This window comes from Seriola aureovittata, chromosome 14 (assembly GCF_021018895.1).
Source record: "Seriola aureovittata isolate HTS-2021-v1 ecotype China chromosome 14, ASM2101889v1, whole genome shotgun sequence".
NCBI lineage: Eukaryota > Metazoa > Chordata > Actinopteri > Carangiformes > Carangidae > Seriola > Seriola aureovittata.
In genome coordinates, this window is record NC_079377.1 from 437,828 (window position 1) to 666,453 (window position 228,626).

Consider the following 228,626-nt stretch of genomic DNA (forward strand, 5'->3'; position numbering starts at 1 on the left):
TTGAAAATCTTTTTCGTTAACTGTTGAGAACCCTGCTGGGGGTGGTAGACATCATGTGTTTTTTGTTGAAGGTGATTTACTGATGCGCAGGTGGGTGCCACTGTTGGGTGTAGCAGGGGAGGACTGGGATTCGGTTTACCAAATCATAGTTCCTAGTGAGTGTCGGCAACATGTGCTTGAGTTGGCACATGAGCATCCATGGTCTGGTCATTTGGGGGTCACTAAAACATACAACCACATCCGCAGGCATTTCTTCTGGCCTGGGTTGAAAGCTGATGTAGTGCGCCATTTGTAAAATCTGCCACACCTGTCAGATGGTGGGAAAACCTAACCAGCTTGTGCCTCCAGCCCCTCTGCGTCCCATCCCAGCCGTCGGTGAGCCATTTAAACATAGCAGACTGTGTAGCTCATTGCCACGGACAAAGGTCAGTGACCAGTTTCTGTTAACTGTCATGTGTGTTGCGACTTGGTTCCCTGATATAATTCCCCTGCGTAAAATATCACAGCCTCTGCCATTATTAAAGCTTTGACAAAGTTCTTTCCTACTTTTGGGCTTCCAAAAACAGTACAGACAGATCAGACTAATTTCCTCTCAAGAGCCCAATGCAAACTTTGGGTGTTCATCATGTGGTGTCCAGTGCTTACCACCTAGAGTCGCAGGGTGCGCTTGAACACTGGCATCAGACTTTGAGGTCAATTTTAAGTAAGTACTGTTATGACACAGGGAAAGACTGGGATGAGGGTGTGCCTTTTGTTCTTTTTGCCATCAGAGATGCGAAGCAGGCGTCTCTGCTTCAGTCCAGCTGACTTGGTGTTTGGTCATGAGGTGCGTGGGCCCCTGAAGGTGCTTAAAGAACAGGCCACAGTGACTCCCCCTTGAAAATGAGTGTGCTGGAATTTGTTTCCTGGTGTAAAGAGCAGTTACAGCATGTCACTGTGCTAGCAAAAGGTTAGTATGAAAAGGCGTTGTGACCGTAAGACGGTTGAGAGACAGTTCATGCCTGGTGATAATGCTGGTCCTGCCGTCACCTGGTTGTTTTCCTATCCCAGATGTACAACCTCAACCAGTGGCTGATGCGCTGGGCTTTGCTGGCACAGGGGTACAACCTGGAGATAGGCACAAGAGGGGAGCAGACAACATAGTGGCAGATGCTCTGTCGCGTGGGTGATGTGTTACATGTTCACGTTTCAAACATGTTGGTCTTGATTGTTAGTGTTGTGGTGGTGGTCCTCTATGTCAACCAGTGGGTTGGTTTTATGGCTGTGAGTAGTGCGTGAGTGTGTATTGTATGCGCTGCTCTGCCCTCCGCTCTCCTCCAGCAGGTGATTTGACATGGCGATCCCTGTTCACCAATCAGAATGTCTGTACGTTTATAGCATCAGGTGAGGGAGAGCAGAGCCGGTGAACCCTTGACAGCATCAGCAGTTCAAAATTTATGCAATATGTTACGTTAACGCCATTAAAAAAAAAAAAAAAAAAAGCACACATGCACAGCCATCATCACAACAGTTTGAAAAAGTTTGATAAACGGTCAAAAATTTGGCTTCACATTAGAAATGAGGACAAAGCAAAGTGCAGAGTCTGTTGGAAGATAATTAGCTCCACAAGTTCATTTGACATGTGAGCATATATGTAAAGCAGCACAGCGTCGAATTAAATACTGTGCAGTGTATGATGCCTTGCTTCTGCTGCTCCACTGTAACATAAAGCTCAGCTACTGAGCATCAAGGCTCCGTTCATATGTGGTTCAACAAGAGAAGTTTGACATTCACTCTCATGTTTCTCTTGCTGCTTGCTTTCTCTTCTGATTACAGTTAAACTGTGTGATTCTTGGCCACCATTGTTTTGTTTGAGTATTATTTTCTTCTTGAAATGCCACGAGTCAAGAGTATTATTCCTTTTTTACATTTGCTTATTCTGACTGTTAAATTACCTCTGGACAAGAGGTTTATGTGTTGACAGTGTGGACAGTATGTGACGTCCTTGATTAGTGAGGAGGTTTTTACGAGCAGCTGAATTATCCGCAGAGGTGTCCTCCTCTCAATAACAAACAGACCAGGGGATTAAAACCAGCAGCACCCATCCAGCAGTTTTACTTTAAAAATTAGTCATTTGTGGCACCCTGGCAGCTCAGCTACTCACGTCATCTAGTAATAGCTGGAAACTGAGACTGCTTACCTTTTGATTCTTTAATAAATTATGAACCAGACGTTAAGGAGGTTTTTACCAGCAGCCGAATAATTCACAGTGATCACCCCCTCTCCATAACAAACAGACCAGGGGATTAAAACAAATAAAGCTGTTTCACATTTAAAAAAATCTGTGACTTGCTGATGTGCTTTGGCAGGAAGGGAGTGGCTGGAAACTGAGACTGCTTACCTTTGTTTCTTTAATAAATCATGAACCAGACGTTCAACAGGCAGCTGAATTATCCGCAAAGGGCCATTCGCTCCATGAACAGACCAGGGGATTAAAACCGGTAAAGGAATAAATCAGTTTAACTTAAAAAAAATCAGTATTTCACCAATGCTCTTCAGTGGACACAGGACAGGACGTCTCCAGTGGCTGGGAGCTGAGCTGTCTAACATTTACTCAGCCTGTTTCTCTGATAACTTCAGATCCAGACTTCCGATGACTAAAAGTGTATGTAGCATAAAACTAGATAAGTCAGTTTTGAGCTCCTAGCAGGGAACTACAATGCTGACCCAGCTCATTGGGGGTATGATGTCAGGCATTCCACCAAATGACACAGAGCGTTACCGTATTAAAATTACGTATTTCTCTAGGTTTGTGAATTACTGGAAACTTTTGTGAAAATGTATGTACACAACTAAAAAATATAGAATATAGGTCTAGTTATTTTGTATGTGGAAAAGTAAAAGATTATAACTTTAATGATGGTTGTGGAGAGTGCTGCCTAAAACGTCAGTCCAAAATCTCCCATAGGTGTTCAATTAGGTTGAGATCTGGTGACTGAAGGTCATAGAATATGATTCACATCATTTTCATCCTCATCAAACCATCAGTGACTGCTCATGCTTATGGGTGGGGCACAGTCATACATAATAATAATACACACCTTGCTACAGAAAACTCTGCTGCAAAGGAGGTTAAGTGCTATTCTAAAATGGAGGGAAAACACCCACAATCCATGAATGTATCTGACATTGTTATGATTGATTTATGATAGACATTCATCTACACAGCCAAGTGTATTCTGTTCTATTTCATTGTACTCCTTTAAGTCTTTAAGTTTTGTTTTTTCCATGAATATGAGAGAGTAGTCAGGTTGTCTCTAGTCCTGCTGATCCTCAGAATGAGTCTGAGATCACATATCACATCCAGTAAGCTACCAGTCAATCCTGACTCACTGTATTGCTGTGTTGAAATTCAAACCCAATGAATCAGCCACCAGTACAAACATTCCACAACACACACACACACACACACACACACACACACACACACACACACACACACGCACGCACACACACACACACACACACACACACACACACACACACACACACACACAGACCTGGTCAAGTCTTTTCAACACTAGGCATTGACTTTTGGGAGATTGAGTCACTATGGGGGATTCTGCAGGATGCTAAATCCACCTTAATAACCTTAACCTACAGTATATGATCAATGTGGTCTGTGTTCTTCATTGATACATTAAGGAAGTTGGACTTACTACTGTACCAGATGCTGCCTACGTCAGCATCCGCATTCAGAGGGGGCTAGCAGATGGTTTCCCCAGCCTCACTGTCTGGACTCTTCTAAAGGATGCTTCAGAGAGGGAGGAGACCCCAGAGCCCTTCAGCGCAAGGGGACATGGGTAGTTTGTTGTGTGTATCCACACATCCACTGTGGATAGAGAAAACACCTGGATACAAAAGGTAATGTAAGACTATTAAATCCTATCAGTTAAAGCCTTGTATTTTCTGAGAAAGAAGACTCTGCTCATCGCAGTGATATAAAGTACTTGTCTGTGGTGTCAAAAGTAGCTCCAAAGTAATCTACCAATTACAATATATGTCAGTTAAAACGACAAACTGAAATTAATTGATGAATGTTTCCTGAATAAAACTGGACTGAAACATATTTCCAGTAAAAACGGTTGAAATGTGTATAAATCATTGTCTGTATTTAGTGTTGGAGCAGTGTGTAGCTGGACTTTGACAGAAATTTCACTAAAGTGGCTCATAAACACTGCAGATATCAGAGGAGTCTCTAATAAGGTAATTTGATCCACCTGTGTAGCCCCTTTCCTGAACTCAGAGGTTGCCCTGGTGATTTTAACTGCTTAGACGTTTAGATTCTGTGAGAGAGGAGACTTTGCTGATCGCTGTCATATATGCAGTCAACATTCAAGGGAAGGACATTGAGGTGGTGCACACTTATAAATACCTAGGTGTGCACCTGGACAGTGAACTGGAATGGTCCCTGAACAGAGATGCCATCTACCGGAAGGGGCAGAGCCAGCTCTTTTTCCTCAGGAAGCTCAGGTCCTTTGACGTCTGCAGTGAAATGCTGCACATGTTTTATCAGTCAGTGGTGGCCAGTGTATTCTTTTATGCTGCAGTCTGCTGGGGATGCAGCATGTCAGAAACAAACACAAAGAGACTGGACAAGCTGGTCAAAAAGGTTGGGTCTGTGCTTGGCAGGAGTCTGGACTCACACATGCAATGTAAGATGGAGGCCATCTTGGACAATACCAACCATCCTCTCCACAACATTCTGGCAGGAGAGAGAAGCAGCTACAGCTGCAGCAAATGTCGGTAGGATCCTTCAGTAGGACCCACTACGCTGCAGAACAGAGCGGTTGAGGAGATCCCTTGTTCCCACCTCAGCCAAAGGAAGTGGAGTAATCTAATTATATTGAGTATTTACCTACTGAATGAGACCTGGTCACAGCTGAGACACACCTTTCAACCTCAGTAGGAATTGAGCACTTAGGATCACCATGGCAACCTCTGAGTGCAAATGGACAGACAGAGGTGATTCAGATTAGCTAATTAGACGAATTCTGTGACGTCTGTGGTGTTTATCAAACATTTGACTGACAATTTTTCAGTTTTTATGCCTCCTCGCTGGCGACAGTCAGAGAAGGAGACATATTGGTTTCAGGACGTCCGTCCATTTATAAGGACCAGCGTCCCATTCTGGTGGACACAATATCTCAGTAATGCCTTGTCCAATTGTTCACTTAGACTGAAGGATGAACTGATTAGATTTTGCTGATCAAAGTTCAAAGGTCAAGGTCACAGTGACCTCACAAATCATGATTTTGGCCTTGTGAACACAATATCTCCAGTTCTCCTCAAGGGGAATTCCTTCAAATTTTGCACAAATGTGCACTTGCACTCCCTGATCAAGGTCACGGTGACCTCAGAATACACTGGCTAGCCATTACTCCAGGTTAACACAGACAGGCATAGTTGGTTGCAACTCCATTTTAAATGTTAGTTGCTGGCATTTAACAATAAAGCTCAGCATCACATTTTTATCAGCAGCCAGCAACGCAGTTTAGCTTCAGTTTGGGCATAAGCAGCAATCCCACTGCAATATCTCGGGAAATTGCATTGTCTAGTTTCATACAGTTGCTCTAAAAAATAAATAGATTCATGTTTAAAAATTCACTTGAAATAAACACATTCATTCTTAAGATGCACTCCAAATAAATACCTATTTTTAAAAATGATTTTAAATTCATGTGTTTCAAATAGTTAAAAAGATTTTAAAAATAGTTTCTGTTGACAAGGTCAAATAGCAGTAAAGTCAAGTTAAGGTTCACGGTGGCCAATCAAATGCTTAAGCTGCTTCCTGACTGTGGTCAGGCTAGGGAAGGTGATCAGTCGTAGCTGAGCACCCGATGAAAGTTTATGTTGAAGTGTGTGGGTAAGAGAGGAGAGAACGCCGTCTGTTTCAGCGAGAGGTCTGAGGCCTGACATGCCTTCCTCATGCCAATCTGCCATTCATTGCCCTGGTGAGTCAGATGACTCCCGGACATTTTGTGAGCCACGTCGCGCAATGCTAATTTTTATTATGGTAAACCTCATTGGTCAATGCTAAAACTATTAGCGGCCTAAAGGTCTGCTAGCTGCAGTGCTATTTGTCCAATGTAAAATCCTACTGGGTTATCCTAACAGTGTTAATAACTTTGAAATCTTGATTGGTAATGGGTTTAAGAAATACTGCTGTGAAGCAGACATTTTCTGACCTTATGGTGTGTGAAAGAAACTGTTGTTCATGCATTTTGAAGTACTTTTTTTTTCACTATTTCTGTTAACTTCTGCAGCTGGCTAAAATGTATGTTCCTAGTGAATTCCTACTGTTAATGCTAGTATCTCTGCAGTTCATAAGAGTTGAATTATATTTTAAAGATTCATAGTATTTCTACATTTGATTAAAGTTCAACAATATATTAAAGGTGCACCAGTGACTAGAAAGTTATGGGGTTTTTTTGTGATTTCTTTTAGGCATTTAAACTGAGTTAATACTGAAAGTATTAGTATCTTGACCTTATTTGTAGGTCAGGTTTTTTTATTTTGTGTTGAGTTAGAGATCCCTTAAGACAGACTTAGACTTCGGAGGGAGATTTTGATTCAGATATTTAAGAAGATTTCAGAGATTCCAGAGAGAGATATTTCCAGCACTGGATGGCGAGCCTAGCCCAAAGAGATATTGAGCCACCTGCTTGCAGTAAGAAAACTGCAAACTAAGGAACACACGTGGTAGGACTGAACCGCACACACACATACTGCTCCTGCAACAGTATACTCACCTTCAGCTTCAGCTTCATACTAGTTCCACGGTGGGCCTGGAGTGGAACCACACAGTTTATTATTTTAGTTTATTATTTTCAACTGATTGGAAAACTTAATTTGTATGTACAGTACATTTTGTACTTACCTTGGGTCCCACCTGTTTATTATTACCTTGACTGGTCAATACAATCACTTAAACTTTACAGCAGTGTCCTGTGCTCTATTCTCACTACTGTCATCCACCTTTTTGACAGTTACTGTGTTCTTCTGATATCTGATCCAGTCTCTATAGTTATATATTATTGATCATTTCCTCAAATATTACTTCATTGCAGCAAACACAGGTTACACAGAGGAATAATGGCTAATTCTGTTTCTGTCATTCCCTTCAGGAGGCCAAACAGAATTTTTTGAAAATGATTAACTTTTTTCTTTTTTCTTTAGCTCCAACACAGATATCATTCTAAAGACCTGCATGACTGACAAATGCTGTTTCAAATTTGATACTTCAGTCAGTACATTCACATGTAGTACACTGTGTACACAGTATACTCACTGGCGCAGTGTGAATTTCGATAGGGTGGTGTTGCAGACAGTGCAGGTGCTTCAGTGAAGTGTTACAGTCCTCACAGTATCTTGCTTGTTTAACGAAATAAATGTAGTGCAGTAGAACAATATTTCCCTCTGAAATGGAAGTATAAAGTAGCATAAAATGGAACTACTCAGGCAAAGTACAAGTACTTCAAAATTATACTTAGCAGTACTCACTTAATTGTTTTCCACCACTGCTAATACGATACCCATTAATACTTAGCCTTATGTGCATATGGATTTTAATATTTTATAATTACCCATAGGAAACCAGTGTAGCATACATACCTGGCCTGGCATCAGTCACAAGCCATTCAAGAAGTTCATTGTAAGGACATACAAAGTTAGGACCCAAAATTAACACTTTGTTACTCTTCCCACCATCAAACTATCAAATTGATAGGAAACAGAGACAAAGGACCCTTCTCTCACAAACAGACCATGCTTTTAGCATGTCAGAGACACAGAACCAGATCAAGGGTCAAAGGGTCAGCTCCAGAGGATCAACAAATGGACACCAGGCAACTGGAGAACATAGGCCAAATCTCCAGTTTGTAACAATAAGACTCTGTCTAATGATATTTGATTCCTTTCTTATATAGAACAAGTAACACCAAAAGAACTGATTATCACTAAGGTGTAAATCCTGGCCTCTCTGTGTCATGCATTAACACACACACACATGCACACACACACCAACCTCCCTTCCTCTGTCCCTCTTTAGATAAGAGTCATAAACTACAGCCCACATTCCAATCCTGGGTAGTGACCAGCAGAACTCTCTTCACAGACACAGATCTGAGGAAGAATATAAATTACATATCTAACTGTTCTGTAACTCATGAGATGTTTCTATGTAATAGTTCAATCCCAAACTTCTATCCTATAGAATGGTTGAAATGTTTTGTCCGCTTCCTTTATTCTTTCTTTGCCACGTGACCAAGTAACCTTCTTTTTGTCTACATGCACAACCTTTTATTTTTATAAGCCAAGTCAAGACCAACTGAACAAAAAACAACAGGAGTGCCTCAGAGTAATTTTGTGACTTTTAATTATTATCAAGTTTTCCTTTCTGAAGATTTTTGACAACTTTAGAGGCATCTGGTCAACGCCAGTCTCCTCTAAAATTATACAGCCAAAGTGAAGAGCATTAGAGTTTATTTTGCATCAACCCGCAAGAGACGCCAGCAGATAACACATCTGACCACGACCTCCTGCAGAGAGGCCTACAAGAAATCAAGAGTACCCGAGACAGAAAGTCTCCTGGCAAACTCCACCAGAGCTGAACCGCTGAGACACCGGCAGAATCCGTCACCGTGATAACGGAACACGGCCTCCAGGAGAATCCACCTAGATCCCGCGTCTCCAGGGTTACCATGGCAACCACAGCCACCTGGGTTCCAGCCAAGGCTCTCCAGCTACAGCACAACTCACAGTAGGCCGGTCTTAACACTCTGCTCATGACTGGATTGATGTCGAAATATAGTAATATTTAATTACCAAATCTCACATATTCTCTCCCACCATTGCCAACTCATCACACTGGTCATTTCATTATTATTTTCATCTTTATGATTATTACACCTTGCATTTACTCGGTAGATAGTATATTAGTTAATAAACTCCTTTATTTGCATCCCAGTTGTAGTCCTGTTGTATTCTTTTGACGTAGACACTGAAGATCTATTGAATTGAGAAGTCATGGCTTCTGATATGAGATTGATAAATTTGTCAATGAAGTATTTCATTGTTGTCCTCCCAGTGGACTGGTGCCCCCTTTCAACAAGAGCAAATTCTAAATTATGGTGTTAACGCTACACCAGTGTTGCCAACTACTTTCAATGGAAAGGGAAGTTGAGAAGTTAAATGTCGCTACATGACGTATTACACCAATTAGCATATGCACAACGCCATCGAGTGGTATTTTCATTCAGCCTAGTTTCAGTCCTTTAACATTTGCCTTTCTCTGTGCTCACATATACTGTATTTTAATACAGCCAAATTTCCAATGAGGTTGTTCTCATTTACATGATTTTCTTATTTCTGTTGTCAGACAACAGAAAAAGTCAGAAACAATGACTGAAAAGCAGCCCATTGAAACTGAAAAAACATCTTAAAACATTGCAACATGCATCACAATTTTTAGGAAAAGCTGCTGCGAAATCAGGTAAATCAGGTATTGACACCCCCGTGTCATGTGACATGGAAATCAAGCCGCCATCGGCACCACTAATATTTTTTTTCTAATATGTGAAACCTTTATTCTATTTGTTAAAAACATGAAACAATGTTGATTTCACTACTATTTTCACAACAGACTAGCTCTACACGTCCTCAAACAATGTCCTAACAATGACTTTCTACCCCTATTTTAAAAATGAATGCAGTCAGGTTATTTCTGATACTGTACTGTATGTTCTCCCAAAACTCAACTTTAATAAACAGTAGTGTTTCATCAGGGCCTTTAACAACCTCTTAAGCACATGACTTATGCTAATCAAGTCCACCTTTATCCTGTGTGGATGAAATTAATTAAAGCTGATCCTGAATCTTGTGGGCAGTCGTGCAGACAGAAACACAACCCTCCTTGTTTCTGCATTCCAACACATTCTAAGACAAATTCTGACATCTACTGGATTCCCAATTGAACATCATACTACTAAACATGCGCAGTCATGTTTTTATCATTTTAGAAATGTTTCAAAGGTCAGCTCATTTTAAGTTTTAAAGACACAGAGCATCTTACACGCTTCTATCATCTCACGCCTTGATTGCTGCAACAATTTTCTCATCTAACAGACTGGTGACAGGCAGTAGTTTTCTAAAGTTTAGTTTCCACACACATCATTGCATGCGTATAATGTGTACATTATCATAACTGATCTCAGAACAGTGGAAGCTGACTCAATGACAGCTTGACAAGCACACTTCATCCGTGTCACAATTGAGGAGCCGCATCCTTCAGAGGACGCAGTCTATGAAGGTGTGTGGCCATTCATAGCCGTTGTAGACCGCAAAGGCCAAACTGAAACGAGAAGGCCTGGCCTACATTGTGCCAACGTTTTGTCGAGCCACCCAGTGGAGCCTTCGTTGCCCAGGAAAAGAAGGATGCATTTGAAGGAGCCTTTGAAATGGAACAGCCTAGTCACACTACTGTGATGCAATTGTCCTTCAAATGTAGCCTCTGAAGGATGCTGGACAGAATGCTGTTCTAAGATCACATGTAAGAAGTGATATCACTTCCTTCTGTATCATTGTGGAAGTGATGTGATGTTTACTTTAACTTTAACTGGTTAAGCACTGCTTGCCTTGCTTGCCCTGATGGCATGGCATTGGTCTGACCTTTTAGCCAGTATGTGCGATAAACAGCCTTATCTCTGGACATTTTCAAAAGACAGCTGAAAACTCACCTGCCCCTAGCTGCCGCATCTCCTACAATCTCCTCCAATCTCTGCCATCCCTATTCTGTCTCGTCTTATTTTCAACAATTTGTTTATTTTGTGTTTCTTTCCCTGTAAAGCGGCCTTGGGTACCTTGAAAGGCGCTATAAAAATCCAAGTTACTATTATTATTATTATTATTAAATGGTAAATGGACTGCACTTACAATGAAACTTTTCTAGACTTATTTACCACTCAAAGTACTTTACACTATATGCCACATTCACCCATTCATACACACATTTATGCATCTCATACACTCATGGCTTCAGTTACTTTGCCCAACGACGCATTGAACCTTTGACACTTTAACATACAGACTGGAGGAGCTGCCAATTACTGGAGGACCTGCTTCACACCACAGCAGCCCCAATGCTTGGGGATTTTAATGGGACGCAGACAGTTAATACTTTTTTTAACATGTCATGTATTTATTTATTTTTATTTACATGGTTTCACCTGTATTGTCCGTTTTATTTATAATCCCATTTTATTCTGGTGCAGTCTTTTTTGACCTGCACCATTTGTTTTTTTTACTGCTGATTTTCATTTGCTGTCTTCTATGATCACCACTGACACAGCAGGACATTTGACCCAACTTTATTCTGCTCTCTTAGCAGGACATGTGCAACTCAATAGACTGTCACATTCACACCTGTCCCCCTGCAAACAATGGCAGGTGGGAACCAAAACATATCCATACTAAAGGGGTTGTAAATAACCAACTTAAATGTTACATCTACAAATTACATATGAAATAATAAAGTACTGCAACTGATAATGAAATTATATAATAAACTCAATGAAATAATATTAATTAATCATATAATAAACTCAAATAATATTGCACCACTTAATAAACAACACACATTAATATGGTAAACTTATAATCAAAATAATCTAACCAATAGTGTGTTCATAAACCAAAAGTTTGTTTTATCAACTGCTTAAAAAATTAACTTTGAACCGCTACTATACAGACAGAGGTGTCCATTCTAGGTACACAGAGCGTGGAAACACAGAGCTTGTGTTCTGCTGCCCTCTACAGACTACTTATATGCTACCTGCTATTTCTGATAACATGCTGAACCTTCACTTTAATGTGGGAGTCATTCTTACAACTTGTCTTTGTCCATTAACACTGTCAGTCTCCTGACAGGAGCTCTTACTGGCATCCATAGTGCCTTCTTCTGTAAGAAACACATACATATACACAAGAAAAAGATACATTCATACTACGCTCATATTACTTTGACATATAGCAGACAAACCATATCATCAAATTATATCCTCAACTTTAACCCATTTCACATTAAGTTAAGACTTCCATTGTCATCACCATAGAGCAAAGATGAGTAAAGATAAGTAAGATATATGTAAGTACTACATGAATACAAGTATATTTATGAATATACATTCAAATATACAAATTCAAATTGAGTGTTAAAGTGAGGTCAAATAAAATAGTAAAATAAATAAATAAAAAAACACTTACCAAATCATTCTACTCCTAAAATGAGGAATCTTAAATTATATAATCACACTCTTATTTTGACATATGATACGTGCATTATATTGATGTGATATGTTTTTCTAACAGGAGTCTTTTCTTCATATTGTATGAAATGCTGTAGAGAAATATTTGACGGGCTGGTCTTCTTTTAAATTGAAAAAAATAATGATATAGCAAATACGGCACATAAATCAGCATGGTATTATGTATATACTGTTCTACCAATGATTACAAAGGTATAAGGGAGAAATGTATATTTACCATTTACTTTAAACTGTTGCTTACAATTTTCCAACAGAACTGCAGAAAAATAGAATCTACCTCTTCTATGGAACCATGACCACATGTATGAGAGTTGCCTCATTTCTAATGTGTCTAATTCCATGCTGCACTACCTTAATGTTTAGGTTGACGGTGAGAGGAAAAATCAAGAATCTTAAAAAGAGCAAAAAAATGTTCTTCCCAGGAGCTGTTAATGAATAGATGGAAATAAACACCACACACAGTTGATTATTCTTATTTACAAACATAACTGTTTTTCATTTTTGTAGTAGACTTAGATAATCACAATAAATATGACATAAATATCACACTCACCAAGCTCCAACTATACTTCATAAGGTGCCAATTCTGGGGGCGCCTTGGTGGCTCACCTGGTAGAGCAGGTACCACATGGGTTTAGTTCTAACTGGAGCGGCCATGGGTTCGAGTCTGACCCCTTTGCTGCATGCAAAAAAAAGAGTGAACAAGTCTTTACCTCTCCAGTGAGTGTATTAGGACATAAAGCTATATTTTTGTCACTAGGGAACAGAAATGTTCTTTTAGAGGTCCAAACAAGAAGGTACACAAAAGGAACCAATGTTCAAAGGTGCTGAACAGTGCTGAACCTAGGCAAGGTTTTAGCTAGGCAACAGCTGGAGTGAAAAGCCTTTGTACTTTTTTAAGTCCATTCCTGTACTTTAATTTCTTAGTGTGTACCTTCTGCACTGTGGTAAAGGTAGTGCAAAGAATGCTGGGATACTGATAATAAATTACCGTAATCTAAAAGCTATACAAATGTGGTTTTATGTGCTTATATTGTGACAATATAGTGGTATCTGGTTTGATGATAATTATAGTGTGTGTTACTCAGAGTCCCCTCTGAGGCCACAGGTTGAACATGCACTAGACCCCTACAGTTCGCCTACAAAGAACATATTGGAGTGGATGATGCCGTCCTTTACATGCTCCACCGGGCCCATTCTTACCTGTATGAGCCAGGTGGTTACATGAGGATTATGTTCTTTGATTTTTCAAGTGCATTTAACACCATCCAACCCCCCCACTCTAAAAGACAAGCTGGAATGGATGGGGGTGGATCCCTGCTTCACGTCCTGGATTTGTGGATTACCTGACAAGACGACCACAGTACATCAGGCTGGGTAACTGTGTCTCAGGGACAGTGATGAGCAGCACTGGGGCTCCACAGGGAACTGTTCTGGCTCTGTTCCTGTTCACCCTGTATATGGCGGACTTTAAGTACAACTCTTACACATCCAGAAATACTCAGATGACACAGCCATTGTGGCGTCTATCAGGAATGGGCAGGAAGTGGAGTACAGGGATCTGACGATGGCCTTCAGTGAATGGAATGACAAGAACTGCCACCTTCTGAACACCTCCAAGACCAAGGAGATGGCCATTGACTTTTGGAGGTCTAAGCCCACCCTTCAGCCAGTCAACATTTGAGGGAATGTTGACTGGCTGATGTTGACACTTATAAATACCTAGGTGTGCCATCTACCGGAAGGGGCAGAGCTGGCTCTTTTTCCTCAGGGGGCTCAGGTCCTTTGATGTCTGCAGTGAAATGCTGCACATGTTTTATCAGTCAGTGGTGGCCAGTGTACTTTTTTATTTCACAATGTGCTGGGGCAGCAGCATGTCCGACATAAACACAAAGAGACTGGACAAGCTGGTAAAAAAGGCTGGGTCTGTGCTTGGCAGGAGTCTGGACTCACTCAGGACTGTTGTGGAGAGATGCATGCAATGTAAGATGGAGGCCATCTTGGACAATACCAACCACCCTCTCCACAACATTGTGACAGGACAGAGAAGCAGTTACATCTGCAGCAAACGACTAATCTCACTGCGCTGCAGAACAGAGAGGTTCAGAAGATCCTTTATTCCCACCGGTATCAAACTATGCAACAACTCACCAAAGGAAGTGGACTAATTTAATTATTATTGTTTATTTATTATTAACTGTTAATATTATCTATCTATCTATCTATCTATCTATCTATCTATCTATCTATCTATCTATCTATCTATCTATCTATCTATCTAATGCAGCAGTATAGATTGATATGACAAGTCATCACATTATTACACTGGAATAATGCAGTTGATAACAGAAGCAGATATTATATTCATTGTGGTAGATCCAATCTCAAGGAACTTTTAACTGCTGCAAGGATTTGTATTGCATCCTGAAATTAATGTAATAATAATAACAATAATAACAATAATGATAACGATAATAATACTACCCTACTTACCCTTGATCTAATATAATCTCACTATCTGACTCTTATCATACATCATCACATACATCATTGTGACTGCTTCATGTTATTGTCTTTATGTTTATTTATCTTATCTGTTAGCCTTTGTCTTCTATGTCATCTAATATGTTTTCGTTTTTTATAGCCTGTCACGCTATTTCACCAATAAAAAACAAAAAAACAAAAGGTAAAATACAAAGCACAGGTCTGTAACATGGTCTTCAATTATGGAAAGAAGATGTGATAGTCAATATAATGTAGAGCCATGTCCTCAATAAGTTGATATGTCTGTTGTCCCCTTTCATGGATCTATTGTCTCTGACATATCAAAGATGGATCAAGTGATCTGATTGGATGCTGAGACTCTCTCAGTCCCTTGTGATTTCTTGTCTGCTGCATCCAACAGGATCATCTGTCTGATTCACTTCCCACAGTCTGCATGTCCCAGGAGGAGAGATGTTAGTTTACTATTTTACTACCTGTTACCTGGAATCATGCCAGTTTCATTCACATCTTATACACAGTCTACAGTAAATCACTAAGAAACTGCCTGGAAGGCTTGAAAATCTTAAGTGAATATACATACTCTAAGGCCTTTAAGTGAGGTCATTTTAGGCTGCCATTTTGGATTAGACCTACAAAACATTATTTATTATTTTAGCTTATGTGTATTTGCTTTGTCCTCAAACATCATACTATCTTTATCTGTGAGCACATCGTGTTCCTTTCAGCCAACATGTTCCCTCTTGAAGCCATGTTAAGGGGGCGTTTTCACTGAATTTTCCCTCGATTGAATTTTTCCCCTTTGCAGCATCAGTAGCACAGAGCCAGCCTCCGTCCAGACTACGTTGTTCCTGCTTGCTCTGTTGGGAAGCAAGATTACGCACAAGGACAGCAAATAAACAGAACCAAAACAAACCGCGCCGCCTTTCACAGGCGGGATTCATCTTTCTTCCGTGCAGGAGCATCTCGAGCTCGCGTTGATTCACGTCAAAGGAGGTGAAAACAGGTAGAAACTTGGGAGGGTTTTTCATTTTTCATGCCTGGGCGCATATCCGGAGTGACGGGCACCCTTTACTTTCCACGTCTGATGTGATTACACACATGCAGAGGGCTGTAGGCTACATGAAAGAAGAAGGGGCGGGCGGGGCTTGTTTAAAAATGGGTTGTTGTGGTTAATGTCTCTATTGTAGGATAACTCACAGAAGTGTGTACTGAATAATTCTGTTGAGCTAAACGCAGCCGACCTGATGTAGCTAACATTCACAAACAGCTTTACGTCTTTCTCTGATAAAGTAGTGCTTATAAATGAATCCACGTCTCTGTGTACGCTAGAGTGGCCGTTTAGGCCTTCAATTTAAATAACATAAAAGTCCGCTCTAATGTCTGCGTAGCTACGTCGAGGAGGTGTTGCTCGCTTCACTGTAATCGTAGGTTCGGTACAGTAACGTTAGCCTACACGGCCCTGCACACATTCCAGCCTCTGTCCATTGGGCTCATGTGCCGAACAACACACGCACGCATCGTCTTCCTCCACTGTAACGCCAGCAGTGAGCTCCTGCGTTAATTAGTGCATACATGGAAATGAGAAGTGAGTGAAGGCCGCATCTTATCACACTGTATACTGCTGGAACTTGTTTACATAAAACCTGAGGGGAAACCTTTCCTTTGACACATCAGCGTTTGGTTTTTAAGAATGAAAAAAGAAAATATTTGCCTTCATTAGATTAGGTACGGACGTGATGTATGTTTTTTCTTCTCATAATACAACACTATTCAGTTGGTATACAAACATTTTCAAACACTGCTTAGCAGATATTGTATTCTGTCAAGCTCAGCTGAGGTCATTGTCACTGTTCATTCAGTGGGTCACTGAGGTTTTACATGATATGCCACAGGTTTCTCTTTACTTTATCATTCAATTACCTGTTTTGGAGTTAAACATTTGTTAGACTGAATATTTAGAAATGATCTATTTAGTAGTTGGTACAAAAAAGTTGAAAAACTACTGTGAAAAAAAATGAATGAAATTTACAAATGACTCTGTGAGAGAAACCTAGTTTCCTTAATCTTAATTTCCTTAATATTTCTAATTGGCAAACTCGAGGACTCGCAACACCAGCAGTGTTGACCACTCATTTGTTTGGCGGTTATACGAAGATATCAGATACATAACATATAAAGCTTCAGTTCTCCTAAATTACAAAAAGTAAGCAGTTAATTTTCATGTTATTCTTCCAGATTTAGTGGAACTACTTTCTTTCAGAGAAATAGTCCCAATGAAAACTGTCTCCATTGTATTGTGGGGATTATCCAGGTTAATAGGGACTATGTTATGGCCATTGTAAATTCTCAGAGACAGATATGTCATATGCTGGAAAAATAAAAACCAAACTAGAACTCTCTGCATGGACTGATGTGTATGTAGTTGTGTGCAGTTAGTTCTGTTATTTACTTGCTTTGGTTGTACTCCCTGTGTCCAGAGCAGGATGTCAGCCAGAGGAGGAAAGAAGAAGGCCACAAAGCTGTCCCGTTCAGCCAGGGCAGGTGTCATCTTCCCTGTGGGGAGGATGATGAGGTACCTGCGCACTGGCACGCACAAATACCGCATTGGCATGGGGGCGCCTGTCTACATGGCAGCTGTCATCGAGTACCTGGCAGGTAGGGTATGAGATGAAATTGGGTTCATATTCCTTAACAATAAAACTAGGATTTGAATAGTTGAAAGTGTAAACTATGGTTTTAAAACTCAAAAGTAGGGCTGCGCAATTAATCGTAATATAATCAAAATAGCAATATGGCCAAGTGCAAAATCCAAGTAACAGGAGATGGACTTTTTTGATAGAGGTAAAATGTGTAGTGGATTGTTAGCACCACACATCATCATCATCATTTAAAAAAGATTTTAATTGAAAGTTAAATGAAAATACGACCATTCCAACTGAAATCTCAACGTTTGCCAAAATAATCGCAATATAAATTTATTGTATATATCGCAGTTTTAGTCTCTTCACTCCTCATTGTTACAATTCCCTATCTTCAAAGTTTTGAAATTTGCTTTCCGGACATTCAATACACTCATTTCAGAGTTTGACTTCTCAACTCTTGATAGAGTTTCCAAGAAAGTGTTACAAGAAAATAAATGTCTAATACCCTGTAGGTGGTGAACTACTCCGATCCAACTACCTGCTGTAAGCAATTGTCAAATCTGACATGAGAATTCCGTAGCTCTGTTCTTATTTCATTTTGTTGATTTGATTAACACAACTTTTGTTTCATGACAGAGCCACATCGATGCTCAATTTTGATTTCATTTAAATTATATAAAAAATGATATCTCCTACTATTTTTGTTTTGGCTCCTGAACTTATGTAAAGATCTTTCACTAGGACATCAGAGCTCAACTGAGAGCCTGCAGCGTTATGCTGATACAGACTGTGACATGCCGTACATACTACTGACCCTTGGAATCCAAGGTCTCCTGTAGCCATTGTTCAGAGAGCTGGATATTTGCAGCCACTCAGCCTTGCTGCTAATTTGTCCTAGTGGCCATGTGCAGCATTGAAATGAAAAAATTCCCTGTGGCCCAAAAACACTTTCCCCAGAGACCACAATTGTAAAAGAGACATCACTGAAATTGTAATCAAGATAAGTTGTTATTCTTTATATTATACAATTGTAAGTGGCATTTTAGAGTAGTTTGCCATGATACATCCATGTCAGCAACATGTCTCATTCCAGATATACACTTCCTACCCATGTTGTTTTGATTGATGTTCATTGTGACCAGTGGTTTAAACAGAGCATTGTTACATTACTGGCTTATGGTCTTAGAAGCCATGAGATTAGTTGAGCGTCCATTAGCCCCCACTGGTCTGGTCTTTTGGTGCTACCTGTTTTTTGCAGTTTCAGATCTATTCCTCTGTTATAATCCCAGAATGCAAAACTGAAACACAAGAGCCCAGTCTCTGAAAAGGGAGTGTTGAATATGTGATAAGGGTGAATTCAATGTCTGAAAGCAGAGTGTTGAATGTCTGCAAAACAAGTTTCATTACTTGAAAGACAAAGAATTGTAACATTGAAGAGTGAAGCAATTATTTCAGACATTTAAATCTTGTTATCAAATGTTTGAATCCTACTTTGAGTCTTTAAATGTTTACTTTCCACCCTAGTTTTAATGTTATGGAATATGAACCCAATTTCATCTAATAGTAGGGTGGCATCACATAATTCAAGCTTAATATACATCAGCTTCAATGACTGTAACAGAATATTTCTGTATGGATATAATTCTCGCGGTAAGCATATCTACACATGCTCACTGCACTGGTGTGTGTGTGTACACATTTTTTAAACATTTTAATTAATGTGTTTATGATGAATATTATCTGGTGTATTCATCCCTGATTGCATTAAGTTTAATATCCCTCACTAGTAACATTTTTATATTTTTGTGTTAATACAGACTGTACATTATCTAACAACCTTACCAACTCATTTCTAATACCTTCTAATACCTTAGAACATCTACACAACATTATAATCATAAATTATACCAATTATAACACAATGTTCATGATAGCACAGATCTGATTTTTAGGAAGTTTTGTGGTCCATAAAGCCAATAACACAAAGAGGATCACAAAAACTAAACATGTCTGTCAAATTGCTTTGTGTATGTACCTTTCACTGCTACAGCAATCCAGTTTCCTCACAGGAGAGTTTGGTCTAATCTTATTGACTGTTGTATTATAGCAGAACACACATTGCATGTTTGATGGGTTTCCACACAGTGTTTTTTTTCCTCTAAGCTGAGATCTTGGAGTTGGCAGGAAACGCAGCACGGGACAACAAGAAAGGCAGAATAACTCCCAGGCATATCAAACTGGCTGTGGCCAATGACGAGGAGCTCAACCAGGTAAACACAGTGCTCTACATGCAGACCCCACACCTCAGACTTAATCACAGTGTGTTTTTGCATAAGAGTTGATCATCCCATCCCTGTTTACTAACATAATGTAAACTGATGCCATTACCAAGAACAGATCAGTGTCAAACAGTTCATTGTCATTTTTACAGTCAACAATAGCTTCTTGAAGTCAAAGACAGTTCAAAATATGTTTTCACCACTCGTATGTAATGAAGCTTAAAGGACCAGTGTGTATGGATCAAGTATAATATTCATAATTATGTTTTCCTCAATGTATGAAAAAAATATTGTATCTTCATTAAGTTAGTTGGAATGAGCCCTTCATATTTAGACAAGGATTAGGCCCTCTTCCACTGGACCTGCAGTTAGGGGTGTGACAACCCTGACATAGTCCAAAACCTTGATACAAACGTCCACAATCTAATGTTGCAATACCAGAAGACAGAACCTTTCTCATTAATGTTTCTGTTTCATGTTGTAGGGTCCTAAAGTCGGTGCAGAGTGCAGCCTTAACCCAACACCTGTTTCTTACTTTTTATGCACAAAGCTCACACCAACTCCTCTGAAAGATAAACAGTTTACAACTGAACGTGGGACAGAAAAACTGAACACGGGACAGAAAAATATTTCATCATAAAGCCTAAAGCAGCTTTGTCAGTGATTACAGCCTCCAGTTCTTGGGACTGATGCTGCAACTTTTATACACCTGGGTTTTTGGATTTTCAGCCATTCTTTTCTGCAGATCCTCTCAGGCTCACAGACATGTTAAGGTCCTTCTAGATGTTGGATTAGGTTCAATTAGGTTCAAGTCAGGACTCTGACTGGTCCACTCAAGGACATAAACCGCACCTCTGTGTTGTCTTGGCTGTGAGTTTCAGGTCATTGTCCTGTTGGAAGGTGAACCTTCAGCCCAGTCTGAGGTCCTGAGCTCTGGACCAAGATTCTCTGAACCAAGTATATCTCTATACTTTGCTCTGTTCAGCTTTCCCTCAACCCTGACCAGTCTCTCTGTCCCTGCTGCTGAAAAACACCCCCACAGCATCACCGCGTGATGCTACCTCCACCATGCTTCACCGTTGGGATGGTGTTGGGCAGGTGATGGTGCCTGGTTTCCTCCAGACATGACTCTTAGAACTGAGGCCAAACAGTTCAGTCTTGATTTTATCACACCAGAGAATCTGGTTTTTCACAGTTTGAATCTTATAAGTGCTTTTCTACAAACTCCAAGCAGCTTTCATGTCTCTTTTACTGAAGAGAGGCTTCCTCTTTGCTGGTTTCAGTCCACAAACTCCACTCTCCATAGCAGCAGCAGCTGTTTTCAATGAAAAGGTTCAGTGATAAACCCACTGTACACTACAGGTCCAGCAGACAGACACAGTAAGAGACTAGCTGGTGAATATAGTGGAGCATTTAGCAGCTAAACAGCCAGATATTGTTGATGGAGACGAAAAGTGAAAATTGAATTTACATTCAACACTGAAAATGAATGCTAATATTGCTCTGTGTCTGCTGGATGTGTAAATAGGAAACTGTTACTGACACATTCCCCATATTAACTTTATAGGATGATAATACTATACGTACTCTACCCCCATGTGTCCAAAAATACATTTATGCAGCTTTAACTTCTGAGCTTTTTCACTGAAAACAGCTGCTGCTGCTTCTGACAGAGGAGTTTGTGGACTGTAAAACCAAACAGTGAGCAGAAACAGGTAGAGCAGAGGGGAACTGTAGAACTCCAAGCAACACCTTTCACATTGTACACAGTAATTTGATCCATTGTTAATATAAACATATGGATAAGGGTGGCTTGAAATAGTTTGTTTGGTAACTGATAAGACAGTGTCCCCAAACAGGAAGTGACTTAACTTTCTAATGAATGTAATGGTGTGTCCATAACAAATGATGTTTGAGTATTAGGTAATAGTTATAATATTGAATTATTCTGAAATTTTCTCCATCAGCTTCTGCGGGGGGTGACCATATCAAATGGAGGTGTTCTGCCTCGGATCCACCCAGAGCTGCTCTCAAAGAAGAGGGGAAGCCGGGTGAAAGTGGACAGCCAGTCGTCCATACCTGAAAAGCAGGAAGAGCGCTCAAAGAACAAGAAACCTGTCAAATCCTTCAAGAAGGTTAAAGGCAAACGAGGCCGAAAGCCAAAGGTCAGTCAACTTAACACAACAGACGGAGATTATTTTCACATGTTGTTATGTTGCAGCCTCATGCTAAAATAAAAATCCCTCATCAGTCTACACTCAATCCCAAATGTATTCAAGTAAAAGTGAAATATCACATTGTCTTAAGTATTCAGATGCTTTTAGCTCATGTTCCTCCATTTCTCTTGATCATCTCTACACCTTGACTGGAGTCCACCTGTGGTAGTCAGCTGAAGACACACACCTGTCTATATCAGGTCTCACAGCTGACGATGATCAGAGCCGAAACCATGACGAGGGGAGAGGAAGGAACAGCTGCAGAGCTCAGAGACAGGGTTGTGTTGAGGCTCAAAAACATTTCTGCTGCATTGAAGGTTCCTGAGAACAAAAGTGGTCTCCATCATTCTGACATGAAGAAGTCTGGAACAACCAGGATTCTTCTAGACCTGGACCTGGACTAACTTAGACATCAGGGAGAAGAGAGGAGACCAAGAACCTGATGGTCACTCTGGGCTCCAGAAAAACTTCCAGAAGGACAACCATCACTGCAACTGTTCACTGATCTGAGCTTCATGTCAGAGTGTCCAGACTAATCCTAGCCTCTTCTTAGTAAAAGACACAAGACAAAAACACTTGCAAAACAAGATTCTCTGGTCTGATGAAACCGATATTCAAATGTTTGGTCTCAATTCTGAGCATCATGTCTGGAAGACCAGGCAACGAGCAACGGTGAAGCATGGTGGGGGGTGTTTTTCAGAGGCAGAGACAGGGATGGTCAGGGTTGAGGGGAAGCTGAGCAGAGTACATAGATATACTTAATAAAAACCTGCTCCAGAGCTCAGGACCTCAGACAGGGCTGAAGGTTCACCTTATGGGAATGTCCTTGAGTGTCTCAGCCAGAACATATCTGCAGAGACCTGATGTCTGTCCACTGATGTCCCCATCCAACCAGACAGAGCCTGAGAGGATCTGCAGAGAATAACGGCAGAAAATCCCCAAACCCAGGTGCAAAGGTTGTAGCATCAGACCCAAGAAGACTGGAAGCTGTAATCACTGACAAAGCTACTTTAACAAAGTCCTGAGGAAAGCGTCTGAAAGATTATTTTGTCAAATTGCATGTGTCCAGGGTCAAGAATGAACTTTCATGTTGAATATATTCAACCCTTTTTATAGTAAATATAAGATATTCAAAATATAAGTATTGGATGTCACCTTTGGAATCTAGACGCTTCTTGAACTCAGTGTTACAGACATATTTCAGTTGGCCCCCAAGTACTGAGGTTTGATAGCCAGTAGTATTATTCATGTGTTTAAGCTGTAAATCATGTTACAATGTGTGGCTCAAATCATCTTTTTTTTTCTTCATATGGCAAAGAGCGTAGACAACGACAAAGAGTCTGTACCAAACTCCACAGTTGAAGACGGTCCAGGAGATGGATTCACCATCCTGTCAGCAAAGAGCCTGTTCCTTGGACAAAAGGTAACATACATGGATTAGACTCACTGAAGGCCAGCACTAATGTTTTGTGACAAGTAATAACTCATTAGAACTAGTTTACCTTTAGGTCTTCCATATAGCAGTGTAAATATATAATGATATTTGGTAATGCCAACCCATACATCAGTGTTATCTACAACATTTATCATGTACACAGAATAAGAAAACAGCAGCTGTTTTCTCACACTGTGCTGATGACTGTGAATCCACAGCTTTCCCTAACAGAGAGTGAAATCAGCAAAATTGGAACAATCAAGGTGGAAGGGATAATTAACCCAACAAATGCAGAGATGGACCTGAAAGACGGAGTGGGTGAGGAGGACACGTTCATGTGTATTTTACTTCTTATGAACGAGTTTTCACAATTCCCTATGCCCGTCCAGTCTTGTGCTCAGCTGCTGCTGTCCTCTATGTTTAGGCAATGCTCTGGAGAAAGCTGGAGGCCGAGAGTTCCTGGAGGGAGTTAAGGAGCTGCGGAAAGCACAGGGGCCTTTGGAGGTAGCATCAGGTACAGACTGTCCTGGGACAGAACCTTCATACATGGAAAACTGTATCAGCTGTGCTGTATGATGTCTGTTTCTTAATGAAGAGCTATAGTGCCCTCAGAAAATACTCAGACCCTTTCACTTTTTGCACACTTTATTGTGTTTTAGATTAAATTTTAAATGGATAAAATTGCCAATAGTCTACCCTCAATAACTTATAATAACACGGTGAAAACAAGTTTTCTTTTTGCAAATTTATTAAAAATCAAAAACTGAATTCTCTCATTTAATACATCCTTTTTGCTTTAATTTTTCTCAAGATTAGTGTGGCAAATTTAATTCATTGGACACAGTTTGGAAAGGCACACACACCTGTGTATATAAGGTCCCACAGTTGACACTGCGAGTTGGGACAGTTATTACATTACAGGCCAGCAAAGCTTCTGCAGCCCACACATTGTACCTGCCATCCCTGCTTCTGCCACTCACTAACCAGGTCCTCCTACTTGACCCTTTCCCCTCATGGGCCTCCTCTATCCGGTCTTCCCAGGGAATAGTCAGCTGCAGCAGGACCTCTTGCCTTGATGTCTCTGACATCAGGACTATGTCTGGCCTTAGTGAGGTCACTGCAGTGGTTTCTGGAAACTTCAGCTGTTTCCCTAGGTCGGCTTTCGGCTGCCAATCTTGTGCTGTTATGAGCAGCCGACCCACTGGCATTCTCGCTCAATCACGTTCATGGAGTGTCCAACTTCCACTGATCCAATCAGAACACTGTGTCAGAACACCCAATCAAAGTCACGATTCCGCCTGGCCTACTGCCTCCCGGGCCTCCACTGTCCTCATTTCAGTCTTGCCTTGGAGAATAGTTTGTAATAGTCTTCTAGCTGTACAAGGTAATACTGCTCAGGCCTCATGGCAGGCCCAACCATTTATTTATTTATTAAATGGCCATCCTTTCTTTTGTAGTCTTTCACAGTTATCAGTGGGACCTCACAGACCACTAGGGGCCAAAGAAGATTACAAAGAAGGCAAAACCAAGCCATGAAGTCCAAGGGACTGGGCTCAATAATTGTGAATAAGAAAAAGTTTAAAACACCAGGACTCTTCCTAGAGTTACGTAGCTCTCTGGCCAAACTGAGCAACCAGGTAAGAACGGCTGTAAGACCTCTGCAGATATGGAAGAACCTGCCAGAAGGATGATTATCTCAGCAGCCAGCAGCACTCCATCAATCAGGTCTTTGTGGTAAGTGGAGAGACAGAGACCACCTCGAGTAACAGTCCAGTGGCATAAATGGCATTTAAAAGAGTGTGGGGAGTATGAAGAAAAAATGTTTTGGTCTGATGAGACAAAAACTGAACTCTTTAGGCAGACCTCCAACATCAGGTACTGCTCATCACCTGGCTAAAACCAGCTCTGCAGTGAAGCCTGGGGTTGTCACGCAGCATCATGCAGGGACAGGGAGAATGGTCAGAGCTGAGGGAAGGATTGTAGTTGGAGTATATACAACCTGGAACTAGGGCAACAGTTCACCTTCAAACATGACAGTGACCTGAAGCATCCAGACAAGACAACGCTGGAGTGGCTTTGTGACAAGTCCAGCCAAAAACCCAGACTTAAACCTCATAGAACATCTGTGGAGAGACCTGAAGATGGCGGTTCACAGACGCTTCCCATACAATCCGATGGAGCACAAGAGCATCTGCCAGGAAGAATAGGATGAGCTGCCCAGATCCAGGTGCACAAAGCTTGTAAAGACTACCCAAGAAGACTCAAAGGGGGTTCTACAAAGAACTGAATTAAGAGTTTGAATACTTTTGTAAATGAGATTTCACTTTTTGATTTAAAAAAAATTCTTAAAACATGATTTCTTTTTGTCATCATGGGTTTAGATTGACGAGCAAAACGGCAGTTTTCTAAGTTTACAGTCAAAGCTACAACACAATAAAGTGTGCAAAAGTGAAGTGGTCTGAATACTTTCTGAAGCCACTGCATGTGCAGCTACAGGGATTTTCAGGCAGACTTGAGTTGGGTTACCTGAACTAGCTCACTGAACTCCTCACCTGCTCTGAAACAGGTGAACCTCAGAGGATCAGATCAAAACCTGTCAACAGCCAAACTACTGACCAATCAAATCACTGGAAAAACGGATTCATCATTCCTATAGGATCCTGACAGGGACAAAAGAGTTTACAATAAAGTGATCAATAATAAAGATCATTACATGTTTGTATAGATCAGTGGATGGTTTTGCTGTTTGAGTCTTTCCATGTGTCCATTCTGGTTTTAAAACAGAGCCACACTCAAAGAGTTTATCACACTAAGTTATTACATAATAACTATATATAGCTTCATTTGAATTGAACACAGATTATTTAATCTGACAGGATTCCTGACAGTGATGATGCTTTTATTCTTCATCACTGCAGCTCAGAATAACATGAGGAGACTAAAAACGAAACCCACAATGATCCACACACATTTCAATATTTCCATCATTATAAATTAACATTTCAGTCAGATTGACTCATCAGACATCAATTCACTATCATTTACAGTATATGCTCGCCTGACTTTTTTTTTCCTATTCTAGTTTGTTTACATTTCACCTTGTTGAATATCACTTTTGGATGTCACTATAACTGAAATTACCTGCAGGTGTCAGTGTTTCCTCTCATATCATATCACAGTGTTGTTTATGATGAACAACTCCACCTCCAGACAGGTAAACTGAACCAGCTGATAACCACCTTTCTAGATTGCTAATGTTAGGTTCACTAAAGCTAGATAGAAGCGATATCCTGGATATGTTGAACTTGCTTCATAGTACAGGCCTCTGCTGTCAGAAATCAGCAAACAAAAACAGAATGAATGTGGTGGTGTCAGTAGTATTAGAGGACCAAAAAAAAAAGAAAAAACTGTACAACTGTAAATTGACCTCTGTAAAGTGGCAGCCATGATGAACATCACACAAATTCAGTGAACACAATATGAATTCTACATACAATCTTATTTATTATGATATGTAGTTTTTTTTAAATTTCAGTTGATTTGATACTATTTAAACTCCTAGTAGATATTAATGAATGTATTACATTCTTAATTCAGACCAGTGTTTTCCTGTGTAAAGAAAGAAGGAAAAAGCAGAACCAGATCAGCGACTGTTTAAGGCTATACTTGTAGGTATCAGTAGGGATATCAGTATTAAACGGGCCCCGGGCTAAATTATTAAAGACTGTAGCATTGATAAGCTAAGAAAATAGATTGTCTCATTGTTTCAACATAAAAGTTATCATGCATATTTTTATCTCACCACCTCACTTTCTGATTAAGATTTGTCTGAGATTCATTTTTGCAACTCTCAATCCAGACTAGATCTCTCTCTCTCTGAGCCTGTCGGAGGCAGGGCGGTGGTTAGACTCTATCTAATACAGTTGTGAACAGAAGAAAATAAGGAGAGGGTATGTGCATTCACAGACAGTGTGACAGGAAATATCAAGGGTTGACTTATCAGGGGGCGGGAAGGCCTCCCAGACTTAATCCATTAGCAAGGGTAAGTGTATTGTAAGGCAGTGATGAGATCAAGATGAAAAGGGAAGTGAACACTGCATTCAGACATGTCAAGTCTTTACTATGTCTTCCTCAGTAATAACACAAACAAATGAAACAGAATGTAATATCTGTATGGTTTGCATCTAAGGGTTACAGTGTCAAGCTTGTGTCTGTGTCTTTGGCCCCGCAGTGGCAGTGAGCCAAGCCAGTGGAATGGCAGCGCGCTTCATTATCCACTGTAACATCCCTCAGTGGGGTTCTGAGAAGTGTGAAGATCAGCTAGAGAAGACGGTGAAGAACTGTCTCTCAGCAGCAGAGGAGAAGAAGCTCAAGTCTGTAGCTTTCCCTTCACTTCCTGCTGGACGGTGAGCTGACTCCTCTATGTGTCAACCAGTAGAGCTGCTCATGTGTTTTCCCAGTCAGGTTTACAAGCAAGTCAGCAAAAATAATCTACTGCTGACATGAAATTAGAATCTGTTTGATGGAAACTACACTTTGAAATGATGCTTTTGGTCTTTGAAATGCCTGTGCATTGGTATAAATTACCCAGCAGGGCCTTTTGCTGCAGTGCAACATGACGACATCCAGCAAGGTACTATGTTGGTAGGTCACATACATGCGAGTTCACATTTATGGTAGAACACTGTGTTCCCACTTTTTTAAAAAGATAGAACTGATACTGCTTCGATAACTTCAGATTATTATAAACTGCTGTGTGGTGTCTCATGGATCTGCTAGTCCAGTGGGACTTGATGGATCCAGGACTTTCAGTCTGAATGCCCAGTGATCCCTCCAAACACATATGTTAACCTGGTCGTGTGGACACCCCCAGAGACGGATCAGTATCATTATCTGCGCAATCTTGAAATTTACAATATTCTGGTGACTCTAAAAATGTGAAAATCATTTGTGTTTAACAGCAGTAATGAGTAATATAATTGCAGTGGCTGGTTGCAGCTTTTTTTCAGCTGTACTGTGACAGTGTGCCATGTTCACTGCTGTTCCTGTCCATCACTTTCTACAGCTCACACAGTCATTTAATAACTTGAATCTCTCTCACAGGAACGGATTCCCAAAGCAAACAGCTGCCCAGCTCATCCTCAAGGCAATCTCCAACCATTTTGTGTCATCCACCAGCTCCTCTTTGAAAAACATTTACTTTGTTCTGTTTGATAGTGAGAGCATTGGAATATACCTTCAGGAAATGGCAAAGCTGGACCCCAAATGAGGATTCTTGTTTTAGGGATTGTTTTTCTAAGTGTTGTTTGTTGCTGATGGTGTAGATAGGCGATATGACAGTAGGGGTTTTGGTTATGTCTTGGTTAACGAGGAAAAAAACAATATTTGTGAGTGGAGTGCTGTTCACATTTCTGTTCCACTGTCCCTTCAAGAGATTGCATTCTTTATAGATTAGATATTTCAAATCTGTAAAGTTTGCCATTATGGTTGTTTGTTTCATTGATGTTTTTACATTCCATGTACAAATATAACAGTTTTTTTCCGGCCTCTGTAGTTTCTGATACAATTAGTTTACTAAAAAACTGTGGTTCTCATTCTGCTTTGAAATAAAAACTCAGATGTTTTACACCAGAGATCTGCTCAAACTTTCAACACTTGTTTGTAGTACAGTAAAAAATTATATAATTGATTGGATTAGGAGCATTTAATAGCAGACATTTGTAATTATGCCATAAACACAAAACACCCTAAGACTAAAAGGAGCCCCAAAACCAACCAGTGAAGTTAGCAGCAAGTCTTAAATAAATCATAATTAATAATCATGCAACTAAACTACTAATTAAACTAATTAATTCTTAGCCTTTTAACTCAGGTATGAGAATAAACTCTTCACGGTGTATTTGCGTGTACTTGTGTGCGCGTGTTGATGTGTGGTTCTTTGTATGTGTGTACATGTCTGGGTGAGGTGTGTGAGGACAACTTTGGTTAAAAACCATTATTGTGAGGTCATTTTGGGTGGTCCTGACAACTTCAAAGGGCTGTTTGAAGGTTAAAAGGTTAAAAATCCATCACCATCATATGGATATTAACTGTGTTTGTGTCTCAACCTGGTAACACAAGCTTTTTGGAGGCTCTATGGTAGACAGCTGTACTACCATACACAACAATACTCACACACACATTGACAGAGACCGAAGTAATGCTAAATTAGCTCAAGCAATGACTGAAGATTAGAAGCAGAAATTGTAAGCTGGAGGTTGAATGGTATGAAATGGTTGAATAAAGAAAAACAAACATTCGCCTGACCTGCACAGTGCACGCTAGCTTGCTACTTCATCTACACGTTACTTCAGGTTTGCACAGAATTATCCAGGTTTCTTCCCTTCATCCTTATTTCTGGAAATATTTTCATCTTTTCAAAGTTTGTTACAATCTAAGATCGATAATGACTGTTAATGTAACACTAATAAACGGTTAATAGAACACCTGTTAAGCGCAGTTATACATGTAGTTAAAAGTCCCTGTGCTGCTTGTATTCCATATCAGCACTCATGGAATGTCTCTCGTCCAATCAAATTACTTGGTCAGAACTAACTGTTGTATAAAATACAATATTGACGATCTCCACCCTGCTCCACCTGGGGAAGGATGGTTTGAGGTTGGTGTTCAGAGCCCCTTTTACACCACAAATAGAGCTACATGTTCTTCCCTTAGAGAGTTGAGCTGCTCTTTGACAAACTTCAGCTGAATACTTATTTTAAATGAGCTGGTTCACAGCTCTGCTCATCTGTCGACGCAGTAGCTTCCTCTGTCGTGTCCATGGCAACAGGACTCCATGCTCCGTGTGTGGTGGACTCATGAGCAGAGCTGTGAACCAGCTCATTTAAAACAAGTATTCATGAAAGGGGCTATTTGTGAGCTTGTGTCTTGTCAGGAGCAAGTGGTAGTGATTGTTGCTTGACAGGAGCTTCAGCCATTGTTGTGTTTATAATACCAGAGGTCATATTACGTTCTCTGACCAGCTATGTCTTCAGGGCAGATTGGATGCTACAGTGGCTCGGTATCAGGAAGTGACAACTTGGGTAAGGGCTTGTACTTCAGTAGAAGAAAAGACGTGATAGAGACAAGAGCTAACATTGTTAATTGTCTGTGGCCTCAGCCTCATGGTGGCACTGGTGTGTCACTGTTACTATGAATAAATACAGACACAATGAGGAAGAAGCATATGAACATTATTGCCACAGTGACTTGATGGAGGAGCATTTCCTTTGATAGTGGAGGGTTTTGATGATGACAGCTCTGCAAATGTATTTGTACCTGATTCTACTGATAAGCGTCTTTTGTGACATTCATAAATTCCAAACCTGACAATGTGTTTCCATGTGCGTCTTGAGTGACCACTTGTGATCAGATCTCACTTCCCTGCTCAATATCCAAACAAACACAAGTTGTTTTTAGCCTAGGACAAACATTGATGAGTATTTTATTTCACATTTCACTGACACAATTTTCCATCCATTGTACATGAATCACTGTAGTTACTGTTACACTTAGTGAGGAAGGTCAATCAGGAAAGAATCAGTCTAACATGGTGTTCACCATAGCAACAAGGTTGACATCTCCGCTTTTCTGTTCTCACCAGCTTTGTGAAATGATTCTTAATAGTAAAAAGGAAAACAGAAACACAATGAGCACTTTCTTTATATTTTATTTATTACATAGTAAAAAGTACATTACCTTTCATTTATATATATATATATATATATACACATAATATTCATGTAATTTCCTGTTCAAGCAAGAATCAGCTGATATATCTAAGAGTCCCATACAACAAATAAACCCACTGTTTACAAAATGTCTCACGTGCGTGGCTCTATAAGGCTGTAGTGTTACCTGACTGACATATACACACTGTATCTACGTCATCTGTACTGCAGTGGAAAAGTCCATCAGTTCTTTCCCAGGTCAATAAATAACATTATCATTAAACATCACAGAGATAATCCCGGGGCCACTTTGAATGGATGTTCAGCTTTCATCTAAACCACAATCAAAGACACACATTTGGCATTAAAATGGTGAATTAGTCTCCATTAGTTTGTCAATGTACGTGTCATTGTACACAAGACACAGTCAGCATGCAAGAATGTCAACATATATGTATCCAGGGAAAATGCAGCATATGAAAAACTCTTGGTGAAATTTAACCACAACTGAAAACTTACTGTGGAAATGTAAATAACTGCACATTAGCACTAATTGTAGCAATAAAACACTTGACTGCGAAAAACAACCATCTCTGGTATGTAGGTCATCCAGACTGCTGCCACTATGTTTAGAAATCAAGCTGCAAATTCTGATTTAAAGATTGATGTCAGGTCCATCTGTATTCTGGTTCATTTGGTTAGGACCAAAGAAGAAAATCCACTGTTGCATCTTAGTTCTGCTCCAGTTCATGTTCACACTGACTTTTTGCAGTCCAGTGAGAAGTGAACAAGAAGTCATGTGACTGAGACTCTTACCTGTGTAGTGTCACCATCAACTGGATGTCATGAATTAACAGCGATGAAAAGGTAGAAATGGGTTCTACAATGTTCTACAACTCTGAATCAATTAACGAACGCCACAGATTCATTGTAGTGTTGCTGTGTTGATGGGATGAAAAAGGCTGAACCCAGACAGAATGCACATGCTGCAGTAACCGTGCAACTGGTTCATCTTCAAAAAAGCATTTGGATTTATTAACTCAATAATTAGCTTTGCATGAAAAAGGTGTATTTTATTAACGTCAGCACAGTGGAGCAGCGAACTCCAGCTCCAACAAACGAGAACAACACTTCAGAACTTCAATCAGCTCTGGTGGAGTGAAGAAAAGCTCTGTGCCTCTACAGGCTGTTGTTTACTGCTGAAGTTGTAACGTTACCAACACACTGGAGCAAATGACCCGCTGAAAAATTCACACATATGAACAGAGACAGATGGTTTCCACAGACAGATGCTATAACGTCAGTGGTAAGTGAATTTCAACACTAACTATTCAGTAGTGATTACATTCAGCAGTGAAGTTTTCCGTCACTGCTGTTCGCTGCTCTATACATCCTGTTTGATATGATCAGTAACCAGCCAGGCTACAGGCTCTTACATGTGTGGACTGTTAGAACATAACATATAAACATGATAAAATGACATCAGTTCTCTTGTAAAATATTTGTTAGATTTACCATAAGCCTTTCAAGTTACACCGAGCTCACAGCAGACTCAAGTATCGCTGTTTCAGAATGTTTTAGATGTGTCATCTCTGGTCACACAATCCCTCTGTGTTTAGAGCAGGAGGACTCAATAAGGTGCCTGAAATCAAAGCTTGTTTTTTAGCATTGAGAAAAAATTGGTAGAAATAAACTGTGGAGTCCAGAGCTTCTGACTTTGGACATTACGGGAAAACAGAACAGAACAAAAACTGACTGATTAATAAAGTTGTTTTTCTGTACACTTTTGTCCTTCTACAGGAAACCTCGTCGTGATTTCAACCAAGTTGATGAGAGAATGTGGGAGTGACAGTGTTAAATAAAATCTAAACCTCAACAAAAACAACTGATTATCCTCCATCCATGAACCTGATCTTGATAACATTAGGAATAATTTCAGTCTTACATATGAAAACTGTTAGAATTTAACACACTGAGGTCAAGAGGCCGAGTCCCCCACAGCTGGTGATTTTACCAGCACATCTATACTACAAACCAGGACTATGTGTGTGTATCTAATTCTTCTGAGCCATAAAGCTCCACTGTCCAAGAACTTCAACACAAATCAGTGAGTCACACTGTCCTTCATTAGCATGAATACACTGTAGTTTATTTTGTCTCAGAAGAATAATATCAGCATGTGGAGGGGAAAAACTGAATCTTTACATTTGATGTTATTGTATTGGCCTAAAATATATATAATGCACTGAGTTTAAAAACACTGGCATCAGCCAGTAAAATGCTCACCATGTGCAGTACAGTAGAAACTCACCCAAAGTCTCCCCAGAAAACAGAGTATGAGATCTCAGTGTTCTCAGTGAAGCTACATTTGTACCTTTTTAACTTATTTTTACGTGAAAGACTTGTCTTGAATTTTCTTAACATGATGTCACATCGTCTCCATTTAGTCATTTATCCACAGGAATTAGAAAATGCCAAACACAAAAATGGCACAAAGAATGCATGGTGCACCTGCAACAGTGTCAGATGTTTAACCCTGATCTACCCCTTAAAATCAAACGTGGGTTAACTGAGGTGTCACTTCTACTTTGTCCTTTCATATATATTTCATCACAAACCTGGTGACAAGCAGCTCCTGAAGCTGTAGTTAAAGTCTGTCAGGTCCAGTTGTTAAAGAGGTGTAATGAGGGTGTAGGGTAGCTTGAGTTCTCTTACTTGACCTCGTCAGAGGGGCTCGTAGGTCTGGGACCGGAAAGCAGCGGTACTGGGGAGGTGGCCTCGATGAGGGCAGGGTTCAGAATGATTGGCAGGGACATGGGTGGGACTCCCACCTGCAGGGGAGAGGCGAGGGGCTGCAGGATGAGGGGCGACTGGCTCAAGTGTGAGGGAGCCTGGGCAGGGGACGTTGTTAGCGGTACCGGCATGGGGGGAATCGAGGGTGGGACTGAAGATGATTGGTCGGATCCTAGAAAACAGAATATACATTATAATACACTTCAGTAACTATTCCACTAGTCAGTTTTCTAATGGGACACAAGTGTAAAGCAGGCTCTGAGTGATCTTTCAGACCTGGGCTCATATGTAAGCGACTCCTCAGCCACCTTGTCTCAGAGGTTTAGTAAATACAGACTGGCATGATGGATGTGATGCACTGTGACAGCACACAGTAGTTACTGTAAAAGTCTGCTGAGATAAAGTGTACATTATAGAAGCTATTTGTAAGTTTTGCTATTACTTCAGAGCCAACGTTAGCATCATTGTGTTTATAATACAAGAAGTTAAAGTCCTCTGAGCAGCTACTTCTTCAGGACAGACTGGAGGCTTCAGTAGAAGAAAAGATGTGCTTGAGACAAGAGTTAACATTGTTGTTGCTTCCTACAGCTGTTGGTGATTAAAAAATGAAGTTTGATGCTGAACTCAAATTTCCTCTAGACTGGTAAGTAAACAGCTGCTAATGCTAACATACAAACAGCTCCTTTAAAGCTCTGAAAAAATCAATCAATATGAGAATGAAGCAATGACAATCCAAATGGTTAATGAAAACTTACTGGTCAATCTGAACCATTTGTCCCCTGAGGTCCTGAACACTTGTATGAAATTTTTAGAAGAAAAGAGTAGGCCAACTGTGTTTCACTGTCCAAATTTACAACAACACTGAAAACAGTTGTTCAGACTATATCTAGGATTGTTTGGAGTGAAGATATGTGTGTATTTGGTATACATCCAAAGAACTTTGTTGTTAGTTCAAAACACATGACTTTGGAGGATGACAGCTTTATCTTGATGGATATACATGTATGCAATGTATACATTGCATGTATACAGAAGGAGATGGCATCTTGTATTGTCTGATGTGTTTTTTTTGTTTTGCTTGTTGGATGTGTAAAATTCAATAAAAAAAATACTGTTTAATGTATTCAGCTTATATACAAATATATGGCTGCTTAGTTACTTGTGAACAGTGGTGATTCTTTCACTTAAGTAAATGTGTTATCTTCTAAATGTAATGAAAGTATGAAGTATGAAGTGACTGCACTCGTAATGCAGAAAAATTGCCACTATCGGTGTTGTACTGTTGTGTTTCATGGATTATTATTATTGGTGCATTGAAGTGCATGTTGGACTTAAGTATGTTAGTTATTTAGGGCTTTGCTAAGTGCACCCTTAAATGCATCTCTTGGGTCTTTAGTGATCTAGGATGAAATACCTCATCATTCATGTTGCTCCCTGCTGTTACTCAAACCATCTGTCTTCAACAATGTTCTGCTTTCAAAATGTCATCACTGATGAAATGAAATGCATCGTTTCTCTCATGCTTTTCTCTCGGTGGTGATGCTGAGGTATAGAGTCTATTTGTTCCACGGGATGCTGGGTGAGTGATTGTGGGTTGTGCCGAGTAAAAGAAGTGATAGTGAACTCAAACGTTTATTCCTGTCTATTATATATGTCAGGAGTGTGTGTTTGATAGCTGTAATGATTAACTGAGGGACAGAAAATGATTCATCAGCAGTAATTCAAGCAAAAATGTGGAACATTTCATGGTTTCTACTTTTCAAATGTGAGACTTTGCTTTTTTAAAATTTTTTATAGTAAATCTTTTGGACTGCTGGTCGCACAAAACATTTAATAACATAAAATAGAGCTGTAGAAGAATTGTGATGGATGTTTTTAACTGTTAATTGTAACTGTTGCAGCCCTATATGATCTAATATGATCATTAGTTTCATCGTCATTCACCATTGTTTCAAAGTCAGTATCAGACTTAGGGATTTATTTTGCTCTTCACTGATTTACAGATTGATCTTTGATTGAAACTTTGCCCATTTGCATCATTGGTCTTAGTAAATATCCCACATACGTGAAAATATGTAGCAACATCACATTCTGCAGCCCTTACTGTAATTCAGGCTACGCTTAGCAAATCCATCGAAGTCTTCAATTCATCTCTGCCACTGACTGTTCATATTGCAATTTCGCTCACAACTTCATCCAATCTCCATAAAACACTATACACACTTAACACTATCAATCATTTGGCTCTGAAATGCAAGTATGATGGAAAAGATAATAATGATTGCACTTAAAATTATCATCATATGTGGTTTCACAGGACAGTTTCAGTGTCTTGCTTTCCACCCTGCCAAAGGTCACAGAGGAAAACAATGACTACTGCCTTTGGCTTTAGTAATAATCTAATTTACAGACACTGAGTACTGGCACAGTATCACCTATATACAGTATGTGCACAAAGCCCATGCTGGTCACAGAGTGTGTGATAAAATGTAATGTGTTGAGACAGGAAACCTTGTTTGTTTTTACCGGTGGCACTTGTTGTTTGTGATTCCTGGGGTGATTCTGGCCTGTGGGTCTGTGTCTCTGCAGGGGCTACTGGGACAGGAGCTGGGGAGGGAGGCTGGCCAGGTGGTAGGGACACCTGAGGGGATGGAGGCCGAACTGCTAGGGGTGGCGGCGGCTGCATGGTCTCTGATGGAGGACTGGGTACCGGATCTAAAAATGAAGATGATACATAAGAGACACTAGCATCAAGCTCCCAGTAATACAACAAGCTGATGTGATTAGATCAAGCTGTTCACCTCGCGTGAAAGCAGACAAACTAATCTAGATTTCCACATCCCTTCGGGTCTGCTGTGTACCTGGTATAACAGTCTGTTTGAAGAGCTCCTCCCTCAGGTGAGGCAGGAAACAGATGATTCGTTCCCAGGTAATTTCCCACAGGTCTGAGTATCCTGTCCTTGAGTCAGCGCTGTGAAAGATCCCTGCTGTGTCCATCACCAGCAGCATATTCTTCAGAGACTCAGGGATCGCCTCCAACTACACAGACAAACAGAGGCAACACATCAGCAAGGTCTGAGTCAGTCAGTCATTTAACACCAGACTCAGACTTCAAAGTCCTGCAAAATATATTCCTCTCTGTTCCAAGTGTGGTGATTTGTACATCTTTAGATAACTTAGAGGATAACATGCTCTACTGTTTGATGAGAACATTGTCCTAATTCACAGACTGTAAAACGGGATTCTATATGTCCAGATAATCAATCTCTCACATGTGGACAACACGTTTGTGTTCATTCAAACATTATTAGAAATGAAGACAACAAACCGGGAGTAAACACACATAAGTTACTGGTGAATTTATCTATACTGAAAAACAGATTATATAATGACTTCATGATGAGTTTCAACAGCCAACAAATGACATAAATGACAAAACATCTGTAACATGGAAGGATTTGCGCATTCCCATAGACAACTACACTGCTCAAAAAAAAGAAGGGAACACTTTAAATCAGGGGGCTGGATTCACAATCACAGGGAAAATCTAAGTAAAAATTTCAATCACAGACTGATTCAACTTGTGTGGATTTCATCATGGCAACTCATAATGTGTGTCAGTAGTGTGTTTGGCCGTGTGCCTGTATGCACTCCCTACAATGCCTGGGCATGCTCCTGATGAGTCAGCAGATGGTGTCCTGCAGGGATCTCCTCCCAGACATGGATCAGGGCATCAGTGAGCTCCTGGACAGTCTGTGGCGGTACTTTCACCATAACGTCACATACGAGATCAATTGGATTTATGTCAGGGGAACGTGAGGGCCAGTCAATGGCATCAATGCCTTCATCATCCAGGAACTGCCTACACACTCTGGCCACATAAGGCCGGGCGTTATCCTGCACCAGGAGGAACCCAGGGCCCACTGCACCAGGGAGGATTTCTTCCCGGTACCTAACAACAGTCAGGGTACCGCTGGCTATGACATGGAGGTCTGTGTGACCCTCCAAGGATATGCCTCCCCAGACCATCACTGACCCCCCTGCAGCCTGTGTCACATGTGCTCAGTACGAATCTGCTCTCATCTGTGAAAAGAACGGGGCGCCAATGGTGGACCTGCCGGTTCTGGTGTTCTCTGGAGAATGCCAGAAATGGGGCCCTCATGCCAACCTCATGGAGTCTGTTTCTGACAGTTTGGTCAGAAACATGAACACCAGTATCCTGCTGGAGGTCATGTTGTAGGGCCCTGGCAGTGCTCCTCCTGTTCCTCCTCACACAAAGGAGCAGGTACCGGTCCTGCTGCTGGATTGATGCCCTTCTACGGCCCTGTCCAGATCTCCTCGTGTAACGGCCGGTCTCCTAGTATCTCCTCCATGCTCTTGAGACTGTGCTAAGAGACACAGCAAACCTTCTTGACACCGCACGCATGGATGTGCTTTATTCTGCATCATATCCAAGAAGATCCAATGATACATCAGGTACCAGCCTGATATATCAGTTATCTGTAATCATGTCACAGTACTGTATGTTAATACCTATCAACTGTATCACTATCCTCACCAGTAAGTCACTGGATCCTGCATGCATGTACTTGTCCATGAAGTCCAGAATGGTGAGCCAGAGGGCAGCAAAGGTGGGCAGGGACAGCAGAGGAGACAGGTGCTGGAGGAAAACCTGAAAATATGGAAAACAATCACATATCAGTCACAACTGCTGCCACAACAATGATCTCAGTTTATGTAAGCAGGCAGTTGTAAAGTGTTGGTCATTATTCTTGATGACTGTAGTAACTTTTTGTTTCCCATCTTCCCATCAGACATGAACATGGAGGGATTTCTTTGAATACAGTATTATAATACAATTGGGGTAGGGGTGGGCGATATGACGATATTAGATCGTGAAGGATTACAACGTGAAGACGATCTTTCAAACTGCAGAGATCGTGGGATTGTCTAGGGGCACATTCTATAAATTGCAGTTCTATGCTGATGCACCGACGCGCCAGACGTATTGACGTCGTCAACCTGACCGACCAATCATAGCGAATTACGGGCAGTGACGCACTTTCCTACCCGCCTCCTTGTTTGTGTGTGTAGCGGTGTTACAGGGAGAGCGATGGCTGAAAGCCAAACGGAGTTGGTCGCTAAAAGAAATTCCACTTCCATTATATGGAATTGGTTTGGATTTTCCGCAACTGATCAAGTGCAAGCAAATGTAATTTGCAAAGTTTGCACAGAAATGACTGTCAGTAATGTCTTTGATTGATATTTTACTTCCTGTTACTACTTTTGCAAGAGTGCACTTTATTAGAATGTTGTTGTTGTTTACCTTAAACTTTACGTTGTTTGCGCATGCAGGCAAAACTGCGACTATCTGAAATAAAATCTGTTAAGAAAGGTTCTTTGGTCTAAATTGTCTGTTTTTCTTTTTCCAATTTAAGATCGTGATAAAATCAAAATCGTGATTTTATTTTTAAAAAATCGTGATATGATATTTTTGCCATATTGCCCACCCCTAAATTGGGGTCTATTACAGTACAAGACAAATTCATTTGACATTGATATTTTCAGGCTCACTGACCTACTTATCATAGTTCTGTGGTAAAATGTAAGATGATAAGAGACATTTCAGGTATATCCCCCTTCACTTCAGTGCTTTACTGTGGCACATCAACAGGCATATTGTCTCATGCTATTCAGTTCTGCTAGTTTCTTTATCATAGCAATTACTATTGACTTATCTCTCTCCCTCTCCCTCCCTCTCCCTTATGCAAGGCACATTTATTTGTACAGCTCATTATCAGACACAGAAATCATTCAATGTGCTTAACAGATATAAAGGAAGCATAAACGAGCTGACAGCTCTTGAGATTTTAGAAGCCTACTAGGCTTATATACATTGGACATTTCAGATATATATATTCAGGGCATGAATAAGTTTTTCTAAGTCTTAGACACAAGGTCTCTGACCTTACCTATGTTTTTGAGATTCCAAAATGCAGACTAAGATCCTCATCCATGATTACACTGCGAATCTTAACATGGGTTGAAGTCTTTAATGCTCTAGACTCCAGTCTTTATTCAATTGAAGGAATTTTTGTTGAATGGAGCCATCCACTTTTACAAGTCACAGACACAATGAATCAATAGGACCAAAATCACCTGTGTGTCATCTGTGTAGCTATGATAACACACCTATTGCTCTTAGAGGATATGGCCAAAGGGGGCATATACAGAAGTAGTTCAAGAATTAATTTTTGTGCATGGTGGTTTTCACTGATTAATGAGTGCTGATAGAGACAAAACAACCCATGTTCTGAACCATGTGAGGACTGTTCTTGAAAGTCCAACCTTGTTTTCTAATTTGCCTGCTACATGTTTACATGAGCGCAGCACACCTTTTCTGCAGATTTTGCAGCTATTCACGTCTGGAGACTCTATCATCTACTGCCTCAGCAGAATCATGTCACAGTCACATTTGTCCTCATTCTGATATTTGAAGTGAACATTAACAGAAGCTCTTCACCTGTACCTGCAGGATCTTATACACTGCTGCCACATGATTGGCTGACTGGATAATTGGATAATTGCATGAATAAGCAGATGCACAGGTGTTGCTAATGAAGTGCTCAGTGATATGATGTGTTCATGACGTATCTGCTGGTTGTTGGTAGTGAGTGCTGCAGTGTGTGTTGCTCTTAACCTTCGACAGGAGTGTGCAGCCTCTCATCCTGGTCTCCTCCATACCACCCACATCTGCTGGGCTTATGTTGTCGAGTAGCTTGGTCAACAGGGGGAAAAGTACCTGCAAACACAAACACACACTCAACATCAGCAAGCTCCTGAAATCTACAAGTGAGCAGATTAAGAAAAGGGATTGCAGTAGATTAAATTATTTGTTTTACAATATCTATTCTGTATCAGGGCAGATAAAGGATTTTATAGTAAGTGCAGGCACATAGCTTCTCTTCTCCTTCCTCACCTTATTGAAGCAGGACTCCCACTCAGTTGCATCGAGTGTCTGCAGATCATGGACAAGCAGCGCCCTCTGGAGGTACGTGAGTGCCTGCATACGAACCTGTCGCCTTGCATCACAGCACAGCCAAGCAATGCCTGCAGTGGGTAACAACGTATCAGACATCAGATGCAGTGGAGAATCAGATTCACCTGAAGCCTGTTATTCAGTTACATCAGCCAGATCAGTGTGTTTTATACTCCACCATTCATCAGTCTCTCAACATCTTCAAAATCAGTGATGTGGATATTCAAGTAGATTATTATTATACACGTGGGTGTACTGTTTATGTATGTGTTTCATGCAAGAGCATTGGGAAACTGAAAATGTTTTTTTAATATTGTATTTATGTAGAGAAATTAACATGGGCCATTACATCATTATCTTGTTTTGTTAATATTTCTATCTAATTGTGACCTGTGAACATTTGAAACTGAAATTTAGATGTTTACATTAATTATCCCCTTTAGGTCAACCTATGTATTTTCTTTTTAGATAGTCTTGTCAAAAAAAATACCAGTTGCGTCTGAAATATGAGATGTAAATTTAAAAGATTTGACCTTTGATTAAAGTAGTCTGCTAAAATAGAACTAAGTTTAATTTGCAGTAGGATATGTGGAGCAGGTTTTGAGCCAATTCCACTTCTTACTTTTTTTTTTTTTTACCTCAGTAGCAGTCCGAGGGAAATTTGTGTAATTTATACAATAAAAAAAACAGCTCAGCAACATATCATGTATATATGTATTCTAAAAAGAAAAAAAAAAACGTATAACAAAATTTCGAACAGGCCCCACGTCAATGACATTTCTAAAAATTAGGAATGTATTCAAGCTTATTTCCATGGTAGCCATTATCAGTTTTATAATCATATCCTGAAAATCCACTTGAACTGTACTATTAAAATGACCCTACATTATTCTATTATAATATATAATATATATTATATATACAGTATAATGCACTCCAGTAACACACCACAATGAAAAAAAAAGCTCTAAGAAAAAAACTAAGAAAAATTAACATTATAACCTTCATGAAGGTAGTTTTTACAGGAGCTGCTGTAGTGGACTGCATTAGATCTCCTGTATGTTGAGATCAGCGCCTACCTTGCAGCAGCGGGCACCAGCAGCTGGTCCATAGAGTCTGGGAGTCGGCCTCGATTTTCCTGCCTGCAGCCTGCAGATGGCGCTGCTCCTCTGCCCAGGAGCTGTAGATGCTTGCAGCCCGGGTGTGCAGGGTATGCATCAGGTCTAACAGCTGCATGATGACAAGTGAAGCCAAGCCAATATTTGGAGTATGAGGTTCAATCATTTACTACTAGCAACAAGCACTGAGTCAATTTCAAAGTTATTTGTACAGTACTGTCTTTATACTTTCATACGATCTGGTAACAGGACATTGTACTGTATACTATAGACATTAAATTGTAGCTGACGAGCTGCAAACTAATCGGTATTTTTATACTTCTTATGGAGCAACAGGTATATTGGTAGAAAACAGCCCTCTTTAAAAGAGTTGATCAAGACTTGAAATCCACTTTAGTTAACTACAAACAACAGATTTTTAAAGAGAGTGATAAGAGACCACTTTTCACTTTCATCAGAGGAATACATACAGAGTCTGTAATTATTGAACATCACAGCACTGTCATGTTTCTCTGGAACACAAATTGAAGGATAAAGAGCCATCCACACCAATAACAATACCTATAAATATAGTGTACACATCTGCCAGGAAGAATGAGATAAACTCCCCAGATTCAGGTGTGCACAGCTGGTACAGACTTAAGGGGGTTCTACTGAGTTAAAGGTCAGAATTTGAATAAGAGATTTCAGTTTTTGATATTAATACATTGTCAAAAAATTTTAAAAACCTTCTTTCACGTGGTCATGTAGGCTGATGAGCAAAATGGCAATTTTATCCATTTAAAATTAAATCTACAAAACAATAGGGTGTGAAAAAAGTAAAAGGGTCTGAATACTTTTCTATGATATGACTGTGCTTTTCTGCAAAACAATGGCAACAGGCAACAGGATAAAAATACACTGGTATTATCTCTTAATCTAACATTCCCACCCCAGTCAGCATTGCACCAGAAACAAAGGACAAATCAGATATTATTAGATGTGGTGTAATGTTCCACATGACGGCTGTAAGGAAAGTTTCCCTAACATTTTATTACAATCACCATATAAAGTTACACCGGTCCTAAATATCCCCTCAGGTGTCGAAGCCATGGTTTCCCAAAAACATCTTGATGCCACAATCACTTCAGCCTGGAGCAACATTTACCAGCCACTGAGAAGACAAGAGTTTTCTCCTCAACAAACATTTGTTGGTTAAACAAGATGTGTTTGGGATTGTTGGGCTCAAACTGACATAAGGTAAAAGGGGGAAGAGGGCTGTTGTACTTACATCCTGACTAACCTGTAATGACACCGTGTGGTAACTGGCTGGGACACCTTCATCCTCCTCCTCATCGCTGTGAGAACGTGATGGACGCTGGCTGGATGCTCGGCTACCGCCTCGCCTTGTGCCACTTCCACCTTCCTTTTCCCTCCCCCCTGCCTTTTTCCTTAACCGGGACTTGGAGTCGTACTTGTAGGTCTTCTTCTTGTCATGACTGCGGTAGCCTGAGGAAGCACATTATTGAAAAAAAAATGACTTATGATCTTATTTAGATTCTTAATCTAGAGGCAGAGGTGGTCACTCACTGAAGGGGCTTTGACAGAAAACTATAAACATGTCCACTGGTTGCTAGAACTATAACAGATGGTACTGACTGTTCAAGATGGGGCAGAATTTGAGAATCTACATTTTTCAGGCCCTCCTTAGCTACATCTCATGGAGTCTCTGTTTACATGTGTTTAAGCTTTTCAAGTGTTTCCAAGTGTTTATTTTAGATAATTTTGTATAGGTGTGTTGACTGAGGAGGGAAAGGACTGGTGGCAGTTTGCATTTCCTTGGACCCAGAAAAGTTTTAATGCACATTTAGGCTTTTTTTCTGGAAGCTGAATTTTTCTCTGCCAACTTTAAACTATGACATGGCTTCTTCAGCAGAACGTGGTAAGACTCCTTGGCCAGTGGTAGTAGTAGTTTCCCCTGTGCAGATCACCATTCCCCAGCACATTCTGAATCTAAATATTTAGCTCTATCCCGAATGTGCATCAGTTTGTTGTTGAAGAAATGTTTTGTAAACTAACCAAACTGTGAAAAATCAACACCAAAATCCAGCTAAATTAATAATTTAGCATTTAGTGAGCACTTCAATGTATCTTTGAGGATGGTATGTCTATGTATATGTTACCTTTCATCTAGCACCACTCTGGAGTTACAGAATAAGACACAATCATGCTAACCACAGGGAAACCATCCAGGTAACAACATAACTTTTCCTTTCTCACAACCCTCAAGCCAAATTGTATGTTTTGAAAATGAATAGCAGAGTTGGTAATTTTTCATCCATACATCCATGTTACCTTCAGTGTGTGATAGAAATACAAGCTTGTGTTTCTCTTTTCCGGTTCTTCACCAGAGCTTAGGAAATCTGTGTGGTTACACTACTACTTAGTGTATGAAGTTAGTCTGCATGGAGTTGTGTGATAAATAATAAATGTCATTTGATAAATAAGCAGCTGAAGTGAACAGCAGCAGACCAAAAGTTATGTTCAAATGCCTGAAACGACTTGTTTTTATGTTGAAGTAACAAGGACTTCTAGTGTGATTTATAACTGATCTTTCTAAAACACGGAGGTGTAACTTCGACATTGGAATTTCCTACATTGTTCCGTTAACCTGTGAATACAGCTGTTCCTAATCATTATTTAGTAGTTTTGTCTAAAATTATTAAAAGCTTCAAAATATTTTTTTTAACAATCATGTAAGGTAATGACAACCAATCTTCTTGCTAATGAAGGATTTGTTGATGGTATAGAAAGATATTTGTGCACCTGGGAATTAGGGCTCATGATATCAGATTTTCACCATGATTATTGTTGCTAAAAGAATTCACGATAAAGATCTTATCATGATATCTATAGAAAATATGAAAAAAGCTACCAGTCGATTCTTCTTTAACTTCGTTCATTGTGTTTTTTGTCTCTTTGTTGACATTGAATTGGACTCAAATATGGAGGTGAACAGAGTCTGTGACCTTAAAAAAATTTCATTTTTTAAACATTATTATCATTATTAATAACACTATGGCAACACCCCTACCAGGAATCAATGCCCTGTTGTCTCTGGTTTTGATGCATTTCAATTCAATTTGAAGGTAGAAAGACAACACTGCATATATTTGAGAATTCTAAAAATACACACCACTAAGGTCCAGACTGTTGGTTGTTCCCCAGATCTAAAGAGGGGGTTACAGAAACCTCATAACATGTTAACTATGTTAACTGCTTGGTAACCATGGTAATTAGGGTTAGGACTTGATTTAGGAAAAACGCCATTACAGATGAAGAGTTCCTGAGTCAATGTTCCTATCCTAACTGAAGATAGGAGAAGTGTATTACATGAGCTTCCTTTATTTCAAAAATCTTAAATAAACTTCAGGAAAACCATTAGTCTGTCCTAACTTTCACTTTTCCACCACTTTGCTAACTTGTTTCATTCATATGGCTGCTCTTTTATTTATGGCAGACCCTTAGGATGTGTTGTGGTTTGACGAGAAAACGCTTGTTTGTTTTTTGCCAATGGACATTTTCAGAGTGAAGTGGCCATTTTGTATGTTTCAATTAGAAATCTTATCGGTAACAAAAATACCTTTGTGAGATGAGATGAGAAAAGTAGTGTCAGTTACTAGGTAACAGACAATAAAGTTAATAACTGATGTTGGATTGAGATATGATAAGATAAGGTAAGATAAGATGGGATTCCTAAGTTAGTTAGGATTTGCTTCTGTAATATCAATCTTCTGGATTTTCAGCTGGCTGAAGCACTGACAAACAGCACTACACCTATTTTACTGGCATGTAGCCATTGCACCCACCCCTGTGTTAAAAAAAACACACAAGATCCTAAAAACAACCATGAACCTAGGGGCCATTGATCTTTAAACCACCTTTAACAAAAATATGTGAAGTCAGACCACAAAAGCTCAACAGAGTAATAGCAGGTTTTGCTTTTTTTGGTCTGTGTAAAGCTCTGTTGACAGCATGGATCCAATGGCCTGAGGCACGGGCAGGAAATGAATAGGCCATCAGCTATGCCTAAACACAAGTGCACCACAGCTATTTCTCAGCCTTAATCACTATCTTACTGTACATCACAAACAGCACAAGGAGGGATGAATTAAAAAAAGGGAGAGAAGACATTTTATGTGCAGATGACAAGGAGAACAGAGGACAAAGAGAAGAAGTGGGAGAGGAAAGTAGTGCGGGACACTGAGGTGGAAACATAGTTCATAGAGAGGTGGCCTAATAAACTAAAGTAAGGCTATCTATTGCATGAAATCACAAATTACAAACAGAATTCCTGATATATAGATCTGAGTAGGACCCAGACGGTTTTCCAGCTCCTCCTGGGGGATCCCAGAATGTTCCCAGGCCACATGAGATACATATCTCCTAGGAGACCTACACTGAAAGGCGCCGGGGGTCATCCGAATCAGATGCTCAAACCACCACACCTGGCTCCATTCCACCTGAAAGAGCAGCAGCCCTACTCCGAGGGCTCCTTAACCTGTCTCTAGGGCTGAGCCCAGACAACGTGCCAAGGAAACTCACTTCGGCTGCTTATGCCCTTGTACCCTCTCTGTTGTCTGCTATGACTGCGGTTGTATTTCTTTTGTTGTGTATATTTTTTTTCTGGTTGGCAGTTTGGAGTGTGGAAATAGATTACTTTTTTACTGGACAATTTTGTGACCAATCCCGCTTGTGAAAAAGATTTGCTTATTGTGGCCAATTTGTCATATGAAAGTGGCCATGGGTATGCTCGCCACTAGTGTGGGGTTCGACCCAGTCTCTGATCCTCAAGCAGGTAGGACCACAGATGTACGTCTTCGTCTAACGCTCCATATAAAGGAGGTTGACACCCAAAATAAAGAGCTGGAAGAGCAGGCTATACATGTCTGTATATGGGCTCTAGAGCTGGAGAGTGGGTCTCCTGCTGTCTCTACACCTCTGTCACTACACCAAAGCACCGTCACTGCTTCTGCTGGGTTTGATATAAGTAAACACATAACATTAGTTCCAGCATTTGGCGGGTCTCAGAATCAGAATCTATTGGTTTATTGCCAAGTATGTTTTCACATATAAGGAATTTGCTTGGTGCATTTGATGTTGACTTGTATTGCAGTGACTTTGAGCGCATAGCAGCTGCATTAAACTGAATTAAGGATCTTTGGTCACTTTTGTTACAGCGCAAACTTGTAGGGAAAGCCTTACAAGTGTGCTCTAGTTTGTTGATTTAGTAGCTTAGACTATGAAATAGTGTAAAAGTCTGTGATCCAAGCTCAAGAACCAGTGATGCCTTAGGAGGCATCTGCCAGCCACACTTAAGAGGAGTTTGAGTGTGTATAGACCATTTTGTTTGATAGATGTTATCAGGCATGTAAGTTTACTAAGGTTGTGCAGTGATGAGAGCTAATCTTACTTGAGGAAATTAAAAAATGTTTGCCAGAACGTATCGTCGTCTATCTAAATGAACAAAAATTACAGTCATTAACACCAGGAGCAGTCCTGGCCAATGAGCTGTGCTCCTCAGTTGTGTACTTGTGGCCCAAATGCAGCGCCTGAACGGACAATAAAGTCACCAAAACCTGCACGTAAAAATACAGCACAGGCAACCAGTGAAATTGTCATGAGCCAAACTTTTTGATCGCTCTGTGTCCCACTCTTAAAAGAACAGGACAACCTAAAACTACTAAAACTCCTGCAGGTGTGGGGTTGATAAGAACAGTGTCCCCTCCTGAGACTATGAAAGAGATTTCTGATTCAAACCGTTTCTCAGAGCTTCGTTCCCCTTCACAGCTGAGGAAAAAGACAAAGTGCCAGTGAACATCATTAGAGACACCGGTGTCTACCACTCATTTATGTTATATAGTGTCTTACCCCTATCAGATTAGACGTCATGCCACTCTGATATTTAAGTGTGAGGTATTAAGATGAGTGCAGTCAAAGCCCTGCTACACACGGTGCACTTACACTTGCCTCTTGTCACAGGATGTGTTAAAGTAACTGTGCTCCCGCACTTACAATCAGTGGCATCTTAATTTGTAATTGGCCGGAGGATTTTTTATTCTTTCCCCAAAGTTGGAGACGTTCCTATAGCTGCTGCGCTCGACGCCCCTCCCCTTGCCTCCGATGTGCCAGATGTGTTTCCTGCATGCGCACAGACTCAAACTTGTTGAAGTTGTTGATTTGTCTGGGTCATTTATGACAACTTCAGATGAGGGTGAAATTCTGGACATCTCGGTGTACAGAAAATCTACCATCGCTGATGTTACATTTCCAGACAGAGTAACGCTCCTTCACTGCGCCATCTATGTGTGCAACTCCTCCTGCATATCATCCCTCTAAAGATTGGCTGACAGAAAAAAGAAACTCCATGCCAGTCCCTCATTTCAGAAATTCAGAGGTATGGATTAATTTTGGAATCTTTCCTGTACCATCTGTTGGAGTCAGCTTGTACAGATATTATCCATTTGACTGAAGGTAACTTGTTGACATTTTCATCTGTTCTGTTCCATGATACTGATGAGGAGGGCCATGCCCCTATCAAGCCACACGCTTACAGTTAATCCAACTAAATGGGCTGGCAGGAGGCGAGCTACCTCATGAAACATGATTTGGCCATCCCAAGTAACAGTACTTGGGGTTCGCTCTGTGCACCAGTTCCAAAACTGGACAATACTCCTGGACTTTGTAGTGACTACAGAAAAGTCAGTTCAGTCACCAAACCTGATTTGTTTCCACTTCCTAGAATAGAGGGCTGTATTGAAAGAGTACATTCTGCCAAATCTGTAAAATCAGTCCCCTCACACCACGGGACTCAGAGCTTTTATTACATCTGACCATTTCCTCCAATATACCGTTATGCCACTTGGGTTGTGCAATGCCCCTGCTATGTCCCTGAGGGTGTTTGTGTGTGTGTGTGTGTGTGTGTGTGTGTGTGTATGTGTGTGTGTCTTAACAATGAAGATGGCGTGTAAGATCACCCTGACAATGTAGTATCGACGTAGCCGCACAGCTCACAGTTCAATTTGTGGACTGCAGAAACATCCAATCTTGTCTGCCTAAACGGTCGTCGATGGTGGATCCTGAGGATCGTCCTGTAGCCGTGTCTCAGGGAAACACATAATACTACACTGACGGGAAGTCCTTCCAATTCCTCGCCCGTCTCACAGTCCAGTGATCTCATGTTACCAATTATGACAGAAGGAAGATATGCTCTTCTCCATCAGTCTCTGTTGTCTGGACCCAGCTCTCTTCCCTCATCTTTATCCTCTGCACCCTCTGCGTGTTCTGCTCACCATCCTGGCTGGCTTTAGTGCCATCAGCTGGTCTGTGGTCTAAACAATGCGACCATACAATTGCTATGCAATATAATTGTGATTGACTGGCTGCATTAAAAAAGGTAGCTGAATGAAAGACGTTATTCCACTTTGAAAAAAAAAAACATCTCTCCTACTAGCGTGTTTAGAAAGCGCAGAGCTTAAATAACTTTCAAGTAAAATTTTAAACAAGTATGACAAAAAAAGAAAAATCAGGAGCAAGTGCAACAGGCTGTGTGCACGCAGTTCCTGTTGCATTAGATGGATATTTGGCATATATGGTATTTATGTGTGTTTGCCCACTCACTTGTAACTATATTATTTTTTAAATAATAGGCACTTTATTTTGTATCTTCACAGATTTCATGCATTTTGTTTCATTTATTTATTTTTATTTATTTTGGCAACACGCACAAGAGCAACTGTGTGTATATAATCTATGGGCTTATGCTGCGTTCTTCAGTTGGCAGTGATACCCTGATAGCAAAGCCACTGAAGACCAGCAAAGTTATTGTTGTATTGTGCTTTGTTACAGTATATTGTTTGTGGTCGTTAGGTAACGGCATACAACTACAGTAATGTAGTTCCTCAATGTTTTTAGCTGTTATTTTAGTAATGTGTGTTATCTAAGCCGTGACAACATATTAATCAGGAGGGTAGAGACTGTGATGGTCGGTGGTGCTGGTGATTTATTGTTTTCTATAAGAATATATTAATTATAAGAATTGTACAGGAAATTAATTTTGATTTTTTTTTATAATTTAGGATTAAGATAATAATTCCTCATACTTTGTTATACAAGATGATTTTGTGTTTTTTTTTTATTGCTAAAGTTTAATTATTTTAAATGGAGTTATTTAGGGAAAACTGTATTATTTTTGGATAGGCAACTGTTATTTTGATATATTTGTTCTGAGTCAGATCAGTTGGCACTTATACCCTGATAGTAAAGCTACTGAAGACCAACAAAGTTATTGTTGTTTCTTTTATTCTGAAAGAATAAGCACCTGCTTTCCTTAAATATATTCATCCTGAGTCCAGTCTGATTTGTAGATGCAACATGTATGGTATTTGAAATTTGTTACACTCAGGTAGTACTTTGGGGCCCATATTGTTTGAGACTGTATGTCTTTGATTTAACTTAATATTAAATATCACACATTGCAACTTGAAGTACAGTGAGCTACCAGCTAGTCACCTTTTCAGTTAATATCTTTTCACTTCATCACAGTCTGATTAGTACTTGTGCTCCTGTGAAAGTTAAAATGTTAAAATGTCAGTGTCTCACCTCCATTGAGGCTGGCCTCCACAAACACTCGAATAGCTCTAACACACAGCTCAAAGTTGTCAGGGGTGACGTGGGCAGCATCACGGACGATGAAAGAGAGCGTCTCCACACATTTAATGAGAGACTTTGTGTCGTGCTGGCCCAGGTCCTGTCCCAGCGTTAGACTGTACTGGTTGACCAGTGGGTGATTCAGCTGAGCTTTAGAGCTTACTGGGGGGATCTTACTCATGTCCAGGTCATCTTTCCCAACCTGGAAGAAAATACAAATCACAGAAATACAAATATGCATCAGAATTTGATCAACGGTGACGATTTTTATATTATATAATATATTTCAAGACATTTAAGCAATATCTCAGTTATGCTGTACTGAATATCAGCATGGCTGTGATTCGGTCATAGGTACGAGGCTGCAGGCAGAGTACCGAAGACAATCACAGTTACCTGAAGTATCCAGGCTTCTTCCTTTCATCCTCTACTGACGACCAAACATCCTTTAATTCAGATGTTATTTCTGGAAATATTTTCATCTTTGCAAAGTTTGTTATAATCTAAGATATCGGCTGTTAATGTAACGCTAATTAACGGTTACATGTAGTTAAAAATCCCAGTGCTGTTGTACTCTATATCAGCACTCATGGAATGCCTCTCGTCCATGAAATTACTTGGTCTGAATCTACTGTTGTATAATATAGAATTACATCTTTTACAACCAAGTATAGCAGTGTTCCTCAACAGAGAATGTTGTGGGGCACTGGAAACAATATTTGTGAAAGGAGGGTGTTGAGGTATTCTTGCGGAGCATTTGTTTGAGGCTTTGTTTAGCTAGCTTTAGGTTTTGTTTAGCTTGTGGTCTGACATTAAAACCTGCCAGTTCACATGAGTGTGACTACACAAGATGGTAAGTTGTTTCCATAGCAACAACTCTTTACTTCAGTGTTTCTGCTTTAAAATGCTATGTTATTGCCGTGGTTACAAACTTACAGATGGATATTCTGCTATCGGACTTCCATGAATTCAACTTGGCATCTAGCATCCAGGCGCACACTATAACGCTATATTATATTAAGCCCCATTCAAGAGGCTTTATTGGTATGACTGCATATAATAATTAATATAAACTATACAGCCATAAGAAACATAAATAAATAATTTTCTAAAACAATATTCTAAAAGCAGAAACCTGACAAGCTGAGGATGTAGTTGCGTATGTATATGTGTGTATGTATGTGTGCTGACCATGAGCCATCCACTGCTTGCTACATCCACATCAGTCGTCGAGCGAGAGATCCTGGTCTTGCTGTGCTCAGTGTAGACCTCCGAGTCAGACGTGTAGCCACGGTCTAAACTCAGTTCACTGGGATGATGAGAAGACAGCTCGCTGTCTGACTGGGCACCTGTAGATATACAACAGATAGGATGTATTTTCACTATTCAGTACATAACCTCTGATCTTTTTAGCTTTTTCCTCCCATTATTATTTTTACTTGATAAACAGAAGATTTTCAGTTCATCATAGGAAGATGTGAAGACTGCAGTGAACACTGTCTTCTTACATCAGTTTAAAGCAATATGCTCCAGGCTCCTAGCTCCATCAGTTAGCTAAGTCAAATCCTAGTACATGGCTTAACGGCATACAGTCAATGTAAAAACTGATGCTGCCCCTCTCTGCCACTTACTGAACAGAGTAGATAGTAGTAGTAGAGAGAGGTCATCAGTGGAAATTTTCTTCTAAGTAGCTGAAGTTTGTCCAAAAAGTTGCAAGATTTGTCACTAGATGCTTTAAAAAAAATCTAGAAGCAAATGACTTGGCAACACTACAGACTGTGAATGCCCGTTAATACAAACTATTTGTGCCAATTTATTTTGAAAGAGCAACAGTCAATGGGGAAACTCCAGCTCAGTCACACGGCACTCGGCTGACCAATAGTGGAAATATAATCAATTAACTCAGTCACGGATTTTGTGATTATAGGGCTTGCACTGATGTGATGAGCCTCTTGCATATATATGGTCGTATTTTGTTTGATAACTAATTGTAAACTCAAACAGCCCAAAGAAAATCTATGAATGCAAAATAAAATAAAAAAGTTAAAAGGAAAAAATTTTTACATTTTCAAGAAATTATTATCACCATTACCGTTTGATTCTCCTGAGTAATAATTAAACACTTGTAGAGTTTAAGACATCAAATTGTGTAAAAAAATATATTCATTTCAACACTGATTGTGGAGGTTTTACACCAGTGGGTTTACAAAGTGCTCATCACTCAGCTGTTGCCACCACTTCCTGAATTTCAGACACAAACTCATGATACTGAGAGAAAAAATTGACCTGTGTCATTGTCAGTGGTGGAGGTGAGCTGGAAGGAAGCAGGAGGTTTCACTCCAGCTCCAATGCACTCCAGCAGGGAGAACAGTGTGTACCAGTCATCTGTACAATGGATGTTAGCTGCGTTAGTCTTCAGGAGCTCATGAAGGCCATAGGCCACCTCCCTGCTGACCCGCGACAAGACATGAGGTTTCATCATCAGCAGGAGACGCAGGGAGAGGAGGACCTGTGGGTGTACAGGGAGACAGCTGGAATATAAGTGAGGTGATTTTACTGGATCTTTTACAAACATTGTACATTCTCCAATTCCACCTTTAAAACTCTTCACAAAATAATGTACTGAGACTTTTGAAAAGGCAACAATATCAGAGTGGCCTTCAGTTCTGTGTCATGACATTGTCAGGCAGATATCTCTTCTCAGTTTGTTTATATTTTTCTGAAGTGGTGAACAATCTAGTTTCAACATCAGGAAACAAAGTGGAAAACCACTTGTTGCAGTATTATGAAACAGGAACACAATAAAAAAAATACATAAACAAAACACAAAAACTAAGTTGATGACTATGCTGACATGTAAAGAGGATTTCTGAGTATTAGATCATGGGCTACCCTTCTAATATGAGGTAGGGGTCAGCATTAAATTATCGGTTTATCAGTACACATCTCACAAAGTCTTTGTTTAGACACAATGCAGGAATTCTCATCCTGTTATTGTTCTGAAAGTCTTACTTCATCAGACTGAAGGTCATCAGTTAATATGATAGCATGCCTCATCCTTGATCCCCTGACATAAATGACTGAGTGTTATTAGCTTATTAGCTTAGTGACCTTGGAAAAAAAAAAAATAAATAAAAGCTCAAAGCACGATACCAGTTGAGCATTTGTCATGCCATAGAAAGATTCCTCTGTCAATGATATTGGTCAACAATTCATCATCAAAAACCGAAAGCAGTATTTCTGACAGCAACGTGGGACTGAGTCAAAATAAGCGCATGTGTTCATGGCTAACTATTGAGCATCATGTTCCATTGTGTGTGTGTTTGGAGAACCTGAGAGCTAATGTCTTCTCGTCGTAGCAAGCGGATTGCAAGTCGAAGGAGTCCCACCACAGCCCTCTCCACCAAGAAGCAGCTCTCATTGGCGTGGACGCAAAGGTGGCAGAGGTGGTCGCGCACTGTCTGCCACACACAGGACACACGGTCTCTACACACACAAACACAGAATGACCATTGTGTTAAAAATGTGCTGTGAAGGTACAGTATTATTGTGCTACTGACAATTCTTTTTCTTACCGGTTCTCCAAAACGATACGCAGCAACATCTCTAAGCAGAAGGCAGCATCCTCTTCATCATAGGTCTCTTCATCTGGGGTGACTGATATGAGAGCCTGAGGACGAATTTGTTTGTTTTGTTGTCTTTAAGACTGAAACCATGACGTAAATGCCATTTATTGGATACAATCATCCAAATTAGCTTCCAAGCACCTTAAACATAAACCTATACATACATACACACACACACACACACTCTCACACACACAAAGACATATATATATATATATATATTATATATATATATATATATATATTGTGTGTGTGTGTGTGTGAGAGTGTGTGAGAGTATATATATATATATATATATATATATATATATATATATATTAGGTATGGGCATTTTCAGTAATTTCAATATTCAAGTACTGTCATTACCTTATTAAACAGTAAATTATATATGTTTTTTTTTTTTAAAGAACGAAATGCGGGAGGAAGTCCCCGACCTTGCCTACTGTTTGACTGTCTGAGAATATGATATGCAAGTTTAACGCCACATATCTTGAACTGCTAACTAATGTAGCCAAAAACAACACGTGCACAGGTGCACGAGTAGTGAAACGCTACTCAAATGACGTCAACGAGTACTCGAGTACTCGTACCCATCCCTAATATATATATATATATAAACACACACATTACATTAACTGTATATACTTCTTCTAGCTTTATAACGTAATAACAATAATATGGTAATAAAAAAACAATGACCTTCATCAGCTCCTGTAGTGACTCCAGCTGTAGGAATTTACTCTCTGTGATCAGCTTTTCTGGGTCACATTGCTGTGAAGACAGAAACAGAAAACTCAATGATGTTTTTTTACACAGAGAACTTATTTGAATGGGTGATGGGAAAGCCCAACAGGCCATATAGAGTGGGACCGAAAAAGCTGAGACTCAAATTGATTTCAAATTTTTGGACCCTACTGTAATATACAACGTATTAATGCATATTCTAAAAATAATTTTTCACTTTCATGAAAATAAACATGTTGTGGTTTGTTATAATGGAAGTTCACTATTCATGCTTTTATGTGCATGAAAAAAAATAAATAGACAAATATAAAGTTACATTTTAATGTACAGGTCCCAAACCCATGTATACCATATATTTCTACTATACTACTACTACTACTACTAATACTACTACTACTACTACTAATACTATTTATATGTACTATTGTATAGTAGTATTACTACTACTATAGTAGTAGTATGTATAGTAGTATTACTACTACTATACAGTATATTTATAATACTAATAAATGGATGATGAAATACATTTTCACTTTCACTTCATTAAACATGATAAAATAAAATAAAACATTGCTTCAGATAGTGTATAGGCATATAGGCATCATACTTAGTGTTCAATACCTTTATGCAGAGGATGGCAGCCTGCTTAGCCTCCTGGTTTTCTGTGGATGGGCCTCTGAGTCCTGACTGCTCGGCTCCACTCAACGTCAGCCAGTTAACAAAACTTAACACTGCTGACTCACCACTGACGTGCCACAAAGGAGGAAAGTTACATTTTTACTTTTTGCCTTGGTCAGGATTGCTTAGTAAAACACATTTTTCTTATTATAGAAAACTGGTCTTTTCCTCTAAGAATTAAAGGGAACTTGATGAAAAAATTAGTGAGGAACATAGTTGAGTGATGACAAAAACACAAATATAGCACAGATATAGCTACAGTCATTTGAAAATATACTGTGCTAACTCATGTAGATAAATCAGCAGATGGTGGATGAGATTTGTGCATACCGATTTGAAGGCATTTCCTCTCTTTGAAGAGAAATCTTCCCATTTGGCTCCACAAAATCTTCCACCTGACAGAATAAGCACAGTGTGAGCACTGAACAGTAGGTGGCAGCAGAATATGTAGAATGCAGTCTCTTTTCTGAAACAGAAACTACCCAGAGACTGTATCTGCAGTGTTAGAGCAGTCATCAATCACTGACTGAATGGAAAAGAGTATTTAGAGTTGAAACATTGAGTCCTGACCTCGACCATGGCTTTGGGCAGGAGCTCGGCTCTGAACAGCTGCAGCATGGAGTCCATGATGTTCTTCCAGCCCTCCCTCAGGATGTTGCCGTGCCGATGGGCGAGGTCAAACACTGTCTTGGCTGCTGTCTGTGCCTTACTGTTGCTGCCAAACACTATAGGAAGGTTTTCCACAGACTGCAAGAGGAGAGGAGAGAAAAAACATTCTCACAGTTACACATTTACATTACACTTTACTAATAGGATTTTAACATAAAGCTTAAAGAAACAGAATAGCACTTTCATTCATACATATTTATTGGAACTTTGTTATCAATATGATATCTTTTTGCTGTCCTTTTATACACTGAAATCTGCCTGTGTCTGCTTAATAATATATTAAAATAGCTACTATGGTTTCTGCAGGCTTCACAAATATAAATTTAAGGCTGTCGATACTCCTGAGCATTAGTCCATTCAAGATGGTGGATGAGACCACATTTCCTTTTTGTTCCATAGTCAAGATGGCCATTGAACACAGTTCCACAGAATCCTTCACTTTTTAACACCTGGGTGTCAAACCTACTTATGGACACAACAGCCAGCTACTATTGGCCAGTGTGTGACATGTGACCAAGCAGGGGCAGCACCAGGGTAGCACTGCTACTACAGCTTTCCTCTACCTCAGATTAATCAAGAGTGAACAAGTTTAATTTAGCGCCAGCGGCTAAGACATAAAGTCTGCCAGTGACAGGAGCCACAAAGAAGAGTTAGCGTTGAGCGGCTAACTCTGCAAGAGAACAAAGGGGCGACCAGTTACCTCCTAAGAGACACAGAAGCCACACAGCCAGACAGGCTAAGCACAAGACTGTTTAACCTTTGGTCAATGTATCCACTGAACTGAAGTTAATGTTGGTATGTTTCACACAAATATATTCAGTGCTAGGTCGTAGAACTAACCTCTCTTTTAACATGGCACCTTTGTCCTACATGAATTGATCTTAAACAAAGAAACACAGCAGTGGCCATCTTTGGGACCGCCAACTTGTTTGTAGTTTCCCTTGTTTATCTTTTTTTCTATTGTGATTGCCACAGTGAGAGAGAGACAGGACAGTCAGTGAGAGAGAGAGGGGATGACGTGCAGCAAAGGGCCACAGTCTGGATTCGAACCTGGGCCACTGCTGTTAGGACTAAGCTTTTATGGTATGTGTTTTACCCGATGAGCCACTAGGGCATCCCCTTGTGTTGTCTTTTAAAGAAATGCTTTGGAATACACCTACTGATCTATTTAATGTTGTACAACAGCGAATGTTGCCAAACTGTAGTCTGCTGAATATTTTGAGACTGTGTAGGTGCCCAACAAACTTTAACATCAATTTAAAATTAAAATAGTATTTTTACTATTAATATTTTGTTAATTTTTGTTAGCCAATAATTGATAACCTACAAAATGCCCAATATTTCCGAATAGAATGCAATTTAATACCCTTTTCATGGTTTCAGGATGACGGAAAACCAGGCCAAAAAAAAAAAGGTCTACAATTATTTATACGTGAATTGATTGACATTTATTGACATTTAAGTTCGTCAGTACTTCCCAGCTGAATATAAAACTAATTCCTAGTAAGATATTTAATCAGAATAAATCAATTAATGATACCTGGACCCAGAAAAAATGGACGGATGGATTTACCAACTAAAAATAAGTAGTAGTGACAGTGTTTACTACAAGCCTGACAGTTTTGGCTGAAAGTCAACAAAAAAGTATTGAATAGTGACATAGTGAGTCCTAATACTGGACACTGTGTGATGTGTGTGGGACTCTGGTTTTCATCCTATGCACCTGTCACTTTATGATGTGCACCAACTTTATTGAAATGCTGATCTTTTATAATACTACTTTTATAATACCATCTTAGGTTTTTTATGTGGGAAGTAAATGCAATACCTTTTAACACTTTTGAAAATCTTCAAATATCTTGTTTACAGAGATCTTGCACTTTTACTTGAAAGAAAATGTATGACAATTAATTGACAATCTGAATATCCACTATAATACATCACTTGGCATCCACATACACAATTCACGTGTGGTAATTGTTTGAGCTCCACTCACTCAATAAGAGAAAGGAATCATATTTCTTATTATATCTTGCTTTTTCAAGGCTCATCTAAATAAATTCTAGAATAAACCAAATAAAATTAAAGACAACATATCCACTATATCAGAGGACGATGCCACTATTACCAGATTTGAAAAATATCAGCTCAAATTACAATAAAATTAATTAATTCTAATTCTAACTTGGCCAGTAAGGTATGATTACCAATGTGACTCTCAGCATTGAGGACAGAATTCTGTCTGCAATATGTTCAGGTCTGAAAAATATCAGCTTTAATAGCAGACAAAAATTTGATCTCCACACTCTACATTAGTAAAACAAGTTGGAGCAAATTAGACTGCTGTGCTTTTCTGAAAAAACTCACCTCATTGCTCAGAGTGGTAAACTTGCAGAGGGAGATGATCAAATTGTCGAAAACATCACTGAAACCATAGTGAGCCGCTATCATTGCACATTTCCTGCAAAGAAAGAAACACATATGACTATACATCTTAAAACCTCACCAACACCTAAAAGCATCCTGCCTTCTTAAGGGTTTCACCTGTAAAGGCCTGGTCTACTGTTGAATATACAGAGCATTCAGAAAGTCTTCAGACCATTTCCGTTTTTTTTTTACATTTTGTCAAAATTATGAAATTTAAAAAAAAAAATGTATTTTCACTCAACACTTCAAAACATTTCAGAGATGATCAAGAGAAATGGAGGAACCTGAGCTAACTTCAAGTGTCTGAATACTTTTAAATACATTTGTAAAAACATCTAAAATTCAGTTTTCACTTTGTTATTATGGGGGAATGAGAGAAGACTGATGAGGAAAAAGTTTTTTTTTTTTTTTTTTTTTTTCAAATAAAACTGCAACATAACGCAAAAAAATTGAAGGGGTCTGAAGACTTTCTGAATGAACTGTAGAAAGATGGATTTCATTCCATTTTACCAAATCTCAGGATGTGAATCAGTTAGCAAACTAGGGGGAGTGGTTTAAATCATGACAACTCTACCCCTTTAGAAATTCTTGCAGTTGTTAAAACATTTCTATGGCAGTGATAGTTTTGTGTGGATACTTGAGAAGAAATGTAACAATATTTCCAGTGCAGCCATAAAGTGTTTTTCCATTTTAAAAAATTAGAAGCAGGGACCAATGGCAGCCGAGGGAGTGCTGTGTTCATCTAATCAGGTCCAGGCAAAGTGTGATGGAAGTGGAGTACAGCATTTGTCAGTTAAATGATTGGGCAGTCATTTAGAAATGATGCTGGCCAACAGCACAAACAGCAAACCAGAAGTTGTGGGATGAAAGATGAGCCACAGCGGCCTGTGACTGACAAAAACTTTTCAACTACTTACTCCAGTGACTGGGGACATTTTGTTCCTGACCAATAAAGGTTGGACCGACAGCTTGTGGAGGACATGTGAGGTTTGTTTTACAGTGTGTGGCTGTAGTTTCAAATCCTCATTCAAAGTAGCTCTCTCTCCCACCGCCTTTGCTGCTGACTCTCTGAAACTTGTTTACCTGAAGCCAGTGATGGCCTTCTGGATGATGCTGTCATCCAGGCTCTTGTCAAAGACATAGGAGAGAGCAGCGATGGTCGGACCCCAGGTCATGGTGAACAATTCATGGTCATAGCTGCCGGGGGGCAGGTGGAGGAAAACACCCTCAGGTGTGGCACCCCGGTGTAGCAACACACTCCAGACGTAGTTCTCCTTCACTAAACCTGTCTGCTCATCTGGCATCACAATCTCTTCATTCCTATAGAGGAGAAAACATCAGCTCATTTATGTTTGCCAATGAATTTAATCTTTTCACCTTTGCCACCTTTAGATTTACTGCTTTTTTAAAATCGTTATAAATTGAATGTCTGTCAGTTTTGGACAAAACAAACATCCTAATAAGGTCACCTTAGACATCTATAATTATTTAAACATTAATTCATTGATATTTGTATCCAATTTTTGTCAGAACTTCAGTATATGAAAATTATATCTAGTGATACATTTTATTATAATTAATCAATTAATGTGACCAGGACTCAGAAAAGTGGGAGGAAATGGATGGATGGATGAACTAATAAAAACATTATTTATTATTTGAAGTTCATTTATATTGTTGTTAAAATGAACACTTGCAACACTTGTAATTGGCAGTTGTAACAGTGTTTACTTCAAATCTGATGGTGCTGACTGAGACTGAACAGCCTCCTATACACCAACCTACTGTCAAAACAATCCCACTTGTATTTCACAGTGAGTGCGATGTCCTGCAAAAACATTTTATAACTAACATTACCTGAAAAGAAAACTTGCACACTGTTCATCACCTGAAAGACAATGTTTCAGTCCTTGGATGAAAAGTTGTGAAGAGTTTTGGATCCTACGTACCTGTCACTGAGACCGTTTTAAAATCACTGACAACACAAAATGTTTTTAATACCCTCTAATGGTTCATTACTTGAAGATCTGCAGATATCCTGTTTACAGTGATCTTGCATTTTTACTTGGAAGAAAAAGTACGACAATTAATTGACATCCACTGTAATACCTCACTTGGCATCCAGGCCAACAGAGTCACTGGTATGAGCAGTGTCTAGGTTTTTGCATTGATTATTTGTTGTTGTTGTTGTTAATACGTACACTAGTGGGTGTGTCTGCATGTAGATGTTGAGCTATGTACTGTATATGTGTTTGGATGTTTTTTGTTTCTGTAGCCTATTGTGTTGTGATAATTGTTTGAGCTCATCTCATATGTAGATAAAAGGAGGAGGGACGATGATGTTCCACAGGTATTATTTCTCAGCTTTATCAGTCAGTGAGTGTTGTGGTATAACAGCAGCTTACTTGATAGCATTGTAGATGTCTTCCAACATGTCCTGATCAAAGTCTTTGTTTCCATTTACTCCTTTCAGATTTTTCTTGAATTGCTGTTTAGAGAAAAACACTGGATTTAGTGGAATAATCAACTCTTGTGTCCTGGCAGAAACTTTAAACAACTTGTGAGCTTCTGGGAGAGAAATAGACATTTGCATTTACATTGTCTCCACCAACAACACGTCAGTCAATCTCAACATGGAGTTTAAGTCAGATAGCCAAGCCTCTATCATTCAGTGCTTCTAACTGAACATCAAATCAACAATTAAAAGGGCCTCAGGTGGAAACACACTTGTTATGTGTCACTTAATACTCTTTAGGCTTAAGCTTTAGGAAAACAGGGATTAGAGCCAAGAGCTTCCTGTAAATAAACATAACCACTCAGTGATGAGTGACAGCCCCAAGGCTCAGTTTTATTCCTTGATTTGTCCCACAGGCAGCTATGAAGAGGAAAACAGGAGCTTCCTGCAGGAACGCACAGAGAAAAAGATATAGGCAGAGACAGACAGGCAGAGCAGATAACCAACACACAGGCTGTCAACTGTTTTATAGACAAATGGAACATTACACCACTGCCCTTACCTGTCATCTCATTGTAACATCCTGCATTTCAAAAATAACCCCACTGCCAATACATGCTGAGGCGAATAATATGCATTTCAAGCTGTTAATCAACTGAAATAATTGGAACCACTTTTATTGGACCCCTCTAAACCATTGAGTGGAAGCCTCTGCCTTGTCGGCCTGTCTGCCTGGAGCAAGCTTTTTCTCACCTAACTGCAAACAGCCCTTTGGAAATGTGTAGCGATAATTTAAACAACATACTGCCCTGGCTATATGATGAGGTATGACTCAACAAGTAAAATTCCACAAATGATTTGTACATGTCAGAGAGTGAGACAGAGAGAAAGACAAAGCAAGTGCTTGCTATTGTTTGTCAGTGAGAGTGGCTGACCCACAATCTGTTCACAAGCTGCCCCAGAGACTCTGTTTAGTCTTCATCCCCTGTCAATCACAGGCAGAAAAAAACAGAGACGGTAGATGAGAGGAGAGACAGAGAGAGACCCCACCCCCTCCACAGTCCTGTCGTCGCCTGTTTGGGATGAGTTCAGACCACCACTGGCTACAGCTGTTGGCTGTGGGCTTTCTGAGCCACCAAGCTGCACCAGTGTGAATTCTAGAACTCACAGGGGAATGTCATACTATCAGACACAAATGGAGGCATGTCCCAGAAAAAATACGTGTGAATACAGTGCGTTTTTTTTCCTTTGCAGAATTACATTTGTTACACAAAGGCACAAACACAAAGGCACCAGGAAATAGTCCTGCTGGACATAACTACATAAAACAGGAGTAACAAAGTCATTATGATGCCTTGGCAAGTACCATTGGAAAACAGAGTATGGTAATGCCTCTCTCTCATACCAGAAATATTTCTAGTGCAGTTATTTAAAATTCAAACTAAATATTTTGAGTGAGTTTGTACCTTCATGCTAGTTTTGTAGAACAAAGGCACATAGAATTGTTCAGCTTTTATCTGTCAATGGCAAAAAAACGACAGACATGTGCACACACACACTTCTCACTCCCCCTGAACACGAGCAGATAGTTCTGTTTATTTGTACCACATTTTCACACCTCTGAAAACTGAACCACAACAAAATTCAATGGAGATGAATGGAATATAATTCATGCTGCTGTCACGGTTACATTGGAAAATGCAAATGTCTGCACTTAAAGGTTTTCAGTGTGGTACTTTTTCCATAGTAAGGAATTCCACAGAAAGTATGGAGAATAACCAGGATACTGTTTCTGTAAAGACTGTAAAACTGAAATGACATGCTCGTGAGTATGTATGTGTGTGCATGTGTGTAAAAGGAAAATGAGCTACAAACAAGAGTCTTCCACAGAGAAGGATGGAAGATAAATAATTCTCATCATCTAAACCATTTGACTCTTTACGTTGGACAATCCTTTCGTTTTTCTTTTACAACAACCATAATTGTTTTATCATTGCACATGCCAAGTTGATAAATCAGAGAGGTATTCACGAGCAAGAGCATTTAAGGCCTTAACCACTTAAGCCCAACGCACCAGGTACTGGGTTAGGCAGAACGGTGTGATACATAATTGCCTGTTTAAAGTTGATAGATTGCGGTGGTGGTCTCTTTTTTTTTTAATGCTTCTAAAAGACAAGGCGTTAACGCTACCAAAACAATAGTCCAAGTGTATTTAGTCCAAAGAATATTTGTTTGGAAATAATTTCCATATTTCTGTTTCAAAATAAGACCCCTATCAACGTAGACGGTACATGTAACCTGCTCGCTCCATCCAACCATGCTGGGTGTCGTATGAAGCTACAGGAGATACTCTTGCCGTTGATAAGCATAGCATGACAAGCATAGCGTAGACTGAGGTAACCAGCTCATGTCAGCCCCAAAGCAAACACGGGGCCAAACTTCTCATTTTACAGTCCACATGGCACATTTTGGGTTTATGACTAATTGTTCCATCAAATCCCAAAGCGGTTTTGTTTCCTTACCCTTTTGTGGTCATTTTGAGTCTATCCATGCGATTTTCCAGACAAGTCGGCCGAGATGGGGGCCTGGATAGACTGAGCCCCAAGCCTGAATTTCATACACAGCCTTTTGTTGTCATCTAGCACACGTTTGGAGGTACTGCAGTTTAAACACAAAGTGCTATCGTTTTCTACATCTCATGAGGTTTCAAATGTTATGTCACACTCCTATGAGACTTGCATCCTCGTGATACTACCCCAGTGCGTAAGGAAAAGAGACTTTCATAACAGATTGGGATTTTACGCGTGATACATGGCCGATTCAACCTTTATTGTATTTTGAACTTGTATATAGTATGTTTTATGTTTATTTTTCACTTTTACAATGTCTACGATGTAGAATAAACATAATAAAGCATTTTAAATGCCCTAGAAGAGATTCAGTGGCAAAGTGGAGACCAAATTATACAATTTAGTTTTTTACACACAATGGTAGAATCTGATGATGCACAGGGTAAATGAAGTGGCTAAGGGTTGTATTGTGTGTACACTGCCTACTGTAGTGGAAATCATTAGTATTTTGTAGCCAGATTTCCTCTCAAGAGGTAAAAAAACCCCTTTGGCACACTTTGGGTACCTTAGCTATCTCCAAGTGTCCAAATGGAGAGTCCACCTGGCCCCATCCCTACTAAATCCTTTGTAGAATTTGTGTGCTTTGTGGTATTCCTACCCACATTGTTACAGTTGTAATCGTGAAGTTGCTGAATAAAATCAGTGGCATCCAAGTGCATGGGACCATTGTTATCATGGTATTATCCATTGTCTAATTTTAAATAGATTCTAGGAGAGGAAAAAAAATTAAGTTTTTCCTTTAGTTTATCACAATTGACTCAGCTATAGAAACAGTCACAATGTTACTGATATGGAATGGAATAAATTCTCTGAGGTCTTACCTATCCATAGTGACCAAGCTCTTGCAATTGGACCTCATAGTTGTTGAGCTACTCTTGAACTATTTTGGGTATGTCTGTTTAGGAAGCATACCCCCAAGCATCCTTAGGGCTTAACAGGTTAAAGGTGAGCAATAAAATTTTAAGATCAATACGAAATCTAACAGCGACCCAGTGTAAAGAGGCAAGTACAGGGGTGATGTGGTCCTGCAGCAGGATTCTGTACCAGCTGTAGACAGAGGAGGGAGCCTTGGCTGATGCCTGAGTAAAGTGTGTTAACAATTATTGGGCTGAGAATAGATAAAAGCATGTGCAACTTTTCATAGATGGGCAGTTGATAAAAAAAGACCTCATTTTAGATATTGTCCTGAGCTGGAGGAAACAAGACTAAATTACATTTTTGACTTGGCTATCAAAACAGAGGTTAGTGTCAAAGATTATGCCTAGATTCCTTGCAGCCAGCATTTGACAGAGCACCATGGTTACTTCTAACATAGCTGATGGAGTTAGGGGGACCAAAAAAATTACTTATGATTGTTAAATTTAAGAAAAATAAGGGACATCCGTGATTTAATATCAGAGGCAAGATGAGGGATTTGCTTGGCTGCAACGATTTGTTGGTTTAAAGATGTGTATAATGGGTATCGTCAGTGTAAAAATAGTCAAAAACATTGTGACATGCTCTGAAACCAGACCGGAAACTGCTAAAAACACTGATATTGTTCATTAAAGATATCAGTTGAGATGGGATGACTTTTTCCAAAACCTTTTTGTTTGTTCAGAAATTCTGTTTCCTAGTTTTAAATGGAGCACTTTGGTCGAGGATGGGTAGGAATTGACTGTTAACCAAAGTTAACAGAGCATCTGGATTGAAAGGAGATATAATGGAATTAAAAGCATCACAGAATTTAGCAGCAGAGCCAGTGTTGAGGATGTCAGAGCGTGTAGGTACTAGAAGAACAGAGCAGTAGGTTTTGAGTGAACAATTATCTGTGTTTTGTTTTGAGGGATGTGTCGACCTTATGTGCATCTCCCCCGTCATTATGCATACTTGGCAATTTGTCCTCAGTTGACCTTCCACCAAAATAAACAAAACGTACACTGGCTGCCATAGCTATCGTCATCCAGACACGTCATCCTGATAAATCGGAAAACAAACAAACTGTAAACATCAATCAATGGTTAAATATCCTCACAGACCATATCAGTGGAAAAAATAAATGCCACTCTTGGACTTCGTTTTTCATCAATCTTGGATCAATCTCAATTTTGCCTGTTAAACCAGTCATTCATAAATACACACAGTGGTGCACACATCAAACTCAATACAGCAATTATGATTATCAGCAATAGCATTCAGCTGGAGTTTAGTACTTTATAACTGTGAGCACTCGGTAATTCTCATTGTTGGCAGTTTAATGGAAGAGTCAGACTGAAAATAGCTTCAACCTGAATTTTGACATGCCAAATTGCAAGGCTGTCCAATGTCTAGCCAGTTTCAGAGGGGAGGGGGGGGGTCTACCTGTTGTCCAGAAATACAGGCAGCAAAGAAGGAGGGGGGTGTTGATGTCACAGGGGTCAGGCTCTGTTGCCATCACAGAGCCTTATATTACCATTTGGGTGGGACTGCATTAGCACACAGGCCAACACTTCGGTGATTCAGAACGTTACTTATTTTGCCATCTCAGTTTATTGAGATTGGACCTTAACCACTCCTCTATCAACCTAACAAACACATAACTTGCCAGACCAATGTGGTCAGCAGGGCTGTGTATTGGCAAAAATCTGGCAATACGATACATATCCCCGAAGGCATGTGACGATAAGATATATTGGGAAGATGGTATATTGCAAAAAAAATTTCAAAATAGTCTACTTTTAGAAAAAAACTCTCATTGTATAAAGAATGTACCATGTTATATGCATAAACAATTTTTTTTGTTTATTTTTATGCCTTTAGACTCAGAACAGTTGGAAATTTGTTTGTGCTTTAGCTGGTGGCAAGCTACGTTGCTGCGTCTGGAAATGGTTGTAGCATGTCTGATCCCACTGTTGGCAATTTGAGTGCTGAGATTCAGACTGTGAGCAAAGCACTGTACGTGGGTCATGTCTGCAAGTAGCCGCGACACAGGGTTTTCCCCTAGTGCCGGACATTAAAGCATTTCCAGCCGCTACTCTTTCCCTCCTAACGTCCTGTGTCTGTCGGAGAAACACAGATTTCTAACGTTTTAGCATTTTAATCTGGTCTGTTTAATTTTGAAAAGAGATCTCTGCGGATCAGTTTTTTAAAAAACGCATATTTCCCCCTCACTCTGCATCTAGTCCGCAGACTCTCTCTGCCACTGCTCTGTGTGCTACCACTGCGCACAAAAACATACTCGCGCAAACATGGCGCCTCACGGCAGAGTGGAGACGTGAAACAAATAACCTGAAGATTACCCGAGTTCATGTGAACTACGCTCGTAGTCACCGTAAGTAAGTGCAATGAAATCTTAGCAAGTGAAAAGCCAAAAGTTTATCAGTACACATGTCCAACCTGCATAATTGTGAATTTGTAGAATGCAATATTTTAATGTGCTCTGCAGGCGCGGGAGGCCTGTACTCTCGCGAGATCTCTTCGTCTAGTGAGAGGAGTGGAAGGAGGGGGAGAGTCAAATGGTCGAAGCCTGCTGCCAACTACCGGTCGGAGTCTTAAATACAACACAAAACTCCACCATACACAGGACATGGTGTGTGTGTGTGTGTGTGTGTGTGTGTGTGTGTGTGTGTGTGTGTGTATTCACGTGTATTGCTCACCTCCACAGTCATGGGAATATTCTGCTTGCGGACGTTGTGGTTGTGCTGGTCAGTGTTCAGCATGATAACAGCGTAGGCCAAGGCAAAGCCTGCATCATTGGTCATGAAGGGAGAGCCGTTGACTTTCTACGAACACACACACACACACACACACACACACACACACAATATAACGCACACAATGAATAGTACATCATCTGAGGTTTAAAGCCATTTGTTTCGAACTGAATACTGTTTACTTTATGTTCCACAACAGCTAACTTTGTATCCTGCTGATATTACAGTGACCCCATAGAGTGGAAATCTCATTTCCAGTGTCACTGCTTAAAATTACTCATCAACTCTTTCAAGGCTACTGTTTGTGTGTATGTGGTCCGCCTACGAAAAGGCCTTTACTATGAATAGTTTCCAGGTCACACGGCGCCTCCAGCTATTTTGAGAAGTCAGATGTTCTCCCCTGTGGAGTTTGTCCCTTGTCCATCTTTGTGGATGTGTGTCTGTGATAACACTTATGTCATCCTACTACTATACTCTGGAGGGTTAATCATGTGTCACTATTTGATTTATATATTCACCACCTTTACAACAGCTGGAATTATCAAATGATGGAAAAGAGCTTTTGGGCCAGGGTGGCTTTGCTGAATGGAAATGGCAGTGTGTGTGTGTGTGTGTGTGTGTGTGTGTGTGTGTGTGTGTGTGTGTGTGTGTAATGAAGGCACCAGGTCTGAATTAACAGACATGAATTTCAGTTGTGCTATAAGAGATGGCGTATACAGCAGGCAGAACCCAGTCATAAGTGGAACAAAGAAGTCATTGTTTTGGAAACCACAAGTAAAGTCCAGACAGGTATTTGAACTCCAGGTTCTGCTTCGGCACCATCAATTTGAAATAAAATAATGGACACTACATTACAGTGCCAAGTCTCAGCTTTTAATGCCTTGTTTCCACATAGCTCTGTGTATATACCGTCTCCACTAATGGCCGGGGGCATGATTGAGATGAACAAATAAAAGTCAGTACCAGAGTACTGCTTAAAAAAAGCAAAGGTGGATAAACTCCTGGTGTCTGTCATATAGTGTGAATGCCAGTCAAGCATAATGCACATTTCTACAGCTTTTATTTAATAAATTCAACAATATAAATCAAGCTATAATCTTGCCTAACATGCTTTCAAGACTTAGTTCTTTTGGAATACTCAAAAAGTGTGTGTATCCACTTGTCTTTTGTTGTCCTTTAAAGCATCCAGTTGTTGCATATTCTGTGCCTACAGATGTTTCACAGTAAAAATCCTGTTAAAAAATGAAGTTGAGTTTGTATTTACAGCATAATGCAGAAACTTTAACAGGGCAAATGGGAGCAATCCACACAAAGATTTGTACCAAAATATGACAAATTATACTTATCAAACAGAGGGGATTAAAAGTAAAGGCCTGTCTCAACTGAAGGTCAGATTTTTCTGCAGTTGAGCTAAATAAAGGCCCCATCCACTATATGAGGTATGCCAGTCAAACGAAAGTCCATTCTTTCATATGGGAACCTGATGTGTTTGCAAAATTCCTCCTTCCAGTTTTTTTTTGATAATTGCATGAATAAGTGGGTGAAGAGGTGTTCCTAATGAAGTGCTCAGTGAGTGTAGAACAGTCAACCCACATCTCTGGATTTTCTGTATTAATCTGAATGTCAAAATGATGCTGATAAGTGATAAAGAACTGTTAAAACGTTTTAACAAGCAGAGGAAATGTGCCTTACGTGCCAGTTGTCTGTGAAGGTTTCCAGGAGCCTCTGGATAACAGGAGCCTCTCCAGGTAGTCTAAAAGCCTCCAGGTAGAGCCGCAGGGCTTCATCAATGCGCAGCCCCTGGAAGGTGAATGTGCTGCAAAAAAGATTCACATTATTAAAACAATTTCTTTTTTTTACACTTTAGTTATTATTATTATTATTATTATTATTATTATTATTTAGTTATTACACTAAACATGTCAATGCATCATGGGAACCAAAACCTCTGCACCCCTTTAAGACCAGATTGTAAAGTAACTTTCACATGAACAGCAAATGCAGGACATGCCCTGGAGTTTCACCTTACAGCCATTTTCACATATGAATTTGCTTGTTCACACATGCAGCACATAACAGGAGACTGTCTATGTGAGCCACGTTCTCACCTACAGGAAATACTCTGTATAGTTTAGATGAGGGGTGGCTGATAGAATCACCATCAACACACCCACTTGTTTGCTGTGAATTCTGAGACAATGACCTGCTCTATTTACACATTCGCTCAATACTGTAGATACTTAAGACTGTATACTAGGGAGCTGGCAGGGTAAAGTCCATTTAATGTCTGTTTCACTGCTTCAGACATTTGTGTTCACATGCAGCTGCTTCAAGTAATGTCTAGAAAAGCTCAGGGTTGCAGTGCATATGTGAGAGCAGCTTACTTCACAAAGCTGTCCAGGAGCTCCATGTTCTTGCGATCGCTGATGTATTCGCCAATCATCTTTTTGTCCAGTCGGGGGTTTTCTCTGAGCCACTGGGCCACCTGGTTGTTGTCCATGGGGTTACTGAGGAGGCCTTTCTCCTGCAGGAACTGGATTCCCTTCTTGGGCTTCTGGTTAAACTGCTCTGTGCCTGTGATCAGCAACTGGGCGCATGACAAGAAAAGCAGTTTGAAGGTGTAGTAGTAGGTTTTATAACCGGCTGTGGATGTGTAATATTACAGCTAATCTAAAGAAATCAATACCACTCACTTTTTTCTTTGTTCTAATTTCCATTAATTCCTGGGAGTCAGGTAAATATGATGAGAAACGCTGAGGCTTCTTCGGGCCTCTCTTCTCAACTGGATAAAAAATGGAAAATTTATATCAGTTTCAACTTACAGTTTCCATCCAATGACAAAAAGACAAAGTCTCACCGGCATCACTGTCTCCTTGATCCTGTCGACCCAGTTTCATCTTCTCTGCCATCAGATGTCCACTGGTTGGTGGACATACTGGTACGTTCTCAGCTTGTGGAGGACTCATACTATTGGTACTGCCCAGTCTATTAAGATCTGAAAACAGAAGGAAAATATGTTACATTAAAAAACAACTATCAAGGCCAATGATGACATTTTTGCACTGAAGCTACTGGTGTCTGACATTTGTGTTGTTAATTAATATATATTTAAATTTAAAAAAAGATTTTATTAGTATTATACAGTATTATACAGTCAATTGTCCCCGAAATCAGAGTCAGATATGTGTAGGTGTGTGTTTACCAGCTGTAGTCTCTGCTCCACTTTTGGCTGAACCTTCTCCCTCTGCCAGCAGAGTTTCTGACTGGTCTTGTTGAGCAGTGCTGTTGAGTACTTTGGCCTGGCAGTACGCTTCAGTGCTGTTGATCACTGTGAGTAGAGCCTCCAGTGACAGGAGGTGGGTGGTGTAGAGCTGCCCTGACACTGGGAATGCATTCTATAGCAAGAGGGGATACATTTTTCTGTAAAAACACTTTTGACAAACAACCATAATTAGAGGCCTAAAATAAAACAAGGGTAATGTCTTTCCATGAAGCTAGATTGACATTTTGATGTTTAATAATTTGACATTTGGTGTCTTAAAAATTGCCTTGTCACAGAGCTCAATGTTTCCCATACACTGATTTAATTGTGGCCACACAACTATTTCAAATGGGTAAAATCTTATTTCATAGATTGGCTCAGCCTCTCTTTGCCCATCAATGCACACTCATGGGCAGGAGGGATTGATTCTCCCTGCGGAGAAGACAGCATTATAATACAGCTGGGCTGTGGAGGCTAGCATGCTGTACATAACATTAATGTTAATTCTTTGTCTCTGACACTGAATGCTTGCCACTTCCATCCACATGAACATTGACAAATATTTTCAAAGAGTTAAAGGCCCTACCTGAGGTTAGTTTAGAACAGAGGTATTAGCAAAACAGTGTAACTTGAAAACACACTTGGGAAAGCTAAACAGCCCAACCAGTGTGATTAACTATCCAATTTATTTATTTCAATTTCCAGGGTATAACCAGTGAAGATCAGGAAGAGAGAGCTGTAGGAGAGGAGGAGGGGGACAGCAGCCACCATGCTCCTGTGGGAGAGCCAGCTGGGGCAGAAGCAAACACAGAGATAGAGCTGTGTCTGTTGTCCAGTTATTTGTAGTTAAGTAATTAAGTATGCTTAATATGACAAAGTATTTGTCTCTTTTTCAAGGGAACTGAAATCAGTGTTTTTCAAGATTTTTCAAGACCTGCAGATAACCAAGTTTTTAAATAATCAAATCACTGGTGACATTATTTGTTGCACTACAAAATAATGGTAGAAGCAATGTCATTATTTGATTTTTTTTTCTTGTTTATTCAGACATGATTGCTCTCAAATTAAAGGAAAAGAGAAACTCATAAATAAATATTTCAGATCATACCTGAATACAACTGTGTAAGTATATGTAACTCTGCCTCTTTACCCACTAAAACCTGCACAACAATTCACAATGTGACAAATTTAGAAGATCGATTGTTTAAGATTCATGATGGACACAAAGCGAGTCACAATCTCACTACGACAAAGAACTCATGATGTTTTGAATACCAAGAATTTAAAAATCTTTGTCATCAATATGCTTAAATGTGATCCCGTAGGGGGTGCTACCTTGGACAGCAGTTTGGTGAGGTCTTCAAAGAGATTGGAGCAGTAAAAGTCACAGTCGTAGTTGATGTACAGCTCGGTGACAAAGCTGGGAATCCTCCACAGCTGTACCAGAGCCTCCAGAGCCATCTCCTTCATCTCATAGGGCATTTTAATGTTCTCTGATGTGATGATGTCCATCATTTTCTTTAGGTACATCTGCCAGTTCAGCACACAGGTTAATGTTTATTGGGTCCTCGGGATCAATCTTATCATATATCTCAATTACATATGAGTACCTATAAGTGACAACTGAACAATAAACAATAAACATAATCATCATTTGATGGAATAAATATTAAAATAACTTGTTACCTCGAGCTGAAACTTTAGATGTAGTCTCATGCTTTCAAAAAGCAAGAAACAAACTCGTATGGAGGAAGCATACAGGTTCATCCGCTCAAAACTCAGCAACTACAACACAAACACAAATAATCACAAAACATCCATCAAAATATAAACAGAGAAAATCAACTTTCTCCAAATATCATTTTTGATTTTGTTCACTCATTTACTGCCACTGAATTTTGGCTGAAGGCAAAATTATTAACATTGTGCTGGAATATCAGAAAATGACACAATAAGCCTCCTTAAATTCATAGATTACTTAAACAAACTGATGGATAGCAAAGTGCAGAGCTCATTGGTCCTCGTAACAAACCAATACACCATGGTAAAAATAGGAAAGCATCATTTTAAGTACCTTTAAAAGACTAAAACAAGGATTTGCACGGTTGATAAATTTAAACATATAATTTAACATATAACAATGTATAATTGTTCCCAAGTGAATCTAACAGAATCTGAATCAGAGAAAACTGGTCAAAAAAATCCTCCTCATAGGATTTGTCATTAATTTAGAACCTTCTCCCTTATCAATTTAACAGACAACACAAGAACACACATTCTCTTTCACCTGTAGGAGGTGTCTGCAGAGCTCATCTTTGACAAGCCCGAGTAATGACTGGTAGTTAGCAATGTGTGCTGACTCAAGTGCTACAGTCAGCAGCTGCAGACCCATGTGCATCATGGCATCAGTGTTGTGGCGGTCATGGGGGTTTGTCAGTGAGATCAGGAAGCGAAAAAGCTCCCTTAGACATGGGAGGCCATAAGGGATGAGGGACACTCCTAAAAGGGAGGCAAAAGAAGAGGGAGATCAACAAAGAACTTCTTAAGTGTGGAGATGACAGGTAAAGAAAGAAAGAAAACACTGTTTATGTACAATGTGGAGCTCTCACAATCAAACAGTATGATTACACGAAGGGTTTAAAACACTTAAGTATCCATACCGTCTCTTTGTGTAGACTGTGTGAAACGGACTCCTCGAGGGTTCACATAGTCCATGTCATGGACAGAGGTGCTGTCTGACTGCTCTGTAACGGAGTCTTTGTCCTCCAGAACCTCAGGGATGGACTCCACTGAGGCTGACTGAGCTGGTTCGACCTGCCTGCCCTCAGACTACACCAAATGGAATGACAAGACAAATCATAAGCCATGATGAAACAATGGATACAATTTCACAAACTGAAAAGTGGCACCAGGGAAAATCTACAAATGTTATTGATCAAATAAGTTTAATATTTGTGGTGCAAAAACAGACCATATGCACAGATATTATTTGTCTTCTTATTGATACAGTATATTCCAAATAGTCCTACTTGTGCATCCAGAGAGTTGGGCTCAGGCCCCAGGAGTGTGGTAGCAGAGCTGAGGGTGTTTGCAGATGAGCTACACTGTTCCAGGTCAGAAAGGTCTTCCCTGGAGGTGGCTTTGGAACAGGTCTCCAGGCCACTGTCTGTGGTTGTAGGGCTGGAAATGGATGAGCCAGCACTGTCTGAGGCTGTTAAGCTACAGGTGGACAAGCCTTGCTCAATGAATGGGACGCCACCTAACAAAAGAGATGCAGTTACACAATAGTGTAAAATGTTTTGTTTCACCATTTACCCACTTCACACAGTTTTCTTTGAAATTAGGTAAAGCTGACCAAACTAACTGTCATCCACTATTCTCTACTCCATATTTAACACAACAGACACATTGCTTTTGATTTTAACATGTTCATTTAAATAATACAACAATGACACTCTAAAACAGTGGTACCCTGAAGCTCATATTTTGTAGCACATCTCTGCTTTCTGTAGCTCTTAATGAGGCTTCTACACTCTCTGGTACAACACTGGTAGTTTGGCTGTATTCCCTTAGGTTTGATGTTTCTGGTCTTTTCATAGATGTTCAGTTGGATTGAGGTCATTTTAGATGTAGGTTTTCCATCAGAAAATTTGCAGCAGACAACGGGGTAAATATGTGACAAGAAGAGAACAGAAAAAAACCAATTTGATGGGACACCAGCCTCCATAATGTCCTGAAAGCAGAGGAGTCCATCACTGATGATTGTGATTCTACGATAATCACAAGACTGTCTCTGACCTGCAAGGTTGTTGTTGCTGAGGGTGCTGGACTGGGTTGGGTCTATCTGACCGGAGGGACTTCGGACCATGTGGCGAGGCGGCCTTGGCGAGCGTTTCTGCTTCTTCCATTTGGATGACTCACTCATTCCACCAGCACGCATCTTCAACTAGAGGAGACAGCGGATCACTCAGTAAGACATGAGCTCACCACACCTCTGCTCTTTATTTGCCGAGTTTGAGGCTACATTAGTCACTCCTAGCGTAACATCCCGACACTCCAATTGATGTAGGCAGTCGAGTTGCATTATGGGTAATGTGGGAGTCAGGTTTTGAAAAGGAAGAAGAATGCATGGAATAAAATAGAAGATATCTCTACTTCTACAGAACTGATTTTCATCTTCTTTTTTTTTTTTTTATTCAAAAATAATTCAAACTGTCCATCATCATCGAGACAATGTTTATATCAGTGCAGTGCTGTTTGAAATACAGGACTGTCTCAGATAAACAGCTGCACTGTTACCTTGTACAACATGCTTTGGCAACACTATAGTTAATTATGGTCAAAGAAATAAAAACTAATTAAAATAGCTGAGGCAAACATACCCGTGACCTTATTGTCTTATATAACTGGGACAGAAAGGGTAGATACACATAAAAAATATAAAATAAAACTCTTCTGGTTACCATGGTAACCAGGGTTGTCTGGGGAAGATACTGAGTAGGGTTCAAAAGAGACCATTCGATTTGATAACAGGCTAAAATGACGGCTTCAGCTGTGGATTAACATAATTTAATTAGACAATAAACAGAAGAAACAACAGAGCACATACATGCACACAAATGAGCCAGGGCCACTTATTCTGCTTTGATTTGGGGTGCTGTTGTTTTAAAAGGCTCTGTGTGATTATTCATGTTGATTTACAAAAAACATTTATGGTTTTGTGATGTAATCTAACTGTTCTTTAAAAAAAAAAAAAAAAAGCTGCTGAAGCATGCTCTATCCTGTAAATAAGAACAGATGAAAAAGCATAAGCTGAGACATTTGCATGAAGGTGTAAACAAAATGATGACTCAAGGAGGGACAATGTAATGTGAGCAATTACAAGCACAGACAATCATAGTGATATTTATCATGATGAAGATTGTCCAGAATCAGCATCATCAGTTTCTTTGTCCTTTAATAACAGATGATTATTTCTTATATACAGCATGTAAAGTTCCTGTTTCTAGCCAAGTTCACAGACTGAAGAAGCGGGAGGTTATTTAGGTCTTAAAAATGGACAGGGGAAAGATTCGGGGAGAGATTCTCCAGCCTTAATATTTGAAGTTATCTTCCTTACCTGCACTCGTTTGTTTTTCCACAAGATATTGTAAGCCTCAGAAGAGAAGGGGAGGGGGCAGGTGCCCATGATTAGTGATGGGTAACATGTCAGCAGTGGCACCAACACATAACGGACTCGAGCATACATGTTTATGCATAATGGTAGGGGTGCGCGACTCAAACAGGTCACAGGGTTGGAGACACAGACATAGCCACTATATGCTCTATCCACTAGAAAAGGAGCAGCCAGCTAATGAACAGGCAGAGTGGGTGGGTAGACAGACCATGCAAAAGGCAACCAATGCTTCTAGCCCAATGTTAAGGCCTAACATAAAGACTACATACAGTTTATAACATTCATGGGGTATATTCACACAGGACGTAGCTTGTTTTCATTAGTATAAGCCACAGAAGGAACAACAGCACAAAATTAGAAGGAAATCAAATAAATAATTTAAGCTGGTAGCACCGTTGATTAGCCCTCGCACCGTTATGCATGTTGCGGTAGCTGGCATAATGCCGGTTGATGTAGCTGTGCACTTTTGCAACCATCGACAACAGCATGAACAAGTAAGATGTTTTTTCCAGAGTGGACTGTTGATAAAGCATCATCAAGGTCTTAAAGCTTTTCTGACCATGTTTGAGATGGATATGGTCAATGAGTAGATCAAAGTCTAAAACATCTAATTTCCTGTTGCCAGTAGGCAGTGCTATAACTATAACTGGCATGTGGATGGCTTCAGGCCGGGACTCCTACCAAATATGAAGTTTGGGCAGACAACAACTTCCTTTTTCATGGCAAAACAATGATATTCACCATGAAGATTCAATGAAAACTCAAAAGCGTTGCAATTTAGCATCACAAAGATCTGACCACATTTGGAATTAATCTGGTTAAAACTCTAGGACGAGTTCATTGAAGTACAACACCTGTAAAAAAAAAAAAAAAAAAAAAAAAATGCTCCAAAACTGCACCCTAAATTCTAAATGGCTGACTTCCTGTTTATGGTATTGCTCCAAGAGACTTGTTTTGTAGATTTAAAGATAATACATATGCCTACCTGTTTTCGTACATCTTGCACCTTCTATTCTGAAAATCTTTTAAGGTTGTTGTATGTGCGATGCACAATGTGGGATTTACTGACCAAACACCCTTTTGCACATTTTGATTGCTAGCTACAGGAAGATGTTCTTTTGTAACTTGTGTGAACTTTTTTGGATAATCATTCTTTGAAAGACTTTCTATCATGAGAGTCGACATTCTATCAGCAACATTTCATGCATATTGGACTCACAGCCTAGGAGGAGTTAAAAAAGTTAGGTTTAGCATATTTAGCAATTTTCAAAGTATAATTATAGGTGGAAATGGGCGTGGCATATATAAGGAGGTTCAGCTACGTTCAGGCAACATTTCGATGTATGTAGGTTTTTGAATATGCAATATACAATGTGGAAGACGTTGCTGGTGGACATGTGTCATTTTTTGGTCTCTACATGTGTGCACCATTCTATACCAGCCCTGAAAATTTCTAGTTATAACTTCTACTCTACAGTACCGCTCTTACCAATGGAAGCATAATTTAAAAATAAATAATAAAAATTAGGTACTGGGAGCAATGCTGCTTTGCATGAGTGGTCCCAACCACACCCGGGTTTGGACCCCTAATAAACATAGCAGACCCAATATGGTCCTCACGCTGGTCAGTGCATGGGCCCTAAAAAGCCAATTCAGGTTACCAAAACATACTGTTTGAAAACATGTCAGATAAAACATAAACTCTGTGTGGCTGGTTCAAATGTGTTTTTTGAGTGTGGAATGGGTTCATCGTTGCCGACAGGGAAAAAAACACCCAGTATAAAAACAGCTCTCAGCAGACATACAGAGGGGATACAGGGGGTAGTAATGAGACAATTCTGGCTTGGCGTACTAAATTAGGTGAAGAAGATGCCACACCTCAAACACGCTGTCACTATACTGGAATACAGCAAAGTAGTTTCTTTCCTGTATGATATGTTACCATGACCTGTTGAACCTTTCCAATTGTCCCACACTGTACTGCTCAGCATGTTTTCTGAGTTCCAGTTTTGAATCACATCTCTAGTGTATGTGTCCATATTCAAATATATGGGCATAACCTTTTCAATGGGAAACACCAGGGTCTCCCATGCAGAGGACAAGACATCCCAGCTCAGTCTCCCAAATATGATTGACTTGTCTGCAGTCCTTGCTTTACACTAGCAGGCACTTACAAAAACATACAAAGTCCAATAGGAATCTGATGCAACCTCATGCACACCAAGAAGCCTTACTAACCCTGCCAATATCACAATGAGCCCATCATATGAGCACCATTAGCGCCCTCTCTATGAAATACTGACTTGTGTTTCTATGCTGCTGTGCACAGATAAGATCCTGAGTGTTCAGGATACAGGATGGGAACTCTGGGAAGGACACAGAGAGATGGGCAACTCAAACCAAAAACTAAATGTTCCATAAAGCAAAAAAGAAGTAAAAGGGCAGAAATAGGATTAGAAAGGGTTGCATTGTCCCGAACAGGTGGCAGTAGCAGGACAGCCATAAATATGTGTCTTTATCCAAATTTTGAGTTCAATCAATTCAATCAATCAATTACACTGTTGCATGAATCAAGGTAATTTTACCTAAGATGTTGTAAATAGAGAACCACTGATTACAATATGCAGGGATTATGTGACTGATCTTGGTATTGAGGACATATTCAAACTTCTCAGTCAGTTAAGTGATGCTATGACATCATTAACTGTATTTCACAGCCACAGACAGAATGTTCAGACAGCAACCTAAAAAGCTGCACGATGATGGAGAAAAAATACACAACAACAATAAGCAAACTCATTCAACATCTCAGTTGTGTTACCTTCTTCATGTTGGCACCCACGTAACTCTTGGCCTCTTCTTTGAACTGGGGTAGTCTGTAAGAAAAAAAACATACAGTTTAGTAAAGACAGTCTTTGGAAACCAACCCCACCATCTTCTGACAGAAATCCATCCCTCATTGGTACAGGGAATTGTACATTTCTGACAAAATAGCTATTCATTATGTTGATGCTGCCATCAGGAGCTGTTAATTGCTTCTATGTTGTTTCTTCTTTAATTTTATAATCTTAATTTCCTGGCACAGATGCCTGGTATTAAAAAGGTCCAAACATTAAACATCCAAGGAGCATATTAATGATTGAAAACCTAAAGTTCAACTGCTAATCCATTTCTTGTCTTTGTTACTCACATTTTCTTCCTTCCTGATTCTATTTCTATAAATCTCAGTCGCCGTGGAAATGGGCCCACAAGTTTAATTTCCCCAATTAACCATAAATGGATGTAGAAATGCTTACATGCCACCATTACGCACCGCTGTGGCTATTTATAGCTACTGTACCACTAATTCATCACGTTCCTGTGAACCAGCGGTCAGCAACTAGGTTTGCCAGTAGATGGCGGGCTAGAACATAATCAAACTTAAAAAGAGAAAAGATATGTTATTAATAACATAATATTAACAAGCTTAAGTTCCTCTTTCCATATTGTGAATAACAAATGATTATCATTTTAATTTTAATTTTGAGAATGCCTTACAGTTTCTTTGTTACGCACCAGAGCTTATTCTAATAATTATTTAACATACTTTTATTTTCAAAATTATTGCTTGTGTTTTTTTTTTTATTGTTTGCGCGCTGTAGGTATCTTTTGTGCAGAGTTAGCTAAACATTGAAACTAGCTAGCTAAAGAAAAACTTCACTATCAAAAAGTCTAAAGAGGAAAGTTGTAACTGTTCACGTGTGTGGCTCCATGACCCACAGTCAGATAGAAGTAAGTTTGAATGATTTACTAAACTGTTATGTTTTTGGTGTTGGTTATTTGAAGCAACAGAATCTTTTGAACTTTGATCAGAACTTTTCAGAATAAAAGATCTCAATGAGCTCAAAATAAAGCACTGTGACAAAGAAAGAACTTTCTTGTGCTTTTATTTTGTAGGCATAATTGAGAGGAAGTGATTCTTTGGGTAACTGTTGCTGTCATGAGGGAGATCTATTTTAGCACCAGGCACTGTCCAACTGACAGTGCAGTGTGCGGCTGGATGTGACTGTGTCTGTAATTCACTTTCAACATGGATAAAAGTATAACACTCATTCTTCCTGTGGGGGGAGATTCTCTGGACATTAAAGCTAAATGTGGGACTGTCAGTATGATATCAAAATAATCTGGAGAGCCAGATATTATTGCCAATCGGCAGGTTTTGGCCCGTGGGCCTCCAGGTGCCGATCACTGCTGTAAACCATGATTGCAGAAATATCTCAACCATTATTAAACACCAGAGAGACGATGGTTGATTCATCTATAGAGCTCATAATGAAACAGACTTTACAAAAGGTTTTGCGAGGTTCAAATAAAAAGGTCATGAACAGGGAAGTAACATATTGAATGAAAATAAGAAGAATGATAAAATTCATTTCTGATAAATACTTAAATATTAAGTTTATAATGCATTTTACAGAACGCCGTGTAGACTTTAAATAACATAACAGTGAAATTGGCAAACAACCTAAAAAAACAAAGTTTTGTAGCCACTTAAATAAAATTCATAAACTGAGTCATTTATATGTTGACACAGTTTGGATGCTTTCAGCTGTTTTTTCTTTTGCAAACAAAATGAAAACAGTTGATTATTGTCAGCCATGATGCCCGTCAACATGTTCATAAGTACGTAGTACTCATTACTACATTATCACATCATCACTCAGTTCTCATGGATTTGACCTCACTCATCTTTGAACTGCACCATCATTTTGATCTCAAGTACACACCTATAAAACTGTGACGGTATTTTGCAGGTTGTGATGCTGTCATGGAGAACAGACACACAAGCATATAAATATCTGACTACTCTGAGTACACTGGTAGTTCCTGCTACAGTAGGTGTCTCTCAATCACATACACAGGTGAAAACAATACCAGCCATGCTGTTGGGGCTGGTAACAATCAGTACAACAGGAATGTAGAACATGTCCTAAGCTGCTTAAGACGGTCATAAGATCAACATTTTCAACCAGAGCCACAAATAAACTTTTCCAGCATTTGATGAGTGATGCTGGCTGCTGTTATCTGGGCAGTGCACAAAGAGTGTGTGTGCGTGCCACTAGGTTTCTGTGGACTCTAAAGCTTTGCTGGAAAATGAGATGTCACCCCCATTCACACACACATACACACAGACAAACAAAAAAGGAGCCAGCAGCCCCCTTCTGACATCAGCTCAGCGTTAATAGAGTGTTGTATTGCGAGCACGATTATTGGATGATCTGTAGGTCCAACAGATTAACATGCCTAATACTTTCAGCAGGCAATCTAAGACTCCCCGTGAGGAGCTGAAGAGAGTTGCTGCTCATTATTCTCTGATGGGGGTGGAAGGGGGGCAGCCAACACTCATTCTTAGGGTCTGTGGACAACATAGGGGCTGAGGGTTGAACATGAGCAAAATGAGATGTGGGACGTGTGTCTGTGTGTGAGCAGTATCAGAAGGATGTAGTAAAAAGCCCACACTACATTTGTGCTCATGTGCAGAGATGCCTCTGTTTATGACTTTGGCTGCTGCGCTTTTCTATTTCTATACTGGGACAGTAAAATCCTGCGAGAGGACATGATAACAAGGTGCAATACAAGAGTCCTGCCAATAAAGAAAAACAGGCCAAGAATGCTTGGAGGGGGCGTCAGTGAATGGCGACAAGCTTGGCAAAAACCAACCCTGGACTTCAAAGGAGGGAAGATAACCCATCACTTTGTGGCAAATCCTGCATCAAATAGTCTTGGTGGAGAAACACACACCTGCAGAGATGAGGTGACTCACACCAGAACTGAGCTCTGTTTGTTCTCCAGGTGTGCTCCTTCACATTCAGATAAGCAGACAAGTTTTTTTGTTGCTTATATTCCTGATTGCTTCTGCCTGGCATCTCTGGCAATGCTAGTTCTGTATATATGTGTGTGTGTGTGTGTGTGTGTGTGTGTGTGTATAAGAGAGAGAGCAGCTTCATCTATATGCAGATCATACGGCGTGCACCTCTCTTGGCTCATCCCTTTGTCTGTGACTGAATGTGACTAGCATTCTGATGCATCTGGATGGGTTTGTGGGGATGGTGTGTGTGTGTGTGTGTGTGTGTGTGTGTGTGTGTTGTGTGTGTGTGTGTGTGTGTGTGTGTGTGTGTGTGTGTGTGTGTGTGTGTGGGATGTGCGCAATTAGTCAACTAAACAATTAAACATTGCTACCCTCGCTAGTCAGCAAGTGAAATACTAGTTAAACTGATTATTAATATTTCATGAATGTACAGCACTGGTTAACTGTTGCATCAAAGATGTTATGCAGCCACCCACAAGCCAGGGCAGCAATGCAACGCGTAATCACACTCAGCACAGGTATGAAGGCTGCTGCTAGCAATGCTAATGTTAGCAACACTCTGTAAACCAACATGACATTGATTACCTGCAGATGCTGTGATCCCAGTTGTCTGAAAGCGTAACGCAGAGTGTTTTCTTACTTTTCCATTTAATCAGCAGGGAAATTGGTTGTAAAGAACATTCCTGTGTTTCTGTCATAGGCTACCTTTGGGGACAAATTTCAGACTAAAGAAGATTAATTAGGGATGGCTTGTTGAACTGGGGAACAATGCCGTGTCCCCAATTTGGAAAAGGTCGATTTCTGGGTCAGTGTCTCAGGTTAGGGACAGGCATTTAGTGGTCACAGGTAGGGTTAGGATAACTCTCTAGTGTATGTATATGTGTGTGTGTGTGTGAGTGTGTGTGTGTGTTTGGTGAATGGCGCTTATACTAAATGCCAAAGGAGAAATGATGTTATGACATTAGTGAATCTATGGCCCACTGACCTTATGCACAGTGCAAAATGAAATTCATGAGCTTGGAAGGGAATGAGACAAATATATGGACAAAAATCTATGATCCACATGTGATAGAAGAGAGCAGCGCCAGTCTGGCCTGCTCTTCCTCTGTGGTGACACATCAAGGAAAAAAAAGACTTCAAAGCAGCATTCATATTTCAATTAGTCATAGAAGAAGTGTTTAGATAGATGAGATTAGATTAGATTAGATTAGATAGCTCATCCAACAAAACAGCTCCTTAACATTTCAGAATAAGTTTGGTGTTAACATACTGAATGCTAACCACTTCAAGAGTGTGCACATTAAGACATCTAAACCCATCTTCATCCACCATTCATTTACCTGGAGAACAGTAGCTGCACCATGTCAACCAGTGTATGTTCAGCTGATTTCCTGAGGAGTTCTGAAACAAAGAGGAGAAACGGACATTAGGAACAAACCACCCTGAAATAAAGAAGCAAGACACAGAATATATAAGAATTAGATAGAGACAGCCAGACAGACATTTAGACAAACTAGAGTCTAAACAAGGTAGAGCTATGATAGTAGATACTATAAAATAAAAGAATACTTGGACTAATACACATGCTGCTCGAATTACTAAGCAAGGTGGGTGTGTGGCATTAATCTATATATCTATTTCAGACTTACCTCTGATCTTGAAGTTACCTTTTTAGAGCCTCAAAAGAGAGCAGGCTCCTCTTGTATTGAAACCATCTACACCAGTTATGAATCGCCCTCTCCAGGACAAAAGACTAAAATCATTCCACCTTCTGGCCTTTAGAATTTATCTCAGGTTTTACTTTCTCAGGTTGTTGGATTTTAATGTTTTTTTGGAGTATGAAGAGGTAACAAGGTCAAAACCTAGTATATGGTCAATGTGCAAAAATGAGGGCGTAGTTAAAAACTTATTGTGGAAATGCTTTAAACAAATGACATTATCATGTCATTCGTCTTGTGTCAAAGCTTGGCCAAAAAAATGTGAGGAAACGACTATCATAAAGTGTTCGAAAATAGTGTTTGATGAAAGTTTGATGTGACTCACCACTTAGGCGCATCTCAAAGCAAATCCTGAAGCAGGACTGCATGATCTCACAAACAGACTCATTGGTCAGATGGGCTCCAACTGGTGTCAGCAGCAGGCTCCTCAGGACCTGAAACAGCACAATACAACTGCACTAAAATCCACAGTCTCATTAATCAAGATCATCTTCCATCAGTGTCTCCCAAACATAGATGTACATGCAAAATGAATCCCAAGTTGTTAATAAAACTATTTTATTAGAATCAATAACTAACAATTACAATCAGTAATTATGTATTAATTATTTATCAATATACTACAGTAGCTGGGACTTAAATGAGTAGCTGGTCATTGGGCCGTTAGCCGGCGCTTGTAGAAGCTCTGCTATAAACTTCACAAAGGTCTCATCTGAGGCTGAATCAACCACGTCAGGTCACTGTAGCAACTACTACTAAACATGTTGTACTGTACCTGTATAATTTTCATAAGGACAACTTCATCACTTGCAGGGTCTGTTCCAACAAATCTAGCATGTGTGACTGCATCTGCCATGTTCTCAATGGCCTCCGCTGCTGCTTCATGGTTGGGATCTGTTAACAAGCAAGAAACACATATTAAACACATTTATTTTCCAAAAGGCTGACAGAAAATTCAAACTACAAAACAAACACCTTCAGCTTGATAAATGATAGCTTTTATTATGAAAGAACATTGAAAGTAAGCCATGTTCCGGAGGGCAAGTGAAGTCACAGAATTCAAACTGATCATGGATATGGACAACCTGGCAAATGATTTTGTGTACGAAGCTGAGTCAAATCATGTTAATGATTACCCTGCAGCTGAGTCAGTGTCACCATTAAGGGGCCAACTTTACTTGGATCACCTCTACAATTTAATGCCGTCAACAACAGCTCTACCTTTACAAGGCTTCCGGTTTAGGAAGTTTAAATTCAACGTTATGTTTATTGTTGAGATCATAGTTCATCATCAAAGTGTGGTGGGGATGTACTGGATTGCACTTCGCTGGGTGGTGTTTCAAATGTTTAGTCAATTCATTTGTAACTATTTTGGTCATTCATCCCAGGTTCCAAAATGTGAATAATTTACATTAGATTTCACAGCTGGTCCTAATAATGTAGACAGGTAAATGTTATATAAAGAGAATCTATTATCTCCATCTGCTTGTATTCTACACAGGCCTGCATTATATTCTGAACATGTTGCATTCTGCAGTCATTTTTCTATGGGACCTATCAATAAAATTTTCACAGTAAAAGAGATAAGTCTATAGTGATATCACATTACAAGCTCTATTAACATCTGGTTAATGAGAACATCCGTGGCAGCCTATTAATGTCAGCAGCTGCCATGTCTACCATATCTGTCCAGAGAAGACTCTGGGTGCACACAGCAGGGTGGTTGTACTGTGGTGTGGACTCCCACTTGACTCCCAGTGGAACAGACCACTTGAACTGAAAAAGAGGTGCAGCAGTGTGAAACCAGCCTGTACCTGTACCGGTGCTGCAGGTGGTCAAACTACTCCAAGTGTTTAAACTCAGTGTCTGACAGGAATTGTGCACTTTGGGGAATGAATGAATCGGTGTCAGATATGACTAAACAACAAATGAACTCAGCAACCAAGAACACAACAGCTCAACACAAACAAAACTAGACAAATCTAGTATGGTCCATCCACATTGTCTTTCAAGCCCTGTGATCTAATGACCAAATGTGGTCTTTTGTTGGAGGCAAGCTGGGACAAATTGGCTGTCAGAGCAACAGGATCCAGTGTTTTTGAAACCTGAGTGGCTAGCCAGCTATCTGCCTGGAACCAGCCTGTTTTCCTTTCCCATCATCCTCAGGAGCAGTAATCCATTAACTAATAAGCGGAGGGGGGAGAGAATGGAGCGGCAAGATGGAGAGAGAGACGGAGAAAAGGAGGTGCAGATGAAGATTTTCAAAGTAAAACAACAACGAAGCCTGTCAACATGAGGACATTGATATGAGAAAAAGATGGGCAACTTAAGAGTTTGGGCCATTTTAGAAATTGATGGCTGTTGTAAAGAACTGGAGTACACAGTATATCAGTAAGAAGTTGGTTAATTGCTGAGAACTGGTTTATTTGTAGTTAGGGCCATTGCGACAGAGTAATGCCAACATTCCTCCAGAGGCAAGGGTGACAACAAGCGGTGAAGTTGTGCTGAAAACCCAGTCGCAGAAACTGGAGCCACAAGCAGAATGTCATAAGTAATATAAAACACTAATCCTTCTCTTGGCACACAGTCTATACAAGCAGGGTCAAAAGGAAGGGTTGGGGGGAGGGGAGGGGTTGTTAAAATAACACTGAGGAAAGGAGAGGCTCAACATGTGTGTACATGCCTGAGGGTATGTGGGCAAAGTCAATAGGGGGTTGAACCAGCTGCCACATAAAGAAGTTTAAGTATATCAAACTCTGGTCACAAAAATCAAAGACATGGCGTGATTGAGCGCGAACAGAGAGGCTGGTTTTCAAGCAACGCACAAAAAGCTCTGGAGCTGCATGCTGCTGGAGGGCCAATACATCTTTAGAAATCCAACAAAGGGGCTGCTGCATTTTCTATGGTCAGAGAAGAAAATTAGTTTGTTCACCTGTTCATCTTCTGAATAGCACAAGATCACCTTTCAACCAGGCTGCTGCGCTCCTGGCTTCACTACACGGCTACTGTGCACCAAGGTAAACACATGCAAGATTGTCTTTTCTTCATCAGTGGTGTTTTTGCCATGATGAGGTATGCAGACATGAGAGTTCTTCAAGGTTTGCTTTAACTTTGCTTTTAACCAAGGTTTATGATCTCCTACTCTTTTTTTCTATAATCTATTTTTATTCTCATTAAAGGGTTACTCCAGCTGTTTAGTATTAAATTTCCATAAAGTTAAGAGACCTGTACGACGGAATTTAAATAGAGGCTGAGATAACCCTGATGACATCATCCTCACCTCCTCCAGAGCCACAAACGATATTATACTGTTGTTTACACAGGCTGAGCCCTACTCCCACTGACTGGTAAACTCATTTTTAAATAAAGACCATTTTTGCCCTTTATTAAATTTATGACTAATTCTTTTATTTAATTTATTTATTCCCATTTGTGACTTTGCAAAAGTGCCCACTTTTGTCATTAATGTGTAGTTTCTCTTTTCTTTGATGAACTTGGCCGCTGCTCATGCTAATTATGTACTTTGGTATTTAATTATACAGCCATTTTATTTAATAACAGTTTATTCAAGCCTAAAGTCACAGGCAGGCTACAGCTGCACTCTAAGCTCAGCTCTTCTGGCAGTGGCTGCAGCTTAAGCCTCAGCTGAGCCTCGCTCTGAGCCCTAGGTGGGCTAGTGACCATGCGGCTGCTAGCAGCACAGTGAAAGGCTTTGCTGACTCTGCTGGGCATGCGAAACAGAGGGAACATGAAGGAGGAATAGGGGACGAGAGATGAGCAATGGGAAAGAGAAGATAGAGCAGAAATCTGGATATCTGTCAGCAGCCAGGCTTAGTGTAGCGCTCCTTCCATGTCAGTAGACCTCAGGCCACAGATTGAGAGGAATTACACTGCACTTAATGAAATGAGTGAGTGAAATAACTGTGTGTGTGGGAAACCTTTCCCTTTCTTCTGGGCCCTTGACAACCAAAACATACAACAAAAAAAGGACAATGTTCAGGGTGACACCCTGAAGGGGAGGATCATATTCAAGCAAGCACCAGGAAAGAGAGGAGGCTCTTTTTCCACTAAAGACTTGTATGTGTGTAAACTTAAATTAGCCCTAAACATCAACACACTCAAACAATACAAGACATAAAATGGTCACATGACTCACTCAGCAAATATAACAAAGCAGTATAAAAAAATAATGTTGTCTGACAGGAGCACATCAAACAGCATCTGTCTTCTAAAGGTGAATAAAACAAGTAACCACACGCAAACATAATGCTGAATAAAAGAGTTGAAGAAAATGTGAACCCAGAAGAGATTGCTGTAGAAAGTGTTCGTCACAGATGAGACGTTTTTTTTTCTTACCAGGAGATGGCAGTACTTAACAACACCAGTGTGGTTGTACATTCTGTTCATTTACCACAAATATCCACACAGCTATCCTGAGTAAACTATATTTTACACACACAACACACACACAGTAATAATATAATAATAATAATAATTATATATATATATATATATATATATACACACACTTTTTAACATTGCATGGATTATTCCTTTTTTCCTTATGTGCTTGGATGGGTGTTACATGATCTAGCTGACTAATGCACACAGGTCTTATTAGGTTAGAGTTAGGTTTGGAGCACACCTAGTTAGTTAGCGTTAGGTTCTAGTTAGTTAGCATTACCTACCTCATTTGCTTTGTGATTTATTTGACTTTGCTGTGTAACACTACAATTTTCCATTAGAATTCTACCTACCTCCCTTATCTATTAATCACTTCTATTCTATTGATTCTGTCTAACTTACTTCCTGTCTATCTACATATCTAACTTGGATTTAGGAAATAAAAATCACATATATTTCATCCTGAGATGCAGCTGTCAAACAAGGAAAATACCCAGATACAAAGATTTTTACAACACTGAAAAAAATCTGTTATGCTTTGACATTCTGTAAGAGCAAAATGTAAAATGACTGTGGTCACTCAAAATAAAATAAAAACCAAAAGCGGAAGCTGTGCTGTTCGAGGAACAAAAGTCAAACTGAGATGCAGCAGGGTTAATAAAGTTGTTGAACCACTGTCATATTTCCTCATATTTAATGCAAGTGGAGAGTGGGAGCTATTGCCCTGAGAGCAACTTTGCTGCACTGACACAATTGTGCATCTCTTAGAACAGTGCTGATGAGATGCTGGTGGTGGTGCAATGGCGTCAGGATGGGAGTGATGGGGATTAAGAGAGCTGGTGTCAGGTCTCGACTGAGAGACAGAGGCTCTGGGACTCAGGCGGTGATCTGTGAGGTGATCTTTGAACAGATTGTGTGTACATGTGTGAGCCTCAGCAGACGGTCTTCTTAACTTGTACTCTGAGGCCCTTCAGTATCCGTCTGGAAAGCATCAGCTCCCGGTCTTCACTTGAACAGTCACTAATCCTCAGCCGTCATCTTTTCTAGACAATGTTTCACTTATGCATGCGTGACATTGTAGTTACAACCTAAAGTCCCATCACCTATCGTTGCTCACTTTAACATAGTAAAAAGAAAAATACTAATTATTTAAAGGACCCAGAAATGCAATATACATTCCCAGCAGCTTTTCTAACAATGTTACAATGTCCAATGTTCCTACAATCTGAAGCTCTAATTTAGTTTAGCGATGGCTGCAGCTGTTTTTACACCACTGTAACATTGACTCAACCCCTGCTATTTAGACTAACATCTGGTGATGAATGCTTATTTCACACTTAACAAAACAACTGGCAGACTCTGGCCCATATTTCCATGATGAGGCTAATGAGGGCAGGCAGTCCTGATTGTATGCCAGCACAATTCCTCTACATCAATGATGAGAATAGACCATTCCTGGCATTCCTGGACTGACCCAACGATGAGCAACAGCATTGGCTAAACTGTAGCTTCCCAACAGAAAACTGTGGTGAGATGACAAATGGGCATTAGCATGTTTTTCCTGAATAACCCCCCCCCCCCCCCCATAAGACACTGTATCACGATACTAAATGCATGTTAATAAAAGGTGTATATTGGATTTGTAAGTCTGTGTACAAGCACTTATTAAACTCATCTTTATTAAACTCATCTTTGATGCATGTGTCATCTTTGATGAGTTTAAAAAGTTAATAGAACGTGATTCAACAAAAAACTTATAAGTAGAGTCTGAACAAGTTATTTTACATGTATTCAAAATACTACAAACAGAATAACAGCTGCCGAGTTACCAGCGACTGTTCAGAGGTGTCTGAATTACTGAGTTACTTCGGCCTGAGAGGAAGTCTGGCACATGTAAAAGTGGTAAGTGCAGTGGCTGGTGAAGGATAAGAGAACAGACACATCTGAGTACAAGACATCTGAAGAGTCTAGTTAAGAGAGAATGTGGTAATGTTAACTCAGTTAGGGGATGCCAAATGAATATTACCCAAAGCTATTTCAACATCAACTATTATGAATGAAGGACTAACAATTATTAGGTCTTCCTGTGCCTTGACAGATGATTGACAACTAAAAAAGGATAAGAACAAGGTTCCAATAATCCTCGTAACCACTTTATGAATCAGAAAGAGTTTCAAGCTTTCTACTCGTACTGTACACTCAGTCTGCAGTTTATTAGGAACACCTCGCTAAACCTACTGCAGTCTAACACAGCAGTCTACATTCATGAAGGTTATGTTATTTCGTTTTTTTGAAATTGTTTACAGTGCTAATTTAAAACTATATCTTCATTTTGGAGGATGTGGCTTGTGCAGCTGTTGAACCATTATATAGGTGTTCCTCTTATTCAGCCTACACTCATTGATAAAAATAACAGAAACACCTGTCCATATGACGCAATATTATTCAGCGGCATCACAAACTGCAGTGATCATAAAGAATCAGCATCTCTCTAAAATGGAGGATTCATTGTAGGACCTTTCAATTACACTGTAGTAGTTTTAGCTAGGTGTTCTTTATACATTGCTAACATGAATATACAGAAAAATTATAATGGCTAAGTCAAAGCTAATACTGAAAAAATTCATAAGGTAAGCTATTTATTAAAAGTGCAATGTTTGAAAACGTGTTGGTAAAACTTTAACAAAAATATACACAACACTAATGAAATTTCTTACCAATGAGGCCATAGGAAAGGAACTTGTTGACGGAGGTAAGGGCGAGGCCTGTGATTGGTCCAGTGGTGTCCTCAGAGCGGACAACTTCTAGGAAGGGCCTCAGGAAAAGGTTAGGTTCAATATCTGGCAGCTCTGAAGACACACACAAAACAGTCATTTAAACACACAAAATGCAATGGTAGAAATCTGTTATCACTTTAAATTGATGGACTTATCTTTAACTAAAATATTTAACATCAGGCTGTCACCATCAGCACATCTAATAGACTGTGCATGATATGATGCCATTTGACACATTTCAGAATTTACTGTTTGAGATCTGATCACAAAAACAATAGTCAAGGAAACAGTAAAAACATTGCAATCCCCTTTTTTAAAAAACAAATATCTGTACTGCTCCCCTGTCTCTACATCACATGGCAAAGCCACACCATGAGGGCAGGAGGGAAATACACTCACTCATTTTCTTACTTCAATATAATAACTACAGTATTTAAGCAGCATTTTCAATTCAGAGATGAGTGGAGAAATACCAGTGTCATGACTGTGTACAAAGCTGGAGTCAGGACATGGCTAGCCCAGCTTAGCATAAAGAGCAGAAGCAGGGGAACCAACTAGGCCTGACTCTGTTCAAAGCTAAAATGCACCTGCCAACACCACCTTTATAACACCTACATGATCAAATGAGATAATGTAAAATGAAGAATTTGTGTTTTAAGGGGGGATTACATGCTAGAGCTGATCAACTCTCCCCATGAGAGTGGTCATTGCACTGCCAAAATCAAGCTTGCTTTTTTGTCTATTTCTGTTTCAAGTGAAATGTCCATTGTTCCAAGAATTACTACAGATATCGAGTGGTAAATATGCCCCTATTACCACTGTGAGCTGCCAGAACTGCCACTGACTCTGGTGATCCCCTTACCTTTCCTCAGGCACCAACCTCAAGTTGACATTTTTGGTTCAGAATGAAATATTATTTCGATTCATGAAATGCAACAAACCTGCAACACTAATCACAGTTCCATCAGTCAACAAACTAGATTTTATGTTAAGTGTTGGGAGAGAAAATGTTACCATGCTAACACACTAGACTAAGATGGTGACCATGGTAAACATTAGACATGCTAAACACAGAGCGGCTGGTGTGGATGAAGACTCTAATGAGTCTAATGGGTTCCTGGTTTGAACAGACTTTTACTGTTAACAGTAAAAAGGACTTATGTCATCAACAACTCATATGTCTCCACAGCAGAAATGGTAGTATGAAGAGAAAATGTAAAAGGCGACAGTGTTTGTGCTGCAAAGGAGTCGTGAAATTCTGACCTTTTTTAACTCAAATTAAATAATAATTTAGTCTTTTTCTTAATGAACACTTAAAATAATGAGTCATTATGTAATTGACCACAGTAAAATATCAGCCATCAGAAGCAAAGCATAATCATGGACGTGTCAATAAGCCCTACCAATTAAATCGTAAAGTTTATTAAAGCCAGCTGCAGTGATCAGTTTGCTCTGCCTGTCTCTCAGAATCCCACCCCGACTTCAACAGTCTCTGTTTCTCCAGAGAATTTACAGAAAAAGGGTCAAGATGGGGAAACATAAATACAAAACAGGTAACACAACAATGAGGAAAATGAGTAGAGTCACGCATGCCACTGGGAAATGTTGTGCCAGAGGAGTGCTGGCCCACAGCAATACCATGAGGATTATGGGTTTCTTTAGAGCAGCTCCACTCATGACTAGAATAAACAACTTGGACATCAAAAGCACTGAGGAGAGTGTCCAACCAATTTCTGAGGTGTACATGTGGTGTCTGTGAATTAGTGTGTGATATCCAATATCCCTTCGGCTTATTTAGAAATCAAATATGAAATAATTTGGCAATTTACACAGTGCCTTTATGAGCCGCCAGGTCACTTTTAGGCCTCGCTTTCAAAAGCAAATCTCTTGCTTGCTGCTTTACTGAATATTAAATAAAAATAAGAATCCGTGTTAACTTCATAGAGTGAAACAGCTCTGCTGGTTCATCTGTCCATCAGCTGCCAGAAAACTTTTTAAATAGGGTTTTAGTGTCCCATTACTTTACAGTGTGAAAAAACATGTAGTAAGGGTGGACTGACGGTGCTCAAATGAATCTGTCAATAGATCCTGATGAAGACTTCATCAGAAGCTATCACCCTGTAAGTGCTATAGCTGCATTCCCAAAGACCACAGATTGGAAAACTCAATTGTGTTGTATTGATCCGGCTGGCCATCAGTGAACGCAAGGCTGACGGGAGCAGTCTTTGGGTGGCCACAACCAATCTTCTTAAATAAAGTCTAAATACAGGCTCTGTACTTCGACTCAATCTTCAAGGCTTGTGGAGTAGAGTGAAATAAATAACGACGGCAGCAGCCACGGTGAGGTAATCATTCTATAACCAGGTTGACCTCTAGCTGACATTGGCCAAAATAAAAAGAAAAAAAAAGAAAAAGAAAAAGGCAGGATTATAGTGGCTCACCCAGCTGTGCATGTTGCCATCTAAGGGCTGGGTTTGCTGGGTAAAGGTCCTGATTTCAGAGTGTGCACAAGTTCAACTCAAATCAAAAACAAAAAAAAAGCTGTGTGTGAAATGAGCCCATTACGATTCACCATGAACCTAATCCTATCTACCTTTACCATGCTAGAGCCTCATCTTTCTGGTCTGAGCTGTAGTGAGAGTATCCAGCCATGTGTGGATTACCTCTCCAAATGACCCCACCAAAGAGAGAGAGGGAAGGCAGGGGTGAACCTTTGCCCCAGGAGAGCACCTCAAGACGAGGTCGGCTAACTGCAAAAGAGAAGCCGTCTTTAACACATGCACATCTATTGGCAATGGAGCAGAAAAGGCTTAGAACACAGGGAACAACACAGACACACTTTATTGTCCAGACAACATGAGGGAAAATGCACATCAGTGCAGAGCATCATGAAATGTCTACGCTCAAACAGGATCACAGTGTAGAGGAGCACAAAGAGAGTAATTATCAACTTCTTTTAATGGCAAATACATCAAAGCAGAGGAGGATTACATTCTTATAGTACCGGCATTACAACTGACTTACATACAAGGCAGTCTTACACACTGGATATTGTCCAAATACAACAAGAATGTTGCAAAGCTCAAACATGTATAAAAGTGTAAATCAAAACTGAGGCCCTGCAGTGGTAGCACTTCACTTCATCATGCTGGTGATATTTAGGCTTGAGAAAAAATGATTTATGTGCAGTTGTGAGTGTAAGACGTTCTGAAACTAACAAATCTATTTTTTCATTTTTTTCCCCAAATGTTTAAAAAGATTCAGGTGGCAGCTTGGCATCGTTTCAAATGACGAAAGGAAGAGAGGAAGATGATTCAGAAAATTAATGATAATTATGTGGGTAACTTTAAGGCAGTTGTCTGGTTTGTGTGCTCTCTGTGACCCAGTGTCTGCATTAGACCAGACCAAGATCACATGGTAAGTAAAGGAAAAATCACTCACAACTTAACATACGTAAATGCCAGTTCATGGTGTCTGCTTGCCCCCAGGTGGATGAGGACTGCGGACATTACGCACACTGACATCTGGTGACATCCTGACAGTGGAAGAACTGAACGACATCAAAAAATTAAAAAAAGACATGTTGATGGTGATACCATGAGTCAGTGATAACTGCAACCTTGAATGGTCTGTGTGTTTTCAGTGTTGACTTCCACTGAAACAATTCTGTCAACCTTCAGTTATATCATAAATTCATCTTGTAAAAATGTTAATAGAAACTGTTGTTTCAATGTGTAAAGATAGATAGATAGATAGATAGATAGATAGATGGATAGATGGATAGATAGATGGATAGATAGATAGATAGATACCTTATTTATCCCCTAGGGGAAATTCATGTGTCCATTAGCTCATTGTTGATAATGATAATAACAGTTGATTATAAATAAACAATAATAATAATTAAATGAGTCCACTTCCTTTGGCTGACGTGTTGTATAGCCTCATGGCAGTGGGAACAAAGGATCTCCTGAACCTCTCTGTTCTGCAGCGCAGTGAGATGTTTGCTGCAGCTGTAGCTGCTTCTCTGTCCTGCCAGAATGTTGTGGAGAGGATGATTGGTATTATCCAAGATGGCCTCTATCTTACATTGCACGCGTCTCTCCACAACAGTCCTGAGTGAGTCCAGACTCCTGCAGCACAGACCCAGCCTTTTTCACCAGTTTGTCCATTCTCCTTGTGTTCATTTTGGACATGCTGCCCCAGCAGGCCGCAGCATAAAAAAGTACACTGGTCACCACTCACTGATCAAACGTTAAGCATTTCACTGCAGGCATCAAAGGAAAAAGAGCCGGCTCTGCCCCTTCCGGTAGATGGCATCCGTGTTCAGCAACCAGTCCAGTTTACTGTCAAGGTGCACACCTAGGTATTTATACGGGTGCACCATCTCAATGTCCTTCCCTCGAATGTTGACTGGCTGAAGGGTGGGCCTAGACCTCCAAAAGTCTCCTTGGTCTTGGAGGTGTTCAGAAGGAGCCAGTTCTTGTCGCTCCATTCACTGAAGGCCATCGTCAGATCACTGCACTCCTCTTCCTGCCCATTCCTGATACGCGCCACAATAGCTGTGTCATCCCAGTATTTCTGGATGTGGCAGGACTCAGAGTTGTATTTAAAGTCTGCCATATACAGGGTGAACAGGAACGGAGCCAGAACAGTACCCTGTGGAGCCCCAGTGCTGCTCATCACTGTCCCTGAGACACAGTTACCCAGCCTAACATACTGTGGTCATCTTGTCAGGTAATCCACAATCCAGGACGTGAAGCAGGGATCAACCCCCATCCATTCCAGCTTGTCTTTAAGAATGGGGGGTTGGATGGTGTTAAATGCAATTGAAAATCAAAGAACATAATCCTCATGTAACTACCTGGCTCACCCAAGTAAGAATGGGGCCGGTGGAGCATGTAAAGGACGGCTTCATCCACTCCAATATCTTCTTTGTAGGCGAACTGTAGGGGTCTAGTGCATGTTCAACCTGTAGCCTCAGAAGGTGGAGAAGCAGCTGCTGCAGGCTGCAGGGTCTTCATGATGTGTGATGTGAGGGCCACTGGTCTGTAGTCATTTATCTCAGCCGGTTGTCCTACTTAGGGTACCGGAACAAGACATGATGTTTTCCACAGGACCGGGACCCTCCCTGTTTGTATGCTTAAGTTAAAGATCCTCTGGAGAGGCTCAGCCAGCTGGGCTGCACAGTCCTTTTAAAGCCTCGGAAACACACCATCCGGGCCTGTTGCCTTTGCAGGACGTGGCCTCTTGAGCTCCGCCCTCACTTCCTCCACTGTAAAGGACAGGAGACTTGATCCCAGTGTGGAGGGAGTTGCAGCTGCAGTGTCAGGTTGTGAAGGAGATGCCGTAGGAGAATGTGCAGCTGAAGCAGTGGGAGAGAGAACAGGTGAGGCTGTGTCAAACAGGGTGTAAAACAGGTTTAACTCATTGGCCTTGTCCACATCACCTGATCTTGCCTGGCTGTTATTGTCCTTATAGCCAGTGATGGTCTTCATCCCCTTCCACACCTCTCCGTGTGTTGTTGTGCTGCAGCTTCCTCTCTACTTTCTTTTTGTAGTCCTCCTTTGCCTGCTTTAATCTCCTCTTCAGCTCTTGTTGCAAACACCTGAGCTTCTCCCTGTCTCCATCCCTGAAAGCCCTCTTTTCTGGTTGAGGAGGGTCTTGATGTTACTGGGGATCCAGGGTTTGTTGTTTGGAAAGCAGTCTACAGTCCTTACTGGTATTACAGTGTCCATACAGAAGTTAATGTAGTCCGTGGTACATTCAACCATTCTATCAAGGTCAGGGTCCTTGCTTTTATCATTTTCCTGTGACTCCAACAGGACATTCCATTCTGTGCACTCAAAACAGTCTTTTAGAGACTCACTTGCCTCCGAGGTCCAGTTCCTGAATGAGTGGGTGGTTGTAGCCTGCCTCAGTACACAGGGCTTGTAGAAAAGGCTGAAGAATTATGATCTGATCTGCCAAGTGGTGGTAGAGCTGAAGTAGTGTAGGCCTCCTTGACATTTGCATACAACAGATCCAGTGTCTTATTTTCCCTTGTAGGACAGTCAACATACTGAGTGAAGCCAGTCAGGTGAGAGGTGAGAGTGACATGGTTTAAATTCCCCGATATTGCAATGAATGAATCAGGGTGCTGGGTCTGTACTCTCACAACAGTCTCATGAATGACGTTACACGCGACTGCAGGCTCTGCTCGTGGTTGAATGTAAACAACAATGGCGACGATGTGTGAAAACTCCCTCAGTACATAGTACGGTTTAAGACCAACTACCAACAGTTCAATAACCCGACAGCAGATTTTCTCCTTCACTGTGATGTGACCATCTATTGTTCACAAGTAGAACTAGTCCTCCACCTTTATTCTTCCCACTTGCTCTAGCGTCTCTGTCCGCTCGTACTGCAGTGAAGCCGGGTAAATCCACACATCGGTCGGGAGTGTTGTCATTTAACCAGGTCTCCGTGAAACACGAGACTACACTCACGATATGCTCACTGGTTCTCCACAAGTGCCTCCAGTTCATCACACTTGTTAGCCAGGGAGTTGACATTTCCCATGAGGATCGATGGTAGAAAAGGTTTATATCTCCATCTCCTAGCCTTTAGCTTAGCCCCGGCTCTGGATCCACGGTATGGCTTCTTCAGCTTGGCCGGTACTGGATGTTGAACTCCATATCTCGAAAACTTTAAAGCCAGGAGTTCTTCCTTTGTGTACATTAATTTCTCAATCGTCAGACGAAGCGACGACATAGAATAAAAAAACATCAATCGACAAAAAATATACTAATATATACAAATATAGTGCTAAAAAACTATGAGCTATGCGGACTTGCTGCCAGCGCATCATTTGAAAATGAAATTTAATTAGCATTTATACACTATCTTCTGCTGCTGTTGCAGCCCATTAATCAGATATTTTTTCTTTATGATTATTATACAAGAAGTGATAGTGACTAATATGATTACTTTAAAAATACTGAATGTTAACTGTGACCCACAGATTAATATTTAAATGACAGTTAACTGGAGGTCAAGATTCAAGAATACAGTTTGATTTCTAGTCATATCAACTCTCTGTTCATTTCTATTCTGATGTACAATAAGACTAAACAAGCTGAGGGAGATTCTCTGTGTGTGATGCTATACAAACAAAAAGCCAATTTTCCAAACTAGGCAGCCGTTGGAGTGTATGCGTCAGTGTGTGTTTGTGTGATGGAGGGCTGCCACAGAAATTATGATCAAGGTATAGTGGTCCTGAGGGCAAGAGGCGACTATTCACAAAGAAATACAAACACTGCAGCCACTGAGTGTGGAAGCTCATTTGTTGTTGATTCATAAAAATTACAAAAGGATGAAGTCAAGCTGCCCATCTAATGCGTCACATGTGTGATACAGGCCTCTGCCTTTGCTGGAAATCTGTCAAATTATCATCAGACTACCAGAGTACCAGTCTTATGCCTGTTGAAAGATACCATGACTGACAATCTCTGAATCTGATAAGTTCATTTCTATACTGATTTGACAGATGTTTTAAAAGAGGTGGTATCAGTGCTTTTCCAGCCAGACTCTGGTGTGATTTGTTTGTGCCGTGAAAGCAGAGCAGACCAACCACAGGATACTGTGTGATAGCACATATGTGATTTGATTTTAGCATCAATTGTATTGTTTAAGTGTGTTGTTAAATATTACAGTACAAAACACTTTATATAATCTTCTGAATCTACCCGTTCATCGTTATTCTTGACATATCATCCCGCTGCAGTTTCAGCTCATAATACTCATAATCAGTTATTGTTAGAGAAAATAAATCAGTGTTTCCTAAACATCAGGTTAAGTAAAGTGCTGCATGGTATACACACACACACACACACACATAAATATAATTACATCATAAGATAATGTTTTAGAGATTCTGTGGACTTCTTACTTCTCACTGGTGCTGCTGCTAATAAAAAAGAGATTTAAAGAAAGCATGAATGATTTGTGGAAAATTACTGTATTTTGTGATTTTGATGTAGCTCTATTTATGTTAGCCGCTATAGGTCACCACAGCCTTTGAAATGTATCTGGATAAGTAGTGAAGCAGGGGCCTCTGGGTAATGTGAGCAGTTTGTTGTATGTTTTCTGATAAGCTAAGTCACATCAGCTAATATACTATGTGCTAGTCTGTTCATATATGAGTTCAGTTCTAGTATACAGTATATCTGTGTGCATGACGCCTACACATAAATCTCCACCCAGACACCTGACAGTAATACTGACACAAGCTTTCAGTGAAAATGGACAAAACAAAATGACACTGTCTATAATGGTGCAAGAGGCAGGGAGAGGGGGAGCAGCATATGAGAAAAGGTTGAGTCTCCCGCCCCCCTTTGAGTGATGCAGTGGCCCAAAACCAAACACTGATGGTTATTGATTTGGACTTCTTCAGCTGCTAAAATTAAGAGTCAGGGTCCTTGGTTGCAATGCCAAGGCTCCTCGTGCTGAGGAGAGAGGCAACGCTTTAACAAGACCAGCAAGGCTAAATGAAATCCAGGGAGAATTCTACTGTTCATCTGCTGAACAAAGTCCTGCACGACAGTATTCATATCCATCTGTTGGGAGAAGTCTGATGAATGTCAGCCTCCTTAGCTGTCGACCCCCACCCTTGTTTCATTCATTCTTATTTTCTGCCCTTGGTCCCTGTATTCTCCTGAATGAAATTGACACTTGTAGAAGGGGGCAATTAGGATTGAACAATGCTATGGAGCTCCATATGGTCATTTCATTGGGCCACAGTGGTATTTTATAGATGCTTGGAACAATGCCTCTGCGCAAACTAAACAGGCAATTTGAAAGCCCCAGAGAAATTAAAACTTTACCAAATGCTTGGGAGGACGGCTGTAATGGTTACTGGAAGAGAACATTTCCTAAAGGGCCACATGGAATATAGTTTGCATTTGTATTTACACGAACACTCCTACTGGATTGTTCAAGGTGGAAGACAGATCAACAAGCAGAAGACCAATGGCCCCCAAGCACTGAATACTCATGAAGCCAAAACAATCAGTGAGTCAATCAAAAGATGTTGTTATATTTCTTCTTGTGAAAAGTATCAAATGTAACAGCTTCTACTAATTTTAGCTCAGTGAAAATAAAATGCAAATTAAATTGTAAACACCATCCAGGTTATAATAAATAAAGCCCACAAAGTAAAGATTTTAGATGGACAAGCTAGTGAGACTAATGGCCAAAGTACAAATATTACATTATTATATTGATTAATAACCCTACAGTTAGCCTGTAAAAGCTCAAACTGTGGCACACTGGTGCAGTGGTTAGCACTGTCACATCGCATCAGGTTCTGGGTTCGAACGTTGCATGTTCTCCCTGTGCCTGCGTGGGTTCTCACCGGTTCCTCAGGCCCACAGGTGTGAATGAGAGTGTGAATGCTTGTTTGTCTCCATATGTCAGCCCTGTGATACACTGGCGACCTGTCCAGGGTGTACCCTGCCTTCGCCCAATGTCAGCTGGTATCGGCTCCACCAATTTGGTGGAGAACTGGTTCATGTGGAACTACACCAAACTCACCGAAGCTGCAGAGCAGAACAAGGACTGATGTCTCCAACTGCAGTTAGCAGCTATTGAACTTTTAAAATGAAATATCTTAATATAGCATCTTTTAATAAGGTGATCTGTACGATTCATCTGAAAAGTAGATCACATGACAAAGTAAGATCATTCACAATATAAGATAATCAGCCCTAGGTCAGTTTACTAGTTGTGGGATAACTCCTCAACCTGTGAAAACAGCTGTATAATGAATTGTGTGGCTCTGGAAAAGCTTTGGTCAAGTATGAGAAAATAACCCTGTTGATGTCATCAAGGTTGGTACTGAATGCTTGCATTACAAACTGGTGTGGAGGCTGAAAGACATTTTCTAGGATGGATGGGCCTAATGAAGATATGCTATTGGTTGGAGGATCCAGACCCATACTAGGAACTCACAACACCTGCTGTGTATTTTGATGATTCTGGTTATAATCTGTTTTTTTGTGCATACCAACTTTATGCAAGAGCAACAGTAAATAATTTTCATTTTTATCATTTTAGAGGATAGATCATTTTTGCATGAAATTTGAAATGTAAAAAAAAATAGTTATAGTCTAAAGTAATGGACATTAAATGATAGTTGACGACAGTAATTGTCTTGAGTCATGACAGTCTCTATATGTGCTAAATGTAAGACATGAGTGTGTCATAGGGAACCTTGCCATCACACATCATTTACATCACCCGCTGATCTGTGCTCTTTGCTTGTGTGTTATTGGTGAGATATCACCAATAGAGGTGAAGTCATGGTAGTCAGCTGAACAGTGGACAGATGCCATAATACCAGGCAGCCAATGCTAACTAACCAGCTACTGGTGCTGCTGGTAGTTGCCTTTTGTGGTTTTCCATCAAATAAAAGTTGTGAAGAGTATGTGGCACCTGGTACTTTTTAATGGCACCAACTCCACCAAGCTCCAAACGAGCTGAGGCGATATCAAAAGGTGACATGAAAACACCGCAGACAACTGATTGGTCAGAGAGAATTGTGGCATCTGTGTGATCATTGTGAGAGACAAGCCATTTTTAAACTGCCAAGCGACTGTAAACTTCTCACTGTTACATTTCTGTTAGTTATTGTTCTATACCGATTCCAATTCATAAGGTCCCAATTCATTTCAAATACCAGTTAGAGATTACAGTTTAGTTACATCAATTTTTCTTGGATATGAATGAGATTCTCAGAGAATTACTGCTGTATATTGTTCCTCTAACCTAGTGCCTTTACACTTGCCGCTGACTTCAGTGGGACCACATTTGTCCCACACATTTGGAGCACACCACACCATGCGCACGGTTGAGTTGCGGCTCGTTTCAAAGGTTATGTAACCACTGTTCCACGTTTACATTTACTGACTTGTGTCGAGCAAATGAAGCTGCATTGGTAATATCCATTCATAAGAGAAGCTGCAGTGCAGGCAGAGGTCAAGCTAAGCTAACAGGCTAGGCTATGAAAACATAGCTAAGCTAGCTTTCATTTCCAGCAGCACAAGCTGTCCAAGTGTGAGACTGACTTTGTCATAGATATCAGATTATTCTAAAGAAAATCGATTTTAATCACAGAATGGATTTTTTTAACCCAGTACTATGTGTCATCGCCGAAATAATAGTATAGTATATAAATGCTTCATTAAGGGGGAACTATCTGCAAAAAGAAGTGTCTGGTACGAAAAGAGAGTCGAGTCGAGTCGAGTCAGGTCGTGTCCAGTTCCTACCACGTGATGGAAAAACACTATTAGTGGGCTGATATTGGTTTCCAGCCTTTCCCTACTGAAACATATTATTAAACTGGATGTCTGTGCTCTACTCCACTGAGTTAGTACCATAAAGTTGCATTTTACAAGAAAATATATTGTCTAAAACTCTAAAAACCCTATTCCTATCAGCAAAGAAAACCTCTAAACAACATTTAGAAGTTGCACTTCCAAAAATCGCCAACAAAAAGGTGTTTTGAGCAAAATACTTTATCAGGTTCAAAGACACTCCTTTCAGCAGAACTGTGTTTCACCTCAAAACAGCAGAGCCAGTAAAACTAAAGCAGGTGCATTCAAACACCGTGACTTCATTACCAAACCTTGCCTAAGCTGGAGCATTGCAGCCACTGCGCTGCTTTGCACCTGTTATCCTGTACATAAAATGTATTTTCTATGCTGCATACTTTGCACAGAGGCTGGGCCCCAATGTCCACTTAATGTGTTTCACAGCCTGCTGTCCCCTCTGTGATGGATGGACATACTTTAGGCTCAGTGTATTTATAAATAATGGATGTTTATCATGCTCAATTTAAACCTGTGGGAGAGCACATGAACAGTTCTGTATGAATGTGGTGTATAGGATATATATACTTCAAAGTAGTAATTCATCAGGAAATCTTTGTAAAATAATATTCCTCAGATGAATTTATGTACTATTTGTCCTTCATTGGAGCTGATAATATTTTTTTATAACAATAATCATAAATTCATTTATATTTCAAGTGTTTTCCAAGTGAAAAGAGAATAAGAATTAAAATCAGGGACCATAAGAGCCTCCATAGAAGGAACATGAGAACATATCAAACAGCACTGAGCCCACAGAAACAATGGACATCTAAGTGCAGTTCTAATGTAAATAAATAAAATGCAGCTAAAAACAGATCAGGTAAGGTTTAAATAAAGGAAATAACATATATGACGCATATATAAAAAGATCATCTCATATAAAGTGATTATATACTGATCTTATATTAACTAAATGGCATACCATTTATGACAGATAAGAAGGCAAAACATATAAAAAAAGTTCAAATGAAAATAAAGAAATGACGCCAAATCAAGCTCTATTTAGATTTGTAATAATGATGAAATTAAATAAAATGAATAAAACTAATGAAAGCACCATAAAATAGAAATATAATGAACAAATATATAAATGGTGCAATGACAGTGAAGAAACATTGTTAGGTGTACGCCATCTTGTAAAGGTGACTTTTAAAGAGTCACGCAGAGGGGGCGGGAACTGAAAACACACACTCAGCCTTGGTTTTCAGTTTGTTCACGTGTTTTTGATCAGCTGATCAGCCTAAGGTCATCTCTAAGATCAGGGGTTCATGTTCTCTGGGGCCAGACCATGGATGGTTTTGTAGGTGATTAATAAGACTTTAAAATGTATTCTAAACTTCACAGGCAACCAGAGCCGTGATGCCAACACTGGGGTGAAACGACAGGAAGTCCTACACATGATCTGGCAGCTGATTCTGGATAAACTGCAGTTGTGACAGAGTGGGAGTTTAAGCAGGTGAGGAGAGAGTAAGTCTTCCGGGCGTGATGATTAAAAGCATGTTTGACTTTTTCTGTATCATGAAAAGCATGTTGTTAATGTGTTAATGTGCTAACGTACCCCGGTGCACCGGCTACAGTCCAACCAACAGGTACACAGAGTTTCTTCTATTGGCTTCTTTTTGCACATCTTACATGTGGCTTTGCTTCTGTCCAGCTCTTTTTAAATCCAAAATACAACCACACATCGGCCTTTAGACCCGCTGGTGGCTTCAGTGGAGCTGTGTCTGCCATGTTTTTGTCTCGCGCGTGACAATATCCCACTACGTCAGAAGGCAGGTCATGCCAGACTAACAAGGTTACAGCTACTACACACACCCAAAAAAGACTCATTAAAAGATCGATATCAGGATTTTATGAATCAACATCAGATTATTCAAATGAAGATCGATTTGAATTAGAAAATTGCCTCTGTTGTGGGTCCAGCTACATTAGGTGCCTCCATGACAACATTGTTTCATGATGACTCACAAGGTCAAAATAACAGCCCTACTGTCACAGCTGGTAATAAACCATAGTCCCTCATGTTTCCCTTTATATAATCTCAATAAACTCGACAGCAGTAATATAGCCATTATAGCCCAAACTTGATTTCACATCTATATGTCAATAAGACAGTTCTAGAGAGTGAATGAACAACGGCCCTATCATTTTCTCTTTTCTGTGTGGCGTTGATAGCTGCTATAAAACACATGCTTGCAGTTTATCTGTTACTAAATCAGTTAGCCATGATGACGCTAGCTAATGCCATGGCTTGTCAGTGAAAGACAGCTAATGAGCAGTTACAGTTTAGCTTTATCCCCATTCTGCCTGCATGGTAAATATATCTGCATCAGTCCAGTTACAGTCTGTGCATTTGAAAACATCTGCTTTTGCATTTGCTATTTTGTCTTCAAAGTTTAGAGCTAAGATTTTGCCTTTTCAGATTTAACACTAACTCCTTTAGCTTGACGCATTTGTCCACCAGAGAGCACTGTGTGTCAAATGTCCTGCTAAATTTGTATCTTAGTTACAAAAATCAAAAAATGTTAGGGTTTATGTAAAAAAAACATTTATTGTCGGCCGATATATTGTTTTCAGATTTTTTCAATTTCCAAATAATGATACCAGTGTATTATAATCCAGTGCTGGTCAAGCTATACTTAAGGCCAAGACACAGATGGTCATGCAGCAGGGATGGTGTGTTCAGTTTGCTTTTTGCCAAAAGGCTGTTTTTGCACAAACAAGGGAAATAATTTCCACAGCAAGGATACCAAGAAGGCAAGAATATATGAGATGTGGGAAGAGAGAAAAAAGACTGAGACAAGCTGTGTGTGTGCGTGTGTGTGTGTAGTGGGGAGTTATCCTTATTTGTTTCACCTGCTGCACTCCTTCAGCTCTCTACTAATGGCATTCCCATGGGGTAGAAAGATTCCAGAAACCACAAGCTATACAGACCAACTCTGCTGCGCTCACACAAGACACAATACACCACTGCCACATAGGCTCACACTGCAACTGCACTCTGTCTATGAGCAAAACGATGGTGTTTTAAAAAAAATTGCAGTTGAATTGAAGGTCTCCTCACAAGAAAACTCCAATACCAAAAAGTAACTGGATTCTTTTAGATGTAGTCCAAGAGCCGCTTTTGACATCTATAATCATCTTTAAAATATTTAATGTTCATGTTAGAATTTTGAGATTTTGCTGTGTGTTACACTTGATTGTTAAAGCTGTTTTTCAGCGAATGTGAGAGATGTGTGATTAGTGATATTCAGTTACACTTTGACTAAAGACTAGAGTGGGCAAGACGAGTGATCTCAGTGACTTTGAACATGCAATGATGTGTTGGTGGTACCAGTATCTGAGAAACAGCCATTGTCCTGGAACTACAGGGTCTGGAGTTTACAAACAAACTGTTAGCAACAGCAGCTTGTTATGAGTCAAATTACAGAGGAATGGCCAAACTAGAAGCCCGGAAGAATGGGTTGGTTGGTAGCATCTCAGGGTAGTAGTGTGAAAAAATGAATATCAAACTGCAAACTGCCAATTCAGTTTAGACCACTGTAAGAAAGTTTAGGTAATGTTCATCAATGGTCATCAATTCTGAATGTAAGCTGACAAAAACTCTAAATGAAACTTGGATGTTGTCTAGCTCTCTCTGTAGACCACTGTCATACTCACCAAAGTAGACTAGCTGTTCCAGAGTGGTAAGTGATTCTCTAATGAAACTATCTAGCTAATTGCATCATGTAAAGTTAATGACTCAAAGTTTTTTTTTTTTTTTTTTTTTAAACAGCATTTCATCACCTTTCTCTACTTTAATAGTTCTTCATTGTTCAACTTGGTCATCTCATTTTCATAAATTAACACTAGAAACTTAGGTTTCTTCCTTTCAGCCAACAAAATGTGATTACAGATCTAAAGTGACTCTTGAGTAGTTATCAAAAGGTCCATCTACTTTCAAATGTTAAAAGCTAAACCTAATGTAATTCAATAAGGGATTCAAAAGGAATTAGATTCAATTCCAGAAAAATCAAGATGTTTAGGATTGACTTTGGTAAAAACACCACACATTGATGGAGCCTGTGTCAAAAGCATACTGTAATCCCTCACCAGCTTCCCACTCACAAAAACAATGAATTGTAAGTAATGGGTGATAGAATGCAACCAGGGGCATTCACTGATTTATTTGACAGCATAAAATCAGTCTAAAAATATCCAAGTCTATATCTGGTTTCATATCATGTCATTAGAGCTCAACTCAAATGTCATGACATGACAATACACAACCACCAGCATCCTCATAGCATTGGGACGTTGATGCAAATCAGATCTAGAATTCCAAAACTGTGGCACTCCTCCAGAGTGAGAACCCTTCCTGAACTACTGCTGAACTATGTCTGAGGACCATTACTGTCACAGGCAGCTGTATCGTCACTGGTGGTGTTTTAACTGCTCGAGGCTGGTTAAGGATTTCTATACAGCAGTAAATCAACAGCTAAGCCCTGAGGTTAAAAAGGCCTCTGTACGGGATGAAGTAAGAGATGATCCAAGTCTATTAAAAGTCGTCAATGGTGTTTCATATTGAAGATTTAGGAGAGTGAAGATCTGACCATGAAAACATTGTTTAACTTCTTGAAAGCTCTCAAGTTTAGATGGATATGTAGTTGGATTTGATATCTGATTTATTTTACACAGATCTATGTTATTAACACATACCAGAGTTGAATATGAGGTGTTTGTGAAAGGAATAAAGCAGGAGTCAGTGGATTAATTGGTAATTAAAAGTCAAGTTAATGTTATGGTGTACCTGAAATCACCTATATTTCAATGCGAGTTAACTTTATATAAGACAGCTTTCTTTGTAAACTATGAGCATGATAAGGTTGTTGGTTATAGTGTGGGATTATTAATCCATCAGACTGAAGATAACTGCCGGAGAATTTGTCCATAAGTGGAAGTCTAGCACAACTGTGGGTCAAAGGCCACTGATCATCACTGATTGACTGTTTTTCATTGATGTTCAGTTCCAGATTTATTTATTTGATTATTTGGGTATGTATTACTTTCACTTACAGATGGAGACAACTTAAAGGAAAACCTAACATAAAGTGTCATGTGCTGTTGCACCACGTGCTGTCTATGAAACTCTACTGGGGGGATGAGTACCGTTCTCATTGGGTGGTGGAGAGTGCTGTCGAACATGTCAGTCCAATTGGCAGTATCGGCAGGTTAATAGGCTATCAGCTTTCTCCTGCTCCACACTATGGTTTTTCTACTGGCCTTTAAAAGCCCTCTATCAGTCGACCTCTGAGTGTAATCACTCACATCATTCACAGCACAGCTCATCAGGCTCATCTGTATTAATAGACAGATACCACTGTATTCAGACATGATGCTCACTTTATACCCTCCCAGCACTGACAGCAAATCCTGTGTGTGTGTTTAATAAATCTGAGCAGTTAGGTGGGATGGCTTAGTCTCAAATCACCTAATTATGAGCCACTGCATTAAGAGGGATTAATACTAATCTTGGCTGTTTCAGTTTACCCTCGGCTGAAGGGGTGGGTGGTCTGAGGGTACAACAGAGCAGTGTGTGTTCCCCTGGCCAGCAGCTAGTCAGTTTCTTCCTAAACAGCACAAGTACATTACAGAGTTGGTTTTGCATGCTCACTCACTGCCAAAGAAAAAGCCGCGCTGATGATCCATCTCCAGGACTACATGCTGAGTAGCTCGTCCGGAGCACACATAAAAAGTCACCAGCCTCCCCTACATATACCACCTCAACAGCAGGGTAAACACCCAAACAAAGTCTGACATGGGGTTTACAGAGATGGGCATAGGGTCCTGAGCCACAACTTAGTCTTGAGGTTTGCTTAATTCTACTAACTGCACTTTAAAATAAAATAAAAAAAAGCTTCATGCAGTTTGTCACTTCACAGTAAGCTCACGAATCAAGGTGAGTATATACACTGATCCAAAAAATTAAGGGAACACTTAATCATCACAAAATAACACCAAGTCATTTAAACTTCAGGTACATAAATCTGTACATTTAGGAAGCACAAGTGATTGTGAATCAATTTCACCTGCTTTGGTGCAACCCCCAAAAAGGAAATGGTTTTGCATGTGGTGGCCACAAACAGTTGCTCTCTCCTGATCCTTCCTGAGTGATTCTTCTCTAGTTTTGTGTTTTGCTAGTGTCCTTGTCACTACTGAGGCAGTACCTGCAGCCCAATCAGGTTGCACAGGTATTCCAGCTCCTCCAGGATGGCACATCCATACGTGCGGTGTCAAGAAGGTTTGCTGTGTCTCTTAGCACAGTCTCAAGAGCATGGAGGAGATACCAGGAGACCGGCCGTTACACGAGGAGAGCTGGACAGGGCCGTAGAAGGGCATCAACCCAACAGCAGGACTATCTGCTCCTTTGTGTGAGGAGGAACAGGAGGAGCACTGCTAGAGCCCTACAACATGACCTCCAACAGGCTACTGGTGTGCATGTTTCTGACCAAACTGTCAGAAACAGACTCCATGGGTGGCATGAGGGCCCCACATCCTCTAGTGGGACCTGTGCTCACAGCCCAGCACCCTGCAGCTTGATTAGCATTCACCAGAGAACACCAGAACTGGCAGGTCGGCCATTGCCGCTTCATTCTCTTCACAGATGAGAGCAGGTTCACACTGAGCACATGTGAAAGGTGTGAAAGAGTCTGGAGACACTGTTGTGAACATTATGCTGCCTGTAACATCATCCAACACGACCAGTTTGGCAGTGGATCAGTCATGGGGGAGGCATATCCTTGGAAGGTCGCACAGACCTCCATGTCATAGCCAACGGTACCCTGACTGCTGTTACGTACTGGGAAGAATCCTCAGAGCGATTGTCAGACCTTACGCTGGTGCAGTGGGCCCTGAGTTCCTTCTGGTGCAGGACAATGCCGAGCCTCATGTGGCCAGAGTGTGTAGGCAGTTCCTGGATGACAAAAGCATTGATGCCATTGACTGCCCCTCAAGGTCACCTGACCTAAATCCAATTGAGCACCTATGTGATGTTATGGTGAAAGTACCGCCACAGACTGTCCAGGAGCTCACTGATGCCCTGATCCATGTCTGGAAGGAGATCCCTGCAGGACACCATCCGCCGACTCATCAGGAGCATGCCCAGACGTTGTCGGGAGTGCAAACAGGCACATGGGGCCATACACACTACTGAGTCATATTATGAGTTGCCATGATGAAATTCATGTAAGTTGGATCAGCCTGTGACTGCAAATACTGAGTCATATTATGAGTTGCCATGATGAAATTTATGTAAGTTGGATCAGCCTGTGACTGCAATTTTTACTTTGATTTACTCTGTGTTTGTGAATCCAGCCCTCAATGGGTTGATGGTTTTGGTTTCCATTGACCATATGTTACGTCATTTTGCTCTCAACAAGTTATACAATGTACATCCGTAAAGATTTTCAACTTGAATAATTCGTCTATCAAAATCCAATGTATGATTTAAGTGTTCCCTTAATTTTTTTGAACAGTGTAAAACAACCATATTTTTTAAACAAATATATTTTGTGGAACGATGCACCTTACCACTGCCTTACAGTGAACTGTTAAACAAAGGCGTTTAGCTGTTACAGCATTTGACACGGACTGAGGCACTAAGATATGAAGACCCAGGATCATTTAAATCTTCTCACCTGTGCTTACTATACACTTCAAATGATAGTGGTAACTAAGTGCAAAACACCGGTAAAACAAATAAAATGTAACCCATTAATGAAGTGCACTGTACTCCTTCATGTGGACGGTAGATTTTCATCTTATCATTCTGGGTTATCAAATATTCAGATTCAGACTTCTGGGACTTTGATCAGGTACATGGTACAGAGTGGGTGGAAGATGAAAAAATCTAGTCTGTTTGAAGCTCTATGTATTGAAGAAGTATCATTGAGAACAAATGACACATATACAACATGATGATCATGAATGAATAATGCTTTGATGGCGTGTGAGTATTGCATACATACAGTACACAGCACCAGTTGGCAATCGGCTCAGTAGGGATCCATATGGGAACAGGTAATATACTGTAGCTGTACCCGGTTCAGAGTGTAATTAAGGTGACTTAAAATGAACCATGTGGAAGGATGTGTCGTCCAACCCCATCTAAATGCAAGTATGTATATCTGTTCCAAATGTCTGCCATCATAAATAGAGGTGAAATGTGATGAAGTGAAGATACAAGGATAACAGTCTCTCTTTGAAAGCAGGACATGGTGAGGATGTCTCCTATAAGTTTTTTTTGGCACACTGAGACAACAGGTGTAGCACATCTTATTTCTCACATACTGTTAAATGAAAACACTGAACTATTGCAGTACTCTGTCTGAGTTACTGATATGACATGGCCGTCTCTCACAACTCTGCACACCTAGCTGATAGCTGCACGAAGTGGGCATGGTTGGAATTTCTTTCAGAAAGTTACAAACATTATAAGATGCATCTCCCTGTTGTAACTGATGTGATGAGCACTTCACTGAAGCATACTTTACATGCTACACCGGGCCCATTCTAATTTGGATGAGCCAGGTAGTTACATCAGGATTATGTTCTTTGATTTCTCAAGTGCATTTAACACCATCCAACCCCCCATCCTTAAAGACAAGCTGGAAGGGATGGGGGTGGATCCCTGCTTCACGTCCTGGATTGTGGATTACCTTACAAGACGACCACAGTATATCAGGCTGGGTAACTGTGTCTCAGGGACAGTGATGAGAAGCACTGGGGCTCCACAGGGGACTGTTCTGGCTCCGTTCCTGTTCACCTTGTATACAGCCGAAATTAAATACAACTCTGAGTCCTGCCACATCCAGAAATACTGGGATGACACAGCTATTGTGGCGCGTATCAGGAACAGGCAGGAAGAGGAGTACAGGGATCTGACGATGGCCTTCCCTAAATGGAGCAACAATAACTGCCTCCTTCTAAACACCTCCAAGACCAAGGAGATGGTCATCGCCTTTCGGAGGTCTAGACCCACCCTTCAGCCAGTCAACATTCGAGGGAAGGACATTGAGATGGTGCACACTTATAAATACCTAGGTGTGCACCTGGACAGTAAACTGGACTGGTTGCTGAACACGGATGCCATCTACCGGAAGGGGCAGAGCCGGCTCTTTTTCCTCAGGAGGCTCAGGTCCTTTGATGTCTGCAGTGAAATGCTGCACATGTTTTATCAGTGAGTGGCGACCAGCGTACTTTTTTATGCTGCGGTCTGCTGGAGCAGCAGCATGTCAGACATGAACACAAAGAGAATGGACAAACTGGTTAAAAAGGCAGGGTCTGTGCTTGGCAGGTGTCTTAAATCACTCAGGACTGTTGTGGAGAGACGCATGCAATGTAAGATGGAGGCCATCTTGGATAATACCAACATCCTCTCCACAACATTCCGGCAGGAGAGAGAAGCAGCTACAGCTGCAGCAAACATCTCACCGTGCTGCAGAACAGAGAGGTTCAGGAGATCCTTTGTTCCAACTGCCATCAGGCTATACAACACGTCAGCCAAAGGAAGTGGACTAATCTAATTATTATTGTTTATTTATTATCAACTGTTATAATAATAATAATAATTATTATTATTATTATTATTATTATTATTATTATTATTATTATTACCAACAATGAGCTAATGGACACATGAATTTCCCCTAGGGGATAAATAAAGTATCTACCTACCTACCTACCTACCTACCGGGGCCTTAAGGAGAGAACAGTGTTCACACATGACACAATTCTCTAAATGAAATGAAGTTATAGTTAAGAGCCAATGTACTGGAGATTTTTAATGTCACTTAAATTTCATGACAACTTTTCCCACAAAAGACAAGCACAGCCTTAGTGTCATGTAGGCTCTCCTTACGCAACAAGTAGCCGTCCCCATGGCAACGCATGGTGACTTTCAAACAACAGAGGCCTACTGGGGACATTTGGAACCGCTGATGCCACACAGGCTCCATGGCGGGGAAACATTAAAGCCGATTGGGTTTATCCCCAGTGGGGCAGTGAATTGCTCTGCTCAGAGTGGTTGAAGATGTCCTGTGTTGGCTTAGCAGACCAAGGCGACAACTGTCATAAATTACTCCCCTGTGGGCTTGCATGTCTGCCATACAAGAAACAGCTTTAGGGAAACTTAGGGGCAACAGGGCTGCATTTAAGAGAGCCCAGAGCTAGGGGATCACCCCCAACATTCACACTGCTGCACTACCTCTTCACCAATATACTGTCGCTGTGGGGCAAAAACCTTATATGTCCAAAACCCCTGTGTTTTTGAAATTTGTAAAAGCCATAGACAGAGATAAAGGGTGACCTATAGTATTGATTTATGAGAAAGGGAAAAAAAGGCAAAATGGAGAGGCATTTTGAGTTTTTTTTTTTTTGGTTGTTTTGGTTGTTTTTTTGTTTTTTTACATTTGTCAACAAATTCTACATATTGTTATACTATACAATACACAAAATGTTGTACAATCATGTGTTGCATAATGGTGATTAAATTGAATCTTGTTTGCAGAAATAACAATAATTCTAATCAAAGTGGAAAATCACTTAAGAAGCAGCCCTCTTCTGCTCTGCCTCCATGAGATGCAAAGAGAAAAATATGAGCCACTTCACTGCTGTTCACATGGCAGCTCACTTCCACTGATGTATAAAGTGCACTTCCCTAGGGCTTGCTGTTTGTCATAAAACATCTCTCAGCACATAATTTAACCAAACTTGAGAGTCAGAAAGAGAAAAAAATGGAATACAAACATAATTTACTGAAGGCGTGTTGGAGTCTAATACTGAGGCTGTTTGCCAGGAGTGCAGTAATTCTAAACCATGCTGCGGTAAGTGGCTCTTCAAAAGATACTGTGGGGTAATGTCAGACAGCTGAGCAAATGGGATGGGATCCAGGGAGTGCATTATCTTTATGAATTCATTCTAAATTTTGTACTGAAAGTGACAGAGGCGAAGGTGTTTGTAAACACATTGTCTTGTGGTCTGCTTTTACAAACCAATGTTGGAGAGCAAGTACAGTGTTGAGCAGACTTTAATGTGCCTCTATTTGTCTTATTTAACTTCTGCCTGCATTATCACTCAAGTGAAAAGAGAAACTCTGTCATCGTCACTGCAAGCACCACATTTTCACAACCAGACATTACACTGTACATCTGGAAAAGCAAAAAAAAAAACTTGTTCTACACTACAAAAAAGTGAAACAGTGTCAGTGTCAATATAATAATTCTTTGAGAATTACACTGTATTGGGACAAAAGCATACAGATGCCAACACTCATTTAATTATTATTAAATCATTATATTATTATCTATCTATCTCACTTGCAAAATTCAAAATCATGTACAACATAAGGCTGACAGATGTGCAAAGTTCTAAATATTCCTGTTATTTTTCTATGCTGTTAGCTCTTTCAAAGATGTAGACAAATTCTTTCCCATAAAGTTGGTTTCTGCAGTGCAATGTGTCTCCCAGTCACCAAGCTCGTTCTGCACACGCAAGGCTGCGCCTATCCAATCCGACTGGCATCACAGCCATGGAATGCTGAAGTCCACATTTTTCCCATTCAGCAAGGAAAAACGGCCTTTCAAAGCCAATCAGCTAGAAATGTTGCTTTGTTTTTATTTTCGACTGAACTTCCTGGAACCTATTATGGAGCTGTCAGGGATGTATATTTAGCTATGGCAACACAGGGCCTCCTCGCCCCCTTGCGCCACTGGTCATGTCACCTCTGATAAACAGAAAAACAATTGGTTATCCCTTTTGTCACCTTTAAAGAAGATGGCATGGGTCTGTGGGTGTAAGTGGCTGTGTGACTAAATGCATTTTCTCTGTAAACAACAGTAGAGACATGTAGGAGAAAAGTATACCAGATAAATATCATATTCACACCTTTAGTTAATCCATATTCAGAGAGGACAGGGAAGAAACAGCATTTTTACTCTGCAATAAAAGATTCCAAAATTATCAAACTCATCTCTATTCAGAGATGAGTTGTTTTTATACATCAGGGCTTCACAGGTTGGACATCTGTGGGAAATACTCACAATACCTTATACCTGCAAAGTTCTGATATAAAAAGGTGATGTTAGCTCTCTGTAAGATTATAATAGATGAACAAGCTTAACTCACTATTGTGAGTTTAGTGTGTTGGTATTGCAACATTTGCTGACATGCAAATTGTAACTATGACTGAAATATCATTAGATTTGCAGTTTTTTTCATCATAAACCAGAGAACCTGGATAAAAGGTGAAGAGATCACCACAAGCCTCCAAAAAAGCTCTGGGACCTGAGGCAGTTTGAGCACAGTGGTCACAGTCACCGACCGAAAAACCTTTACCCACACAATCACTGCAAAACAATCAATACATTTTAGAGAATGTGAAAATTCTTTCTGGTTTATTAATGTGAGTGACTTAAATAAATAATGAAAAACCAAAATTAACTTCATGAAAAAAATTTGGGCACTCAGTTAAATAGTCTTATGGTTTAATATGTGGCAAACCACAAACATGTTTCAGCTATAAACCATAATCAGCGTAATAAACACCAGTTGGTCAGACAATTTACACTCACCGGCCACTTTATTAGGTACACCTTGGGTCTGACCCAAAACTGCTTTAATTCTTTGTGGCATAGATTCAACAAGGTGCTGGAAAGATTCCTCAGAGGTTTTGGTCCATATTGACATGATAGCATCAGGCAGCTGCTGCAGATTTGATGGCTGCACATCCATGATGTGATTCTCCAGTTCTACCACATCCCAAAGGTGATTCATTGGATTGCGAACTGGTGACTATGGAGGCCATTTGAGTACAGTTATCATGTCATTGTCATGTTCAAGAAATGTGTGCAATGATTTGAGCTTCGTGACATGGTGTGTTGTCCTGCTGGAAGTGGCCATCAGAAGATGAGGACACTGGTCATAAAGGGATGGACATGGTCAGCAACAATACTCAAGTAGGCTGTGGTGTTTAAACGATGCTCAATTGGTGCCCAAAGGGGCCCAAAGTGTGCAAAAAATATCCCCCACACCATTACACCACCACCAGCCTGAACCGTTGATACAAGGCAGGATGGATCCAAGCTTTCATGTTGTTTACCCCAAATTCTGACCCTACCATCCGAATGTCACAGCAGAAATCGAGACTCATCAGACCAGGTAACATTTTTCCAATCTTCACTTGTCCAATTTTGGTGAGCCTGTGTGAATTGTAGCCTCAGTTTCCTGTTCTTAGCCGACACGAGTGGCCCAATTGCTTCAAGGTTCGACGTGTTGTGTTCAGAGATGCTCTCCTGCATACTTCGGTTGTAATGCTATTGCATTGCAGGCATATATTATTATTCTGCATACTAATTGGTGTGGTGAGGCATTCACACTACTGTTATTCAAATCTTTATTAGTGTGAATGCTGAGTAATAAGCACTATTGTTATCGAAATCTTTATTCTTCTTATTTTCTTTCCATGACACTACTCCTTCATACTTTGTGCTACAGAAACAGTTCAACTATCAAAATGTTCAGCTCATTCAGGACTTTAAGGCTATTCCTTTTCTTATTCCTACTATTTCTGCTTTTTAAACTATTAAGCTTTTTCTGCTTTTTTTGCCATTAAAATGAATGAATACAATGTTCAAATCCTTGAAAACTTCAGAGGTATGTTCTTCAAGGAGGCTTAAGTAGTCAAGTATGCTTAACTACTTAAGCATACTTTCCGCTACAGACTTCACTAAAACTTTAAACTGTTCACAATACTTTCAGCTATTTAATTGTTATTCAACTTTTTAATAACTTGTACAGTTTTTAAATGATCAGTTTCATGCTTTTTTCAGATTATTTTTGAGTTTATAATGGGTGTGTATTGCAAGGAATGTTCAGGTCTAGAGTGGATGACATCATCATTAGAGTGGGAGAAGCTCAAAAATTTGTCTAAAAAATGTTAAACTCATTCTTACTGCCACATATTTTGGTCTTTACACATAATTTCTTCCTCATTAGTAGATAAATTTGTCCTGTTTCATACAAAGTGTCTACCTTAGTACAGAGACTGAACAGAATTTGAAATGTGACCCTCCAAGTGATGCAAGCACCATCCAACTGTCCCATAGACCACAATACAAATTCAGGAGCGGACTTCAGGACAAAACCAGAACTTACACTTTTTTGTAACTCGCTCCTATTTCCACATTTTTGGCTCTAGAAACACCAAAATCACATAGAGGTGTTCAGGAGAGTCTTGTTGCGCTGACCATGTGATAACTTTGCTGATATTATGCACCATTTTGTATTAAATGGCAGGGGTTTGAGAGGTTCGCTGACCCCTTTCTCCCATAGATTTGTATGAGCTGTGTCTTCAACAGCCAGACTCTCTTTCTCTCACACACACACACACACACACACACACACACACACACACACACACACACACACACACACACACACACACACACACACACACAGGCAGACAGACCTGGAGATAAACAGGCAGATAGACACAGTTTCATTCAGGAGACATTTGGCTGTTAATTTCAGTTTGAAATGACTCCACATTACATATATTCTAATTGGTGGATTACTTTTGGAGCTCATTCTAATTGGTGGATTACTTTTAACCAGTGTTTTCCAGGTGCTACCCTTTTCAAAGAGGGCACACAGTGAGACGCCATTGTCACAATGGCAACCTCTGAGTCTGGGTCAGATTACTTGATTAGACACTCATCTGTGATCTGTGGTGTTTATCAACCACTTTACTGACATTTCTGCGATGATTTACAAACATCTCAACTGGTTTCATTGGAAATATGTTTCAGTCCAGTTTTAATCAGGAAGCATTCGGCATTTAATTTCAGTTTGTCATTCTAAATGACACACACACAAACCGGAGACCGACACACACACACACACACACACACACACACACACACACACACACACACACACACACACACACACACACACACACACACACACACACACACACACACACACACACACAAATGGACACAGACAGGTACACATACGGACAGGCAGATAGACAGACAGGAAGACAATCAGACTCACAGATACAGGCAGGTAGATAGACACAATTTTATTCAGGAAACATTTGGCTGTTAATTTCAGTTTGCAATCTAACCGACTCCACATTACATATATTCTAACTGGTGGATTATCTTTAGAGCCCATTCTGATTTAGCTCATCTTGAATTACCTCACCCAGTGTTTTCCAGGTGCTACCTTTTTCAGAGATAAAGAAAGGTAGGCAGCCAGACAGACAGACAGCATTGTCACTATGGCAACCTCTGAGTGCAGGGAGGGGATACACAGATAGGTCAAATTACCCAATTAGAAACTCCTCTGATCTGTGGTTTTATCAACCACTTTACTGACATTTTTATCAAAATCCCACTACAGACTGCTCCAACACTAAATACAGCTAAATACAGACAATTTTGTACACATCTCTCAACTGTTTTCACTGGAAATATGTTTCAGTCCAGCTGTAATCAGGAAGCATTCGGCAGTTGATTTCATTTTGTCATTCTAACTGACACAGAAATACAGACAAGCAGAGAGGCACACAGATAGACAGAAAGGCACACAAAGCAGAGACACAAACACACACATGGACACAAACAGATACTCACGCACGCACGCACACACACACACACACAAACAAACTGGTGTTATACTCCAGATCCTCCTTTTACTTTCCTTCGGTTGTTAACTACTCCTGCATACATACTGTGCTATATAAAACGTTCAACTATCAAAACGTTCGGCTTCTTTAGGAGAGCTATCCTTGCCTTCAACTTTTTGATATTATTCATAATTTTTTAAATAAATTTTTCTGCAATATTTTACAGTGTAAGTGAATAGAGACGATGTTCAAATCCTTCAAAACTTCTGCATCTTTGAAATTCAACTACTTGAGCATACTTTCAGCTACAGGCTTCATTCAAACTTTAAAGTGTTCACAACACTTCCAGCCATTAAGCGATTATTCAGCTTACTGATATCTTAAATTAAAGTTTCTAATGTTTAGGATGTAGTTCATCTTGGTTCATCTCAACCCGTTAACACAAGCTTTTTGGAGGCTCTATTTTATTTCCTGAAGAAAAGTACCCGGAACTTTAAGTTTGAGTTTATGAACCGTAAAACATGGAGGCCTGAGAAGGTCTGGTGAGCAATTTTCATTGTGATAGTGGAACATGGTATCAAATCTCCGGATTACCAGAATTATTACATTTCATCTTGTGAAGAACAGTCATTGAGATATTTAACTTCTTCTGACAATGGCGATTACAGCTCACTGCTCTGTGACACATTTTCGAATTCATCCATTAGCAGTTACATACGTGCTAAAAAGATTTTATGTTGGTTGGTTTGAGTGTGGGTGTCATCGAAATATCTTTGGTCCCCAATACTTGAAAGTCAATGAGGAGAATAACAAGCTGTTCTAAGCAGTCATGTAGATTGTTTGTATCCTTTTCTCAAAGTTAGGGGTGCCCTCTAATAGTCAGCCAAATGCTAGTCTATGAAAAAAATCATTTCGAGTAGCTTTGCCAATCATTCATTAACCTCAGACAACGCTTGTCATTTAAACCATATTATCATTATCACTGTAAGGTTCTCCGTGCTGGTTGTCGCAGTTTCATTAACAGGCAGCTCTCTCCGTGTACATGATTGTAAAAATTAACACAAACATTCATTATTAAAGTTTATATACAACTACAGTTAATGTAGCACAGTGTTAACAATAATACTTATAAAATTCTCTTTCAGCTCGGCACATTAAATTAAAATCATAAATATGCAACGAATCGTTGTCCAATGGCTTGAACTAATGACTACAAGTCAACTAGGAAAACCTTTGGTGAGGGGCAGCACTCCTAACAATGTGAAAGCTCCTGTAAGACATGGAGTATAAAGTCCAGACCAATACATCTGAGGTGTTGAGTTTAGAGGAATCTGTGCTTTGAGCCCAGGATTAGTTTGACCTATACTTGACTTCAATAGTAACAACAGTGCACATTAGTTCACAAGTTCATTCTCCCTTGACCTCTGTGTCTGAGCCCGCTACCACCCCCCCCACACCAACCTCACCTCAAGTCTACTCAACCCAGAAGATGCCCAGCGACCGCACACCCTCCAGCCAGTTTAGCAGGAATTTTTACTATTTAAAACCAAAACAGACATATCTGCATAGCTGGAATGGCTGCTAGCTGTTCTGTGCATACAGTCACTGGTCAGACAGGGAAGAGCCAGAGCACCGGGTGTTGCTCCTCTAACAAGGGATTATGAATTACGATGGTTAAATGTAGGGACAGAAATGTCCAGCTGCTGTTCACTACATTATTACCAAACCATAGAGGTATACTTAAACTGCATAGAAAAACGCACACACAGTGTTCATGCTGATTACCGGATGTATACATCACTAAGTCAATGCAATGTGTCAAACATTTTTTTATTTTAAACACTACTCAGATCAGTGTTACTTTACCACTAGTGTAAAAAGGTATTTCTGTCATGTTGCCGTCATGTGTTGAGTTTCTGTTTAGCAGTGTAAACTGTGGTTTCCAGCATCACAGTACAAACTTACTCTGCTTTCAAAAAATACTGTGGCTACTGCTTTGTGTCTTACTTTACAGCAAACAGATGCACTGAAGAACGTATGCAGTCTGTAAAGACTAAGTCTAGACAACGTCATCTACAGTTTGAGTTTTACAACATACTCAAGAGATAAACTGAGTTTTGAAGAGAAACTGTTTTGATAAGATGTAGTTACTGCTTCACAACATCATTTGATATTATGCATTTTATTCTAAAATGCAACAGTGATTCAAGTTTAGTGATGAACACATACAATGTTGTGAAGCATGATGTTGATGATGATTACCTCAGTGGAGACACATACCAGTATAGTATTTTTTGCCAAGAATTATGGAAATGGAAACAAAAGCAATTGTAAAATACCGTAACTGCAGACATCACCTACAGTACCTGCCCAGTGTTTGCTGGATAAGGTGCTCTATCACTGCTGTAAAGGAAAAAGTCTGGATTTCACTTAGATCAGTTCCTGTGGACAACGCTTTCTACTGGTGTTCATTCTCGAGGCCACTCGTCATTTAAGCTGACAAAAACATAACATTTAGCGGAGTGCTGTAATTAATGCCTTACACATAGTAAGAACAAACTGATTTGTTGCTTAAAGAAAACTGAATCTTCTCCAGTCTGAACACACTGAGCAAAAATGATTCACATTTTAACTATAAATCTTTTGACCTAAGCTCTTTACAACCTACATGAATCAATTCTTGTCCAAGCCATGTCTCTGTTCATGAAAAAAAAAAAAAAAGTGGACTAGATAACAGGGAGTGAACATTGTTATACATATCGGCAGGTCTATTTTGCTTTTGGAGCAATCAACACCTTCTTGTTGTCCCAGGTTGTTAGCATGTCTCATCGTCAGCTGCACTGGGCCACGCCAACCTGCTCAGCTCCCTCCCCTGTCAGCAGGGCGGCTTTTGTCAAAATTTGTTATCAGCAGCACTGATCCCACTCTATTTATGAAGGGGTGCGTCAACAAGTTTAAAGCACTCCTGCTGCATGTGTCACCTCTTTTTGACTCAATATTTGTGCTATGAAATGTGACCAGTTGTTTAATCACCCCCACCCCCCCTTTGTACATGCCCGCCAGCATGCCTGTCCTCCTCGACCCACCAGTAACCCCGCCCCCACCATCCATCGACAAGACATTTTTGACCTATGTCACCTTTATAGCACACACTCCTTTCAAACTCCCAGCTGCAGCCCAGAAATAGGACAGCTTTTTCTAATTCTGGGTGTCCACTCAGAGGTGAGAGCCTTGTGCCTCTCAGTGGACACCCAACAGGAGAGGGATGACAAACAGGAGGGGGATGACAACCATATGGATTACACTGAAATGAAATTGAGGATCACCCTTTCCATATTCACTGAATAAGTCAGTTAATTTTATCCACAAAAATGATGAGGGGAATATTTGACAAGCTTTTCAAATAATCATTTCAATGAAAGAAAACGAAATTATTTGAAAGGCAAACAAAAGAAAAAGAAAAGAAAAATCTTATTCAACGACCAGCAAACATCTGATGAGGCATGCAGTACGCTGTATATCCTCCACTTCAAAACATCTCCTTCCTTCAGACAGTTATGAACTAATTTAACTTGGAATTCACAGAAAATTCAACAAAAAGCATCAACACAGTAGCTCAGGCAAACAACAATTATCTAATGACTAAAAAGTGAGTAAAGCAAATGTATACAATATTTTTGCCAATCGAATTAAGACATAACTAAAATCAAGTCCTTTGTAATGTGTTACCACTTTTCCATTTCTATTCAAATGGCAAAAACTAAAAGAGCCTGGACTATGGAGCCTTTATAATTAGTGATCAAGAGTGATCATTTTAAATTTGGTCATTTAATAATGGTGATCTCGGCCATGTCGTGTTTTATCACACCATAAACAAACCTGTTACAGTCTACCAAAGTATCATCATGCTTAAAATCATTGTGATGTTTATGATAAAGAGCACAGAAGAACATTAGTATGATCCACTTTGACACAGACTCAGTATATGAAGTTAACTGGAAGTCAGTAAAAACTACAATCTGCAAAGATAAATCATTCAACCTGAAGTCCTGCCTGAAATAAAAAGCAGTGCTCAGTGACCTGAGACTAACAAGAAAATAAATTCTCTGTCCAGTACAAGTGAGCATGTTTGTATCTGTGAGATTCCCAGCTTGAGACCAATGTGTGATGCTATGCTTAGCTAATTGGATATGTGTATTACAATGTCCGTGGTCACAGCACCCTTATGGGGCATGAAATAACAAGCAGCTGTGTGTGTCAAGAGACTTCACGTGTGTGCTCAGTTTGACTGTGTGTGTGTGTGTGTGTGTGTGTGTGTGTGTGTGTGTGTGGGTGTGTGGGGGTGGTTGCTGAGAGGTTTATTAACCCAGTCCATCAAGGCATTGTGGGATTCACACTGAGACACCAAAGGCTTATGGATGTGAGCGCCACACAAGCAAGACAGCAAGACAGGACCTCTCCAAAATACTAATATGGGCCCTTATTTTCTACCACAACAACCCCCCTACACCCACCCACCCCCACTCCAAAGCCAGCACCTCTATACCAGCGCTTCTTCCACTGTTAGTGCAGGGGTGTACTTTGATTTGACCAGCTTTACTGTCCTACAAAAGGAGATTATCAACAACAGCCTTGATTCTTTACTGCTGACTTTCCATTGTGATTCACCCTGTAGAACATTGTATGTTTATGATAATGATCAACAGGGCAGCAACAGGGCATACTACTGGGATATAAGATATCACTTTACCCCATATAACTGTCAATATGGAATTACAGGGCTCTGTCGGAGGTTCAGCAGATTTGAAGACCTTTTTTACTCTTTGTTCTCACAAACACATTTTACAACCACCAGCATGGCAACATAGCAGATATCAGAATGGTGGAGATACCATTAACTAGCCATGACTTACGCACTGCCCACATAATACAAATCCTTGAAGTCAAAGTGCAGTTCTATGACATTAGCAAGTTTAGCCCTCTTTATGATGGGTTTTTTTTCCACTAATAAACGGTTGCTGTGTTAAGACAAAGCAGTGCGCTGTTGTTAAACAGATTATACCAAAGCTAAAAATATCCAGAGAACAGAAATTGCACAAGCGGTGAAAAACAAATTAACAAAGTACAAGTATAATACAGTGATTCAAGCATGAGATTTTTTGTCAATCAACCAGATATAAAATCTTAAGTTTAAATGACAAAAACTGTGAAGTTGAACCGAAGAGGAATATGGAAATGATTAATGTGGAAATGATGAATAAAAATGTTTTAACACGAGCAAAGGTAGCAAGATTCAGGTCAACGGCAAAATGAAAGGTAAAGGAAATGTTAACCGCGATGATTAAAGGTAAATAAGAAGTTGTAATGTAATACACTTTATCAAATTCAGCGAATATCTCATCTCTCATCTCATCATGATCTGCTAGCTGTCCGTTCTGAGCCTCAGTACACAGCTTCAGTAAATATGATATAAACAAATTGGCACTGAGCCCAGCACTATTCCACCCAGCAGCAACAGGGGGCGTCCATGCACAGGACAAGGGAAAGAAACAGATGAGATATGGGGGAAAGGGACAGTGGGAGCATGAGACGGTAAATCGGGCACATGCTAATGGATAGTGCCAATTAAAGGATTACCAGGGGAAGGAGAAGGAGCAGTCTACCCACCTGTCCCTGCCCGACCATGTGAAGCTTTGAACTGAATTGATTGGGAGATTGCAGACGAAAGGCAAAGTTGCATGGAAGAACTTTCTACCAGTGGCCGCGTGACAGCGGAATATACTCCACAACATAATTGTATTGTCAAGATGGAGAGATGGCAGAAGAGCCGAGTTAACATTGGTGAGACTTTCAGGAGGTGGAGACTGCATGGTCAGACTCGCAAAGAAATTAAGACCTGGACTTATACGCTGAGACTGGCCTGCACCCTGAATGACAGGCACACAGAGAGGGCCAGGACAGCGACTATTTGTGATAGCTAACTGTAACTGGTTAGTTAGTAAGAAGGTACTAGTGTCACATCTGTGTGATCAATATCATTAAATGACTTGCCCACTTTCTAGTTTGCCAAGATATGCTGTAGTTGTGTAGTGACTATCTGTCTGCGGCTGGTGTGCTGGCTCTGGGAAACTGTCTCGTCCTCTCTGTTAGCTTAGCAGTAGCAACAGTTTACTGTCTCATTGTTTGCTCTATATCATGGTATTTATCTGTACAACATGCAAAAGGTATTATTGCCACAAAGACCTATAAAAACAAGTTTGTTAGCACTGTAGATTCATTTGGTTGGACGCATAATTTGAAATGCTTTGCCAAGTAACTTTACCTTCCTTGTTAGCTTAGCTACAAACCTACAGTCCTCTTTTCTGTCAATGTAGTTTTGCAAAAACAATTACTCAACTGTGTTTATAGTCCTGTGTTTGTGTGCATGCCATTTGTTTGATGATATTTTTATTTTCTATAAGACTTATTTGGCTTTGTATCCACTTCCATAGTGTATAAGACGCTCTGGAACCCTCCACTGTGTTGGTGCTTTGTCAATGTGCGAATTTGGGTGTGGAGCTTCTGAAGGAGCACTGAGGGGAGGGGCATATTTGTTTTGCTGTTGAGTTCAAATATCATTTATTTTTTGCCACATTTGGTCTATTTTAAGCAATCTCCCCGCAGTTCAAGATTTCAGTAATCAATTAAAGGTATCCCATTGTATCATTTAATCGCCACTTTGACACCATCATACAAACTGGAACAATGATGTCTGATTGATGCCACTATTACTGCCATGTCCACATAGGCAAATGTATGCTAATAACTGAGTGTATAAGCAGGTTAAAATATAAAACAGTATCCTATACATGAGTTTGTCAAAATCATAATTTGATTTGAGCAGCAATTTATTTTGTTCATGCCATTAGGTTTTATCAGAGTTTAGATGTTAACAACAAGCTCATCATTTCCCACATAAGTGGAAATTATGTATTACCAAACTGACTGGACACCGTTTGTGGAGTGAATAATAAGGTGTATAAAAACTAAATTAGATTCAAACAAATTTAAAATTGTTGGAGGCTTTCATGTAAATGCAAAACATATTACTTGTTGTCCTGGTCCAGCCTGCCCCCCAAACTCCTCTCTTTTGGGGCTTATGGGGGTCCAGTTTGTTTTGCTCACATCTTTCCCCTCTCTTACATCTAACCCTCAGTTTCCTCCATGCCGGAGCCCAACCACCCCCACCCAGACACCCCGGGCGGCATGATTAATAGCCTTCTGCTGGGACCCTCCATCCACTCAGCACATTGTTGAGAGGCTCTGAGACAGGACAACAGTTGCATCCCCTCTTCACACTGGGCCTAAGCCTTCCTGTCAGTCCCTGGTTAGGGCGCTGTTAACTGGCCAGATTTACAGCTACTAACCAGCACTAGGTGGCAGCCTGTGTGGGGAGGGGAAGCCACTACAATTAATCATAGTTCTTTTGATGGGCACTCAACTGGTAGGCCAAAGGCTTGTCACTCTATAACACCTGTACAATGCATACACAAAACAAGCTATTTGTCACTTCGGGCTCTGAACTTGAGAAGTTGTAAAATATTATAGATAAAATAATAAATCATAAAATTATTGATGAATTAATTTAGATTAGTTTACACCTACTTCACAACAGTTGCAAAATTATACAGTCTATTTAATGCTAAGTAACAAAGTATCTGTATGGTCCCTGTTAAATAATTTGTTTGTTATTAGCCTGTTGCTCCTGTATATCAGGCTTTCAACACAGACTAACAGGGGACAGGCAGTCAACCTTCAGCATGAGAGGGTCAGATTAAGCAGCATAACCCTACTGCAAATTCACCTGAACTGACCAGGTGCAGATTTTGGCCAGTTGAGTAAAGTGAATAAAATCTTTTTGTTTTGTTTTTGATTTACATTGTAATGAAAAAATACATTCTGGGTGAGAAGTTGTTACCACAGAAGGTAGATATGTAGATAAATACTGAAATGAAATCCAAGTCCTAACAGGGTGCAGATTGCCAACAGAAAACTACAAGTATCACTTTGACAGTTATTTGTACACGAAGAGACCAGTCTGCTCAATTACACAAATCATTCACAATAGTATAACTTGGCAAACTATATTAAATATGATAGATACTGTGTGCAACATGACATTATCATTTTGTCAGATTTTTTCATGGTGATATTTTTCCACATTGTTGTTCCCTTAACTAAGCTATCTACAAGAGCTCAAACAATGAACAATTAATAGAGTAGTTGAGTGACTGAAAATCAATTAATCATTCACGTTCTATTTCAGGTATTAATGCAAAAAAATTCAGTAGTTCGAGCCTTTTACATATGAACAGTTGCTGCTGTGATAAGACACAGAACATCTTTGACTCAAATAAGAAATCTGAAGACATCCCCTTGACCCTGAGAAAATGTGAGGGACATTTATCAATATTTTCTAACATTTTAAAATCCAAACTAGTAATCAAGAAAATTAAATCAATCTGATAGATCAATAATGGAAATTATCATTAGTTACAGCTACTTCATTTACCTATGTGCATGCTTATGCACAAATATTTATCTAAGTGCAATTCCCACCTAATATCAATGCCTGACTAGAAATTAATGTAAGTGACAACTCCACCCACTCAATTTATCTACTTCTGACCATGTCATAAAAATAACACTGACAGCAGGACTGAGAATCTGACCTGCAATCTCATACTTAAAGCTACGGGACACCAGGGCCACGCGGCAGACATGTAAAGAATTGCCATGAGGCAGATTCTCCTTGCTCAGAATGCCATCATGAGTAAACATATTTGCATAAGTGGCTGAGCGACATGAATTATGGTTCCTCTTTCTCAGCAGTTGCCAGCTGCCTTCTGCCAGTTCAATTGGGAGTGATATATGTGTGAAGATCAGATGGCAGAGAAGAGGAAGGGATTGGTGAGAAAAGGAAGGAGGGTAAAACGTCACAACCAGTTCCCAAGTGCTCAGGCTGCGACCCCCGTAGGCCTGCCAGTGCCTGCCTGACCACGGCTGGGAGCCAAGACAACACATAAACACTTGACCTTGAAATGAGGCTAAGAGGAACAGCATGGGTGCGTTCTGTCTTGATGATTGACATGGCTAAAATGTGATGAATTAATGAGGTTGCCAGTAGCACATGGATTAACCTATGTGAAAATAAAAGTAAAAATACTGTGCCACTGAAAACCATTTTTTTTCAGCAGATAAAATACAGTAAATGAATGGGTGCACACAATGATCGATACATGTTGGGGCCTCAAACTACGCAATTAAAAATACATTATTTCTGTCTTAATTCTACTATTCCATGGCAAATGAGCTGTTTTGTCTTTTGCTTTGGGGAAACGAGGATAATTATTTTAAAGGTCAACTGGAGAGTAATCAAATCATCCTCTACAATGTTCATGCTGAAAATCCACTGCCATGCCCCCTGATATCTACCTCTGGTGCTGTACTGGTGATTCGGGTCAATTAGAGGTGTGCTTGTGAATTTCGTTAGTGTTTGGATGAAAAGGAGAAAGCTGTCAGTCAAAAGGCCACTCTGGCTTTGTATCTGAGGGGCTGCATCGGGCTCTAAACCTGTATTTGTATGAATAAAAATGAAGGGATTTAGGAGCAGACTTGTCAGAAAATCTGCCCTTTGCTGCAGCAGAGGGGGTTGACGGGAGAGGAGGGTAGAAGGAAAGAATTGAAGATTTGAGTAGCTTAGGCTCAGTGACTTCTGCATAAAAAAGGGACAGCTGAAAAAAAGGTGAGCTGAAGGGAAAATAAAATATATGTCAGAATCAACGGCTCTTCTCCGCTCCCTCTTCCTGTCTGAGGTGCAGTCCAGCAATAAAATAAATCCACAGAATTATTCAACAAGAGACTGATACAGATTTGTCTGATTGATGACAATCCTATACAGGAGACACACCCCGTCATTGTCGAGTAAGACACAAAGACTCAATCTGTAGCTCAAAACAATGCTTCAGATGTTAGGTCAACAAATACAGTAATATTCTCAAACATTTGGTATTCAACAATGGGAGTTTGTGTGGCAGAATTTCAAATCCTAGAGTCAATTTCTCACCATCAGTTGGTTGCTTTTAATTCCAGTGTAGTGCCAGGGTTAGATTTAACACAACACACGTGTCTGTTTAGTCGAGTGTCCACCAATATAGTCATTGTCATACCACAACACAATGACTGTTAGACAAAGGTTCAAAATGCCAAAATGAAAATAATGATCACACTAATATGACAAACACATTAATGATCAAACGATTTTACAGATTTAATGGTTTACACAATCCCAGGTCAGACCCTAGTTCAAGACCAGGGTCACAGTCACCAGGTACTCAAACTTTTCTATGGTTATTAAGAACAAGTAAACTACTGTCAATATGTCAGTCATGCTGCATCATTATAACGAGAGAGCTCTTCTCAGAGCTCACAGAACACACCAAACTGAACATCCTGTGGCAAATGGTTCAAGGATCATGATATGAACCCTTACACAACTAAATGATTAGATAAAAATGTACTCCATGACTGAGCTGATGGTGTATGTACCATCACGTTCTATGTGTTTAAAAACAACAGCAAACACCATAATTCCTTGTAAGACAGCACACATTTACAGGCAGATGCTGGCCCTAAAACTGTGGAAAGGAGTCTATTATACGGGTCGAATGAGGTTAGGGATGGGGCATTAAATATCAGGCTCAATCCAAACCACCCCATTTTAGAGGAAAGGCTCCTGCTTCCTGGGACTGATTTGCCTCGATGACTGGGCAAGATGGAGCTGAGGCATCACAACACATGGTCCATCGTTGCCCTTCTTCAACTGTGCTCTCATTGTTCAGGAGTCGCAAGAGGACCTTACATTTTCCAGGAGTTAAAGGAAACATTTTTTCCTGCATTCAGAAAAGAGAGGCAACACTTCCTTTCCCAGAACAATTTATCTCTCTGCTTGACAAGACTCCCTGCTATATTTACCCAACTAAAATTGCAGATGATATACTTCCAGCTACACTTCTCTCCAGCTCTATGGCACATGGTCCTGTCAATCACACTAGTTACAACAGAGCAGCACCGCCAGAGCAGTGAAACCCATAGCCAAACAGAGAGAGCGACAGAGAAAGATGGGAAAAAAAGAAAATAAGTGAGGAGAGAAAGACAGGGGCTGAGAAACCTTGTGGGGACTAATTCGTATTTCCTTGCCTGGATGGCTTTTCTGTTAGAGGAAACAGGGATACACACCAGAGTAAATGAAATTACTGTGCTTTCATTAATCAGACAGCTGGGCTGCTACAAACCCTCAAAGCAGCAGTTCAACACAGCCCACCCGCACGATTTCCTACTAAAATATTGCTGTGTTCCTGAGACACAACTAGAGAGATCTATTAGATTGTGATGCTGCTGAATATCAAAACAAATTGATCAGTCTGTCAAGCACAGGATTCAGCTCTACTGTGGTTATTTGAGCTCCATTTTGTCTCTCATCAGTGCACGGAAGTAACATTTGAGAGGCTGGGTGCATAGGGGACCTTGGCTTAAAGATGCAACCAAGCCTTCAAACATTCTTCACATGGACTCATTACTTCATGCAAATGCCCTAAAAAACTGTGAAAACATTCACATTCCATATTCGACTTCCACTGTGGTCAACTACAATAACTGTACTGGAGTCATTTCAAGGATGATCACAGAGGAACACAGGCGTTGGGTGATTGAGGGCTGAAGGGAAAGGGTTACTGGGAGAGGAACAGGAAAGAGCAGGGTTAACCAGTTCGGTGGATTCCTCCTCAGCCAGCAGCGCCTGTCTGTCTTTGTGGCAGAGGCATTCTCTGGAGAAAGACAGCAGAGGTGGGGGCTCAGGCTGTGCAGCTCCATGTGTTGCATCTTTCCCATTGCTTACAACTTATACAACTGTAGTGTAGGGCAGTCGGAGCTGCCAGGACTGTCATTGCAAAGGCATGACAACATGCAGGATTGTCCTCAGAGACAGCTTGGGTCTCTCAGAAGGAGGGGGGAGGTGTCAGACAGCACCACTGCAACACACATACTTGGACTCACAAATGATCAGTTATCACACTCAGTGATAGAACAATTAAACATGTTTAACCTTAATCTTTGGCCCTTCACCCAAACTACAAAGTTTTACAAATGTAGTCTTGTATCAAAATCTTTCAACTGCAAACCTGACCCAATGGAAACAGAGAGAAGGACAAGCCCTATTTCTTCACCCTCGTTTCTGTCCATTCAACTGATAAAAGGTTTGCTTTAGGCCTGACAGTTACACAATTGTCTGATTGCTTACCACCTTCATTTCCTTTCATCTGTATAAAAACAGCAAAACATCAAACTAACAGAAATATATCCACATCGATTTCCACGACACATTCTTTCAGTGACCTTATATCTCATTCTGCTATGGTTTAAAGCTATGGAGAATTAGACACCAACTGTTTATCTCCAGGTGCTTACCTTCTAATATTTGACCAACTGCAGTTTGATTAGTATATATTGACATTAACATAATGGATTTAGTCATAAAGGCCAAACACATTTTGGAAGCCAAATGAAGAAGTAGACCTCAACAACCTGAAAGAGCCGATTTGTCACATTTGCAGTAAAACAGTGGTGGTCGAAGTCACTAATACCACAGATCTAAAAAACCATCTACAAGTCCACCACCCCACCCAACTCGCCGAACATGGAAAAACAGCCGCAGCCACAGCTAGTTCCATCTCGGCAAGAGGATGTGGCTGAAGCTTCAGACAAGTGTCTAAATATAAACATAACTGTACCAGATGACACATGTTAACAGACAGCGAGGCCTGACTCACCTGATGTAGAGTGTGGCTATAAGCCTGCTACTGGCCACATGTCTCATGCCCCATTCTCCTCCTCTTCCGCTTCCAGCCTTTTATTGTTTTCAAAATAGCTATGGCTACGGGACACAACAACCACCTCCGAGCGAACCACCTATACACTGAAGATGACAACTGAAATATCACATTGATATAAGTATTCAGATGCTTTGCTATGACACTCAGGTTCCTTCATTTTTTTGGATCATCTTTGAGATATTTCTACACCATGACTGGAGTCCACCTGTGGTATATTCAGCTGATTTGGAAAGCATACACCTGCCTAAGGCTTAACACAATGCAGATCAGAGCAAAAACCAAGCACCAATCTCCATCCCCCCTGAAAAAGAATTTGGTGCATTGTGGGATTACTTTAGATTTTCAAAAACAAATATGGGGTTGTCCCTGAGAATGGACATCCAGTTTGCAAAAAGAGCAAATAGAGCAGCAACAGTCACAGGGACATTTTTTGCATTGAGGACTTTCACTTTAAATACTTAGAGTACATTTTCCTGAGAATACGTTCATACTTTAACATTTTCAATCCAGGAATTTAACTTGTAACAGAGTATTTTCAGAGTGTGGTATCAGAACTTTTATTTAAGGATGTGAATACTTCCTCGTATACTGCAATACCGTGAAACCGTGATCACATAGCTCATATGAGGTTTTCATGCCGTATAAAAATCTCATACCATTGCAACTCTAGTGGATGTACTCTGACAAGGAGAAATGCACCATTTGATTACTTTGCAGCAACTGTTTAGCTGTTCCGGGTATAGGCAATAGGAGAATGAGGCCTAGAGGTTCAAAAATCCCGGCGTTATCCTTTAAGCCACATAAGGAGGAAGAGAATGACGTGTGGTTTGGCTGTAGTACATCATTGATTTGTATTATTGGCCCCTGTCAGTCATTTTCTTGTATATTTAAATAGTTGTTTATGTCATACCGGCTCTTTGCTTTTTTTGAATAAATAGCTTCTTCATAGTTGTATGTGTATGTTGTATGTGTATTATTAAACTATGGCTTATGTTAAAATGGTGGCATAACATGAACAAAAGTCACATCACAAGTCTTTGAACAAAAAAACAAAAAACTACAGAATTTTAAAATACTATCACATAAGAAACAAATCCTGAAACTGAAACGGAAAACGACTTCAACTTTTAATTGGATATCAAAATAGCTGCCAATTATTTCTCTCTCAATCAACTAATCGACTAATCAACTAATCGTTTCAGCACTAATAAGGACACAACAGTGTACACAGGAATGTTGTGTAACTGGGCAGAGGTCATGAATTACGTAGTATCGATCAGAATTATGGGTACAATGTTGTAATGAAAATACATCCGGAAAAGTAGAGCATTTTTAATATTTGAGGTATCCACACAAATTGGTGAATCAACCAGCCCAACTATCTGCACATGTAAGCCTTCTTATCTTCTAACTTCAAATCATCACAATTGTGAAATGATAATAAAAACTAAGAGATATGAGAAAGATTTTCACATATCTGATTAGAGCTGTGTATTGGCAAGAATCTGACCATATGATACGTATCATGATACAAAACTATGAGATCATGATATTGTCTTAGTGCAACCAAGGCAATATGTTACGATTTTTAGGAAACTGTCATAACATTAAGAACACACCACCAAATACGTAAAATCTGAGTTTAATTTTTCATGCAATCAGAACAGTGGGGTTTGCATATGCATTTATCACAGTCCTTGTAACTTAGCAGCATAGCACTATGTTGGTGCAATCTGTGCAAAGGAATTAATTTGCCTATTACATTAAAAAATTAAATTAAATAAAAAGTTGTTGCAGGATTCTTGTTGTAAACAAATGAAGAGAAAATAAACACTGTCTTGATAAAATAACTGTGTTGATACAAGAATAATGGACTTAATGTCAAAATGTTAATAAACACTATGTCTCATCCAATAATTCAATTTTTTACCTCCTTGTACGTCTTGGGCACAGAAATGTCAATTGTGTGTTGTTGGGAGGTTACGGTGTAACAAGGCTCCATTGTACTCAACATATTATGGAAGTCTTCCATCAGGGTGAGCTGAGACGTTAGCCAATTGCTGTTATGTTAGCTGTACATCACAATGGTGTCTTGCTAAATGTTCTCTCTTAGTTGTGTTCCCAGAGTATTTGATTTTGGCACATTTGTATAAGGCATGGCTCCTGTCAATCTCCTTCTTTAACGTGGCAGCCAAAACGAACACACTCCAGTTCTGCACGCTGCAGCTGAATCCAAACTCTTTCAGATTGAACATTACTCGTCAGCTGGGTTTGCTAATGTTAACCCTTATGCCTGCATGTAAACTATTAATCAAATATCGATAGTGTTTTTTTGATACAGTATCACAAAACATAACGGCACAATTTGAAATGTATTGATATTTTGTTACACCCACACCTGTGTCTGACACAGTTTTGTGTTTCTTAAAAAAGGGCTAACCATTAGAACCAGTTGGCGGTACATAGCCAAGACAACAATCCAAAAATAGATTTTCCCCATGTGACCAATTAATCTGGAATCAACTACAGTATGCTATCAATCTGTGAAACAGCTGAAAGTCACCAAGTAACCTGGACAATCAACAAAGTTATCCTGTTCATATCTTAAAACAATCACAGTGTCATGACTTAACCTAAATGTGTGATACACAACATTTTATAGCATCTCCCTTGCCAGTGATTAAAAAAACAACATAGATAGGTAACATTCTCCACTTCTATGAAATGACCTAAAACAAGAAGTAAAGAAACAGTCTCTTCTTCAGTATCTTCTGTCTCATTGATATACTGCATGGGAATGTTCTCACAGTAGCAATACATAATACAGCAATATACTTTTAAGTGTATGTCACCAATGCATGGCTTGACTCCCTTGTGTGTACAGAGGCACTTGCTCTCTACCACCAGATGACATTTCCCTTAATTGTCTTCTCACAATAAGGACATTTTAATAATATTAACACAGAGCGATACTGGGACAACTGGGACTTCTTAAAATGATCCCATAGAGAATCTGGAGCAATGATCCAATGTTGCAAGACAATATTGACAACTTTGAAAGGCCAAGACATTTCTCAGTTTTCTCAGTGAAACTCTAATGGGCACACCTGATTAAATAGCCACAGTGCTAACTCCCTCAAGTTTATTCAAGCAATGTCTCAGAAGAATTTGGGGAGCTTTCACGCCAAACTTACTTTGTGCAGTTCAAACTAACTAAAAGCCTGTTTGGTTCAGTTCAGGCTTGTGTGAAAGCTGTCAGTCAAACAGGTTGGTCCACACTGTTCAAACTGGTCCCACATACCTTTAATGTTGTTGAGTATTTCCTTGAGTTGGCCAAAGCTGTTGAGTAATGGGTCCTGTTCTTCGTCCTAGGTGAAGAAAAAACATGATGAAAAAACCATAAAAACAACCAGTACAGCACTTTAAGTGTATTCTGCATAAGAAACAGACATGATGGTGATAATTGAATCAGTAACACTATTTATGATGAAGTCTCCAACATGATGACTCTTGATGGACATAGCACCTTGCCAAATTATTCTTTCAGTTCTCAGTCAGTTTTTATGTGGTTAGTAGGTTAATGATATCTGTCACTGATTAGATAACTGAAATACAACCAGGGCTGAGGACCTCTGCTTTTGGATTATAATCTCATCATCTGATTATAAACTGCGATTGACACAGTTAACTGTGACTTCCAGATTGTGTGAAAATAGGCCACATCTGGATGTGACAAAAGAAAATAAAGCAGCATCCATCCTAGTACTAAACTAATTCACTCAATATTAAAACCAATGGTTTTGGCCTAGGACATGTCTGCCTTATAATCTCAGCTCAGTTCACGGTACAAGTTCACATGTACCGTGAACTGAGCTGAGTTGAGCTAGTTGATTTCTGGCTAATTTATGTCTTGCAATTCAATACTTATTACAGCTCTTTCAACAGAAATAACCCATTTTTTTTATCAGAGAACAGTAACACTCACCGCACATGTAAAACTTAATGAGTAATGTCAATGACTTTTGCACATAATTAATCATTTAATGCCATTTTAATATTTCTACTTCTTCAAACAAAGCTGAGAAAAGATGCAAGAAAATACATCTTAGAATTTATAGTGTTCTAAGAGTTCCCTGCCCCAATCAACACATTTTAAGTAATATATACCAAATGTCCTTTGACAAACTAGACAACATTGTGCTTCATTTGAAACCTCCTCTGGTGCAGGTGATGTTATGTCCTCCTTTTTTTAAATTTGGGATGTGGTTGCATTCTGTCCAGTGTTTATTTGCAGCAGTCTGCCACATATTGATTTTCTATTTTCTCTACTATTTCAAAATATGTAAAATCTTGTCTCATTGTAGAGCAGCACATAGTGCATTAATATGAAACTGATTGCAAAATATCTTAAGTCGATAGCTGCAAAGCTAAGTAATAAATCAGTGATTATTGTGGACTTTCCTGCCATTCCTGAGATTCTTCCTGGAAAAATGTCCCTTAAAAACATAACTTTCATCTGAACATTAGAGCCATTTTGAACTGTGGAATACCGAGCCTTGGATTGGAAATTCATCTGACATTATTGAAGATGAAGTGTGCCCAATTAACCTAACTTAAATTCAGTGACTAGAAAACAGCTTTCATATCTTTAGTTAATCTAACCACCGAGTTAAAAGACATTAACTATTATTGGTGTGTTTAACTTACCAGAGGAGTATGAGTATTCCATCTGGAGTTCCTCTTGATAGCTCCAACAACAGTGCTAATTTCACCCTGGACAATGTAGATATTCTTGTCCACCATGCTGCTTTTCTGAGAGAAACATACAAGATCGAAAGGTCAGTTCTGGCAGAAATTCAAGCCAGGACTGGGGAAAAATACTATATTACAAGTTATAGTTATAGAAAATCCATTTTTAATCAATCCTATCAATGCACCAATCAATTAATAAAACACACAAATATGTAAAACATATGGGGTACTACAATAGCATATACAAACATAAAAAATGTACACAAGAGATACACATATCCTGATGCTACAGACCACTGACCCATCATGTAAAACTGTTTGACAGTGTTTTATCATAGTAAACATATCTTGTCTACATCAATTGATGTGGGTACACTGGAATTCATTACATTACGTTGTGGATGAACTTTCACACATAATAAAATCATATACAAAAATCTTCTGCAGTAAATATGCACATATAGTATATGAAAAATGAGTCACCAAGCTTAAAGTCAAACTAAAAACACCCACCCTCAAATGAATATAGAATCTAAGACTCGAACAGCAAATTTCCATGTCTACTTTGACAGTGTCTACGGATAATACGGATAACCAAACAGATTTAAAATGACATGCTGTTCATATTTGACAAGCAGTATACCTCAAAATGGTTGGATTAACCTTTTTCCTTGTGTCATGAAAGACATGCCAAATAATACTCTTATTTTACAGGAAGACTTATAAGCGTAGAGACTGGGTGACTGAGGCCACATTCTTTCAAATTCATGGCAAGCAGTCAATTCAAAACTAATAAGAGGATGAAAGTATGATAGGTAGAGGCTCGGATGTAGGGACAGAGTGACAGGCTTATATCTGATAAAACGCTCACATAAATGAGAAGTTTTTTAAACCATCAATTCCAATCTGATTTCATGATGTTGAGTCCTGATCTGACATTATATTTCCTACACAATACAGCAGATTCAGTATCCTTCATGCAGACAGAGGAAAAGGGTGAAAGGGCCAATAAGAGACTGAGCCCACAGCTCAGTAGCAGACAGTAGTCACAGTCATTCATTTCATAAGCCACAACCATTTCAGCATGATGTACAATTATTTGTTCAGCATGAATTCAGAAAACCATAGACCTGCAGTAGTTGTAGTTTGTCTCAGAGGGCTTTAGAATATGTACATTATGGGCTTTTCAATTATTTTTTCATATATTAATCAAATTTCTTCCTTCTGAATTCTGAAATCCGTATTCCTTTCTTATTGTTGGATATTGGCTGTATTGCAACATCTCTGTCTGTAACTAAGAAATACTCAAGCAGTTTCAAACGTTAATCTATCATAGCCAAAATGAAAACTCTCAATATGTGTTATTTAAGTGCAACATAATACTGTCATACACCAAAAGTCAGTAGTACAAGCCTGTCAGGTGAGCTAAGAAGGTGCTAGCTGGCTAATGAGATAAAGTCAGGAGCGTCTACTCAAAGACTAAGAGGCTAGCTCTCCATCGTATATAACGATTGACAGTCTGTTAACAGACAAATAAAACACAATGAGAGGATACGTAAATACTATTTAATTAATCTACCAACGTACCTAAGCGTTCACATAATCGTTGCATAAACAAGACCACTTACCTACCAAGAAACCTGACAGCCAACTACCCACCTTAGCTCAACTAGCTAGCGTGTCAACTTGCTAAGGGTAACAAGATGTGTCTACAGCGTTTGTCTTCTCAGACAACACTGATGTATTTATTTTATCTAATAAAGCATAAGGCCTATCAACACATAAACAGTATCTGTTTTTCTAAAAATAAATATATTACCTGAGTGTGGCAGCAATTTCAAAGACGGAGTCCAACTGTAGCTAATGTATGCCTAGCTCGGCAGGCTCGCAGGCTAGTCGGCCAACAGTGAATGAAGATGATCAAAGTTTAGTTCAGTACGACAAATAGACAATCTAAAAATTTCTGACATTCCACTGCTTGATAACGTAATGTTTCCAAACACAGCTTATTCATTCACTCTTCAAAAAACGCTCCATACGTGAATGAATACAACACTTTCCTATGGCTGTCAATCTGGCCTTGGTAAACACACTGACGTGGAAAAACTGTGCAGTCTCAACCTACCATGATGACAGAGTTTTGATTGACAGACCACTTAACTGACCACTAAGCATTATATGGAGATCTAAAATGAACGCAGATACCAGGGAATTTATCTTTAAGTTGGTTTATATATAATTGAATCAAACAGAATAACAATAATTGTTTAAAAAAAACAAACAAAAAACACTTGTGTTACAGAAAAAAGGGGCGGGACAAAGGTAGCAATAGTGGAATAAGGTTCGCTGCGCCGGGCTGATGACGAGGACACTGTCTGCATCTCCATTGGAGAGAACAATCCCATACTGGCAATTTCAGTAAAAATAGACTGTATTTTCTACCGGTCAGTTTATTATCACTGGGTCTCAGCGCAAGACTTGACTCTCTTTATCTGCTCGAGTAATGTGACGAATGGATCCAGATGGTTTGGATACAATGGCCCTGAGAGCTCAGTGCACTGCGGAACACTACAGAAAATAAATTCAAATAGACCCCAATCTGACCACACAAGCGTTTGGGCAGTGAGTGAGTAAGAAAAAAAACAACTATACATAACACAACCAAATACTGAACCCTTCCACAAAAACAGAAAACACGACCAAATACAGAAAACACAGCCAACTATTTACAAGTTTCATAGTGTTTCGCCTCCTTACTCCAAGACATATAAATCAAAGCTCAATCACCAGTGAAGTGTATATTTCCCTATGCGGACTGTGGGACAGAGGAGGGATCTGTGGTCTAAAGCAGTGCTGTGGTAGAGTGAAAGATGGTGACAGAGCTTGAATGCTCATAAAGGGTCCCATAAAAAACAATATGGACAACTGGGCAATCCTGCATATTATATGTTATGAGCTGATGGATGCAGATATACTGTATGAGTTTATACTGTTTCTACAGGTTACTATCTGAAATCTGAATGTGATGATTCGGTAACATGAACATACCTAATTAGACTTTTAAGCATTGAAGTGCATTCTTAGCATACGAACTTGTTTCATAATTTTTTCTATCAACACAAAACTAACCTAGCAACTATTTTGATAATTAATTATTATGTATAATAATATTCTCTAATTGCAGCTCCTCAGTTGTGGGCGTTTGCTGTTTTACTTTGTCTTATCTTTGGGTTCTGGATTGTTGATCGAATAAAATAAACTTTGTTTTCTCTTTTCTTTCTTTCTTAACCATCCTGTACTACTTAAAAAAAACCTTTCCCACATATAGCCTTTTGTCATCGAGCACTTTATTAGGAACAGCACACTAACACTGGGTAGTTCTTCATTCCTTCGTGTCATGGATCCATCAAATGTTTAAACTTTCCTCTGAGACTCTGCTCCATGTTAACATGACTGCATCACGTAATTTCTACTGACCTGTCAGCTGCAAATTCATGCTGCCAATCTCCTGTTCTACCACATCCCAAAGGTGTTCTACTGGATCCAGGTCTGGTGTGTGTGTGTGTGTGTGTGTGTGTGTGTGTGTGTGTGTGTGTGTGTGTGTGTGTGTGTGTTTGGTAGGGACACTGAAGTTCATGGGACTAACTGTCATGTTGATGAAATCAGTTTGTGACATGGAGCATTATCTTGCTGGAAGGAGCCATTAGAAGAAGGTGAACTTTGGCCATGAAGGATGAACATGGTCAGCAACAATACTCAGATAGACCGAGACATTCAGACCATGATTGATTGGTATTAAGAAGAACAACTTTCCCCACACCATCACACCACCACCACCAGCCTGGACTGTTGACACAAGGCAAGTTGGCTCCATGGATTCAGACTCTGACTCTATCATCTGCTGCCTCAGCACAAATCCAGGGCCCATATTCACAAGGCATTTTATCTTACCACTAAGAGTACTCATAAGTCACGCAAAAAGTTTCTAACTAAAAGTTTTCTCCTAAATCCTATTCACAAAGCTGCTGGAACCAACTTTTACTAAGGAAAAGCAAAAACTCCTGAGCTAAGAGTGCAACTGGCTAACGTCAATTTTCATGGACGAGCTCCCTTGCAGGAACCACAGCAATTGACCGTCTGTGGCGGTGAAAACACATGCACAACATCCCGCAGTAATAATAAAAAACACTGAGAAATAAACAAATAAAAATGAAACAATAACAGATTAGATGCTGTTTACGAAAGTAGTACATTCTCCAAAATGTATCCATATGATAAGGTTTGTGTCGACATAAAAACTTCAATCAATTCTCTCAATGGAAAAACCTGTCCTAGATGACCACCCAAAGCTAACTTGTAGCCTATTAGCCATAGCCTGCTGTAGCTGTACCTGTTGTAATGTAGCTGTGGTCCCAGCTGTGGGTCGAGGTATGAGAAGATTCCCACTGTCCCCCACCAGGTGACATCCAGCTGGAATATGATCCTTTCAAACAGCTGCCTCAGGTCACTCTCCATTAAGATCCATGAATCGTGTGTAGATCCTGGACACTGTACAACAATGTCTAGAACTATACAGGCAGCATCCAATACAACCTGTGTGTTGATGGTGTGATTTTCTTTTCCTGTTTACAAAATACCTCCTTGTCTTGAGATGGTGCAATCATTTTTTAGATGTGTTCCACCTGCACCGATCACACTGGGTAGATTGGCAATTGCCATGAAGCTGCTTCTCTGAAGTTAGTGAACATCTAAGAAAGAAATCGAAAAAATTGAGAAAAAAACTAAAAACTAAAAAACTCACATGTCCTAGACTACCTAACTAAACCTAACTGGCAGCCTATTAGCTACAGTCTGTTGTACCTGTACCTGTTGTAATGTAGCTGTGTTCTCTGTAGTTGTTGAACATCTAAAAGAAATTGTATGAATTGTCTCATGAAGTCGGGTCAGGACGCATTTATTGTTTGGTGAATGGATTGGCTTTCCTCTGTTGCCACTTAATTTCCGCACTGATCGGGTTGTTTCAGTTTATAAGAGATGTTCCCTCACAAACTCCACAATGTTCATTATTCCCTCATGATTGAGTCGTATCTTAAGTAGTCTTAAGTAATTCAGCATCATGTAAGGTTTCCAAAACACTGCGATGTAGAATGACAGTAGCCCTTTTACGATTCTCTGTGATTTGGTCTTAGTGAGTCCTAAAGTTAGGACTAACACGCCCATTAGTTTTAGGAGTTTCTCATAAACCCGCAAGTTAGGAGCTACTTTTAGCATTAAGATGCTTTGTGAATACAGGCCCAGGTCTTCAACTGTCCAGTGTTGGGGAGTCTGTGTTCACTGCAGCCTCAAGTTTCTGGTCTTCGTGACAGGAAGTAAAACCTGATGTGGTCTTCTGCTGTTGTAGTCCATCCACCTCAAAGTTGGACGTGTTGTTCAATCTAAAGCTTTTGTGCTCAGCACAGTTGTAAAGAGTAGTTATCTGAGTGACCGTAGCCTTTCTGTCAGCTCCAACCACTCTGTCCATTTTCCTCTGACCTCTCTTATCCACACACAGCTGCTGCTCACTGGATGCTTTTGTTGTTGCTGCATTCTGAGTAAAAACTCCAGAGACTGTTGTGAGTGAAAATCAAGGAGATCTGCAGTTTGAGAAACACTCAAACCAACAATCATGTCACAGTCAAAGTTAATGAGATCACATTTGTCCTCATTCTGATGTTCATTTAACTAAAGCTCCTGGCCTGTATCTGATTTTATGTGTTGTTTTGATTGGCTGATTGGACAATTGCCTAATTGCGAATAAGGTTCCTAATAAGGTGCTTGGGGAGTGTTACACTGGGTGTAGAGCTGCAATTGAGTTACCGGAAAAATTCAAAACTCTACGTAAAAAGATAAGAAGACTTAATACTCTGACAAATATGTGTCTGAGTGTCTGATTCATGTTTATAGCCACTCCTCACAAGCCTGTAGAAAAAGGTTTGCCTAAAGATCTTGCGAGTACTAGCTTTTTTGTAACTTTGAAACATGTCATGGATTTTTATCAGCAGATAGAGCTACATTGTCATGGAGATAACTCAGTTGTCATCATGTGACCAAGTCTTTGCCGTCAGATGTGAACATCCTCCTTGATCTTTCTTCAGTCGAACATTGATTCCTGGTTGATGACCTCTGACCTCTTCCCAATGGACACTGTGAGTGGTTTTGGTCTAGTGTTCACAGACAGCTTATGTTTGTCTGTTTCTGGTGTTCGTTCAGTCCCCTGTGCGCAGGGTCCTTGCTGTTTCACTAATGTAGTGTTCCCCACAGCTGTCACATACTCAGCTGTGTTTAAAAGCTCTGGACAAAACTAGTAAATGATCAAATTACTATTCCCAAGGTCAAGAATGAACTTTCACCCATCAACATGAATGAATGGATTTTAAACATAGTTGGGAACAAGTTTTTGGTGTTCATCTGGGGCTAAGTTCAATTTAGTCTGGCTTTCTTTGGGTTACCTGGGTTTTCCAACCTAGTTAGAGCATGTTAATGAGACAGAGAAAAAAAAAATCAGTTTTCTTATTTATCTAGATTTTTCTTTGAATGATCCAGTATCGATACTTCGAATCCCAAAATCGATCATTGCATTTTTTTTCTCATCCACATGTGCACTAAATGTAACGTGTATGCAGTGGCTACTTGTTGTAAGTGGTTAGATTAGGGCTGCATGATGTGTAAAACTATTGTTTTTGTGTAAAATAAAACATGCCAGACTTAAATCCCCCTGTCAGTGTTATGGATAGTACCACTCAGCCAGGTGTGCCAAAACACTTATTTATAAACTTTGATATTTAATAGAGAATAATCTTAAAACAACAACGTTGTCACATGAGAAAAAGCACTCACAGTGAAAGTCCACTTCTGATTTTATTGCAGTTTGCACTATAGACTGTTCCATAGCAAGGCTGGCCACTGGGAACACCGGGAAAAATCAATAGGAAATAAAGGCCTGTCACCTTCTTCAGTTAGTAAATAAAGACCCCAGTCACTATTTGAGGAAATACAGACACCCCCTAATAAGTAATAGAAACTGTTAACTCCCAATCATTTTGAAAGAGCAGCCCTGTTGTTAATTTCAAGTGACATCAGAAACATAAATGACATACTTTTTGTGACTAACCTCATCTCACATCATGGTACAGGACCCTGTTTAGTACAATGCCAAAGGCATTACAGAGAAATCACATGAAATTCAAAATAAGATCTTTAACAAATTTCATATACCTTACTCCTGAAATAATTATAAATGCAGTAATTTATGTTCTGCAGTGTCCCAAAGGTTCATGTCAGTTTCATGTGGCGATGTCCACTGATCACAACATTCTGGTCTTCTCTTGAGGTTTGACCTGAGCCACCTACTTAATCAATATGAGAGATAAGCATAGATTTTTATATGAGTCATTCACAAGGAACCCTTTAGGACGTCTTTTAGTCATCAGTGACCATATTCTTGTGGAGCATTGAATTAACTGAATTTACTATGCATACCAAAGTTTGTTTAATTGTAAAGTTAGTAAAGTATTTCTCCTCCCTGATGAATGACTTGTAGGCTCCCCCTTTGTTAATGACAGTTGGGTGGAATGATAGTTATGCAATATGTTTTTGTTTTCTATATAAATGTGTTTAAATGCTGAGGTAGTGGTAAATGATAGTACATTTGCATTTTTAATATGATTATATTGATTATATATGTATATTGCTTCCCTGGCATGTTCTATTTTGTTGTTTCAAAAATAAAAATATTTTAGTGTTTCAAAGGATTTTAGAGAATGTACCAATCTAATCCAATGCCCCAACAATCAATCGCAAAACAATATATGCTCTGTTTGCTTTCTATTGAGTGGAGGTGCACGTGCAAAGATTGCACACTTACAATCATACAATCGCTTATCTTTCTGTGCAATCAGAAGCAGCCATTTGCTCAACACCTACACTCAAAGTACTGCTATGTGTTTAAAGCATGTAGAATCTACTAGTGTCAGACCTCTGTTTGCTCTTTGCAAAGTGTTTGATCACCTGTGGGATTTGTAATTGCAACATTTCATCTGCAAATATATGCACGTCATTTTCCACAGAAGCAGATATGTCTGATCCCCTGAGGCAACAACAGCACTTTTCTTTACATGTTTGTCATGCACTTGCATACATATTAGAAATTTTCTAAAAAAAATAGTTTAACCGTGACTTTGTGTTACATATCCTCATTTTATCCACCATATCCCCATCCGATTTCTCCTCAGCTACACATGAAACAGCTGGATTTCTCCTGATTACAGTTCCTTCATCCAAACTGAAAATATTTATGTAAGCTAGTGTCTTGGACATGAGTCTGTTCATCATTAATTACAGACATGAGAATAAGAACAAAGAGAATGCTTTAATTTCGACCATCTTACTTCCAAAATCCTTAAAACAAAACAACAGAACTACACATTTATACCAGTTCTTCAGGCTCTAGGTGAGAGTTGTGTTTCTGCTTTGCCTTGTAAGGTAGTGGTCTGGTAAGAAGACAAAGAACCAGCATTTTGGCTTTAAAAAACATACAAACAAAACCCAGACAATATAATATAAACCCTACTTTGTGTTGCAAAATAGTTGCTTAATTTTTGGTGAGTATGTTCTTGTTTAAAAGATGTTGAAGTGATAAATTGAGGCTTGTTCCTCTAATATTCTTGGACATCATTTTCAGCAGTGTTTGAGGCCTGAGGAAAAATTGGTGGCTATGAAAATGTGCTTGACAGGAGATGATAATAAGCTATCACCAGTCATTTCCCATGGAGCTGCAAAGTAGGAGGGGCCACTTCCAGAAGTGTCAGTATTAGCATGTCAGATTTTTCTTTAAATGACATCCTGGATGTTACTGAACACAGAAACACAGAACTCTCCTGATGTGATGATTCTATAGGTTTATGTTATTATTAGTTTCACCAAGGAGGTTATGTTTTCACCTGTTTATTTATATATTTGTAAGCAGAATTATGCAAAAGGTACTGACCTGACTTGCACCAAACTTTGTGGAGGGAGGGGGAAAGGGTCAGAGAGGAACCTTTTCAGTTTCGGTGCAGATCTGAATGTTTTACTTTGAATTAGATTTTAGTTTTTCTCTTTAGTCAGGTGTGTGTTTTTTAAAGGATCTATTTTGTAAGTTTTGCTTTTGCTACATAGAACATCATACACACAACAGCTGTTTACTGACCAGTCTTGTCAAGAGCTTCAGTCGTTGTTGTGTTTACAAGACAAGGAGTTATAATACACCCTCTGAGCAGCTCTGGGCAGACTAGACGACTTGGTATCGGAAAGTTGGCGAGTAAAGGAATGAAGTTCGATGCTGAAGTTAGTAAACAAGCTTTTAATGCTAATCTTGGCTATGTAGTAATAGCAAAACTTACAAATTGCTCCTGAGTGTAAATCCAAATTAATCAACACACATGATTTTATTAGGAGACTTTTATTAAGGGAAAACAACGCGTTTGACCTGTGACCTCTTCAGGTTCGCTCAGTAGGTACAAATAGCTCCTTTACCAGTGGCCTCTGCAGAGGTCTGCACTTCAATTCTCCTCTTTGTTTCTGTGAATTCATGTTTTGTCCACCATACCATGATCCTTGTTCCAACCTTAGGCATTAATCTGAGTGGTTGTAAATTCCAATTGCTTCATTGTTGCAACTGGGAAAAGAACATTCCCATAATCACTAAATTCATCCAAATTGAGCCTCAGTTAAAAGTGAATTAAGCTGCAGATTTTGTTTTCAGTTTATTCAACATGACAAACCTAAGCTTCCACCCACTGGTAGTAGTGCATGTAACAGAATGAAGCTCTGTGCTTGGATATTTTTGCCAAAATACACCTTTGAAGACATAGTTAACCTTTAGTTTATGTATAGGCTTCTACCTTAAAAGAAGATCTATAATGGCCACTTTTAGTGTTCATTGTTTCATACTTGATTCATTACATGCTTCAATGCTCTGAAAAGACATTATTTTTATTTTTATGTACATTTTAGACTGTACTCCATCACCCTCTGTCTGAAACACTCTGTTAGAGCTAAGGGCTCTAAGGGTGGCATAGCATGTCAATATTGACAAATGTTTAAGCATTTATATCTTTGCTACACTGCTTCCTATTAACGTGATCATGTTGCGGTAACACGTTCAAACATCACCGATCCACAATGACAATGCAGACTGACAGACTATGAGGCTGAGTCCCCGTTTGGCTACATTAAGTGTGAATTATAGAAATAACCGTTGTGAAAATGAAGTGTCTAACTGTGCATGGTTTCTGAAGCAGTCCTCCTTGAAGTGCCAGGCTCACACTGTAATATTTGGAGCAGTGGGGAACCGTGGAAAAAATGAAGCAGATTTCTCCTGGCAGTTGAGAACATGGTGTCTTTTTGTCATGGCCACAAAACTAAAGAAAAGTCTTCATTATGAGTAGTTATGTACTGTGCGTGTCAAGCTTGAAGGAGGTGTCCAGCTTGCAGGTGGGCAGCACCAAGAGAAGTATTGATGCCAATGCTGCCAGGAAATAATCTTTGGACCCTCAATGAGGTGTTTCATACAAAGGAGACAATTGGGTTTTGCCCAAGAGTTATTCCCTTTGTTATAAACTTTACACTATAAGTAAGGGAAAACTCAGTGAAGCATAACAGGTCCCCTTTAACTTTTTGGCTGGACTGCAACAGGGCAAGCCCTCTAATTGCAAATGTCACTGACTGACTGTTTGACCGACTGACTGAACTGCAGGGAAGAGGAGGAGCGCTTCCAATACACTGAGCTTCGCCTCCATTACAGCAAAGAAATTACTTTCATTACATATATCATTATTACTAAAGGAGGAATAACTAAACATAAGACACACCGAGCAGAGAGAGTAGGAGAGCTGGAAGGAGAGAGAGAAGTCATCTGTAACGACGCTTCGTACTAACCGCTATGACCAACTCTACATATTAAACAGAGGGAGTTAGACATAAAACCTTGCCTCTAATAAAAGTCTATTACTTTCTTGAGTTGAAGTAAATAAAGACTTAACTATTTTGGATCCCGGACAGAGGCTGTGCTCTGTGTGAGAGACTAAATAAGAAAGACCTGGCTCACCTGGTAGAACAGTGGCCTGTATTCAAATCCAACCTGTGGTTCTTTGCTGCATCGCATTCCCTCTTTTACTCCCCAACTTTCCTGTCACTTTCTCACTGCAACTATAATAAAGGCAAAAAATCCTGAAAAAATAACTCAAATAAAGAAGAAGAAAGATAATCTGTCTGGGCCCCAATGGCTCACCTGGTGAAGCACGTGGCAGTTGAACTTTTATTCCTTGACCTGATGGCCCTGGTGCGAATCTGACCTATTGCCCTTTGCTGCGTGTCATCCTCGCCCTCTCTCGCTCTCCCCAATTTTAACTATGATAAAATAACTATAAATATAACTATAAAAACATAAAGATCTCTTCTAACTTTCTCTGTGAGTGATCAGTTTACAATAAATACAGCAAAAATCACAGCTCAGTCTTTTTCTTTAATTTTGTGTGATTTTGTCAGATGACGTCGTGGTGATAAAATCAGGAGTTGACCATAGGTGGTCAAGACAGATACTAGGTTTTGACAACAGAGACATTCTAACCACACAGTTGATTCAACTCAGAGAATGTATTGGTTTGAATACTGGGCTGTAACCAAGATTTAAGGAATACCAAGCTCAAGTCTGCTCAGCTCTCTGTCTCTTAACTCTAGCACACTCTTTTACACACTACAATGTAATGGGTTGACTTCTCACATCTGTATTGATCAGCTTTATCTGAACTACTGAATGCTGAAAATCAGTTGACTAGTGCTGGTGTGGAGGGTGAGCCCCATTTCACATGCCAGGTGTTGCAGAAAAACAAACACAGCTGCATTCAAGTTTTGGCCTTTTTCATTCCTAACCTGCTCCGGTGGTAGAGTTCCAGCATTAACAGCAAAGATCACTGAAAGATGTCAAATGTTGGCATTGTGTACATCAACATCATATCTCAAAGCCCACAGCTGTGTTGGGAATGTGTTAACACTATTCAAATAACTGATCCTTGCTTTCTTTGAATCAGTGTAACTGCAGGACATTGGTTCCTCCCTACATCAACTTCACTACCCTTCACAATAAGGGTCCCAGGTCAATTTTTCATTTTGGTATAGACAAAATTAGGGAATAACTTATTTTAATGTGTAGCATTTTACAAATATTACCCAATGTAACAATATTTATATATTTTAAAAAATACTTATTTTTACTTGTTAACCTCATGGTAGTGTTAGATGTATCAGTTTGGAGGTACAGGCACAGATCAAGGGGGTGGGGGAGAGAAATCTTATCATTGTCCCCCCCAAAGCCTTTCTGCCTTTAACACAACAGTGTAGTGTGGAGTGTGTACAGTGTAGCCACCTCTTCTGAGGTCATTCCTCCTCAGAAAGCACTGATGCAGCTAACCCTGTGATTAAAAGAGAAATCCTGCTACAAGCGTGGCCCTTTTCTTTTTTTTTCTGTGGATGTCAGTTGTCTGAATCATGAGCCGAGGGGCATCAATGTCCACAGGTAAGTAAAGTTTGTTTGTAGCACCTATCACAGAGCAAAGTCACAAAGTGCTTCACAAAAGTCAAATGATGAAAGATAACATCATAACAGTTGTAAAGAAATAAAAAAAAGCAAATGAAAGACAAAAACACTCCATGAACATGCAGGGCTATATGAAAAACAAGTAAAAATTAAAATTAAAATTAATCTCAAACCTAATGGGATCCGGTGTAAAGATAATGGGTATGATGTGAGCAGTTGGACCTTGCCAACAGGTGAAAAGTTTCAATGATCCAGTCTGGACAAGAAGATTTGACACTTAAGTTATAGTTATAACAACCAACCTAAACAACCATATAGGTCGTTTTTTCAACGCCCATATGGCAGCATGCCTTCCGGACTGCGGTTGTCATGGTTACCATGACCATGGTTACCATGGTTACCATGACAACCATAGTCCGGTATATAACGGTAATGGCTTGGTCAGGTTTAGGCACAAAAACTACTTGGTTATGAAAAAGATCATGATTTGGGTTAAAATAAGTACTTCCTCAACATGACACGCATCTTTGTTGTCATGGTTACAATAATATTAACGAACGGTCATGGATAATAGAAACAATATGAACTACTGCTTTTACATGGAATGAAATACTGATCTCCTGTGTCATATTCCAGTGTTTTATTGACCCATCCATCCACCCTAGCCCATGGATGTATTATTAGACCTGGATACGGCGCCACAGCTCTGCCTTGCAGCCAATTGTTCCCCAGTGGCCACTTGCGGTATTGCAGTGAAAAATCCCTTTCGGCCCAAAAAGCATTTTCCCCATAGACCACAATAGTAAAAGAGACGCCTGTAAAACTGTTGACAGAACACCTCCGGCTGTAAACACAGTCAATTATTAATCTGTGTATTGTATATTTTTAAGCCATGGACTTTTAATCTTTGTAAAAATTTTCCAAAGCCAAAAAAAGCCCAAAATGTTTTTTTTGGGGGGGATGACGCCACCGCTGTGTAGTTGCACTCTCCGCACGGTTGAGCTGTGTCTCGGGAACGAGGATGCTTGCTAGGTTGATGCCATACAGAAAAGTTTGTTTGGAATTGGTTTACAGCTTAAACTTAAAAATTATAACTGTGACTTCACGTCCACTGGGTTGGCGGTGGAGGCCTGAGATGGTGCAACCTGCTCCCCTGCTCCCACCCGTCCCTGAGGGGAAAACCGTCCTGGCCGCTCTCATCATCGTCTCTCTTACTCCCCACGTCATCATTGTGTGTTCAGTATACAGTATGCTAAATGTTCAATGGCATTCATTATCATTTAAATTAAATCTTTAAAAAAAAAAAAAAATCCTTTTGATTCACTGTCTGGGACAGTGATGTACTTAATGAAAATACCTGGGTTCTGTGACAGCTACATTTGTGGACATTGAAATTCTGCAGTGTTGTGGAAATATTGTATTGTTTTGAACTAATTCATAACAAAGAGGCACACCATGCAGCTTGGCATTTTACGTATACAATATGAAATAACAGTGACTTCATTATTAAATATATTTAAATATGGGTAAAACTGAAAAGGCTTTGGTGGATCAAAGTGTTGAGATGATGAAAAACAAATCATCATGGACAAAATCTCAGTAAAAAATGACCAAAATCGGCACATTTTATTTGATATGCGCCACTATAAATAAGTACAGTAGGCCTATAAAAATACTTAGAAGATGTACTATATGAATATGCTTCAGTATAAAAAGGTAAGAAAGTAAAACCCTTGTGATAATTTTATCTGACAAGTTGTAATATCTGTCACATGCAGTAACAATTTCTAATAATACTGCCAAAAAAAACAGGTCAACCTAAATATTTTTGTCCAATTATGATTTATTGTGTTGAATCCAAAGTGATTTTAAGCTCTAAAGCTTTTAACTGAATCATTTTCCCTTTAACATCACAATTAACTGCTAACACAAATTTTCTGTGATATCAACGATCGTAGGTTTAACACCACATTACTTTTCAGAACATTATTTTAATTCTTAATGGTTGTCTGTCTCTATGTGTTTGCCCTGCGATGGACTGGCGACCTGTCCAGGGTGTACCCCGCCTCTCGCCCGAAAAGATGCTGGGATAGGCTCCAGCCCCCCTGCGACCCTACTAGAGGATAAGCGGAAGAAAATGGATGGATGGATTTTAATTCTTTGTTGCTGTTGTCATTTGTATAAATTGATGATTTCAAGCCCTGAACAAGTCCTGTAGAAGTCTTATTACTCCTCCATGAAGTCACCTAGCATAGCATGAACGCACAGCACCAAATCCAGAACGTCGTTTGCTCGTTCTCATAGCCCTTAGAGAGGCGTGATGGGAGTGACACTACTGCACATATTCAGTGGGCTGCATAACGCGGAAGTAACCTGGAAGCCAGAAACTTTTTTGGCATATGTGCCAGGCGAGCAACTTCTATAGAAATGAACGGGCGCCATTTTTGATCAGGTATCCAATTCTTATAATACATCCGTTACCCAGCCTCATCCTGATACAGACTTTGTCGCTCTTATACTATGTCACCGCACTTTTCCCTTTGCCCCTGTCATAATTACTACAACCACGAGATGTCACCTAACAACAAAATGTAACTATGGGTCTTAATAAGCTGCTGCACAAACTACCTGTCTGCTCGTTTCTCACAGGAGGACAGTCTTAGTTATATAAGTTATATAAGTTATATAACGTTTCATGCTTGATAGTGTTTATCATTGTGTTGTGTTGTATTGTGTTTAAATACTTCTTTTGTCTCCAGGTTTTATTTCTACTGCTGCCATGATACAACTTACATACAAGCCGCCAGAGTTTCACAATTATCACAGTAGGTAGAAAAAAAACCAACCATATGCACCCTCCAAATACTGCAATACAGCAAATACGTGTAGAGGTCTGCACCTGCATTGTTCATCTGTGCCCCACAGAATTGTTTCTAATGACTGTTAAAAGTAAACCATCATAATTAAAAAATGAATGTCAGTAGGGAAAAGGAAACAGAGAAGCAGTCTCTCATTTATGAGTCCAACAAAAAAAACCACAACCATCCACCACTTTGTTGCTGTAGAACTCTGTCACCTGACTTCCTCCCATGATGATCATAAACATATGTCGTTTTAGGGGCATTTGCTGTTTTTGTTTGGAGGACAGTCTCATCTAAATCTGGTTTTAAGACATTTATTTCATGGTGCATATTCCTCAATAAAATGACCACACATTAACATTATTGTAGCATGAGTGCCAGGCAATGCGCCAGGCAAAAGGTGAGACTATCCAAATCTTTTCCAACATTACACATTAGTTTATCAATGGAAGTAAATGACCCACACAGACAAACAGGGACTAGTTCGGAAGCTCTGATTCTCTGGTTTAACAGGAAAAAACAGCATGTCTCTAGCTCAAAACATTGAAGAGTAATCAATATTAGTTGCATTTGTGCGTCACATATTTGCAGGTTTATAAAATTAAAATGTTTTCTATTGACAGGCAAATTCATCCCCTGATGGAGCCGCTATAGCAGTGTGAGTGTGCAGTTGATCTAACTGATTACATCAAGGAGAGTGTCTCTGGCTGCAATTGTGCAAATTGCACTGTAATATCAGCCTGGTCAACCACATCATATGGGAACTTTATACACCTCGATGACATACGGATGATTCGGCCCCATACAGCTGGCATGGTGCGGTTCAAGAACAACTGGAACTGTCCTGACTGGTTTGCCTGTGCCTGCCTTTGCTGACCACACTTGTAAGGGAGCAGGCAATAACTCCTCACTCTGTCCCTCACCAACGCTGAAACCAACTCAACACAGCTCCAAGAGGATTGCTCTAGGAAATCTGCAACAGCTGATCAGTCAGTCAACATCATGGGTCCAAAAAATTGGCGTCGTCTCTAAACACCCATTCACTTCTAATTTTGCCGAATAACCTGCCCCTTGTTATGTATGGCATCCTTTTGCATGTGGTTTTATGTTCACTTATTTAATTGCATACCCATGGGTGTGTTATTGTTTACAATAAGGCCCATTTACATGAACCAGTTCCTAATGCTAGTAGTTTCACTGCATTGCCTCTAAGTGTCACCAACTGACTAAAATCATTAGAAACGTGTGTACGCCAGACATGAAGCTGGCAAGGAGGAAAACAAATTCTCAAGTTCATTTCATTTGTGTATGTGGCATTTTTGAGCCTGTGCATACATGTGTTTGCACGAGGCCCCTGAACAGTAGAAAAATGGCTAAATCTACTTTGACCTTTTATTTAGCAAACATCTAAACTGCATGACAGCCAGCATCGGTTGAGGACTGGTACAGACAGCTGGCCGATCAAATCATTGTCTCGTGATGAAAACGTCATGTGACAAAACAAAGAGCCATGTGACGAGTGATCCGAGAGAAAGTTAAAAGTGACAGAAAGATTTGTTCTTAACTTCAGAGTCACCAACCAGTGTAACCATTGACACTGTTTTAATTCAGCTAAATTCACAATGTATGTATGTATTTTATCTTATGTTATGTTTTCACCCATGTCTCTTTAGCCATGTTGTCATTAACCTGCTTAATGTGCAATTTGAAAGAAAAAACGTAAAAACTCCCAAATTTCGCTCAAAAAATGACACGCTTGCATGAGGTGGTTTTTCAGACTGTTTGACGAAGCAATAGTTCACAAAAGGGAAATTTAAATGCTTTTTCCGCATTTAAGTCACATGACATGACTTAAGTAGTCACATGACATTACAGACTATTATCTCCGAAGATCCCTGATACGTGGTCGCCGACAGATATAAGGAGTTTGTCTTTCCGTTATTACCTGCACCAGACGCCCTCGTCAGCTTCCATTACAACAGCTGTTGCGGTGGATGCAGTCATCCAAACAATTAGCAGACGATGGCAATCCGTCAACATGTTTAAGTGGAATGATATCAAGAGAGGAAAAACCCCAGTGTTAAACACAGAAGATTTTTCTGAAAAATTTCCAATGCAAATGCACCGTCTGTTTATTTGTCAACAAGATTACGCAAAAAGTGCTGAACTCATTTGCACCAAACTCAGTGGAGGAATGGGATATGGAGCAGGGAGGAAGCCATTACATTTTAAAAGGAGCAGTACCATTTATATCCTTTCCGCAACATTGTGAGATTGGACATTTTTCTACATTTTCATTGGTTTCCCAGAAAATAATGTGAAAAATCAGATATATCAGATAATTTAATCATGGTGTTGAGATCTATGAGTTTGTACAATAGTTGTATGTCTGTTGTCAGACGTGATTGAGAAGAGATTTATTCACATCTCATAAATACTACCAACAGACATTCCCAAGCTGCTGTGGGGCAGTGATGAAATATAGTTACACATGTAGTTACAGTTACAGGTGTGTAGCTCTAGTGAAAGGTGGGCTGGTATGAGGCCTGTGTAAACTGTTGTGTCACACACGTGAGACAGACGAGTGAAAAGCACAACTGGAATGCTTTCTATGTAGACATACCATTAAAGCCCTGATCTTACTGCAGGACAGACGTAGATGTGGACAGCTGTGGACCTGCATGCGGATGTGCACATGCTTTTATACACACTTTAGGGGTATCATGTTCCACACATGCGCACTGGGAACTGTGATGGTTTCTTTGTTTTTTGTATTTAGTTGAACGACATATTGAACATATGCGACTGCTCAACAAAAATAGGACCAAGAATGTGAAATACACTTCATACATATGATGCACAAAGTGTCCAGTTAACTTGCTGGCGGATGATTAGTCAGTGCGCTTCTAGTGTGGACAGGCCACATGGCCACATGGTCTCCAGTTTTGGGCTGCACATGAACGTTCCATGGATGGACCTGCGAGAACAAATACTGTGTTCAAAGATTCAGGCCAGACTTGTTGCATTTAGATTTAGACACTTGAGCTTCACATTCAGGAAACTGCTCCACAAACTGTAACTGCATATCTTTAACAGCGAACGCAGCCATTTAGTTCTGTTGAAGATGAGCTGCAGCTGAATGAAATGATGTAATGAACAAAAGACAAAACACAGTGGACTACAGGTGGCATTAGAGCCTCACAGCAGCAGCACCCAGCGTTACCTGGCAGCCCTTTCTATCCTGCCAATGACTAACCCTGATCCCTGAACCACCATTCAACAGAGGAGCCTGATCCTCATCTCAACAGATTAAATACTGAACCATTTACATGAACGATTTCAGTATAAATTGATGACAATATTCAAAACTACTTCAACTACCTTATTGAAGTGTGTCATTTCGACTTCTTCGATGTGAATAAATTCACCCTGTCCTCATGACACACTTGGTGCCTGCTAATACCCTTAAATCATGATTAGAGACACAACAACAAACTGTCTCAACATCCATCTGTCAGTCAATCACTTTAGTATACACAATAAAAATGTTAAATGTTGTACAAATGTTGTAAACCTGTCAAGCTAATGTGTTTTTTTCACAGACCTTCAGTCTCAGCTGAGAGACAGTTGTAGAAAAACATTCATAGAACAATACATTCAACCATCAATAAAATATATTCAGCCTCTGTCTTTGTACATTTTTTTCTTATCCATTACAATACTGATAAATCATCAAAGTGCATGTATGTGATGTGTTTGAGTTAGTCATGTAAATGTGAGTACTGAAGAGTACCTCCATCACAGTTCAGACAACTTACTGGTTTCAGTACGAAACTATTTCAAATTTTCAGCAGAGTTCAGTGACTTATTAAGATATTGCTGCATATGGACATTTTGTGAAGGATCATGTAAATATACATGTTTTTGTATTCATATACCAAAAACTGTCAAATTGCTCAAAGGACACTTTGTCTCTGTCTGCTCCTTGAATTATATCATTTTACTTAAAAACCGGTTGTTACTCAGATTTTGCTTCAAATCTATGACAGTATTTCAATTTGGACATGTAAGCTAATCAACAGTGCAGGTCAAATAAAAAGCTGCACTGTGGAGGCTGCAGGACAAAAAGATGTGTGTGTGTGTGTGTGTGAGAGAGAGAGAGAGAGAGAAAGAGAAAGAGACAGACAGAGTGAGTAGGGGGCCGTCCTTCCTACAGTGGATCTGTCACACACAATATTTAGCATGGAGTCAACCCCCTCCTCCCTACCCTCCCTCCCTCGCTATACTCTGCGTGGGGATCAAGCCTCACTCTTCCACAGCCTTCATGTCTGACAGCACAGAGGGGAGAAGAAAAGAAGAAGGAAACTGAGTCACTCACGCTCTTTCTGACTTTTTGACGCACCGCGGAACTTTTTGTCCATGTCACTAGTAAACCTGAGGCCAGGACACCACCAGCCTGCTGCAAAGCTCTCTGCCTTTTCCACGGATTAATTTTTACCAGACCGGGATTTGACGTAAGTGCAAAAAAACCGCACTTTTCCCTCTCTGTCTTATCTCTGTTTGTCTCTGTGCGTCTGGAATCCATCCAACACTTTTTATTTGTGCATAAAAGTTTACCAAACCTTGCCGAGATGGGAAGGAGCGGCTTCATCATCTATCTTTAAGGTAAAATCTGCAGCTTTCCAAAAACACCAGCAGCTTGATTCTTCATTTACAAGTTAGAGAAGCGAGCCGAGCTCACCGGGCTCTGACTGGAGGAGGAAGATAAGCAGAGCTGGAGTTCACTTTGTTTGAGTGTCGATGAGCAGATAATGATGCTGATGAGAGGCGACACTCAGACTAAATATGTGGTACATTTTAAACAGTATTTATAGCATCTTCTACCAGCATAAAATAATCAGTGTGATTACGAATTGATACAAAATATTCTTCAATCAGAGCGTGAAGCTGCGTAAAGGCTCCGGTTAGCTTGCTCCAAACGTTACGGGTTTCTCCGTGTGCGGCCTGTTGGCAGGAGAAACACTCAGACCGTTTACGAACTGCGTGAAACCAGAGTCTCCACGCCCATGACAAGGGGTTTTCCTCTGGGGCACTTTACTATATTATGATTTTTGTAGCTCGGTGTGTTTTCTCCTGAATTCTGGGAGCTCATGGACACGGACGCTGTGGAAATATCGGGGAGGTCAAAAAATATTTGGGGATGTGGAGGAAATTGATAGGTGGCAGGTGGTGCCGGGCCACAGAAGAGCGCGAACAGAAAAACAGAACTGTGCGACCTCTAACCACCCCCCCCCAACCCCCCCAACACACACACACACACACACACACACACACACACACACACACACACACACACACACAGACACACACACACACGCACACACATACACACACACACACACGCACACACGCACGCACACTCGCACAAAATCCATCTCATTTATGCTCAAAATATATCCATTAAACATTACAAACATTATGAATTGATAATTCCGGTTTTTAACGTTTTAATATTTGAGCGTCAGTGTTCATTTAGACCTTGATCAACAGTTAGTCTGAAAAAACAACAACAACAGCAACAATATAATGTTAAAGCCCACAGTAGTTGTAGCAGCATGTGGCGGATTTGGATGGATGCATTTTTTTTGGCCTTCATTTTTGTAAATATATTATATTATTAAATATTAAGAAATATTTTCTTGTTGCCGATGCCAGTTGTTAGAACAGAAATAAACTTTATTAACAGTTCAAAAATAAATACATGAATAAAAATGATGTCATAGAAATTTAAAGCGTGAATGTGGGCGCTCTGTAAAACAGAAGGATTACACACTATTTTATTCATTTTTCTAATTAAAAAGGTCTAATCAGTGTTTGTATTTTAAGGTTTAGATGATCTGCCTCATTTTGCGAAACTATTTACATTCGTTAATTTTCTGTAATTAAAAAAAAGGATAGTAGCAGTGTAAAATCACCTGTGCAGGTTTCCTCCAGCAGGCCTTAAGTCAGAAGCCTCTTTTGCATCTGTTCCCAGCTCAGGACGTATGAAAATCAGATTTGTTTAATCGAAGTTGACGTTTGGCCTCAGGGAACAATAAAACATTTATTTCAGTGGTCATCACCAACCGTTCTTCTGACAGAGGCGGGAGTGCAGGCCGCGGCCTGCTGCACTGAGGCCGGGCTGGAACATCAGAGAAATACAGCTACTGTGGATCATGTTCATCCCTTTTTATACATTTTATAAATTATTTCACCACATCACTTAATAATAAGGTGATTAAAACAGAGTGTTCACACTTAAACACATTCAGCTGTGATATTTATTTTCTATATATTTAGTCCATTTAAAATAATTCACTGGAAAGAGAAACTTAGATCAAACGTACTTAAATTCACATCCGTATAATATCATCACCTAAACTTACCGGTTAATAATAAGCTAATAAAACTGATCATTATATCATCTATACTTCATTATGTTGAAAACACACCTGACTTCCTGCGTTAATTGCTCTCATTTCAATAACTCAATAACATTCCTATAAATTAGACACGGAGAGACTGAGTTAAATCAGTGAAATACATTTTTGATCAGCCATAATAAATTCTTCATGCGGACAGGCTGTGCGTTAATCACTGCTGTGGACTTGTATTATTCCCCGCTGCTGGTGCGTGGGGGCAGTGGTTGTTCTGCAGGACGCCTCGGCCTCACTCCCTCAATCATATGCAAATGGCTGTTATAGGAGGGCAGAAATTAACATCTACAAACATTGGACTGAAATTCCATCTGCCGCCTCTTCGAGGAGGTCCTTAATAAGTTCTCAGACAGCAAAGTGACACACATCTTAATCAACTCTTAATCCCGGGAATTAATTCTCCAAGCGTTTATGAATAATTCCCGGGCTAATGCCTCCAGTCCGTGGAAATACAAGCAGTCTGTCGCGCGCACCGCCAGATGGACCCGCCAATCTCCCGAAAAATGAGAGGATCTTTTCTTCCATTATTATTATTATATTTTTTATTATTACCAAATATATAGCCTCTTTTAATGAGATCGCCGTCACCGGGCAACTGCTTATTCAAAGCGCCTCCGTTTATACAAACAGACTCTCATCCTGCTGCTGGTTTAAACACACTGTCATATCCCGGTCATGTTCCAGGCTTCATCTGCGCACAGCGGCAGCGGGACAGCAGATCAGGTGGATGGGGAGATGGAGGTGGCTGCTCCAGGAAGTAGTCTGGTCCCTCTGAGATCCCCTGCGGTAGATGCAGGTCAATCTTTGATTTCCATAAACTTCCCTCTGAACTGTATGAGCAAAGGAACATCAGCACACTCACTCCACAAGGTCTCAGCCTGCTTATTATCTCAGTTATAGCCATACTCAGCTCAGGGGTGGGGGGGGCAGTGAATTGCACTTGATTTTGGAAATATAATCATGTGGAGCCCCTGACTTGCTGTAACTGGGAGCGAGTGGGTTTGGGGGGCAGGAGCAGTCACTGACACCTTGTTCTGGGCAAAATGACCAGTTTACATCACCCACACTCCCCTCACTGCGCAGTCAGCACTACACCGACACCGGGCCGTCTGTCCATCTATCACAGCCACAGCAAATATATCCTCTGGACTGGCTCACATTCATGTCTCTGACCAAAATGCTGGAGTGTGCTGATACAAGACCAAGACATCCCGCTCCTCTGTCAGGCCAGTCCCCTGACCCGAATCTTTTTGATTCTAAAACCACTCAACACACACCTACAGCAAAGGTAACATTGCTTTAAACGCAATTTAAAATTCTGCTTTTCATTTTGCAGAGTTAAACATAACATTTAAGCTGCTTGTGTATTGAATTCTTCTGTTGGAGTTTACTTTTGCTGCCGTGCTTCTTTCAACAAAGAAAATAAACAGCTGGACCTTTATTTAAAAGAATATCCTGCAGCAAAGGTGATGGCATGATGGTTGGTTGTGTTTGCCAGGTGAATAATTTGCCTGTAACACTATATGGTGGTAGGTTATGAACATGGAGCTACAGCTCTATCAGATGACGTTCACTGGCAGATCAGGGCTGTCTGAAAAACTCAAAATGAGACAAATCTAAGATCAATTGTTCTCGCTCAAACATGCAAAACTCTGTGAAACAGCAGCTCATGTTTTCCTGGTGCCCTTTTGAAATCCAAACACAGAAATCAAAATGTAAATTGTTTGCTGTTGCTGAGTCGTTCTACCAAACAAAAGGAAAAAATTAAACAATATTTGTGAGTTATGAACAACGGACAGCGGATCCTTCTGACTCAATGGTCAACTTTAACCCACAAATCCATATCAGAGGTTTATTAATCCAGAACCACAACACAGAGGCTGTGTGCTTACCGAGGTAATCTCTCTACTGGGAGACTTGACCTTATCCTCAATCCTGCATCTTTTTTCCCAGGGTTATTCTGCTGTGAGCCGGAGGCTGATTTCATATCTTCTAATCTTTGGTGAAATACTCCGATCATTCTCACAGATGCTAAACAAAGAACAGATGCAAGCCGTTCTTTAAAGTCTCCAGCAAATGTAACTTGTGTCAGCAGTGAAATATGAAATACTTTGTTTGTGTGGCACATGTGTCTGATAGAAGAAGATGTTCATTCACAGATATTCTATGTGCTAATAAGCTGCTGAACCTTTAGTCAGAATGTGCAGGTAGGCTTCAGTGCAGCATGCGTGAAGTGAAGACAGGAAGAGCTAAAGGAAGATGCTAATGACTTATGATGTTTATTTTTGTGTTTTGCTGTGGCTCATTCAAATCACTGTAGCCAATGAAACCAGTGGAACATGGATCTGTAGGAACAAATCAACCTCTCTGTGGTCAGTGGATACATTTAAGTTACTTTTTAGCTTTTCTGCTTCTTTAAAACTTGAACTTTTCATTCATCCATTCATCAGGTAGACTGGAGTGTTTTCAAGATGTTTAATCATCAGTGAGAAAAGTTCTGATGAAAAATGAAGCTACAGCCAAACGAACTTCAATAACTCAACTGTCTTTCATCTAGAACAGATTTTGATTCATTTATTTTTCTCTTTTTGAGTCTTCAACAGAGCACTAGCTTCCATTTAGGCCTCCAGGGTCATGTGATCAGTACTGTGTCTGGGAACAGGGGTTTATTTAATGACATTCTTTAGCTGTATACAGATTACACACAGGTTTTGAGGGTTGATTCTGATATTTGTTTGACTGATATCTAGCATTTGAATTTAGACAAAAAAGGATAATGTAAAATAAAATGTAATAATTATAATAATTCAATAAAGAGGGTCTGAATTATCAATAAATAAAATGATTCAATAATTGTAACCTTGTTCCCATGTTTTAAAGGCTTTCAGAGAGATTTGAGCCTTGTTAGCTAAAACAGCTGAGTGGCTGATAATATAGAAAGACCACCAAGGTAAATACTGTCATCTCAACAACTTAAAATGGTGACAGTGATTCTGGTTCAAGAATGTGTTGTAGAAGCTGAAGCCAAGGCTTCAGATTGAAGCCCAGCAGGAGACACATGTGACTGGAACACAAAGCAGCGGCTCGATGGCAGACAGCGCTCAGGGAAACAACAGGGAGAGAAGAGAGGTGATACACAGTGCTGACTACACACAGTGTCCACACAGCCGACAGGGATGGTGTTTGGTGTTTGGTTTTCAGGGTGCAGGTTTAGTGCCTTTTTAAATCTTTGATGACATGGATTCATTGGAGTCCGCTGCAGCCTTAAGACTTTCCTCTAAACCTGTAAACTTTTTACAAACTGACTGGTGATGTCCTGGGAAATGCAAGGCAAATAGAAAAGGAAGGTAAACAGTGACAGCAGCTGAGCTTCACTTTATGCTGCTTGATCCCTTTTATTCTTCTCTGGAAATACATTTGATATAGTGCTTTTAAATGTGTAAGTATTTGCTTTTCACTGATGTCTAATACTTTACAACATTATGAAGCCATGGTCGCTTCTAGTAGTAAAACTTTGTATGCTACATTCGTGCTGCATTCACGTGATCACACACATTAAAATGTAACTCAAATACTCTGCTTCTCGTTGACGTTTCTGTAAAAATCTGTTGTTTGTTCAACCTCTCTCAGTTTGAACATTTTCAAGGTGTTAACAGCTCTCAGATAAATAAACAATGACTCTCCCGAGCTACAGTTCTACCTCACCGACAACAACTTGGCCTGGAAATGTCTGTATATTTTGCAGCAGTGACTCTATTGCTCTTCCAATGTCACCCAAAATACTCTGGTCTGTCAGGGTTCAGGATCACAACCACGTCCAGGGGTGAAGGGAAATATGGAGGAGGAAATAGAAACAGAATGCACCAACAAATTAAACAAACGCACACAAACCCACATTATATGGAGTGTGTGCTGATTTTAATAGAGGAAACTGTGTGTTAGGGACAGACTCAGTGAGCTCAGCTACTCTTCAACCACAAACACAAAAATATCAATCAATGAACACAGTCTGATGAAACTTAATCCAACAGATCAACTAGAAATGTTATGTAAATTACAATATTACTAGCACATATGATTATTATTATTATTATTATTATTATTATTATTAGTTTCAGTCAGATGAGAGGACTGGACAGTCCTGATGAAGAGAGACTGTGTGACATCAGTCTTCTTTCATGTGCATTCTGGCAGCTGCAGACCTGAGTGACTAAATCAAACTGAAACTTTAAACGTGAGAAGGAACAAAAACACTGACGCCCTGAAGTGACAGATGAAAATATCACCTGTGCTGTGGGGGAATGATAAGTGTTACAAGTGGCCTAATTTTGAAATATAAAAATGAATAGGTCATTAGCAGCGGACTGTTCTCCATTCAGATTACTGATATTATCACAGCTGAGTGAGAGGGAGCTGTGACGGAGCAGAGCACGAGGAAATCTCCAGATTTCATCATTAAATTATCTGAATATTATTAAAATATTATTATGGCAAATAAATCAAAATTAACATCCAACTAAAATATGAGAGAAAACACAACATGATGATGTGAAGTCATTCATATTGTCGCACATATTATATTGTGTATATCAGAATAGAATATCGTTGTAGGAGTGACGGTAAAGTTATGATGTGGGGATGTTGTGATAATACAATTATTATACCAGGACCGATTCACATTTACACTCATCGGCCGTGTTTAGAGCGTTAAACGACGACGACTTGTGTGTGTGTGTGTTGTGTCTGCAGAGCCTGGTTATGGACTTTAACCTGCTGACGGACAGTGAAGCCCGGAGCCCGGCGCTGTCGCTCTCCGACTCCGGGACCCCGCAGCATGACCAGGGATGTAAAGGTCAGGACAACAGCGGTAAGTTTACACCAACACTGTGTGCACTGTGCATGTTTCTCTCTATCTGTCCGGAGTCATGTTACGTAGTCCTGATGATGGATGTCCACGGACTGGATCTCATGGTTTACCTGGTGCACCACGGGATCAACTCAGTCTCTGGAAAATTAAAGACAGCGGGTTTAGGATGAACATTTGATAATAATAATATTTCTAATAATAATTCTATAAAATAGCTTTAACAAATGATTGATGCAAATTGGCTCCAAACCAAACAGAGTGTAACTGCTTTAGTTTGAAGCCTGTAATGTTGTGGGTGTCTGTGCGCGCTGGATCACACGGAGATAACAGAACAGACACACAGCATCAGTCAGCCGAGCTCATCAGAGAAAATGATATTAGGCCTAACTAAACAGTCTTTAGCCTGGAAACCACTTTGGGAGGAATCAAATGCAGCCACACCATCCACAAGTCTACAGAGACTCTGATCCTGAACCAGCCTCTTTAATTAGACGCTTATTACCTCCGCTACGGAGGGTGTGTTTTCACCGCGTCTGTATGTTCATTTCTTCGTTCGTTAGTTCCTTTGTTTGTTTGTCAGCAGGATACGTATAAACTATTGAACCGCACCAGACTTAGTGGAGGACTGGGCCATGGACGTTTTCCGTCACTTTCTCAGGAAAAAAATGTTTGAATCCTGATGTGAAAAATCAGACACATTAATGGTGTTGAAATCTGTGAGTTGACATAATTTCGTGCTAAAATAATAGATAATAGATAATAATCCGGATCTGGTGCAGGAAAATGTCCGTCCTCGGCCGGAGGTGTGCGCTCTGGTCAGTGCCGGTTTCTGTGCCGAGACGTTTTCGGGCTCAGTCGAATTCATTTGACTTTGAATATGAAAATTAATTGCAAAAGAGCAAAACTTTTGTCTGACGCTCTCAGGAGACTTTCAATCAAAATAAGCGGCCGCGCTTGTTTTGATTGAACACAATATATAATCAAGAAATATGTGATTGTGTAATGATGGAGTTATTTGGAGTTATTTTGGAGTATTTGATAACAATTCAATACATATAATAATTAAATATAATAGGCCAATTATCTGCATGTCATAGAAATAAAAACAGAATGGAGGTCCAAGGTCTACGGCTGCTGACTGCAGGACATGGTCAGTTCAGCCTTTTTATTCATTGCTTGTCTTTTTTAACCACGTTAATGCTGACCGTTGATTGGTGGATTATTGGTGATAGACCTGACGGTATTGGATGGAGGTTACTTTTTGTCTTTCCTCATGAACCACCACGTTGACAGCGTGTTATAAAAAAAACAAATATTCACCTGAACTCTGTCTCTAACGTCCCCATACAACATCTCCACCCGCCATCTATTTGTCTATTTATATCTGCCTGGTGTGAGAGTGTGTGTGTGTTTATGTGTAACACTGTCTAATTGCCAAACTGTGTGTGGTTAGAAACCCAGTCTTAACAAAGTGTCAAACACAAACTATTTTAGAAAGAAAAATGATGTGAAAATGTTTTCACGGATCGAACTCATTTAAAGAAGACTCATTTGTTATCTATAGATCTTCTGTTTTATTAAACATTTGAAATGTTTTATTCAAACAGGCCCAGATGGTGTCTGTTAATTTCAACCTAAACTCCACACTGACACAAATCTCTCTTTTCTATTGATGGAAGGCTTTTTCTTTAATGTAGAAAACCATAATCCACTGGAGGTGGGGGCGGGGAGGGTATTACAATGTGGTGATGATGTATGAATTATTTTAAAATGGGTAATTATTCATGTTTACTAGTATATAAATCTAAATACAATTAACATGTTTTATTCATCAAATCTGAATTTTCCCAATAAAAGTCTCAAATATTTACATTCAGTAAAACAGCTGTGTAATAAAATAAGATCAAATAACATTTTAAGATTGAAAACACATTGTGGGTATTTTATCTTTTTTTTTGAGTCTTTTTTTTGTGTTTAAATCTGTCAACTTTAACCTGCAAAATAATGAATAATGAATAAGGTTCAGAATTTCTCCCACAATATTTACGATTTACAATTTTAAATGTATTTAATGGAACAAAAAAAATATGAAAAACAAATACGTACAGATTGTAGAGACTGATTAGATATCTTTGAGAGTGGTGAGGGGCATTTATACAATCCTGACAATGGAGCCTATTGATCAGATTTTTCACTCACAGAAGATTCCAGCAAACGATCATGTCACTTAATCTAAAAAATTGTAAATGACTTGAAAAACAGTCTTTATATGAATCGGTTTTCCCCCTAACAATACTGAGGGAACTGTCCTGGCTTTTGTTATTCTTTATAATGAACACAAAGTACAACCTTAAATCTGAATTGGGTTCAACTGCAGTAGCTATATCTGTCACACCTTACCACACCAAGCTGACGCCCATGCCACAGGCATGACTGAATGACCTGACCTTATAATAAGCTTTCTCTCTGTAAAGACTGACTTTGATTTTACCTGCTCTCACCTGGACTCAGCTGAAGTGCATCATTATTGCTGCTTGATTGTGGATTTTTCCAGATGTTGAGAAGTGATTTGGTTAAAAGCCTCTTGAGGTTTTTTTTTCCAGATGTAAGCACTCTGGGAAGAAGACCTGGAGCAGCTCTGTCATGTTGGTGCATTATCACCAGATTGCTCCTATTGTTGGTCAGTGCGTTGCTCTAAAAAGGGTCGCCCTTTCCTCTGTATTGTGTCATAGACTTTGGCCTTAAGTGACAGCTTACCCAGTGTCAGTTTACTGTCAGATAACAGCCTCAGCCTGGCCCTTATTGGTTTTGCTGGTGGCCCTGTGGAGCCTCTTTTTAAACCCTGCTGATCATTTTGAACGGCTCCCAGAGAGCTAAGCCCTTGCCAAATAGAGCCCAACCTGCCCCAGTCACAAAAGCTTGATCCAAAGGATTAGCTGGCAAACTAATTTCACTTCTCTCTGTGAGGTCCTCAAATTGTGGGAGTCAGATCTGGCAGAGAGGAGCCCTGGCAGACATAACATGGATGTGTGGCCCTTTAAAATGACTGCGCCGGGGGGCAAATGCAATCACCTGCTGCTCCTGCACATCTTTGAACGTAATGCAACGTTTGGATTCATTTTCTCCTGGAAAAATCACAGCCATGCTTGTCACGCTGCAGCCTATGGGATAGAGGGATTTCAGATAATGTTTGATCTGACAATATTGTCTAGTCAGTTTCAGCAGGGGTTGGATGGTGTTGATCCAGGGTGAAAGGTGTCAGAGTCATGTGCTGTTCAACAGATACAGAATGTGTTGACAGTTCTGCTTCTCTAGTATTGCTGCACAGGAGCAGGAACAGGGTTCAGATGTTCTGCTTTTAGGTGCTTCTTGTTCTCAGTGGGTTTATATGCCTCATTAATACACAAGCCATTAAATTCATCACATTCTTGATCACAATTTATTTTACAGGTCCCATTGTACCCCAATCAATTGAAAGGACCTGATATGTAGTTGTAATTCCTTTTTTCATTGAAGTTCTACCAACTCTATTACTAATTAGAGTCAAAAATGGAGACATTTTTCTGTTGGTTCATGTCCGCGTGATTAACGCTGACTCATTTCTAACTTGCTTAGCCCACCTGTTGTGTTCTAGTTGGATTTTACCGACTTGTTTCACAGGGTTCACTCATTGACATTACAATTCCATAGCTCCCTACCCCAACCTTAACCCTTACCCTAATCCTAACCCTATAACCATAACCATAATCATAACCATAACCATGAACTTCAGTGCTGGCCCCCCCACCCCCCAGTCTCCAGACCTGGATCCATTAGAACATCTTTGGGATGTGGTTGAACAGGAGACTGGCAGCATGAATGTGCAGCTGACAAATCTTCAGAAATGATGTGATGCATCATGTCATCATGGAGCAGAGTCTCAGAGGAAAGTTTCAACATCTGGTGGATCCATGACATGAAGAACTGAGGAACTAGTAAAGTGAGCACTGAGTGTACATAAACACAAACAGATGGAACAACAGTGACCATGACTGACTTTTTGTGAGGCTCTAGGTCAGATCTTTGATGGTGACACTGGTGAGAGGACAGGATGAAGCATCAGAGGAGTACAACAGAAAATTTTATTCATGTGAGAAGTGAAGATGAACAGGAGAGGCAGACTGTTAACTGACCATGTTCAGGATCAGAACTACCCCAGGGCCAACAAGGTTTGCCATATCCTGGACTGATGATGTCACATCCTGCTTTGAACTGGTCCTGATGGAGCCAATAGAAACCATAGTTTTAAATATGTCAAACTTGGAGGGATGTCAGGAAGGAGAGAACTGGAAGGAGGTAGACCAGACAGACATTGTCTCTTTTTATGGTTATATTTATGAGCATATTTGCCTTTATTAACATGTTAGTGAAGAGAGAGAGAGGAAAGTTAGGAGAGACAGGGGATGACCTGGGCTTCTGCTGTCAGGACCCAACCTTCATTGTACATGCTGTACCAGGTGAGCTACCAGGGTGTCCAACCAGGCAGATGTTCAGTCTGGTGTACACGGACCCAGAAATGAATCCACCACAGTTTATGGCATTCAGAACCTGATCAGGCATTTTTTTGTGGCATCATGTCAGTTTTGACTGGGAACACCACAGATGTTTCTATAACTTTTTCTAAAAAATGGAGGGGTTTGAAAATAAATGTCCTATATACACTAAGTAGTCTGTGATAAATAGCACAATATGTTTCCTCCGTTACAACCAAAATACTTAGTGTAGATTAGATTAGATTAGATTAACTTTATTAATCCCACAACTGGGAAATTCATTTACCACAGCAGAAAAATAAACATCTATAGAATAAACATCTATGGAAATATACATCAAAAATACACCAAATATACACTAATAAATACAATATACACAATACACACGATATGTACATGAAAAAGTGCAAGTTTGCACATGGTCAGAAAGAGCAGGAGTTGTGGAGTCTGACAGCTGCTGGAATGAAGGACCTGCGGAACCTCTCCTTCTTACAGCGTCATGCAGAGGGTGAGAGGTATTGTTCATGATGGATGTCAGCTTAGCTAACATCCTCCTGTCACCTACTTCCTCAATGGAGTCTAGGGGGCAGCCCAGGACAGAGCTCGCTTTCCGGATCAGTTTGTTGAGCCTCTGCCTATCCCTGCATAAATAATATTTATTTCACCCAAAAACAACAAAACATGTATATTGGCCTACAAAATGGAAGTGTGAAACATATTATAATTATTGGAAATTAAGCAAAATGATAGAAAACCAACCCAACAGCAAGATTGTCTTTGACTCAAAGCACAGCAGAGCAGGTGACATTTTGTTAATAAAATTTCACTTATAAGAGAATATTCATCATTGCAAGTGATAATATCTAAATGGATTCTTTTCAGTCATTAGGCTTTTTAGCAGCTTTTAGGGACATGTTATTTTTTACACAATGTAGAAGCAGCTATGTACATTTAAATACAATTTAATTTAATGTTAAATTTAATTCAACTTAAATACAATTGAAATATATACTAATACCAAAGTGAAAATGTTGAGATACTTTACTTTAGTAGCTCCAGTTGATGTTAATTCTTCACCACATTTCAGAATAAAATACTGACAATAGTAAACAAGGTTACTTTGCGGATTAAAAGTTTATATTCCAAACATACTGTAGTAATAGATTAACTCGATTAAGTATGATCCACATAACAGGAAAACAACCCATGAGCTAGATAATGCTGTTAGATTAAATAAACCTAATTCACCTCAACCAGCAACAAGACTGAACCGCTGCTTTCAGTGGTAATGATCCAATGATGAAAAACCAGAATGACTCTCAGTAGAGTTCAGACCTCCACCAAGGCCAAACAGTTGTACACGTTTTAATTTATTGTCTTTAATCCTCACACAGACAGCTGTGTGGTTTTATTAGCTGCTGTGGGAAATGATGACGTCAGGATTTTACAGTTCAAACAGCTCTACACTGTATGAACTGTCTCATTGTTGCAACTGCTGTGTGTAATTTTATTATTCACATGTTGAATGAAACAATGACATAAGCTTTCCGAAATACTGCTACTGCCATGTGCACTGTTGCTCACTATACAGTATAACTCAGTGTGTGATGCAGATTCAGCATTTTCTTCCGTCAAATCTGCGGATCTGCACAAACTCATAGATGTCAACACCATAGTTTTCCTGAATTTTACATCCTGGATCTGACCTTTAACCAAAACTGAATGAGTTCTTCTCTGGCCCATGACCCAGCTCTCCACTAAGGGTGGTGTAAACCTGCTGACAAACAAATAGATGAACACAAGTGAAAACAGAAGACCAATTTATCTCTGTTATAAACAGTAGTTATAATTTTGATACTTGCTGTATCTGGACTAAAGTAAGAAAGCAGAACTTCTACTTGTAACTGACTTTTTTTTACCAAAGTAAAAGTTCTGAATCTTTTACCTTTTCACCTTTTCTGTATGACGACTGGATCGTTTCTCGAGTCTTACAGGCTCAAATAAATAATTCTGCCAGTTTACTTTCTTAGAACATTACAGTGCACTTAATAACATACTGTAGTAATTTAATGAAGAAATATGGTAAAATAAAGTGTTACTGTACTAACAACACATGTATGTGGGAAAGATACAAAGGTTAAAACATGGTTAAGTGTTCCCTTTTGTACAGAAAAAACAGAAAACAGTGGTTTAACTTGTGTTATATTTATAATGTTATAATTTGGGTGAAATGAATTAACAACAGGGGAAAGTGTTTTGTGTACAGAGTTTTGACTAGTATGGCACGTTGTCTGTCTGTCTTTGTCTCTCTGTCCATCAGTCTGTCTGTCACTTTGTGCCTGTCTGTATGTCTGTCTCTGTCTCTCTGTTTTCATGTCTGTCTGTCTGTCTGTTTGTCTCTCACCTAAATATGGAAACTATGGTCATAAGATTTTTCGTGCTGATGAAAGTGAAGGCTGTTTTTCGTTGTCTTGGTGAATCCTGTCCAGCTCCTCAAGTGTAACTTATGAAGTAAGATTTCCTCTGTGTGTCTGCAGACACAGAGAAATCCCACCACAACCAGCTGGATGAGTCCAGCACTGAGGACAGTTCTCTGAAGAAGAAGCAGCGACGGCAGAGGACTCACTTCACCAGCCAGCAGCTCCAGGAGCTGGAGGCCACCTTCCAGAGGAACCGCTACCCTGACATGAGCACCAGAGAGGAGATCGCAGTGTGGACCAACCTCACCGAAGCACGGGTCAGGGTGGGTACACACACTCCACCACATCCCTGATCATGTTGTTATCGCAGCAGCTGATTTCAGTAGCGAGGTTCTCCTCTCTGTCTGAAGGTGTGTAGTGTTTGGTTAATGAAAGCCTGCAGTCTGTTGTACATCAGTCTAACACTCTGCTCTAATCTTGGTCAGATGTCCAGGACTGAGGTATGTGCCCTGATTTTGACTGCTGATGATCTCATTATCTTTCGTCAAGCACGACCATTAGGCAAAATTTTCCATTTGTATCCAGAGCATATCAAAAATGTAGGCAGCACATTTAGGCAGCACATGATCCTAGTAGAAAGGTGACACATTTGTACAAACACATTCAGGCTCCCAGAGGAGTGAACCCCTGGATTTTCATTCGTTTTAGTGACCAGTTCCTTAACTTTAGTGCCACACTCAAACTTTACATTTTTAGCCCCACTACAGGTAAAAATGTGTTCACACTGATGCAGCACTCTCATTTAAATGACTGGAGTCAGTCCACGTGTGACAAAACACAACACACTTCAAAGGTTCTTTTCAAAACCTTTGACTTGTGGGGTGATTAAAAACTGTTTTTTTTATTTTTTAGACTTGCATAAGTTTGCATCATCCCCAAAGATCTACTCAAGGTGATTTCAAGTCTTTTAAGTGTTTTAAAAACAGCAGGGGTTTAGATTTGTTGTTATGTTGGATTAAAGATGTTTATAAGCAAAAATACTCAAACTCTTAAAATCTGTCTATTAGCTCATAAAATTATGAAGAAAATCTAGTACAATAATAAAATATAAGGCTATGACTGGACCATGGAATATGGAATATTATTGTCACAAATTTTCTATCTACTCAGTTCAGTGAAATTTCGAAATGTGCCAGTATCATTCCCAAAGATAAATACTGAGCCAAAACATATGATTTCATGTACTAGGTCAGATGTTCTATTCCCTTCCTATAAAGCTTCAGTTCACACACTAAACCTAAATGTCAGAGGTGCAGGAGAATGTGCCCACACCCAGTGGTTCGGTCAGTTGAGCTATATGGAGCAGGAGGACACGCATTCTGATGGATGACAATACAGTTGCTGGCCTGCCTGACAAGTAATGGATCAAATTAATATTGGCTGGATGAAAGGTCACATAGCGCACACTCTTGGTTGTTATTTTGAATGAACAACAGACGACCCATTGTCTCGTTCCTAACGTCTATGAGTGGCCGTTCTAACGCCTTCATGTAGGCAAATTTCTTCATGTCCAGAACAGGTGACTTCACCTGTCAGTGGGATTCATGCGTTAATCATCCTGAGGGATCTTACTGAAAACACTCAATAGATTGTCTCAGGATAGGACAGACTGTGAAGAATTTCGAAGTAAATGTCTGATTTGTGATTAAGTTTTGTAAATAAATTGACTACACTCGACTGATGAAACAGCTCACGTTACATGTGCTCTGGTACACAGCTACAAGCTAAGCATTGAGCTTAGTGCTAACATCAGCATCCTAACATGCTTACAGTTAAAATGGTAACATGCTGCTGTTTAGCAGGTCATATTTACCACAGTCACCATTTTAGTTTAGCGTGTTAGCATGCTAACATTCGTTCATTAGCATTAGAAGTGCCACATACAGCTGAAAGGAGTGAATTTAATTTTGCAGGTGTTTGGTCATAAATAAATAAATACTGAACAAAGTGACATATTGACCTGATGTTGCAGCTGGATAATGAGTGATGAAGACTGACATGATTCCTTATTTGAATTATGTTTACTTATTTAGTCTTCTTCATGATGCATGTCCCCTCTGGGATGATTCTTACCAGATTAAGTGTACAGAAGAGTTTATATTAAAGTTTAATAATGAAAGATATCAAAACTAACTTAAATTAAAAAAAAATCAGCTTCTAAAAACAGACCAACTGTTTAAGTTACTGCCTCAATCAGCTGATCATGTATTGTCCAAAGAGGAGTGTCTACGCCCCCACACAACAATTCACCAATAGCGCTGCAACAATAACAGATCAATAATTAAACGTCCATTATTCTTACGCATAATTAATCAAAATAAAGATCAATTTCAAAATGATAACTTTGGCTCTCACAGATGCCTTCTCTTGGTATCATTTGACCAGTTCACAGAAGACACATGAACGAGACAGTGAATAACCTTCACACAGCACTGACTCTTGGTCAGGCTAACACCTGGAGCTTCTGTTGTGGGGTTTCCCCTGCTGTCACTTAGGTGGATGGAAAACTCAGAGTCATTCACTTTACACTAATGATCAACAGCATTCTGTTGCTATAATAACAGAGGATTGGATGATTCACAGCATGTATGCCAAGGGCAAAGACATGACTGAGGATCAACTCAGGAAATTTTTACGAGGATTAATGGGATAAAAGTTTTGATATCAAAAATTTAATGTAAAGGAAATATATAGATGTTAACACATAACCAAGAGGTCTGTCCATTAATGAAAGATTTCTGTGTCATACAGAGAAAAGTTTGTCCAGAATTTTACCCTAAGAGACAGTTCTCATTTCTAACCCCCCCCCCCCACCCCCACCCCCACCCCAGCCCCCATTCTGATTTTCCACTAAAGCTTTAATCCAATTCATATCCTCCAAATATAGGACCATAAAATGACAAATGTGAAGATTGCCCTTCCCTGACATTTCTTTCATTGGGATCTCGCTATTCAAATAAGTCAATGATTAGTTTTAATAAGCCTTGCTTAATATGACTGTTTGATGATACACTTCAACTTACTTTCTGGGATCATTATGTCAAAGATTCTGAGTACACATGCACACAATATTATTGAAAGTATCTAAGAGGAGTTAGGATACTCTGACTGGATGTGTTTTAGAATTAAACTTTATTGACTAAGGAAAAACTCATTTGAAAATAACTTTTCCATTCTTTCCATTTTTTCTTTGGTTGCAAAAATAATATTAATTTATATTATAGGCACCTTGTGTCGTATTCACTCCACCCACTGTCACATGACTGTGTGCAGGTCACTGATGTCTTCTTACCTCCACATCTCTGGCCAGCAATGGAACCATTGTGTGTGTGTGTGTGTGTGTGTGTGTGTGTGTGTGTGTGTGTGTGTGTGTGTGTGTGTGTGTGTGTGTGTGTGTGTGTGTGTTAACTGCTTCAGTCTCCTAATTCCAATTTAACCCCTTCAACATTGATTGATGCACTGACACCTTCATCATTACACAAATAAGGTTCAAGTAACTTTATTTTTTGTATAAGAACTTTATTTTGAAGGTTCAAGGATAAACTGGTCCTGGATTGGTCATCTGTGCTCACCAGTTGCAGAAGCCTCTTCACTCTGACCTTTTGATATTTACTCTTTTGTGTATTTTCTTAATTATTTGTGGCCAAAAAATAGTCAGTCAGCTAAATATTTGTGTCAGCCTTTTAAAAAACAGGAGACCAGCTTCTTTAACTGTATGACTTTCAATTATATCCAAAATTTTGAAAGGTTTTCACAGCCTTCAAATCTGATCTCATCACGAAAAGTGTGGACCTTTTGACATTTTGATTGTCTGTTTTATGATTATATATTCTTAAAATTATGTCAATAAGGTCAATTTCTCACAAAATTTCATAAATTAAAAAATGAACGTCTCTTAACTGACGTTAACGTGCGTTTCTATCTGAAGGTAAAATGAAATGATCTAAGGTCACGTGTCCACTGTGTGTGGGAGTTACAAGCAAGTTTTCAAAACTGAAAAAAAAACTGTTAAAACATTAAAAAGACTTTATTCCTTTTGCAACACATTTTGAAATATGTGACAATACTTTGCTTCATTATGGCGCCAATCACTCCACTTTTTTTTCAAAATATGCATAATCAACTGCAGTAACTCAAAGTTTCTGTTGAAATGCTGCCACAGCCACAGACTGTTCAGAGTCTGAAGGGAAAAAAAAAAAACTTGGGGATGTTGTGACAATAGATGTTTTAGTGTAATATATGTACTGTACAAACAAGGGATGAATGATATGAAAAAAATATATTGCAATAATTTTGGCAGAAAATGTGATTTCAGTCAATGGTCATTTTTGCATTTCATGTGATTTTTATTGGGTCTGTACCAAACAAGCAGTTGAGTCTGTGCATCTGTAGCACCACAGCGCTTCATCTGTCGTGACACATTTCACCTATTGTGATTTGGCCATATTACAGTTTTGATTATACAAACAGAGGTATGATGAAACTTGATGAAAATCTCTGAAAACCTTTCTTAAATGATCACAATCTTGTGATTTTTCTTTGAGTTTTTTTATCTGTAAAATTGACATTTTGGTGAATATTGAATTAATTCATTCCATTTTCAGGCTCTGTTCACTATCTAAGCTTAAGGTGACTGACTGGGTGTTTAAAGCATGAGGCCACTGAAACTGTCCTTTGCTGCTTGTATGTGGAATACAGTTAATGTTTGGTGTCCTCTCTTGATGGTCCTGATCTAGACTCAAGTCTTGAGACAGGTTGCTGGTTCCAATCCAGCCTGACAACCGTGGTGTGTATGTCTCTCTGTTGTCAACTGAGTTCACACATATGTTGACTCTTGTCACAAACTGTGTTTAATGTCAAACTGTGTGTTTGGATTCAATTGATCACCACTTACTTTCTGTTTGAATTCTTTTTTTCTTTAAACGTGGAGAGACGTTTTTAAATAAATCAATAAAAACTTTAAAGGCCCTGAAAACACATGTTCTCAGTATAGTGATGGGTCCTGCATTAACACAATGATATTCTGCACTTGATGTTATTTCCACCCCAGTTCTTATTTCACATCAGAGATATTGATTGAGTTTTCAGAGCTGAAAGTGAAGCTACAAACAGACTGTTCACTCAAAGTGTTTTTCCTTTTGTTTGCCCAGGTATGGTTCAAGAACCGACGTGCCAAGTGGAGGAAGCGAGAGAGGAACCAGCAGGCAGAGTTATGTAAAAATGGCTTTGGTGCCCAGTTCAATGGACTCGTGCAGCCTTACGATGACATGTACACAGGCTACTCCTACAATAACTGGGCCACAAAGAGCTTAGCAAACAGCCCGCTCTCTGCCAAGAGCTTTCCCTTCTTTAACTCAATGAATGTAAGCCCCCTGTCATCCCAGCCCATGTTCTCCCCCCCCAGCTCCATCCCCTCCATGAACATGGCCTCAAGCATGGTGCCCTCAGCGGTGGCTGGAGTTCCTGCCACTGGGCTCAACAACCTGGGCAACCTCAACAACCTCAATGGCCCCACGGCGCTCAACTCGGTAGCAGTGACCGCGGCCACTTGCCCCTATGCCACCACAGCCAGTCCCTACATGTACAGAGACACCTGCAACTCCAGCCTGGCCAGCCTGAGGCTCAAGGCCAAGCAGCACACCAACTTCGCGTATCCGGCAGTGCAGAACCCTGTGTCCAACCTGAGCCCCTGCCAGTATGCTGTGGACCGGCCTGTATGAAGAGGAAGCTCCAACACCACGCCTGACCCAACCCACCAGCTGTAAGTCCATTATTACCCCCAACTTCTCAGTTCCATCTCTAAGCTACCAGATGTGCTGCAGACTGGCAGGTCATGTTTTGGTGATACACAGTGAGAATAAACCTGCTGCAGCAGATAGACATGCCCAGATGGACCACTACTTCAAAGGAACTCTCCCATGTGTGAGACTGTCACTGAACTGACTGCTTCAAAGGATTTATAAAGATTATTATCCATTATCATTTTTTCCTTCTTTTACTGCATGATTAGAGTTAAAGTAGAAAACAAGGGTAAATATACATGGAATCTTCACCTGGACTGGTGGTCAACATGTTGGCCCAAAAACATCAAATGTGATCTTTGCTACTGTCACAGGAAAAGGGACCTGTGGTTAAAATGCGGGAGACATGGAGGATGTATATAATGGAATTTTTCTGTTTTGTATGTGACAAAAAATATATGAAAATGTAGTACTTTAAAGATGAGAAAAGCATGTTCTTCAAAAACAAGGGCCCTATGTCGATGTACTATGAACACATCCTTTAGGAGCTTTAAATTTTGTTGTGAATTCCTCACCCCTCAGAAGGTTACAGGTCAAAGGTCAGCTTGGCTAGGTGAGAGGAGGGCAATACTGGAAAGTAAACACACCCTCAAGTGGTTTAACACAAAAAACAACAATTAACACATACACATACCAGAATATCAGCAAGATTTTCAAGTAAATCTAAAAAGCCATTAAGTATATAGATTTGTGTGGTGTTATACAAAGGGAGTCCATGATGTAAAAATTGTATGTAAGAGTGCAGTTGTTAAAAGAGAAATCAAGCTTTTTTTTTCTTGGTGTTGCCTGCTTTGTCTCATTAAAGAACCAATTAAAGGATCCGTTTTTATGAACTACACATGGACTTACATTGAACAGTTCATGTCCTTCCATATCTCTAATCTAGCCTACGACATTAGCCGGTATGACATGGGCCAAAACATGATGTTCTCACAACAATGAGCACAGCGCCATGGAAACCCTGACTCACTTCCATGGCAACACTTACGCAACGGTGAATGAGAGTAGTAGGTTGGAGGGATAGAGGTTGGGAGATATAGATGTTCCCAATAGCTGCTCACTGATATGTTTGACCTACACTCCGAGTGGTAACTGCAGGCGATCCAGTGACACAGCAGGAATTCACACAAGTCTGCGGCTGAGGCTGCACCAGGATTACATAAGGGCCTCAAGGAGCGAGGTGTCCCAGCAGAGCCACAAATGAGGGGTTAGCAGCTCATCAATTCCCATCAGCCCCGGCAACTGTTTATTATTCTGACATTTCCACTGCTGCTTTTTTTCTGCATTCTTAAATAAATTCTACAAAGTCACATTTTTAATCACAACATTTAAATTCTGCTGCTAACTCTACCACACAATTCAAATACTGCTTAAAGCAGTCTAATACTGCCCATCAAGTATGTTTTAAACACTTTTTTATTAAAGAAAAAAAATGTCTCTGTTTGAAAGAGGACAAAAAGAAAGAGAGAAAACAAAACAAGTCAACTTATATTTTCAAAAGTAGGATAAAAAACCAAAAACAAACTGACAACAAACAGTAGGCGAGCTGTTAATATTCATTTGAACCTGTCTATTAGCAAAACAATATGATAACACAAGGTCCATTTACAAGCTCCAAATTAAACTGTGAGGCCAATAATAACACAGAGCTTCCATTTACAGAATCTGACTCTGGTTCCAGCTTTGTTATCAGTGAATGGAAAGTAGGAGGAGCTTGAGTTGTCAAAACAACAGGTCCCATAGTGAAAAGGCAGATTACAAAAAACAAGATTTGTTTTCATAGAAAAAGTCAAAACTGTCTGCATTAACTAAAAAATAAAGATCTAATAACTTGGGCTCTATTTTTGATATAGTTAATGCATAATTACAGAGTTCTCTCCAGCAGACTTTCTAAGAAATTATTATGAGATTACAAAATAAAGAGTCCACATTGCCAGGACTGGATGAGAAATAAAAGCAACTCTAAAAATATTAAATCAGCCTAAAATGTGTAAGTTTGAACTTTATAATGTCAAATTTTTTCAAAGTGAATAAAACCTGCACATTTACAAAAAAAAAAAAGAATACAGAGGAAATGCATTTAGTGTCGTCTGCAGCAGCTGTGGTCCTGTTATCACTGACTGAGCCCTCCTGTTCTGCTGCTGCTCATACAGACTACTCTGCATTGTGATTGGATGGAGGGTGTTACTTTTAGTAAGTGGATGGTTTACCCAAACACCTATGACATATGTTTGTCTTTTTAAATTAATGCAACAGCTGAGCCTCAGCTAAAGATCTTGGAGCTAGGAGTATTTGTGTAACCACTAGTAACACATGAAAAAAGCATAAATAGCCCCTCACTAGGAACCACACAGATGTAATTTTAAATGTGTGAATGTGAACGTTCAAATCAACTGAGAGGAGGAAAAGAGGAGGAAAAAGAGGAAAGACAGGAACCAAGCAGAGGACCAGGATAAGTGGCCACAGTGGAGCTCATACCTGCAGGGGACAGAGAAGACCGGAGATGACATGTGACCTAAACCACAGAGAAAACACAGAGGTGTGGAGAAGTCGCAGGTAAGAGCCTCTGCATGTGAGTGAGAGGAATTTAAATAAATAACATCATGTAGCAGATGGAGTCACTTTTCTCTGCTGTTGAGTTTGACATAATCAGTTAAATATTCTTGAATTTTGTCAGGATTATTTCAGTCCTGTCTAAGTTTGCAGCTCAAGGATACATAATTTCCATTTGACTTATAATATTGATACAGGCTTGTGTGGGGTCTGTAGTTCACCAGAAATCTGAATAATGAAAAATGGCCAATCCCATCCCATGTATTAGCAAATGTATATATCAGCCTTGATCAGTAGCCGAGAAATTCCAGTTCAAATGTTTTCAGGCTTTAGATAAAATGTGTTAGGACTTCATCAGACATAAATGTATGTATACTGTGATATCAAATAACCCTCATCAACACAGAGAGCAATGCAGAGCTGATCTGAGAGCAGCTATTCTCCTGGTGGCCCTGACACAGACCTGTTTTGTGGAGTGAGGTGAAGCGGTCACAGTGTGTGCTCCTAACTGCCACACCACACTAAAGAATCAATATTCCACTGGAGGGGAGATATCTGCCAGTCCCTTTTGTTTACTCACACTACACAGCTACAGAGCACAGACCGTGGTCTGGAAAAAATACAGAACCCGAGGATGTTCTAACGATTACCTCAGAGAGTAGAGAGGAGAGGAGGTCAGCAGAGAGCGGCTGGAGGAATTAGAGGTGGAGATCTGTGAGGGAACATACATTCTTCTATGGGACACCATGTTGTTTTAATTAGCTCATTAGTGCTCGTCTGTTTCTTTCTTTATATGTATGAACAATTTTAATATGCACTTTAGTTTATCAAAATTATGTAGCATGATGTCATTATATTTGAAAAAGCAATGAGTATAAAAAAAATGAATTGTATAATGTGATAACTTATGCATATGTGTCATTTTTCAACAGTTTTAAAAATAATACACACACATACACACAAACATGAAAACCTACACAGAAACACATGTTGATACAACAATTAGACATATTCTAACAGCTACAGCTAAAGTAAGGCAGTAATCTCTATGGCCGGCACTCAGCCCTGCATGGTGCTCATATCTTGTCTTGTCATAAGAAAGATATATGAGCCATTAATAAATGTTACACCAGCTCTATAAAATGACATGCTGTTTCAAGGTCTATAAAATCTGAGATGCCAGTCATTGTAAACCACAGTTTACTGAATGCGCTGTTCAATTGTCTAATTGTCAAAGCATCAACACAATGACTTTGAGTGTGGATGCATGATATTCAGGTTATTTATAAATGATCTACATCTGTATCTCATTCAGGTAAAAGTAACCTGTAATTACTGAAAAAATATTTTGATATAAGCCCAGTATGCATATCTGAGTAAGGCCAATACAGTCTAATACAATGTACAGAAGTTTTCATTAATTTTGTGTTTTGTTTATATTTCATATCAATATTAATATTTTATATTAAAGGACAATATTTATTTGCTTTTTTTAACAAATCTCATCAAGAGACAAAATCCAATAGTTTGCGCTCAACACTTTCCGCCTTCCCCATCCTGTCTTCAGTTCTCTGTTTAAAAACTATATAGTTTAAAAAGTTGGTTTCATTTTTTTTTTTCAAAAAAGGCCAAGTCATTTTCCTATTAACATTACTGCTTGTATCAATTGTTCCTCGAACAGGAGGCGTGCATTTGTTGGGGACTATTTTCAGCTGTGGATGAATGCACATGTTGTGCTCTGGACTTTGTAGCTCCAACTAAAATAAATAAAACAATCATTTTTGAGTGAATTAAACAAGCAAAGCTTCAGAGTGTTGGTTGGTGTATTTCCCACTCTGGACAGAGCTAGGCTAACTTTTGCCTCTGCTTCCAGTCTTGATGCTAAGCTAGGCTGACTGAATCCTGACTTCAGACTTCCATCTGTACAATTCACTCTTGGAAAACAAAGTGAGTGAGTGTTTGTCGACATGGTTTAAAACATCACCTGCAGCAGCTAGAGACTGAACCTGTCTGTTTCTGGATTAATGCCTTTCCCCTGCTATTTCTCTGATTTGTTTTCATTGACTGTTCAGAACACATGGAGTGATGCACTGCATCACTGCACCTACATGATGTGGTGTGGATGTGGATCATTTCAGTTTGTCTTTGCATAGCTCCAACATGAGATTAAAATACCACAGTTTTTATTTGTTGCTTAGACCTTGACACAGACGTTTTCACATCAACACCGAGCCAAAAACCTATAACTAACATGCTTCTGTGCAATTGGCTCTGTGTGTAACTGTCACTTCTACAGTAAACAGCAGATTAGTGTGAAGACAGTTCACATTTACATGTGTTTGAACTGACATGGAGGGAGATTTTACATGCTGTTTGAAATGTGGTATGAAGTGTTTCACATTAATGCACCAACATTTTCATGTCTCATAGACATTAATTTAGCATCACACATAAATGTTATGGTCCATGTTTTCTATTTATAGTAAGCCATTAAAGAAAGAATTGTAAAAACATACAGTTTTTATCCCTGCAGTTACAATACATGGATTATTAATTCAATTTGAGTGATTTAACTCAAAAACTGATTATGTAGGATTCCTCTTGTTCTAATAGTGTCTTATTAAAAACTATTGGGTGTTTCACAGCCACAGGGTCAGTGCACTGATCTGTGCCAATGAATCTACTAGTTACATAAGGAGTGTGATTAGAATTTGAAGAGAGGGTACAGTCTATTTGCATGTCATTATTCCTCATTGATATGGTAGATTATTGTCTCGGAGGAGGTGGACTAAATGAAAGCGAGGAGTGTGATAAATATAATTAGGACCGAAGCAGAAAACACCTTTGTGGTAATTAGCCTACTGTTGAAAATGCAGAGTAATTCAGCAGCTCTTCGTTTGTTCCTGGTAAGAGATTATCAAAAATTAGAACTGGCTGATACCAGCTTTTCAAAGTTATTAACTAAACAAAATGACTTTTGGTGATACTTTTTATGAGCTGTTTGCTCAACCTATTGAAAGTGGGATAAATCTCAGGAGTTAATTATGAGCACTGATTTAGAGAAAGTTTCATAGATGTGAAGATAAGATAAACAAATTAATCCTCTTGGCACTTCTGAACCGAGGATCATCACAAATAAAACTGGATAAAAACAGTAAAATACACATAAAATAAAAACAATGGAATGGACATTGGATAAAAAATACACTAAAATACAAGCACAATAAATTCAAAGTAACATCAAGACAAGAAGGTTCTTTTTTTAGGAACAGGTTTTACTGTGATGACAAAGCTGAGATATTCAGCAGAGGAAAAAGTGCCTGAGGAAGTTGATGAGAAGTTAAAGACCTCCAGGCCCGATGGCCTGGAATGTATGATGTTTTAGACTATAATAGACTATTATAACAATGCCTCAGTAGCATTTTACTGTTGCACCTGGTTGAGGTCTAGTTTTAACTGCTTTTTATACAGGTCACAGGTGGGAAGTTTAGTCTGGTGTGGAAACACTAAAGGGTCACAAGAAAAAAGATGATTAACAGAGAGGAATGAAAAAAAAGACGTGATTCTGTTTTCATTTTTGACCCTTTTTCTAATCTTCACTTTTTAAGGGAATAAGTGGCGGCTGTGGCTCAGAAGGTAGAGCAGGTTCGATTCCTAGCGCTTCCTGTTCACACGTCCAAGTATCCTTGGGCAAAATACTGAACCCCACATTGCCCCAAATGTATTGGTGTGTGCCTGTGGTTGAAAAGCACTGTATAAATATGTGTGAATGGGTGAATGGCTTCCAGTGCAATGCGCTTTGATTGGTTGATAAAGCTAGAAAAGCTCAATATGAGGTCAGTCCATTTACTTTACAAGATTTGACCTTTTCAGGCCTCCCAATCCCCACTCAGTCATCTTTAGTAGTGCATTGTGTTGTATGAGTCCCTACCACCCTGTGCTTGGGGTTTAAAATTTAAAGAAAGTGTAAAAGCATGTATTGACCCTGTTTGGTGGAATCCTGCACTTGATGGTCCGATCGCAGGTTTTCACTTTGAGCAGTTTACTCTGCACAGATCCATTCTTTCTTAATACCTGGAAAATCTCCTGTTGTTATAGCAACCCATCAAGGTGCAGGCACACCTGCCTTTTACAGTTTTTCACTAGTACAAAAACACAGTTCCTGAAACTAGGGCCCTGTTTGTCAAAGCTCCACACACACAAACCAAAACCATGTACACAAAATACAAAACGTCTTACATCTCTTGCAAAAGCAAACACTACATCAAAAACTATATAAACTCTTCTAAAAATGATATTTTAGCTTCCAAACTTTACACACAAACACCAAATACATAGATCTTTCCACCGCCAACTGCACACCCTTGTGATAAATCTAAAACTGTTTTCACATTTCTACTTTTCTAATGATATATGCTAAGTATAAAAACACTATTACTGTAGGTTTTTGATATTTCTCATTTGTATCATGCTGTAAATATGAACACAAATGCAATGGAGAAACAAAATCTCTTTATTCTCAATACTGAATTGAAGATGACATGAACATACTGTACTGTAAAATACAGTAGGCCTATACAGTATTGCAGTTACTGTCTATCCTGTCTCTGATCTCATCTGTAAGAATTATTTCCTCTGACCCGTCCTCTCGCCACTCCCTGTCCTCTGTCTCCTCTTGCTCCTCTTCCTCCTTCACCTCTTCCTCTTTCTGGTGTGCCTCTTTCTCCTCTTGCCCCTTCTCCTCTTGCTCTTCCTCCTCTTACTCGAACACCTCTTCCTCTAATTCTTTCCAAAATTGTCCTCCATTGTTGGTCACACCAAAGAGCAAACCTGACTTGTATCTATGGTGATCAAGCTGTGATTTCTGTGTGATCTGATTGTTTACATGTGTCTTCACATGTGCATCCTGAGTTCAAATGATTGATAACTGAGTGTGATGTTGCAGTGGCAGTGTTTAGCAATTAGCACACAAAGGCTTTCAGTTTTGAATGATGTGTCTAATGTAGAAGTGTGATTGGTGTTTTGCAAAACACTGTGTGTAGTGTTTTGCAAAAAGTGTGAGGCCGAGAATGTGCGTATAGTTGTGCAAGTCTGGGGTGACATTTTGCTCTTTGTGTGTTGAGTTTCAAAATCTGTGAATTATTTTTGATTCTTGTGTGTAAGCAATCGTAAAAAAACTTAAAAAGAGAATGGGAGATGGCGCTCTGATTGGTTTATTGCATGTTATGCCCAACACACTCCCATGAATAATTAAGAGACTAATTACAACCATTTTGCATGGTGCAGGCATTATCTGGCAAAAGTGGATTTGGACATGTCCTAAATAGACTTGCTCCATTTGCTTTTGACCATGGCCTTTAGACTGTTAAACTAGGCCCTTAAACAGGTCATTTGCTATAAAACTACCTGCCTGACATTAGGAAATGACTGTGGCTATTGTTAGGACAGATCAGTGATGAGTGTTGGTAGAAAACAGGAAACATATTTTCAGAAGGACTGAAGGAAGTAACCTTCATTGAGAGATTGATGGATAGATAGTATCACATCAGTGATTTATACAATGCCCTTCACCTCAGAGCAGGTGTGGGAAGCTAAACAGTCAACCACAGCATGCAGCTGACAGCACACCTGTTGGGGTTTAATCCAGAACAATGCCTTATTATTATTTTTATCAGTAACAGTAGGGAAGACGTATGAAGACTGATATCAGCAGTCTAAAACTATGCTCTGTAAATGTTCTGTTCAAAAGGTTGATGAAATCATTGCAGCTGATTTCAACAGTGATGAGTCTCCATCACTCTTCATCATTCAGATCTCACTGTGTTTCACGCAGTCTTAGAAGGGACAGTGTATCTCCCAACTAGCACAGCTTTGCAGCTTCTTCAATTATGGTGCAAGTAGCCACTAGATATGTATAAGCACAGGTGTTGGTTGCTGTACAGACATGACGGTACTATACCTGGCAACCTCACACACTCCCTGCTCATGGTCGTCATGCCCAGCTGTTGTTCACCAAGGAATGGTTCCAACACAGCAGTTGTTATACATCATGTTACCTAGTGAGGTTTAGAGGTGTTGTGCTGTTTCCACCTGCTTCCACTTTTTATGCTTAGCTCTGTATTAACACATGAGATATATATGTGGAAAAGAAAGCAAATAAGCATTTTTCTCTGCATGAACAGGTACCAGTTGAGGTGAGCAGGAACATATTTTGTGTAATTTGGGTGCACACACCTGCTTTTAAAGCTTCTGGTTCACAACAAAGCAACATGTCCGTTTGAAGCTGAAGCAGAGTCATAATAGAGACAGTGATGGGTGTGTGCAGAGTGCCTCATTTTCCTCAGGGTGTTTGGACCACACACACACACACACACACACACACACACACACACACACACACACACACACAACACACACACACACACACACACACACACACACACACACACACACACACACACACACTTCTGTTGTGTACTTTTATCTTTCTCCCCTTCACTCTATATTTTTCCTCTCCACTCTCACCTTCGTTTCTTTCTTCTTTCTTGAGCCTGCTTCAGCCTGTGGTCCTGCTCTTCCTCCAACTGTAATACATTAGGAGGCTTAACATTCCTGCTGTAAGCCACTGCAGTGCAGACCCAACCTACTGAGCTTTTCTGTCCTCATCCACAGCCCCTTCAGCTTGTGCTGTCTTGCATGTAATTTCCTGTTTGCCTTAGGACTCCCCCACCATCCTAATAATGGACTCCAACATGCATGCTACACGCACAGATTGAAGTTGTGTTTGAGAGTCTGTACAACAGGTATACACACAAACACACGCACACACAGTGGTGACAGCCTGCTTTCTTCTATTACACGTGGGAAACCAACTCCTACACTTTACAGGGAAAATATTTTCATTGTCATGCTTTAGAACATTTACTATTTCAGATGTTCTGTAGGTCTTGGTCTGCTGTCCATGATATCATAATCTCCTGCAAAAACAAACCAAAAAAAAAAAAAAAAAAACACTGCAATTCATCATGTGTTTACTCCTTAACTTTTAGGTTTATTCCAATATATTTGAATTATTTCATATTTATCATATTGTCATAAAAGCCATAAAAATGAGGATAAGGCCAGTTTTATATTATTTGTTGTTAACAAATCCTGTCTGTGGCTTTTAGTCCTACGACCATTCCTACTAAAGTAAATCTTTAAAATAACTCATAAATATATAGTTTCATTTTTTAAAAAGCAGCTGGTCACTGTGGTTTTTAACAAAGGTTACTCAAATGGGAGGAAAGTGTGTTTTTGTTGGGCAGACTGTTACCGCAGTGAACATGGAAACATTGTGGAGCAGCTAAGCTCATTTGAAAAAAATGAAAATAATGATATGGCAAAAAAGTGAATTGATGATAATGATACAGATTATATTGATCTGTACATGCTTGTGTTTTTGAAGCTGAGGATTACATTTTTGAGTGTAAGCAATCGTTAAAAACTGTAAGTAAAGTTCTTATAACAAGGGCCCATTCCATTTCTTATTACAGTCATGAATTCCTATATTTTCGTCTTGAACTATGTCACACATCCATTGTTTTTTATGACATGATTTTCTTGAGTGTGTCAATAACACATAATAATTGTAATAGTAATATCACAAATAAAAACCTTCTGAAAGAAAAGAGAAACAGACGGACCATACCAGGATCACAGAACAATGCCCACTTATATATAATTAATAGTATCATATAACACCCAGTTTGAAGTTAGTTGAAATGAAGTGGTGGGTGATGTCTGACGGTGAGTTTGGGAAACAAACGTGTAGTGAGTATCTAGGGCAGCAGGACGGTGTGTGTGTGGGACTGAGCCAAAATGAACTACAGTGTGGGTTGATTGTGAAGAAAGAACATGTGTATCATTCATTGGTTTTCAATTGTTTTTCTCCATTGTAAGGAGGAATACAATATACAGGATCACGCTTGACACACACACACACACACACACACACACACACACACACACACACACACACACACACACACACACACACACACACACACACACACACACTGGCTGCAGCAGCAGCTTTTGTTTAAAACCTATCCCAGACACCTCTAATTGGCCGGTATTTATCCAGGAGCCCAGGAGAGCAGAGTGCATGCAGGGCTGTTTTCACATGGGATTAACCCAGGTCCAATCCCAACACACTTCACAGAGAAAACACCAACACTCTCATGGCATCCTATAGCAAAGATTGGCCCCCACCAGACTGTTTACCCAATCTGACCAGTCTGATTTGGCTCAGCGTTTCTCAGCTGCTGGTGTTCTGGCAGGAGACAGGTCTGAAGCTGCTACACACAGAGTGACATAGTAATATATCAGCTTTAGAACAAATTCTATGACAGCCTGTAGACCTGCATTTTCCATTTATGTCACTGTGGCTGAGAAATATTCATGAAAATCTAAATATTGTCAGAATACATATAAAACCCTCCATTTACAGAAACTACTGCTCCAACTACATGGCCTTTAAACTGATTACTGTAACATTTAGACATGTACACATGGATATTTGGAAGTATAGATATCCAATATTAAAGTGTAGTAGTGTAGTAAACAACAGCGTGTCAACATGTGTCGATCAGGTTCTGCTGTGGTGGCAACGCACTGCATGTATCAACATGAGCGACAGTTGTACAAAGACTTTGCATCCTCAGTCCCATATGTGGTTTGGGTTCTGCAAAAAAGAAAAAAAAAAACAAACAAAGATTCTGGTCTTGGTTAAATGTAAATAAACATGTTTTGTCTGAAATCACTGTGAACTGTTTCAGTATTAACTAGGATCTCTCCCGAACCATGAATCAATGCAAATGAAGTCTGCATTTAAACAAGACAGTGATAGTAACATAAAATACCAGGCAGAGCTTCATTCACTCGCTCTCCAATGCCATCTATTGGACATATACTGTATATATATATATATATATATATATATATATATAAAAATGCCATTTGAGACTCTAGCGGAAGATTCTAGCAGTTGTAGTAATTGACTTGTGTTTGTGCAATAAAAAACATCCCAAAAAAAAATTTGTGAGAAAATATTTTACAGATGTGCAACTCTCATTGCATGAATTCACATTCTGATTTGAAGATGTGCAAATTTTGTCCATGACTTCACATTATTTGATAAGAGTGTGTGAATGTGCACCACATTCACTGCAGCAACTGGAGCAAAAATGTGATTTGTAAAACAGGATTTGTGCACCTGCACTGAAGAATTTAAGATGGTGTAACTGTTGTGTGTGTGGAAGAGGAAAACAATCAACAAGTGTGCAACTCCTAGAGCATCTTTTCTCTGTGACCTCAAATTTACTGATACATGTGTGACTATTTTATACTAATTCCACTGTCACAGGTGCTCAGTTGTTTTGCACCAAAACTTGACCAAGTGGAGGTAGTGGGCGACAGGAGGGTGGTGGCTAAGCTTTCATCCCTGATGGAAAACATCTCCCACCCCATGCAGGACACTCTGACAGCACTGAGCAGCTCCTTCAGCTACAGGCTGCTGCACCCACACAGTAGACCATACACACACACACACACACACACACACACACACACACACACACACACACACACACACACACCAAAGACCGACGAATCTAAATCAAAATAATTAATCATGTGCATTAATTTAACTCATGTGCACTTATCCGCTGCTAATGTCTTTTGTTTTGTTATATTTAATGTCTAAATGTACATATTATATTATTATGTAATTTATCTTTTTTTAAGTACTCTGTACTGACATTTCACAGTAATCTCTTTCGATGTGCTGTCACTTTGCTGCTGTAACACTGCAAATTTCCCCCCTGTGGGACAAATAACGGAATATCTTATCTTATATTAAACCTGTAATTTCCTGGAAGCCAAGAAAATCACAAATAAAGCACAATAAACAATATATAAATATATATATATAAAACTTTTATGAGAACCAATCTTCAATCAACAAAACAAGCCTGCTAAGTCTGACGTTTCATGTCTTTTTTTAACAAGAACATTATTTACACATTAAAATGAACACATTGTGAATTAGCCATTATCTGACAATATGACAAAACATTCAGTGTCAGTTTTCAGTCTTTTCTATGCTGATGTATGACATTTTAAGAGAATGAACACCTGTCTATATCACAACTCTGACTCATGCTGTCACAGTTTGTATTGTTTCTGTGTGGTGATTATATTCATGCTGCTCTGAATAATGGTGAATGGTGATATCCCTACATGGGAAAACACATGTATTTTTCCAGATCAACACATCTGTCCAAAGTCTGAATGACACACAACAAGATTGAATGAATCACACATGTAGCTAATAAGTGACCTGTTTCTGACCTGGCATGTCATGTCTATCACCTGTGTGTTTCCCACTGTCCCTGTGAGCAGACAGGCATATGGCCAGAGTATTTAAGAGAGTGGAGGGTTTGTTCAGTACCTTCTGGTCTGACCTCACGGTGAGTACACAGCATGAGTCCATTCATATCTTTGTTTCATGTCTCCACAACCAAAATTCCTCATGGAAATTGTTCAACAGATGTTACAGATGTGGTGTTTGGGTCTGTTCGGCTTCCTCGCTGCAACATCATACGGTGAGTTGACTTTAACTCTTGGAGTCAGTTTTATTGAAATGACAAACTACATGAACATTATATTTGCTAAGCTTGTATGTTTTTTCAGTTTTAATTTCAGGCCTATTGAAAGCAAAGTGATTTGTGACTGACGGTATAATATGTTGTATATCAGCTCTTCATTTCAATAATATGAGGTTTACACTGAGGTAAATATTCAGACCTAAAACTCTATGCCCTTTATGGCTGCACAGTACAACCATGTGCAAATATTCTAAATGTTTATGCATTATTTTTACACATTCAGCACCAGCAGGCCGATAACCATATTTCTAATAAACTAATAACTTCTGAATTTTATTGTTACTTGTGCTACTTTTAGATGATGTAACTGTTTCACTTATATTACCTGTTTGGGAACTGATCCAAAGGTTGTATTAGTGGTAGTTCAGATTGAGGTGTTTCTACTGAGTCCACAGTTGATCACATTTATGGAGTATTCCAGTTATGTTTTGTGCCAGCTGGAATAATGAGATAGAATCTCTTACTTAGTCAGTCCAATAAAAAAAATAAACTACGGGCTGCACAATTTATCAAAATATGATTGAAATCGCAATATACAAATCACAAGAGCTGCAGTTTTTCTAATAAAGGTAAAATGCGTCACATTGCTGGGCATTGTTAGCACCATCAGTGTTGTGGTGCTACAGAGACCTACAAATGATATTCTCCAGACGTAAAGGATTACATATTGCAATTTCTATATAAAACATTATTATCATTATAAGATAATCACAGTATGATTCTTTTTGCATATTGTGCAGCCCTACAATAAACTATTAGATGATAAAAGTCTAACATTGAAGAGCGGAGAGCCCAGACACCACACTGGGTGTTCTGAGTTTACTCAGTTGATACAGATACATGATAGATATGGATCTGCTGAATGTGGATCATACAATTGTGTAAACAAGGATGTGAATGATGAGATTTAACATGTTAGTGTCAAAGTTGTGACCTTTGACCTTTCTCATGTTCCATGTAAAAGTCATATCCTAAATGTAAAAACCAAGGTCAAACTTAAAATGAGGATCTAGTGTGAGTGTAAAATGTACTTATACTAAGTCCAGTTCCAGTATAAATATGCAATCAATCAAACAACATCACATCCATTGTGATCCTATTTTTTATCAATTTGATGACATAACTGAATTTACTTCAGATAGAAGTAAAAAACAGTACAAATCATTTTGAGTCCTCACCAAAAAATTGCAGCCTGGACAAATATAATGGTTAACATGTATTTGCTAGGTTTACAGTTTAACCTTGGCAGTAGAAAACTTCTCCTATCACCAAGATAAGCTATCTACAACCTTCAGCTGTTGTTTCTTTCATAGAAAATTTTCAGCCCAGGAAGCTTCAAAAGGACGATATATTATATTTGGGTTGCCAGTATATGATATCAAAACTGCATGTGAGGATTTGTCCGAGTAGTGTGTTCTCCATGTCTGCAGCGGATGAGGTCTGTTTTGATGAGCTGGGCTGCTTTAATGACCTGGCTCCCTGGGGAGGCACTCTCCAGAGACCAATCTCTGTCCTGCCCTGGAACCCCGAGGAGATTGGCACCCGCTTCCTCCTCTTCACCCAGAGTAACCGCTATTACCAGGTAAGGAGTGGTAGATTTATTTATCTATTCTGATAAATTGTATTTTGTTCCTTCAGTAGACAGTGTTTCCTTCCTGAGCTCTGGCAGAGGGGTAGTGACACAAAGAGGGAATTTAGTTCTAAACAAAGACTGCTACTTTATTTTTCTAATGCTGATTAGGCTGAAGGCTCATACTAACTTCAGCTGAACTTTAGAAGTATTTTGTTGGGCCATCTATTCAAGATGGTGGATGAGACCACATGTTCTCTTGTTCCATAGACAAAAGAGGGTCAATTAAACTCAGTTCCCCAGAATCCTTCACTTTTTCACACCAGACATAGAGACATGTTAGCTCTGCTGCTACTCTTCTCTGCAGGCCTTGGAGCAGACTGCTGCACTGCACTCTATCTAATCAAGAGTGGACACATTTAATTTAGTGCCAGTGGCTATGGCACAAAGTCTGCCAGCTGTTTGTCGAGCATCTAACTGTGTAAGAGACACAGAAGCCACATGGCGAGACTGGCCTGTACCAGCCAGGAAACTGCAGCTCTCTGGATTTAAACAGAGCAGCAGAGACGACCTCTCTCTTTCCATGGACTGGGTAACATTAACTGGGCCTAACATAGCATAGCACAGCACAGGACTCTTCACCCACATATTTGTAGTACATCCAGCATTATATTTAGAGTGAATCTGTATTGGCTATTGTGTCCCTCTTTAGGATGGTGCCCCAAGGAAATATTAATATTAACTACAGTTGTTATTTATTTTTATTATTAATATTTTGTTAATTTCCAATATATAATAACCTGTCTGTCCCTCATCACTTATTCATTCCTTTAATATATAAATGTATTGGCATAAGACAGATGTGAAAAATGTGAACCTATTCTTTAAGCTCTCTGTGTGTGTTCATTATTGCTTTGCTATTGAAACCGTCAGGAGATCAAGCCTGATCAAACCATCCAGGCCTCAAACTACAATGGGCGGAGGAACACTCGCTTCATCATTCCTGGTTATCTGGACAGTAAAGATGAGAACTGGCCACAGGAGATGTGTAAGGTAGGAAGACACATTGTACATTCTAGAACAAAGAACCCACGATGACAGTTTGAAGAAATCCGTGTTGACAAACCTGTTGCTCTGTATAGGTGATGGTGGCGCGGGAGAACGTCAACTGTGTTGCTGTGGAGTGGAAGAAAGGTGTGAAGACTCAGTATGTTCAAGCTGCCAATAACGTCAGGGTGGTGGCTGCCCAGGTGGCATCCATGATCACATTCCTCATGGTAAATCCAGCTCATTCACTGTCTGACTCCAGCAGGACCTACAGGTACTGTAGGTTTAGGTCACACTAAACTTCACATCACACCAGCAGACAGGGTGGACAGGACACAGTAAGACACAACTGGAAATTGAGAGGATATTCCCATCTACACACAGCAGCACATGACATTCTGTATGTTTGATGTATGACAGGGTGGAAGATACATTATCTTTGACTTAAACATACATGTTGCATAACACAGGCCAACTACAAGCAGAATGCCAGTAAGTTCCATATTATCGGACACAGCCTCGGTGCTCACGCTGCAGGAGACGTTGGGAGCAGGATCACTAACCTCACACGTATCACAGGTAAACCTGCTGCAGCACACACCTGATGATGGTCTGTTAGCTCATGTTTGGCCCTCTCGTTCAAGTCAGTAAGAGAAGGTTAACGTACATTACTTGTGGTAGTTGCTCATACTACATTCAGTGTCACACTGGTTTGACTGACTATTTTAATATGTTGAAACAGATATGCAGTGTAAAGTGGAACAGGAAACACAGTAGTAAAAAAGGTTACACTGAGAACAGACGTGCACATGGTGAAGGCCCCATGTCTTACACTTTTTCCAGACCATCCAAATCAATGGCTTTCATTCAAGTCTTTTCTATTTTTGTTATTACAGTTTCACTCATTCATTTTCACCAGTCATACGGGAAAACTGTCAATAAGGAGCTTCCTGACTCATGAAGAGTTTGTCTGGATGTTTAGCTACATTAAATATACTCAGGAGTTTATGAATTATTTCATGTTGTGAAACTCAATTTGAACTAATATCTAATATTAGATTGAATTGATTGTGATTACTAGCCTGACACTGACTGACACTATAGATATTTCATTATAGATTCCTTTAGATTCCTTTAAACCATGAAGATCTGTGATCAAAAGAGTATTGTTTTGTATTGTATCATAGTCTGTTTTTATAAGATCAAATGATCTCTGTCAGATGATCACAAGAGAAAGTTTGTTGATACAGCAACACCAACAAATATAATCCATAGGCTAAAAGCAACACAAGCTAAATCAGTTTTCAGTTGGCTCATGTTTCTATTAAAACATATATTCCATTAGAATAATGGGTGAATACAGTGCAATCACACATTTCTACACATAGTAATTTGAACTGTGATGTGCTCCACTAACTGTTTCACATCATCTTCTGGTCTGAAGACAGATTGTGTCTCATGTTTTATCATCCCTGTCCCACACCGCAGGTTTGCTCTGGCAAACAGGTACAGACAGATAAATGTTTCTGTGATTTAATGCCATTCACTCTCTGCAGGACTGGACCCGACTGAACCTTACTTCCAGGACACTGATGCCTCTGTGCGTCTGGACACCAGCGATGCTGCCTTTGTTGATGTCATTCACACAGATGGACTTCCTTTTGACTCCAAACTTGGTACATATCACTGTTGCTCACAAGGAATAACATCAAGATGGGAAGTATTCAGTATCTTCACTGTACTTTCTAACCCCATGTTAGTTTATTGTACCTGTAATTTGTATTAGTTTTAGAATTTGGCAGTGCTTAAAGAACAAAGTTAAAAATAATGTTCTGTGCTATTAAAACAGTTCCAGTCAGTTTCAATTAAACTGCCTAATAGAGTTAGAATAGATTAAATAATGGAACTGAGGTGCAGCTATGTACAATAAGTGATCTCTGTTTCAATCCTTTCAGGTCTGGGCATGTCACAATCTGTGGGCCACATTGACTTTTATCCCAATGGAGGAGGACGGATGCCCGGCTGCTCTGCCAACAAAGGCAAGCCCTCTGACCTGGATGCTATCTGGGAAGGTGAGATCAACAGAGACGTACAAACTTTTCATTTAAATGCAACAACACTGAAAATGATTTTGTTATAGTCCCACTTTTTCTGCCACCCAATCAAAGATCAACTTCACACTCAGTCAAGGTAGTTGTTTGGATTTCTGTCCATTGTTGTGTCAAGTTGCAATTTCACTAAAACTTGTATAGGCTCCAGACTTCTGATTATTTTACCATTTATGTCCATGTGTTGTGGATCTGTACTGACAAACTGCAGAGATACTGAGAGCAGCTTTCTCTCCTTCACATTAGAATTACAGTCTAATGACTTGAAAACATTATATTTGAGTCACATTATTATGGAAAAAAAACCCAATTAGAACAATTTTCAGTCGCAACAGCAGCCTCACATCCCCATCCAGTAGCACTCTTTCCTGGAGAATACATGTATATGCTACAACTTGATTATGTTTAGTGGCACTGCTTTTGCAAGTGAAGGAGGTGCAACGTTTTTATACCGCATGATCTATGTTGGTGGCCGGGTAAATCTTATCTCATCTTCATCCATGAGTCTCTGTTTATGCAATATCTTTTGGTTTGCAGGGTTATCCAAAAGCAATGGGGGCCCCTCATGGTGTTTATGGGAATTGCATTATTTTGCTGGTTCGGCTTCATAAGAATTAACAGTGTCACCAGACATCTGACATCTAAGATGGTTATTGTTCGGTGTCAGCAAATTAATCTGCAAACCTTATTGTAGGCAATGTACAAGAAACATCAGGGTCAATAAAACAGTCATTCACAATAAAATTTCAAATGATTTAATCTGGTTAGTCTAAATCCCCTCTGTTGTTAAGATCCATAGTTTCTCTCATGAGAATAAAATAAACTCAGAGGCACATGACATGACCTTTGATCATTCTGCTCCACACTACAAATCAAGTGTTCTCAAGTCTGCAGGCTTCATCCCAGCCACTCCTCCTATACATGACACAATGAGTCATACATCCTATTTTTTCAACCATGCAACTTACAATGCAGACCCCCACTGTGGAATATTGGAGTTGTCCCAACGGAAAAATCGTAAAGAAACCCCCGGCAGAGTTATTCCTGCTGGTCCCATCTGAGCAAATATTTTCTAAAATGAATGACGACGGCCTTCTTTTGAAATGTGCTGGTGAGTAGCAAGGCTCAAGTGGCAGCATTGGTGCCATGCCTGGGTCAGGGGTGGGGGCGGGGGGTGTTGGCACAGCTGAATATGCCACTTTTGATCCTATAGATAAGAGAGGGAGAGTGGGAGCCAGGGCTGCATAGCTGGAGTTCTTGGAGCGCCTGGTGTTTGCCCTGTACTGGAAGAGAAAACAACAGAAGCCATGACCTCTCTCTATGTCTGTCTCTAACCAGCTCTAGTGATTTAGTATCCTTGTAGTTAATATATAATATAATATAATTCTCCCCTCCAGCTGACAGCTTCTCTCTGACCCGTCAGCTGAGATTCAAGACCTGAATAAGCATTCACCTCTCTTCTCTTATTCCTCCTGACTTCACCCTCCCTCTCACTTCTCTTCCCTGTCATCACCTGATCCAACCTTTTCCCAGGTACCGTGAAGTTTGATGCCTGCAACCATGTCCGAGCCTACCAGTACTACAGTGAGAGCATAGTTAAACCCCAAGGCTTTGTGGGATTTCCCTGCTCTGATGAGGACAGTTTTGCTGTTGTAAGTCTTTGGTTTTTGATGACTCTGTGAGTTTATAAATATCTGAATGCTGAGGAGCTTCTGAGCTTACTTTAGAAGAAAAAAGAAAAGAGATACTGCCATTAATAATCAGTGTTGAACATGCAGTGTCTGAGTATTGTGATTGTCTTCCTTTACATTTTGCCTGCCATTATCCTTGGAGGAAGAACACCAAGCCAGACATTTGGCTTTTTTACCTCTGTCAAATACAAAAGCACCTTTCAGATTGTGAAATTGTTGTATACAGTACAGGATATACTTATACTATTGTTACATAATTTTATCAAATCACATAAGCAGCTTTGTAATGTGACTGGTTGAAGTGGAGCTAATTTATGTAAACTCTTATCTCTTATCTCTATCTGCAAAGTATAGCAGGCTAACTCAATCTGTCAGATAAATGCAGTCTGCACATAATAATGTATGTACATTATACATTTATTATATTATATATACATTATACATTACATTTCTGTATGGATTATAGAAGAAGTCAAATATTTTTGCCACCAAGTCATGAAATGAACTTGGAGTAGTTAGTGCAGAATGAGATATACTTCTTTTGCAGTCATATACATGAAGAGTTAGGTGGATTTGTAAATATGTATTGTAGTGTCATTTGCAGCTCTAAAGGCCCCAGAGAAGCTTCTGGTGGTAGGGGCCACAGATAAGGGATCTGGGGGAGGGATAAGTACTCATTTTAAAAAGTGACTCAGGGCTATCAAATGGGCTCAGACAGGGGGGTGCTGGAAAAGAGGCCAATATCTCCAACCCCTCAGCATGTGTATGGGATTGCCACCTGTTGCTGCTGTATGATACTGATATGGCTATGAACCATTTCTTTAGTTTTGAAGTCAGTTTGGCAAAATTGGATTTTGTTGCAGCAGAGGGGGCGATGTAACTGGGCTTCCCTCATGTCCTCCGTGGGGAGGGCTTGTATCTGCAGCTGTTGGTGTTAATGACAGTTTATCCCTGCTCTAGACACATGTCCCGATCAAAAAAGGTCCAGGGAGTGCCAAGCATGACCTCATATGACTATGTCCCTGTTGAGAGATGACAGCACCTCCTTGTCATTCACCTCATAAACACTTTCTGGTGTTATTCCTGCAGCCATAGCTGACAGCCACAAAGTCAGTCTGTTCCCACACAGTAACTTACTGCACAGCCATATTTATAACGTGGCAATCTGCAACATTTTGGAGGACCACAGGAGGAAAAGTCTTTTAGGGTTGTCACTTTTCCCTGACTGTTCATTGACAGGAGAAGATCTTCACACTTGGCCATGTCCTTGTCTTCACAGGGAAAGTGTTTCCCATGTACAAACAGCCAATGTCCTCTGATGGGACACTCTGCCGACAGGTTCACTGTGACTGATGGCAGTTCAAAGACAAAGTACTTCCTGAACACAGGCAGTTCAAAGCCTTTTGCCCGTAAGTATCCTGCCCTGGCAAAAATAACAGTGTGACCAACATATTGAAACTTTTTCATATCATTACGGCTATATGGGCTGGAACAATTCTCCAACAGGCTCAGAAAAAATCCCTTCAGGTGAATATGGGTAAAGTCTAAAATACATTGTCATCCCTGAAAACGTAGGCACTTTTTCTAATGTCATGAAAAGTTCACCTCTTAAGATGATGCCAGGAAGTGTTATCTTGCCTCTAAGTTAAACTTTAAAGCTTTAGGTTTTAAAGGTTTTTAAGCATTATTATATTTATTATTATTAAAAGTAATTTCACATTTTTAGACCACAAGAGTGCAGTGCATGTTAACATGACCTGCTGGGTTAATGAGCAACAGTAAAGCAATTTACGCTTAATTATATTTCCAAAATATCAAGTTGTTGGCTATATACAAGTATGAATAATCATCAATAATAATGATCTTAATAATGGATGAAGACAGCTACAGTAAGCCCCAAGGGGAAAAAAATTGTCATTTGTCATTGCCTAAAGCAAGCTAAACTTTGCACTCAGTACTCAAGTGTCAAAGGTTGTAATGCGTCCACTTCAATTGCTTTTTGGTTCTATGTAAATGCAGAACTGGTGAGAGATCAATAATACAAGCTTTTGAAGTACAAAGGTGTTTCCTGGAAGCAGTGGACCATGTAGATGCAATATATATAAAACCTGGAAAAAAATTAGTAGAAAAGATTCATTTGTTTCAAGGTTTCACTGCAAAAATATGTAAAAACTGTCTAGCAATATTTTCTCCTGTGTTCTTTGATAACCCTCACTGATGTATCAAGATGTTATAACACTACGCCAGAACTACAGTGAAATAATGTGACTGCTGACTATTTCTTCCCATTTCTAGGTTACAGCTACAGAGTGACAGTGACCCTGGATGGTCCGCGCTGGCCTAACCCAGGATTAATGTTTGTGGCACTAGCTGGACACAGTGATTGCACCAAGGAGTACAAGCTCTATGTGTAAGAATGTCACGCACTGTTCTGTGGAGCTCACTATGGGGTTTTAGTCCGTGTGATGTCACTGAAGAGGGCACATCTCCTTTGTTAAGTCTGTGCGTCTTACTGTCAAATGTGATCAAAAGGTTGCGCTGAAAAATGAATGGTGCCATCTTAGGGTTGTCGACCCTCAGTCCTTGAGGAAAAATATGTTTTTTAAATGCATTCTCACTCCAAAAAACTGTAGAAAACCGAGACATTATGAGGTTGGAGTTTGGGATTAACATTCACCACTCACCACACCTGGTGCAGCAGAAATATGCATGGGTGGAGTAGATCATGCTGTGCTTCTCAGTATGCCTTCCCACACAGTGTAAGATTTTCTGGAGGGCCATCTAGTGGCTACTAGTAAACTGCAACAATACCTAAAGCACATCAGGCAGCGATGCTGTAGGGGAGGAGATGAAGGGTAGACCATTGACTGCAGACATGACACCATCAGTCAGTGTCTGACACTGAACAGATCTGTGATCAGACAGCAGACAGTTACCTGCTCACATGTGGTCTGCTGGAGAGGCTGATCACATAGGAGAGAGGAGTTAGATTGTTACTGTATATTATGTGTGTATACAGGTTAGCAGAATCTGTGATCTTTTTTAAGTCTCTTCTTAAAACTTACTTCTAATTTTGAGTTTTTTCTGGTTTTACCTTTCCTTAAAGTGTTTTATTTCTCTTAAAGTTACTTTGTGCTTTTTTTATACATCTGATTGTTTTAATTGTTTTATCTGTTATTATTCTCTTTGAAATCTATTCATTTAATAGATTTTATTACGCAGATTTTGAAAAGTGCTAGATAAGTAAAGATGAGTTAAAATCACATCACCACATATCTGTGTTACAGTAATGAAGCTCAGGCTATAATGTCAAAGTTTTTTTTAAATGAATGTGCTCCTACATTTGATGAAGTGTGTTAAAGTGTGATCTGTGGGGACATTTCTCTAGGGGTATTCTGGTGCCTGGAAGGACCTATGAGATGCTGGTTGATGCTGAGGTGGACGTGGGTGATGTGATGGAGGTGAAGTTCCGGTGGAACAACCACATCTTGAACCCATTGAAACCCAAGTACGGAGCAGCTAAAGTGGAGCTGCAGCGAGGAAGGGACGAGAAGATGTAAGTTTGTCTTTTCTGTGAAGACGAGTGTCAGGTGGTTTTCTGCACACCTGCATGTGAGATGTTAGAACAGTGAAAATTAAGCATAATGTTAAATACAATAAATGCAAAATGTTCTGATTAGAAACTACAATTATTATGTGTTAGAAATTAGAGATAATTTGTAAATAACTGATCTTGGTCGTAATGAGTCGACAGAAAACAGACTTACTGAGGGAAGTGAAAGCTGAGGTCTATAGAGAGGAGATAAAATGTTTAACAAATTGTTCTTGTCCATGAAAAGAGCTATTTCCCTTTAATGGAGAAAAATATATAGATTGTTGAAAGTGCATTTATACTGTAAGTGGATATATACGTTTTTTTGGTAATTTTTTTCTCCCAAAGGAACAGAGAAATGCAAACATTACAGTTTATATCAAAACAAGCAGTAATTATAAAAGTCACAATTGAAAATAGTGAATAATTTTGAGTAAAAATGATGTGAATATATATAGATAATACTGATGATGGTAATTAATTCAGCAACTTTTATTGTTACGGATTTAATGGAATTCTCACCCAAAAAACTGCAGGCAGACTTAGTAAAAATATAATAATATTAATTATTATTATACAACTATTTAATCAGTGAAAGGTGTTCATTTCTCACTCTGAACTTCCCAACTTTTCAACAAATCTTTCTCTCTGCCCCCCTGTCTGTCTACATTCCCCATTGAATTATATCATGTATCATTTGTCTCCAGAGAACCAAGCTGATATTTGCAATACATCTCCAAGTGGTTACATGAGGAATCACAGGATGGGCATGGGGAAATATTTTTAATGAGCCCTTTCATCGTTTGGAGTTCTAGTCTCCACTTAAAATCTATAAAAGTAACAGTGAATGAAAATGAAATGAAAAAACTTTTTTCCCTTTAAACATATTTTTCTTCTCCTCTTTGAAACCAAATATGTAGAAAACTCTTAAAGTGGAAACTCTTCCCTTTGACACATTACTACATTACCACATTTAGCAGATTTAATGATGACAAAATAATCGGTTGTACATCAAATGAGGAAATATTTGTTTTACATATTATGTTTTAATGTGTTTTAAATGCTATATAAACAACACTTGAACAAATATGAATCCATTTTGTTTGCCAAAAAGTCAAAACACAGACTGTATGTGGTGTTCCTGATGTTTGGGGTCAGTCAGAGCACACAGAGGTTGAAGTCCCTGTTAACATTATGTGAGAAATTCAAATAGAGTTACATGAAGTTTGGGGCTAAAGGAAAATGTAGACACAAGAACTGATAAACAGAGCTGGGCTGTGTTTGGACCAGCTGTAGCCACCAGAGGGCAGCATGGGACTGCCACTAGTGCCATCTAGTGGTAAAGGCTGCTGGGGGTTGGGGTTGGGGTGAGATGATATGGTACAGTACATCCTGAACATCACTGTGTTATCCTGTGATGCTTTGTTTCATAACTACACACAGGAATTAAATGTAGTGATGTGGAAAGATTTAGCTTCTCCTGGAACAAACCACACAGATTACAAACAGTCAGTGAATATAAGATTTATTCTTCAATATTGACATCAGTGCATTAAAAGAGATTAACACAATACTTCAACCAAAATATTCCTTTAGACTCTGTTATGTAATGTCTCTGTCTCTTTTTTCTTTTCTTCCTTCACAGGTTCTTCTTCTGTGGAACGAACAATGTGGCAGAGAATGCAGTCCAGTCTGTGCTTCCATGCCAGTAATAACCTAATCATAATCACCATGTCACTCAGGGTCTTTCAATAAAGATTTTGCATTCACACACATTTTATTTACAATTTTTTATTATCCCAAAGGCGTTTAACAAACTGTATCGACAACTTTACAGAGCAACACTGTTATTGTGAATAGACCTTTTTTGTCTGTGTGTACAAGCTGTACACATAAAAGATATAAGATATACAAATAAAAAGAGAAACCAACATAAAGTGTCTCAGTAAGATGTCGTCTCCAGAGCAGCTTCACTGCTCCAAGTCTCTGAACTCTACTGGAGGATGAACCATTCTTCATAAAGATATTCCCCTATGTGGTGTTTTGATGATGGTGGTGGAGAGCTCTGTCTAACACATTGCTCCGACATCTTGCATAATTCAACTGGACTGAGATCATGTGACTGTGAAGGTCACAGCAGATGATTCAGTGACGCCTATAACCTTGGGATGGAGACACTGTCATCCTGGAGAGACCCCTCCCATCAGGAGAGACATGTTTAAAGGATAAAGATGATCACTCAGCAACTTTGTGTTGATCTGCGGTGACCCCTCCCTTTAAGGGGACAAACCATGGCAGCAAAATATATATAATATAATATCCCTTTGTGTGTAGCTGGGATCAGACTACTGTTGCTTGGTCTGATCATGTCCTGCACTGACATTGTCAGCCACCTGAGGAAGAGCTGCTCTCCTGTTTTTCAAATCGCACTACAGTAATTGCACGAGCATCACAGTCATCAGATGTCTGACCCCTGATGTCTTTCCCATAGATCTAAATGCAGATGTCACTTCAGTCACTGTTCCCACTGAAGCACCAGCAGTATATGAGCACCTCCAACTGAAGCTCCTACCTTTCACCAATGAACCCTCTTTCAAAGTGACTTTCATCTTTTCCTCTTTCCATCTTGATACAAAATCATACATGCCACAGAACATGACGGGATGGTAATTACTTTTGTTGCGTGTCTCCAGTCATTTATTCAGGTTTTCCCTTTAATTCACCCGTCTGTGGATTAAAGCTGCAACATTTGATTAATCAATTATTCATATCATTCAACTGTCTTGTGTGACCAACAGTCCAAAATTATGATGAAAATATGATTATGATTAATAATATTATTATGATGAAAATTGTGGGATAATGCAGTTTTCAAATCAGAAAACAATAATTACACTCACTCAAGTTAACAATGTGCAAACACTGCAAAAAATTGTGAGCTGCTATGAAATGAAGGAAAGGATCTTTAAGTGCAAGTTTATAATCTCCACTCATTATTTATCAGTCTATGTAGGAGACTGAGAATTCACATAAATTCACATAAAACCATCTCTGATAAGTCCCCCATTACTGTGTAGTGTGTAGTGTTATTACTGTCACTTCAACAGGCTGAACTTCGAGGGATACTTCACACACAACCGTTAACTTCTCTTGTCCTTCTCTTCAAAACCGACTGTTCCTCACTGCCAGGGCCTGTCAGGACAGGGAGAGAGGATAAATGTTACCTTCATTAATGCTGAAAGACATCAGGCTCCATTTGTGCACACACAAATCAACAGTAAATTACATGGTGAGAGCACTGCTTTCTCCTGCTCATTTGGATATGGAATGGTCCTGGACAAAATCTTGTCTAATGTGTCACATATATCTGTAATTCCAAAGGGCTGTTGCATGTACGTGTATGAGATAGTAAAACAAGTTTGTGTGTGTGCGTGTGTGTCTGCAAAGCACTTATTAATCTGTCTGTGGCCTTTCGTTGGCTTATGAAGTCCTGATTGTGTGTCATTGTTTGGCTTCATTTATTTGAACACACACCCCATAATCATGCTTGTAAATATACAGCTTTAAAAAGGCGAGCTGCCATTTTCATCATGGCACTAACAAAGTGCATCTGAAATCACTCTGACTTCCCTTGAGCTGAGCCATCAGTGCTCACACAATACCAATCAGAAGAAAAAACTCTTGGCTTCAAAGCTTCAAGCTTGACTACATTAATAATATTAATAAAACAGAAAATTGAATGTGTGGGCCAAGAGGTGGGGTAGAAAGTGTCTTGAAATCCTCTAAAGACATCTGTCTTTGTCTCTGACTCGTTTCTCTTTTCATTATTGGCTCATTGAAAGTGAAGGCTAATGACAAAATAGCGGGCTAATTCCTGTAATTATGTGCGTTTGTCAGAGGAAATTTGCAAATGACAGCACTTCTTTTTCTGATCTTTAAGCCAGTAGCTTCGGGGGTGGCATTGTTACTAACAAAGCATTTATAGACAGGTCATGAATTAGTGAGGTATAGATGTAGGTGGCAAGAGAAAAATAGCTCCCCTGGGGAATGCTTGCACAACAAACTTAACCCCTGGTGGTAAGGTGCATTGTACTGTCGTCAAGAAGAATTCACAGGCTCATTGTTGCAAAGTTTGAGCAAAAGCAAGAAACAAATGTCCATCAACAAGGACGTCACCCAACATGTTATATTCTGTTTAATGTAGGAGACTATGGTGAAAGGAACAGAGAGACAGTGAACTGCAAAAGGGTTTTAAGGATTTCACTTGTTCAGTCTTTCCTGAAGCTGTGAAGAAAGACTAAGTCTATTTGACCGCCATAATAAAAATATTTTGAATACCACAATAATGTTTGACCTTCATAATAAATGGATTCAGCAGTAATATGAGAGTACACAAAGGAATCTATTATAGCAGGAGCAGGAGGGAGGCTGAATAGAGGCACATGGTTCAAACAGGGGTCAGTGCAGTCTTTTTAAAACAGATACTGACTTTTTACCGCTGAAGCTGTTTTGTGCTGATATTCAACTGTTTGAGAAGACAACCGTTGAAGTGTTTTGAAATGTTTTCACAGATGACACTTACATCAGCTACTCTGGTTTTATCTGTATCTATCTGATTTTCTATCTGAATATCTTTATGAATCTTCAGGATCAAATACTTTTGCCTGAATCTGGAGAAGTAACTAAATTAGTTAGGACAGGAAACTGCTATGGTTTTAGTACAGAAGTAGAACAAATATGTTAGCTCTCATTCACTGCTTGTAGTCCTGGATGACAAAAGTTCAGAAAAGTGGCCATGCATTCTTAATCAGAGGTTTCACAAACCAAACAGTTATTCTTCCCTAAAGTTTCTCTCTTGTCAAACAGAAGCATATTGTTTGCAAACACTTCCAATAAAGCATGTGGCTTGCACAGGTTTGTTTTTGAGTATGGAATGGTCTCATTGTGTCTGACGCACCAACCTTCACAAAAACTACTGAACTGATTTACACCAAGCGTGGTGGAGGGATGGGGCATGGGCCAGGGAAGAATCCATTAAATTTGTTGTGAGTCAAACCAACACTATTCCACTATTCTGAGTCCATCAACATAATTCAGTATGAGCAGGTTTTTACCTTGTGTCTACTGCAGAGTCGGAGTCAAAGCCCAATGTTAGTGGGTCTTAGTAGGTTTTTCAACCAGTGGAAAAGGGGCAATTTAAGCAAAACAAAAGGGTTCTTTTACACCTCTGGAGACAGCTGTTGGTGAGTAAATGAATGAAGTTTGATGTTGAACTCATAACGTTCCTTCTAGACTGGTGAGTAAACAGCGGCTAAAGCTAATATAAGCTATGTAGCAATAGCAAAACGTACAAATAGCTCTTTAACGTTGCGAGATCCAGATGATAATCTGAAAATAATGAATCCGCATTACACACAGAGTTGCACCTATTATTAATAACAAATAACAGCAGAACATGTGCTGTGTGGAGGACCTCACGTTCATGTGTAGAGCCACATTGCGAACGTGATGCACATGAACCTGATGTGCATCATAAGGCACCAAGTCAGTCTGAGGAGAATAAAGTAAAGAGATGGGAAGAGAAGGATCTGTCTGCCCACTTAGAAAAGGGCGTAAATGAGCATTATGATGAAGTTGACCTTTGACCTTTTGGATATAAAATGTCATCACTTCATCATTTTATCCTGTTAGACATTTCTGTTAAATTGTTTCATAATTAGTGAATTAATTATGAGTTATGATCAAAAACATGTTTGTGAGGTCACACTGACCTTGACCTTTGACTTTTGACCACCAAAATCTAATCAGTTCTTTAGTCAAGTGAATGTTTGTATCAAATTTTAAGAACTTCCATCAAGGAGTTACTAAGATATCATGTCCACAAGAATGGGATAGAAGGACAAACAATCTGGAAGAATATGGCTCCGGCTTTAACTGTCGCCGGTGCAGAGGAAAAATAAAAAAAAAACCCTAAAAAACAACAAAGGAACAGGATGTGATAGGAGTCATTCTTCCGGGACTGGACAAGACAGGAGTGAATATTCACCTCTGTGTTCCATTTAGTTTGCATTAGTGTCTGAACAGTGTCTGTTTTGTGGATCTTTTATGCCCATGTCAATATGAATGTATGATGCCTGTGCATGTTCACTTTTCACAGCTGACAGCAGGAACATCATCAAACAGACATGAAGTTGCAGTGAGCGTGCACCATATTCGACACACCAAATTCTGTTTGGAGAGAGAGTGTGTGTGTGTGTGTGTGTGTGTGTGTGTGTGTGTGTGTGTGTTTCTGTGTGTGTGCATGTTAAGTGTTCAGGCTAACCTTTACACCTGAATGCTTCAGAAGGTTACACAAATATTCAATTCAAACAAACAAATTATAATGAATATACATTCTGTCTGTTTTCAACCCAGTGAAGCTTTAACAAGCACAAAGTGTGTCAAGCTCCCTGTTATCGTCCCATGATTTCATTGGTTAGTCATGTAGCTCTGAACCCTGCCATTAACTGGAAGAGAGCCTGTATGTGGGAGGTCAGCCGAGCCAGCAACTAAAGGACCACTTGGAGAGTTTGGGTCCCTCCAGATTGGCGTAGCAACTACTCTACTTCATAGCTATTTGAGAGAAATCTGCCACACCTATCCAGCCCTCTCACCCTGTCTCCTCAGTCCCGTACTCCTAAACCCCCCCCCCCCCCCCCCCACACACACACACACACACACACACACCACATCCAAGCTAAAAACAACCTTGCCCCGTAAAAGGTTGAGTGGCTCTCCACTACCACTTCTGTGGGAATAATACACTTACTGCGTAAATGTATTCTGGTTACTGAATAAGTGCTTGTGTTTAGTTTCATATTCCATGAGTGAATCACTGGTAGAGTTCTTTCAGGAAAAAAGAAAAAAAACAGTGAATTTAATGGAAATTTGTTCCTGTATGGGAGTTTGTGTAACCCATAAAGCAAAGCAGAAACAAAAAGAGAGTTGTTGCAGTTAAATCAAAGTTCTACTTATACCCATGTCTGCACCAACATGAGGAACTGGCTGCAGGAGCAAAAGAACATGTACCTGTGAGCCAAGTCCTAAACATTTATCAGTTTTAGCTTCAGTGCTCATCCAAACAAACAAGTAACATAAGACTAAAAGTCTGTCGTCAACACACTGCTAGTCACTAATGATAAATACTATAGCTATGTGTGACACTCCAAGTTGTTAACAAGGCTGCTATTGATTTAGAAAGTGTTAACAGATGCTTACCAGTAATCATTTTCTATATCAGTGTCATTCCTCACTGGATCCTCTTGGTGGCAGTGTTGCCTCACCAACAGTTTTGCACTGAGGGTGCTGATGTTAAAGTTGAATGATTGCTGAAGATCCAGGGTTAAACGTCACATGGGAAATTGGCTCTCAAATGTTGTTACCTTACATGGGGTCCAAGGCATTATGGATGAACCAGATCAGTTCAGTTTAGTTTTTTTGCATTTTCTCTGAATGACCACCTGTCTCAAACATGCACCATCATCTGTTCTAGGTTTGAATTATTCATGTAATCAGTCTTGCAGCCTCCTCAAAGGACACTGAGGTCATGTCCTCTGTATTTTTTCTGGACCCCTAAGATTTCATCTAGCTGGGAGGAGTTTTTTCTACATTTGCTGTTTATTTTTTCAAGCATATTTATTTTTTATACAGAATTTCACACACCGCATGTGAATGCTTCTGCGCCAAAAAACAAAGGAAATGTTATTTCATTTTAAGAATTTCATTACAGGCAAAAAATATATATACTGCAAAATTGCTGTCTAATGAAAACCATGTAAAAATGTAGTGATTTTGATTTTTTTATATAAACATAAGGATTAACAGATCTTTCTTGAGTTAACCTACTTCTTCATGGCTGCTTTTCTTGGCTTATGAAAAGTTTAACGGAGTCCAAGCACCTGAAGGCTCACTAACCCCGAGCAGATTTCAGGTCATAACTCCTTCACATTTCCTGCTTTTTCCTACCTGTGGCCCATTTCATATTATCTGCCTCTGTTGATTGGTTGCCTGTTAAGAGCCTCTGCCTTGTAACCCCACCCACACCCCCCCCCCCCCCACAGTAGAGTTTTGCTTTTGAGCCCACACACCATGTGTGCAAACTGTTGCACTTTGTTTTGACACAGTAGAGACAAGCTGCTTAGCCTGAAGCTTGTTTTGAGGACACTACAGAACACTGTGGATTCTGAATGAGCCTTCATGCGCTCATCATCATGTCAACATAAATATCTGATGGTGGTTTAAAAAGTTGTTAAATTGGTGGCTGTTATGCTCATGTGTGCTGCTGAGGTTTTCTTATATTATGCTCTGTGCAAATTCTCCAAATGCCACAGAATCCAGTCAGGGGTGAAGATGAAGCTCTTTTCAGTATAAACAGTCTCTCAGAGAGCTCTTGTCACTCTGCCTGTGGTCGCCAGCAGGAATCATCACACTGAAGTGTCAGAGCACCCTCTAGTGATCAAAGTGAAAAAACCATGTAACTTGACCTGTCAAATGTGTGTATGTGGATTATATGCAGTATAAAAAAGCTTTTCATTACTAAATTGAGGTGAAGTCAGTTACTACAAAATAAAGTAATAAAATTAAAGCAATGAATTTTTTTATGATTTATCTTTTAAACATCTTTTAACAATTAAACAGATTTAAACAGATTTTTTTATCAAGTGACTGGGTTTGGAATCCAAAGATGCAACAAAATTAAACCAAATATCTATCTATCAGAGAATATAACACTTACATTATTACATAAGATAAAAATACACTGACATGATAGAATATTTGAATGTAAGTCTCTTCTTCCGGCACTGTCGCTGGTACCGGTCCAAGTCAGAAACAACCAGACTACAAATGGGTCCTGATGGCTGCTGTTATTCAAACAGGCTTTCCCTACATGGAGACATGTTAAATGCAGCATGTCCTGTTTAGTATTTTTCCACTGTGGGAGTCAGGAGAACCCCCTGAATCTAACCGTATATCATATGTCCAGATATGAATGATGAAGGTTAAACCTCTCCCTTCACTAGGAGTGTATGGAGGGAGGCAGAGCCATTCAGTTCTTTGACAGGTCTAAATATAAAACTTAACTTAACATTTTGGGGTTCAGCAGAGTTCAACAAGGACACCCTCAGTGCAGTAAAATTCAGTCATTCAAGGTCATCCACAGTAAAGTTTGGGTTATGTTATGCTTCTCAGTATGTCAATTTGCCATGAGCTTCTCTGTTGCAGAAGCAAAGCTGCCACCATTTCATATAATGTATGTTGTCACACTAGGCAGGATGCTCACCCCCACATGTCTGTGATAGATGGGGATTCCTGGCTCACTGTGTTTGACCACCACGGGAGACAGCGACAGACAATGAGATGAGACTTTTCTTTTAGACTGGTGAGTAACATCTAATGTTGGTCTCTGGCGAAAAGTATCATTAGTGCAAATCACAAACTGTACTGACAAACACTTCAAGTGGCATAAATGTATGATGTTGACGTTTTAGTGATGTAGTATAATTTAGTCTGTTCCTGCGGCTGCTATCCAGCTAGATACGTCAGTAACTTTTCTTTTACAAGTAAGACAAATGGACTGTTTGATCCAGAACCAGCGGGTTCAGGATCCACTGCCTAGTACTGTATATATTTTAGCATATTCATATCTATCCTTACTATTTATTATACACACACAACAGACCTAACATGTTTGAATATAAAGAACTTGTATAATCTAAACTAATTGTCCTTTCACATGTTTGTCTGTATCATGACCAGAATTCCGGTCCAGTCTTCCCCAGTGATGGACCAGCACCTGCTTTTTCTTCTGTGTCTGGCCTCATCAATCATCAACAACCACATTACAGTAACACCTTGGAGTATTACAGTATTGGTTAAGCCTATCAGTGTATTCTACTGTTTTAAATCTGGTTTCTGTGGTGACATTCCTGCACTGGAGGCACTGGAGCACAGGTAGATGTGTAATACAACAGTGTTTGTGTATTTACACTCACTGCCAGGAGGGGGAGACAAATGTTCTGGATTGCAGGTTTAACATTGTTGTGTTTTGTACTTCTGCGTTATATTCATTACCTTTAAAAGTATTTAATTCTATTATTATTATTCTAGAATATATTAATTTTTCAGCCATTTTAGGCTATTCAGCTTTCAAATTAAACATTTTACTGTTTTGTATATTTTTCTACAACTTTGTACTTTGCTTCAAAAAATTCAGGCCTTTTACAAGCATTTCATGCTATTAAATCTCCATCTTACAATTTCTGCTTTTAATCCTCAGCTAATTCAGCATTGCTTCAGCAATTGCTTCAGCTACTTCAGCATTGCTTCAGCAATCTCATTCAGCTCACAATTTCCACAGGAAATGCATACTCTAATTCTATTTGCTCTGCTTTTTCAATATATAATATGACTGTTACATGCCAGGCAGATCTGTTTTGTTTTCTTGTGTTTCATTCTCTTCTGTGTTCACACTCTGTTCAAGGTGTACTCAAGGCTTGTTAACGGTGTACACAATGAATAAAGAGAATTACAGTACAAGGGAATTTTTCAAATTATGGGGACTGTGACTTGAGAGCAAGACCATTATTCAACCGGGGATGCGACAGTAAGAGTTTCACCTCATCACTCCCACCACTCTTCTGATCGATGTCCATAATGATTACAGAGGGACTTGATGTGATGGTCTAAGGTCGTGACACTCACTCACAAATGGAAGCATCTGAAAACAAACTTCTCTATAGTGGAGGCCCAGACCAGGAAATGGCTGCCTGTCAGGCTAGCAAAGAGGAGGAACTTGGAGCTGCTCGGGTCACTCATGGAACCACACGGAAAAGATGCTTGTGTTTCAGAGAGAGCCTCTCCACAACAGTCCTGAGTGAGTCCAGACTCCTGCCAAGCACAGACCCAGCCTTTTTGACCAATTTGTCCAGTTGTGTTCCTGTCGGACATGCTGCTGCCCCAGCAGACTGCAGCATAAAAAAGTACACTGGCCACCACTGACTGATAAAATGTGCAGCATTACATTGCAGATGTCAAAGGACCTGAGCCTCCTGAGGAAAAAGAGCCACCACTGCCCCGGACATGCTGCTGCGACATAGTTAAAATCCCCCGATATTGCAATGAATGCATCAGGGTGCTGGATCTGTACTCTCGCAACAGTCTCGTGAATAACGTCACACGCGACTGTAGGCTCTGCTCATGGTTGAATGTAAACAACAATGGCTACGATGTGTGAGAACTCACTTGGTACAGAGTACGGTGTAAGACTAACTGCCAACAGTTCAATATCCCAACAGCATATGACCGGGGTTGCACCATCCATTTTTCACAAGCAGAACCAGTCCTCCACCTTTATTCTCTCACTTGCTCTGGCGTCTCTTTCCACTTGTACTGCAGTGAAGCCGGTTAAATCCACACAACGGTCAGGAGTGTTGTTGTTTAACCAGGTCTCCTTGAAACACAAAACTACACTCACGATATGCTTGCTGGTTCTTTCACAAGTGCCTCCAGTTCATCATACTTGTTAGCCAGCCAAAGAGAGACCCTATCTTCTGGATAATAAGCAACTAGCTCAGTCATCTGAAGAGGAAGTTGTTGAAGGACAAGAACTACAAGGAGCATTATGTGAAGTTCATGAATGAGATCATTGAAAGGGGTGAAGCTGAAGAAGTTCTTGAAAGGGGGAAAGAAGGAGAAAAATTATATATCCCCCACCATGGAGTCCATCACTCCAAAAAACCTGACAAGCTCTGTGTTGTTTTGATTGCTCTGCCAAACACATTGGTACTACCCTAAATGATGATCTGATGAAGGTCATCTCTTTGGTGCGGCATCATCACCGTCATGTGCCAAATATGGTCTAAAGCGTCTTGCAAAGGAGAAGCAGAGTTGGTTCCCCCTCAGCTTGCATTTCATTATGAGAGACTTTTATGTCGAAGACAGAGTCAAAAGCATAGCAAGTGTGGACAAAACTATTCAGCTTGCAAAGGAAGCTCAGAACCTCTGTGCTATGGGAGGTCTGAGACTGCACAAGTTTGTGAGCAACAACAGATCAGTGCTTGAGAGTATAGTACCACATAGTACTCACCTTCTCTGAGTCAATGATGGAGAGAACTTTAGGGATCCACTGGCACATTGAGTCTGAAACCTTCAGATTTTGAATCTGCCTGAAGGACCAGCCAGAGACTTGCCGTGGCATACTGTCCACAGTTGCTTCCCTTTATGACCCATTTGGGTTTGTTGCTCCTTTCCTACTCATGGGGAAAGAGTACTGCAAGAAATGTGCAAAAACACCACAGGCTGGGATGACCCGCTCCTCAGTCAACTGCAACCACTGTGGCGGCGCTTCGAAGAATGATCCTTCAAATTTGGAGAAAATCAACATACCTGGTTGTTATGTGCCAGTTGACCTCAAAATCCTTAGAAGAGAGCTACACCACTTCTCTGATGCATGTACACATGGTTATGGCCAGTGTTCGTATTTGAGACAAGTGAAGGAAGACGGAACCGTTCATTGTACCCTTGTTATAGGAAAGTCCAGAGTATCTTATTATGGTGACCGTGACCGACGACCTGGCATCAGAAGCACTTTGGTTCAACCATACGACTTTTATTCAGAATCTGACCCAGAGGGAGAGGCTGCTGAAGAAGTTCAGACTCTACAACTGCAGCAGGACGTTTCTGAATGGTTGGTAACCAATTTTGTGTATTTTGACTTTACATTTTCAGTTTGTTGATGTGTGCTGGCACACAGTTACTAACATGTAGCTAGGTAGCTAATGCTAACTGTTACTGTCTCGTCATTACTGGGAGCTCTTTTGGTAAATAAGCACTATTGTGAATTGTGTAATTTAGTTATCTGTCATGCCTCCTTAGATATACTTTTACAGTCTATGAAAAGGTTTGTTGACTGAGGACTGCTAAAGGTGTTCAATGTCAAGACTAGTAAGATACTTTAATAGATGCTGACAAAGTAAATCATCCATCCATCCATTTTCTACCGCTTATCCTCTAGTAGGGTCGCGGGGGGGTCTGGAGCCTATCCCAGAATCTTTTTGGGCAAGAGGCGGGGTACACCCTGGACAGGTCACCAGTCCATCGCAGGGCAAACACATAGAGACAGACAACCATTCACACTCAATTTAGAGTATCCAATTAGCCTAGTCCCCATTTTGCATGTCTTTTGGACTGTGGGAGGAACCCACACTTGCATGGGGAGAACATGCAAACTCCACACAGAAAGATCCCACCGCCAAGCTGGGACTCGAACCCGGAACCATCTTGTTGTGAGGCGACAGCGCTAACCACTGCACCACCGTGCAGCTCCAGAGTAAATCATTTTTATTTTATTAATTTTTATCCATGTTTTGAGCAGTGTGTTGTTTGCAGTGAAAACCAAATCACAAAAGAAAAAGCCCCCTTTTCTCCCACAGTCACAACATGGCAAAGCCACACATTTCTCCCCCAGAGGAAGAACTAGTTATTGCAGGTAGTCAATTGCTACCAGCTGAGGACAGTCACAAATCACCTCACCTGAAGTCCTCACCACCCTTTTTAGTCAGGCAGCTCCAGAGAGAAATACATTCCAACAAATACTGTTGTAGGAGAGACTTGCCTGCTACAGTGTGCTATGCTATACCAACTGCTTGCAAAACACTGCCGGTGAGGTAGCCAAGCATACTTCTTACCCACCTTAGCGCCACTGTCTGTGAGTTTTTGAATTTCATAAGCGTTATATTCTGGTGAATGTTACCATTTTTCTCTATATTTTGGATAGGTGCTCCTGTGGAAACTGTGCAACCATGCCCACAGAAGCTGAGACTATCTGCTGCTAGGAGATACCACAGGTAGCATTCTCACTAGACAAACTAATCGGTAATTTGTTTTGATTACATTACATTTAAAATAAACCATAGCATTTACCATTTGTAATTCACTGTAGGTTACGAGACGGCTACGGGGGATCGAGGAAAAATTATCATATATGGTAGACCGTCCTGGGTTGGAGCCGCTCTGCCTCAATGTGTACTCCCTCTAGAATGCCTGCAACATGTACCGCACTGACTACGGTACTTTACGGTTGAAAGGAATACACCAGTATATTTTGCTTCTTTGTAAAAACATATAGCTTCAATCTAAATAAAAGATGTTAGGCAGTCTTGTTTTACTTCAGTGCACATAATTTTACAATGGTAATAACACACCATAAATGGAGTAACACACCCTCAAATAAATTAGTTTAGTTGCTCTTTGATTTGTAAAGTTCTTCTATCAGTACATAGTGTGCATATAATAAATGAATTCAGAGGAGTCATTTCTTTAGAAATGATCAAGCATTTATTTACATCAAATGAGGTACTTATAATCAGTGATAATAGGGTATATCAACAACCAAGCACGTTGCTTCCACATGTTTGTGAATAGGATACAGAAGATACATCTCAGCACAACTCCTCAGCAGTGGAGATATGTCCCTTCTGACAGAAACCCTGCAGACATTGCCTCAAGAGGTTCAAGTATGAGCTTCACACATCAAACTGGTTTACAGGGCCTCAGTTCTTATGGGAGAAGGTGATAATCCCAGCTGCAAATATCATCACAGAAATCCCAATTGGAGACCCTGAAGTCAAAATCGTTCAGACACTAAATGTGCAGACTACAAATCAAGCTGTTGCAAGTGTCCTGCAATGTGTCAACAGTGACAAATCGACAGACCACAGCACTGTACAGTAGCGAGAAGAAGCACAGTGTGTCATCATAAGGAATTTACCGAGACAAGTGTATCCTGAGGAGATTAAGGTACTCAGTAAAGGAAATCAACTTCCATCTCGGAGTGAACTGTATCATATGGATGCCTTTCTTGAACAAGAGGGGATCATCAAGGTGGGAGGAAAACTGAAAAATACAGAAACATCCAGTGATTTTTCCAAAGTTTTCATTACATTACCAGAATAATAATAGCTCATTATCCTCAGCAGGTCCAACATCAAGGCATGGGTCTAACAATCAATGAGAAAAGATCAAATGGATACTGGTTTCCAGGGATCAACAGAACAGTTGCAGATCATGTGCATCGTGTGTTAAAACTCAGAAGATTCATAGAAGAACAATGAATGGCAGATCTGCCAGCACAGCGTGTGGATCCATCACCACCACCATTCACCTGTTGTGGAATGGGCTGCTTTGGTCCGTATTCCACCAAGCAAGGTTGCAAGGTGCACAAGCGATACAGTCTCCTTTTCACATGTCTTTGCTGTTGGGCTATCCACATTGAAATATTGGATGACATGTCAACCGTCACCTTCATTAATGGACTTTGTTGTTTCATCGCCATAAGAAGAACTGTACATCATATAAAGTGCGATCAAGAAGCTTTATTGGACCTAAACATGAACTAAGTGATGTTCTAAAGCAAGTGGAATGCTAATCATCTAACTGCATTTTTGTCTAAGAAGCAATTTGACTTCATCATGCATGCTCCCCATTTAAGCCATGTGTATAAGAGAGTCAAATCAGAACAGTAAGTAATGTTCTTCAATCCACTCTCTCAGTCTCATCAGGCAGGCTGGACGATGCCTCTCGGCGGACATTCTTCTTTGAGGCAATGGCTATTTTAAACAGTCATCTGCTCACAGTTGATAACCTGAGTAACCCAGAGCATCCTGAACCATTAACACCCAATCACCTTCTCACAATGAAATCAGTTGCAGCTTACCACCTGCTGGCAGATTCATCGAAGAGGACATGTATGCTCACAAGAGATGGCGTCCGGCTCAATATCTTGCAGAGCAATTCTGGAGTCGTTGGAAAAGAGAAGAATTTATGTATGGACATTTTTATGGACTCACGTTGCTGAATGCACTACATGGTGTTTAGTAAGCCTTTAGAGTAAAGGTCATTTTGAGTTATAAATTATTTGTGATTTGTATCCATATTGAGATCCCATAAAAGATGGCGACGTTGTGTGTGGCTGGCCGTCTACCTCTGCTACCTTTTTTGTGTATTGTCCTGTGTCTATCACTTTTATCTCACAAAGTGTCATCACTACTGGTGTATGATCGCCTGAGTCTCTTAAAAATCTGCGTTTCTGTGGATAAACTACTGATCCAGGACTTTAATGATCAGACAAAGCCACCGCCACCTGTTCTGGCGTCTGTACCCTCTTATTTATGGCGTCTTCCTGGTCGGTTACCATGCAACAGCTGTCGCAGAAGACGAGGAAAGAGAGGTGGAGTAATATGCCGGCTGAAAGATCGCCTGGCTTCATCCTCCACGTACAATGCTCGCCATCCGCTGTTTGGTTTCTCCAGTGACTCCGCCAGTTACAACATCCGAGGCTCCGTGGTTTACTCCTACCGATGGCTGCTGCCGGTAGTACCGGAGGCCGCGTACCCACCTCCCTGCCGCCGACCCGTGAGGATCCGGAGATGGGGCCGCGCGCTGGAGAATCTCCGTCCGGTTAACCGGGCCTCCCAACAGACGGATTTGGTTCGCATGGCTCTTATCAACACCAGATCTGTTGCAAATAAGACTTTTATCCTAAATGACTTTTTTACTTCGCATTCCTTAGATTTCCTCCTATTGACTGAAACCTGACAATATTAAATGTCGGCTTCTTCCCAAAGGTACATACTCCTCGTTTGAACTGCAATTGTTTGCGGTGGAGTTTGCAAGTCCTGTGTTGTGCGCAATTGTTTATCGCCCTCCGAAATATAATAAGGGTTTTATTCATGAGTTTTACGAGTTTCTGGCTGACATGCTCTCAAAATATGACAAGCTCCTGATCTGTGGGGATTTTAATGTTCATGTTTGTTGCCTATCTGACCAGCTCGCCACTGACTTCAAAAGCCTGTTGGCAACTTTTAACTTGATTCAATCCGTGGATAAACCAACGCACCATCTTGGGCACACATTGGACCTTGTTATATCTATCGGGCTCTCAGTTTCCCTTAAAGAGATTTCTGAGACTGCAATCTCTGATCATCTCCGTATCATTTTTGAAGTGTTAGCCCCCCAACCAGCCAGCAAACCTCTTGCTTCATCTTGTCAACGGCGTATCTTCACTCCCTCTACGGCCGATGAATTTACTGCTGCCTTCAATGACTCACAGTTCTTTCCCTTGATCAGCCTGTCTCCCCCTCCTCGTCCTGATCATTTTCTTTCCTCCTTCCACTCCACCTGTGCTGGGATTCTGGATGCTATTGCCCCTTTTAGGCAGAAATCTACCAAGCCAAGAACGGACCCCTGGCTGAACGCCACCACCTGCACCATCAGGCAACGCTGCAGGCAGGCAGAACGTAGATTTAAGAAAGGACAAACTGCATGTGTCTCTGGAAATGTTAAGGGACTGTCTCACTGATTATCAGAGAGCTGTATGCGAAGCAAAATCTCAGTACCTCTCTAATATTATTTCTAGTCATTGTCCTAAGGTGTTATTTGATACAATTAACACTGTTGTTAACCCATGCACTTCTGCTGTGACTGATGTATCAATAGCCACTTGTGAGAATTTTCTTCATTATTTTGTTGACAAAGTGGAGTCTGTCAGAAAAGTCACTAGTGAGAGTGTTATTATGAGTACAAATAAGGATCTACCTGTTGCACCAGCTCATTCTGCCGTGTTTGATCAGTTTGAGCTGGTTTCCTTTTCTTCTCTCTGTGACGTTGTGAAATCTCTGAAACCTACAAATTGCCCATTAGATATTGTCCCGGCCAAATTGTTGAAAATGGTTTTTAATACTGTGGGGCCCAGTCTCATGGTTTTAATTAATTCCTGCCTTAGATTAGGAACTGTTGCCTTTAAACATGCTGTGGTCAGGCCCCTTCTTAAAAAGCCTAATCTTGACCCCTCAGTTTTATCAAACTTTAGACCTGTTTCCAATCTGCCCTTTCTTTCTAAGGTTTTAGAAAAAGTTGTTTTTATACAATTAAAGTCCTTTCTTGAGGATAATTCTGTTCTTGAGAAGTTTCAATCTGGGTTTAGGGCTCGGCACAGCACCGAGTCTGCACTGTTAAAGGTGCACAACGACATTTCTCTGTCTGTGGATGCCAAGTGCCCTGCTGTCTTGGTGCTGTTTGATCTCACAGCAGCATTTGACACGGTGGACCATGCAGTCCTCCTGTCACGTCTAAGTAACTATGTTGGCATCCACGGCACTGCATTGAAGTGGTTTTCGTCTTACTTGTCCAGTAGAACCTTCTCTGTTATGGTTGGTGACCTTTCCTCTTCCAGCGCTCCCCTCTTCTCTGGAGTCCCACAAGGATCTATTATTGGCCCTATACTCTTCTCATTGTGCATGCTACCACTTGGGTCAATTATAGCCAGGCACAACCTTTCTTTTCACTCTTATGCAGACGATTCACAAATCTACCTGCCAGTGAAGCCTAATAGTAACAGTGCTCAACGTTCTCTGTTTGATTGTACTGCTGACATTAAGCAGTGGTTGGCACAAAATTTTCTTCATCTAAATGATGATAAAACTGAATGTATTGTGTTCAGGAGTACTGTGACGGCTGGCTTTGGCAATTTGTCTTCAAAGCTCAGTCCAATGGTCAGAAATCTGGGAGTGACCTTTGACAGTCATCTGAGGTTTGACAAACAAATTAACAATGTTGTCAGGACTAGTTTTTTCCAGTTGCGTCTCCTGGCCAAAGTTAAAATGTTTTTAAGCCGTCACGACCTTGAGAAAGCCATCCATGTGTGGCGGGCGAGGGAATACTTGAATTATAGTTAACTCAAATCAAACAAATAAGCAAAACCAACAACGCCACCCCAGGGTTTAACCCTGAGAAAAAAAAAAGAAAAGAAAAGGAAAGAAGAAAACAAAAAAAAAGTAAATGTGTGAATAAAGCAATAAACTAAATATTCTAAACCAAGGACAACACAAGTTCGCTTTACTGAACAGGCAAGAGACGTGTTTCCAATCAAAAAAATGTACAGGAGTTTATTTCATCAATATTAAAAAAAAAACAGTGGGCATTTACCCTAAAAATAAAGTATTTTTCCTTAATACTGAGATAAGAACTGGGCGTCTTCCAGGGCTGGGGCCACTATGATTAAGGTGAGTGAGGGGGGAGTGAAGGCGTCAACTAAAAGGGGAGCACCACAATCCACATGTTAAACACTAAACACACACACACACACACAAGGGCAAAGCCAAAAAGGAGTGAAAGGACACTACACACGATAGGAGGCAGTGTGCGCAGCAGGTTATGGAGGGTTCGATTAAATCTTTCACACTGACCATTACCTGCTGGGTGATATGGGGTGGTACGAGACTTTTGAATGCCATAGAGACTGCAAAGTTGCTGGATAAGTGAGCTCTCGAAGTTGCGTCCCTGATCCGAGTGTATCCTTGCGGGAACCCCAAACTTCGAAAACCACTCCACCACCAAAACATGGGCCACGGTAGAGGCATGTTGATCACGGGTGGGGATGGCGAGCATACATTTGCTGAAGACGTCTGTCATCACCAGAACATTTTCCATGCCATTTCGAGCAGGCTCTAGCAGGGTGTAATCAATGGCCAGAATCTCGTTGGGTCTTGATGCTAGAAGGTGTCCCATGGGGTTCCGGGCAGCAGGCTGGTTATCCTTAGCGACCTGACACTGCTCACAAGCTTGGCACCATTTTGCAACCTCTGTTGACATACCTGGCCAGTAACACCTGGATCGTAGGAGAGCTAGAGTCCGTTCCACGCCTTGATGGCCATGCTCTTGATGAACTTGTGTTAACACCTCGGGGACTAACACAACAGGCAGGAGCAGCTGGAAGATTGGCTCAGCACCATCAGGGCGAAAGATCTGCCGATACAGGATGTTGCCCCTCTTAACCAGCCGGCCCCATTGTTGCAGCAGGGTCAATGCAGGTGAGGAGAGTTGTTGCCGCTCTGCATAACTGGGACGCCGGCCCTGCTCCCAGTACCTCAGGACTTCCTGGATGACTGAATCAGCCTGCTGCAGGGTGCAGATGTCATCGGGAGTCTTCTCAGGTAAAGCAGTCACAGTTGCTTGAGTTACCACAGTCTTATCCATTTTCAGAGCTTGTTGGAGGGGTTTGGGAAGCGAAGTGCCGGGAAGCATGGCTGTGATGGAGGTGAGTGCTGACGAAACAAAGCATCTGCATTTCTGTTACCTCTGTCAGATCGATATTTCAGCTCGAAATCAAACGAGGCCAATTGGGCTGCCCAGCGTTGTTCTGTAGCACCAAGCTTTGCAGAGGACAAGTGACTGAGTGGCTTATTGTCCGTATAAACAATACAATGGTGGCCCAACAGATACTCTCTGAATTTTTCATTCATCGCCCACTTAAGGGCCAGGAACTCCAACTTCATCGAACTATAGTTCGACATGTTACGCTCTGCGGGCCTCAGTCCTCGACTAGCATAAGCTATGGGCCTCACCTTGCCTTCTTGCTCCTGTGAGAGCACCGCTCCCAACCACCCATGGCTGGCATCGACTTCGAGGATGAAGGGCAGAGAGAAGTCTGCATAGGCGAGCACTGGGGCAGTGGTGAGCTTGGTCTTCAGTGCTTCAAAACTCCCTCGACACTCCTCTGTCCAGTCCTTGATGACCTGTGTGGGCCGCCGCTTGGACCTGGTGTTTCCCAGCTCAGCTACCAGTCGATGAAGGGGGGCCGCCAGCTTTGCAAAGCCCTCCACAAAGGGGTGGTAATAGCTCGCAAAACCCAGGAAGGACCGGAGCTCTGAAACCGTCTTAGGAGGCTGCCATTTTGCCACAGCCTCTATCTTGGATGAATCTGTGGAGACACCATTAGCAGATATTACACGGCCCAGGTAACGCACCTCTGGCTGGAAGAAGGTGCATTTAGAGAGATTTGCCTTTAGTCCTTCCTGCTGAAGCCGACCCAGCACCGCACCAAGCCGCTGAAGATGCTGCTGTACAGTGGAGGAAAACACAACAATATCATCAAGGTAGAGGAGCAATGACTGGCCCTGTTGATCACCAAAGATTCTGTGCATTAGTCTCTGGAAGGTACTAGGAGCATTACAGAGTCCGAATGGCATCCGGTTCCATTCGAACAGACCAAATGGAGTGCAGAATGCGGTTTTGGGCCGATCTTCCTCAGCGACTGGGACCTGGTTGTACCCACTGGCCAGGTCCATGGTGGAGAACCAGCGTGCACCAGTGAGAGCATCCAATGACTCACCGATGCGTGGAAGTGGAAACGCATCCTTCCTGGTCTTGTTATTTAGCTGTCGGTAATCAACACACATGCGGAGGCCCCCATCCTTCCTCTTGACTAGCACAATGGGGGAGGCGAAGGGGCTGCTACTCTCTCTGATCACCTGTGCGTTAAGAAGCTGATTAATATGCTCTTTAACGGCTTCGTAGTCAGAAGGGGGGACACGTCTATAGCGTTGTTTGACAGGGGTCTCATCTACAAGAGGGATCTCATGACTATTAGATTGGTGCAACCTAAGTCAGTGTCATGAGCAGAGAAAACAGATGTATATTTCCCAAGGAGAGACCTCACCTGTCCCTGCTCTTCTGAGGACAACGAAGACAAATCTGCACCCTCAACCTGGTCCTGCACTGTGGGTAGGGCTGTTTGAAATGCTACAGTGGCTACAGTGGATGGAACCTCTGTAACTCCTACAGGTAAGCTCACAACGTTCACCTGTTCCAGGGTGCCAACAGTAGTGTGTGGATATAACAATACCTCAATGGAGCCAACATTGACAATGGGTATGTACGCTGTACCTCTAACCACCCTAACCAAAGATGGAGAAGCCAGCAAGCCAGCAGGTAAACCAGAGTCCAGGGGCTCGAACAACACGGTAGTATCAAAACACAGCTCTGAGCATGTAACTGCTACTATTTTCACCTGGAATGTGATGTGCGCGCTTACCTCTGACCTTAACCTTTCCTTTCAGCTGCGGAGGGGCGGTTTGCGTGGTTGCCTGATGGCACTTCTGCAACGCCTGTGTGACAGGTTGTGGGGCCTGAACGACAGAAGACAGTTCAAACAATGACAAACCATGCTGCACAAAGAGCTCTTGGTAGCATTTCTCAATCACGTTCATTCCCAGCACACCAGGGGCCTGAAGAGGAGCATCACCAGGAAGGTCCTTTACAACCAAGACACCACACCGCAAAATCAATTTACCACACAACTCAACATCAAGCTCCAAGTAGCCAAGGTAGGGAACACTCAACCCATTAGCTGCCCTTAACTGTAACCAACTACAGGATTTAAGTCGCTCTTGGCCCCAGGGTTTAAAATGCTTTTGGAAGAAGATCTCGGTAACAGTAGAAACCATAGAACCAGTGTCAATCACACATGGCACCTTGACTCCACCCATAACAACCTCAAAATGGGGACAAGAGGAAACCAGTTTTGGAGCATGAGTCAACTCACCCAGCACGGGACATGAGCCGTTAGAGGCCCCATCCAAACTGTGGCTCTGCAGTTTGGTGGGTGCTAGTTTTCCGGAGCTGCATTGCGTTCTGGCTGCCTGGCAGAGGGCTGTGAAACACGTGAGGGGAACTGAGGACGAGGTGAAACACGCACACCATCACCATTCTCTTGCAAAATGACCAGGTCTCTGACAGCGGTTACATACTAGAGGCCCGCGGCAAGCCGAAAGACTACGGGCATGAGGACGCTGCATGTGCGCAAGGCTCTGGGTTAACTGACTAAGCTGTTCTTGTTGCTGCCTCAACATTTCTTTCACCTCACTCATTTCAGATGAATGGGGGAAATATTATAATTATATTATATTGAATGCCACTGATGGAAGGGAAAGAGTTACTACGGCCTCTGAAGGCGCTATGCAAACCTTCACGTTCCCACCTAATTGCTTCCCCTCTAACGTCGAGCAATGTAGCTGTAGGTTGACTACGCACAAACTGTTAAAGTTCTCGTCTTAAAGTGCTATCTAACACCTGCTCAACAAACTGATTCCGCAATAGACCCTCTACATTAAGCATTCCGGCTGGTGCACGCTGCTTTATTCTTTCCATCAGACTCATAAGGGCAAGGGAGAATTCAAGTAACGTTTCTCCTTCATGTTGTTTGCGAGAGAAGAAAGCTTCCTGCAAGGCCACGTAAGACTCAGAGCAGCCATAAAGTTCCTCTAGTATAGCCATTATCCTAGCTGGATCCCCACGCTCTAGATTAGAGCGGTATTTAATTTCGTCCCGCGCTTCCCCCTCTAAATGGTCATAGAGAAAGAAAGCCTGTCCTGCTACACATGCACTAATAAACTCAAGGTTAGACTACTGCAGTCCTAGCCTGGTCAGATGCGTACACGAACTGATGAAGCCTCTTGGATGAGAGGTGAAACGTCTTCACAGACAAATAACCTAGTCCAGTTGTTTTCGATTTAAAAAAATCCTTTAGGATACTATGACCTGGACAAATGAGAATATACACAGGCTTACTGCAATGCGCTTTATGTCGGTGTCTCCCAGTCTTCTCTCGGTCACCTTCAACTTGTGCAAAACGCTGCTGCCTGTCTTTTAACCAACACTAACAGACGGGTGCACATCACTCCTGTTCTTAACTCTCTTCACTGGCTGCCTGTCCGTTATAGAATTGATTTTAAACTTTTATTGTTTGTTTTTAAAGTTCTCAACGGCCTTGCCCCATCGTATTTATCTGATCTTTTAACTGTCCGAAATCCTGGTAGACCTCTGAGATCAACAATTCAACTTTTGCTGGAAGTGCCCAGATCAAAATACAAACACTGGGGTGTTCTTATTGTTCTTTTATTATATTTTAAATTGTTTTTCACTTATTTATCTCTTCACTTATTACCTGTTGTAAAGCACTATGATACGCCAAAAGGATTGTTGTAAAGGGCTGTATAAATAAAGTACATTTACATTTACATTTACATATTGATTTAAAGTTCCCTCATAATTTGGTGGGAATGTAAATGACCTTGAGTATGGTCAAACATAATTTCATGTGTGTTAGTGTCACAGGGTGACTGTGTGTGCGTCTGATCCTGGCGGTGGCGCCGTTTTTTTGGTAGAGACTTTGTGTTTTCGCGGGGTTCATTTAACCTGAGATGACGACACCTGGGTGCGGGAGGCACTGATTGGTGCATTGGGCTCCACAGTGGTGTCTTCTACCTGCCTCCACAGCTAATCAGGAGATGCAGCACAGGTATACAGGATGTGTGTGCTGAGAGAGGTGGCGGAACAGAGGAAACATTGATGGCAGAGTGGAGACGAGAGACTGCAGAGTTTGGTGAATGGTGGACAGCCCGCAGGAGCCACGAGTGAGGCAGAGCCGAACAGGCTAATCACACGCTGCCACAACAAGCTGCTGCATCAGAGAGAGACACGCTTCATGGAATAGAGGAGGGGTGAATGAAAATAATCCAGTTAAGTCCAGTTTCTTTCCCTTTTCACGAAATTGAATGTTTCGCCCTGGCAGTAATGCCCAACAGCATCAAAGATATTGATACGAAACTTGCTAATCAGGAAAAAGCCTTTCTTTTGTGTTTTGCCTATGTTTGCCTTGGTTTGGAATATTGATCTAATTGCATGATTATTTGAATATTAAGGTCCCAAGGTCCATGTGGGTTCTACAAAAGAGAGGATAAGACTGCGCTGCTGAACGCTGCTGGACTGGTTTGGAATATTGATTTAAGTGCATAATTATTTGATTTGTTTTGGTTGCTGTGTGTTTAATTTTAAGTTTGTTTTTTTGCTTGCCTAAATTTTTCTAATTTCTTATTATTTTCTCTTATTATATTTGATTTATCTGAGTGATTGTTTAGTTTTATTATTTGCATAAAAGTCAGTTTAATTCATATTTTGGGCTCATCCTTTTCTTGATGTCTTGATGGAAAGAGGGTGGAGACTGATGAGTCTGTTGATGTGAGTTTTTTATTTGTTTTGTCAGTTGAAGACACATGGCAGCAAGGCCCCAAGGTCCACGTGGGTGCTATAAAGGAGCTGATAAGACTGTGCGCTGCTAAAAACTGCTTGACCCTGGACTCTTTAACACTTGGCAATGGTCGGAGCATTTAGCACTCTTTTTATTGTTTTAAAAATTGTTCTTAACTAATCTTTTAATCTGTAATAAATTTGTTTTTTGATTATTTTATGCACACATTTACATGCTGTTTTTGGGTCAGTACGCTCCCCAGTAGATTTAAATAAACCTTACCTCTAAGTCACACCCATGACAAATTTTGGTATTGTTGGCAGGATCTTCTACTGGTTTGAGCAACTGGCCCTTCCAGCATGCAGAGGGCAAATGGGCCCCCAGTAATAATGATGCCAATTTTCTTATGGGGGGCCCATGGATGCAAAAATTTAGTGATGTGCTTGTATTGTATGGTTCATGTCCCAACCCCTCAGGACTCAGTTGTAGCAACTGTAGACAAGAACCACAGAAGAACCCTAAGGTCCTTCTCTCTCCGTTTGCGAGAACTGCTCTACAAGTTGTTGGGTCTGAGCTCTGCCTCATGAGCTGGACACCATAAATGTTGGATCTTTGGTTTTCTATTAATTTATTGGCTATCATAAAGATAATATTAATATTAAAAATATTAATATAAAATAATAACTATAATATGAATTAAAGTCCTTGGGCGCACCAGCCTAAACTAAGAGGCAAAATAGCCAATCTTGTTTCAGTCTCAATTTATTACCATTAATCTGGAACTCTGATTAATAATTAACTCAATAACTATAACCAAATTACGATATCAACAGTAAGTTAAAGTTGAAGGATTGGAATTCTATTAAGTAGAGGTTGGCAATATTCACGCTTGTGCAACATTAAACACACCAGTAGTTATACTTAAAGACATTTATTTTCAATGGAACAGAATAAAAACAGTGTCTAATCTAGTATATACAGGTGTGTATGTGTATGGGGATGTGTCTGTGGGGACACAGACAAAGGCTGATTCAAAATGGCCACATGACCTGAACAAAGAAGACTACCCAAGATGGTGGTAAACAAAGAAACTACTCAAAATGGCTGCTGAGACCTGTGTGAGTTTCTTTGTTAGCCTAGCTCATGTAGTCTGAAGGTACCAGGTTAGAGGGAGAAGGTTAGCTGCATGCAGGTCATAGAACTGAGACGTACTACAGGTATGTGTATGAAGATACAAGTACATGATTAATTGTATGGCTGACCACAACCTAAGCAAACATTTCAACAAGACATTAATCAACATGTACATTAAAGTTAAGACTTCTTCTGCTTAGTAGTGCTTTGCTATGCTGTGCTAGGAGAGGTTAGGCACAGTCAGTTAACATTACCCAGTCCTTGGAACAAAACAAAGAGATCCTTTCCAGTGTAATTGTTAAGTCCAGTGAGTTGGGTGACTTCCTGGTGGAGTAAAGTCCTGTCTGGCTGTGTGACTTCCGCTGTTATCTCCTTTGCTCTCCTCACACTTTGCTCCTTTGCTCTCCTGTTGCTTGGAAAATCAGCTGGCTGACCTTGTGTTGTAGCCGCTGATTCTGAAGAGAACTTGGTTCACTCCCAGTTAATCCAAAGCAGGTCGCTGCTGTTGAGGAGAAGAGTATTGCAGTCTGCTGTGAGCAGGCCGGTAAGAGAGCTGGTTTCCCAGGTAACAGGGCTGACCTGGGCTGGGGCCTTGTTGCCCTTTGAAGAGCCGAGAGGGGAGAGCAGGAGCTGCTCTCCAGAGCAAGCCGAGAACAGAGGATAGACAAAAACAGAGAAGGAGATCTGGTTTTGTTTGGTGACACTTGGGGGTCACATGCCACACATTGACCAACACTGACTGGTCAGTGAAGTCCCTGGGGGAGGGTCGTCCCAAGGTGTGAACAGTGAGGAACTGTGGGTAAGTGAATTCCTTTATCTGTGGAGCAAAGAAACATCTGGTCTCTTGAATGAGTCCCAACAAAGTTAAAGCCGAGAGATTCCACAGGGCTGGGCGAAGGCAATGTTCTGCTGCGGGACCAGTTCATTATGGGTATAAGGGAGGGCCCCATTCATCAGGAGCTGCACCACCTTGTAAGGAAGACCCCTAAACTGTCATTTGATGAGGTAAAAATGGAGGCACTAGTGCTAGAGGAAGAACAACAGGAACAATGGCTGCCTTCTACCCACGGTAACAGACTGGAGACGAGTTCAAGAATGATATTCTCAAAGAGATAAAGTAACAAATGGCTGAAATGACAAAAACAATTTTATCTGAACTGAGCAATGATGGTAGACACAACCATAATCCCCTACAGATCCCACACCAGAGGCCGCATTCCAACACCCCGAACAGAAACAATTACAGAGATAGAGCGGCAGGTGGTCCTTCTAAGTACAGATGGGACTAGAAGGGATGCCCAATTTGTAATTCCTGCAATGAAGCGGGCCATTTTAGTCATAACTGCCCCTCTAGATTAGCCACCCAGGATTTATAGTTTCTCCAGCCACCATAGATTCAGGTGTCTGGACCCCCCATAACTGACCCACCTAGCTGCCAGCACAATGTAAAACTCACTGGAATCTGCCCCGTGTGACTGTGACTGTAAAAGTAGACGATAAAAGTGTACAGTGCCTTCTTGATATTGGTTCCAAGGTCACGCTCTTCAGTGAGAGCCTTTGCAATGAAGTCTTTAAGGGCAAAGAAAGGGGTGGAGTTTTGTCCTGGCTTAGGCTCCGAGCAGCAAATGGGCTAAGTATCCCTTACAAAGGGTACATAGTTGCCAGTCAAAGATGATTTATGGGTGACAAAAAGGCAATTCTGGGGATGAATGTGATTATGGACTGTTAGGAGGTACTCTTTCACAGGCGCAAGGCCAGATTCCCCCCACTCCAGAAATTGGATGATGTTTTTAATGTCAATGCATCCAAGCTGCTTCTGCCAGGGAGAACTGGAAAAGCAAAGCCCGATGTGTCAATGCATCCAAGCTGCTTCTGCCAGGGAGAACTGTAAAAGCAAAGCCCGATTAGCCTACTGGTCAGCAGTGACTGTCCCAGCAGACAGTGAGGTTCTGTTATGGGCAAAAATCCCACCTTCCTCCTGCAGGCCCAAAGAGAGCCCTTGATAGAGCCCTTGGCAGAAGAGGATAACATTGAAGTGACTAGGGCTTTGGTAACAGTGAAAAAGGGTAGAGGATGCCGTTCGGCCTTTGTGATGCCCCTGCAATGTTTCAGAGGCTAATGTAGCTGAGTTTAGGGGATCAACTCACTGAATCTGCTCTTGGATGACGTGTACTTGGATGATATAATTTTATATTCAAAAGAATTTTCAGCCCACCTGGACCACCTTGAGAAGGTGTTCGAGGCCCTTGGTCATTACGGCCTCAAACTTTGCCTTGAAAAGTGTAAGCTGTTCAAAAAGAAAGTCAAGTTCCTGGGACATGAGGTAAGCAGCCAGGGAGTTGCACCTAACCTGGAGAAAGTGGTAGCTGTCCAAAGTTGGAACCCTCCCACAACAGTCAGGCGAGTAAGATCCTTCTTGGGGTTTGTGGGATATTACAGACAGTTCATGAAAGACTTTTCCAAAACTGCTAATCCACTGAATGAATTTTTGCGAGGCATAGGCCAGAGTAGGGGGGGACAATCAGTCCCTATTCACTCATCTGTGAATAAAAAAACAAAACCTGGTTCAAGCCCCCATTTTAGCGAATGCAGACTACACACAACCTTTTATTGTTTACACAGACGCAAGTAACTGTGGTTTAGGAGCTGTTTTGGCCCAAGAACAGGATGGTTTAGAATGAGTAATTGCATATGACAGCAGAAGGCTCCACCCATCTGAGTGTAATGATGCCAATTACAGTTCCTTTAAGCTCGGCTTAAAGGAACTTGAAATGGGGAACTCTTCCTTCTGCTGGATAAAAAACAGATGATTACTATACCGGAAGAAGAGGGATTCCCAAATATAATTATGTTTGATTTCCCAACTTTTCTCTCCACCTTCTTTATAAAAGTATAAGAAGAACTCTCTCAAGAAGGAGAATGAAATGGGCAATAGTGGAGAAATTTAAAGATTATCTGTGGGGTGTAAAGATCACTGTTGTGACAGACAGTAACCCTCTTGAGCATCTGCAAAATGCAAAGTTGAGGGCTGTGGAACAAAGGTGGGTTGCTCAACTTGCCAACTTTGACTATACCATCAAGTACTGCCCTGGAAGAGACCATACTAATGCAGATGTTTTATCTAGGTTTCCAGTTGCCCCCACAGACACCACAGCAGCTGACCAGGACTGTGAGGACGACCTGCTAGTGTTAGCAGTGGAAGCCCTGGACACTGGAAGGGGCTCATTTGTCAGCTTGGGATGGGACCCTGTGCGTTGGAGGCTGGAGCAAGAGGAAGATCCTGTCCTCTGCCAAGTTCGGGGGTACACCGAACGAGGTGGGTTGCCTGATGCCGCTCAGAGACTGTACAGGCTTTCACAGCCTGTAAAGAGACAGTTAATCCAATGGAGACGCCTGGAACTTGTACAGGGTTTTTTTGTGCAGGAGAATACAAGATGCATTGACTCTTGAGACTTTAAAACAGGTGGTAGTTCCTGAGTCCAAAACCCAGGCCCTGCTAGAAGCTTGCCACAAACTTGCAGGACATCCAGGGATGGACCGGATGCTCTCTCTGCTACAGAGGAACTTTTTACTTGCCCCAAATGGAACAGGTTGTACAACCTTACAAAGTTGTCCTCACTGTGTACTACACAATACTAAAGCTAATGCTAGTGCCCCTCTTGTCCCCTTGACTGCCAAGGCCCCCATGCACATTTTAGCCATGGATTTTCTGACACTCAACTGGCCAACAGATGGATACCACAACATTCTCGTGATAACTGATCTGTTTACCAAGTATGCATGGGCTGTCCCTATCCCAGACCAAACTGCTGCAGTTACAGTGCATGCATTGTGGACGTCATACAGCCCTTTGGTTGTCCAGAAATCCTACATTTGGACCAAGGCCCAAATTTCGAGTCTAAGTTGATAAAAGAACTGTACCAGGTAGACAGTTGCCACAAAACCCACATTACTCCATACCACCCACATGGTAATTGAGCCTGTGAGACATTTAATCAGACATTCTTGAACCTGCTAGGGACACTAGAGGTTGAGCAGCACTGTAACTGGGTGGGATA

At 40.1% G+C, this 228,626-nt stretch overlaps 4 protein-coding genes across 9 annotated transcripts; 3 read left to right on the forward strand and 1 right to left on the reverse strand.

Moving 5' to 3' along the window:
* Window positions 1-15,636: 15,636 nt before the first annotated feature.
* LOC130181385 (core histone macro-H2A.2) lies at window positions 15,637-29,072 on the forward strand. 3 transcript variants are annotated; one of them, XM_056395565.1, is made up of 9 exons: window positions 15,654-15,870; window positions 17,350-17,522; window positions 19,673-19,779; window positions 21,756-21,953; window positions 23,323-23,427; window positions 23,658-23,757; window positions 23,864-23,953; window positions 27,671-27,845; window positions 28,543-29,072. In XM_056395565.1, exons 2-9 carry the CDS (start codon window positions 17,351-17,353, stop codon window positions 28,706-28,708), a joined length of 1,113 nt encoding a protein of 370 aa, XP_056251540.1. In that variant the 5' UTR covers window positions 15,654-15,870; window position 17,350; the 3' UTR covers window positions 28,709-29,072. The 3 variants fall into 3 exon arrangements, with proteins under 3 accessions (XP_056251541.1, XP_056251540.1, XP_056251539.1); XM_056395564.1 differs by having other exon boundaries at window positions 15,655-15,870; window positions 17,345-17,522; XM_056395566.1 differs by lacking the exons at window positions 27,671-27,845; window positions 28,543-29,072 and adding an exon at window positions 24,897-26,165 and having other exon boundaries at window positions 15,637-15,870; window positions 17,345-17,522.
* Window positions 29,073-31,131: 2,059 nt separating this feature from the next.
* gbf1 (golgi brefeldin A resistant guanine nucleotide exchange factor 1) lies at window positions 31,132-137,739 on the reverse strand. 3 transcript variants are annotated; one of them, XM_056395563.1, is made up of 41 exons: window positions 137,453-137,739; window positions 135,589-135,693; window positions 134,183-134,249; window positions 90,812-90,943; window positions 84,466-84,584; window positions 84,016-84,124; window positions 83,313-83,373; window positions 78,946-79,000; window positions 76,068-76,103; window positions 74,747-74,894; window positions 73,978-74,207; window positions 73,609-73,777; window positions 73,236-73,447; window positions 72,635-72,733; window positions 72,284-72,478; window positions 70,889-71,081; window positions 70,544-70,681; window positions 70,380-70,468; window positions 70,071-70,273; window positions 69,379-69,502; window positions 67,630-67,755; window positions 61,336-61,418; window positions 60,014-60,250; window positions 58,871-58,964; window positions 56,405-56,581; window positions 56,165-56,229; window positions 55,778-55,901; window positions 55,112-55,183; window positions 54,362-54,456; window positions 54,119-54,272; window positions 53,073-53,295; window positions 51,978-52,135; window positions 50,739-50,988; window positions 43,369-43,586; window positions 42,060-42,210; window positions 40,921-41,051; window positions 40,642-40,743; window positions 38,500-38,613; window positions 36,803-36,980; window positions 36,468-36,656; window positions 31,132-34,113 (listed from the first exon to the last, which is right to left on the reverse strand). In XM_056395563.1, the coding sequence occupies exons 2-41, from the start codon at window positions 135,682-135,684 to the stop codon at window positions 33,860-33,862; spliced, it is 5,670 nt and encodes a 1,889-aa protein (XP_056251538.1). In that variant the 5' UTR covers window positions 135,685-135,693; window positions 137,453-137,739; the 3' UTR covers window positions 31,132-33,859. The 3 variants fall into 3 exon arrangements, with proteins under 3 accessions (XP_056251538.1, XP_056251537.1, XP_056251536.1); XM_056395562.1 differs by lacking the exon at window positions 76,068-76,103 and having other exon boundaries at window positions 43,381-43,586; XM_056395561.1 differs by lacking the exon at window positions 76,068-76,103.
* Window positions 137,740-155,384: 17,645 nt separating this feature from the next.
* On the forward strand, window positions 155,385-176,101 carry pitx3 (paired-like homeodomain 3). Of its 2 annotated transcripts, none has more exons than XM_056396355.1 (4): window positions 155,385-155,621; window positions 162,333-162,450; window positions 169,520-169,725; window positions 174,613-176,101. In XM_056396355.1, exons 2-4 carry the CDS (start codon window positions 162,342-162,344, stop codon window positions 175,180-175,182), a joined length of 885 nt encoding a protein of 294 aa, XP_056252330.1. In that variant the 5' UTR covers window positions 155,385-155,621; window positions 162,333-162,341; the 3' UTR covers window positions 175,183-176,101. The 2 variants fall into 2 exon arrangements, with proteins under 2 accessions (XP_056252330.1, XP_056252331.1); XM_056396356.1 differs by lacking the exon at window positions 155,385-155,621 and adding an exon at window positions 155,652-155,772.
* Window positions 176,102-189,844: 13,743 nt separating this feature from the next.
* On the forward strand, window positions 189,845-200,306 carry LOC130181530 (inactive pancreatic lipase-related protein 1-like). The gene is made up of 11 exons (XM_056395797.1): window positions 189,845-190,107; window positions 191,029-191,148; window positions 191,238-191,372; window positions 191,613-191,721; window positions 192,699-192,818; window positions 193,098-193,214; window positions 194,784-194,902; window positions 196,221-196,350; window positions 197,237-197,351; window positions 198,330-198,497; window positions 200,179-200,306. The coding sequence occupies exons 1-11, from the start codon at window positions 189,898-189,900 to the stop codon at window positions 200,243-200,245; spliced, it is 1,410 nt and encodes a 469-aa protein (XP_056251772.1). The 5' UTR covers window positions 189,845-189,897; the 3' UTR covers window positions 200,246-200,306.
* The last annotated feature ends 28,320 nt before the right edge of the window (window positions 200,307-228,626 follow it).

Coding starts and splice junctions, on each gene's coding strand:
- LOC130181530 (XM_056395797.1), top strand. CDS start 189,898: ATGATATCAAAACTGCATGTGAGGATTTGTCCGAGTAGTGTGTTCTCC. Junction 194,903..196,220: donor ATGAGGACAGTTTTGCTGTT/GTAAGTCTTTGG, acceptor TTGTCTTCACAG/GGAAAGTGTTTCCCATGTAC. Junction 196,351..197,236: donor CAGTTCAAAGCCTTTTGCCC/GTAAGTATCCTG, acceptor TCCCATTTCTAG/GTTACAGCTACAGAGTGACA.
- LOC130181385 (XM_056395565.1), top strand. CDS start 17,351: ATGTCAGCCAGAGGAGGAAAGAAGAAGGCCACAAAGCTGTCCCGTTCA. Junction 23,428..23,657: donor GCCTGTTCCTTGGACAAAAG/GTAACATACATG, acceptor GTGAATCCACAG/CTTTCCCTAACAGAGAGTGA. Junction 23,954..27,670: donor GCCTTTGGAGGTAGCATCAG/GTACAGACTGTC, acceptor TTGGCCCCGCAG/TGGCAGTGAGCCAAGCCAGT.
- gbf1 (XM_056395563.1), bottom strand. CDS start 135,684: ATGGTGGACAAGAATATCTACATTGTCCAGGGTGAAATTAGCACTGTT. Junction 79,001..83,312: donor GTGCAGCTACTGTTCTCCAG/GTAAATGAATGG, acceptor TTTTTCTTACAG/ACTACCCCAGTTCAAAGAAG. Junction 73,448..73,608: donor ACAGTCTACACAAAGAGACG/GTATGGATACTT, acceptor CCTCCCTTTTAG/GAGTGTCCCTCATCCCTTAT.
- pitx3 (XM_056396355.1), top strand. CDS start 162,342: ATGGACTTTAACCTGCTGACGGACAGTGAAGCCCGGAGCCCGGCGCTG. Junction 162,451..169,519: donor TAAAGGTCAGGACAACAGCG/GTAAGTTTACAC, acceptor GTGTGTCTGCAG/ACACAGAGAAATCCCACCAC. Junction 169,726..174,612: donor TCACCGAAGCACGGGTCAGG/GTGGGTACACAC, acceptor TTGTTTGCCCAG/GTATGGTTCAAGAACCGACG.